Below are 284,911 nucleotides of genomic sequence, written 5' to 3' on the forward strand. Positions count from 1 at the left end.
CTACTTTTTTGCATTTTTTTTAATAAAGAGAACTTTTCAATCAACTAAAAAGGTAGCCAAAATGTGGCAGCAGGTGTGTTTTTTGGGGGGGGGGAGTTTCAGTTCAAGTACTATAAAAAGCTGTAGAATACGTTTTGCCTTTTCTCAGAGATCACCAGAAATACTTCTTTGAAAAGGGTCCTTGCTACTGCGATGTAAGTATACATAATTTGAAAACAAAAGTGTGCTAGTATTCCCAACACCCTTTAACAAACTCGATTCCCAGGATTCTTTACAGGAACTTGTCTGTCTCTTGTCCATGCATTCAGGCACTTGTCAAAATGCTGTTGCCAAACTCGGCACAAGGGTTTCTGAGGTGGAGGCGGCAGTCTTCATGAACGTTTGGATGCTGGCGCCATTTTGATTCAAGAATGAATCATGACTTGGCATGATTTCACCCGTTATTTAGGTCTGATGGGTCCAAACTCACAAATTACACTATCCATTTAAAGAACATGGTATTTTTTATTCCTAAAAAAACTCAGGCAGATGGACACTCCCTGCCCCTTATATCTACTGTATATCTATACAAAGAGAGAGGCAACTCCCAATTTATGTGGGGGTTATGTTCTGAGACACTGCACATGAAATCACATATAATTGAAATGCCTATTGGGAAAACCAGCAAACACCCTCTAAACCTCTGGAAACCCTTGAAAAACCAGCAGCACTTACTAGATGCCAAACTCTACCACACAAACTCTAACATAATCACTTGCTCCCAACCTCCTTCCTCAAACTCCAACTCTCCACAGGCCTACAAGGGCTCTTAGAATTGCACTTCCAAAGGCTTGTGGAATTGCTAGACACTGTTTTCATGCCTTTTTAAAAAACCTTTCTGTGCAATTTTAGGACCGTTTTTGGCCATTTCCCCCCACTTTTGTGTTGGGACTAAAACCCTGCAAGGGATGACTCATGAGGACTTTGCCATTACATGAAGAACCAAGTGACACAGGTCCTCTAGACCCTTTCAGGAGAGTAGGGTTACGGTAATTAGAGAGAAATGGGTCTACTTTTTTTTTTAAGCCAACTGGTAACTGAATGTTATACTTTGTAAACCGCTTAGAAGCCTGAGTTGGCATTAAGTAGTATATAACTAATAATAATGATGATAGTAATAGTAGCACCTTAGAGACCAACTAAGCTTGTTATTAGTACAGTGGTACTAAAACCACAGTGCCTAGGACTTGCCGATCGTATGGTCGGCGGTTCGAATCCCTGTGGCGGGGTGAGCTCCCGTCTTTCGGTCCCAGCTCCTGCCCACCTAGCAGTTCGAAAGCACCCTTAAAGTGCAAGTAGATAAATAGGTACCGCTTAATAGCGGGAAGGTAAACGGCGTTTCCGTGTGCTGCGCTGGTGCAGGCTCGCCAGAGCAGCGATGTCACACTGGCCACGTGACCTGGAAGTGTCTGCGGACGGCGCCGGCTCCCGGCCTCTAGAGTGAGATGAGCGCACAACCCTAGAGTCTGTCAAGACTGGCCCGTACGGGCAGGGGTACCTTTACCTTTACCTTTACCTTTACCTTTACCTCGGGTTACATACGCTTCAGGTTACAGACTCTGCTAACCCAGTAATAGTACCTCGGGTTAAGAACTTTGCTTCAGGATGAGAACAGAAATCGTGCTCCGGTGGCGCAGCAGCAGCAGGAGGCCCCATTAGCTAAAGTGGTGCTTTAGGTTAAGAACAGCTTCAGGTTAAGAATGGACCTCTGGAACGAATTAAGTACTTAACCCGAGGTACCACTGTATGAGCTTTCATGTGCATGCACACTTCTTCAGATACCACGTGTGCATGCGCACAAAATATCATACCAATAACAAATTTAATTGGTCACTAAGGTGCTACTGGAAGGAATTTTGTTATTTTGCTTCAACTACGGCAGATCAACACGGCTACCTACCTCTAACTAGTAATAATAATAGTAATAGCAACAATAATATTTAACTTCTCTTCCCTGTATAAGTGTGATGGGAAAACCTTGTTCGCTTCAAAGCGCCAGAATATCAAAAACATTTCTCTTTAGAGAGCTGACACTGTCCCCTCAAGGTTTGAAGGGCCAGGGAAGGGAAACATTTCCACAGGCAACAGCTGGAGGACCTGTTATCTCTTCTAGAGGGTCACCATCAAATAAATAAATAAATTTCAGATTCAAAAAGGTGTTTTTTCCCCCTTAGGAGAAGGAAACTCATTGGAACTCACTTCCAGCACCTTTCAGGGGGGCACCATTGCAATTTTAAGAAAATGAGGGAGGTGTTCCTGGTGAGTTCTGGCTCCTCTTTTTCTGGGGGAAAAATAGCACTGAGAGAAGACCTTGTAATACATATACATAAAAGCATTTGCAAGGCCAGTTAGCACTTCTAAATAGGTACAGACTAGAATGAATGAATATAATTCCCTCATGAGTCCATGAGGAGTCTGAAGGTTCCCCTAGGGCACTGTTTCCCAAAGTGTGGTACGCATACCCCCCCCAGGAGGTACACAAAAGTGTTTCAGAAGGAACACGGCAGACTTTTCTCTAGTCTAGATAAAATAATATTACTAAAACTACCCCCCCCCCCAATTATATTCGCCCGAGAAGAGGTATGCCTAGGGGATGGGCTTGAGATACCCTGGTCACGCAGCCTTTCTCAACCTGTGGGTTCCCAGATGTTGTTGAACTACAACTCCCATTACCCCTAGCTAGCAAGGCCAGCGCTCAGGGATGATGGGAGTTGTAGTCCAACAACATCTGGGGACCCACAGGTTGAGAACTGTGTGAAACTGAAAAATGGGCTTGTCTCTTCTTGAAGAAAATAGGGACGTACTAGATGAGAATGATGATGGTGATGGTGATAATTTTATTATTTATACTCTATCCGTCTGACTGGGTTTCCCCAGCCACTCTGGGCAACTACCAACGTAAATAAAGACATAATAAAGCATTAATCATTAAAATAACTTCCGTATACAGGGCTGCCTTCAGATATCTTCTAAAGGTTGTATAGTTACTTTTCTCCTTGACTCTGGAGTCAAATAACTCCATACCCTCCAACATTTCTTCAATGAAAATAAGGATGTTCTAAGGAAAAGCAGAACATTCCATGATCAAATCAGAAACTCTGATGGCTTCTGTAAATTTGGGACTGTCACTGGAAAATAGGGACACTTGAAGGGTCTGACCCAATCCCTCTTCACAGGGAATTCTGGGAATTGTGGCTCTGTGAGGGGGGAAAGGTGTCTCCTAACAACTCTCAGCACCCTCAACAAACTGCAGTTCCCAATATGCTTTGGGAGAAGCCATGACTGTTTAAAGTGGTATCACAGTGCTTTAAATGCATGGTGCGAATGTGGCCACAATCTCCCCTGAAAAAAAGTCGCAGGACTTGTGATTCATGGTGAAGTGGGTGAAGATTCCCGTGTGCAATTAAAGAACATTAAATGCACTTGTGATTTCGGCTTTCTTCTCATTTACAGTGCAGCTAGAGAGAATTTCTCCAGGCCTAGGGTGCCACATAGCAAAATCAGCCACTTGCAATTGGCAAATCAGGAAACAGAAACCTCACACTCACACCCACTCACACCTTACTCGCTTTCCACACAGCTGAGAGACCAGTTACACTGCATGAATTCACACCTAAGCCATTTTCAGTGTCAGAGAACAATGCAACCTCTACAGCAAAATATCACATTTCCAGAAGTTTAACTTAGAAACAAGAGGGGGAGGGGAGGGGACGGGGAGAGAAGAATCCATCTGCAAGTTAATTGTTAAAAATGTATTTTGCATGGTGAGAGATTTCCCCTTCTCAAACCTTTTCGGAGCCTCAGTTGCTTGAGTCTGGTTTTGCAAACAAAGCCATCACACTTCAACTTTTATTCCTGGTCTGACTGCATCTGTTTGCTCCTGGAAGAGTTCTCCATCTGGATGTGTCCTAAGTATCCTCATGAAGCTGCATTTTTAAAAAACACACACTGACTCACAGCCAAAATAAAATATCAACCACATTCACCAGACTCATTTCCTTGTACTAATTATTCCTTTGTGTGTGTGTTCCACAATCTCCTAGATCAGCTCCAGTTTGGGTAATTGCATCCAGTTTCCCCAAAGAGCTTCTAAACTGGACATATTATTTGCAAGTTACCCATTACCATTGCACAAACTCCCCATGTAACTAAATAGCTCTCCTTTAGGGTGACAACTTCCTGCGTTGACAATTTGTCCACTGAAGAAGCTGTCATCTACAGGGGAAGAGTTTTGTATGTAGAAGGACCCAGGTTTGATCCCTGGCATCTGCAGGAAGAGCTGGGAATGTCCCCTGCCTAAAATCCTGTAGAGCTGCTGCCAGTCAGTGTAGAGCAATGTGGAGAACCTTTGGCCCTGTAGATGTTGCTGAACTACAACTCCCACCAGCCCCAGCAAGTGTGCCCAACGGGATGATGGAAAGTTGTAGTTCAGCAGCCTCTGCAGGGCCAGAGTTCCCCCACACTTTATGTAGGCAATACTGAAGCAGATGGGCCAATAACGTGACTTAGTATAAGGCAATGGAGCTATGCAGGCAGCCTTCATCTGATTTGCCTATCTTGGCCCTACAGTTCCCAGAACGAGTCACAACCCCAGAAACTTCACTGGTGATTTTTTAAAATGCAAATATTATTCCCACAGTCTTTCTGTGGTTCATCTCTAAGTCTTCAGAAGAAACATTTTTAAGAAGCATTTTTATTCATTAATGCACTCAAGCAATTTTTTCCTTATCATCTCACTGACCTTTGTGGTGTTCAAAGACAACCGTACCATGTTAGGGGCAACAAGGTACAGAGAGGTTGTGGCACTCTATCGCCCTCTGGTGCCGAGCACAAGATTCCAGGAAAATGTTGAACCGTGCAGGTCTTCTGCAGAGAAGAACGCGAAGTCCCTTGTAGGAAATGCCTAATTTTAAAATGTCTTTTCCAAGTCATCTGTCGACTTGCACTCCAGTTTTTCTACCTCAGAGCCTCTTCTAGCACAAAAGCTCTGGTCAGCAACAACTTTCCCTGGAAAGGTGGTGTAGAAGATAAGACAGGGGCTATGCACCACACATGCCATCTCCTTCGGCAATCTGTGGCAGGGGTTTTTCCACTGCTCATGGCAAATTTTGATCTTGGGACTGTCAGTCACTGATTCCAGGTGGGTAAAACGGGTTGTCATCTGACAAGGAAAAAAGCCTGGCCTGCTGTTCTGTCTTTAATGACAGCTTGATGTGCATAAATTCTTCACGCCATGAAACTGATTGTTGCCTATTACTACTGCTGCTCATAATAAAAATGTGCTAATCAAGCCACAGTTAAGAGGGAATCAATGGGGATACAGGAGCCCAACTCTATAATGTTAGAATGCTGGCTCCTGCAATATGAGCATAAGAAGAGCCTGCTGGATCAGGCCAGTGGACTATCTAGTCCAGCATCCTGTTCTCACAGTGGCCAACTACATCTCGGTGAGAAACCCACAAGCTGGATCCAAGCACAAGAGCTCTCTCTCTCCACCCCTATATCCATGGCTTCCGGAAACTCATATTCAGACTCATTACTGCCTCCAAGTGTGGAGACAGAGCATAGCCATAATGGCTAGTAGCCACTGGATAGCCTTATCTTCCGTGAATTTGTCTAATCCTCTTCTAAAGCCATCCCTGTTTAGGGAAGTTTTTAGTATTTAATGCTGTATTGTTTTTAACACTCGATTGGGAGCCGCCCAGAGTGGCTGGGGAAACTCAGCCAGATGGGCGAGGTATAAATAAATTATTATTATTATTATTATTATTATTATTATTATTATTATTCCCTACCTCTTGTGGGAGGGAGTTCCATTGTTTAACTACGTACTGCATGAAGAAGTAATTTTTTTTTATTTGTCCTGAATTTTCCAACATTCAGCTTCACTGGATGTCCCCAAATTCGAATGTTATTATGAAAGAAGGAGAAAAACTTTTTTCTCTCCACTTTCTGTATGCCATGCATGATTTTATACATCCCTATAATGTCACCTTTTCTCTAAACCAGGGTTTCCCAAACTTGGGTCTTCACCTGTTTTGGGACTACAACACCCATCATCCCTAGCTAGCAGGACCATTGGTCAGAGATTATGGGAATTGTAGTCCCAAAACAGCTGGAGACTCAAGTATGGGAAACCCTGCTCTAAACTAAAAAGTACCTATGCTGCAGCCTGTCTTCAGAGGGGGATCACTCCATTCCATTGATCATTCTGGTTGCCCTTTTCCAAACCAATGAAATAGATGGACGACCTGGCCAATCAGAAGAAAGTCTTCCTCCACAGAACGGATACAGAATTCACCACTACAAGGTGTGTGGATGACCACCGTTTTAAGAAGGTCAGGTCTATCATTAGCTAATAGGCATAAGACCTAAATTTGATTTTTAAGAATTTATTTATGCCCATCACCATGCATTTATGCCCATCACCCAGAGCACTTTACACACAGCTCAATACAATTAAACCACTTAATATGTAAATGCCAAATTTGAGAGATATTCTGATCTCATCCTCCAGCCCCCAAAGGCCTGTGCAAAAAGGTGCATCTTGAGCTGACATCAAAATGCGTACAATAAATTTCTTCTTCATCATCATCATCATTCTGTCTATTAAAATTCTTGGCTGCCTACTACAATAAAGCATCTAGACAACTTGCATAATGCATACAAAAAATAAAACTGATCTATACAATAAAAACGCAGCACTAAAAAATACCTACAGAAGCTCATTAAAATACCCAAATCATCACATGCACAGTTATCAAATACCAAACAGAAACTAACCATGAATCTCTCAGAAATCAACAAGCAGTCCCTCAAATGTCTGGGAGCCAATGGAGCACCCATGTTCAGAAACAGTCTACCTCTGAACACCAATTGCTGGAGAGCAACAGCAAGGGAAATCTGCTGCTTCCCTCTCCTACCTGTCAGTTTCCTGATGGCCATAGTGGAAAACAGAACACTGGACTTGATAAAGATCCCAGCAGCAGGCCCCTTCCGTTCTTATCTATACAGTGGTACCTCAGGTTACATACGCTTCAGGTTACAGACTCCACTAACCCAGAAATAGTGCTTCAGGTTAAGAACTTTGCTTCAGGATGAGAACAGAAATCATGCTCCGGAGGCGCGGCAGCAGCAGGAGGCCCCATTAGCTAAAGTGGTGCTTCAGGTTAAGAACAGTTTCAGGTTAAGAACCGGCCTCCGGAACGAATTAAGTACTTAACCCGAGGTACCACTGTACTAAGCTTAAGCACATGGCTTTCTCTCTCTTCAATACATTATAATTTGGGGAAAATGAGACTGGCCTACCCTGCTGAGTTATTGTAAGAATTACAGAAATGAAGCATGTCACGCTTGAAATGTGCTGCATAAATGCAGAAGGGTGAGCATTAATCTAGTCCTCCTGCTGCTGCTTAGAAATATATCATCTGTCCTATTATTGTTCACACTGACCAGCAGTGTCTCTCCACAGTTTCAGGCAGCCCTGTATGGTATAATGTATTAATATTTTAAATGTGCTGCAAGACTTTTGGGTAGCATCTGGCCAACAAGCCCCATAACTAAATATCTGGAGGTGTTGGAGCTTGGACCTTCTCCATGCAAAGCAGGTGCTTGACCATTGAGCTTACACCCTTCCCTCAGGATAAAGGTTCTAACCCACATTGTTCTGTGCAAAGAACTGATTTACAAAGGATGAACTGATTTTACCAAGTTAGGCCCATCTAGCTCAGGACTGCACACACTGACTGGCAGGGGCTTTCCCGGGTTCCAGGCAGGGAACTGAACCTGGGACCTCCTGCGTACAAATCACCTGCTCTGTCACTGAGCCACGCAAAATAAAATAAGGTTCTCGCCAACATGGCTATGAATCAATACTTCTGCTGGGTTAGCCCACCCAGCTCAGTTCTGCCTACACTGGCTGGCAGCAGCTCATCCGGGTTTCAGCCAGGAAACTTTCCTAGATGCCACGGATGGAACCTGGGACCTTCTGCATGCCAAGCAGATGCTCTAGCACAGAGTCGAGGTCCTTCCTCCTCTGAGACATTCAGGAGAAGGGAACCGTTGCCAGAAAAAGTTTCACCTGCTGCCTAAGGCAGGTAAGGAAAGTTGGGGTTAGTGACAGAGTGGCTGCGCCTGGCAGGCGCAACCCGCCCGGCCAACCTCCCTGCCCCCGCTTGCACACGCGCAGCGCTCACGTGTCCCCTCCCTGCCCTCTCGTGCTGCCGCTGCCGCCACCGCGGGCATCGTGTCACGGAGTGACAGCAGGCGAGGGATTATTTCAGGCTGGTGGCGCGGAAGGACACGCTGTTTACTGCAGGGTCTGCGACTGTGAGGAGGCTGCAGAGGGAGCCCGAGCCCGGAGTGGGGGGCCCGAGGGGGCGTCTCTGCACTTTGGTGCCCCCCCACTCCCACCTCCTCGTCGTTTCTCTATTGCGCCCCTTCCCTCCACCAGAGAACCAGAAGGGCGGGGGAGCAAATCCTGGCCGGCCCTTTAATGCAAATGAGCTGACATCTCCCTCTCTCCAGCTGCCCCCTCCCTTCCCCGGCTCTAAATTCTCCCCTAGCGCCCATTGACGTCACAAGTGCGTCACCGTCTCCTGCACAACCAGACAGCACGTGGGAGAGAGCGATTTAAAGAGGCAGGCAGCTGTTTTGGCTCCCAGAGGCAGCTGCAGATGGCAAGGGGCGGGGGCGGGGGAGAGGGAGGGGGAGGGAGTTGGTTGCCTGCTTGCTTGCTTGCTTGCTTGCATGCATGCAGCGAGGCAAGCCAGCACGGCCTGATCCTGAGACCGTCTGCACACCATAAGCGACGCAGTTGACATACTCTCCTTCAGATGCTTTGGTTAAGGGCCCATCTAGTCCAGCATCCTGTTTTCACAGTGGGTGACCAGGTGCTTCTTCGGCGAAACCTGCAAGCAGGAGCTGAGCACAAGAGGCCTCTCCCCTCCCGCGATTCCCAGCAACTGATAGCCGGAAGCATTGCTGCCTCCGATTGTGGATTTGTCCAGTACTCTTTCAAAGCCATCCCTGTTGGTGGCCCTCACTGCCTCCTGTGGGGGGGAGTTCCACGGTTTAACTAAGCACTGCGTGAAAAGGGGCACTGTGACCAGACTGAGGGAGAAAAACCTTCCTCATCTCAGTTAAAACCAATGCTTTTTAAAAAAGAAAACGTGCCAGAACTCACTAGGAAGTGACACACTTTTAACCTTGGGATAGGGGTGGGGGAGGTGCCAGTACTGCGTACCCTTCAGTACCCACAGGAAAAAAGCACTGGACTCATCACATTCTGATCTCCTGGGAAATAATTACGCACCAATGTTCTGCACCACCACCATCTCCTTTTATGAATTAGATGGGGGGGGGGGCTGCCATTGTGAAGTGCTCCTGGTGTTGTGGGCTACTACTTATCTCAGTCTCCCCCCCTCCTTAAGCCATCACGGCCAGCAATATTCGGAGGGATAATGGGAGGAATAGTCCGAAAACATATGGGTGGCACCAGTTTGACTGCCTCTGTTAGATTCACCTGCTGCATTTTTACATGGATGCTGAAAGCTGAAAGATTCAGAGCAGATAAAATAAAGTCCTTTTTCACGCAGTACAGAGTTAAACTGTGGAACTCACGCCAACAGGAGGCAGTGATGGCCATCTGAGGAAAACGTACAGAAGGATTGGGGCACATGCCACAAAACTGGGAAGCCTCCAAGCTTTCTCAGCCTTGTACAGGAGTTCCATGGTGCCTTGGTCCAATGCCAGCATTTCCTTGCAGTGCTGCTGTCTTTTCCCACTCTCCCCAGCGCCCCCCCCCCGTCGCTTTCGTTCCCACACTTCACTTCCCTGATGTATATATTGGCCCAGGGAGCCAAGTGCCTTGTTCCACCCAGGAGGCCTGAGTCCCAGAAGAGATGCTGCTTATCAGCGCATGAGGCTACGAAAAGCCCCTATCTCACGGAATAAAAATGCACAGCATCTCAAATGAACCAGCTCTCCCTCCCTCCCTCCCTCCGCCAGGCCTCTACAAGTTTTCCTTTTTTGGTGAGTAATAACATCTCTCTCTCTCTCTCTCTCTCTTTCTGAGCTCCTCCAAAGTGAAGCAAGTTCGCTGTCCCACCTAGGCTCTTCAGATGTATGATGAAAACAAAAAGGGAAGATTTAAAGATTTACTGGGGAAGGGCTCAGTGGTCAAGCATGCAAAAGGTCCCAGGTTCAAGCCCCAATGGCATCTCCAGGTAGTTCAAAACCCTGGAGAGCCTCTGTGTAGAAGTGAGGATTTCAACAGGTGCTGGCTGCAGTTGACGGGAGTTACAGTCCAAAACATTTGCAAAGTATCATGTCAGGAAAGGCTAGTCGGGAGAATTTCAGCTTTTTTTAAAAAAGGGGACAAATTCCTAGTCCTTAAGATGGGTTTGATAGATGTTGTGTGCTAAGACCTCAAGGTTTCCTGAAGGTCCTTCCTTGACTGTTTCTTGTGTTCCCCTTAAGTACACCCCCACCCCATATATTTAGGAGGCTGTTGCTCTTTTGGCAATATGTGATTTTTCCTTCCGGCTACTCAAATTCTCCCCCAAGCATCTTTTGCAGAAATTTAATGCCAAATATGGGCTAGTGGCCAGTCTGGTCTTCATTAGGTTACGTAAAATTGCATTTAAGCTCTTTGACATTTGTGTCTTGGGGGGAGATAGTGGGGGTGGGGCAGGTTCAGGCTCCGATAAGGGAGGGAACCCTCTCCTCCGATCAGTACAGTGGTACCTCGGGTTAAGTATTTAATTTGTTCTGGAGTTCCGTTCTTAACCTGAAGCACCACTTTAGCTAATAGGGCCTCCTGCTGCCGCTGCGCCGCCGGAGCACGATTTCTGTTCTCATCCTGAAGCAAAGTTCTTAACCTGAGGTACTATTTCTGGGTTAGCAGAGTCTGTAACCTGAAGCGTATGTAACCTGAAGCATATGTAACCCGAGGTACCACTGTACTCTGTGGTGTGGCCTATACGTGAACCCACATCTGTCTGGTATTTGATGTGGCATTGTGGGCAAGGGATGTAGGATTAGCATGTCAACAGGAGGGTTTAAGATATGCAGGTTCAAATCCCACCTCACCTGTGAGGCCAGTTACCATCTCTCCACTTCGCCTACTTCACAGGGTTGCTGTGAGGCTGAAGAACCATTTATGCCCCCCTGAAAATAAAACTGCTGATATCATAATGCCGTTGTACAAATATATGGTGTGACCACATTTGGAATATTGTGTACAGTTCCAATGGCCTGACCTCAAAAACGATATTGCAGAGTTGGAAAAGGTTGGGAAAGGGCAAGCAAAATGGTCAAGAGGGTGGAGCAACTCCCACTTAGGAGGAAAGGTTGCAGCGTTTGGGACTTTTTAGTTTAGGGAAAAGGCAAGTAAGAGGCGACATGATAGAAGTTTATAAAATTATGTCTGGCATGGAGAAAGCAGATAGAGAAGTTTCCCTCCCTCTCTGATAATGCTAGAACCAGAGGACATCGAATGAAGCTGAATGTTGGAAGATTCAGGACAGATAAAAAGACTTCTTCATGCAGCACGTAGTTAAACGATGAAACTCGCTCCCACAGGATGCAGTAATGACCACCAACCTGGATAAATTCATGGAGGGTATAAGGCTACTAGCCATGATGGCTGTGCTCTGCCTCCAATGTTGGATGGAGGCAGCAATGCTTCTGAAAACCCGTTGCTGGGAGCCACAGGACAGAAGAGTGCTGCTGTGCTCAGGTCGCCCTTCCCTCAGGCACCTGGTTGGCCACTGTGAGAAGGAGAGATGCTAGACTATATGGGCCTGGCTTTGGCCTAATACAACAGGGCTTTTCCTATGTTCTACAGTCTGTGGAGGAATGGCTGGATTTTAATTCATTCTTATTTATTTGTTAAATTTATACTCCGCCTCAGGGTGGCTGATAACCACAATACAAACAAAATAAAGTACAATAAACAACAACCAGGTATGTAAAGCATCAGTCAAATTTGTTAAAATAACCACTGAAAACCAATTACCAAATATTTACAACTCTGTTTAATAGGGAAGGGTGTCTCTGGGTGATCTAAGCCTGAGCAAGCTAACAAGACTTAGGCGCAAAAAAAAAAAGTGGGCAAGTTGAAGTCAGGGAGGACCTAAACTTGCTTTGCAGCATAGGCAAAATAAATAAAAAATCAGAGAGGTATTTGCCTGTTCCAAAGAAGCTTTCAAGTACAATAAACCTCCAGAAGATCACATCTCCTTAGAGCCGGAATGTGTTGTAAGCTCCTTTGAACTGAGGGAGAGAGGTGAGGCGTGTGAATGTTTTAAATAAATGCAGCCTACATTTTGAGAGGGAGAGAGAAAATATCTGAATTGAGTGCTGTTATGTAGTGAAGTTTCACCCTGGGCCAGCAGGGGGATACTGTATATAGTTTTCACTCAGGTCTGTCGATAGTTTTCACTCAGGTCCACGTCAGTTATTTTAGGCGGGAACTCTGGGCTGTTGTTGCTACAATGTTGACAGCCGGCTGCCTATAAAAGCAGGCCGGCTGAGCTGTTTGCAGTCAGTTCTATTCCAGCTTACGAAATAAAGAGCTACTTGGAGAAATCGCTGTGTCGTCTGCTATGTCAACCCACAACTTAACTCTGGCGACGAAGGTGGGATCGCTGGACATCAGAGCACAGCCAGATGCGGCCAGCCTCTGAACTGAGCTGAATCACTGAGCTGAATCACAGAGCGAAATCACTGAGCGAAATCACTGGACAGAACCAATTCAGAGCTGACTGTTCTGGCTAAGAGCACTGTGTTCCATCCATCGCCCTTCACGCCGGCATCGGAATCATGGCTTCACTTGTGCCTCTACCGCCAATTGCGCCAGCCTCTGAATCATGGGACTCCTACCTCGCTCGGTTCGACTGCTACCTCCAAGCCAACGAGCTGACAGCAGTATCAAAGGATCGGAAGCGGGGCCTATTCCTCAGCCTCTGTGGGCCTGAGGTGTTTGAGACGGCCCGAGCATTGGTTGCGCCTGAAGCAGTCCAGGCAACACCATGGGACACGATCCAAGAGAAGCTCCGCAACCACTACGCACCAAAGCCGTCCAAGATTGCTGCCCGCCATGTGTTCTACCACCGGAACCAGGCAGAGGTGGAGTCAATCAACAACTACACCACCGCCCTGCGACAGGCTGCAATGCACTGTGAGTTCCAAGACTTAGACGATGCCCTGATGGATCGAATCGTCTGCGGGGTCCGGGACATCCATCTGCAACGGCGTCTCCTTACCAAGCCAGACCTCACGCTGCAGAAAGCCATTGAGGAGGCTATGGCCTCAGAAGCTGCTGAACGCTCCGCCCAGGAGATCCGCAAGTCCAGCAGCCCGCGTCTTGCTAGGGAGCCAGTTCCGGTGCATCATGAAGAGGCCAGCAGTGATGAGGCATCCTCCAGTGAAGACGATGACATGCACCAGACAAAGCGGGAGCGCCGGAAGTTCCAATAGAAGTCCAAGGGCCAACCGGAATGTGCCGGCTGCGGAGGCAACCATTCCCGTGCCAAGTGTCGATTCAGAGACGCCATCTGTAGGAAGTGTTCCAGAAGGGGCCACATCGCTAAGGTCTGCCGATCGGCTCCGTCTGACACCCCCCCTTCATCGACTCGCAAGTCCAAGTCTTCACTCCAGTCTGCCAAGGAAAGTTGTTTCGCTCTCACCAACTGCCGCTGCCCGTCTGGAACCACGATTGGCCAAACCGACTCGCCTACGCGACGCAAGCTGAATGTCACGGTGTTCATTGAAGGAGCTCCATGTGACATGGAGATCGACACCGGGTCTTCCCTGTCCATCGTGTCATGGAGCACCATCAAAAGACTGGTACCCAGAGTGTCCAAAAGGCAACTCGACTCTCACCGCGTACACCTGAGAGACTACCAGGGAAACGACATTCCCGTGGTAGGCGTTGGCCGGTTCCGGATCGCCTTCAAGGATTTTTCGGGCCTGCTCCGGTTGGTCGTGGTCGAAGGTCAGCGGCCAAGCCTCCTAGGGCTAGACTGGTTTGATGCCCTCGGCCTGGAAGTCACCGGCATCAACTGCATCTCTAACGCAGAGACTGAGGGTCTGGTCAAAGAATTTGCCGAGGTTTTTGACGGCACCTTGGGGCAATATACAGGTACGCCCATCTCCTTTAGCCTTGATCCACAAGTCGCCCCCATCAAGCTAAAGCCACGCCGGGTTCCCTTTGCTCTCAAGGCTAAGGTGGACGAACAACTGGACAAACTGATCGCCCAAGGAGTTTTGGAGCCGGTTGACCAAGCCAAGTGGGAAACCCCCATCGTCACGCCTGTCAAGCCAGATGGGTCGGTGAGAATCTGCGCTGACTACAAGTGCACGATCAACAAGGCACTTCAGCAGCACGCTTATCCGGTTCCTGTTGTCCAACACCTGCTGCATTCCCTGGGTGAGGGTAAGGTCTTCGCTAAGCTGGACCTTGCCCAAGCCTATCAACAACTGCCTGTTGATGATGCCACTGCTGAAGCCCAGACGATCGTCACCCACCGAGGGGCATTCCGTTGCCGCCGGTTGCAGTGCGGGGTGAGTGTGGCTCCTGGCATCTTCCAAAGCCTTATGGAGCGTCTCCTGCAAGGGCTTCCGGGCGTGGTACCATATTTTGATGACGTCTTGGTGTCTGCAGACTCACACCAGCAGCTGTTCGAGCGCCTCCGTGCCGTGCTGACCAGGTTCCAAGAGGCCGGGCTCAAGGTAAAGAGGTAGAAGTGCCAGATCGCCGTTCCACAGGTAGAGTTCCTGGGCTATCTTATCGATGCCTCCGGCCTTCACCCGACCACATCCAAGATCCACGCTATCCAGCAGGCCCCCACCCCAAAGAACAAGACAGAGTTGCAGGCGTTCCTGGGGCTGCTGAACTTTTATAACATGTTCCTGCCCCACAAAGCCACAGTGGCTGAGCCTCTTCACCGACTCCTTAGCACTAAGACGCCTTGGGCCTGGGGTCATCGGGAGACGGCGGCCTTCAACGCGGTCAAGGCTCTCCTTTCATCAGACAGTGTTCTGGTACAGTACAGTGAATCCAGGCCGCTGATCCTTGCCTGCGACGCCTCACCTTTTGGCATCGGTGCTGTCCTTAGTCACCGTTTTCCAGACGGAAGAGAAGCACCGCTCGCCTACTTTTCCAGGACGCTATCTCCGACGGAACGGAATTACAGCCAGCTCGACAAGGAGGCACTGGCACTTGTGGCTGGAGTGAAGAGGTTCCATGAATACCTCTATGGCAGGACTTTTGACCTCATCACTGACCACAAGCCACTCCTGGGCCTCCTTGCCGGTGATCGTCCAACTCCACCGGTCCTCTCGCCACGCATGCTGCGATGGACTGTTTTCCTGGCTGCCTACCACTACCGGCTCATCCATCGCCCGGGGAAATCGATGGGCCATGCCGACGCCCTCAGCCGTTGCCCTCTTCCAGCATTTGTGGAAGACCCGGCTCCAGCTTCATCGCTCCTTCTGATTGAGGATCTTCCGGCAGCGCCTGTATTGGCTGCCACTGTGGCCTCCGCGTCTGCCCAGGATCGCACCATCAGCCAGGTGCTCAACTGGGTGTGGAGGGGGTGGCCACAAGGGCCTTTTGCATCAGAGTTCCAGCCCTTCGCAACCAGACAACATGAACTCTCAGCTCATCGCGACTGTCTGCTGTGGGGAGACCGCGTCGTGATTCCCCAGGGACTCCGTCAGCGCGTCCTGAAGGCTCTGCACGTTGGCCACCCGGGAATTGTCAAAATGAAGGCGTTGGCTCGGTGTTACGTCTGGTGGCCTAATATGGACGATGCCATCACTGCCTGGGTGTCCGCCTGTCAAGCGTGCCAAGAGTCGAGGCCTGCACCACCGGCAGCTAAGTGACACACCTGGGAGACGCCAAAGACACCCTGGTCGAGGGTGCACATCGATCTGGCTGGCCCCTTTCACGGCCGGACCTTTATGGTAGTGGTGGACGCCTATTCCAAATGGCTGGAGGTCGCCCTGATGCCCTCCACCACTACCGAAGCTGTCATCCGGGTGCTGCGAGGCCTGTTTGCAACGCATGGGTGTCCTGATGTCCTTGTCTCTGACAACGGACCGCAGTTCACGTCAGGCACGTTTGAGCGGTATCTTTTGGGACTGGGCATCCGCCATGCCCTAACGGCACCCTTTCATCCATCCAGCAACGGGCAAGCGGAAAGAATGGTGCGCTCGGCAAAAGAGGCACTGGCGCGCCTGGACCGGGGAGACTGGCATGAGCGGGTCGCCGAATACTTGTTCGTGCAACACATCACCCTTCATGCGGCCACAGGGCGGAGTCCTGCTGAACTGCTTATGGGCCGCCGCCTCAGGTCACTGCTCGACCGGCTACACCCGGACTTTGCCGTGGCTGAACCCCCAGGCTGTGCCAACGCGCCACGGTCATTTGTCCCAGGAAACCAGGTCTTTGCCCGGAACTATGTGGGGGACATTCCTTGGGTGCCAGCCACAGTAGTGGGAGTCACTGGACCTCGCTTGTACCAGGTGGCACTCGAAGACGGACGCTTGTGGCGACGGCACATAGACCAGCTTAGGCGCAGGGTTGGGGACTTGGACACTACCGAGGTGCCCCCAACTGCGCTTGCGGCTCCAGAAGAGACACGTACAGATGGCGAGGCCCCACCTACACCTCCCTCGCAAACTGCCAGCGTGGAGCCGAACCGAGCTGCTTCAGAGGGTCTGCCAGACTTACCACAGACTCAGACCACTCCACTTGCGGAGGCTCCACCCACAGCAGCGGATCCAGGGGAGTTGGTTCCAACGCCACCTAGGGTCGCACCACAGCCTCAGCAAGAACTGTGTGGCCCTCCGGACTTGGCTACCAGTCCCCGGTGGTCTGGCAGAGTTCACAAGCGCCCAACTTATTTAAAGGACTATGTTGTTGGACAGGTATCACTGTTGGTCTAAGTATGGGAAATGTAACCGATATGCTTTTGTGCCTAATTGAACCATTACGCATAGTGCTGTATATAAGGAAACCATTACGATTGTAACTAACGCCTTATCTTGGTGGGGAGGGGTGTTATGTAGTGAAGTTTCACCCTGGGCCAGCAGGGGGATACTGTATATAGTTTTCACTCAGGTCTGTCGATAGTTTTCACTCAGGTCCGCGTCAGTTATTTTAGGCGGGAACTCTGGGCTGTTGTTGCTACAATGTTGACAGCCGGCTGAGCTGTTTGCAGTCAGTTCTATTCCAGCTTACGAAATAAAGTGCTACTTGGAGAAATTGCTGTGTCGTCTGCTATGTAAGCTCCTTTGAACTGAGGGAGAGAGGTGAGGCGTGTGAATGTTTTAAATAAATGCAGCCTACATTTTGAGAGGGAGAGAGAAAATATCTGAATTGAGTGCTATTGCAAAGATTTGTGAATGGTTGGAAGGGCAATGTGAGGCGGGACAGGGTGAGGCGTGGGGAGACCTTCCAGAGGGGAGGCTAGGCCCAGGATAAAGTATTAGAACAGGCAAAGGCCTGAGAGAACACCACAAATGTTTAAAGTAAATGCTGTTATGTGCTCCCCACTTCCGTCGTGAGTTCCTAGGGCAGCACCAAAGAGCCCAAGAACAGAAGGAGAGTCTGGCTGGATCAGGCCAAAGTCCTGTCTGGTCCAGCATCCAGATTTTCACAAGGACATCCCCCCCCCCTCTCACACACACTTCTCCAAGCACTTTAATGGGTATCTCACTCATGTTTTAATATCTCGGAAACGTTGAATTACGCACATTATGTTGCTGTATATTTCTGAGGCCAGAGATCTAAGAGTTCCCATGGCCTAGTCCTACAGCAGTCTGTTTTGAATTCCAGTATGGCGATACTGGATGTGGGTGGCACCGTGGTCTAAACCACAGAGCCTAGGGCTTGCTGATCAGAAGGTTGGCGGTTCGAATCCCCGCAACGGGGTGAGCTCCCGTTGCTCGGTCCCAGCTCCTGCTCACCTAGCAGTTCGAAAGCACGTCAAAGTGCAAGTAGATAAATAGGTACCGCTCCGGCGGGAAGGTAAACGGCTTTCCGTGTGCTGCTCTGGTTCGCCAGAGGTGGCTTTGTCATGCTGGCCACATGACCTGGAAGCTGGAAGGAAGATGGAATTATTAGAGTAAGGAAATAATGCTGGACAGGCACTAGAGAAACATACTCTGAATAGGGTTTAAATAATCCTAAACCAATGCCTGCAGTTAGTATATTCTGAATCTTACTTCTTCTTTTTTTTTAATGTGTAACATGCATTGTAACAAACAGTATTGATATTTTTGTTTGTTCTTTTTTCCTTCCTCCTTTTATTTTTTGGCGACAGGGGCTCAGTTGTTTGTGTGAAGGTTAAAAATTATGGAAAATCTTCACAGGCAAAAACATCTAAGTGGGATTTTCAAAACAACCTGTATAAGTAATGGTACATTTTGTACAACCCAAGCTGCCTGATAAAGGGTGAGGAACCCAGAATGGGTGGGGCCAAAAATGCCCCTGCGCAGGGCCATATTCTTTCACACCCATTCCCCACTCCAGCTGTGACCCCCCAAAAAACAAAATACCCCCCAACTAGAGTTAGGCTTTAAAAAAAAGCCTTTTATTGATGTCAATACACAGGACACTGCAGATGCAAAGTAATATTGAACACTCAGATGAGGGTAGTGCTGCAGTTGTTTAGATAGATAGACAGACCCCCCCCCCCAATATATACCATATTTTTCGCCCTATAGGATGCACTTTTTCCCCTCCAAAAATGAAGGGGAAGTGTGTGTGCGTCCTATGGGGCGAATGCAGGCTTTTGCTGAAGCCTGGAGAGCGAGAGGGGTCGGTGCGCACCGACCCCTCTCGCTCTCCAGCCTTCAGGAAGCTCTCCGCAAGCCTTGGGAGCTCCGCGGGAGTTCCCGTCGGGCTCCCAAGGCTTGCGGATAGCAGCTTGCATCCCGAAGCCTGGGGCGCGCTGCACAGCGTGCCCCAGGCTTCGTGCAGATATCGGGCAGCCCCACAAGCTCGGGGGACAGCGGGGAGGCGCAGCGCGCTTCTCCCCAGCGCCAGCCCCACAAGCTCGGGGGACAGCGGGGAGGCGGAGCGCCGCCATCCCGCTGTTCCCCGACTTGGTTTGGATTCCCCGACCTGGTTTTGGGGGGGAAATAAAGGGAAAAAAATTTCCTTTATTTCCCCCCAAAAAACTAGGTGCGCCCTATGGGCCGGTGTGCCCTATGGGGCGAAAAATACGGTACATGCCCACCTTCCTCAGCTCACCTGCAAAGATACATAAACACCACATTCACCAACCTGGTGTTCTCCAGATGTTTGGATTACAACGGAACCATAAATGGCCGTAACCCCGCCGAAGGATCCGGCTGGTGAAGGGTGGGCAATAAAATTATTTAATGAATACATAACAATAATCAGTAATGATATGGCTGTGCTGGCTGTGGCTGATGGGAGTTTTAGCCCAAAACACCTGGGCACCAGGTTGGGCAAGGCTATCTCTACCCTCTACCTCTACCCACTGGTTGGCCCCAGAGGGAAGCTTGAATGTGGAGCAAGTCCCCCTGCTTAGCGCTTTCCCTGTGTCCTCCCAACTCCCCCCCCCCACTGTGGCCAGAGGGCCAGCTTAAATGTAGGAGGGCACTGGAGAGTTACAGGCCTTGGGCCGGCTGCCGCTATCCCGTGGGTGGGAGCTGACTCCTTCTCTCCGCCGCCTCCCCTTTCGCCCCCCCCACTTCAAAAAAATATTCTCGCTTCTCCCCCGTGTTTGCTAACGTGACCCTTTATTAAACTCCGCCAGCTCTGCATCGCCGCGGTTGCCAAGGTGACATGTCGTCACCTTGGCAACCATGACAACCTTATGTTCATTAATTTTAAGAAGGTTCGCCATCTAACAAATGAAATTCTTCTAGGCACTGGTGTTGAGGGGCTGAAGGAGAAGCCAGACAGCCCCCGGTAATTATTGTGGGAGCGGAAGGGGTCTCACATGGCAGACGCAACTTCTTCTTGCAGTCAGAATGATGCTCACTAAGTTCTTTTTCTTTCAGGCAATACAGAACTTGCATTGGTATCTATACATGCCAGGGATGTGGAACCTGTGGCCTTCCAGATGTTGTTGGGACTACAACTCCCATCAGCCCCGGCCAACATGGCCAATGGTCAGGCCCCAGCCATTGGCCGTGGAGGAAGAGGCTGATGGGAGTTGCAGTTCAGCAACATCTGCAGGGCCACAGGCGCCCCATCCCTGACGCAGGCATTGCAGCGTAAGAAGCTACCTTATTAAACCAAGTCAGACCATTGGCCCATCTGGTTCAGTATTGTCCACAGTGATTGGCTGCAGCTTTCTGGGGTTTTCAGCCAGGTGTGTGTGTGTCTCTCCCAGCCTTACCTGGAGAGGCCATTGAAGATCAAAGCAACACTCAACTGCAGCCTTACCCTCAGAGGACCTTGCCCTCCTTTGGGTCTAAATATGGGGAATGTCAACCCCATTTCACATTCATTTTAATATGAGCACTAATACTTAAGCTTGTTTTGAACCAGATTTAAAAACAAGAGAGTAGAAGCTAAGAACAGAATTCTTGGGTCCTTCACAAAATAACGATCCCAACATTTGGGAAGTCGGTTCTTTGGGGAAAGCTGTGACAGGTAAACAGGTATCACTGAGGGATGGAGGAGATTTTCCTTTGGCTCACATTTTACATTCAACTCACCTGATCCACATCTCCTGGACTAACTGATGGGTCAGATCATAATAATCCTTCAGATTTTGCAATTCAGATTTTGCAGATCATAATAATCCTTCAGATTTTGCAATCCTTCAGATTTTGCAGTGCAGTTCCAGGTTCAAAAAAACATACCAAAGCACATTAAAAGATATATATTATCCTAAAAATGCATATTTAGAAATGCATGCCTTGAGATAAAATATGTATTTAAGTATATAATTTAAAGAGTATGTAAGGCCTGGTGGGAGCATAACGGCTCACTCAGCCCTTGGCTGATTTCTGGACAGCCAGGAAAGTATTTGAATGCAGAGTCCAGTTTTAGCAAGACACCAACATTGGGGGGGGGGCGGTTACATACCACCCAAAATAGGACAAAAGATGTGAGTCCTGAGGGCTAGATAGAGAGGGCTTGGACCTGCGTTTCGCCTCCCTTGTTTATATTTTATATATAAATATCAATTTTAATATAAATATCAATAATCTTCCCTGCCCCAAAGCAGCTGACAGGAGCCCCAAAGGGTGTGGAAAGACTCATTCTTTCTCAGTTGACTCAACAAGACGGTGCTGCGTTAGTCTGGATTTAAAGCAATGCAAATGTGCTTTGAATCAGCTCATGCCCCAATTGCAACAGCGAAGCCAGAGAAAAAGGAAGGAAAAACTAGGCCAAGCTTAACATCTAACTGCTGGAGAAGAGAAGTTGGGGCGGGTGTGTGTGTGTGTGCGGGTGGAAAGAGGGGATGGGAATCTGCAGCGCAGACTCAGAATGATCAGAGGACACATCTCCAAGGACTAGAGATCCGTGAAGGAGAAATGAAGGGCGAGGAGGCAGGAGGAGGGCATGAAGGGCAAAGAGGAAAGGCAGCCACCCTGGGCCCTGCCAGGCAGAGAAACAGCTCCCACGTTTGCCTCTGGCCAAGGAGTGCCTGAAACCATTTTAGACACCTCAAGGGAGGAAAATACCCCAGGAGGACTGTGGCCGAGGCCTGGCTTCTGCCCTCTGCACGTTGATGGACGCTAAGTGTTTGGGCAGGACGGAGATCCTCTGTGCCCTTCAGGGTTCTGGTGACCTAAGCTAGAATGGCTCCATGGAGTCACAGAGGTGGAAGGTCTCTCCAAGGCCGTTAGTGCAACCCTCTGCTGATGCAGGAAGGCGCCTCCTGCACCATCCCCAATAGGTGGCTATGAAGGCTTCAAGCTTAACAAAGGAGAGAGCAGACTGCTTCCCTGTCCTAACTGCTCATATCGTCAGGAGGTCCAGCCTAACGTTTAGTGCAGAAACAGGCAGCCATTTTGAGCTTGAGGAGCACATTTCCTTTCAGGTGGCCTTCTGGGTTACATGGCCAAAGAGGCCAGAGGCAAAAGCGGGAGCAGCAGCAAATTTTTGACCTTGGTGCGATAAGCTAGTTTCCACACACACACACACACACACACACACACACACCCCTCACTGTCCGCCATCCAGGTAATCATGGGGCATCATCCGAATTCAGGGCACATTCTGGCCAGGCCAGCACATTCAAGGAGGTTAGGAAGTAGAGTTGGCATGGGATACGGCCTGTGATGGAGGAGGAGGAGCTACCCATGGAGAATTCTGGGGGCCAGATTGAGAAGCCTGAAGGGCCACATTTACCACTCCCCGGGGATGAGGTTCCTCATCCCTGGTGTATTTCTTACAAAGGGAGGCCCCTTGCTATAAGGGGGTGAATCTATGTAATAAAGGCCTCCACATTGCCGTCCTATTTATTTCTCTATTTAGGTCCCCTTAGTGACACATAATATGTTTCCCCCCTCATGTCTTCCAAGGAGCACAGCGAGACAGCAGTGATGTCCTCCTTTTGTCTCACAACAAGCATGTAAGGGAGGCTAGGCTGAATGGCCCATCCCCTTCATGGATGGACGGGGGATTTGATGTTAGGTAGTCCTGGTCTGACACCCCACCCACCATCTCTCATGAGAAACTTTTTCTCACACATGCGCATATGGATTTAAAAGCAGGGGTGGCTAACCTGTGGCCCCTTCAGCTATTATTGTTGGACTCCAGCTACCTTCATCCCTGACCATTGAACATGCTGGCTGGGGCTGATGGGAGTTGGAGTCCAATGACATCTGGAGGGCACTGTGTTGTCTAGCCTTGGTTTAAAGCACAGTTACATATCCTTAATTCAAAACATCTATTTTAATCATCAGCTCCCTTTCCACCCATTACCTCCCCTCCCCCCTCCCCGCCTGCCCGCCCGCCTGATCTCCTGGCTTGTCTCCCTTAGAATTTCCATAGCAACAGGAGAAAACACACAAACGCAACAGCAACAACACAGTGCAGACAGTTGGCAAAACATTCGATTCCCTGCTTTCATGCGAACCCGCTTCCCAAAAGGAGGCTGCCGCCGCCACCACAATCACCACCATCATGAGGAAACAGCATCACAAACAAAACATCCCCATTGGATGTGATGATGGCCACCAACTTGGATGGCCTTAAAAGAGGGTTAGAGAAATTCACAGAGAAGGAGAAGGCTATCAATGGCTACTTGCCAGGTTGGCTATGCATTGCCTTGAGTGGATTTTCCCACCTGCATCCAGTTGGCCACTGTGGGAGGCTAGACAGGCCTACCTTGTTCAGATACAACCAAAAATGATGTGGGGAAAGTGGATAGGCAAAAGATTCCACCCCTTGGACATCCAAGGAAGCAGAGTGTTGGAAGACTCAGGACAGATAAAAGGAAGGACGTCTTCACCCAGTGCATAGATGAAACTCCTTTCCACAGGAGGCAGTGATAGTCGCCAACATGGATGGCTTTAAAAGAGTATTGGACAAATTCATGGGGGACAGGGCTATCAGTGTTTACGGAGCCATGATGGCTATGCTTTGCCTCCATGGTCGGAAGCAGAATTATCATTGTTGTTGTAATTAAATGTGTTTATGTACCGTTTTTCATTAGAAGTGACCCTCAAAGCAGATTACATTAAAAATATATACATTTTTTTACCAATGACAGAACATAATTACAATAGTAAACTTTTCATATTATCCATGAAATAATAAAAGCACAAAAACCAGCACTATAGGAACACAGGGAGTTGCCATATACCAAGTCAAACCATCTAGCTCTGTATTGTATGGCTCTCTAGGATTTAAGGTAGAAGTTTCTCTCAACCCTTCCTGGAGATGTCAGGGATTGAATGTGGAACGTTCACCACTGAGCTATGGCTCTTTCCCAAACAAAACCGTAAACCAAAACAGGTTCAAGGCTCCAAAACAGACTTTGAATGCCAGTCACTGAGAATCGCAAGTGAGGATAGTTGTTGTTGAGCTACAATTCCTATGAAGTTCCCCATGAAGAGGGATTGGACTGTTAAGCCACTCTGGGAATTGTAGTTCTGTGAGGGGAATAGGGGCCTCCTCTCAGTACCCTTAACAAATTACTGCTCCCCAAATTTTTTTTGGGGGGGGGAGCCATGACTGTTTAAAATAGCATCATGGCACTTTATTGGTGGCCTTAGCCACGAAGAAACACCCGCCCTCTGGCACACCTTGAACTTTTGACAGCATTTCAAGGGATCCCCAAATAACACAATATTGGTGGAACACAGTTTTCATTATTTATTTTAAATAAAACTGCACTATTTCACTTGAAAATATGGATGGATTGAAACAATAAGCTCACACAAACTCGTTTCAAAACACCTGTTCATTCACCTGGCCATGTGGGTTGTCTCTCTCCTCCCCAACCCCACACTCCCCCCCTCCCCCGCATATCCTATATTTCTGATTCCATTCCATCCCCAATCTGTCAGTTCACTTAACATACTTTATGCTCACACAGACAATTATGATAAATAATGAGACAAGATGGGGGGAGGGAGTCAGGCAGGGCAACCATGGAAGAGGAACACGGTTGCTAAGGGGTTGCGTGGCAACTGGGGAAGTGTATGTCTCTCTTGTTTGGTGAGATGTCTCTGGATGGGATGACTGGGAGGGTGGCGAAAGGGCCACCTCAGGAGGGCAGGAAGCTGAGTTAGCAATACGATCCAGTTGGTGGTTTCTAAACATGGGACCACACCACTAATTTCAGACGTTTCCAAAAGTGCAAACTGGGGAGTGGACAGTGGTCAGGAAGGTAAGAAGTGGATCGCAGCAGGAGCCATGGAAAACAACCACGGCATGTAGGAAGGAGCGTGACAGGGTACATGGTAGGGATAAAGCAGAGCTTAGCGCAGGAGGCACATCCAATCTGCCATCTTGCAAAATCCACAGGTGGGCAACACCTTTGTTTCAGGGATGGAGAACCTGGTGTCCTCCAGCCGTTGCTGGACTGCTGCTCCCATAACTCCTGACCGCTTGCCATGCTAGCAGGAAACTGGAGTCCAAGAACATCTGGAGAACACGAGTGTGGCAAAAAACAGCACAAAATGCCAGCAGCAGAAGATTCAGCACTGTCTCTCCTCAGACCAGGAAGGGCTGGACTACTGCTCCCATAATTCCTGGCTATTGGCCAGTCTAGCTGAGGCTTATGGGAGCTGAAGTCCAACGAGGGCATCAGGTTTCCCCAACCCTGTAGCTGGGGAAGAAACTGCTTCCTAAGGATAATAAGTATTATTATTATTTACATTTGTGTACCACCCTTCATCTGAAGATCACAAGGCAGTTCACAACATAAAAATACAAAATAAAATAACAAAATACATAATAAAACAAAAGCATAAGAAACCAATGACCTCCCTTTTTTAAAAGGCCACAGAACATTAATCAGCCACAGAACATTAATCAGCCCAACACCTGGCTGAAGAGGAATGTTTTCACCAGGTGCCTAAAGATATGTAATGAAGGCGCCAGGTGAGCCCCATCAGCACAGCTTCAATGCATCTTTTATCATGTGCAAACAAAAGCGTTATTCATACACACACACACCAAATGTTGTTTTGAAATAGTTTGGGAACAACATATACTAGTGTGGGAATCTGCAAGGCTTCAGGTTACACCAAACTCTTCCTTTTGCCCAGCACAGAGTTCTGGGTACTTGCACTATTGTATCCCAAGAGAGCTGATGGGAGCTGTGGTCCAAAACATTTGGAAGGTGCCAGGTTGGTGAAGGTTGCATTAAGCCATCTTACCCAATTTTGTTGGCTCTTGCTGCCTGCAGCTCTCTGGGGTCTCAGGGGAGAGTAGTTCCCAGCCCTGGCTGTTCATAACCTGGGAAATTCACTATGGACAACCGCTAAGTTACAGGCAAAACCAGCCTCCCCCCAGCGGGGTGCTGGCTGGGGCTGATGGGACCTGTCATCCAGAACATCTGGAAGGCACCCAGCTGGGGGAAGGCTGGACACAGGCTGTGTCTCGAAGCTGCCTTGGGATGCAAACTTTTTTCTAAAATAGGGGTTGAAAAATCCATCACTCACCATCCTCGCCTCTTTCCCGTTTGAAGCAGGGTGCCCTTTTGACCTCCAGCATCAGCTGCCGACTGGGAGAAAACGGATGCCAACCCTGCCAGCGATTACCGGTCCCCTTTGCCTCTGGTTCCCTGGATAATGATGCCACCTAGTGGAACAACCTTCTCTGCAACTCTTATTTGGAACGGGTGTTTTTCCATCTATCTCCTGTGCTTGTAAATAGAGGCCACTTTTCTAAATTAGAGGTGAAACAGAGCCAATTTTCTGTTTTGGCATCGATGAGTTGTGTTTCAACAAAACTGTGTTCTTGCTCATAGGAAACACAGGAGTCAGACTTATACAGAGTCAGACTACTGGGTTTATCTAGCTCAGCATTGTCTGCACTGACTGGCAGCCGCTCTCCAGGGTTCCAAGCAGGGGACATCACCAGTGGGGATTGAGCCTGGGACCTTCTGCACACAAAGCAGATGCTCTGACACGGAGCTATGGCCCTAATGGGTAGGGCTAGGCAGGTCGGGTGGCCCACAAATGGTTACAGATACTACTTGTTTCTCTCCCTTTAAAAGGATTCGATCATTTTCTACACCAAATGACACTTTATCCCAAAGCAAATGCATTTATTTATTTAAGGCATTCATGTACCAGAACGATTAGCATATATAAGTGGTGAATTTAGCATTAGGGGAGAAGTTAAGTGAGTTTTTAAAATGCAAATCTGCATTTCAATCAGTTTACGAAAGTGGCTTTTGTTTGGGTCCCGTCCCCCCATCTAACATCACAGGAATACAGTTACAGATAGGTAGCCGTGTTGGTCTGCCATAGTCAAAACAAAACAAATTCCTTCCAGTAGCACCTTAAAGACCAACTAAGTCAGTTCTTGGTATGAGCTTTCGTGTGCATGCACACTTCTTCAGATACACACTTCTTCAGATACTCTGTGTATCTGAAGAAGTGTGCATGCACACGAAAGCTCATACCAAGAACTGACTTAGTTGGTCTTTAAGGTGCTACTGGAAGGAATTTGTTTTGTTTTGACACAGGAATACAGAAGCAGTTGGAAAGCATGGGATAGAGGTGGGAGGAAAAAATGTTAATTGACTTTAGGTGGCTATGTGAAGCAGTTAAGTCTTTGGTCTAAATTTATCTAGCTCAGTGGTTTCTCTGGGCCACATTTTCAGAATAAAAACTTGCTCATGCCACACCTATTTTTTTATTGATAAGAACAACACTGGAAAACATAACTAGGATTGTCCTCAATATCACTTGATGCTCTTGCTCTCATTTTGAAGAGATATCTATCCATATTCTGCAAATTTTATATATAGATAGATAGATATAGATAGATAGATATATTATACTATACTATTATACTATACCATATTGCACTGAAATGTCTTCATGTTTCTTTGGTTGTCCCTGAATCTTCACACCGCACTTGCCATCCTCTCCTGCCACACTGTTGTATTATGGTATTTTAATATTTTGTTGGAAGCCGCCCAGAGTGGCTGGGGAAGCCTAGCCAGATGAGCGGGGTATAAATAAATTATTATTATTATTATTATTATTATTATTATTATTATTATTAACCACTGATCTAGCTCCATCACTGACTATAATTCCCATCAGCCCCAGCCAGCACAGCTGTAGCTGCTGATGGGCTTTGTAGTCTAAATCACCTGGAATGAAGACATTTGGTGAAGGCTGAACTAAGTAACACTCAAGAGGCAGACTGAACCCTTCATATTCAGAAGGAACCTTTTCACCCTCTGGGGTAAATGCTACCAATAAATAATTGTGGTCCAAAATGGCCATGCCAGCTGGGTTCAATGGGAGTTGTCGTCAGAAGCATCTGGAGGGAACCAGGTTGACAAAGGCTGTCCCAAGCACTCATCTTTGAAACTCTTATGACCCACAAATTAAATACAATTCTATTTATTTATTTTCAAATCCCTTGAATTTATAACTTTTAAAAAAGCCCACTAGACTTCCACTAGTTCAGCAATTACATAAACCAAACCTAAATGCTGCTGAATGGTGGAATATATCTTAAAGCAGCAATAATGATATAACCCAGCAGCTGACAGCATTAATGCAAACTAGATATCATAATTAAACATGCCAGTCAATTCTTGTATTTGCAGAGATCAGGCAGGGGCCCTTAGTTTTCATACAATAGCATTCCAAGCATTATTTTTAAAAATGCACTGATATAAATAACTTTTTTAAAAAAGCACACTGGAATTTTAAAAAAACAACAGTTGAGGGTCTTTGGCATCTCTAATGTTAAGTCTATTGGAACTTATTTTCTGTTGTAGTTGCATCAAAGAAGGAAGTAACACAGACACATATGGAATCAGTAGAAATCAGAGACACAGAAAAACAAAGCAGAATAGGAGTGAAATTTTCCTGGTGTGTAAAATTTCCATCCATCACTAATTGGGGAGTGTCTGGTTGACTCTTCATCAGAGACTGGCTGTTGAAGGATTGCAGAGCATGGTTTTCTCCAATCTGGTGCACTCCAGATGTTTGGGACTATTGATCCCAGCATGCACTGGCTAGGGCCGATGGGAACTGTAGACCAAAACATCTGGAGGGCATCAGGTTGAGGAAGGCTGGCACTGGGCCAGCATAAATATCCCCCTCTCCTCTCTGATAAATCCAGCTTTTGTGACTTTAAAAATACTTGCATCTAGTGACTCTACATGGGGGCCCACATTATTATGGAAGACCCCACTGTACAAGCAAATTCCCAGCACATTGTAAACGATCCCAGAGAGAACAGTTCTAGCTTAGGCGTCTCCCTGAGATGCAAGCATTCTACATGCCAGGATTAAAAGAAAACAAAAATTTGTGCAGAGAAGCATCCAGTCCTGTCTTTCTGAAGTGGCCCATCCCGGATGCAGGTTGACCACCACCCCAGTGAGAGTTAAGCCAGAATCAGGAATTTTGAGTTGATTATCGTGGGCTTGCTTGCGGTTCAACACAAAAGCATTGTGAGCACCACTGTCTCTTTGGTACCATCGAGCCACCCCTAGAAGACATTGGTGCCCATTTGACCCTCAGGCCTTCAGTTATTTCTTGAAAAACTTCTTGTTGAGGAGGAAGATCAGGAGGTTGACGTTGATTCTGGCTTTGTCAAACATTTTCATGATGGCGACACCCTCATACTGGAGCTGGAGGAGGTCCTGAGAAAGAGCAGGTAAGGAGAGAGGATAGTCAGCTGCATTTAAGTATGGTAGCGTCTGCACTATGGAACTCCCTGCCTATTGATTCAAGGCAGGCACCTTCACTGTACTCTTTGGCTCTTGCTAAAAAAAATTTTGTTTCAGCAAGCCTACCCAGATGTTGTTGTGTGTTTTAGTCTGTTTTTTGTTTATTTGCTGATTTCAATTTTTAAAAATGTTTAACATGCCTTGAGATTTAGAAGGTGATTAATAAATTAATTACAGTAGCAATAAAGCATACCACCTTGAGCTCCTTGGAAATAAACATAAGAATGGAACTGCCCTCGTGGACCTAGAATTGCACACTGGCAATGCTATAATTTGAGCACAAGGACAGCTCTGCCAGCTCCTTACCTGGTAGTGGAGCTGAAACTTCTCCATGTCAACTCCCATAAATTTTGCCTTCACCTGGAACTTGCCAGCTTCACCGCAAGGGATTATTTCAAATATCACATTCCTGAGTCTGGGAAAAGAGGGAGGAGGGGGGAAAATGATGGCAATTTTAAAACCATAGGGGAGAAAGAGGGCTACTGGAGGTCAGGATCCTGGGATACTTCTTGGTACCAGGTGACAGCATGGAATGGTGGCTAGTGGTTTGGCTTTTGGCAGTGAACAAACCAAACTCAGCCACCAAATGCACTTGGGACAGGTATTCCTGTCTCCACTGACAGGTAGTGGCTCTTGTGAGGGGGGATTTCCAGAGAGGGAAGCCAGGAATTGAACCTGTGAGACTCTGCATGCACAACACATGCTCTGCCACTGAGCTAAAGCCGGTTCGACTTTAGGTGGCTTATACTAGCAGACCACACAAACAAGCTGGCAACCAATTTCAAGAACCAACACTCTGGGGAGAGGCTAAAATTACCAAAGCCACAGAGCATGGAGAGAGGAGCTGTAGTTTCCATTGGATGGAACTGGAGAAGGCAGGAGGCACCTGGACTTACTGGCTGGCTGGCAGGTCTTCAATCTCCAGCAAAACACCTTTCTCAAAGAGGCGGGCTGCTGTGTAATGCAAGGTTGCCTGTTTCTTGCTGGGTCTGTAAAAGAAAGGGCTATGAATGGTGTTTGTAGACAGAGCCTTTTTAACAACCCTAATGGTCACTTCTGACTCTGCCCATCTACTTGCCCCCTTTACTGAACACAAGCCGAGCCAGAGGATGCCTCAGCTGTTGGTGTAGCCCAGGGCTGGCTAGTCCTTTTAGGCCAGACGGTCACCCGCACCCTTGGCCAACCCCTGGGGGGAGGTTCATGCAGGCCATCCCCCCACCCTCACACACACTCTTTTTCACATTTACAGGATTATAAAATTATAAAAAGCATACGATAAAAGCAGAAGTAAAAATATACGAAGAAAACTCTTTGGCAAGGATATACAGTCGGACCTTGGATCTCAACGCCTTGGCTTCCAAACAAATCGGCTTCTGAACGATTGAAACATGGAAGTGAGTGTTCTGGTTTTCGAATGATTTTCGAAGCCGAACGTCCGACGCAGCTTCTGATTGGCTGCAGGACGCTCCTGCAGCAAATCGGAAGCCACGCCTTGGTTTTCAAATGGTATCGGGGGTTGAACGGACTCCCGGAATGCATTCTGTTAGAGAACCAAGGTACGACTGTATACAGCAGAGGGAGGGGGAAAGTAACTTCAGGCCAAGTGCCACAATTGGCCCTCCAAACAGCTCTATCCAGCCCTAAGGATTCTCTCCAGCTACACCCCCACGCCAAACTCGCCCTGCTTTGAGCCCTCCCCTCAAGTGCTTTGGCCTGGCCAGAATGTATGAGTGTAGGTAGCATGAACAACTGAATTCAGATGGAAGTGAGATTTATTCATTTCATTTTATTGATTAAATTTATATTGTGCCCTTCATCAGAAGATCTCGGGGATTTTCACAGAATTAAAAAAAAAAAGATGATAGAAAATGAAGGTGCCACGGACAGAGTGGTAATTACCTAAAAGCAAAATCCTTAAGGAAGCCCCATTGCAGTAATCCAACATGGAGGTTACCAGGGCATAGATACCCTTGGCCACACCACATTTTGCCAGGGACCTGATGCAAGCGGAGAACAAGCCCTGAGCTATAGCCCACACACACACACAATTTCTGGCTCAGGTGCATCAGTAACAAGCCTGAGATTAATACCAGGCTTACTTGTTTCTAGCTGCCAGGTTGTCCAGACACGCCCGGATGTACTGGTTGTAGTAGTCGACCTGCTCCTCAAAAAACATCCTCTTGGCGCTGAGGCTGTGCAGAGTCTGGCGCAGCTTGGACAGCTCCGTCTTGCGCTGTTGTCGGTACTTCCTCTGGTTGCGGATGTCCTATGGGCGAGAAGGGCAGGGTATGTGCAAAGGAGATTTGGCCCAGCGTAAGCTGAGACCATTGGAAGCATACAGAGCAATTATCTCTCCCCTCCTTGTTATGCTGCATTCATTTTCCTCCCAGTTCTGTTCCTTAATCTTCTTTGCTGTCCTTACTGGGGTTATTGTTATTTTATAGCTGCCTTTGAAGTAGTCAGTCCATTGGCCCTTCTAGCTCAGTACTGTCTACACTGGCTGGCAGCAGCTCTCCAGGGTTTCAGGCAGGGAGTATTTCCAAGCAGTGTTAGAAACTGAGATATGAAATCTAGGAACTAAATGGCACCTAAAGCCTAGGTTATGGGCGCTGCAATGAACTGCAGCTGAAATCTTATGTTCACTTTTCACATGGTTTATCTGAAGACTGCAAAAAACAAAGCCATACTTCCCCTGCCTGCCCCCTAATAGTCTTACAAGGGGCCCTCCTCTAGTCTTCAGAGACTGGCTGGAAGTGGGGAGGCAGAAAAAGGTCCTCCTTTTCTTCCAGCAGTGCCAAGTTTTAATCTGAAATCTTAGGCTCAGTACTGTGCCCAGAGCTCAGAAATGGCTTGTGCTAATAAAATTCCCTGTCGCAAAACGCGCCTAGAACAATGGGAATTCCGAACGCTGTTTCCAAGTCTCACTTGGACATGCTGCCGGAAATTGAACCTGGGACTTTCAGCAATAAAAGTAGATGTTTGCCCACCAAGCCAAAGCCCAAAGTGGACAGTCCTGCTTTGTTGGCTAGAAAGAGATCTTATGAGCACCCTCCAGATGGTTTGGACTACAACTCCCATCAGCCACAGCATTATACGGCTGTGACGACAGGGGCTGATGGGACTTGCAGTCCCAAACAACTTGAGGGTACCAGGTAGGTGAAGGCAGATAGATAGCTATAGATCCATCCCAGCAATAAAAAATATTTTGCCCTTTGTAATGCATGGTACATCTTCTCCATTCACTGCTAATTGTCTCGTTCTTCCCTTGAGATTTCTCAGGCACAGAGCCCTGCATACCTTGGCCATCTCATTGATGATGTCCTGGTACTGGTTGACAGAGTCCACCATGCCCAGGCTCTCAAGACGCCGCAGATTCTTGAGGACGATCCGCTGCTTCTCTGCTATTGAGAGGTGGCTGTTACTGACCAGAGTGTGGTTGCATCTCAACTTGTCTGGGGCTTGGGTGTTGCATAAGGCCCTTCTCTTCATAAGGTGGTGGTGGAGAGCTTCCTGGAGCGAAAGAGAAGACTGGCTCATGCTTTTCTACTTACGCTAAAGGGAAAATATTTCACAGTAGGTGGGGAGGGAGAGTGGTGCCTTGCCGATGTCCTGCATGATGGGTTTTATTAGCTTTAAAGCTGCATCGATGGCCAATCATTACATGCTGAATTTCACTTACTAAGAGTGAGAAATGGTCTCATGATCATTCAGATAGCCTGGTACAAAAACAGTTTTTTCTCCCCAATTGCATACACTCAGGATTTACTTGCAAGTATTTATCCATCTAGAAATTGACTTTGTTTTTAACAACTTAAAAACCTTTCGGCTGTGCCTTCCATTTTCTGCAATACACACAGGCACCTATGTTGAAGAATGGACTTACCTGATCCTCTGATGCCTTCGTCTGCAGTATCTCCACAAGAGAATCGCCTGGTTGGAACTGGATGACATCGACCAGCATCTGCTTAGTGCTTTAAAAGATAGAAGAAGATAGTGATCCAGTTTGCTTGTAATTTTCTGCCAGTTACAAAAATGATAGTGATGCACTCTGCCCTGTCTCTGACATTATTTAATATTTGAAAGGTTTCAGGTCTTTAAATGTGGGCGTGTCCATTGTTTACTCGTGTCACTTTCTTCGTGGTTATTATTCATTGCAATTCTAACTATTCTTCCTGTATGAGCCCAGAATGGTTATGCACCATCATACTTTTCATACTTTTGCTATAATTGATACACCTAAAACTACATCTTTAAGATATAGAAACATCCTCATGTTGCTGAGTCCTCAGATAGCATTCGTATCCCAAAAGCCAGGGTAGGCCTGTTACGATGCAGTCATCCACCCACCTCAACAACAAGCTTTCTGTATCCTTTCCCCCCTCAATATTGGCCTCCGCCACATCAAATTTGTTGCCAAGGATGAGTGAAATTTCCGTCTTGGCGAGCTGAGTCAGTGTTTGCTCCGAAGTCCCATTGGCTCCATTTCCCACACTGTCGCCTGCAGATAATAAAACAAACATCAATAATATAAAATAAGAAAAATTAGAAGCACCACCGGCTATCTCAGCTTCAGATTAAACCTCGGCGTCTCCAAAACAATTCATAGCAATATAATCTAACTCTTTCCTTCTCGTCTTTTTTTGCTGCCAGTGCAAAAAAGAGCCACTTTTTGTATCACGAAGCCACTCGTGTCACTCAAAAGAAATTTGATTGTTTCTACCAAGGCATTCCTGCTTCAGTTTGTCAGCAAAGGTTTCAGAAATCTCTCTTGGATTCCCATATACAGTAAAGGACAGATCAACAGACAGTGAATAGCACATCCACCTGATATTGGCCACAAATACTGCAAAAAAGAAATATTTTTACAAATGAATAGACAGGGGCCTCAATGTTCAGCAAGGGTTGTGGGTAAGCCTGCAGAGGATTGAACTATACTTTATTCTGTTACTTCTCTACCCAGTCCTTATCAGTGATCTCTCCCCCTCCTATCACACGGACTGTGCAAGTAGCACTTCTGTTGCCAATACCCCCACATTCTTAGGAGTGTTAACTGGGTTATGATTCTGGCAACATGCATCTGATGAAGTGGTCTATGATTCATGGAAGTTTATGCCACAATAAATGTGTTAGTCTTCAAGGTCCCACAAGTCACTCTTGTCGCTTTTCCTGCAAGAGAGACTAGCACAACTATCCCTCTGGAAAATGAAATTTGTCAAGTTGAAATTTGTGCTGTGCTTTACCCATTAGAGACTGGATGGTGGGCAAGCCTCCAAGGTCTTCTAGAAGTTTGTGTAGAGGGTCTCGAGGATCAGGAGCCACGGAACGCTGGTGCTCTAGCAGCAACTATCAAAATATTAAAGGCAGAAAGATGGGCAGAGAAAAAAGGCCATAAATGCATTGTTTGTATATTTATGTGCATAAATATCTTAGGCTGCTTTTCTGCCAAAAAGGCATTCAAAGAAACATACAAGGACACCAGAATAAAATAAATGCATCAGAATGCTGAAAGCACCAATCAACCAATATAAATATAAAATGCTATTTTAAAAACAGATGTAAAAATCCAGTTTAAAAAGGGAACAGGAGTTTGAGCAAAAATGGAACAGGGGAAGTGAAAGAAAAATTAATCAAGAATAAGGTAGCCAACTGAACTCATTGCCACAAACTCATTGCCATTTGCTATGACAGCAAATACAAAAGCATCAATGGCACAGTTAATTACTAATATCCACAGAAAATGATAGCTTAGTGTGAACAAGTAAACCTGAAGTATCCCAGAGTGAAGACCACAGCCACATCATTCTTTCCCCAGTGCTGTTGCTACTGGGCTACCGGGCACTAAACCATGGTTTGGTTTAAGGTAACATCTGAACCCAGGATCATGGTTTATGAATGGCAAATCAAGAACAATAAAATTGTGGCTCAGTCGGGTAGCACAGTAGCATCAGAAGCAGGCAGGAGCACTGTTGCCGCGATCTTTACTCCAGAAACCCACAGGTTTGAATGTTCCTTCTAAAGTTCCAGCACTTCTCAACCTTGGGTCCCCAGATGTTTTTGGCCTACAACTCCCATCATCCCTGACCACTGGTCCTGTCAGCTAGGGATCATGGGAGTTGTAGGCCAAAAACATCTGGGGACCCAAGGTTGATAACCACTGTTTGGCTTAGTGTTTTCTGTGAAGCATTTGTTAATAACTTCATTGTGCATAGTTTGGATCAGTGGTTCCCAAAGTAGATAGACAGATAGATAGAGTGGTGAATGGCACTATTTAGCAGGAAGAAACTCCAATAAAAATCCTTATTATTACCTATTTTTACATGGCTGTTTATTTGTATATCTTTTAAAATTTTATATATATGGATGTTTTATGATGGCCTATATTTGTAATGCCTAATAAAGGTTTGGCTAAGTAAGTAAGTAAGTAAGTAAGTAAGTAAGTAAGTAAGTATAATTTCACCCCCTCACCTTATGTGTGTTAATTAGCTCCCCAACTGTTATGTAGACCACTGGCTTTGTGATGGCCACCATCTCTGAATACTTGTCAATATTAAACCTCTCTTCTGGTTCAGGGACAGAACAGGCAGCACTGATGAATCTTCTAGAAGGTGCAGAATGAAAAAGCAAATCAAACCATGAAGGGTGTCCCCCTCCCCACACACTCATGCTCAAGTCGGGTCGTTTACTTCAAGGCTAGGATATTTGGAGGCCTGACACTCTCCATGATGCCTTTAATTCAATGCAGTCATGCATAAAAGCCCATACATTTGATTCTTTACTAGTCTGACGTAACATATTAGTGGCTTAAGGTAAAGGTGGGAAGACTTCAGACTTGCAGGATCTAATCTTTTTCTCATCAATCAACCAACAAAACAAAAAAACCAAGCAGCAGGGCAGCACAGGGATCATGTGCAATGTAACTGGCTGATACTCCCATTTTACAGATAGAAACATAAAGGCCAAGAGAAAAAAAATTAGTACAAAGCTAGCCAGTGAAGCTTTTGTATGTTCAATTTTAACTTCCAAATATCTTTAGGAAATTGATTAATAAGAACGCAGGAAGCTGCCTTACATTGAGTCAGACCATTGGGTCCATCTAGCAGAGTATTGTCTGCACTGACTGGCAGCAGCTCTCCAAGGTTTCAGGCAGGACTCTCTCTCAGGCCGACCACTGGGGGCTGAATATGGGACCCCACTCCACACCCCTACAACTCTCTATCCTCCTTCCAGCCAAGCAAGAGATAGAATCACAGTTCAAGAGCACATTCTAGTCAGGCAAAAGCACCCAAGGAGGGTGTGGAACAAGGCCTGTGAGAGCCCCAAGGGCCAAGCAGAGAGGCGCCCATTGTTTCCAGGCCTCATTCCACTCAGCAGTTCTTCAAACCAACCTGAATTTAAGGTGGGTTTCCTCTAGGTACTGGTTCACTACCCGCAAGTGGCTGTTTTCCCCTTCAAAGAGTTGGTGGGCAGCAGCGTGCTGTAAGACCTTCGCAATGGAGCCCAGGTTGCGCCTGTGGTCGGGGTGGAGCGCTACCCCAGCCGAGACGTCAACAATATCAAAGCCATCAGGGGCCACCACAGCCGGGTTCATGAAACGATAGTAGAGCAGGTTCCCAACAACCTAGGAGAGGGGTTGGCCGACTGTGTTAAATATTTACAACTGAGCAGGGTTGCCTTCATTAGAGCCCAACATTTTAAAGCTTCCATCCCAAGCAGAATTTAAAAACTGATAACATTTGTTTAACGTATTATACTATGGCGTGGGGAGGCCATTTCTTTCTGCCAAAATGCCAGGATTACATCGGCACATCTTCTTTCTCTTAGCCTTTTTGTCAAGTCCCTGATTCCCGCTATTTCTCCTTGCCCTTCTCAATTTCCCTCTGGTTATTTTTAAAGGAATGATTAAAAACAGAACAGGCAGTACTCATAATGTCTAAGATTTATTAGACCCAAGTCCTGCCCTCGAGAAGCCGAGGGCCAGAAGAATATAAAATGGCTACTGTGGCAGCCATCTTAAAGTCACTTCATGGCACGGCTGCAGCAAGTGTTTGGCCCATGCTAAAGTGCCCCAGAAACCGCAACTTGAACTCTTGTCCCGCTGATTACGGTCATCCATCCCTCAAGGCCATAAATACGCCCACCTTGTAGATCTCGTCCTCTGTAGAATTCGGAAACTTCTCTCGTAAGGACGTCTTCAAGACTTTGGCAATGTAGCGCATCCCATAACTAGAGGGGAGGGCAGAGGGAGAGCAAAGTGCCCATTATAGTGAAAACTGTAGCTCATATTCATATTCGTCATTTTCATAGGGATACAAGACCCTGATTTATCTCCTCAGTACTTCTTCTGCACCTGGGGAGCTCAGATAAATTCTATGCTTTAAAGACAAATTCTAGCACTAGGTTTACAGAAAGCATAGGCATGGGATGTGGAGGGTTGTGAGGAGCGGAGAAGGGAGAATCTCTGCAAGGTGAGGGGTGTAAGGCTGGTGGCTTGTATGATGCAGAAACTCAAGGAAGGGAAGCAGCATAAGGCGGCTGGATTTCTAAGATGGAATGGAAAGCTGGGCGGTCATCTTGTTTTCCCCTGTGATGACCGAGCAAAGTAAAAACACACACGAAACAACAAGAAATTCATACGGAATTTGGTCCACAGAAGATGTAATGGCTGAGAGGAACTTGTCTGTCACTGCCAGGAGATTGCGGATGGAAATGTCCAACCTCCTCTGCACCTCAGGGTGACCCAGGGCTTGCTCAGGGCTGACATCGTATGGGAGATTACTGTGGAAACACACAAATGCATTCCAGGCCTCATCCAAAACCAACCAAACAACAAGAAAGACATGAGTTGAAATGCCCCCTTTTTCAGGGTAGCAGATTAGACCTGGGAGCTGAAATCCCGCACTAGGCCACAAAGCTCACCAGGGGACCTTGTAATTGTTGTAACCCACCCTCAATTCAACCACTTCCTTCCTCTGACCTCCCCCTCAGCCCAGGGAGGAGAAGGAGAGAACCCCTCAACCCCTCCTTCCCAAAACATCATTTGACTTTCACAGGAATATTTCCTTTATTTATTTATTTAGAAAAGTTCATACACCTTTTAATCCAGGAGCTCTCTAAAGTGACGTAAACCATAAAATTATGGATAAAAATGAAGTTAAATTCCACAAAACCTACTGAAAAGCAAATATACATAAAGGATAACACAGATAAGAATCAGTCAAACTTCAAAACAAATTATATGCCTAGGCCGGCATCTGAATAGAACAGTTTTCGGCCTGCGAAACGCCTATGTTTGAAGAAGTTTTAAGTTAGATCACGCCATATTACGCTTCTGTCAATATTTACCTGTTTGTGAAGAGTCACATAGCTCAATATTTTCTTTTTTAATGAAGCCGAATTAAAAGATACAAAAACACATACAGACGTTCCTCCTGACCTTTTCTGCCCACTCTGAGACTCCATCTGGTTGATCCACCCTCTGTAGATTTCCACAGGGCTGGTACGGATGCTCAGGGTCTTGTTCTGCAGGACCTCTTGCACGGGGCCCTCCAAGATCTGGCGCAAGGCATTCTGCCCACGGGCGTTGCGGTAGAAGCTCACCACTAGGCGGATAACCGTCGGATTCCCCGTGAGGATGTCACGGATTTGATCGACTTTCGACCTGCAAGAATGCAGCGTGACAGGAGCAGTTGAGCTGCAATGCAACATGAGCACAGTACTCAAAGCACAAGCTTTTTCTGTGGTGGCTCCCTGTTTGTGGAATGCTCTCCCCAGGGAGTTTGGGCTGGCACCTTCATTGTACACCTTTAGGCACCAGGAAAAAACATTCCTCTTTGGCCGATTGACGTCCAATGCCCTTTTTACACCTGGGAAAAAAGTCTACTTTTGGAGCTAGCAAGAGAAAAAAATAGTCCCCCTCTCTATATTCCTGCATACCAGTGATCTGGGTGGGTTCCCAGGTTCCACCAGAGCAGTGACTCACTCGGAGACACACCAGGGAGCCTCCACAAAGGACAGGTCATTCTACTGCATATTTAGAGCAACAATAAACCAAATCAGGCCACTACGAATGATGTGGCGATGTGGCAGAGTGACAAGCCACTCGGAAATAACCAGTTAGAAGACAAAACCAGCACCTCATACAGAGTCCTCTTCATCATTGCTAGTTAAAAAGGGATGAGGTGATAGGATAAGACCCTTCTCTGCCTGGGATGCCAGACAGCCGCTGCCAGTGAGGGCAGGGAATACTAGGACTAGATGGATCTGTGGTCTGACTCAGTTCCTAGGAAAGGGAGGCTGACATCTTTACTAAGGCGAGAATGCTGTCAACAACCAGGACAAAGAGGGCAGAAGCCTTAAGGGGAGAAGGGAGAAAACGTAGGATCAAGAAACAGGGTACTCACTCAATCTCCTCTTGCAAGGCGCTTCTGAAGAGCTGGAGCAGGAGGTAGGCTTCTCTGGCGTTGGAGGCGTAATTGTACAGGGTGAAGACCACAGACTCCATGAACTTTGTGGACTTGTTCTGTGGCATCTGCATGATCAGCCGGGCCAAATAAACCGGGTGGGTCTGGGAGGAGAGACATTTTCATATGCAGAAATCTGTTTTAGCCTTATTCCCTCTGACTGTGGAAGCTGATTGTGGCTAGTAGCCATAGAGAGCCTTCCCCTGCATAAATCTGCTCAGTCTTCTTTGAAAGACTTCTAGGCTGCTGGCTATTGGTGCCTCCTGTGGGAGGGAGTTCCATAGTTTAACCATGAAGAAGTGTTTGGTATAATGTAATGTAATGGAGAAGGGCTTTTCTCTACCCCTCATTTTGGCAGTAGGGACCAAAATGTTGTCCCATGCAGGGCAAACATGTACAGAATAAGAGAGCTAAAGCTTAAAATAATGTCCAAGGAAAACCAACCCTGCTGGGTAGTGCTGCCGCCACCCCCTGCAGTCATTCAAATCCTGAGTCAGGGGCACGATGGCTCTTGTGTTTGTGAATCCCAACGATGCCCAGAAACAAGCCTAACAGTTCACTTCTTGTTGTTGGAGCCCCAAGCCCACAAATGGCTCAGTAGCAGATAACCAAGCAATGAGGTACTTGATTCAGGGCCAAAGCTCCCTTTTAATAGGCTGCACAAGGAAATAAATGCAAATATTTTATTAAGGAGGCTGCAAAACAAAAACAAGAACCTTTTTAACATAAAAAGACAGTGAAGAAAGGCTAACAGTTTAAAGACAGCTTTGGGAATTTGAGTACAGTACGATCGCATCTTATGCGGGGGTTCAGTTCCAAGGGTTCTGTGTATATGCAAAAACATGAATATTCAGAGCCTTGGCACCACCCCCGTGTGAGCATCCCGGAGCTTCTGGAGCTGGTGTGCAAGCAAGGCAGAGAGTGTAAAAGCTCTCTTTGCCTCTGGTTGAACTTCCACAAGTTAAATGGGCATATGATGCGATCGCCCTGTGCAGACCTAAAGCTAGCTTGCCACACAGACCCCAATTGCTTTTGAGGTTGCTGGTTTTTTATTATCACATGGTACATAAATTTTATGAAATAAAAGGAATAAACAGTACTAAATTTTGCCTTGGGTATTGTATAGGAAGACGCCAGCTGACCTGCAGTTGGTAGAAGAGGTGCTGATATGCCTCCAGGATCTTCCGCTTCTCCCTGCTGAGGGTCTTCAGCCCTTGCTCTTTGCTCCGGCCCATCAGACCAGAGAGTTGCGCCTTGTTCTTCTTCGTCAGCTTCTTGCAGTGAGAGACCACCTCCTGCCAAGGGGAAGAGTTGACGACTGATAGACACACACAAAGCATTCCCCCCTTGTTTGCAGAGCACAGACAACAAACGAACTCGCCTCTTACTGAACTCAAAGCTACACATCCCCCTGGATGGCAGAGAAATCAGGCTGCAAACAGGTTGGTCAGCAAGATCATGGATTAAATGGCAACAGCTTCTTTGAGAGAGAAAAAGAATCAGAAGAGGCTGTACTATTAGCAGAACCTTAACTGGTCCACTGCACAAATTGTCTGCCTGGAAACTAAACTGGCCACAGCAGAAGTGATATGTGGTTTCTCTAACATGGACTTGGATATGTGGTTTCTCTAAAACTGACTAATGTGGGGGAGGAAGACAGTGCTCCTGAAGGTAGGAGTCTATCAATTGATGATCATCCAAATGTCATAGACCAAACTGAGCAAACAGCACGCAGACCTAGTGAGGGGAGGAAAAACTCCTTAAATAAGAGACACGGGGGAATGATTAATGGACTTCAATGTCTGTACGCTAATGCGCAAAGCATGGGTAATAAACAAGATGAGCTTGAGCTCTTGGTACAGCAAACTAAATATGACATAATAGGCATCACTGAAACCTGGTGGGATAAGTCCCACGACTGGAATGTAATAATGGAGGGATACAATCTATTTCAGAGAAACAGACCAGACAAGAAAGGAGGAGGCGTGGCATTATATGTCAGGGATGTGTATACCTGTGAAGAGATCCAAGATTTAGAACCTCAAAGCCAAAGTGAGAGCATTTGGGTCAAAATTAAGGGAGAGAAGAATAACAGGGACCTCATTGTGGGAACAAAACAAATTCCTTCCAGTAGCACCTTAAAGACCAACTAAGTCAGTTCTTGGTATTGTGGGAGTTTACTATAGATCCCCAAGCCAAACGGAGGACATAGATGATGCCTTCCTGGAACAGATGGCCAAGCATGCAAAAGGAAGGGAGATAGTAGTAATGGGGGACTTCAATTACCCAGATATTTGCTGGATGTCAAACTCAGCCAAGAGCATAAGGTCAAACAGATTCCTCACTGGCCTTGCAGACAACTTCATTGTCCAGAAAGTGGGAGAAGCAACAAGAGGAACAGCCATTTTAGATCTGGTCCTAACCAATGTTGATGACCTGGTTAGTGGGGTAGAAGTGGAAGGATCATTAGGCGCGAGTGATCATGCTCTTCTGAAGTTTACTATACAGCGGAAAGGAGCAGCCAAGCATACTAGGACTCAATTTCTTGACTTTAAGAAAGCCGACTTCATAAAACTTAGGAAAGTGCTGGGTGAGATCCCATGGACAGTAATACTAAAAGGAAAGGGAGTTCATGATGGCTGGGAGTTTGTTAAGAGGGAGATAGTAAAAGCACAACTTCAGGCAATACCAATGAGACGGAAACATGGAAGGTGCCTAAAGAAGCCAGGGTGGCTATCTAAAGAACTTTTAACTGAGTTAAGATTAAAAAAGGATGTGTACAAAAAATGGAAAAGGGGGGAAACCACCAAAGAGGAATTCAAACAAATAGCCAGCACGTGTAGACACAAAGTCAGAAAAGCTAAAGCACAGAATGAACTCAGGCTTGCTAGAGAGGTTAAAAGCAACAAAAAAGGCTTTTATGGGTATGTTCGTAGCAAAAGGAAGAACAAAGAAACAGTGGGGTCACTCAGAGGAGAAGATGGTGAAATGCAAACAGGGGACCTTGAGCTTGTTTGGAGGTTCTGTTTTGTTTTGAGGACTGTTAAGATGTTAAGGGGTGAGAAACAGAGAATTACAGCTGTAAATAATAATTTTATGGAAACTTAAAGAGAACCAATAGAAAAATTGATTAAAGGGTTGCTAAAAAATCTTTTGGAATAAGGATGCAGCGAAAAGGAGGTATGGGGAAGTCATGTTTTATGATTATTTGTTTTTTCTGTGTTGTGTTTGTTTTCTTTTTTCTTGTTTATTGTTGTGAAAACTAATAAAAATTATTAAAAAAAAAAAATGAAATGCAAACAGGGGATACAGAAAGGGCTGAACTCCTCAATGCCTTCTTTGCCTCAGTCTTCTCCGATAAAGAAAACAATGCCCGACCTGAAGAATTTGGAGCAAATGATTCAGCAGAGGAAACACAGCCCAGAATAACTAAGGAGATAGTACAAGAATACTTGGCTAGTTTAGATGTATTCAAGTCTCCAGGGCCAGATGAACTGCATCCAAGAGTATTAAAAGAACTGGCAGATGTGATCTCAGAACCACTGGCACTCATCTTTGAGAATTCCTGGAGAACAGGCGAAGTCCCGGCAGACTGGAGGAGGGCAAATGTTGTCCCTATTTTCAAAAAGGGGAAAAGAGAGGACCCAAATAATTACCGCCCAGTCAGTCTGACATCAATACCAGGGAAGATTCTGGAGCAGATCATTAAGCAAACAGTCTGTGAGCACCTAGAAAGGAATACCGTGATCACCAATAGTCAGCATGGATTTCTGAAAAATAAGTCATGTCAGACTAACCTGATCTCGTTTTTTGACAGAATTACAAGCCTGGTAGATGAAGGGAACGCAGTGGATGTAGTCTACCTTGATTTCAGCAAGGCATTTGACAAGGTGCCCCATGATATTCTCGTAAAGAAGCTGGTAAAATGCGTACTTGACTATGCTACCACTCAGTGGATTTGTAACTGGCTGACTGACCGAACCCAAAGGGTGCTCATCAATGGTTCCTCTTCATCCTGGAGAAGAGTGACTAGTGGGATGCCACAGGGTTCTGTCTTGGGCCCGGTCTTATTCAACATCTTTATCAACGACTTGGATGATGGACTCAAGGGCATCCTGATCAAATTTGCAGATGACACCTGTCAGAGCCACCCGTGGTCCCAGCTCACAAGAGACCAAAGTCCAGCCCGGCTTATGTACAAAAGCTTTTATTGAAGAACATTCTTAGCTTTACATCCGAGCTCCGTGGCTCTACGTCTGTTACGCTTAGACCGCCGAAGTCCCCTCTGAGTCAGTCCCGCCTCTACACCAGTTTAAGAGGCTTGTACTGGTCCACCTCTTCCTCTCCTTCCTTTTCCGCAGGGTCTTTCTGCCCCCCTGTGTTCTCTCCCTTCGGGACTCTCCAGAGGCTGAATCCTCTGGCGCCTCCTCCCCCCTCCTTCGCGCTTTGGGACCAGGCTCCTCCCCAGGACTCTCTTCACTTCCGCGCGCCTCCCATTTTGAACTTGGCGCGCGTACGTTGCTTCTGACCTTCCCTCCGACAGTTACACTGCTCTCGGTACTACTCTCCGCCCCTTCCGGCAGGACGTCTTGCCCCGATCTCCTTCCCCTCTCTGCTTCCTGTTCTGCTCCTTCTGACACACTGGTCACTCCACCCCCTTCACTCCGTTCCGGCGGAGAAGCCGGTCCCGATCTCCAACTCCCCCTGGGGGTTCCCCCTTCGTTCCCCTGCTCCTGACTGCTTCCCCCTCTAGCTCCCCTTGGCTTGACCAGGGGGGCTCCCTTTTGGGAGTCCTCCGATTCACTGGACGGACTCATGGACAATCTTGGGTCATTGTCGTCCTCTTCCTCGTCACCCTGGAATCCTTCCCCCTCGCTCTCTGTCTCCTCCCTCATCTGCGCCTCTCTCCCTGAACCCCTGACATCCATCCCCCCCTCGAAGCCCCTCCTTCCCCCCTCCCGCCCTTCGGGGGCAGGTTGTGGGAGCTGCAGCTCCTCGGAGGTAGATGCAGGATACAGTTCGTTTACTTCAATGTCCTCTGCTAGCAGCTCGGTGTATGCGTGTTCAAATTCGGGTTCTTCACCCAAGGTGTTCTCAGCTCCCTCTTCCATTGCTACTTCGTCTGGTGCTGCCTGCCAAGGCCCCGTCAGCCATTTCTTGTGCCAGTCTTCCTCTGGTTGCTCGTCCCACCAATAAGAGGGTTCTGTGTCTACCCCCGAACACGATCCCCTGGGCGGGCTTGAGTCTGGCGTTCTCTCCTCGGCGGAAGAAAAGCCCCTGAAAGTACTGTCTGAAAGTGTGGGCGTAAAGAGCCAGTCATCAAAGTACTCGGCTGGCATGGGCCTATGCGGGAAAAGTGCATGGAACTCGTCTTTCAGAAGAGGTTCGTCTAAAGCGTAGTCCGGCACCCAAACATTGGCACTGGCCGGGGTACCCTCTCTGGCTAGAAAGTATTCTACTCCCTCTACCCCCCATCTCGAGTCCAGGATCTCAGTGACCTCGTTGACTGGTTCGGCCCTGGGCGCCCCCCTCCCTCTCGGGTGACTTTGTGCGTGGGTGCTGTACTGTTTCAGACTCCTGAAACCTGTGCGGGGTCTTGTAGGGAGTGAGCACCGACCTATGAAAGACCGGGTGCACTCTGGAACCTTCGGGGAGGGCCAATCGAAAAGCTACAGGGTTGATCCTAGCCTCCACCTGGTATGGCCCTAGCTGCCTGTGTCCCAGCTTTTTCTTAGCCAACGACTTGGCTGGCATCGCTTGGGCCGCTAACCATACCCAGTCCCCCACCTGGATGTCCTCTCCCACTCTCCTATTTTTGTCCGCCTGCACCTTATATGCTTGTTTGGCTAGCTCCAAATGTCTCCGCAGCTCCTCGTGCACCTGTTGCAGTTATGCTGCGAACTGGTCGGCCTCTTGCGTCACCCCCTCTCCCGGCGTTACGAACCCCGGGAAGGTTCTGGGATGACGACCATTGTTCGCGAAGAACGGCGTCACCCCCGTCGACGCGTGCTTCGTGTTGTTGTAGGCAAACTCCGCCATCGGCAGGTAGTCCACCCACGCTGCAGGGCGCTGATTGGCGTAACACCTCAGGTACTGCTGCATGATCGCGTTGGCCCTCTCTGCTTGGCCGTTGGTCTGTGGATGCCTTGCCGACGTTAGGTTGATCTTGACGTGTAGGATACCTAGAAGCTTCCGCCAAAAAGTAGAAACAAATTGGCGCCCCCTGTCGGACAGGATGGATTGCGGCAGCCCATGCACCTTGAACACGTGGTCGACGAAGAGTTTGGCGGTCTGTTCCGCCGTCGCCACCTTCGCGCAAGGAATGAAGTGCGCCATCTTAGTGAACAGGTCCACCACCACCAGTACCGCCGTCTTGCCTCTGGAGCTGGGCAGGTCAGTGACGAAGTCCAGCGCCACCCTCTCCCACAGTTGCTGTGGCGTCTCCAGCGGTTCCAGTAACCCCGCTGGCTTCTGGTGCACTGGCTTGGACCTCTGACAAGTGTCACACCTGGCGACGTAATCCGCTATCTCTCCCCGCATCTGGGGCCACCAAAAGTCCCTGGCCACCAGTTCTGTTGTCTTCTCCTTGCCGAAGTGGCCCGCACTGGGGGCGTCGTGCAACTGCTGCAGAACCCTTGCGCGGAGCTCTTCGCCTGGTACGTAGAGGGCCCCTTTGTGAGTTAACAGCCCGTCGCGTAATTGTCTCTCTGCGAACCCCTGCGCAGCGCCTCCATCTTGGACTGTGCAAATTGATCCACTTGCAGCGCTCGTCGCACCGCGTCCAGGTCGACTGCGATGGCAGCGCACGCCCACGCCTGCGGTGTGAAAATGTGTTTGGCTGCCACTGGCGCCGCTTCCTCGAGATATTGCGGTTTCCTGGAGAGCGCATCGGCTATAACGTTGGAATCTCCCGGAATGTATTCTATCCTGAAGTCGAAATCCGCGAAGAATTCAGCCCAGCGCATATGTCTTTGGCTCTGGAGCTTCGCCGTGCGCCAATACTCTAAGTTCTTGTGATCCGTGCGGACCTGCACCGTGTGCTTGGCTCCTATGAGGAAGTGTCGCCACGCTTTGAAGGCAGCGTGAATGGCCAACAGCTCTCTGTCCCATATGGTGTAGTTTTGCTCCGCCTTGCTGAGCTTTCGGGAGTAAAAGGCACCGGGTCTCCAATTTCCTTGGGAATCTTCTTGCAGGAGCACGGCTCCCACCGCTCTGTCTGAGGCGTCGGTCTCTACTCGCATGGGTCTGCCCGGATTCACGTGCATCAGCTGCTCCTCGGAAGCGAAGAGGCTTTTAAGCTTCCAAAAAGAGCGCTCCGCCTGTTCCGTCCAAGCGAACTTCTTCTTCTTGGAACTGAGAGTGTCCGTGATTGCTGCCGTCTCCTTTGCAAAACCCCTGATGAATTTGCGGTAGAAATTGGCGAACCCGACAAATCTCTGGACCTCCTTCCGATTGCGTGGGCTTTTCCAGTCCAACACCGCGCGGACCTTGACGCTGTCCATGGCCAGCCCCTTGTCAGACAGCTTGTAGCCGAGAAAATCCACCTCCGTCACATCAAACTGGCATTTCTCTAACTTGGCGTAGAGCTTGTGTTCCCGTAGTCTCTGCAAGACCTCCTTCATGTCCCTTTCATGAGCTTCCTGCGATTCCGAAAAGATCAGGATGTCGTCGAGGAAACACACACATTTCTTGTAGAGGAGCCCCGCCAGCACGTGATGCATAAAGGCTTGGAAGACGTGAGATCCATTTTGGAGACCAAACGGCATAACTCTGTATTCATACGTGCCCAGAGGCGTGAACATGGCCGTCTTCCACTCATCGCCCTCCCGGATACGTATGAGGTTATACGCTCCACGCAGATCCAACTTGGTGAAGATCTTCCCCTTCCGCACGGTCGCTAGGAGGTCATCAATCTTGGGCATGGGGAAGGCCTTGGGCTTGGTCATAGAATTGACGGCCCGGTAATCCACAATGAGTCTTTTCTGGGGCGTGTCGTTCTTCTTTACAAAAAACACAGGACTGCCCCCCACTGCTTTGGATTCCCGGATGAATCCACGCTTCAAATTATGCTCTATGAACTCCCTGAGTTCTTGCATCTCGTCCTCAGACATGGAATACAGCTTCGCAGTCGGCAGCTGCGCCCCCGGCAACAGGTCGATCGCGCAATCGTAAGGTCTGTGGGGCGGCAACTGGTCAGCTTCCTTCTCGCAGAAAACCTCCAGGAAACTCTCGTACTTGCGAGGAACTGCCTGCACCATGCCAAGTTGCAGCTGCTGCTCCGCCCCCTCCTCCTGGCTGGACTGGATGCAATGTTGAGCACAGTACGATGAGCAAAAGGTGATCTGCCGTTGGTACCATGCTATCGCAGGACTGTGCCTCTCCAGCCAACTCATGCCTAGTACTATAGGCGTGTCCGACAGGCGGGTGACATTGAAGCTGATTACTTCTCTATGATGTCCAATCCGCATCACCATGGGAGGCGTCTGTTGCACAACTTGTCCTCCCAGCAATTTCCTGCCATCAACTGTGACCACGTTTAGAGGTGTTGTCGCGGGCAGAAGCGCTATGCGATGCTGCTTGACGAAATGCACCCCCACAAAGTCCACGTTGCTCCCAGAATCGATCGTGATGGGGACTTCCAGGGTGGTTCCGTTCGGCAACTGGAGTGTTGCGGTGAGCTGCACCGTTGGCTTGGGTGGTAAAGGGTCTGTACGTTGCAAAGGCACTGGGGACTGTTCTACAGACTCGCCTGGCTGAGCCCCAGCAGCTCTGCTTCCAGCCAGGCACTGTCGTTTCCCTGAGGTTGCTCTTCTTGCATCACTTCTGCTGCCACTGTTGCTAAGGCTGCAGTGTGCTTCTGGAGCCTCTGGAGGCACTCTTTCGCCATGTGCTGTGCACTGTCACAGATGTAACATTTCCTGTTCCCTCTAGGTGGCTTCGCCTTTACTGCACCGGATGCTGGGACTCTGGCTGTTGCTTGAGCCTTAGCACCACCAATTTCCATCGGTTCCTCTCCCTGCCGCGCCAGAGGCGAGGGATGTGCCTGGCTGAAGTCTCTGGGGAGAAAAGGAGGCGTCCTTGCCGGTGCACGCGCCTGGCGTCCCTCCTCATTGTGCCAAGGACGTTCTTCGTGCCGTACCCCTATCGCAAGAGCCCTCTGCACGACGTCCTCCAGGGTCTGAGGTCTGTCTCCCCTGGCAAGTTCATCTTTTATGGGGCCGCTGAGACCCTCCCAGAACAAATCTCTCACTGGTTTGCAGTCCTTCTCCCAGCCTAATACAGTCAGTAAGGCGAAAAATCGTGAATGATACTGACGCACAGTGGCTCTGCCTTGTCGCAGCCCGTGCATTTCCCTGCGCGCAAGATCAAGATCCACGGTTGACTGGAAACAAGCATCCATCGCTTTAATAAATTCATCAGAATCGCGGCGGGCAGGGCCGTCTTCGCGCCACAAATTGCGCAACCAAGCTCTTGCCTCCCCATGCAAATGAGACACAATAAACCCCACTTTCTCCTCTTCATCTTTAAAGTCATTACGAAGCAAATGCAGTGCATACAAGACGTCTGCTCTGAAACTTGGGTAGTGCTTCAGGTTCCCATCGAAGTGGGTGACTAGACTGCCCCCCCGCCTTCCAAGTCCAATTCCCTCCGATCTGGACCCTGGGAACCCTTCCTTGCTTGCACGCTCCCACCTTGTTTGCAGGTCCTGGCAGCGCTTCTCCGCTTCATCACTCTTCTTCCGAGATGCAATGACTGCAGCGGTGAGTTCTGTAACTGCGTTTCACAGTGTTGTCAGCTGCTCCTCCGCACTCATGGCCGCTACCGTTCGTGAGCTTTGCAAAAAAAATTTTTGCGTTCTTTGGGAGGGGACTTACTGTCAGAGCCACCCGTGGTCCCAGCTCACAAGAGACCAAAGTCCAGCCCGGCTTATGTACAAAAGCTTTTATTGAAGAACATTCTTAGCTTTACATCCGAGCTCCGTGGCTCTACGTCTGTTACGCTTAGACCGCCGAAGTCCCCTCTGAGTCAGTCCCGCCTCTACACCAGTTTAAGAGGCTTGTACTGGTCCACCTCTTCCTCTCCTTCCTTTTCCGCAGGGTCTTTCTGCCCCCCTGTGTTCTCTCCCTTCGGGACTCTCCAGAGGCTGAATCCTCTGGCGCCTCCTCCCCCCTCCTTCGCGCTTTGGGACCAGGCTCCTCCCCAGGACTCTCTTCACTTCCGCGCGCCTCCCATTTTGAACTTGGCGCGCGTACGTTGCTTCTGACCTTCCCTCCGACAGTTACACTGCTCTCGGTACTACTCTCCGCCCCTTCCGGCAGGACGTCTTGCCCCGATCTCCTTCCCCTCTCTGCTTCCTGTTCTGCTCCTTCTGACACACTGGTCACTCCACCCCCTTCACTCCGTTCCGGCGGAGAAGCCGGTCCCGATCTCCAACTCCCCCTGGGGGTTCCCCCTTCGTTCCCCTGCTCCTGACTGCTTCCCCCTCTAGCTCCCCTTGGCTTGACCAGGGGGGCTCCCTTTTGGGAGTCCTCCGATTCACTGGACGGACTCATGGACAATCTTGGGTCATTGTCGTCCTCTTCCTCGTCACCCTGGAATCCTTCCCCCTCGCTCTCTGTCTCCTCCCTCATCTGCGCCTCTCTCCCTGAACCCCTGACAACACCAAACTGGGAGGGGTGGCTAACACCCCAGAGGACAGGATCACACTTCAAAACGACCTTGACAGATTAGAGAACTGGGCCCAAACAAACAAGATGAATTTTAACAGGGAGAAATGTAAAGTATTGCACTTGGGCAAAAAAAATGAGAGGCACAAATACAAGATGGGTGACACCTGGCTTGAGAACAGTACATGCGAAAAGGATCTAGGAGTCTTGGTTGACCACAAACTTAACATGAGCCAACAGTGTGATGCGGCAGCTAAAAAAGCCAATGCAATTCTGGGCTGCATCAATAGGAGTATAGCATCTAGATCAAGGGAAGTAATAGTGCCACTATATTCTGCTCTGGTCAGACCTCACCTGGAGTACTGTGTCCAGTTCTGGGCACCACAGTTCAAGAAGGACACTGACAAACTGGAACGTGTCCAGAGGAGGGCAACCAAAATGGTCAAAGGCCTGGAAACGATGCCTTATGAGGAACGGCTAAGGGAGCTGGGCATGTTTAGCCTGGAGAAGAGGAGGTTAAGGGGTGATATGATAGCCATGTTCAAATATATAAAAGGATGTCACATAGAGGAGGGAGAAAGGTTGTTTTCTGCTGCTCCAGAGAAGCGGACACGGAGCAATGGTTCCAAACTACAAGAAAAAAGATTCCACCTAAACATTAGGAAGAACTTCCTGACAGTGAGAGCTGTTCGACAGTGGAATTTGCTGCCAAGGAGTGTGGTGGAGTCTCCTTCTTTGGAGGTCTTTAAGCAGAGGCTTGACGACCATATGTCAGGAGTACTCTGATGGTGTTTCCTGCTTGGCAGGGGGTTGGACTCGATGGCCCTTCTGGTCTCTTCCAACTCTATGATTCTATGATTCTATGATTCTATGACTTTGCCAACCTGGTGACCTCCAAAACACCTGGAGGGCACCAGACTGGCAAAGGCTACTCTAGAGCATGCCCTTGGAGCTCACAAAAGCCACCCCCCAACAGAAAAGCAAGGGGCAGAAGGACTGAGCAAAGGAGGAAGCCCGGCATTGGAGGAGCCCAGATGGCCCTTTAAGAGGTGGGTGGGTAGTGATGCTGCTTCTGGATGGGTGCCTAGCTTGGTTCCCATCCTTGATGGCCACTTGTTGGGAATCTGAATACTTGGCCGACAACCAAGGCAATGTGAAGGAGTAAGTCTGCCTGGTGATACAGAGGGATGGAGACAGCTCCATGATTGGTCAAGCTCTCTCACGGGAATGATGATTTATGGCCTACTAACTGTAATGTACGAGTTTGAGTTTAGAGTTGTGAGTCGTGTAAGAGAGAGCTAGTCAAAGATCTGTGTTCTGTTCTGTTCCTGTAAATAGTCCACTGTTTATAATAAACACCTATAACTACAAGTTACTGGTTCCTGCTTCATCCATCCTGTCTGCAGCCAGTTGCCAATTGCTTTTGTGAACTCTGCGTTTACTCTGCTAGGTCTGGCTAAGGTCCTGCAACTAGACAGAAAGTTGCGAAACACCAATAGGTTATGGCGATACCACTTGCCACTTTAAGTAAAGGTAAAGGTACCCCTGCCCGTATGGGCCAGTCTTGCCAGACTCTAGGGTTGTGCGCTCATCTCACTCTATAGGCCGGGAGCCAGCGCTGTCTGCAGACACCTCCGGGTCACGTGGCCAGCGTGACAAGCTGCATCTGGCGAGCCAGCGCAGCACACGGAACGCCGTTTACCTTCCCGCTATAAAGTGGTCCCTATTTATCTACTTGCACCCGGGGGTGCTTTCGAACTGCTAGGTTGGCAGGTGCTGGGACCAAATGACGGGAGTGCACCCCGCCGCGGGGATTCGAACCACCGACCATGCGATCGGCAAGTCCTAGGCGCTGAGGTTTTACCCACAGCACCACCCGTGTCCCTACTTGCCACTTTAGTTCACTGTAAATAAAATGTCCCACTGGATCTAAAATGCCACCTGGAGCCCCAGCGAGGAGGGGGATAAATGGTGTGGCTGCCACTGCTCTGGCAGTAGTGGCTGCATGAAAAAAGGAAGGGGCAGCCACATTGGGGTGGGGGCCCACTGGAGGCACCGTGCCAAGGGCCCCTGATCTGCTGCTCCCTTCTGACCTGGAGGGTGATCCTGTTCTTGACCAGCAATCCAATCTTGATATCCATGAGGTTGAGGTCGCTCTCCAGCTGCTGGTTGAAGCGGATTCCCCTCACCACAGTCTCCTGGAGATCCAGCAGCTCCAGTTCCTCCCAGTAGTCCCGCTGGCTGTGTTCTAGCAGGTGGGCAAAACGCCGGACGATGCTGAGGGGTGGCTTCCCACTGTGTACTAGCAGGAGAGAGAAAGAGGCTTGTCGGTTTCAGAGTAAGACCTCTTGTCCAAGTACATCACATGAAAGCAGGTTCCCCACATCCTTGGTAAGACTCTTAGCTTAACAACAAAAATATTGAAATGTGATCCTTAGATCCAGTACTGAAGCCGCTGAACTACACACATTGTTAATCTGCTGAGTCAAACCAACATCAACACACACCAAATCCTGGCCAATTGAATAATACGGTATTTATTGGATCTTAGTCAAGGCTCAGTATGGACTTCCAAGGTTGTTTAGAGCCAGGGAGAGGTTTGCTTGAAAACAACAACAACAACAACAACAACAACAGTAATAAATAACAAGATTGATATACTATTTATAAGAAATCTCAAGCAGTTTACACAAAGCTGTATGAAATAGACATTGAAATATAGCAATAAAAATAGTAAGTTATGAAGGTAAATATTTAAAAGTATCAATAGATTTTAAAAACATATGCCAAGAATAATATCACACGTCTGGGTAAGTAGAGAGTTTTGAAGCCATATATAAAGACTCCACCCTTTGGAGCAGAATCCTGCCAATTTCGAATTTTAAAGTTATTACCTAAATGCAGACACACTGGTCAAGCCTGTGCTAAGTTAGGATTTGTTAAATTATGGTTTATTTGATCACCCAAAACAGAAGTGGGGAACAGGATCCAGCCAGCAGGCTTGATCCTGCACTTCACCTCCTCCCCCATTTTGTCAAGCGGCTGAGTCTACCCATCTGCCAAAGGCTTGGTGTCACCATGAAGTCAGGGGACCCAACAAGCCCTGCTTTGTGCTGGGGTCAGATGTACTACGCAGTTCCCAGTGGGTTAACTCTGTAGTTCAAACAGTCTCAACGGAGCTTGCTGTAAGCTGACTGGTTCTGACTGGAAGCCCCTGCAGAATCTTTTGAATAGCATAGGAGCATTTTTCCTTTGAATTTCTTAAATTCAAGCTGAAGGTTAAAAGGAAGAATTCATTTGCATCAAAAAGTTGATGCTTTTTTAATTCAAAAAAGGAATTAGGAGCAAACTTCTTCTGCTTTCCCATGCCTGACATGTACCATCCAATATGGGACAGGTGGGCACAACTGGCCCCAAACAGATTGATGGAGCTAACTAGGGCTTTGAGTCCAAAGTTCACCCCACCCCCGTCCAAACCCTGCTCAGCGGTTTTGCTATGGTTTGTTTGCTGCCAACAAACCATTACCCAAAGCCATAGTTTCTTGTTCTCTTACAAACCTTGGTTTGCTTTAACTATGGCTTGGTGTTACATGTGTACTCAGCACAGCCATGGTTTTGTTTGGCTGCCCCACCTCAGATGTTCACCAAGCTACAAAGGCACAAGGCAAGAGCAGCTGCTGAATAAGCCAAACCTTGGGGAAGGGGGAAAACCAAGCCATGGTACATTCAATGGTCTGTTTGACAACTTGTGGTTAACTCATGGTTTGTTGAACAAACCTTGGCTTAGTGTTACATGGCAATCAGGCCAGTTTGCAAACTCAGGTTACATGAAACCCAGATACTTACCCAACATCCTGTAATCTTCTCGTGCCTTGTTAGCTCGTACAAATGCCTGGATTTTGATTACGGCCTTGACCTGTCAAGGGATGTCAAAAGAGGGAAAGTGGTTGGAATGCGGGAGCAGGGAAGGGGTAGGAAACCATCCTGGTGGCAAACAGCAGTTGCAAAATCGCAGTGGGTATATTTATTATTTATTTAATGCATTTAGAGCCCAACTTTTTCCCAAGTGGGGATTCAAGGCAGCTTTCAGCATTTAAAAACATCATTATAAAATACTCATCTGGCACTTTCGTTATGCACCTTTGGTGCCGGGTAAAAACATTCTTCTTCAACCAGGCCTTGGGCTGATTAATATTCCATGGCCTTTTAAATGTGTTTGTGGGAGGAGGGATTATGGGTTTCGTTTTTGTTTTTAGTTATGTACTTTGTGGTTTTATTCTGTATTTTTATGCTGTGAACCACCCTGAGGGCAGTATACACAATTTTAGTAATAATAAAAACAACAACAACAGCAACAACAACTATAATAACCACTATACCACCACTGACTATCTTGGAGCACCTGGCTGACTATGGCTAAAAATTGTTAGAATTCCTGCTCCATGATTGCAGTCATGGGATTTTTGTCTATCACATGATGGTGTGTGTTTTGACTCCACAGAGTAGAAAGTGAAGGAGACAGGATGTTTGTGTTGCTGTGTTCCGTGAAGTGGGGCTATTGTCCTTTGTTCTTTTTCTCTTTGATGTCTGATGCTAGAGAGAGAGGGAGCCATGTCGCAGTGCTCTGTGTTTGTTTATATGTAAATAAAATAGATTAGCCAAAATGCTGAGTTGCTGAGGTCTGTTACGCAAGCTGCGAAGACTCTGCGGTTCCCTAAGTGTGCCGATGTCTGTTGGCATCGGTTGCTGTGATGTTCGGGCAGAAGAAAGTTTTTGAAGCTCCTGAACGATCTACCAGGAGGGAGGGAACATGCCAGTCAGGCGTGTATCTCTGCCAGGGTCCTACTCGAGTGTAGGACGAGCTCCTGACAAAAATGGGTTTGGTATGACCCAGCAAGGCAATTTTACAGTGCTGTTATGCACAGGTGTGTGTGTGTGGGGTGGGAAACACAACCTACTCACATTCTTCCTGAAGTAGGCCAACCTCTGTCGATACTGTCTGCGTATTCGCCACATCCGTACCCAGGCTTGAATCTGAACACAGCAGTAGGAACAGCACAGGTGTGACAAGACCATTTTGGGCTGATGAGTCAAAGAAAATGAAAGGAAACACCCTCCCCCCAAAAGTATCTCTCCCCTTAACCTGATTTATTTTGTTAAGAAATAAACATGGACAGACATGCAACTGATCTGGTGGTTTATTGTTTGTTTCATGGCCCATAAAATACTGGTGCTGGTGACAGCGAAAGGTGGACTTTAAAGATAGGAATAAAATAAATACCTTGATGACAGCACCTGTGTTCTTCTGGAAATGCCGCAGCCGTTCCAGGTAACGCCTCCGTTGCTGGTACCCACGCCAGTAAGCCTGTGAGGAGACAGCATGGGAACTGGTTTGTGGCTGAAAAAGGCCCTGGATACAAACCTGGTCCCAGCCACTGCATGATGGCCTTAAGTCAACTTTGCTGCTCTAGCCCATTGCTACCTCCTTTAGGGGCAGCAGGCTCTGGGGGCTTCCTCCAGCCCAGGAATGCAAACCCAGGATCCAAACTGCCCCACCCCTGAGCTGCAGCTCTTCCCAGCTGTGATATCGGAGCATCTAACCTAAGGACCCCACTCCGCAAAGAGCAGATTCCTCCACATCTGGGCTGGCAGCCTCCCCCATAATACCCTGGATTTATGCACCTGTTACGAACGCTCAAAGGTGCTTCACATAAATGTCGCAACAAGACACTGTACAACAGGGGTGGCTAACTTTTTCTGGTCTGAATGCCACCTGCAACCTGGTGGCTGCAGGTCATCTGCAGGTGTGGCCACCCCACACTCTCCTCACAGCCACAGGACAGTCTCTCCCCCCCCCCCCCGTTGATCTGTCCAAGATGGTGACAGCTTAGCAAGCAGGCTTCGGAGCACTGCAGATTGCAGGACTGTAATTAGCATCAATTGTTACCCAGGGAAGTAAATTTTCCTTTTTTTCACTTTTCTACTTTAAAACTTACCAACCTACTGAGATTCTATCAGCACCTTCTTATCTATGCTACGAGAAACACCTTGGGCAAGTTCTGCGAAATATCCTGGGCAGGCCGCCAGCTGCTAGCTATTAACTGCCAGCTCCCTTTTATACTTTGCTCCTGGAACTCCTGGCAGTCACCACACAGAGAAACTCTTAAATTGAACAAACTGAGGAAAGGACATGATCACCCCCCTCCCCAAGCAACAGATGAATGCCCACTTCCCCCGTCGTCAGACCAATCTTGCATCACTTTGCCCTCGTCTAATTTTCCTTTTGGCCCACCCAAACTAGTGGGGTATTGAGGCAGCAAATTTTGCTCAGAGATCCAGAGCAGGCCCCCAGACTGAAGGTCAGCCACCCTTGCGCCTGTCAGTTAATTCCCATGTTCCTGAGTCAGACTTCTTGCCCATAGAGCCCAGTAATTGGCTGTGCTGACTGACAAAGACTCTCCAGTGCAGAGGAGGCCCTTCACAACCCCTCCAACCTGAACCTTTAAATAATAACAATATTGATAAGCACTAAAAGTCGAGCCCAGGGCATTCTGCATGCCAAGCAGGTGCTCTGCTCCTGAGCCGTATCATTGCCCCCACAGCACAGGTGTGAGCTCTAGGCAGAGATGAGACCCATAGGTGGGGTTTCTAATTATTTGCTGCACCCACATCAGCTGCCTCATAACAGGGGAAGAACAACTTTAAAGAACGATGTAGGCCTGCAGCAAGAATTTCTTTGGTCAGGGAATGGAAGACATGATGGGGCTTGAACCGCCCATTGGGGTGCAAGAATATGTGGGCTCTGGCTACTGCAGAGAAAATAATTTACAAATCATGCCTCTCTATGGGCAAGGAAAACCTGGAACATTTCTACGCCATTTGGTGGGATTTCATTTCTTCTGTGTCAAATTCAGATATACAAAAACTCTTTTCTCCCACCAAATTGTGAAATTTGGCTTTTGTTGTATTTTGCTTCTTTTATTTTTCTGCATTATTTTCTCTCTGGGTTTTTTTTCAGAAAATGCAAACATCTGTACTGCTATGCCTTGTGCGTAGCTTTGATTATATAAAATCAAAAGTACAAAAAGCATAAATTAAAACCTTTACTATTATCTGAAAAATATGCAACATAAAGCCATCAAAATTACAGATTTAAATATTTTTTTGGGGGAAACACAATGAAAAGGACAATTCTTAAAAGTCTAGGCTCAGGGCAGCTGCGTTCTCCTACCTGGATCTTGAGAGCGGCTGGCACCTGCTTGCACCACAAGCACCGCCGGGTTGCAAACTCCTGCCGGGCCAGGAAGCCCCTCATCCGGGCCTGCAGCTTCACAACCAGCGAGGTGCTCGATTCCCACAGACGCTCCCGATCGTGGGCAGCTGTGACCCGGGCAACAGTGGACTGTAGGCACAGAGAGATGCATGGGGTCAGAAGATCATCATAAGAGCTTGGTTGCTGGATCAGGCCAAAGGGGCCCCATCTGGTCGAGCCCTCTGCTCTGAATCAGATGCGCCCCAATGAGAAGCCTGCTCTCCCAGCACTTGGTATTCAGAGCTAGACTGCCCCTGGACATGGAGGTTCTGCTATCCCTGTAGAGGCCAACTGGATTGGACCAAAGGCTCCTGCAGTTTCTTTAGCATTACACACACACACACACACACACACACACACACACTCTTAACCAAACATACAGCTTGCTAGTAGGTCAAATCAGAATAGTCATTAAGCAACTCCCTTCAGAAGGTTGCTATGGGGCTGGAGGGTGGGGCAAGGCAGCTGAAACCAGCACCTCCTGATGGCAAACCCAGACACCCCCAAAACAGCTCTCATCCCTTACAGTTGTCCTTCTGGCAGCAGCTCCCTTTTGAGTTTGAGGGTGGGGTATGGCAGGTGGGAAAAGCTGCCCCACCAGAGTGGCCAATACAGAGCCTCTCACTCCTCCGTTCTGCTTCCTAGCTCACAGGTACAAAGAGAGAGACCTGGATTTCCTCCCGGCTGAGATGCTCCGCATTGAGGGCACAGGGGTGAGGCTGGTCCCAGGAGCCTTCAAAGGTCTGCAGGCTGAAGTAATACTCTGCCCCATCCTTCAGCTTGTGCCGGACCCAAGGTAGTTTGGAGTTCCCTGCAGGTTACATTTTTAAAAAACGAAAAGAAAGTTAGAATTAAAGACCCCCACAGAGACACTGTTGTAAGAAAGTGCAAGTTTTCAAATCCTTGAATTTGAGGGTTAATGACAAAAAAATGTGGGTGGGGAGTGACACACATATCCCACTTTACCTGTGGCATTTTTGGAAGCCATGAGAGCACTCAGCTGGGCCTGGTAGGAGGCAGCACACTCCATCGCCACACCACAGATAGAGACGTCCGGATTGCGCAGGACCCTGACTGTCTGTGCCGCGTTCCCTTCCTTGATGGCTTGATTGATGGCAGCGGTGCCAAGAGCCACTGTGGGACAGATGGCAAAGGCAAAAGATTTTAAAGCATTGGTCCAGATTCACTCCGCAGGGACTAGAAACCTGACTACTTCAATGTACTTATTTAAAACATTTCTCAAAAATCACCCTTCATAAAAAGATCCAGGGTAATGTACAAGCAGGACCCAACTCTCCCCACCAGTGATTGCAAGAAACTGGTATTCTGAGGCGTACAGCAGGGGTAGGGAACATTTTTTGCTCCGAGCGCTAGATCCTTTTCAGGATTGGCACCATAGGCCGTATATGAAAGATGGGTGGGAGGTGCTAACCTGCCAATCATATGTTATCATCATGAAATCACACAACTGACAGGTAAGCAAGGTTGCCCACCTGTCAAAATCATACCCACGGCTTTGCGAGGCTTCCCGTTTAAACCCAGTGTTTAAAAGAGGAGCCTGGGGAGACTTGCAAAAGCGCCCATTGAAGCAGCCTCCACCACCTCCTTCAACGGGTGCTTTTGCAAAATCCTTTAAGCTGCCTTTGCTTGCAAAACACACCTCTTTTTCTCTCTTCCCCTTCACACTTGATCAAGTGGATGTGGTATGGGGAAAAACTTGTGGCAGACAGATTTAACCCACTGGCAGGCCAAGATTAGCTTGCAGACTGAAGGTTCCTCACCCCTGGGCATATGGCCTCTGACAAAGGAGGCTGAGCCTCGCCATCATGGCTAGTGGCCACTTGAATGTGCCTAATCTTCTTTCAAGGCCATCCAACTTGGTGGTTGCCGTAACACCTTGTAGGAGCAAAATGTGAGTTTGCCCAGGCTTTCTTGTTCCTGACCCTTCTCCCACCCCCTTTGCTCAGGCCTCCTCATGGCACCCTAAATGGTAGCAGACAGGACCACCTTTTAGGTCCTGCAGATCCAATTGAGCCAGGAAGACCCAGACGGCGCACATACTTCTCTTTGCAGCTTCAGTGTCGTGGTTAGCTTTGGAGACGCCCTCCTGGATTTCTTCCCACCACAGCATAGCTCCGGTGTCCCCTGCCATCTAAGATAGGAAAGATAAAAATGATCACAGAATTGTCTCTCGGGGGAAACACGGGTCAAATATGCACTTGACTCTGATGTTCACTGGGTGTCTTTGAGTCACCCACTACTCTCGCTCAACCTAGTGTACCTCACAGGACTGTTGCAAGAATAAAATAGGAGAGGGAAGAACACAAGCACACACACACACTTCAGGAAGCCAAGCTCACGCCACCATGACTGCTGTGACAGGCCAACCCCATCAGGCCTCCTCTCCCTTGACTGTTACCTGGGAGCAGTCATTCCATCAGTGGCAGAGATAGAAAACAGAGTTCATTCCATCACCTTTACGGAAAGCCCAGCCCAGCTGCATCAAACACCTCCTGCCCCTGAGCTATGCCAGCTGGTCATTATAAGATCAACTCTTTAAGAACTGGTGCCTGAGTTTGATTTCCCACCCCCCTCCCTCTCTGTCATTTTCCATTGTGTGTTGCTTTTTTTTAGATTGTAAGCCTGCAGGGGCAGGGACTGTCTACTTTCAATTGATTGTTAAGTCAGCCATTCTGGAAGCCTTCTTGGTTGAAGAGAAGGGTTACAGCCGCTCTAAATAAATAATAATTCAGAGATGCAAGTAGCAAGGCAAGACTTAGAGATGGAATTGCAAAATGCACAGCACCAGTCAAAACATACTGGAATAGAACAAAAAACTTCCTAACCCCCACCTCATGCCAGTTTATTCAGTCTAGTTTATGTGAATTCATAAACACACATTCTGAAGCCGTAACAGTCTCCATCAGGCTTCCGGAAATGAACTTCTGCAATGAAGTCTCACAGTTCTGGAGAGCCAGAGAATTCTGTAAGAAGTTAGTGTGGTTGCCTACCCCACCACCCTGGAACCTGAACTTCATTCTCCTCTTCCTTCCTCTCCTACCTGGGCCTTCTGCTTCCGCATGCGGGTCAAAACATCATGGTAACGCATAGCAACGGGGAGCGTCACATCGCAGAGGCCGGAAGAAGGAAGCAGCAGGGCTCTGAGGGTTTTCTCTGGGCTGCTCTGCTCCAGAGCCTCGTTGATCAGTCGAACAGCAAGGATTTCTGGGGACGAAGAGGAGATTTCAGGAGAACCGGGAAAATGTCTTGACCAAGCTCAGTTCAAAGATGGAGTAGTCTATAGGCCTACATTTGACGTATTAAGCTCTGATCTTTGGGCTTTCAATGTGCTTTTCCAAGCCCTTTAAACTTGTCCCAGAGGACTTCCACCAGCACCACCTATGGGATCTCTGGCTCTCCAGATGTTGCTAGACTGCAATCTTTGGCTGTGTCTGAGTTGAGAGAAAGCAGCCAGTGTACATAATTTGGAGGTGGTGGCAGTGGGGAAACTGGGGTTAAGCTGGGTGCTGTATGGAAAGCCTCTGAGGGTCGGGTTTAGGAACACAGGAAGCTGCCTAATGCTGAGGCAGACCATCAGTTGTCCATACTGGACTCACCTGCATGCCACTCTAAACCACTGGAACTATGGTTTGAATGTGAACACACAACATGCTGGTGTACACCGCTGAAATCATGGGTGCTGTGCTCTAAGCCTGCTCCTGCTGAGAAACAAGCCATGGTTTGGCTTCGCATTACATCCGAAAGAGGGCTTGTGATTCAGAGAGAAACCATGGGGCCAGGTTCAGATGCTGTGCTAAGTCAGACCATGGCTTCGCTTTCGCTAGCAGCAGAGTGGCCGGGGTTTCAGCAGCATGTACTACTTTGCTGTGCATTCTCATTTAAACCATAGGTTAGCTTGCCTACATTTTAGTCTAACTACGGTTTAGAGTGTCATGCAAACCTGGTCACTGACTGTCAATGGCTTTCCATGGATTCAGGCAGGAGTCTTTTCCCAGCTAAACCTGAAGATACTGGGGATTGAACCTGGGACCGTCTGTACGCAAAGCAGATGCTCTACCACTGAGCTGCAGACCTTCCCTAAAGGGCCTCCAGTGCCTGTTTCACATTCACATCACTAAAATCAGAACTGAAAATGTTTTGAAAAGTGAAAGGTGACTTACTATTATTTTCTTCTTGGGCTGAGGCATTCACACTATTCACTGAAGCCTGGATGTCGTTCCAGCTCAGGAAGTCAAACTTTGTGTCCCGAGATCGTTGCTTCCATTGTGACAAGTCGTCAAAATAACTGAGAAATTAAAAACAAAAAAGCAAGACGTCATCTTTGCCTCACCCCTTTTAGAAAAAAAAAGCAGCTATTCCCCAGGTTTGTGCACATGGCAGGTAGTTTATAGGAAGTGATTCTTTGGAGGTGCTGAAAGGAATATTGGGCAGTTTTTAAGGACAAGTTTCTGGTTGTAAAATTACAACTTACCGTACATAATTATAATGATGATATTTATTAATACCCTAAGTCTCATGGTGACTTACAGATAAAATAACAGCTAAACAACATGTACATTAAAGCCAGCATAAAACAAAACAGAGAAAAATCTATAACATATTCATATTTTTCAAAAGGCAGGATTAAAACATCCCACCCGCTCAAGGAGACCACAGATAATTACAAGCCAAAGGCCTGAGGGAAAGTAAATGTTTCTGCCTGGTGCATAAAGGTAAGTAAGTAATGATGGCACCAGGTAAGCCTCCCTGGGGAGAACATCCCACAAAAGGGGAGCCACCACTGAAAAGATCTGTTCTTGTTTTTCCACTCTCCTGACCTCCCATGGAGAGGGCACATGGAGAAGGGCCCCAGTTGATAGTGCTTGAAAGCAGATGAATCAATTTAGATGAGACACTGATTTAAAATCACCAAGATGAAAAAGCCAATTGAAATCAGTGACTTAAATAAGAATTTCCACATTCTGAAATTCAGAAAATATATGACACAAGCATTCAGACTAATATAGCAACTAGACAAAGTAGCAACAAGATGCAGCAGCGGGCAGCCAAACAGAATGTTTATAGACAAAAGGTAGAAACTGAATGCAAACCCATATGCCTTCTGCTGCCTCTTACTGACCCGTTTCATATGCAGTACTAAGCCACACCATGGTTTAGCATGAACACACAAGTTTCCAGAGAGGAGACTGAAGCCGTTTTACTCCATTTCCTTCCTGCTGTGCTACCTGGGGCTAAGCCACGGTTTGGCTCAGTGTGTTGTCTGAACTGGGGCTCGTGGTTTGTTTCACTCCAATCAAACCATGAGCTCAGTAAAGATGTGTTCTGAATTGGATAGTGGTTGATAGATCTATGCTTTATTAACCAAGGCAGCTAAGAATAAAACCTCTATGCTCAAAGTACTTTTGAGTACCAGGGTCTTAGTGACAGATTGTGCTGGCTAAGATATTTAAAAGCCTGCAGATCTTCAGACCAGCCTGTGCCTCACGATCTCCAGAGCTACAATTTCCAGAGTGGTTTAACAGTCAATCCCTCTTCCCATGGAATTATGGGAATTGAAGCTCTGTGAGGGGAACTCTCAGCACCCTTAATAGACTAAAGCTCCCAGAATTCTTTGGGGGAAGCCAAGGCTGTTTATAGTGGTATCAGAGTACTAGGCATGACAGAGAAGAGATTTGGGGGGAAGTGGGTTTACCGCTGCGCATTGCTTTCTTCTATGTCTGACAGGCCCAAAGCAGGGCTGACCAAGCTCCTCCAGAAGCTGGAGGCGTCTCCGTCCTTGAGGGCCTGGTTGACCAGTGCCACTGCCGAAAGCATCTCCACAGCGACAAACAGCTCCTCTTGAACCAGCTCCCCCTGCAGAAAAAAAGGAGATTCACAAAGAATTAAATGCAATAGCTTTTTGTGGGTGTTTTTTCTTTTAATGCTGTGTGTTTCCTGAAATTGTTTGGCGGGGGGATCCTTCAGAAAAGGGAGCTGCCTGGGAAACTCCGGGGGCGATGTTCTCAGGGCTCCTGGGCTTTAGGAAGTTAAGAGGGGTCCACCAGGGAAATGAGCAAGCTGCTTTGATCTTGGGTGGCAGAAGGCTAATGGAAGCTAGCCCTGCTTTTCCCAGCAATTTGTGAGCAGGCTGGACTGCACAGTGCACTGGCTCAGCCTTTTTAAAAAAGTACCATATTTTTCCATACTCAAAAATCACATAAAAAAACTGGGGTCGTCCAATACACGGATAGTAGCATGGGGGGGGGGGAGAGAAGCACCGCACCAGTCATTCAGTTGGTGGGAGCGTGGCTTCTCCAGATGCCGCAGCGAGCGATCTGGGGGGTGTTTCCTGCCCGCAGCTGCATGGGTGGGGTGGGGAAGCTGCGCACCGCCAGCCAGCTCTTTGGTGGGAGCGCAAATTCACCCAATGTCGCTGCGTGCGGGAAATGATCTAGGGAGTGTTTCCTGCTTGCAGCTGCATGGGGTGAGAGGCTCAACAACTTTGGGCCATCTCCCCTCCTTTTCTTTAAATGTAGTCCCCGAATATGGGGTGCGTGTCTTATAGAAGGGGGTGTCTTATAGACGGAAAAGTACAGTAATCACTTTGGCACATGCCAGGGCTCTTTCCCATTTGGGCTGCAAGCATGAGTGGGAGGGTGGTAGCAGCCATTACTGGACAGCAAAACTCAACAGCAACAATAGCAGCAATAATAATAACAATGATAATAATAATAGCTTTATTGTCATTGTACAACCTGTGTGCAATGAAATTAAACAAGCCTCCCCCGCAAACACTCAATCTCTAATCGAACAACACACCACCTCGCAAGTCAATTTTGCTATGTAATTTTCCGTTCAACAGCCTAACAGCCCACGGACAGAAGCTATTTTTTAGCCTGTTGGTACAGCTGATTATACTTCTATATCTCCTGCCCAAGGGTAGAAGATTAAAGAGGTGATGGCCGGGGTGTGAGTCATCCCTGAGAAATTTTCTCGCTCTCCTAAGGCAACAATCCCTTGCAATGTCATCAAGGGACAGCCCATGATGTCATGTGCTGTATTCACCACCCTCAGTAGAGACTTTCTGTCAGTGGCTGTCAGGCCAGCATACCATGCTGTGATACAATATGAAAGGACACTTTCTATTGTAGACTAGCAGCACTGCAGGGCTGTTGTGCAAGGAAAGGCCCCTGGCATTGTACTCACCTGCGGGTGCTGCCGCTGAAGGGCAGACAGCTCTCGCTGATAGAGCCCCGCAGCAAAGAGGAAGACATCTGGCAGCTGAGCTTCGGGGTCTGCCAGGGAGCGCACCGTCTCCTCCGCTACCCCTTTCCGAATGGAGGCGTTGATACGGCTCACGGCCTGTGTCACTGTGTGTTAGTAGGGTGAGATAAGAACATAAGAATGCCAGGACTGTTAAAACGGAAAGGGGTCAAACCATTGCAAGCGGTGTTGAAATTTTGGGAGGTTGGATAGTTGCCATAATGAGTACAGTACTGGTCAGCTCCTGGGGGTATGTTGCAACTCTCTAGCACGCGTTCATGGTTACTTGTATTCTGGCAAATCTCTGCAGTACCCAATAAACTTTTAAGTAATTTTTTTAAAAAGACCACCAGGAGAACCTACTCAATCAGGCCAAGGGCCCATCCTGCTTAGTACGTGACTCACAAAGGTGAGTTCAGATCTCTGGTAATGCATCTCAACCTGGTGCTTGACGACAAAATCTGCTCCTAAGTGGGTAGCAAAAGCAGGGGGGCTGATAAGCGCACAGCATCCCACAGCTAGGCTGCCACACATGGTATACACAGGGTATATTGGGTTCTTGAGCCATCCACCAACCACAGCTCAGCGACAGAGTATCCCCCTTCCATGCATAACAACCCCACAGGCCTAAGGTTCATCACCACCCCATCCCTAAACAAATGAATACACTATTAATTATTCTGCATGTTACAAATAAAGTATAGGCCAGACAGCAAGTTCCCCCAGGAATGAATGGTTTCTGGCAATTTCCCAAGTGACACATATCAATCATTTGAGGCACAACACACCGAAGAATTCTGAATATGCCTAAACCCCCAGGGCCCACTCACTAGCCCTCAGTCCTAAGGGCAGATCTTCACTCACCAGCACGTTCTTGATCTCCTCTTTCGTTGGCCACGTAAAGCCCAGCTTGGATTTCCTCTTGCTCAAGCAAGTCTGCGTAGCCCAGCTCCTGAGAAAAAGGGCAAAAGGATGGCTTAAATGCAAGCTAATAGAGAGCATGATTGGCTGGAAAGAACAAGATTGGCTGGGGGGAATCTCACTGCAACTGGACAGCTTAAGGCATTGCACGGAAGCCCAACGGTAGCCTGGCCTCTGCAACGGAGCCAGAATTGTAATGAGAAAAGGCTCTTCCAACAGCCTTCGCCAACCTGGTGCCCTCCAGAGGTTTCACACTACAACTCCCATCAGCCCCAGGTAGCCCAAAACCTCTGGAGAGCACCAGCTTGGCAAAGGCTATCTTAGCACAACATTTGAGCTAAAGTCCCCAGTTGTTTGTACTCTAGAAAGGGCTTCTTCTTAAATGTGGAGAAGGAGCCTGCAAACATCTTTAGAGATGTGTCCAGAACAAGATTGCTTCTGTCCTTGGGAACTGTCAGTCAACTTCTTTGTACATAGTCAGAGGCCTTTACAATATATCAGATACAGAATTTCCAAAGCGTTACATGAATTAAAGGAGAAACTTGTTATGGAAGGTCACAGGACCACTGTTAATAATCAAGTATACCAGGGATAACAAAACACTGAATTAGAATCGATAATACTTTATAAATCCTGCCTTGGGAATTGTGGCCAATCAGCTGGGGGGGGGGCAAATAGTTCCGATTCACAAGTGCCCTTTTCCTCCTCCTTCCCACCAAGCCAAATGAGCCTTACCAGAGCCTTCTGCTCCCGGTCAGTGCTCAGCTGATCCAAGTACCAGTCCACATTCTCTCGCCGCAGGTTCCTCAAAGCCAGGGCAGGATCCTGCAAAGCGCAGTACAACCCCTGGGGATCCTGTTCCTCAAGGGCATCGTCCACCAGCTCCAGAGCACCTTTCACTATATGTTTTCAGAAAATAAAAAGTAATCGCGAAGAGTGCTTATGTATCGAAAAGCAAATTGCTTCTCCCTCTTCTCAGGGCCATAGCGCAGTGCTACAGCACCTACCCTGCACCGATGCTTAATCCCGGGGGGGGGGGTACTAGGGACCTCCTCTTTATAGGGTCTTTGCGGTGCTAAAAAAAAAAAGACCCCTACAAGTGGCTGCCTCTCAAAATACAGGCAGTGGGTTACGTTCCAGGTCATCGCGCACAGAAAGCAATTTCCCCCTCTTCCAGCTCATGTGCGCGGTCATGCGGGCATCAACCGCATGCAAATTGAAGGCTGCCTGTACAGGCCTTTGAGTACAATAAAGCTTCACCTGTCATTACAGAGATATGGGTCCCAATTTGGGACATGGCAGAAGCTGGCACTGAGAAAGTAGATAGAGAAAATGGTTTTCTCCCTCTGTCATAACACCAGGACTCATGCACATCCAACAAAGCTGAATGTTGGAAGATTCAGCGCAGACAAAGAAAGTTTTTCTTTTCTTCCCAGGGTGCAGTTAATCTATGGAACTCACTCCTGCAGGAGGCAATGGTCACCAGCTTGGATGGCTTTAAAAGTGGATTAGTCAAATTCACGGAGAAGAAGGGTATCAATGGCGACTAGCCACAATGGCTCGGCCTCCACTATTTGGGCTCTCAAGAATAGTTGGGGGAGGATGGGGAACCTGCGACCGTCCCAAGGTCAATGCTGGCGGGGAATTGTGGTCCAAAAACACCCCAAAGGCCACAGGTGAGCCAATGCTGCTTTAGGGCAAATCATTCATAAGGGCCATATCTAGACTGAATTGGTGAACTCCAAAGAGGTCACCCTGAGTAGGGCAGAGAGGCTGCCGTTCTGCTTACCATTTGCGTTGTTGATGCTGCTTTGTATCTCGGCCTGGGTCAGGCACCGATCATAAATATCTTCGCCGTCGGGGATTTCTTGTAGAGGCTGAGTGTGCAGAAGAAAAAGGTGACACTTTTGGTTTCAATCTGTTGCCCTCCAGACTGTGCTGGCTGGGGCTGATGAGAGTTGTAGTCCCAAACATCTGGAGAGCCCTAGGTTGGCAAAGTCTGTTTTAAGAGCATCTCTTCTAGCCAATCATTCTGTGGGGCTCTAAATTGTGGACATTGATTTTGTGTGTGTGTGTGTGTATTGTATATAGTGATATTTTTATGATATTCTAAACAGCTCAGAATTTCTTCGAAATATGGAGCGGTATACAAATGACCTAAATAAAACCACCACCACCACTTTCACCACTACATTTATCCAAAATGCATCAGTGTGACCACTTCCACCTCAGATAATCTTTGCTTACCTGGTTCTTCCCATTCTTGGCTTTCTCTGCCTTGGCCAGGTAGAGTACTTCCTGGTAGATGGCCCCGAAGCCCTCCTGAAGGCTGGAGAGCATGGCATTGGGGTTGTGCAAGGCCAGGACGGTCTCCTCCACAACCCCCTTTTCCACTGCTTTGTTGATGGCCAGGACTGCGGCGTGGACTAGGGGTGGGAATAAGAAAGGCAAAGTCCAGTGTTAGGCAGCAAAGACACAAACGCCAAACGCCCTCCGCCCCACAGTGACACAGCACAGTTTCCATCTTGGAACCTGCTTTTTAAAAAAAGTGTTTATGCAACACAAAAACAAGACAAACAATAAAGAAACAAAGAACAGCTGCTGTGTGGAGCTCATTATTGCAGCTGGAATAGAATAATCAGGAGGTTCAGTGCACTTTTGCAGACACCCCCACAGGATGGGGGAAGCTATGTACCTTAAATGTGTGATGTAGATGTGACCTAATATGGTGGCCACATGAGGGAGCCAGCAGTAAATCACACTGAGCAAGCTGGGGTTAACTCTTTATTGGCAAAACAGGATTTACACACGGGTGTCAGGCCTAATGAGCACAGCAACTCAGGTCTTGCTCCCATGAAGCAGTTGCCAAGGCTAAAGCTCCCCATCTCCCCACAGCTGGCTAATTTTCCTCCTCTCCAGGGTGTTTCCCAAGCAATCAGGAGACTGTCTGCATTCTTGCCTTTGCTCCTCCTACCTCATGCCTCTCCTGGTTCTGGAAGATCACAGGGAGGGGAGGTTGTTGCAGCAGGAGGGGGAGACACCCATGCCTCTTCACCAGGCTGACCCACCTCTGCCTCTTGGCCTCTCTCCTCTCCAGTCTCCACTTCTGCCTCCACTTCTGGACTCCTCTCTGCCACAGCCTCTTCCTGCTCACTAAACCCTGTCACCTCTTCAGCTTCCGACACCTCCTTCCAGTCTTCTCCCTCTGATCACTTATCGCCGTCCCATCACCAATCCCTGAACTCTGAGCCGCCTTCTTTTGGAGTTCCCCAGCTGGTTCCTCCCACTATTCCTCTGCATCCAACCAGTCCATTGTATCTGGCTATCCCTCTGGGCCACCTGTTCTTTTCTTGATTTCTCGCCTGCTGGTTCAGAGGAACAATTTGTTCCTTGCATTTTCTGGCACAGGGCAACGGGAACTCAGCTGGGTCAGACCAAAGGTTCACCTTGCCCAGTATCCTGTTTCCAACAGCGCTTGGCTGCTTGCCTCTGAGAGGCCTGCAAGCAGGGCATGAAGGCAGGGGCTCTCCCTGGCACTTGGTACAGAGAGATATACTGCCCCTGAACATGGCGATTCCATTGGATTCTCACAAATGGCCTCTCCTCCTCCACAAATGTTATCTACCTGCAGCCTCGTCCACTGAGAGCTCGTTAGCTAGGATCCCACCAATCTTGCTGAAGGATGGAAGTTGCAGACCATATTTCTCTAGCTCACGTTTCATGTGGTTTATTTCCTCCTCTAGGACAGGGAAAGAGAAAAGGTTCATTACATCGCACTCAATTAGTGGCAGCCACAAAGAGCACAATGCTTGGGCTGGGATTTCCAGGTGAACAGAAAACAAACACAGGGTCAGCGGCTGCCTTCCATCTGCTCCATAACACACAAACTAAATGTCAACAAGGGAAACACCCAACTCTCCTCCTTACCTGTGAATTTGACTTTCCCATACAAATCCTGGATCTGGGGAGCCAGCCCAAGTTTAAAGAGGTATAAACTAGGAGGGAAGACACACAAAAAAATTTGGATTTGCTTGTGCACACACAAAGGATCCAAGAGACTCCAAAACATGCTCACAGAGGTATTGATTTATTTCATGATAATTATGTACCAGTATGGAATAAGATAAAAAAGGACCTGGAGGTGTGGGGTAGAATGAAATTCTCATTTTGGGGAAGGATTGCAACGATAAAGATGAATGTGCTACCGAAAATGTTATTTTTATTTCAAACAATACCAATAATAAAAGGAGTGACAATATTTAAAGAATGGCAAAGAATATTATCAAGATATATTTGGCAGGGCAAGAAACCAAGAATTAAATTTAAGATATTAACTGATGCAAGAGAAAGAGGTTTCGCCCTGCCAGACTTGAGGTTATATTATGAAGCATCATGTCTTTGTTGGTTGAAAGAATGGATGAAGTTAGAAAATAATGAATTATTGGATTTAGAAGGTTATGATAATAGATTCGGTTGGCACGCGTATTTATGGTATGATAAAAAAAGAATACATAAAGGGTTTGAAAACCACATCTTTAGAGGATCTTTGATTGGAGTTTGGAATAGGTATAAAAATGTATTAGAACCAAAGATTCCACATTGGTTATCACCATTAGAGGTTATGATTATTAAAAAGATAAATATGGGCGGGAGATGGATAACATATGAGAAATTATTAAAAAAGGAAGGAAATAAGTGGAAATTGAAACCATATGAAGAAGTAAAAGAATATGTTAAGGATTGGCTGCATTATTTTCAGTTAAATGAAATGTTTAAAAAAGAGTTTTTAGAGAGGGGATATTCTGAAAAAGAATCTAGATTTCAACAAGAAATCTTAAACAATGAAGTGAAAATTTTATCTAAAATGTATAAAATATTGTTGGAATGGAATACTGTGGACGAAGAGGTTAAATCTGTAATGATTAGTTGGGCTAGAGATTTCGGATATAATATTGAATTTGAGAAATGGACTAAATTATGGAAGGATGGGTTAAAGTTTACAGCTTGTACAACGATTAAGGAAAATGTTATGAAGATGTTATATAGATGGTATATAGCACCAGTAAAACTGGGTAAAATGTATAAAGTGTGTAATAAATGTTGGAAGTGTAAGGAGACAGAAGGAACATTTTACCATATGTGGTGGGAATGTAAGAAGGTAAAAAGCTTCTGGGAGATGATTTATAATGAGTTAAAGAAAATGTTGAAATATACTTTTGTTAAAAAACCAGAAGCTCTCTTGCTGGGAATACTGGATAATGAAATTAGTAAAAAAGATGTGAAATTAGTTTTGTATGCAGTAACAGCAGCCAGAATTTTGCTGGCACAGAAATGGAAACAGGAAGAGATGCCCACGAAAGAAGAATGGAGGATGAAACTGATGGAATACACAGAAATGGACAGATTGACAGGGAGAATTAGGAACCAATGTGACCAGAGATTCTCCGAGGACTGGAAGAAATTTACAGTGTATATCAAAAATTCCTGTGATGAGCAAATAACATTCGTTGGCTTTCAAGAAGCTCTGTGAAATTACTGTTAGAAATATTGTTTAAAAAATATGATGTGATTAAGAGTATTAGAGTGCAATATAATATTGGGAAATGTGAGACGAGGATAAAAAAAATAAACAGAAAATTATCAGACAAGCTGAGGGAAGTTCTGGAAAAAAGGGTTTAAGTTAAAAATGGATGTATAATTTTGTAAAAATATTTGGGTTTTTTTTAATAGAAAATCTAATAAAAATATTTATAAAAAAACAAAACATGCTCACAGCAAAAAAGGAAGGGGGAAAAAAGAACCAACTTCCACTACTCTTGAGGAGCCACAAAAGACTTGCACTGCAATCAATGGTGTGGGAGGGAGAACAGTCAGAATTCCAGCCCCCGTATGAAGGTTGTCCCGCCTTACCTCAAAGCATGAATACAATACACCACACGAGGCATGTTCTTTTTGTCATAGATGTCTGTTGTTTCAGGGTGAAAGATCTGTTGAAAAACAGAAGTGGAGTTTCAAAAGATTTACTTCAGAACACCCATCAAGGAAATGCCTTTTTTATTAGGGCAACCAATTTGGACACCATAGAAGCTTGATGAAGAGCTCTGAAGGACTCAAGAGGCTGCACTTTATTTTTGCTAATATTTAGGTTGGCGTAAATTGAAAAAACACGGCGCTAGTATAGATTTTGGAATTATTTCATAGGGCCCAACCAGCTACCTTTACTATTCACAGGAGTAAGATGGGGGTGAGGAACTGGTTCCAACCAGAAAACCCAATCCTTATCTCTGCCAACCTCCCATGAGTCAAGTTTGATAGATGGGCTGGATGCATCTTGACCTGCCCAACACCTGATGTCATATATGTACAACAGGTGTAGTGCAGGTGGGTGTGACTTGGCCAAAATTGCCCACCTCTTGGGCCAAATGCAGAGACTCACCAGAACCTAAGAACTGGCTGAATCGGGCCAATGGCCTATCTGGTCCAGCATCCTATTCTTACAGTGGCCAACCAGATGCCCCAATGGGAAACCCATTTGGAAGCATTTACAGCATCCGACTGTGGATGTATGATTTCATAACATCATACATGCATAAAGTAGAATATTCCACGCTGACACCAAAAATAAACTGTGGAGGCAGAGCATAGCCATCCTGGCTAGTAGCCATTGGTAGCTTTTCCTCCATGTATTTGTCTAATCCTCTTTTAAATCCATCTAGGTTGTCCGTGTGTCGAAAGTGCAGCCCACAGGCCATCACTGCCGCGCAACGGTAAAGTCATCGACACAGAGTCTTCTTTATAAACAGAATGAAACTTTACTGAAGAAAATAAACTTGTTCAGAAACAGCATGGTTAAAGAGCATACACAGAGGCACAGTCTTAGTGATTTACTAGAGTCCTGGAGCAACTGTGTCTGCCTTAGCTTTTCATAGCAACAACAGCACTATTCCTCAGATGACTCTATACACAATCCATACAGCTCTCTGACTGAGGCCCATAGAGAGACTGGCTACTTTTATATGGAGAATGAGTTATCACCCGTGTTAAGTTGTGGGTGAACATATCAGACGACACAGCGATTCTTCAAACAGCTCTTCTTTATTCAGAGGCCAGAACTGAACTGAACTGAAGGGCTCAGTCAGCCTGCTTATATAGAGCTCCAGTACCACGTTACTGTAACAGCTTTCTAAAATTATCCAATCACTGAACGTCACTTTCGATCCTTCATTTGCATAACTATCTACAGTATCTGGCCCAGGGTGAGAACTTCAGTACATAACAACCCGAGTCACAGTGACTTGGCAGTTTGCTGTTAACAGTTAGCAGGCTTAGGCTTGAGAAGAAGTAGGCCTTACTGCTTCTTCTGCTCTCAAGAACCTTTGTCTCATGACAATCCCTGCCTCCTGTGGGAGCGAGTTTCATAGAAGGAGGACTGTCTTTTATCTACCTTGAATCTTCCAACATTCAGAGTCATTGGATGCCCATGAGTCCTAGTGTTACACGACAGAGGGACAAAACTTATTTCTATCCATGGCATGCGTAATTTTATAAACTTCTGTCATGTTGGGCTTGCAGGCTGGAGCTTCCCTGCTGCTGGATTAACGCAACCTTTTTAGGTACCAAGAGACTAGAAGGTGAATCCATTACCGTGGGCAATCCTATGTGGCTCATGGCATCCCGCCAGCGGTTGATGTTGTCCGTGTGTCGAAAGTGCAGCCCACAGGCCTAGAATGAAGGAAAGAAGAAGCACTTCATTTGGGGCAGCCTGAGAACCAAAACCCAGGGCCATCTCTCTGCACTTTACTGTGTGCAGTGTTAGGAACTCAAGATATATAATCTAATTGCCAAATGGCACCTTAAACCTAGGCTGTGGTCACCACAATGGAATACCTAAGGACCATTCCCCTCCCTCTGACTTATTATTAATAGTATTTATTATTTCAATTTCAATATACCGCTTTATATTTTAAAGAACAAATCTCAAAGCTGTTTACAACACATTAAAGCATCAAATAAAACAATCCAGAATAAAACTAATTCAAGCTTCAAGGAAAATGTTCCAGATATTTCTGTAAGTGGCATTTTGCTTTCCCCAGTTGCCAGCCTGGCATCCAGAGATCTCCACATGGTCGCAATTGGACCTGTGCAAGTCACAAAACATGCCTGGCACCTGGCTAATTTTGGTCGCTGACTCTGTGGTATCTGATAGGACTGAAGACAGGATATTTACTGTGAGTTTGCTATTACTTGCTGTGCGTTGCTCTGCCTCCTGAAATTCTGCCCGCTATAAGGAAAAGTGAACTGCAGCAGAACCACCAATCTCTATTAATGTATTTTACACAGAATGAGAGGTAAATAGCTACTTCCATGCCAACTTCTTCCCTTATTATTTTGATTACGGCAGCTTTTCAATGTTCGATTTTGATGCCTCTCCTTTGAAAGTATTTCAGATTTTATGCCTCTGAAATAGATCAGATTTGTATGTTTGCGGACCCACCTCGTATGCTGAATTTTTATTCTGTTTCATTAATAATGATTTTGTGTCTTTTGTAGCTGTAACTTTTAAAATAATGTTCTATTGCTGTAGCCTGCCCTGGGAGCTTATAAAGGGTTGGACAAAAACAAAAAGCTTATAAAATAGAAATAAATAAAAAGAGGGTCTACATTTTTGCTCTCTGGGACAAGGGGCACACTGCCCTCCAGTAAGTATGACTGAGCCCAGCTTCGGTCTCAGTTTTGGAGCTGCAGATGGGAGTGGAAGTCACAACCCCACCATTGCACACGGATCATTACCTTCTTTTGGGTGGGGGGCGTGCGCAGTGTTGCATAACCAAGGCAGCTGGAGAGCCTTGGACTGGGGGGGTGGGCAACAATAACCCAACAAGCCCCCTACCCTTTCCATCTCCAACCTCAGAGCTGAGTGGTGGAGGATAGAGAGGAGAAAGCAAGAGACTGGTGTGCAGCGGGAGGAACTGAAGATACTGGCAACTACATGACCCAACAGAGCCAGTGAAAAAACTGCAGACTCCTGATCAAAATCAAAGCTAAAGCTGCCTGCTGCAGAGTCCCACCATTACTCAATCTAGCCCAGTCTTCACCAATTTGGTGCCCTGCAGATGTTTTGGACTACAGTTCCCACCAGCCCCAGTGAGACAAAATGGTCGTGAGCTGAGCATCAGCAAGGGGAAGACACTCACCTTGAAACGGGCCTGGTCAAGGTCATAAATCTTCCTCAAGGGACACACGTCAGGTGCAAAGAAATGACCCAGCTTGGCCAGAGTGACCCCATTCCGCAAACTCTCCTCCAGTTCGGTTGGTGAGGCCAGATCCTCCTTCAAGCAGCCCTCCATCCAGCTGAAATATGCAGAGAGCAATGGAAAGGATGCCTTTTGTTTCCCCGGCACACATGCCCAGAGGTGGCCTGATTTATTCAATGGCTGTCCCCTTGTGCCTTCAAAAGCCATTCCGGGGTCCTTCCAGACCCCACCCCATGCCCCCCAAGCAATAGTGGCAGAAGAACATAAGGAAAGCTCTTCTGGATTAGACCAATGCAGGCCCATCCAGTCTAATGTGCCTTGTCCTACAGGGTATGGCAGTGTAGTAGTTAGAGACCTCAGACCTGGGTTCAAATCCCCACTTGACCACAAAGCTCCCTCATTGTCCTGATTTAGGCCCTCTTAGACCCTCACCCGACCACAAGGACCCTCACCGCTTGGCTTCTTCTAGATGACAGAGATACTGGTAGGCGATGTTCTGGTGCCTCTTCTCATCCATTTCATCCGCTGTAAGGCGCTCATCTGGGGAAAGCAAGCAAAACTGCTATTTGCACACTCAGTTCAAACTGAGGTTTTCAGAGATCTGACTGGCGTTGATTGGTGACATATGATCAATCTCATAGCAGCCTCTGGTTGCTACTTTGCTCCTGGAATCAATTCAAGGAGCTGGTCTTGGCCATTTGAAGCTCTAAAGGGCCTAGAATATCTCTCTCTATATATATGAATGAGATTCTTACAACATTTCATAACATCATACACGCATAAAGTAGAATATTCCATGCTGACACCAAAAGTAAATGTTTGTATAGGAGGCGATAAACAGTGTATTCTGCTAACCGCAAAGTTGTATACTGTGAAGGGAGTCCTCTGTTTTCATTTTTAGGCATGTGCATAACAGAGCTGCACCAATCAGTTGTAAAACAGTTTTTTATGCTTCAAATCTTATGCCAATTTTATTTTAATAGTTTCAACAAGTGCTATTTGCCAGATTTTATTGTACCTATTTTTTCAAAGAAGCACCCTTCAGGCTTTTTCAGCACCGTACCTCGTTATTACCAGCCAGTAAAAGATAACTCACCAGGGGTTAGTATTATCTCCCATGAAAAGATTTGAGCCTAACCAGCTCTGGACATTTAGAGTTGTTTAGAAAATGTCTCAAGAAACAGCTTCCTGCCCACCAACTTTGAGCCTAGCTGTGCTCTAACAGCAATGCTATATACAGCCTCTGTCCTGTTGGCATAGAAAGCAAATGCAGGTCTGGAGAAGGTAGGAAATCTTTCCTCCAGAATGGAAAGGAGCCCATTAAAAGAAAAAAGAAAGAAAAAGAAAACAGAAGCATAGGTCAAACAGCTCCAGTCAATGTTATGACTCACTCACTTCAAACTGTATCCTTGCTGCCAAACTGGCAAGGCATTTCACAGGCACTCACTTCATTCCTAACGGTTCTTTTGAAAGCGTGTAAACAGATATTTTGCACGGTAGGAGGGGTATGTGTGGTGTGTCTGTGTGCTTACGCTCTCTTTCCCACACACCCTGCTGCTTTAAGAGGAAAGTTAACAAAACATTGCTTCATAGGCAGTGAGAGGCATTGCTTCATAGGCATTGCTTCATAGGTGAGAGTGGATAAATATCAATGGAAGAATTGCCTGATAGGATCACATCCAACATCCATTTCGTCTGGCATCCTTTCCTACAGTGGCCAAACCATGCACTGTATCTCCCCCCACCCCTGCAAAAAGAAAAGAGACAGATCCCTGCCTGAACTGCTGCCAGTCAGGGTAGACAATACTAGCTAGATGGACCATTGGTCTGACTCAGTATAAGGTAGCTTCATATTATTTATTATGATAATTATGCTTGTCAATCCAATTAAGGTAAGCAACTAATTCCTCTGAGTACACAGCAAAGTTATTTGCTTTTCTGCCGGTCCACAGACAGAGATTTTGTGGTGAGGGGGACCAAGGAGTCCATGGGTAAAAATCAACAGCCCAAAATTTCAATATGGGGAGCTAAACAGGTTTTAACAACTGCTTAATTTTATTAAGGGCTGATTTTACAATAAAAATAAACTTCCAATCTCATTCACCTTTTCTAAGTTATGATACATACCAAGAGAAATGAAGAAAAATCTGCAAATGGTGGAATGCAAAATACTTATTTTGAGATGCAGATGGCTGCACACACTAAGCTGGCAGTAAGTCCCATTGAACAAAACGGAACTTGCTTCCAAAGAGATATGCCTGGATAGAATTACACGGTAAGCAAATATGTTGCACCTGGAACAGGGGCATATCCCTGTGGCTCCCCCAGAACTGCCTTAGGCACATTTACTCAGAAGTAAAGCCTTACTAACTTCAACTGCACCTCCTCCCTGTCACAGGGAGACTTTGGAGACCTTTTTTAATTAGGCTGAGTATTGCAGCCATGAGGTCAAACTTAGGGGCTCAGGTCCAAGATAGAGATATCAGGTTAAATAAGTCCCCCCGCCCCTGCTCTTCCCCTTTTATGTCATATTTCGTCCGATAAATAGCTCAGGGCAGATTGAAAGCTCGTCGCGTTTCGGTGGATCCCACCCACAAAGGTGTGGTCTAAGTATGGATCTCGTTTCCTTGTCTTGAATTCATAGAATCATAGTTATTACTGTATTTCATAATGACTTCAAAGAGTGTATAGGATTGTACCTAAATCACTCACCAGGGATGCAAAAGAAAAAAGCGACATAATTTGAAATGCAGTCAGACAAATAGATATCTGTGCCACATTCCCCTCCCCGGATCCCCCACCTTCGACTCTCTGGGCTTGTGCGCCCGACCCCCACTAGCCCAGCCCAACCCAACCCCGACGGGCAACTCACAGGTGGGTCGGGCCTGCCCGCCCCCCGCGCGCTGGTGGGTCTGCTCCATCTCCGGCGGCTCCGCTTCCTCTGGGGGAGCCAAGCAAGCTCCGCGCTGGAAGTTTGAATCTCCCGCCGCCTCCCTTCCTTCTCTTTCCAGCTGAGGCCGCCGCGGAGGATCCTGGGACCTGTAGTTTCCTTGGTGAGCCCAGCTAAGGCAGTTGCTTTGCGGGATGCTTTGTACGCCTTCCCGGGCGGAGTTTGCAGGGAGAGCTCGGGAAGCGAGGAGGAGCAAAGCGTGTTCGAGCTCCCCAGTTTCCAGAAACCAGGGAACCCGCTGCGGGGCTCCAACAGCTGCTGGACTACAACTCCCATCATCCCTACCCATTGGGCATGATGGCTGGGGCTGATGGGAGCTGCAGTCCTCAAACTATCTCCGGAGGGCCACCTAAGGCGCAGCAAGACTCTTGTTGCTTGTTTGTCCGAGACAAGCGGACATATGGGCGTCCTTTCGCTACAGTCACGAGTATTTCTCCCAGTATTTTCAGTTTCTTTGCGCGCATAATCGTGCTTGGTGTCATTTTCCTTTTCAAATGGGCTGATTAAAAGAGAGAGGTTCTCCAACTAGTCAGGCCTGCTTGAGAAGAAGTAAAAACGGGAAAGAAGATCAGGCTAGTAAATTTATTGTCGCATAAGCTTTCGTGGTCTGAAGTCCCCATTTTCAGTCCTCGCTATCTTTATATGCATATGTAAAGAAGAAAGCAAAGGAGGAACTGCTTCCTAAAATTCCAACACGAGAAAAAAAGGGAAAAGGTGTCAACTACCAATCTAATCCCTACATTCACCCCACAACTTTTTTAAAAAATAAGAACAACTGCATAACACTTGTGAAAACAAGAAACTCACTCACCTGTTTTTAAACCAAAATTAAGAAACGGCACTGTACCTGGAAACACTGCAATGCCCGGTTCAGTGCGTGGAGCAAGCCACAAATCCATCTCCCAGTTTCAAAAATTTCTTTGATATCTGGTATATTCTCTAGGTGTGAACAAAATGTGAAACTGTAAAAAAAACAAAACCCAGATACTTCACTTTGATCTCAGCCACGAGATCGAGAAGCGACACCCTCCTTAGAACAAATGGCCAGTGCATTCTAGCCTAGGTTTCTGAGGGCACGGCTGCAAGTTCAGGCGCTCGCCGCCACAGCCGGGACTGCCCGCTTTGCTATCCCTGCACAAACGCAGCTCTTCCGTCCCCTCCGCGTGAACAACCTTCTGCTGGGTCATTTTAATCATAAATTTAGGGACCCTCTGCGGCTCGTTCATTTCACAGAATCATAGAATTGTAGCGTTGGAAGGGACTTCGCAGATTGGTCTGTGGTTTGCACAAATCACATTTGCATAAACCTTACATGAATCACACAAAAACCCCTTTCCTAGAATGCCGTGTCAAATCTTTTGAGCATCGCTGGTATGGGCGCTGGTATTGCGGGGGTGGGGGGAGGACTTTTGTTAGCGGGAGGGCAGAGCTATCTGCCACTCAATTGGTCAGTTAGTTGAGTATTTTTATTTAGTTACTTGATTTAGAGGGGGCAACTGCTCCCCCTGGCGACACCCATGATTGCTGGTAGTTTTTGTTAGGAGGTGCTTTGCAAAAAGTTTACCTTCTAAGTCTAGATGGGAGCAAATGTGGGCACATTGCTATCCAGTTCCTCCTCCTGGGACTCCAAAATACAAACACCTGACCTCAGTCCCACGCCTGGGGGTACCAATGCTAAAGTAGCATTCCCTGCATTTGGGTCCTCAGACAGAAGAAGCCAAATCATACAGCAGGAGATGTGACCAAAGAGGTATAATAATAATAATAATAATAATAATAATAATAATAATAATAATAATAATAATAATAATTTATTTGTACCCCACCCATCTGACCAGGTTGCCCCAGCCGCTCTGGGTGAATTCCAACATATATAAAAACATAATAAAATGTTACACATTAAAAAGCTTCCCTATACAGGGCTGCCTTCAGATGTCTTCTTAAGGTCTAAGACACTGGTTTAAGAACCAAGGCTTAATCCAAATAAACACGCCAAAATGAATAGGTAGATTTCCACCCCCCACCCCCCCAGGGTCTGGCTAATTCTCTGTTTACACTTGCATGCTTCTGCCAGGCACACAAGTCTGTGCACCTCATAAGAATGTACCTGTGTCTTTAAAAAGCAACAGGAGACTGGCTGCATGCAAATACCATCACAGGTAACCTTGGGAAGAGAGAGAGAGATGTGGGTCCTCAGTTGTTAGAGCTGGTTGTCATGGAGAGAGTCAGCATGTCTCAGGCATACTGAAAAGAAACTTGAATCCTCGCAAGCCATCATGGGAAGGAGGGAGGGAGGCCAGAGTCTGCTCTGCAGGGACTGGGAGATTGGCATGGTGACAATTTCTTACATTTTCCTACAAAAGGCCTCCATCAAATTGCACATCTGAAAGATATATATGTACATGATCTTGAAAAATGTTTGTTGTACTCTACGAAGAAAGCCTGCACATAAAAAAGTCTTTTAAATAAGAAACCCTCGAAAATTTCACCAAATGAACTTTCCTGCGTGATGCTGACATTTGACAGCATTTGCAAAAGTGATCTGTAGCTCCACAAATCCTATCCCAGATCGTCAGCGTTCACTAGAAAAATATTACTGACTTTCATCTCGGTGAGTCATAGACCTTTATTATTATTGTAGGCATGTGTTTAAGTAAATTAGTTACCAACTTTTCTTCTTCTTCTTCTTCTTCTTCTTCTTCTTCTTCTTGCACAGGGGCTCCTGTTTCTTTCTTTCACGGCTGCAAAACAGGAATAAATTCAACAGCTGAAGCCAACTCTCACTCAATTTCCTGTTGTTATCTCTCCTCTCCCTTCTTCCCCATTGCTTTCTCACATCAAGTTTTCCCTACACTTTGTTTTTGCATCCGTCCAGGTCTCCGGAAGACGCTTTGCACCCTCTCTCTCTCTTTTTAAACCTTCTGAGCTGATTTTGAAACATGTGGCGTATTGCAAGTGCTGTTAACGACATGAAACGATGACAAGGTTTCCGCTTTATTGGATGTCCTCCCCGTGACGCTCTCTCTTGCTCCTGTTTCCCCTAGAAATGGACCCCCACCAGCTCAGCAGCAACCACTGATGGCTCTGGAGGAATCCTCTGTACTGGAGGCACAGCTCAGCCCAGAAGAAGGCGGACGGCAGGGCTCTAAGGTGCCCAACAAGAAAAAGAAGAAATGGAAAGGAAAGGCAGAGGCAGAGGCACCTAGGGAACCTGAGAAGGAAGGCGAGGTGCCCTTGAGGAAAGAAGCCAAGATTGAAGATTTCACCAAAGCTGGCCACCAGGCTCTGCAGCTTGGTGCCGTTGGAGAGGCCTTATCATGCTTCAAGAAGGCCTTTGCCCTCTCCTTGGAAACCTCAAGTGCTCAGGCCCGGAAGGTGTGCGCTTTCAACCTGGGTGCAGCCTACGTGGAGGCCGGGAAGCCGGAGAAGGGCCTGGAGTTCCTCCTCAAATCCCACTCTGAGGAAGGGGAAGCCGGGGAGCATCTCGGGGACCTTTTCTTCAATGTTGGGGCAGCCCACGAAGGCCTGCGGGATTTCCCCAAGGCCTTGGAGTCTTTCCGCAAGGCCCAGGATCACTACCACTCGGTCCAGGCCGGCAGCGAGGCCAGCACCTACATGAAGATGGGCTACTGCTACCTGGGCATGGAAGACCCTTCACGGGCTGCCCAGTGCTTCCAGGAAGCCGGCCGGGCTTACGTGGAAGTCGAGAGCCTAGAAGCCGCTGCAGTGGCCCTCAGCAAAGCCGGCAACTATATGCTTCAGAGCGGAGAGTATGGCGCCAGTGACATCGTCAAGGTGTTGAATGAGTGTCGCTTGCTGTGTGAGCATCTCTCAAACAAAGCTCTGCTGGGTATGTCTTAAGGGACCCTGAAAGGAAGAGTTTGGGTCAGCCACATGAAGCCTGTGTACCATAGGCAAAAACGTTCCTCTTTTAACCAAGCTTGTGGCTGATTGACATCCAATGCCCTTTTAAAATTTGTTGGGGAGCGGGGGATTATTGGGTTGTTGTTGTTGTTGTTTTTATTATGTATTTTATGTTTTTATATTGTGATTTTTGCTTGTATTGTAACTGCACTGGGACCTGCTGCTAAAGGCTGGTATACAAATTTAATAATAATAATAATAATAATAATAATAATAATAATAATAATAGGGTTGTGTTTGCCTGGCCTCTTCCAGGTGGTGAGTCAAGGTTTTGAATCTGCAAGTGGTCAAGAGTGCCGTACACTCTTGTGTGTGTGTAATGACTATGCATGCAGATTGCAAGCTCCAGAACGGCAGGAGCTGGCAGCAAATTATAGTATAGACCTTCTGAGTGGTCTGCCTTCCTCCACTCCCTCTCTACCAATTAACCTGCATCTCCAAGGTTAGCCTCCGTGACCTCACCAGGAACCTCCCCTAGGTCTCAGGTTTGGGCCCTGAAATATCAGGGGCTGAGATGCTCCTGACATGGCAACCTTAATGTATTACCTAGGAATCAGGTGAGGTGGGAAGAGGTCCACCCATTTGTCTCTATGACAACATGTCTTTGGACATGTAAATCACGACACTTAACAGACCAGCGAGGGCCATTACCTTAACAAAGGAATTAGTTGGACCTGTTCACCAAGTCTGCCCTCACAGATACAGGATCACTTTTTGAAAGGGACCCATTGGCATCATTCAGACGGAACCCCCCAAACCTATAAAACTATTTTAATATTGAATTGATTCATATATTTATCAATGTATATTGTTTTTCCTCTCTCTCTCTCCCTTCCTCTCTCCCGCTCTCCCCACCCCAGGAAAACTCTATAATGACATTGGGCTCTGCTTCTCCCAGCTCAAGATCTTCTCCTTGGCAGCGGAAAGCTTTGAGAGAGCTCTTCCACTCTGCCAAACTGATGCTGACGGCCGGTGTGAAGAAGCAGTCGTCCTTCAGAACCTTGGGGCTGCCCATAACACCCTTGGGAACTTCCGGAAGGCTCTGGGGTTTCACCGGAGGGCCGCCTCACTACACAGTAAGTTGCTGTAGAGGACACCAAACTGGCCCAGGTCACTTGTCCAAACGCCCAGATGGGGTCTGACAAGAAGCACACAAAGTGATGTAGAAAACAAGAGACAAAAAGGGGTATAGTGGTGAAATCTGAGATAAAGTAACACTTAATGTTTTTTAAAGAGCCTTGTAATCAGTAATGATTTATTGCACCATGAACTTTGGACATCAAATGCATGGAATGCTATCCTCAGTGGGGAGATCTGTTTACTGAAAGCAACAAAACAGCACTACAAAAACAAGGAGGCTCTGAATTCTAGAAGGACGTGAGTCAACTTTTAATCTCTTGGGCAAGTAGGGAGTGAATAAAAGATAGCATAAGTAAAAAGAAGAAAAATATATCTGTTCACCAGCCTTTGCCAACCTGGTGCCCACCAGATGTTTCTGTCTACAACTCCTATCAGCCCTAGCCAGCATGGGCATTTTGGACTACAACTCCCATTAGCCCAGTCAGCATGACTTTGCTGACTGCAGCTTATGGGAGTTGTAGTCCAAAACATATGGAGAGCACCAGGTTGGTGAGCGCTGTCCCCTCATATTTGCAGCATTATTATTTTTCAAGTAGATCTCCTCCTCACTACTGCTGCTGTTTTCCCAGTTGTCTGTTTTAGATCGTAAGCTCCTTTGAAGCAGGGATTCATTGATTTTTGCCAACAAATCTCTTTAAGGCCCTATGTACACTGGTGGAACTTAATATGATGGTGATGTCAGAAAACTGGGCAGTTCTTTTGAAAACAAAAATGGCTTTACCTCAGAATTCAGTCCCTGTTCAGCAATCCTTTTATTAGCTGCCTAACTACACATCTTGCATTGAAGATTACCACCTCCTGTGCATTTTACAACAGATTGACAGGCAAAAACCTACCAGGTAAAGCTTTTTCCTGGCCCAGATGTCAAGTGAAAGGGAACACTTGCTCCCCGTCCCCAATCTCCCTGTGTGAGGCTCAAGAGTGGGGCCTGCCTGTGAAAACAAAAAAATTGTTCAGCGACAGGTGGAACGCTTCATGGAAACCACAGTTTGTGGATATTTTTGTGCAGGTGCCCTGGGAAACAGGAGAGCTCAGGGACAGTGTTTTGGCAACTTGGCCTATGCGCTGAGCCAACTGGATGACCACGAAGCTGCTGGGGAACATTACCTTCATGCGCTCCAAGCCTTCAAGGACTCAGGTGAGAAATGAGGTGTGGAGACAGGAAGAGAGATCCAGGGAAAGTGTTTTCCCACCCTGCATCACCAAGGCCAAAGGGGGTTGTAAATGCTTTGTAAAAAGCAGTGAAGGCAGGTCCAAACTCATGTATTATTATTAGATTTATCACCACCCTTCAGCAGCAAATCCCAGGGCAGGTTACAACAATTTAAAATTCAGAATTAAAAACAATTGAAACATAATATATTCAGAAAAATAGGGAGCATCCTGAAGACACACATCTCAGGTGTCAAAGGCCAGCCTAAAGAGGCCAGATAGTGAAGAGGCCAGACGCAACTGTGGAGAGTTCCACAATTTACAGGGCGCCGCAGAGAAGGCCTCTTCCAGGGGCCACCCCCTAAACTTATCAGGGTGATGGAGATTTCACCCCTCCCATACCCAAGAATCTCCTGAGAATCTCCTGAGGTCTCTGCTGATTCTACAGAGAGGAGGAGCAATGTACTGCTCTCTACTTAATTAGTCAAGTGAGTGAATATGTGTGTGAGAGAGTCAGTCAGTGTGTCGGAGAGAGAGTGAGTGCTAGAGATTGTGTTTAGTGATAAGATTGCTGCTAAGAGCAGCTGCAGGCACTCAGAGTATAGCATTGATTTATGCTTAGAATTTGTAGCTCTGTATATAGTTTTGTATTATAGCTGTAGCAATAGAATAAAAGGAAGATATTCTACAGAGCTGCTCTCCGAGTGGTTTATACTCTGCAAGACTCTGCAAAACGCTGCTGCGCAACGACTGTATTATTGAGACAGTGAATCTGGTGCTCTCAGCTCCAAGCTGTGAGTCCACGGCACTGTGACCTGTTCCTGTGGGAAAGGAGGTCTCTGGCAGTGCTACCCAGCTCGCCTAGCCCAGTCGGGGCTGTAGTGCATGAGTCCAGTTGGTACACTGGCTCAAGGGCGATGCTGACAGGAACTACTAAGAGGACCCTCTCTGTTGCTCTTAATACCTGGGAGGGTCTGTAGGGAAGGAGGCGGTCCTTCAGATATTTGGTGCCTAAGTCATTTAGGACTTTGATTAGTAATGCGAGGACCCTGAATTGGGCCCAGCAATGAACTGGCAGCCAATAACAAGTGCCTCTGTCCATGGGGCACTTCCTTTCACTTTTGTGTTTCTGTTTACCTTACCTAAGGCCAACCTAAAGGGCCAAAGCCCCTAGGCTGCATTCTTCTTGGAAGTAGCTGGGGGAGCTGTTGACAGGGAATCTGGCTTCTGATAGTTTCTTAAACTTAAGATACATGTCGTGACTGGCAGCAGAACTCTGGTTAGGAACACAATACATAAGAGGAGTAACAATATATATTACACTTTTGCCCTCCCACTGTGGCATTTGATAACCATGTGTTCACTTACTCTCATTCAAGTTTGAAAATCAGGCTACAAGGGATAGAAGGATCCACCAATTTCATTTCTTTGTTTCTCATTTGTCAAGTCTTAAATTCAGTCCTTCACATTGTTCAGCAATTTGCAATGGGTATATATATATATATATATATATATATATATATATATATATATCCTCATGAAAATTCACCAGCATTTTGGTGCAAATTTCTCTTAATAAACACCTATGTGCAGTTTTGACATGTACTCATTTTTGTGCGCAATCTTGCATTTGTGCGTAGTATTTTCACAAATATCCCAATTTTTATGCTTTCCCTTAAAACGTGGATTTTTTGGGAACCAATTGTTTAGCAGGAGAGCTGCATCACAAAATTCAGATAAGGAAGAATTTCAAAGGCTAGCTGTGTTTCGGTTTGCATATTGTTTTGGGAAATGATAATTTGCTTTAAATGTGAACTGACTCACATTTCTCCCCCAACCCTACAGACAAAGAGCAGTATCAAAATATTACAAAGAGCAGTATCAAAATATTTTTTATAAGTAAAACAAAATAAATAATAGGGGGCTCATTTGTCTGTTCTTCAGACTGAACCCTGCTCTGTTTCCCTCCAACCCCATCTCCTCCTTTTCTGCACAGGTGACCTTCCAGGCCAATGGCAAGCTTACGAAGGGCTTGGGGCATCACACGCTCACCTGAGAGACCCTGGCAAAGCCATTTTGTATTACAAAGAGGCACTTACCTTGCTCTCTAAATGCCAGGTAAGGCTTGTTGCAGTAGCTGGTTCTGTGTTTAAAATTCAGCCTGTATTTTGATTATACAAAATGAACCTGTTGCTGACATGCTGTTTAATGGACTTGATCAATGTGGATTCAGAATTTAGGAATTTGGACTAACTGATGGCATTTCCAGACTGTTGCTCTTTTTTTGGGTGGGATTCAGTCACATACTGGTAAATTCAGGTTGTGCAATTATGGTTGGCTCTAAAAAAAAATTAATTACACAATTGATTTATATACCCTGGTTGCTCCTGAAGGAGTGCAGGGCGGTGGACAGAGCAACTCACAAACGACTCTGGGGTTGCGGCGCTCATCTCGCTTTACAGGCTGAGGGAGCCAACGTTTGTCCGCTCCGCAGACAGTTTTTTCAGGTCATGTGGCCAGCATGACTAAGCCGCTTCTGGCACAAAGGAACATCGAAACCAGAGCAGCACATGGAATCACTGTTTACCTTTCCGCCGAAGTGGTACCTATTTATCTACTTGCACTTTTTGGGGTGCTTTCTGCTTGGTTGGCAGGAGCTGGGACCGAGCAATGGGAGCTCACCCCATCGTGGGGATTTGAACCACCAACCTTCTGATTGGCAAGCCCGAGAAGCTCAGTGGTTTAGACCACAGCGCCACCCACAGCATCACAAAATAAAATCTAAAAACAGTTTTAAAACATTCTAAAAACAGTTAAAAACATTGTCTCAGTCCGTGGCCTCAGGGGGCCAGGAACAGTGTCTTTCAGCTGCCCAATGCCTAGGTGAATAGGAATATTTCTAAATTTCTCCTGAAATTTAACAGTGAGGAAGACAAGATGCACCTCACCACAAATGAGGAACCACCATGGAAAGGGCTCTGTCACAGGTCAGTGCCAGCCAAGCAGTCCTCAGTGGCAGTGTCTCCAACAAGACCATGTGGGACACGGGATGTCATGCACAATAAACTATCTTCCCCAGAAGACCAGACTTTTTGTTGTTGTTTAGTTGTTTGGTCGTGTCCGACTCTTCGTGACCCCATGGACCAGAGCACGCTAGGCACTTCTGTCTTCCACTGCCTCTTGCAGTTTGGTCAGACTCGTGTTTGTAGCTTCGAGAACACTGTCCAACCATCTCGTCCTCTATCACCCCCTTCTCCTTGTGCCCTCAATCTTTCCCAACACCAGGGTCTTTTCCAGGGAGTCTTCTCTTCTCATAAGGTGGCCAAAGTATTGGAGCCTCAGCTTCAGGATCTGTCCTTCCAGTGAGCATGCAGGGCTGATTTCCTTAAGAATGGATAGGTTTGATCTTCTTGCAGGCCATGGGACTCTCAAGAGTCTCCTCCAACACCATAATTCAAAAGCATAAATTATTTGGCGATTAGCCTTCTTTATGGTCCAGCTCTCACTTCCATACATCACTACTGGGAAAACCATAGCTTTAACTATACGGACCTTTGTTGGCAAGGTGATGTCTCTGCTTTTTAAGATGCTGTCTAGGTTTGCCTACGCCTTTCTCCCAAGGAGCAGGCGTCTTTTAATTTTGTGACTGCTGTCACGATCTGCATTGATCATGCAGCCCAAGAAAGTAAAATCTCTCACTGCCTCCATTTCTTCCCCTTCTATTTGCCAGGAGGTGATGGGCCCAGTGGCCATGATCTTGGTTTTTTTGATGTTGAGCTTCAGACCATATTTTCACTCTCCTCTTTCACCCTCATTAAAAGGTTCTTTAATTCCTCCTCACTTTCTGCCCTCAAGGTTGTGTCATCTGCATATCTGAGGTTGTTGATATTTCTTCTGGCAATCTTAATTCCGGCTTGGGATCATCCAGTGATGAGGAAAATGTTGGGGAAATTGGCTGGAAAGTGCATAATATCACTTGCGTTGATGCAATTTCTCGTAACCTCTACACAAAGAAAATCAGGATAAATGATACACAGATCATCTGGAAGTGTCCTATGTCTGTTGCAAATTTGCCTGAGGTGAACAATGGTTGTTGCCTGTTATTGACCTCGTTTCAAAGATCAGTAGGCATGAGACCCAGATGGAAACCCTTGAGGTGGTATTTGCTTCTAATAACAAGCAGTTATAAACTTGTAAGCTTTCACCCCTTTTAGAGAAAACCGTGCCTTTTCATCTTAAAAACCTGGAAAGAACCACCAGTGAACCTACACCAAGGCTCCAAAACTCTAATACACTGGCTAGTTAGTTGATGAACTAAAGAAAATTGTGAATCCGCAGTAACTTCACTGAACCTATTCCATATATCTTTTCTTTAATGCCAGGATGTCTCAGGAACAGCCCAGGAGCGAATTGTGAACAAACTTACAGATGCCCTCCAGAACAAACTGTCTATGAACAGCAATTTCTTCCATGGTGGGGGGATTCTTCCATCTGCTTCCATGGTGAGTTCCCTGCCTGCCACCTTGTGCCATTTTGTTGGTATTAAACATGTGAGCCCCTGCCCTACCCACCATTGGGACAAGCATTTGCAAAGTCACGGAATGTTCACAAACATTATTAATTACTGGTGAGGAAAGGTTGTTGTTGTTGTTGTTGTTGTTGTTGTTGTTGTTGTTGTTGTTGTTGTTTTATACCCCATCCCTCTGGCTGGGTTTCCCCAGCCACTCTGGGCGGCTTACAGCATGTCCAGAAACATAATATAAACATCAAGCATGATGAGCAAACCATGTTGGTTCTCTGAGGCAAGTTAATTATTTTTTGGGGGGGGGGATCACATGGGACCCAGATACAGGCCAAAGTCTCCCACATGTTTATAGCAGTCCACATCTGTTTTAACAGCTGTGCTAGAATCTTCTAACATGTTACACAGAGGGAGAACAGCCAGGTAAGAAGAAAATAACAGCGCAAAACTATACTTCGGCTGTTTCACTTCCTCCTAGTGAGAAAAATAATTGAAACTTGTAGAAGTATTTTTTTAAGCCAGGGGGTTGGGCTAAATCAGCTTCCTCCCAACCTGGTGCCCTCCAAAGATGTTGGACTCTGACTACCATCTGGGTTAACCAGCATGGGATGATGTCTAAAACATCTGGAGGGTATAAAGTTAGGGAAGCCTGGGCTAGACTATCCATTAGGACTCCAGCTATGACCGTTTCTCTCTCTGCTCAGAAACAGCTTCCTACATCACAGACCTCAAGCCAGGTTCGATTTGCTATGTTGCCGCATCGTAAGAATGAGAGCCTCCCTCCCACGCTGTGCCACGCCAGCGAATCGTAAGTAAGGGAAATGTGCATGTTATGGTGCCTCTGTCCAAGTTCTCATCTCCTTACTGTTTCTCTCTCCCTAGACTGATTTCCAGAGATGAGAGAGAATATAAATCACTGAAATAATAAGTGGACTGAATAACTTGGCAAAATTTACAAGATAATAGGACCAGATTTATGATTTATAAATGTATGGAGAACAGCCCACGAGGTAGCAGTACTGAAGAGGGGAAAGAAACAGACACTTTCTATGCCACTAGGTGGCCATTTTTTACACATATTAACATGTCCAGAATGGAGAACGCCATGGGTTTATTCACACATCCATTTGCCCCACCAGTACTGCCCTGGGAACGCCATGGTTTAGCACTGAATTGAGTTTTCCGCAGACTGCCATTGGTTCCAATTTAGCGCCAAAGAGCAGGTTGTCCGAGGGGAAGTGATGGGGCAAAGTCTGTCTGAGTTGAGGGGGGAGTGGCACTGCTTTGCAGTGGTTCCAGTACTCCTTGGAGAGAGATTTCCAGAGGATGCTGCTTGGGGACTGTTCTTTGGCCCCATGGAGCCTTTGGTGTGGTGTTCCCCAAGGTTCGCTTTTATTCCCTATGCTCTTGTTTCCATTATGTATTTTGTGTTTTCCTCTGGTATTTTTATGTTGTAAACCACCCTGAGATCTGCGGGTGAAGGGCTGTATACAAATTTAATAAATTAAAATTAACTAATTAAAAAGTGCTTGACCCATGCCTAGAAAGCACAGGACAGGTGGGAGTGTAGTCGAGTCTCATGCCATTTGCTTCAGTACTTCCTGATAGCTTTCCCTTTGTTAAAACTACGTTCCTTTAGGTGACATAGACTAGGGTGATATGATGTTCAAGCTCCCTGTTGAAGGGAAAACAATAATAGGCAAGTAAATGAGCATGACTGAAGATCTTCAAATAGAGTATGGACAAGAATACTTGCCTGGTTTCCGGCGAGAGAAGGGAGGATGTTTAACATTTTCTCATTATGTGGTGTTTATCTTTTTCATTTAATGTATATTATCTCAAAGTCAATCAAAAATACATTCCAAATATTATTATTAGAAATAACACATGAACACTGTTTGGTCACAGCTGATCTTTAGGAAATCCTGAGCTTACAACCCCCAGATTAAAAGAACATGGCCACACACAGGCACCATCAAAGGCTCAAAATAAACATTTGTATTGTCTGAATATCACACCTCTGTTTCATGACTCTTTGCAGCTCTGTCACACAACAATGCCACCAGGCGCAGCCCATAGAAGAGCAGTCTGCACTGGCCCCATGGAACCAGAGATCTTCTCAGTGGGGGGAAATGGTAGTCCCTCATAGCAGCCATCTGAAACCACAGCAGGCTGCCCATGGAGCATCAGGTAACCCCCTCTCTACTTCTGGTCCTGCAGTCTTCTCTGCATGGTGCCATTTTCCCCCTAGTACAGAGATGGAGGCTCAAGTCAGACATCAGGCCAAACCATGGTTATGAATAAGAAACCATGACTTGCTATGTGAGTCTTGCCAACCAAGGTTTGTGCCAACCGTGGTTTGGTGTGATGCAGATCCACACCACACAATCTAAAGCACATCAGATGCACATTTAAAGCACACAACCTCCCTCAAATAATCATGGGAAATGTACTTTGTTGAGGGTGCTGGGAACCGTAGCTCTGTGAAGGGCAAACTACAGTTCCCAGGGTTCTTTGGGGGACATTACGTGCTTTAAATGTGCATTGGATGTGCTTTAAATGTATAGTGTAGATCTGTCTGGGACTGACAAACTTATAGTTTTGGGTCTTCCTCAACCTGCAGAGGTAACTGCAGCTCGAGATGGTTATGCTGAGGAGCTCTTAACCATGGTTGGCCTGTGGTGAAGATGGAAGCTCAAACTGTGGTTAGTGCAAACCTTGACTTAGTGTGATGTGTGAAGACAAGAGCCAAATTTGGTGGTGAAATGGTGAACTTGCAGTTGAGGTGAAATAGGTAGATTGCAGGTGGTCAACCTTTTGAGGACAGTGGAATTTTGAGCAAGTGCTGTCACAAAATGTCTGCAGTGGTGGTGTGGCAAAACGCAAAATTACTGTCACATCTAAAAGAGCAGAAAGAGAGACAGCATCACAAAATAGTGTGGGTATGTCCCCCACCATCAGCCTCCCCATCAATGGGAAAAGGCACCCGCATTAGCCATGCTACATGTGCTCACAGAGAGCAGCTCTTTGCACATACCCTCTGTTCAGATCAAATGGAGGTCCTGGCTTCCAATGAAATGAGGGTATGTTTAAAGGGAGCTTGTTCAACATGGGATAGTCTGAGTCAATGCAAACAGGAACTGAGCAGGAAGAGAAAACAGTCCTTCATGCATTGTGTTTTGAGGGGGTATTTACTGAGACCTTTCATGGGCACCATAACATTGGTGATGCATCGGCAGCTTTGCCTCTCAACCACTTTGCCTCTCAACGCTTTATCTTCCTGTAGTGTTGGTTGCTGCAACACATGGAGACAGGATCTCCACTCCTGGAATTCCGAACGGACGTGCCATGTTTGTCAGCAGTAGCACTGAAGACACCAAGCAGCCCATGGGGACTTCTGCCTGTCGCAATCAGACACAGGTTAACAGGTCAGCTCATAAGCAATAGCTGCTCCCCAAAAGGTGCTGACACTGGGTATATCTGCATGTGCCCTTAATTTCGAAAAAGGAAGGTGTTCAAAACATCTTTTCCTTTAATAGTTTAGAACATTTATTTACCTTTTTTGCAATAAATAAATAGCAACCAATTCCCTTACTCTTCATCTGATCTGCCATCACCCTGACTCTGCACCAAACCATGGCTGAGTGTTAAGTCATACTCGGAGTAGACCCATTGAGCTCAATGGACAAGTTAGTTGGACCCATCAATTTTCATTGAGTCTGCTCTGAGTAAGTGGAGTCAACCCAAGGTAAGAATGATTTGGGGAAGGAGAAGGCCTGTTTTTCCATGAGCATTTCCACCCACAGTCTCCCTTCCAAATGTTGTGCGTTTGCAAAATTAAAAAAAAACAGAGGAGGAAACAGAAAAAAGACATAATTTAGACTTTAAGTTGTGAATCTGGAAATCAGATCTCAGTGACATCCTTTATTCTTTTCTAGCAATCTCAATGCTTTTCTGCACCTGGATCCCTCCTGCCACAGCTGCTTACAGAACAGGAAGTCCCACAATTCACAACTAAGTAAGTACAGTGGTGTCTACAGGGCTCTTGATCAGAAGGGGCAAAACCAGGGCTTTTTTCAGCCGGAACTCGCCGGAACTCAGGTAGGTGCCATTGTCATTATAAGAGAACAAAGGGAGGCGTTCATGGTGAAAAATAGCCCTGAGCCAAACCTTAACCAAGAGGGGTAAATTTTGAAGGAAAGCCTTTCTTTCATCTGTCCTGAAGCTCAATCCAGACAAGACTGAGCTACTGTTAGTGGGTGGTTCTGTAGACCGGATGGCTGGGAGATGGCTTGCTTGGGTCAGAAACTGAGGAAGCCTGTTGCAGAAAAATCTTGCCTTTCCAAAATGAATATTTCTAAGTAGGACAAACAGCATGGCCTCTCATGGCTTTCCCCCAATTCAAAGGTTCTGAGACCTTCTGTCCCCAGGGCTCACTTGAGAGAGGGCTGGGAATTACTGTAGACCACGAGTCACAAAATGGTGGTGGAGGTAGAGTTTGGCATAACGAGCTTGCAATTTACTAATATAGGCCATATCACACCATACCTTTAAAGCACTAGGATGCCACTTTAAACAGCCATGGCTTCCCCTCAAATAATCCTGGGAGCTGTAGTTTGCTAAGGGTGGAGTTACCATCCATACCTGATATTCTCAGGGAACTCTGGGAATTGTAGCTCTGTGAGGGGGAATGTTGGCCTCTTAATAACTCTCAGCACCCTTAACAAAGTACAGCTCCCAGAATTCTTTGCAGGAAGCCACAGCTGTTGAAATTGGCATCATAGCGCTTTAAACATATGGTTTGGAAATTGCTGGAATATTTGCCACAGTACTTTGGTTGTGGCAAGGCCATTCCACAGTCCATTTGAGAAACACTGCCCTAAACTCTGGTTTATTCTGCTGTTTTTATGTCACACCCAGCAGGCCCCCACGAGTGCGAGTCTGGTCAACTGAGAGCAAGGGTCTTAGAGAGGTAGGTCAGTTCACAGAATGTATAATAAGGATAATAATTTAATTATTTATATGCTGCCCATCTGGCCGGGTTGCCCCAGCAACGCTGGGCGGCTTCCAACAAATTATAAAACCACAGTAAAAAACTTCCCTGTACAGGGCTGCCTTCAGATGTCTTTTAAAAGTCAGTTACAGATAGGTAGCCGTGTTGGTCTGCCATAGTCAAAACAAAATAAAAAAATTCCTTCCAGTAGCACCTTAAAGACCAACTAAGTTAGTTCTTGGTATGAGCTTTCGTGTGCATGCAGGTATCTGAAGAAGTGTGCATGCACACGAAAGCTCATACCAAGAACTAACTTAGTTGGTCTTTAAGGTGCTACTGGAAGGAATTTTTTTATTTTGTTTTAAAAGTCAGATAGTTGTTTATTTCCTTGACATCTGATAGGAGGGCATTCCACAGGGTGGGCGCCACTACCAATAAGTCCCTCTGCTTGTTTCCTGTAATCTCACTTCTCACAATGAGGGAACCACCAGAAGGCCCTCGGAGCTGGGCCTGAGTGTCTGGGCTGAACGATTGGGATGGAGACGCTTCTTCTCATGTACAGGGCTGAAGCCCAAGGCACTGTCCACCCAGTGACCCACCTTACCAGCCAAACACATTTTGGCACCTAAGGCGAACCACAAAATGGTGCCTCCCCCCTCCCTCCCTCCGCCAGCCATGGAAGAAGGGGTGAGTGAAGCTCTACATCAGGAACAAAGGGGGAATAAAGATCTCCACTGGAAGCAAGGGTGGGAGGAGACCAGCAGTGGCTCCTATTTGCCATGATGCCACTGTGGCATAGCATGGGGGGGGGTGCCAAGGAGAAGGCAGATCCAGCCTCCAAGGAGTGCATTGTAGCAGTTGCTGCCACTGTGGCAGCAGCAGCGGGTGATGCATTCCTTGGAGGTCAGATCTGCTGCCTCTGTGGATCCTGTCCACAGAGGCGGCCACTTCACCTCAGTGGTGGACCTACATTTTCTGGGCCTCTTCGCAATCAGCAACGATGTCTGCATAATCGCTCTTGTCTGTTTCAGTGGGGTTGTTTACAACCACCTTTACAATATTTGGGTTACTGACTCTCAAACTTTGGGATTGGTGAAATACATACCAATTTATTTATTTATGAATCAATTTGAGTCATGTGGCAAAAATTGGCTCTACCAAACCCATTTTTTAAAAAAAGCAGCATGGATTGAGGTTGCACTGACTGGCAGCAGTGGCTGTCCAGGGTTTCAGGCAAGAGCCTCTCCTATCCTAGTTTTCCTGGAGATGACAAGGATTGAACCTGGGACCTTCTGTATGCAAGGCAGAGACTCTACCACTGAGCTGTGGCCCTTCCCTTCCCTCGAGGACCCCTGCTGTGGTGGTCCACAGAGAAGTTTTGGAACTCGCTTCTTCTCTTTTCTTTCCAGGGCTGCACCAACTCCTGCCAGACCCTTTGCCAGCCAAAGTTTGGAGCCTCGCCGCCAGCAAGGATGGGGAAACAGGTTCAAGTCCATAATATGTGCTCTGATGTGACAGGTGTGTATTGCTGCTGAATTGACTGTCCGATGGGAGCTTTAGAAGGGTCTTGATGCTCTTCAGGTCCAAACCACCATTCGTAAACTGTGGCACACCGCTTTTCTGAGGAACACAAGTGCTCTTCCGGGCCCGGCCAAAGTGGGACCACCTAGTCCAGCATCCTGTTCTCAGCACTGGCTGGCCGAGTGCTTCTGGGAAGTTCACGCACAAGGCATGAAGGCCACCCCAGGACTAATTGGGTCCCTCAACATCATTGGTGCTCTGATAACACCAGTTTAGTCGCATTGGAAACTGCCTTGTTAGACCACAGATCCAACTGGCTCATGGCTCACTACTAGATATGTGCACAAAATTTCTTATAAAGTATTGTGTGTTTAATGAGATGATCAAAATTACATATCAACACATCACAAACCCTCCAGAACTTGCATTACTGAATCTGTAATGCAACTGTGCTTCACGGATAAACCACTAATTGGATTTCTTTAAGGGGCCGCATCTATGGCTCTAGATAGACACATGATGGAAGGACTTGAAAGGGACAAGTGTGAAGGCTTGCTACAAGAGAGGATGGCATATTGCCCTTACAGAAAAAAACTGACTCACCAGTTTAGACCAGCAAGGGGAACAAAGCACAAAGTGTGATTGCTATTGTGTGGCTTCATAGAAGCAAGTGCACATTGGGTGAGATTCTGCGGGCGTTTGTGGAATTATGATGCCCTGGACCATATCATTTTCAAATCTTCTTTTTTTTGTAATAATACATCCTGCTACACTAGTGTCACTTCACACAAGTAATCTCCTTTCCATATACATGTATCTCATGTGCCCATAAGAAAATTGCATAAGCCCAAATTTGTTACCAAACACCTGGCTGGAATGCATGTTACAAAACACACATCAAAGATGTCTGAAACAATTGGGTTGCTGCTAATATTACCCAAGTATGGGCTATGGAGTAAATTAAATATCTTGCAGATGCCTCCATCTCTGTCTAAATGTGTGGCTTTGCAAAAGAGCAAAGAGCTCTGGTTGCTCTGTTTTGAAGAGTTGGGAAAACTGAAGTAAAGGAATAATGTTCAAACCAACCCGGGGGGCTAGCTCAATTTAAGGGCTTCAAATCCTCCACTAAGCTATGAAGCTCATTGGTCGTGATCTTTCAGGCCAGTCACTGCCTCTCAGCCTGGCCTGGTTGTGCAAATAGAGGTGGAGGGGAAAGAACCACGTACACCACCTTGAGCTCCCCCTGTAGAAAAGATGGGATATCATTGTGATAACATACACACAATAGCACTCAATCAGAGCTTTCCAAACCGCGTGTCATGACATGTTAGTGTGTCGGCTGCCGTGTGTAGGTGTGTCATGTGAATGCCCCCCTTGCTTCTCCCAGGGCCGGAAAGGGATGAGTTTAACCTCTGGTTTGCTAGTAAAACTGAATTACAGTATTGTGGCATGAAATGATGCATCCCTAAAAAGTGTGTCGCCAACATGAAAAGTTTGGAAAGCTCTGCACTAAACACACAAGGCACAACAAAGCAGGAAATTCTCCTGCAGAAGCCGCTTTCAATCCAGTGGGAACTCAAGCAACACCACTGCCCTGTGGGGCAAAGCTGACACACTCAACAAGACAGCCCCAGCCTGCCTTTCCCGAAATTAGAGTTCACACTGGGTTGAAGAGGGCAAAACAAGATTAAGAACAGAAGCAGAAATATTTTGCTATTGGAGGGTGGGAAAGAAAGCATGAAGCGCACAGCACAGGACACACCTGCAGACATTCTCCTTGCCCCATAAAGCTGGGTGACTGTCAAGGAGAAGGGGGATTGGCACCCGTGGGGGTGGGCGGGGAGGTAGCAAAGAAGAGGAAGGAGGGATGTTAGGGTGGAAGGAGAGAAAAACACAGAAGACACTTTGCAATTTCAGGTTGTTGTTTTTACATCCCTCCTTACAGAATTAGGAGACTCTCAAAAAAGAGGGAGGTTATTGGTGCTGATGGGGATTTTTGGGGGGGAGGGGTGTTACAAAAAAAAAAAGCAAAAACAGCAACACAGGAGAGGGCACACACTTCCAGGCACACACACCCTCCAGCTATTTTGCTATTTTCTTGCATTTCTCAATCCCTCTCTGTAAAACAAAGGAGCTGTTAGACAGGGAGTATTATTGAAGGTGGGGAGTATTTTATATCCCCACCCTTGATATATCCTGTCTAATGTTGGAGTAATTAACTGAGTTCTTATTACCCGGTTTATCTTATTGCACAGGAGATCCTGCCCTATTGCTAAATAATTAATATTAATAATACATTGTGGAGCGGCAGATGGAAGGAGCTAACTTGATGACCCAGTTGGATGGCTTTAGAAGAGGATTAGGCAAATTCCTGGAGGAGGCTGTTCTCTCGCAACTATTGCAAGCTGTAAGCCTCTGAACACCGGTTGCTAGCAATAACAAGTGGGAAGAGTTTTCTTGCATCCAGGTACTGCTTACAGGCATTTCAAGAGGCCTCTCCTTGGTCACTGTGAGAATAGGATGCTGGATGAGGTGGGCCAATGGCCTGTTCCAGCAGGGCTTTGCTTATGTACTAACAAATGTTTTTAGTAAATTATATTAGATCAGATTTTGGATCCATGTTTTTATTTTTACTGTATGGCTGAAGAGCAGGGACCAAAGGGGAAGACTGTTGTTGGAAGACAAAGATTGTCATTCATTTCTATAAATCTTATAAGAACTGTGTTACATGCTGCAAACATTTATTTGTGCTCGGAAATTCAATTGCCCACCAACCAGCCATGGCCATTATTCCATGGACTCCATCTTGAACATGATACCATGTCACTCCATTGACCTCTAGCCACTTCTTGAACAACAGCCCATCGTCCTGGAGAACATAATACTTGCAGCTTAAAATGAAAGTATCAGGGAGATAGATGTCCATCTGTCATTGATACGTTCCGGGGGGGGGGGGGGATGCACTGGGACAACCAATCTCAGTGATCACTGTTAGGAGGAATTACGCTAAGACCAGATCATGTCATTACCGAGGAGGCAGGTTTAGTCGTTATTTGAGGACTATCCCTGCCTCCAGGTCTGGTCTTGTCCGGACAAATACTGGAATCAGCAAGGGATACCCACATGACCTGAAGGTGCTGCTGTGCAATGCCAGGTCAATGATTCATGACATGTGTAACAGAGACTTGGTTGGAGGATAATAATAATAATAATAATAATAATAATAATAATAATAATTTATTATTTGTACCCCGCCCAACTGGCTGCGTTTCCCCAGTCACTCTGGGCGGCTTCCATAGAAACCAAAAATACACTAAAATATCACACATTAAAAACTTCCCTGAACAGGGCTGCCTTAAGATGTCTTCTGAATGTCAGGTAGTTGTTTATCGCTTTGACATCTGATGGGAGGGCGTTCCACAGGGCGGGCGCCACTACCGAGAAGGCCCTCTGCCTGGTTCCCTGTAGCTTTGCTTCTCACAATGAGGGAACCGCCAGAAGGCCCTCGGCACTGGACCTCAGCATCCGGGCAGAACGATGGGGGTGGAGACGCTCCTTCAGGTATACTGGGCCGAGGCCGTTTAGGGCTTTAAAGGTCAACACCAGCACTTTGAATTGTGCTCGGAAACGTACTGGGAGCCAATGTAGGTCTTTCAAGACCGGTGTTATGTGGCCTTGGCAGCCGCTCCCAGTCACCGGTCTAGCTGCCGCATTCTGGATTAGTTGAAGTTTCCAAGTCACTTTCAAAGGTAGCCCCACGTAGAGCGCATTGCAGTAGTCCAAGCGGGAGATAACTAGAGCATGCACCACTCTGGCGAGACAGTCTGCAGGCAGGTAGTCTCAGCCTGCGTACCAGGTGGAGTTGGTAGACAGCTGCCCTGGATACAGAATTGACCTGTGCCTCCATGGACAGCTGTGAGTCCAAAATGACTCCCAGGCTGCGCACCTAGTCCTTCAGGGGCACAGTTACCCTATTCAGGACCAGGGAGTCCTCCACACCAGCCCGCCCTCTGTCCCCCGAAAACAGTACTTCTGTCTTGTCAGGATTCAACTTCAATGCATTAGCCACCATCCATCCTCCAACCGCCTCCAGGCACTCACACAGGACCTTCACCGCCTTCACTGGTTCTGATTTGAAAGAGAGGTAGAGCTGGGTATCATCTGCATATTGATGGATACCCAGTCCAAACCCCCTGATGATCACTCCTAGCGGCTTCATATAGATGTTAAAAAGCATGGGGGAGAGGACGGAACCCTGAGGCACCCCACAAGTGAGAGCCCAGGGGTCTGAACACTCATCCGCCGCCACCACTTTCTGAACACGGCCCAGGAGGAAGGAGCAGAACAACTGTATGACAGTGCCCCCAGCTCCCAGCCCCTCTAGACAGTCCAGAAGGATGTTATGGTCGATTGTATCAAAGGCCGCTGAGAGATCCAGCAGAACTAGGAAACAGCTCTCACCTTTGTCCCTAGCTTGCCGGAGATCATCAACCAGCGCGACCAAGGCAGTTTCAGTCCCATGATGAGGCCTGAATCCCGATTGGAAGGGATCCAAATGGTCCGCATCCTCCAGGCATGCCTGGAGTTGTTCAGCAACCACGCGCTCAATCACCTTGGCCATGAATGGAAGATTTGAGACTGGGCGATAGTTGGCCATACTGGCTGGGTCTAAAGATGGTTTTTTAAGAAGCGGTTTAATGACCTCCTCTTTCAGCAGATCTGGGAAGGCTCCCTCACAGAGAGAAGCATTCTCTCTCTCTCTCTCTCTCTCTCTCTCTCTCTCACACACACACACACACACACACCCGCAAAGCCTATCACCCAGCCCTTCCCCGCTAGCTTTTATAAGCCAGGATGGGCAAGGATCAAGGAGACAGGTGGTTGGTTTCTTCTCTTGTCCAAGCAGCCTGTTCACATCTTCAGAGGTAACAGATTGGAATTGATCCCATGCAACTTGACTAGACAGGACACTAGCACTCTCCCGCCCCAGCCCTGCTCCCATGGTGGAGTCTACCTCTTCCTGAATCTGAGCAACTTTATCTGCAAAAAACTTTGCAAAATCATTGCAGGAGATCATGTGGCCTGTAATGGGCCCTGATGGAGCAGGTGGTTCTGCTAAATTGCGAACCACCTGAAAGAGTCTCCTCCTGCTGCTGTTTTCTTTCTCCATGCAATAGAGGTGGTGAAGAAAGTTTTCTTTGCCGTCACTGTCGCCACTTGGTAGGCTCAACAATGAGCTCTAACCCTTGTCCGGTCAGCTTCAGAATGAATTATCCGCCACTGGCACGCTAGCCGTCTCAGCGATTGTTTCATTGCCCTCAGATCCATGGAAAACCACAGGGCTGTCCGGGCTCCATGCTTCAGAGCCAAACAGTCAATCGCCCTGCTTAACTCCACATTCCAGCGGGCCACCAGGGAATCAGCTGAAAGGCCATCAACATGGGACAAAGCACCCCTACCAGTCTTTGGAAACCATTTGGATCCATTAAGTGGCAGGGGAGGACCATCTGAATCGGTCCCACCTCCTTGCTGAGGGGAAGGGTCACGGAGAAGTCCAGTTGCACGAGGAAGTGATCTGACCATGGCACTTCTTTTGTTTCACTTTTACTTAGTGTCAGATCACCCACATCACTAGAGGTGAACACCAGGTCTAAGGCATGTCTGCAGCTATGAGTTGGGCCAGACTTATTCAGGGACAGCCCCATGGAAGCCATGCTTTCCACGAAGTCCCAAGCGGCCCCTTGTAAGGTCGTGTCGGCGTGGATGTTAAAATCCCCTAAGACAACCAAACTAGGTGTCTCCAGAAGAACATCCGCCACGACCTGAAGCAGCTCGGACAGGGAATCCTTGGTGCAGCGGGGAGGTCGGTACACCAAAAGGAATCCTGTACTGCCCCTATTGCCCAACTTCCAGAACATGCACTCAGAGAACTGGGTCTTCCCAATAGGACGGCTGGTGCAAACTAATGACTTCCTAAAAATCACTGCAACCCTCCCCCCCCCCCGCCCACAAGGCCTGGGTTGCTATGTGTAAGAGAAACCTGGTGGACCCTTCCCCCTCTGCAGGGAGGTGGGACTAATTTGGATGGTCCGCCCCTCCACTTAATGGATCCAAATGGTTTCCAGAGAGTGGTAGGGGATGCTTTATCCCATGTTGATGGCCTTTCAGCTGATTCCCTGGTGGCCTGCTGGAATGCGGAGTTAACCAGGGCTATCAACTGTCTGGCTCTGAAGCGCCCTCTCCGATTGCATGGAGCCCGGACAGCCCCGTGGTTTTCTCCAGAGCTGAGGGTGATGAGACGGCTAGAGCGTTGGTGGCAGAAAACTCACTCCGAATCTGACCGGACACATGTTAGAGCTCAACGTCGAGCCTACCAAGTGGCGATAGCGACGGTGAAGAACACTTTCTTCACCGCCTCTATTGCATCTGCAGAAAATAGTAGCAGGAGACTCTTTCAGGTGGTCCGCAATTTAACGGAACCACCTTTACCACCAGGGCCTTGTAAAGACCCCAAGATCTCCTGCAACGATTTTGCAAAGTTTTTTGCAGATAAAATCACTCATATTTGGAAGGAGCTAGACACCACCGTGGGAGCAGGGCTGGGGCGGGAGAGTGTAGAGCCCTGTCTGGTCAAGTTGCATGGAATCAATTTCAATCCGTTACCCCCGAGGATGTAGACAGGCTGCTTGGACGCGTGAAACCAACCACCTGTCTCCTTGATCCTTGCCCATCCTGGCTTATAAAAGCAAGCCGGGAAGGGCTGGGCGATGGGCTCTGCGGGGTGGTGAATGCTTCCCTCTGTGAGGGAGCCTTCCCAGACCCGCTGAAAGAGGCGGTCATTAAACCACTTCTTAAAAAACCATCTTTCTGGACAGTCTAGAGGGGCTGGGAGCTGGGGGCACTGTCATACAGTGGTTCTGCTTCTTCCTCCTGGGCCATGTTCAGAAAGTGGTGGCGGCGGATGAGTGTTCAGACCCCTGGGCTCTCACATGTGGGGTGCCTTAGGGTTCTGTCCTCTCCCCCATGCTTTTCCACATCTACATGCAGCCGCTGGGAGAGATCATCAGGGGGTTTGGGTTGGGTGTTCATCAATATGCGGATGATATCCAGCTCTACCTCTCTTTCAAATCAGAACCAGTGAAGGTAGTGAAGGTCCTGTGTGAGTGCCTGGAGGTGGTTGGAGGATGGATGGCAGCTAACAGATTGAGGCTGAATCCTGACAAGACAGAAGCACTGTTTTTGGGGGACAGGAGGCGGGCAGGTGTGGAGGATTCCCTGGTCCTGAATGTGGTAATTGTTCCCCTGAAGGACCAGGTGCGCAGCCTGGGAGTCATTTTGGACTCACAGCTGCCCATGGAGGTGAAGGTCAATTCTGTGTCCAGGGCAGCTGTTTACCAGCTCCATCTGGTACACAGGCTGAGACCCTATCTGCACCAGAGTGGTGCATGCTCTAGTTATATCTCGCTTGGATTACTGCAGTGCTCTCTATGTGGGGCTACATTTGAAGGTGACCCGGAAACTACAACTAATCCAGAATGCGGCAGCTAGACTGGTGACTGGGAGCGGCCGCCAAGACCACAAAGCACAGGTCTTGAAAGATCTACATTGGCTCCCAGTACATTTCCGAGCACAATTCAAAGCTGACCTTTAAAGCCCTAAATGGCCTCAGTCCAGAATACCTGAAGGAGCATCTCCACCCCCATTGTTCTGCCCAGACACTGAGGTCCAGCACCAAGGGCCTTCTGGCAGTTCCATCACTGCGAAAAGCTAAGTCACAGGGAACCAGGCAGAAGGCCTTCTCAGTAGTGGTACCCACCCTGTGGAACACTCTCCCATCAGATGTCAAAGAGAAGAACAACTACCAGACTTACAAGACATCTGAAGGCAGCCCTGTTTAGGGAAGCTTTTAACGTTTAACAGACCACTGTATTTTAATACTTTGTTGGAAGCCACCCAGAGTAGCTGGGGAAACCCAGCCAGATGGCCGGGGTATAAATAATATATTATTATTATTATTATTATTATTATTATTATTATTATTATTTATTACCTCTTTTGTCACCACAATGTCCTGGCAAGTGCAGTGATACTGCTGTTGGCAGGAAATCAACACTGGCATGAATGTGCCATCCATGAGAACCTGGGCTCTCTGAATCATGAGGGATGAAAGAGGCCAAAGTATGAGAACGCTTTGTGAAGATGCGTTGAAGAATGTTTTAATGAGAACAATTTGTGAAGAACAATTTGTGAAGGTGGGTTGCAGGGAAAATATTTTAGATAAAAGAAGGATGCATGCCCTAATCTGATTGGCCTTCAGAGTATAGAAATCCCATGCACCTCTTCTTGGCTGAGGGTGTTCTCTTGCATATGCTGGAGACTTGTACAAAAGCCACTTGGCGTCGGTCAAAGGGGAGGTCCCTACCTCTGTGCTTCTGAGCTGAAGGGAAATGGTGTTTGGTGGAACTCTGTGGATGCTGCTATTCTATATGATCATTTTCATTCACTCCTTGCTCATTTTACAAGGACCCACATTCCTCCAGGAATCACCCACGGCAGAAAATTATATTTTTTATCTTTTGCATTGGGATATCTCCTTGAACTGGTAAGTTTGTTTTACATATATCACAATCAAGGGGTTGGGGTGATACTCCCCCCCCCCAATTAAAAAAGGCTGCAGTGTTTGGGATTTTTTAATTTAGAGAAAAGGCAAGCTGCAGGTGACATGATAGCAGTCTATAAAATTTGTGCATGTCATGGAGAAAGTGGATAGAGAAAAATGTTTCTCCCTGTCTCATGACACTAGAACTAAATGTTGGAAGATTCAGGAAAGCTATAAGAGGGGACTTGTTCGCACTGGACATTTTCAAACTACGGAAGTCTCTTTCACAGGGGGCAGTGATGGCCAGTGCTTTTTTCTACAAAAAAAATGTTTAGAAAACTCTCATTTTGACTCAAGAAAATCACCATGTAATAGTTCAAATCAGGAAAAATAAATACAGTAAATGGACAAAAGTACAAAGATTCACAAAATGTTTAGGGGTATGCGTACCCCTGTGTTCCCCGCCAGAAAAAAGCACTGTTAATCCAAAGGTAAATTAATGAAAGAGAGGGCTATGGATGGCTGCTAGCCAGCATGGCTATGCTCTGCTCTCTACAGCTCAAGGTAGCAATGCTTCTGTACACCAGATAGGGGAAGGGGAGAGGGCTCCTGTGCTCAGATCCTGCTGGAAGGTTTCCCACAGGCACTGTGAGGAATAATCTGCTGGACTAGATGGGCCATTGGCCGGGACCGACAGGCTCTTCTTATATTCTTATGGAGAGAGGGAGAGAAAGAGAGGGAGAGAGAGAGAGAGAGAGAGAGAGTTTCATGCCAGCCCAAACTCCAAGAGGTGAGTGGTGAATGAAAGGATATACAGTGGTACCTTGGTTTGCATACATATTGGTTTGCATATATTTTGGATTACAAACATGTCAAACCTGGAAGTGTGTGTCCCGGTTTGCAACCTTTTTTTGGATTACAACCCATTTTTTTGGATTATGAAAAAAAATTTCGGGGAGGCCCCTGTGGCGAAAGCGTGCCTTGAATTACAACCTGTTTTGGTTTACAAACAGACCTTCAGAATGGATCTGGTTGTAAAGCAAGGTACCACTGTACAATGTAGTTGCCCCACATATGAGAGGTTCGTTCCACAGGCAGTGCATATATGCAAAATATGTTTTTTTAATGCAAAACTATCTAAGGCTGATCATAAATGCTGAATGTTTTGGTTTAAACAAGGAGCGTTTCTGGAAAAACTGGGCATTTGCCATAGATATGTCATCTGCAGGGCTGTGTACGATGCCATACCAACAAGGAAGGACTTAAACTTGATCAGAAAGGACCTGGTTTTTGATGGGGTGCCAGTGAGGGTGTACTGGCCCAAGACACCAGCTGCTGGGAACAGGAGAGGAATCATCTATCTTCATGGAGGCACTGGACTCCTTGGAAGCATCCGTAAGTTCTTTGAAAGAGTCTCAAAATGGTTCACTATATTGTTTGAGGAGAATTTGGGCTGGCACATTAGTATAAAAGTCCAGAAATGTTTGCTATGGAGGGCTTCAGGTGGTTTCTACTGCCTCCGTAGGTAGTTTAAGTTTAATGCAAGATGGGACCATGAGGCAAGAAAACGGGTCTGAGGCCCCCTGTTACAAAGGCGTCCAGTTCTGTAGTAATTCTGTGAACGGCCCTGAAATTCTGTGAACGGCCCTGAGACCTCCGGGTATAGGGCGGTAGATAAATTCAATAAAAAAGTAGAAATATATAAATTAAAATTAAAATTACTAGTGTCACAGTCAATGAAAATAATAATAATAATAATAATAATAATAATAATAATAATAATTATTTATTTATTTATTTATTTATTTATTTATTATTTGTACCCCGTCCATCTGGCTGCATTTCCCCAGCCACTCTGGGTGGCTTCCATAAAAACCAAAAATACACTAAAATATCACACATTAAAAACTTCCCTGAACAGGGCTGCCTTAAGATGTCTTCTGAATGTCAGGTAGTTGTTTATCGCTTTGACATCTGATGGGAGGGCGTTCCACAGGGCGGGCGCCACTACTGAGAAGGCCCTCTGCCTGGTTCCCTGTAGCTTTGCTTCTTGAAATGAGGGAACTGCCAGAAGGCCCTCGGTACTGGACCTCAGCGTCCGGGCAGAACGATGGGGGTGGAGACGCTCCTTCAGGTATACTGGGCTGAAAAATCCTAAAAATGTCAAAGAAGGTGTTTCTGCTTCATGTACCAAGGGACTTCTATGAAAGGGCTTTAAGAGGTGATAAGAAATAACTGGAAAGAAGCCAAGAAATGTGGGTGGAAGTTTGTTTTTGTTTTTTACCCACTGACACTGCTTGATCTCTGCTACAGATCAGGAGAGGGTAAAACCACAGAATGCCCCATTTACAAAGAGTTCAATGCAACTGAGTTTTTCCCAGAGGAACTTCATTAAAAGTTGTTGTTTTCTACAATCAAATGGCATACAGTATACAATTTATGACATAAAAATAAATAAATAAGCTCATCTAAATTAGCTATATCTCTTGATTTCAACAGATTTACTTTTAGGAGGACTAACCCGGTGTCAACTCACAATGATTTCAGTGTGAATGAGCAGGGGAAATTGTAATGGAGGGGTTGTGGGGCTTGTGTTTTCTTCCAGGAGCCTGTGAAAACGTCTGCTGTTCCATAGTCCACGAAAGTGATTCAGTGGCTGTGAATGTCGGGTAAGTGGTTTCACTCTCTTGGTATCCGAAACAATGCGTAATGCCTCTCAGCTTCCAACCTTTCCTGTGCCCAGAGGAATGATGCTGCTGCTGCTGCTTCTGGATAATAATAATAATAGCAGTAGTAATAATAATAATAATAATAATTCTTTTTATGATGCCGATCTGACTGAGTTGCCCCAGCCACTCTGCGTGGCACCCAATGAAAAAAATAGTAAAACACAATACACCAAACACTAAAAGCTTCCCTGGACAGGGCTGTCTTCAGATGTCTTTTAAAAATCACATAGATGTTTAACTCCTTGAAATCTGCTTGGGGGGGGGGGACATTCCACAGGGCGGGTGCAGCTACCAAAAAGGCCCTCTGCCTGGTTCCCTGTTGCCTCACCTTTCACAATGAGGGAACCACAAGAAGACCCTCAGAGCTGGGTTGGATGATGGGGATGGAAATGCTCCTTCAGGTATACAGGGTCATAGCTGTTTAGGGCTTTAAAGATTAGCACCAACATTTTGAATTGTGCTCGGAAACCTACTGGGATCTGTGGTAAGAATTCACTTCAACACCACCTTGTTCGTTACCCAGGTGAGAAACCACCTTTTAAATCACAGAAAACTATTTTCAGGTCCAGCATATTGATTAGGGACCTGGTGTTTTTATTTATCTATTGCAATAGGACAGAGCTCAATTCAATGTGCCCGTTAAGAAGGTCTGTCCGAGGCACATCAGCTCGAAAGCTTATATAGTAACACAGCACACAAAGAGTCATAAAACTTCCCCTTTACATGCATCAAGAAAGGTCATAGGTCATTGGATAGAAAACAAGTATGGCGTGTGTTGTGTATTGAGTCAAAGGATTTTATATCTGTATTATTATTGTCTGTATTTGCATTAGGGTAAAGTAACTGCCTTTTGGTTCCAGAGGGTACAGCTACTATTGGTTCATTTAAGCTGCTGTATTTGGATCCTCTGTCTTATTGGTTTCCTCCAAAAGGCAGGACTGTGATTGCCTGATATTGTTCCCTCCAAAATGTATCCTTTCTAGCTAGTTCCCTGTCCCTATAAATGTAGCTCTCCCCTCCTCAGGTCCCAGTCTTGTTGCTTTAATAAAGAAGTGTTACTAGAGAACTGTCTCCAGCATATTATGTCAAGAGAGCTGAAATCACAAACCCCACGTCACAACAGCGTCTTCCTGCTATGAACTCCCCCCCCCCCATAACTTGGGACCTGTGCTCTTTAGGGGCACAGTTTCCCCATTCAGTTTCCCGCACTCCTCCCCCCGCCTCCGTTCACCAGAAACAGTTGTTGTTGTTTAGTCGTTTAGTCGTGTCCGACTCTTCGTGACCCCATGGACCAGAGCACGCCAGGCACTTCTGTCTTCCACTGCCTCCCGCAGTTTGGTCAAACTCATGCTGGTAGCTTCGAAGACACTATCCAACCATCTCGTCCTCTGTCCTCCCCTTCTCCTTGTGCCCTCAATCTTTCCCAGCATCAGGGTCTTTTCCAGGGAGTCTTCTCTTCTCATGAGGTGGCCAAAGTATTGGAGCCTCAGCTTCACGATCTGTCCTTCCAGTGAGCACTCAGGGCTGATTTCCTTAAGAATGGATCCGTTTGATCTTCTTGCAGTCCATGGGACTCTCAAGAGTCTCCTCCAGCATCATAATTCAAAAGCATCAATTCTTCGGTGATCAGCCTTCTTTATGGTCCAGCTCTCACTTCCATACATCACTACTGGGAAAACCATAGCTTTTACTATACGGACCTTTGTTGGCAAGGTGATGTCTCTACTTTTTAAGATGCTGTCTAGGTTTGTCATCGCCTTTCTCCCAAGAAGCAGGCGTCTCTTAATTTCGTGGCTGCTGTCGCCATCTGCAGTGATCATGGAGCCCAAGAAAGTAAAATCTCTCATTGCCTCCATTTCTTCTCCTTCTATTTGCCAGGAGGTGATGGGACCAGTGGCCATGATCTTTGTTTTTTTGATGTTGAGCTTTAGACCATATTTTGCGCTCTCCTCTTTCACCCTCAATAAAAGGTTCTTTAATTCCTCCTCACTTCCTGCCATGAAGGTTGTGTCATCTGCATATCTGAGGTTGTTGATATTTCTTCCAGCAATCTTAATTCCGGCTAGGGATTCATCCAGCCCAGCCTTTCGCATGATGAATTCTGCATATAAGTTAAATAAGCAGGGAGACCATATACAGCCTTGTCGTACTCCTTTCCCAATTTTGAACCAATCAGTTGTTCCATATCCAGTTCTAACTGTAGCTTATTGTCCCACATAGAGATTTCTCAGGAGACAGATGAGGTGATCAGGCACTCCCATTTCTTTAAGAACTTGCCATAGTTTGCTGTGGTTGACACAGTCAAAGCCTTTGCATAGTCAATGAAGCAGAAGTAGATGTCTTTCTGGAACTCTCTAGCTTTCTCCATAATCCAGCGCATGTTTGCAATTTGGTCTCTGGTTCCTCTGCCTCTTCTAAATCCAGCTTGCGCTTCTGGGAGTTCTTGGTCCACATACTGCTTGAGCCTTCCTTGTAGAATTTTAAGCATAACCTTACTAGCGTGTGAAATGAGTGCAATTGTGCGGTAGTTGGAGCATTCTTTGGCACTGCCCTTCTTTGGGATTGGGATGTAGACTGATCTTCTCTAATCTTCTGGTCACTGCTGAGTTTTCCAAACTTGCTGGCATATTGAGTGTAGCACCTTAACAGCATCATCTTTTAAAATTTTAAATACCATCACTTCCACTGGCCTTGTTATTTCTTTCTAAGGCCCATTTGACTTCACTCTCCAGGATGTCTGGCTCAAGGTCAGCAACCACACTACCTGGGGTGTACGAGCCATCCATATCTTTCTGGTATAATTCCTCTGTGTATTCTTGCCACCTCAAAAATAAATGTGCCCATTTCTGAAGCAGGTGGCTTTCAGAAAAATCAAGAATGTCCTGCTAATTTCTACTTCTGGTGGCTGCTGGGAGGGAGATTTCTTTGGAAATGTCTTACAGTGTGAGAACACCTAATCCTTCCCATTCAACGATTTCCTGCTCCTCATCAAGAGAAAGAGTGAGGAGAGTTACAGAGTCCTCAGCTGTGCCGTGCTTGACCAGCTGTCCACAGAGAAAACTGAAAAGCTGGATGCTGCCTCTTTTAATAAATAAACGAAATAAATAAATGAAAGTGGAGTTGCATGTGCAGCAATCAAATCTGTGCAAGAGCAGGATTGGCTCCCATTGTGTGCATGCACAGTGCCAACCTCTTTGCTCACCACACTGTCCTGACAGGGGCAGTGATACCGCTGTTGGCAGGATGTTAACGCTGACATTGATGTGCCGTCCCTGATAATGTGCGCTCTCTGAATGACGAGGGATGAAAGACGCCACAGTATTTTGTGTGGGAGGGCAAGCACCACAAAAATGAAGACGTGTTGCGAGAGCAGTCAGTGTCTCTTGTAAGGAAGGATGCTTGTTGTGACCTGCTTGGCCTTCAGAGGCTATGGAAATCACATGCACCTCTTCCCTCTGGAGGAGGGGTTGGGGAAATTGACACACCTCCCCATACACTCCACCCTGTTTGAAAAACAACCACAGCAACCAGGAATGCAAGAACGCCTGCAATCTCTGAACAGATTACAAAATTACTTTTTTTTCTTCTCAATTGAAAGCAATGTGGGTTGGCCGAGGATGTTCTCTTGCACATGCTGTAGACTGTTCTTCTACAAAAGCCACTTGGCATCGGTCAAAGCGGAGGTGCCTACCTCTGTGCTTCTGAGCTGAAGGGAAATGGCGTTTGGTGGAACTCTGTGGATGCTGATATTATATATGACCATTTTCATTCACTCCTTGCTGTTTGCACGGGGAGTTTATTATCATTTTACAAGGACCCACATTCCTCCAGGAATCACCCACGGCAGAAAATTATATATTTTTTCTTTTGCATTGGGATATTTCCTTGAACTGGTAAGTTTGTTTTACATATATCACAATCAAGGGGTTGAGGTGATACTCCCCCCCCCCCCCGCCATTAAAAAAGGCTGCAGTGTTTGGGATTTTTTAGTTTAGAGAAAATGGGCCATTGGCCGGGACCAACAGGCTCTTTTTACATTCTTATTGGGGGGGGGGCGCTTCATGCCAGCCCAAACTCCAAGAGGTGAGTGGTGAATGAAAGGATATACAGTGGTACCTTGCTTTGCATACATATTGGTTTGCATACATTTTGGATTACAAACAAGTCAAACCTGGAAGTGCGTGTCCCGGTTTGCAACCTTTTTTTGGATTACAACCCATTTTTTTAGATTATGAAAAAAAAAATTGGGGAGGCCCCTGTGGCGAAAGCGCGCCTTGGGTTACAACCCAAGGGACCGATTCGGATGGTCTGATTCAGATGGACCGATTCGGATGGTCCACCCCCGCCACTTAATGGATCCAATTGGCTTCCAGAGAGTGGTAGGGGATGTTTTATCCCAAGTTGATGGCCTTTCAGCTGATTCCCTGGTGGCCCACTGGAATGCGGAGTTAACCAGGGCAATTGACTGTCTGACTCCAAAGTGCCCTCTCCGATTGCATGGAGCCCGGACAGCCCCGTGGTTTTCCCCGGAGCTGAGGGTGATGAAACAATCGTTGAGACAGCTAGAGCGCCAGTGGTGGAAAACTCATTCTGAATCAGACCAGACATGGGCTAGAGCTCAACGTCGAGCCTACCAAGTGGCAATGGCGACGGCGAAGAGGGCCTTCTTCGCTGCCTCCATTGCATCTGCAGAAAACAGCAGCAGGAGACTTTTTCAGGTGGTTCGCAATCTATCAGAACCACCTGTACCACCAGGACCTGGTAGGGACCCCAAGATCTCCTGCAATGCTTTTGCAAAGTTTTTTGCAGTTAAAGTTGCTCAGATTCAGAGGGAGGTAGACTCCACCGTGGGAGCAGGGCCAGGGCGGGAGAGTGCTAGAGTTCTGTCTAGTCCTGTTACATGGGATCAATTCCAATCTGTTACCTCCAAGGATGTGGACAGGCTGCTTGGACAAGTGAAACCGACCACCTGTCTCCTTGATCCTTGCCCATCCTGGCTGATAAAAGCGAGCTGGGAAGGGCTGGGCGATGGGCTCTGCAGGGTAGTGAATGCTTCCCTCTGTGAGGGAGCCTTCCCAGATCCGCTGAAAGAGGCGGTCATTAAACCGCTTCTTAAAAAAACATCTTTAGACCCAGCCAATTTGGCCAATTATCGCTCAGTCTCAAATTTACCATTCTTGGGCAAGGTGATTGAGCGGGTGGTTGCCAAACAACTCCAAGCATGCCTGCAGGATGCGGACCATTTAGATCCCTTCCAATCGGGATTCAGGCCTCACCATGGGACTGAAACTGCCTTGGTCACGCTGGCTGATGATCTCCGGCGGGCTAGGGCAAAGGTGAGAGCTGTTTCCTAGTTCTGCTGGATCTCTCAGCGGCCTTTGACACCATCAACCATAACATCCTTCTGGACCGTCTAGAGGGGCTGGTAGCTGGGGGCACTGTTATATGGTGGTTCCGCTCCTTTCCCCTGGGCCGTGTCCAGAAAGTGGTGGTGGGGGATGAGTGTTCAGACCCCTGGGCTCTCACTTGTGGGGTGCCTCAGGGTTCCGTCCTCTCCCCCATGCTTTTTAATATCTATATGAAGCCGCTGGGAGAGATCATCAGGGGGTTTGGGCTGGGTGTTCATCAGTATGCAGATGACACCCAGCTCTACCTCTCCTTTAAATCAGAACCAGTGAAGGCGGTGAAGGTCCTGTGTGAGTGCCTGGAGGCGGTTGGAGGATGGATGGCGGCTAACAGATTGAGGTTGAATCCTGACAAGACAGAAGTGCTGTTTTGGGGGGACAGGGGGCGGGCTGGTGTGGGGGATTCCCTGGTCCTTAATGGGGTAACTGTGCCCCTGAAGGACCAGGTGCGCAGCCTGGGAGTCATTTTGGACTCACAGCTGTCCATGGAGGCACAGGTCAATTCTGTGTCCAGGGCAGCTGTCTACCAGCTGCACCTGGTACGCAGGCTGAGACTACCTGCCCGCAGACTGTCTCGCCAGAGTGGTGCATGCTCTGGTTATCTCCTGCTTGGACTACTGCAACGCGCTCTATGTGGGGCTACCTTTGAAGGTGACCCGGAAACTGCAGTTAATCCAGAATGCGGCAGCTAGACTGGTGACTGGGAGTGGCCGCCGGGACCACATAACACCGGTCCTGAGAGATCTGCATTGGCTCCCAGTACGTTTCCGAGCACAATTCAAAGTGTTGGTGCTGACCTTTAAAGCCCTAAACGGCCTCGGTCCTGTATACCTGAAGGAGCATCTCTACCCCCATCGTTCTGCCCGGATGCTGAGGTCCAGTGCCGAGGGCCTTCTGGCAGTTCCCTCATTACGATAAGTAAGGTTACAGGGAACCAGGCAGAGGGCCTTCTCGGTAGTGGCGCCTGCCCTGTAGAATGCCCTCCCAGCAGATGTCAAAGCAATAAACAGCTATTTTACTTTTAAAAGACAAGTGAAGGCAGCCCTCTTTAGGGAAGTTTTTAATGTCTGATGCTGTACTGTTTTTAATATTCAGCTGGAAGCCGCCCAGAGTGGCTGGGGAAACCCAGCCAGATCGGCGGGGTATAAATAAATTATTATTATTATTATTATTATTATTATTATTATTATTATTATTATTATTGTTATTATTATTATTAACCTGTTTTGGTTTACAAACGGATCTCCGGATTGGATTATGGTTGTAAAGCAAGGTACCAATGTACAATGTAGTTGCCCCACATATGAGAGGTTCATTCTACAGGCAGTGCATATATGCAAAATATGATTTTTATATGCAAAGCTATCTGAGGCTGATCATAAATGCTGAATGTTTTGGTTTAAACAGGGAGTGTTTCTGGAAAAACTGGGCATTTGCCATAGATATGTCATCTGCAGGGCTGTGTACGATGCCATACCTACAAAGAAGGACTTAAACTTGATCAGAAAGGACCTGGTTTTTGATGGGGTGCCAGTGAGGGTGTACTGGCCCAAGACACCAGCTGCTGGGAACAGGAGAGGAATCATCTATCTTCATGGAGGCGCTGGACTCCTTGGAAGCATCCGTAAGTTCTTTGAAAGAGTCTCAGAATGGTTCACTGTATTGTTTGAGGAGAATTTGGGCTGGCACATTAGTATAAAAGTCCAGAAATGTTTGCTATGGAGGGCTTCGGGTGGTTTGTACTGCCCCTGTAGGCAGTTTAAGTTTAATGCAAGATGGGACCATGAGGCAAGAAAACGGGTCTGAGGCCCCCTGTTACAAAGGCGTCCAGTTCTGTAGTAATTCTGTGAACGGCCCTGAAATTCTGTGAACGGCCCTGAGACCTCTGGGTATAGGGCGGTAGATAAATTCAATAAAAAAGTAGAAATATATAAATTAAAATTAAAATTACTAGTGTCACAGTCAATGAAAATAATAATAATAATAATAATAATAATAATAATAATAATAATAATAATATATTTATTATTTGTACCCCGCCCATCTGGCTGCATTTCCCCAGCCACTGTGGGCGGCTTCCATAGAAACCAAAAATACACTAACATATCACACATTAAAAACTTCCCTGAACAGGGCTGCCTTAATATGTCTTCTGAATGTCAGGTAGTTGTTTATCGCTTTGACATCTGGGTAGTTGTTTATCGCTTTGACATCTGATGGGAGGGCGTTCCACAGGGCGGGCGCCACTACCGAGAAGGCCCTCTGCCTGGTTCCCTGTAGCTTTGCTTCTCGAAATGAGGGAACTGCCAGAAGGCCCTCAGTGCTGGACCTCAGCGTCCGGGCAGAACGATGGGGGTGGAGACGCTCCTTCAGGTATACTGGGCTGAAAAATCCTAAAAATGTCAAAGAAGCTGTTTCTGCTTCATGTACTTCTATGACTTCATGGACTTCATGGACTTCTATGAAAGGGCTTTAAGAGGTGATCAGAAATAACTGGAAAGAAGCCAAGAAATGTGGGTGGAAGTTTGTTTTTGTTTTTTACCCACTGACACTGCTTGATCTCTGCTACAGATCAGGAGAGGGTAAAACCACAGAATGCCCCATTTACAAAGAGTTCAATGCAACTGAGTTTTTCCCAGAGGAACTTCATTAAAAGTTGTTATTTTCTACAATCAAATGGCATAGAGTATGCAATTTATGACATAAAAATAAATAAATAAGGCAATCTAAATCAGCTATATCTCTTGATTTCAACAGATTTACTTTTAGGAGGACTAAGCCTGGTGTCAACTCACAATGATTTCAGTGTGAATGAGCAGGGGAAATTGTAATGGAGGGGTTGTGGGGCTTGTGTTTTCTTCCAGGAGCCTGTGAAAACGTCTGCTGTTCTATTGTCCACGAAAGTGATTCAGTGGTTGTGAATGTCGGGTAAGTGGTTTCACTCTCTTGGTATCCGAAACAATGCGTAATGCCTCTCAGCTTCCAACCTTTCCTGTGCCCAGAGGAATGATGATGATGATAATAATAATTCTTTTTATGATGCCCATCTGACTGGGTTGCCATGCACACAATGAAAAAAATAGTAAAAAGACAATACATCAAACACTAAAAACTTCCCTGGACAGGGCTGCCTTCAGATGTCTTTTAAAAATCACATAGATGTTTAACTCCTTGAAATCTGCTGGGGGGGGGGCATTCCACAGAGCGGGTGCAGCTACCAAAAAGGCCCTCTACCTGGTTCCCTGTTACCTCACCTTTCACAATGAGGGAACCACAAGAAGACCCTCAGAGCTGGGTTGGATGATGGGGATGGAAATGCTCCTTCAGGTATACAGGGTCATAGCTGTTTAGGGCTTTAAAGATTAGCACCAACATTTTGAATTGTGCTCGGAAACCTAATGGGATCTGTGGTAAGAATTCACTTCAACACCACCTTGTTCGTTACCCAGGTGAGAAACCACCTTTTAAATCACTGAAAACTATTTTCAGGTCCAGCATCTTGGTTAGGCACCTGGTGTTTTTATTTATCTATTGCAATAGGACAGAGCTCAATTCAATGTGCCCGTTAAGAAGGTCTGTCCGAGGCACATCAGCTCGAAAGCTTATATCAGTGATCGGCAACGTGCAGCCCATGGGCCAGATGCGGCCCATGAAGACCGTTTTACAGGCCCATGAGCCACCCCGGAACCGGGCAGCCCGCTGGTCAAGTCCCTCGTGTGCTGCACTAAACCGATGCAGCGCAGTGCGGGGACTCACGAGCGGTGCTGGAAATTTCTGGCACCGTGGACGTGCGCAGACGTGATTTCCAGTGTCGCGCTGTGCCGGTCTGTCCCACGGACGATCTCCGTGGGAGTAGTTCAGCCCACGCCCAGTAAGCGTTGCCGACCCCTGGTTTATATAGTAACACAGCACACAAAGAGTCATAAAACTTCCCCTTCACATGTGTCAAGAAAGGTCACAGTCTTCCTGCTATCAATCTCCCCCCCCCCACTACTACCTTGGGATGCCCACAAGTGACTAGGTCGTTGGACCATTCTAGGTATCGGATGTCCCATGTTGCCCTGGCAAGCTAGCCCATTATCACTCTTTATTGACATTCTTCCATCTAGGATTTCTGATAAACACCACTTTCAGAGTTAGATAAGGAAAGATGGAATGCAATGTAGGATGCAGAGACTCATAACCGCAGAACACACCAAGTCTTGCTCATTTTTAAAGGTTAAATGGAATAAAAAGTGAAACATTGAACATTATTAAAATAAAAATACAAGGCCTGACCAGAAAGTTTGGTGAATTGTCAAAGAAGTCGGACAGCGAGAAATATTTGAACATACATACCTTGTTGTTGTTTAGTCGTGTCCGACTCTTCGTGACCCCATGGATCAGAGCACGCCAGGCACTTCTGTCTTCCACTGCCTCCCGCAGTTTGGTCAAACTCATGCTGGTAGCTTCAAGAACACTATCCAACCATCTCATCTGTTGTCCCCTTCTCCTTGTGCCCTCCATCTTTCCCAGCATCAGGGTCTTTTCCAGGGAGTCTTCTCTTCTCATGATGTGGCCAAAGTATTGGAGCCTCAGCTTCACGATCTGTCCTTCCAGTGAGCACTCAGGGCTGATTTCCTTAAGAATGGATAGGTTTGAACCTCACCAAAATGCTGGAGAGGGTGCACCTCCACAGGCACATACCTCCACATGTGGTGGGAGTGTCCCAAAATCCAACTATTCTGGACAACAGCCATACAAGAAATATGTAAAATAACAAAGCAAGTATTAGACTTCACCCCAGAATTGGCCCTACTAAACATCTTCCAAGACAACAATGCCCATTTACTCCACAAAGAACTCATAACCCACCTACTTTCAGCAGCCAGAAACACCATAACCAGACACTGGAGAGACCTGTCAGGAGTAAGCATGGACCAATGGTACCAAATAGTATGGGAAACAGCCCTACTAGAAAAATTAACTAACAAACTGAAACTGACACGGGGACAAACAGAAGAAGACACCTTCACCCCGGTATGGCTCCCCTTTATCACATACACAGCCCAACAGGACAATGACAATAATCCACCAACAGCATACAAATAAATATGGCTAACTTGATCCAAAACACCCACCCACCTCACTCACACACGAAAACAAAGATCACCACAGCCAATCACAAACAAACAATCACATCCTAGGCCAACCCCAACCTCTCTCACCACCAAAGGAACACAAGTGAACAACACAAGCACGCTGACACCAAACTACATACATTAAGCATAATAGAAACACCGCTACCCCACCCCACCCCCATCCATCTCCCCTCCTTCCACCCTCCTTTCTTCTTCTTCTTTTTTTTTTTTTCTTCTCCCCCTAATGCCTCAACAAATGAAATGGATTTGTAAAAATGTTATACGGGGGAAAAAAAATACACGAGGCATTACACTTACACTGTAAAACAAGAAAACCCTTAATAAAATATATTTAAAAAAAAGAAAAAAAGAATGGATAGGTTTGATCTTCTTGCAGTCCACGGGACTCTCACTACGCTCAGATTAAAGAAGTCTTTAAAAATGATAAAAAGTTAGGGTTCCAGGTGGAGAAATCGAAATTGGAAACAGAACTGTTAGAACCAAAGATTAAGGTACTTTCAAGAATGTATAACTTGCTGTTAAAATGGAATACACAAGACGAAATGGTTAAATCAGCTATGATAAAGTGGGCACAGGACATTGGGTATAATATTATGTTTGAGGACTGGGAAAGGTTGTGGACCACTGGGATGAACTTCACTGCATGTAATGCTTTGAAGGAAAATGTAATGAAAATGATATATAGATGGTACATGACCCCAGTTAAACTTGCTAAGATATACCATTTGTCTGATAATAAATGTTGGAAATGTAAAGAAAATGAGGGAACATTCTTTCACCTCTGGTGGACTTGCCCTAGGGTGAAGGCCTTCTGGGAAATGATATATAATGAGCTGAAAAAGGTATTTAAGTATACCTTCACCAAGAAACCAGAGGCCTTCTGTCAGGGGTTCAGGAGCAGAGACACAGGAGAAGGAGCAAATGGAGAGTGAGGAGGAGGAATACGAGGGGGGTGTAGGCAGTGACAGTGGTCAGAGAGATTCCACGAGTCTCTCCAGCGAATCGGAAGATTCACAGAGAGGAGCGCCGATGGCCAGGGCAAGGGGGGTGCCAAGGGGGAAACCCCAGAACGAAGGGGCCAGCGGGGACTCCCTGAGCAGCAGTTGGAAATCAGGACCAGCGTCCCCACCAGAGCGTAGTGGGGGGGAGGAGTCCCAGGCATCGGGACCAGTCTTCCCACCACCAGAGGGAGGAGATGAGTCAGGATTGGCCACGCCTCCATCGGAGAGCGGGGAAACGGTCAAGAGGAAAGTCACCGGCTGGGCGCGCGCGCCAAGTTCAAATGTACAGGCGAGCGGCACAGCAGGTAGCCCGGAGAGGGAGCCAGGTCCTAAAGCCCGCCGGAAGGAAGGGCAAGACTCAGGGGGGTCAGCGTCAGAAGAGTCCAGGAGGGAGGAAACCCCAGGGGGCAGAAGGACCCAGAGGAGGAAGGAACAGCGCAGGAGGTGGAGCTGGGCTAGGATCTTAAACTGGTGCGGAAGGGGCAGTGACTCAGAGGGGACTTCGCCGATCTAGAGTCTAGACGTAGGGTTGCACGCTCTGGCTTTAAAATGGAAATTATACTTCAATAAAGACTTTTGTACATAATATCAGCCTGGCGTTGGTCCTCTGTGAGCTGGGACCTAGAGGCAGCCCTGACACCTTCCTTCTGGGCATTGTCGGCCAGAAGGTGTTAAAGAAGGACCGGACATTTTTCATGTATGCAACAACGGCAGCAAGGATACTCATCGCTAAAAATTGGAAGACTCAAGAACTACCCACACTGGAAGAGTGGCAGATGCAACTGATGGACTATATGGAACTAGCCGAGATGACTGGCAGAATCCGAGACCTGGGAGAGGAGAGAGTCGAAGAAGACTGGAAGAAATTCAAAATTTATTTAAAAAAATACTGTAATTTGGTTGAATGCTAAGAAAGGATGCTAGATCATAAATAATTGTGCACCACTAAATTAGTGAGAATTAAGATGATAAGTAAATTTGAGGAAAAATTATAAACCTTTTGGAGAATTTATAGATTATACTTAAATGAATTTGACATAAGAGTGTAAACAAGATGATAAATTGCTGGCAAGAATTGGCAATGATGCAAATGGGAGCGGGAGGCGGGAGGAAGTCCAAAGATGTTATGAAAAGATGTTATGATATATGTTATACTGTTTTTTATTTTTGCATTTAAGTTTGAAAAACCCAAATAAAATATTATATCTTTAAAAAAAAAAAAAAAAAAAAAGAGTCTCCTCTAGCACCATAATTCAAAAGCATCAATTCTTCGGCGATCAGCCTTCTTTGTGGTCCATCTTTCACTTCCATACATCACTACTGGGGAAATCATAGCTTTTACTATACGGACCTTTGCTGGCAAGGTGATGTCTCTACTTTTTAAGATGCTGTCTAGGTTTTTCATTGCTTTTCTCCCAAGAAGCAGGCGTCTCTTAATTTCGTGGCTGCTGTCGCCATCTGCAGTGATCATGGAGCCCAAGAAAGTAAAATCTCTCACTGCCTCCATTTCTTCCCCTTCTATTTGCCAGGAGGTGATGGGACCAGTGGCCATGATCTTGGTTTTTTTGATGTTGAGCTTCAGACCATATTTTGCGGTCTCCTCTTTCACCCTCAATAAAAGGTTCTTTAATTCCTCCTCACTTTCGGCCATCAAGGTTGTGTCATCTGCATATCTGAGGTTGTTGATGTTTCTTCCGGCAATCTTAATTCCGGCTAGTGATTCATCCATACCTTACAGGCCTTCAAAGTAGGCCCCATCTGATACAATGCACCATTGACAACAGCTTCCCTCGTCACAGCAGCTTGGACGTGTGAAATGTTGGAAAATCCATGCCCTTTCAGAGCAGATTTCAGTTTTGGAAAAAGAAAAAAATCAACTGAGGCTAGATCGGGAGAATATGGAGGGTGGGACAACCCAGTAATGATTTCATGCGGAATACGCAATTCTTCCGCCATCATTCGGATGGGCAAACGCCGATCCCGCATCAGTAATTCACAAACTCTGTTGACATTTGCCGCCATTCTGCTCATCGATGGTCTTCCAGACCGAGGGTCATCTTCAGTGGTTTGCCGCCCTTCACGGAAACGCTTAAACCACACATACAGTGTCTTTCGAGTTACAGCTTCATCTCCGTACACAATTATGAGTATTTCATGGGTTTCCAATGCCAATTGTATGCTTGAATATTTCTCACTGTCCCATTTTTGTGACCATTCACCAAACTTTCCAGTCACACCTTGTATATACAACTTGATCTCTAATTCTTATATCAGATCCAATATAGTTATTTTAAGACTGGTGTCATAAAGGAAGACCTGAGCAGAAGAGCTTTCTTCCCCAGCTGCAATTTCCAGCAGCTGGTATTCAGAAGCATTACTGCTTCTGATAGTGGTGGCAGCACACCATCCTTGTGACTAGTACCCATTGGTATGAGTGATTGCTAGGAATCTTGCTAACTTGATCAGGAGAGCTGCAGTGGAGCCTGCTAATGGACAAGGGAAAGCAAGAAGGAAGCCGCTGGAGGGTGGAGAAAGGTGTGTTGTAATGAAACAGCCTATTTGTCCACAGGGAAGATTTGCATTCGCTTTCCATTTTTGTCTCAGGTCCCACCCACAGCTGCCATGTGGCCCCCACAAGGTTGCACAGAAACGAATGTGGCCCTAGGGGTGAAAAAGATTCCCAGCACTTGCAATACGTAATGCAGGAAAACGGTCCTTTTCTGTGAAGTGTATGATATTGAGTGTGGGTGATATCTTGTTTTCTCTTTAGATTTCGTTTAGCTCCTGAGCATCCCTATCCAGTCCCTGTGCTGGACTGTTTAACTGCTACAATACACTTTCTGAAGAATGCAAAGGAATACGGAGTGGACCCCAACTGCATTGCCATTGCTGGGGAGAGTAGCGGAGGCACATTTGCAACAGCTATTTGTCAAGAACTGGTGACCAGAGAGGGCCTCCCAAGACTGCGAGCTCAGGTCCTTATCAACCCATTCCTACAACCAGGGGACTTTAATTCGCCATCCTATCAGCAAAACCAATCAGTTCCTCCCTTGTTCAGGAAACGAGTTATCAAATTTGGTTTAAGATATCTCACTGGGAAGGACATGAACGTGGACCCATTTATAAAAGGTGCCCATGTCCCTCCTGATTTGCAGGAGAAATTCCGAAAATGGATAAGTGCTGATAACATTCCAGAAGAATTTAAAGCTAGGGGCTATGTTCCTGTAGAACCTGCTCCATTTTCAAAAGAACTTTATGAACAAGTTAAAAGAGCTGGTGAGACAATGTTTGCCCCCATTTTAGCGGAGGATGACATAATCCGCCAGCTCCTGGAGACTTTCCTTCTAACTTGCGAGTATGATGTTCTCCGGGATGATGGGCTGTTGTACAAGAAGCGGTTAGAGGACAACGGTGTGCCAGTGACACATCATCATCTTACAGATGCAGGCCATTCAACAATTTGCTATTTGGGTTGGGGGCCACTTGAATTTCCGAGCTCAAAGAAATGTTTGCAGCATGTGGTACAGTTCTTGAAAGGTTTATATAGATGAATGACCTTCTTTGTCTTCCAATGGCAGCCTTCCATTTCTGTGGGGGGACAATCCCCCTTTCCTAGTGTCCCAATCCTAAAGAAAGAAGAAAAGGTCAGATCCAAAATTCTATCCAGTCAGATTTATTAAAATCACCATGACATCTGTAAGTACCTAAGCAAAGCCCTGCTGGATTGGCCCACTTCATCCAGCATCCTGTTCTCACAGTGACCAAAAAGAGGCCTCTTGAGATGCCTGCAAGCAGTACCTGGGTGCAAGAAAATTATTCCTACTTGTGATTCCTAGCAAGCAGCATGCAGTGGCTTACAGCCTACAATTGTGCAAACGTACCTATAGCCTCCTCCATGAATTGGCCTGATCCTCTTTTAAAGCTATCCAACTGGGTCACCAAGTTAGCTCATTCCATTGACTAACTGTTGCTTCAAAATATTTGAAAGATTTAGCAATAACAGAGGAGCTCCTGTACAATAAACTAGACCAATCTAAGCCCTTGTGAATGATATGAACTCATTTAATTACACCAACATTAGACAGGATTATAGCGAAACTGAAGGGTGGGAATATATTTACCCTTCAAAATTAGGGCCATGATACCTGAAGTATCTTTCTATATGTACCTCTTCCAACCAGATATGTACACCTGAAAGCAGACTGGGATCTACGAAAGAGGGTGAGGGACTGATGAGATATGGTTCTGCTGCACAGCCCCAAGCTATGTCCCCACAGCTATTGTCAGCACTAACCAAAGTTTCCAGAACATTTTGAAGGTCACCTTCATGTGGAACCCATTGCAGTAATCCAAATGGGAGGTCACTAGTGCTGATCTTGACAGGAAGATAATGCCACAGGCCAGCATGGGGAGATGATAGGTAAGGAGGAATAGGACGCAGACTTCCGGTCCACTGCAAAGGGAAATGGTGGCGAGCTCCGTGTTGTCCTATTAAGGAAGGACACGGTCCAGGCTGTCAGGGCTTTGAGGGTGAGCACCAGGGCTAGGCGCCCCCTGAAAAATCCCCACGGAAGCGTGGGGACTTCAGGGGTCTAGCGGAGCATTGGTAACTCGCCGTAATCCGACCCCCCCGGCTGCTGGCGCTGCGTCAGGGAAGAAAGAGGCTTGAGTCCGCTCCTGCAGCCAAAGCCACACACCGCCACCTCAAGCAGTGGATTTTCCGTATTTTTCGCTCTATAAGACACACCAGACCACAAGACGCACCTAGTTTTTGGAGGAGGAAAACAAGAAAAAAAATATTCTGAATATCAGAAGCCAGAACAGCAAGAGGGATTGCTGGGCAGTGAAAGCAGCAATCCCTCTTGCTTTTCTGGCTTCTGGGATAGCTGTGCAGCCTGCATTCGCTCCATAAGATGCACACACATTTCCCCTTACTTTTTCAGGAGGGAAAAAGTGAGTCTTATAGAGCAAAAAATACGGTACAAACCAAATAAAGCTTTTTGAGAAGAAATTAGGTTTAAATTGACTGATTTGGTAAAAAGGAAGTCAGCTTCCGATTTCTGCAGGCAAGCTCTGCAAGGGGACTTTTTGTGAATGGGAGCAGAGAGTAATTGCAGCTAATGGAGACTTTGTAGTATTCTGACTTTTGAGGGGCTCTCTTTCTATTAGACACATATTAGTTCCAGTTGTGTCAAGTTGTCCTTTGGATACTCGTGGGATACAATTTGACAGCTGGACAGAGTTTGACAGATTGGTACTTTGGCAGAGTAGAAAGCAAAAAGACTTGTATAAAAGAGTTGTGGAAATACAAGCTTTAATTTTAAGCCCTGGAACTTGGTGGTACAAAACCGAGGCTAAGCAGCAGAACTCTATTATATTGGGGAAGAAATTCCCCAAGAAGGAAAGAGAACCTGGAATAGCTGGAGTTATATTCAGTACCTACTGTAGACCAGGGGAATTTATGCAATACTACCTGCCAACAATTTTGGATATTCTTGGACGCATATCTCTCAAACCTTAAAATTGGAAGACTTGGATTACAATATATTGGAGAACAATACATTTGGATTTATATTTTGGATTACAATTATAAATTTGGATCACCTCTTATTTGCCGCCACCTCTTTGAAAAGGAAAAGAACTACTGAAGAGTACACAACTCTATATTAATAGTTTCTGTTGGTTTTTGTTTAATTCTAGGCTTTGATCTGGGTAAGAAATGTCCTATTTGATATAGGGTATATAATTTTGAACATAGAAAATTTGGCTGGAGTGCAAGGGGTCTGAGAGCAACAACAGTCATTTTCTGTTTTTTATGGGTTTATTGGACTTTTTTTTAATTTCTTTTTATTAATTTTCATTAACCAAACAAAAACAAACAAAAACAAAAAACAGAACAAAAAAACACAGACAAACAAAAACAACACTAAATACTAACATAATGATAATTGACTTCCCTCCATCTCGATTTTGGACTATATAACATAATAATTCCTTTCTACAGTTTTCATTTTACAACATCTACACATCGCAAGAATTATGTTAAGCCTACTGTGGTTTTTAGGTCTCTTGAATCTGCTTCAATGTATGTTATAAATTTGGTCCAATCATTAATAAACTTTGTACCTTTTTGTTGTCTGATGTTCTGCGTCATTTTTGCCAATTCTATATATTCAAATAGTTTAATTTGCCAATCTTTAATGGTTGGGATATTTGGGGTCTTCCAGTTTTGTGCTATCAGGATCCTGGCAGCTACAGTTGCATATTGGAACATTGTCTGATCTTCTTTCTTGATCTCTTCTCCAATCATTCCCAAAAGGAAGACTTCAGGTTTTTTAGCAAAAGTGTATTTAAGTGTTTTTTTTCAGTTCATTATATATAAGTTCCCAAAAAATTTTTAATCTGGAAATGTAAGATCAAGGAGGGAAATTTCTACCATATGTGGTGGACGTGCGAAGAAATTTAAAAAAAAATTTTTTTTGTTTATTGGACTTTTTACTCTCTCCCATCTTTTTGTTGTTTTTTTCATTGTATGGCAGGGACTGGTAGGGAGGGGGAAAACGTTTAAAGGGTAAAGGAAAACTTTATGGTTTAGCCTGGGAGTGGTAAAATACTTTTACTTTTGGGCAGAACCAAGAAACGCAGGTGTGACCTTGAACAGATCATAATATCCCAGGCTCAAATCTTCCATTCTTGGGCAAGGTGATTGAGTAAGTGGTTGCTGAACAACTCCAGGCACACCTGGAAGAAGCGGACCATTTGGATCCCTTCCAGTCGGGATTCAGTCCTCATCATGGGACTGAAACTGCCTTGGTCGCACTGGTCGGTGATCTCCGGCGGGCTAGGGACAAAGTTGAGAGCTGTTTCCTGGTTCTGCTGGATCTCTCAGCAGCTTTTGACACCATCAACCGCCAAGACCATATAGCACCAGTCTTGAAAGACCTACACTGGCTCCCAGTACATTTCTGAGCACAATTCAAAGTGTTGGTGCTGACCTTTAAAGCCCTAAATGGCCTCGGTCCAGTATACCTGAAGGAGCGTCTCCACCTCCATCGTTCTGCCCGGACACTGAGGTCCAGCGCAGAGGGCCTTCTGGAGGTTCCCTCACTGCGAGAAGCCAAGTTACAGGGGACCAGACAGAGGGCCTTCTCGGTAGTGGCACCCGCCCTGTGGAACGCCCTACCACCAGATGTCAAAGATTCAAACCGTTAAAATTCCAACTTAATATTTTAAGATTGGCCATCGTCAGAGTCACTTACAATATCTGTTTTTCCACCTGATGCTCCTTCCAGTGAAAGCCACTCCAAAGCAGCTGCTTGTTTTCCTAGTGGGTTGTCCTGTCCAGCGTTTAGGTCTCTTCTGTGTTTTTTAAAAAATTCTTTGGCCTGGTATTCTGTTGTCAGCCTATATATCTTTTTCATAAATGTAAACAAGATCCCCTCTGGGTATTCCCATTTATATTTAATGTCTACTCTTCTCAACGCTGTCTCTTCCTGTACACTTGCACGTCTCCTATCAATAGCAGATTTCCTTCTGACGGCTCCTGTGTCTTGTTTACCAGCCATTTCTAGGCCAGAAAGTTTTCCCATAACTGAATGCTTTTATTTTAAACTGTATATTGTGATCGAAATCTTCCAACCTTTAAGCTTAAAATATATATGTCCAGAATGTCCAAAGCCCAAAATTTATAAAACCCAAAATGTAAATCCAAGTGAACTATATATTGTAATCCAAATCTTCCAACTGTTAGGCTTTAAATACGTACATCCAGAATGTCCAAAGATATTAAAGTTATTTCTTGGCAGGTAGTATTGCGTAAATCCCCTGGTCTTCAATAAGCACTAAATATTACCGTATTTTTTGCTCTATAAGACTCACTTTTTCCCTCCTAAAAAGTAAGGGAAAATGTGTGTGCGTCTTATGGAGTGAATGCAGGCTGCGCAGCTATCCCAGAAGCCAGAACAGCAAGAGGGATCGCTGCTTTCTCTGCGCAGCGATCCCTCTTGTTCTAGCTTCTGAGATTCAGAATATTTTTTTTCTTGTTTTCCTCCTCCAAAAACTAGGTGCATCTTATGGTCTGGTGCGTCTTATAGAGCGAAAAATACGGTAATTCCAAAGCTATTCCAGGTTCTCCTTCCTTCCTGGGGAATTTCTCCCCTAGTGTAATGGAGAGTTCTCCTGCTTAGCTTTGGTTTTGTGCCACTAAGTTCCAGGGTTTAAAATTGGGGCTTGTATTTCCACAACACTTTTATCAAATTCGGTACAAATCCGCGCAGAAATGTCAGCCGGGGGGGGGGGCGTGGCTCAGGAGGGCAAGTTCACATGCTCCGCTGGACCGCTAGCATCCACACTCCTCTGTGGGGAGTTTTTTTTGGGGGGGCGCCTAGCTGTGCCAAGCTTGACCAGCTGTCGACAGAGAAAACTGAAAACCTGGAAGCTGCCTCTTTTTATAAATAAATGTAATAAATAAATAAATGAAAAGTGGAGTTGCTAGGGGGCTATCCAGTCCCTGTGCTGGACTGTTTAACTGCTGCAATACACTTTCTGAAGAATGCAAAGGAATACGGAGGGGCCCCCGACTGCATTGCCATTGTTGGGGACAGCAGTGGAGGCACATATGCTGCAGCTATTTGTCAAGAACTGGTGACCAGAGAGGACCTCCCAAGACTGCGAGCTCAGGTCCTTATCAACCCATTCCTACAACCAGGGGACTTTAATTCGCCATCCTATCAGCAAAACCAATCAGTTCCTCCCTTGTTCAGGAAACGAGTTGTTAAATTTGGTTTGACATATATCACTGGGAAGGAGATAAATGTGGAGGGAGTGATAAAAGGCGCTCATCTCCCTCCTAATTTGCGGGAGAAATACCGAAAATGGATCAGTGCTGATAACATTCCAGAAGAATTTAAGGCCAGGGGCTATGTCCCTAATGCTCCTGCCCCATTTTCAGAAGAACTTTATGAACAACATAAAAGAGGTCTTGAGGCAATGTTTTCACTCTTTGTTTACTGGTGTAAACAAAGCCTCACCTGGACTTCCCAACCTATCTTTCCTTGATATCCTAACCCAGTCACTTTAGTTTGCTGCAACTCCTAAAGCTTTCCAATCCTTCCCTCCTCTCTCTTTCACTCTTTGTTTACTGGTGTTTACTGTTTTCATGTGTTTACTGGTGTTCGTGTTTATCTCTACTTGTAAATTTATATTTATACTAAAGGTAAAGGTAAAGGTACCCCTGCCCGTACGGGCCAGTCTTGACAGACTCTAGGGTTGTGCGCTCATCTCACTTTAGCGGCCGGGAGCCGGCGCCATCCGCAGACACTTCCGGGTCACGTGGCCAGCGTGACGAAGCTGCCCTGCCGAGCCTGCACCAGCGCAGCACACGGAACGCCGTTTACCTTCCCGCTATAAAGCGGTACCTATTTATCTACTTGCACTTTAAGGGTGCTTTCGAACTGCTAGGTGGGCAGGAGCTGGGACTGAACAACGGGAGCTCACCCCGCCGCGGAGATTCAAACCGCCGACCATATGATCGGCAGGTCCTAGGCACTGTGGTTTTACCCACAGCGCCACCCGCGTCCCCTATTTATACTGCTTCTATTTCAATACTCTTGTAGTTCCCACTCACTTAATACTGTTTATCTCTTTGTATTTCTTATTTTGGCTGTCATCGTGACTAATTCTACATATTCTATTAGTTTAAGCAACCACTGGTCTTTGGTTGGGATTTTCCTCTCCTTCCATATTTTAGCAGATAGTACCCTTGCTCCTGCTGTTGCATAAAGGAAGAAGTTTTTTAACTTTATCTGGAATCTCCTGTCCTATTATGGCTAATAGGAATGCTTCTGGCTTCTTGGGGAAGGAACATTTAAGCATATTCTTCAGTTTTTCATAAATCATTCCCCAGTATTATTATTTTTGCAAGTTCACATTACCACCACATGTGGATTAACGAGCCCTCCTTGTCTAAACATTTCCAACATAAATTCGATCCTCTTTTCTACATTTTAACCAGTTTGCTAGGTGTTAAATGCCATCTGAAGAACAATTTTTTGGTTGTTTTTTCTGATTGCATAACAAGATGAGAATTTTATCATGTTATTCCACAATTTTTTCCATGCTGATAATTCTATACTGTATCCAAAATAAGACACCCAAATGAATCATTGCCTTCTTCACCAACTTGTCTTTGGTCTCCCATTCCAAGAAGATCCCAAATTCTGATTCTTCTCCTGAAAATCCTTTCTCTTCGTCTTTCCTAAATAGCTCATTTATTCAAAAGTACTGAAACCAATCTGTCACAAATTCTTTAAAACAAAACAAATTCCTTCCAGTAGCACCTTAAAGACCAACTAAGTCAGTTCTTGGTATGAGCTTTCGTGTGCATGCACACTTCTTCAGATACACTCAGGTTGATGGACTTCCATTTCATGCGGCTCAATGTGGTGCCTTCCATAGTTCCAGTTACAGATAGGTAGCCGTGTTGGTCTGCCATAGTCAAAACAAAACAAATTCCTTCCAGTAGCACCTTAAAGACCAACTAAGTCAGTTCTTGGTATGAGCTTTCGTGTGCATGCACACTTCTTCAGATACACACTTCTTCAGTGTATCTGAAGAAGTGTGCATGCACACGAAAGCTCATACCAAGAACTGACTTAGTTGGTCTTTAAGGTGCTACTGGAAGGAATTTGTTTTGTTTTGACTATGGCAGACCAACACGGCTACCTATCTGTAACAAATTCTTTAGTTTCTTCTCCCTTTTTCAGTCTTATCAAATCACCCTGGAATTCCAGAAGAGGCATTTGCATGGGGTTAAGGCAGAGTGAGGGCCCCCCAGACTATCCCTGTGCCTTTAACCTCTCAGCTGACTTCTCCATCTCTTCCTGGATTAGTCTGCTTCATCTGAGGTTACAGCCTGTTTTCCTTTTCCTCCTCCTATTTCTCTCTTGGAGCCTAAGATGAGGGAGCACCTTCAAACTATCCCGAGACAACAAAAGAGCCGGCAGAGCTGCCTTTTGCTTCTCAAGTCTAGTTCGTAAGACTAGAACTTGATACCTTTTCCTTCCAAGTATTTTCTACAATAACCAGCTTTACTGTTTTCTTACGTACAAGCATCTGTCGGTGTGTGATTGCGACAGGTAAAGTCTGCTCTCTAAAGTCTATTCACAAGATCTATGCTGTTTACTGACTCAAGAGCTTCAGAAGGTAAAGGGGGTCATTAAAAGCAAGCCCTATTTCAACAAATTATTGGCCCATTTATCCCAATAGTGTGGGAGAAAGGAGATCTACCTTGTAGCTAACTAGAGTGAATGATTTCAGCATGAAAGTAAATATGAAATGTTTGTTTATTCGGCTTTACGCCCATCATAAACCACAATACAACACAACAAAACAAATCAAATAAAACAGCGAACTCGTACAAACCACAAATAGTATAACACAGTTCACAACTCATAAGGACAGATATTAGCCATTCATAAGAAAAGTTTAAAATTAGGCACTACACTAAAATCGATATCTGATGTCATTATAGAAAATTCTTATAGCTATCAGTAATCAGCTAACATTCCATTCCGTCTCTTGTACGAGAGGACGGCTGTTAGGAATTTAGCAACCTGTAGGGTGATATAGGGATCCACATCTTGAAGAACCCAGGCAAGCTGTAGGTCTACTGGTTTGTCAGCCGTAGACTGGATTATGAAGTTTAGTATACTAGCACGGACTGAACTGTACAAAGGGCAGATAAACATAACATGATGTAGAGATTCCGATGTTTTCATTTCACAAGCACACATTGAAGAGACTTGGCCCTTAGTGAATCTATGTCTCAGCACGTTTGTTGGAAAGACATTGAACCTAGCTCTAATGAAGGCATATCGGTGTGACGCGGCCATAAGCGATGTAAAGTAGGATGGAGCGCGGTAGATAGGGGTTATGCCGAAATTTAACGGCGAGCAGGCTCCACCACCAGCTACGAAATTTTGGTATAGCTCCGCATCATCCAGCCTTTGATTTATACACCTTTTTGCCACATTTAGATCCAGTTTGAGCAATTCAGTGGGCGAGATCTCATAGGACAGCAATTTGGCATGGATTTTTCCTGACCACAAATTTGTGAAGTCATCTTGCCACATGCATTGAATGAGATAGTGGTTCGGGAGTTTATGCCATAGAGATATCCAATAAATCAAAACTCTCCTCCGTATAACTAACTCCACTGAGGGGATCTTCATTTCTAAGCGAATAGCCGCATTACTTACGCATGTTGGTAATTTTAAAAGTCGGCGTAAGAATTGGCTTTGAAGTGTCTCTAAAGGTGAGAGATTTGCAAAGGCAGCCCATAAAGGTGTGGCATAGGCCATTGTGGCCATCACTTTAATGCTATACACTTTCAAGGCCGCAGGGATGAATAAGGCCCCCTCAGAGTAGAAAAAACGGAGGAGGGAGTGTGATAGGGCTTTTGTCTTGTTTTGAAGATATTCAACGTGCGCTTTCCACCCTAAATTATATTGAAAATAAATTCCTAAGTATTTTAATTTGTGTACTTGTTCGATTTTCGTGCCCTCCAGTTTCCATGAATAAAGTTTTTGACTCCTTGAAAATATCAGAACTTTGGACTTGGTGTGGTTGATAGACAGATGATTAGAATGGCAATATGTCGCAAAAATCTTTAGTGCCCTCCTTAAACCCACTCTGGAGTAAGAGAGTAGTACCGCATCATCTGCGTAGAGAAGTAAAGGACAGTGGTAATCTGCTATATGAGGGGAGTGGATAAATTTTTGTGAGACGGCTAAAGGGTTCCTCATATCACTGATAAATAAGTTAAAAAGAAACGGCGCTTTCATTCCCTTCTGTGTAGAAACATCCACTCTGAGGAAAATAATCTAAGGCTAGAGAAAGGAGCCTCTGAGCTTAGTGCAAAGGACTGTGTGGAGCAGGGGTAGGCAACCTAAGGCCCGGGGGCCGGATGCGGCCCAATCGCCTTGTCAGTCTGGCCCGCAGATGGTCCAGGAATCAGTGTGTTTTTACATGAGTAGAATGTGTCCTTTTATTTAAAATGCATCTCTGGGTTATTTGTGGGACATAGGAATTACTTTCCCCCCCCCAAAAAAAATATAGTCCGGCCCACCACATGGTCTGAGGGACAGTGGACTGGCCCACGGCTTTAAAAGGTTGCTGACCCCTGGTGTGGAGTGTCCTGTGAGAGTATTAAGGCAGGAGTTAGTTGGAGGGCTGAGTTTGAGCCAGGAGAAGTAGAAGGTTTGAGCCAGAAAAAGTAGAAGGAGAAGGAGAAGGAGAAGGTAACAGTCTACTGAAGTCTCATTCCAGTCAGCAGGGGAGAGATCTTCTAGAAAGAGAAGACTCCCAAACCATTTAAGAGGGGTGTTCTGATCCCCTGTGTCTGTTGTCCATTTGGAGTACCTCAGGAATGGGATGGTCAAAAGGTTGGGGAACTGACAGAAACAACCACCTTGTTTGAAAACCAATGTATTAAGCTGTGACAACAACTGTGTTAAGAAACTGAAGTAACTGAAAATAAGCTGAGCATTTACCATCTAGTCTATAAACCTGTAACATCAAACTGACAATAAGCAACTGAAGTTTAACAGAAGCTGGTGGGAGGTTTTGTTTACCTGATGCTTAAAGTCTTTATCCAAGCAGTCTGGTAAGTCAGTGGTTTGAAAGCTTGTTATTCTGGAGTGAGACGAGAGACACTGTTCATTCACAGTGCCACCCCCAAAGGGGAAGTCCAGGGGTTCCATTATTGGGCATCATGACTACCAGTAATTGTCAGTGACTGGCTGGACACTGAGGAGGGGTGGCTAGATTTTGATGAGTGAGCACCAGGAGAAGGGGGGTGGCAGGTTGGAGACTGACTTGGAAGAGAATCAGTAAACTGCAGGAACCTGTAACAGCCAGGAAATGAGGAAAGAATGTATATAATAATAATAATTTAATTAATTTAATTTAATTATATTATATTATTATATACTTATATTATTTATACCCCGCCCATCTGGCTGAGTCTCCCCAGCCACTCTGGGCGGCTCCCAATCAAATGTTAAAAACAATACAGCATTAGATATTAAAAACTTCCCTAAACAGGAGGGAAGGGAGAGATAAGTCAGGCTGGTGTAGTCAAGGGCTTCCACACCTCTTCCTCCTGCCCCCGCCTGGTTATGTTCTCTCTTCACTATTGCAGGCTGTATGCTTCTGAATGCCAATTGCTAGGAATCACAAGTGGGAACACACCATGTCATTAGCACACCACCATCCTCTGGCCGCTTCTTGAACAACAGCCCGTCATCATCATACTCACAGGTTAAAATGAAAATCTCAGGGAGCTGGCGGATAGGATAATGGTATCCTCCACTAACAGGGGGGCAAGCATTGCTTCACCAGCTGATTTACAAATTTCATAAAGTATTTATGAAAATGGAGCAGGTGCTGTAGAGTCAAAGCCCCTAGCTTTAAATTATTTTGGAATGTTATTGGCTGATCCATTTTCTGGTATTTCCCTTTTCTGGGAAAAGGGTGCTTTTCATAATTCCATCCAGATTGACCATCTGTTCAGTGAGACATCTTACGCCAAGTTTGACAGTGTCAGATGGCAAGGGTGGTTGCTCACGAGTAACCAGGCAGGACGCCAACCTGTCTTTTTCCGGTTTTATTTTGGTGCAAAACTGTTTACAGTGCAGAACCCCAAAGTTCATGTCTGCCTCAAACACTAGCAGAATCCGGGAGTGCTTGTTTCCTGGACGTCCCCCAACATAAAAGTCTTGTTACTCCCAGCCTTTTCCTTCCCTCTTTGCGCTTTAGACTTCTGCGCAGGGTGGGCAACGGAAGGGGTGTGCTTCCCTCCTATCCAGCTTGGCCAGGAGCGGGGCTGAGGCTCCCACCAGCATCCTCTGGTCCTTTTCCCGCTTTCCCACTGGAGGTGGGGCCTTCCTCATCACCGGAAGAGGAACTGCTTCACAAGATTTTTGGAGGCTCCCTGTAACACAACTGCCCCTCTGTTTCCCACCCCTGTTCCAATGGCAGTTTCCTGACAGACAGCTTGTTTCTTCAACAAGGGAGGAACTGAATGGTTTTGCTGACAGGTTGGCAAACTGAAGTCCAGTACTTGTAGGAATGGGTAGATGAGGATCAGTCTTGGGAGGTCCTGCCTGGCCAGTAGTTCTTGACAACTAGTCATCTCTAGTCACTTAAATGGGCCTACTTTGAGTAGAACAAACATTGGAGGCAGTTCTAGAGGGGTTTGTTCTTTCATCTTGAAGAATACTCAGATCAATGTGAAATCAGATCTGTCCCTTGCACACCCTTTCACCTGGCCACAAGGGCCATACTTCAAATCCTTGTTGAATACTTTTTCCTGGCAGAGGCACCAGCTTGAATAATATATTGTGGGGCAAGTAAGCTCCAACCCACATAATCGGGCACATGATGAAGTGGATGCACACAATCAGACCCTCCAAGCACACCTATTTTACAGGGACAGTCCTGCATTTATAAAAGCTGTCCTGGTTTCTGATTTGATTCTGGAATGTCCCACTTTTCCTTAGGAAGTTCCTATTTTCACCAGGGAAATGTTGGAGGGTATAGAGTTATGCAAACCCCAAGCCCAAGGAGTAACTACCGGTATATAGCCTTTAAAAGACATCTGAAGCAAGCAATGTATTGGGAAGTTTTGTAATGTTTTATGTTTTGTTATGTTTTTATTTATGTTGGAAGCCACCTAGATTGGCTGAGGCACCCCAGTCAGATGGCTGGCGTATAAATAAAATAATAATAATAATAATAATAATAATAATAATAATAATAATAATAATAATAGAAGAATTGGACACCCCAATTTTCATCAGAGAAATGTTTGAAGATATACACCATTTGAATGGCAATGCTTGTTGATTTTGGGGGAGGGAGGCCCCCTCAAATATTTTTCCAGTGGGGGAACACCCCTTGACCCCTAGGAGTTGGCTCCTTTGTTTCTGGCTAGAATGTTTCCTTGAACTTCATAACACCTCTTGTCTGCCAGGAAAGAGAAGGACTTGTATCAAAAACCCCAAACTATTTAGAAGACAGTATAAAGGTGCCCATTTCTGATGCAGGTGGATTTCAGAAAAATAAAAAAAAGTCCTCTATGCTCCAAGGACTGTCCTGGCAAGGGCAGTGACACCGCTGTTGGCAGGATGCCAACGCTGGCATTGATGTCGCAACCTTGATAACTTGGGCTCTCTGAATCACGAGGGATTAAAGACGCCAAAGTATTTTGTGTGGGAGGGCAAGCACCACAAAAATGAAGACTTGTCTGTTATAAAATTGTTGTTGTTGATGATGATGAACAGGACATCCCAATTTTCATCAGAGAAATGTTTGAAGATATACACCATTTGAATGGCAATGCCTGTCAACTTTGAGGGAGGGAGGCCACCTCAAATATTTTCCTGGTGGGGGAACACCCCTTGGCCCCTAGGCATTGGCTCCTTTGTTTTCTGGCTAGAATGTGTCCTTGAACTTCAATAAATTCCTCTTGTTCGCTAGGAAAGAGAAGGGCTTGTATCAAAACTGTCAGTGTTTGTAAAAAGCAAAAAAATAAAAATAAAAAAAAGAAGAAGAAGAAGAAGAAGGAAAGGGTTCTGATCTCCCTTTGTCTCTTCAGCCTGGTCCTCGGACCCTTGTCTCCATAAAAGAGTCCACGAGAATATCCTTGCAGAGTTTTATTCTTAAAAGTCTTTGTGCAAAAGCGACTGACACACAACAACACTACCAGCATTCACTAACTAACCAACCAACCAACCAACCTTAGCCTCAGCAAAAACTAACATTTCTCACTTTATATATACAACCTGCTGCAGGCCGCTGACTCATGCTGACCCAGCTTTATTCGCATTAAAGAAACAGCGGCCATTTTAGCCCATTCTGTACACAATCTCTCACATTCGCATGATGGATAGCAATATGTTTTGATGCGGATTTCATTATTTCCGAGCCCGCTAATGCAATACACGATTGGCTATCTTCATACACTTGGATAGGCAAAACTACTTTACAATCTAGATCTTTTAGTATCTGTATAAACCACATGATTTCACTGCATGCTAGCAACAGGCTCCCATATTCTGCCTCACAGGATGAGGTCGCAACAAATCCTTGTTTCTTTGACCTCCATCTAATTATGGAATTGGCAAACATCATAACCATTCCACTTGTAGATTTTCTAGTAGCTACACAGCTTCCCCAGTCCGCATCAACAAATACTTCTAGTTTTTCGTCTTGTGTACTAGATATCTTTAAACATACATTTAATGTCCCCTTTAGATATCTGATAAGCCTTTTCAAAGCACACCAATTGGCAGTACTGGGTTTAGATACACGTTGGCTCAGAACATTTGTAGCACATTCAATGTCTGGCCTTGACCACTGGCTTAAATACAACAGTGATCCTATTTTTGAGTGATACAACTCAGGCTGATCAAATTCATCATCACATACTGTCTTTGGGAAATCTGGTGTCATGGAAGTCTGAACTGGCTTGCAGTTTTCCATGCCAAACTGCTCTATCAAATGAAGAATTTTCTCTTTCTGGCTCAATAGGAAGCTTCCATCTGCTTCCTGCCTTACTTCTACTCCCAAGTAATTGCTTACAGGCCCTAAGGCTTTAAGCTTAAACCTCTTTTCTAGTTGACTTGTGAGCTTCTGGATCTCATCTGTGGAACTCCCTGCTACAAGCAAATCATCAACGAAGACTAAGAGCATTAGATATTTGTTGCCTGTCTCCTTGGTGTACAGGCATGGATCAGCCACACTCCTTTTAAAACCAAGTTTTACAAGGGCTTCATTTAAACACTGGTTCCAACACCTTCCACTTTGTTTGAGACCACAAACAGCCTTTTTCAAACGCCAGACTGCACCATTCTCCTCTTCAAACCCTAGGGGTTGTCTCATTAACACTTCATGGTCTAAATTTGCATACAGATATGCAGCATCAACATCAAAATGGTGCACTGCTAGTTGTCTTACAGCAGCAATCGAAAGCATTAAACGAAAAGTTTCACTCTTTACAGTGGGAGAAAACATCATAACTCTCCCCTTTAATCTGAGTGAACCCTCTGGCTACTAATCTGGCTCGAAAACGTGGTTCCCCAGATGCAAGGGTTTTCCTTTTGTAAACCCACTTGCATGACACCACTCTGCCACCAGGTGGCGGCATTATGACCTCAAACACTTTGTTACGTTTAAAAGAGTCCATTTCTTCTTTCATGGCTTGTTCCCACAAAGCACGTTCCCCAGGGGGTAAGTCTAAGACTTCATTATAACTTTGTGGTTCCACACAACTCACATTGCATACTCTCACTCCTCCTAGGGTCAAACGCTGAGGAGGTACACCCTTGTTTGAACGCTGAATGCGTCTAGGCCCAACTACTTCTTCCCCCTTTATCTCTGGCTCTTCTTCCTTTTTCTCTAGAGAAGTAGTATCTATTGCCATGTCTTTTGGGGAAATATGTGCCTCCTCCTCCTCCTGTGTTGCCAATGGCTGAGAAGAAGCCTCTTCTCTTACTTGCAGGGGCAGTAGGCAATCTGGGTTGGCATGGATCGCAGTCCATCTGTCCTGGTCAGCAAAGTCTGCGCTTCGTGACAGAACCATGTGTCCTGGGTGTAAATTGAAACGCCACCCTTTGCCATAGGATTGATATCCCACAAACCACAGTTTCTGCACTCTAGTGCCCCCTTTCTGGCGCTGAGCTTTGGGGATATTTACATGTGCCCAAGAACCCCAATTATGGAGCATTGTCCACTCTGGTTCTTTCCCAAACAATACACGATAAGGAATATCTTTTATAGAGCTAGACCAGGTTCTATTAATCAAAAAGCTCACTGTAAGGAGAGCCTCGCCCCACAGCCTATGGTTGTGGCCCAATCCTGCATCCACAAGCAGGCAGTCCTTTACTGACTGGATTACAGCCCCACGTCTTTCACACAGACCATTTTCAGCAGGGCTATAAGGGTTAGTCAAGCGATGAGTGACCCCCTTACGTCGCAACCATGCCCCAAATTGTTTGTTCAGAAATTCTCCGCCCCATCTGTTTGCAACTGCACAACAGGGCGAGCGAAGAGCTTTTCAGCTTGGGCAACCCATTCTCTGAATGTGGGGAAACACTCAGATTTCTGCTTTAACAAAAACAACCAACTAAAACATGATTTATCATCTATTACCAGAAAAGCATATCTGGCGCCCCCTTCAGTCCTCTGTGGAAAAGGGCCTATCACATCACAATGGACAAGTTCTAAAACCTCTGTAGATACTCTGTCACTCTTAGAAGCCACAGGCTTCCTCTTAGATATGGCCATTTTACATACATTGCAATCTAGGAAACAGTTACAGCTATTTACTTTCAGGTTCTTGCACACCTTTTGCATTTCTGAAAGCACGTGGAAACTGCCGTGACCCAGTTTTCTGTGCAGTTCATGTACACACCCCTTATGAACTGGCAAATTATCCTGAACCACCTGGGCTGCTTTAACAGGCTTGTCCTGCATTACATATAACCCATTTTCCAACTTTGCATGGCCACATACCTGAGTTCCATTCTTTATCAGACAACCATCCTGCGTGAACTTAACACTATTCCCTGCATTAATCAAACAGCTTACAGACAGTAAACAATAGTCCAAACTGCTGACAAACAGTCTCTGGTAGAGTAGTGTTCAAGCACTGCAGGAAACATGTTCCCTGGCCATCAATCTTGCTTCTACGACCATCAGCAAGATAGATTGAGTCTTTTCCATCAGCTGGCTTCCCCAGGGTCTTAAAGTCCTCCCGACTGTTGCAGATAATCCTGCTGCTCCCAGAGTCCAGCAACCATGTTCCTCGAGGTATCTTCCTCTTCTCCCGAGAAAATGCAGACACAAACTGAGCAGAACGCGTGTTCTTCTTCCTTGAAGAGAACCCCTTCTGCTTATGTTTCTGTGTCAATTGCTGTCTCTGCTCCATGTCGTCTCCTGGAAGTCTAGCCCTGCATTGACGTTGGAGATGCCCGGGTTGGTTGCATCTATAGCACCTCCTCACCACCATGGCCAAGTCCAAACCTTGGCGTTGCTCCATTGGCAGATTCTGCTGTTGGCCCCCTCGGCTGTAACTCCTCCGTTCTTGGAGTTCAGCCTGTCTATCTGACCTTCTTTCTGCTTCTTCGGTCAGTCTGCCAACCACATACTCAAGGGTCAGATCTCGGGGATGCATACTCTCCATGCTGTTAATCACAGGCAACCAGCTTTCAGGCAAACTTGAAAGGATAATGTAGGTTTGGTCAGTCTCATCATAACGCTTACCCCTCTGCTGTAGTTGAAGAAACAGAGATTTCAGCATTTGAGGATGAGTTGCCAAACTCTCACCGTCTTTCATAACAGTCCTGAACAGCCTTCTGGTCAGAGAAATTATAGTTCCAGCAGTTTCTCTGACATGCATTGCCCTTAATAAATTCCAGCACTCAAACGCTGTGCTAGCATTTGCTACATGCAATAACTGAGAGTTGCTCAAACACAGCATAATTTGGGCACGAGCCCTTTCCCTTTCATCCAGCAGTTTTTTCTCAGCAGAGTCCCATCTCAAAACCTCAGTTTCAACACAGTCCCATAGTCCATCTCTCCTTAGCAACTGCTGCATTTTATTGACCAACTCAGCCAGTTGCTTTCTGAGAGAAGTTCAAAAGGGATGCCTCCCCCAATATTTACAACTTGGGAAGACTGGAAATCTACCATCTGTGCTGGTGCTTGCTGAGCCCCTTCTGTGAGGCCTCCAGCAATCTCTCCTGACTCTCTCTTTAGAGTCCAACTGGACAGTCCTGGCTGGCACTCACCGGCTTCTAGCTGCTGCCTCTGTTGACCCTCAGGTCCCACCTGCCTCTGCAACTGGTGTAGCCACTCTGTGAGTCGCCTACTGTGGTCCTCTAGCAGTTCAAACTGTTCCAGTAGCTGACGCGTAGTGCTTTCCTGATCCTCAGATCCTAGCTGCTCCAGCGTCACTGCAGACAGTTACAGCTTGTCACCAACTGCTCCAACGCACAGCCACTGGCTCCACACACCACCAGGACTCACCAGCTCCCTGCTGAGATGCTGTCAGTCGTTTTGCACTCTGCACATGCTCAGAAACACTGGGCCCATGTCAGTGTTTGTAAAAGGCAAAAAAAGAAGGAAAGGGTTCTGATCTCCCTTTGTCTCTTCAGCCTGGTTCTCAGACCCTTGTCTGCATAAAAGAGTCCACGAGAATATCCTTGCAGAGTTTTATTCTTAAAAGTCTTTGTGCAAAAGCGACTGACACACAACACTACCAGCAAGCAAGCAAGCATGCATGCATGCATTCACTCACACACCCACCCCCCTCAACCTCAGCACAAACTAACATTTCTCACTTTATATATACAACCTGCTGCAGGCTGCTGACTCATGCTGACCCAGCTTTATTCACATTAAAGAAACAGCAGCCATTTTAGCCATGACAATTTAGAAGACAAAATAAATGTGCCCATTTCTGAAGCAGGTGGCTTTCAGAAAAATCAAGAATGTCCTGCTAATTTCTACTTCTGGTGGCTGCTGGGAGGGAGATTTCTTTGGAAATGTCTTACAGTGTGAGAACACCTAATCCTTCCCATTCAACGATTTCCTGCTCCTCATCAAGAGTGAGGAGAGTTACAGAGTCCTCAGCTGTGCCGTGCTTGACCAGCTGTCCACAGAGAAAACTGAAAAGCTGGATGCTGCCTCTTTTAATAAATAAACGAAATAAATAAATGAAAGTGGAGTTGCATGTGCAGCAATCAAATCTGTGCAAGAGCAGGATTGGCTCCCATTGTGTGCATGCACAGTGCCAACCTCTTTGCTCACCACACTGTCCTGACAGGGGCAGTGATACTGCTGTTGGCAGGATGTTAACGCTGACATTGATGTGCCGTCCCTGATAATGTGCGCTCTCTGAATGACGAAGGATGAAAGACGCCACAGTATTTTGTGTGGGAGGGCAAGCACCACAAAAATGAAGATGTGTTGCATAGGCAACACCTGACTTAAGAGAAGGGTGCTTGCCCATCTGATTATCCTTCAGAGGCTATGAAAATTCAGAGGCTATGGATAGCCTGTGAATTCTGAACTGATTAGTAAACTGTTTGTTTTCTTCTCAACTGTGTGGGTTGGCCACAAGATGTTCTCTTGCATGCTGTAGACTGTTCTTGTACAAAAGCCACTTAGCAATTGCTAAGACGAAGTCTCTACCTCTGTGCTTCTGAGTTGAAGGGAAATGGCATTTGGTGGAACCCTGTGGATGCTGATATTATATATGACCATTTTCATTCACTTCATGCTGCTTGCATGGGGAGTTTATTATCGTCTTACCAGGCCCTACCTGCCTCAAGGAATAAGCGGTCGTGCAAATTTAATATTTGTTGATTTCGTAGTGGAATATGGATTTGTACTGGTAAGTTTATTTTATATATGTCACAGGAATGAGGTGGCCCCTCTACTAGAAGGGCTGTAACCTTTCAAATATTTTAGTTTAGAGAAAAGGCGAGTAATAGGCGACATGATAGAAGTTTATAAAATTTAGCATAAGATGGAAAGTGGATAGAGAAAGTTTTTCTCCCTCTCTCATGAATTTGTGGACAATCGAATGAAGCTCAGTGTTGGAAGATTCAGGACAGATGGAAGAACGTACTTCTTCACACCGAACATGTTCAAATTATGGAAGTCACTGCCACAAGGGGCAGTGATGGCTGCCAAATTGAATACCTATCCAAAGGTACGGTAAATTCACAAAGGAGAAGGCTTTGGGTTGCTACTAGCCTCCATGCCTATGCTCTTCCTCTAGAGCTGGAGGCAGCAATGCTTCTGAACACCAGATATGGAAAGGGGAAAGGGCTCCTGTGTTCAGATCTTGCTTGAAGGTTTCCCACAGGCACTGGGAACAGGCTTCTGGACTAGATGTGCCATTGGCCAGGTCCAACAGACTCTTTTTACGTTCTTATGTGTATATATGTTTATATATGTGTACATATATCTATATCTCTAGATAGATACCTTCACAACATCCCAATCTCTAAGTGGAGAGTGGTGAGTGAAAGGATATACAGTGTAGGTACCTGACAAGTAAGGGGTTTGTTCCATAGGCAGTGCATGTATGCACTTTTTTAAAATGCAAAATTATCTAAGACTGATCATAGATGCTGAATGTTTTTGTTTCAACAGGGAGCGTTTCTGGAAAAACTGGGCATTTGCCGTAAGCATATCTTCCTCAGGGTTATGTACGATGCCATACCAACAAGGAAGGACTCAAAGTTGATCAGAAAGGACCTTGTTTTTGATGGGGTGCCTGTGAGGGTGTACTGGCCCAAGACACCAGCTGCTGGGAACAGGAGAGGAATCATCTATCTTCATGGAGGCGCTGGACTCATCGGAAGCATCCGTAAGCTCTTTGCAATGTTTTTGAAAATGATAATTTGAGGAGGTACTTTACTGTAAAGGTCTTGAAATGCTTGCTATGTGAGGTGTGGAAGTGGTTACTACTCCTCCTGTAGGCAGCTTAAGTTTTGTGTAGGATTGGATTGAGAGGTCAGAAAACAGGCGGAGACCTCTTGTTACAAAGGTGACCAGTTCTGTATTAATTCCTAGTATCACAGTCAATGAAAAATCCTTAAAATGTCAAAGAAGGTGTTTCTGCTTCAAGCCCGAAAGGACTTTTTTGTAAGTGCTTCCAGAAGTGATGAGAAAATAACTGGAAAGAAGCCAAGAAATGTGGGAGGAAGTTTGTTTTTGTTTTTTATCCATTGAAACTGCTTGATCTCTGTTACAGATCAGGAGAGGGTAAAACTCACAGAATGGTTTTTAGCTAGCGATGCCCCATTTACAAAGAGTTCAATGCAACTGAGTTTTTCCCAGAGGAAATTCATTAAAAGTTGTTGTTTTATACAGTCAAGAAGTGCATCCAATTTATGACATATAAATAAGCAGATATATCCATCTATCTCTATATTTCACAGTTTTACCATCAATAGAACTAACATTGGATTCAACTCACAATGATATCAGTGTTCTTGACCAGGAAAAATTGTAATGGAGGGGTTTTGGGGCTTGTGCTTTCTTCCAGAAGTCTATGAAAAGGTCTGCCGTTTCATTGCACACCAAAGTGATTCAGTGGTTATGAGTGTTGGGTAAGTGGCTTCACTCTCATTGTATCAAAAAGGACATGGAATGCCTCTCAGTTTCTAACCTTTCCTAGGGAATATTAATATGTATATAATAATTTATATGGTACGCATCTGGCAAGCCCCAGCAACTCAGGGCGGCTCCTGACAAAAAAATAGTAAAAACACAATAAATCATCAAAGACTATAAACTTCCCTGATCAGGGGTGTCTTCATATGTATTTTTAAATTTACATGGGTGATTATCTCCTTGACATCTGCTGGGAGGACATTCTACAGAGTGGGTGCAACTACGGAAAAGGTCCTCTGCCTGGTTCCTTGTAACCTCACCTCTGGCAGTGAGGGAGCCACTAGAAGTCCATTGGAGATGGATCTCAGAGTCTGGGTTGGACAATGGGGGTGGTGACACTCCTTCAGGTATACTGGGCCCAAGTCATTTAGGGATTCAAAGGTCAGCACTAACATTTTGAAACTGTGCACAGAAACATATTGAGAGCCAATCAGTGGCATAGCTAGGCAGAAATGTACAGGGTGACTTGCCATGGGAAGCACTTACCTTTGGGGGTGGTACACCAGCGTCCCAAGAGCCCAGCACACCTCTAGGAAAGTCAGTGCGGCCAGGGGCTTGGCCCACAGCACACCAGAGCTGCTGAACCCCCCCAGTCACCCTCTGGTGGCTGAGAAAGAAACAATGGGGATGTGTTGGCCACACAAGGGGGGCCCCTGGAAGGGACACGTCTTCGGTGCCCAGCAGGCCCAGTGCTGCCCAAAAAAGCAGCATGGGGGCAGCACACTCCCACCATGTCCCCCTCAGCCGGAAGGTGCCCAGGAGGGATGCGCCACATTGGGCACCCTGCAGGCCCGGCACTTCCCGAAAAAGTGCAACCTGCATGCCCCATGAAGCTCACTATGGCGTTGGAGCCAATGTAGTTCTCTTAGGACTAGTGTTATGTGGTCCTGGCTGCTTCTCCCATTCACCAGTCTAGCTGCTACCTTTTTGGGTTAGTTGTACTTTGCAAGTCACCTTCAAAAGTAGCTCCACATCGAACGCATTGCAATAGTCAAAGCCAGAGATGACCAGAGCATCTACCACCCTGGTGAGACAATGTGCAGGCAGGTAGGTTCTCAGCCAGGATACTAGATGGAGTTGGTAGGCAGCTTCCCTGGACACAGACCTGACCTGTGCTCCCATGGACAACTGTTAGTCCAGAATGACTCCCAGGCTGAGCACCTGGTCCTTTAGGGGCACAGTTGCCCCACTCAGGACCAGGGAGTCCCCACATCCACCCAGCCCCTGTCCCCCAGAAACAGTACTTCTGTCTTGTTGGGACTCAAGTTCAATCGGTGAAATGCCATCCAGCCTTATAAAGTTGTAAACATAGTGATTTTGCCAACATTTAGAATGGGTGTTCATTTTTGTATTTAGATTTCTAGCTCAAATCCCTTTGACTTTGAACATAGTAAGAAATCTGCTGGATCAGGCCAAAGGGGACTCATCTAGTCCAGCATCCTGTTCTCACAGTGGAAAACCAGATGCCCGAATGGGAAATGCACAAGCAGGACCTGAGCAGAAGAGCTGTCTCCCCAGGTCCAGTTTCCAGCAACTGGTATTCAGAAGCATTACTGCCTCTCATAGTGGCGGTAGCACATCATCTTTGTGACTAGTATCCATTGCTATTAGCAATTGCTAGTAGTCTTGCCAACCTGATCAGGTGAGCTGTGGATGGAGGACAGGTAGATACCAAGTAGTGGGATTATAACTTCACTGATGCACAGGATGTTGGACAGTGCTACAGGAACCTGCTAATGGACTCATTTACAGTTGTGGTTTTTAACACTCAAAATGAGTTTTAAACGGGTTAGGCTATCCAGTTGAAGAACTTAAACAATGTGCCATTGAAACATGACACCAGAGGGCAGTGCAGAGTCATCCCTGTCAAATAATTGGGTATATGTTGTAGAAAAGGATGCGGAGAAACCAATTGCCTTTACATTTTAGAATGATATTAAAATATCTTTCTAAGAACACTTTAAAAGTGAGTGTAGATCCAGATATGGAGAGGGGAAAACAAGAAGGAAGCAGCAGCTGGAGGGGAGAGAATGGTGTGTGGCTATGTGTAGGAACAAGTGTAGATTTCCAAAGGGAAAGTTTGCATTTGCTTTCTATTTTTGTCTCAGGCCCCCATAGGGTTGCAGAGAAAGGAATGTGGCCCTAGGGGTGAAAAAGATTCCCAACACTTGCAATATGTAATGCAGGCAAACGGTCCTTTTCTGTGAAGTGTATGATGTTGAGTGTGTGCGATATCTTGTTTTCTTTTTAGATTTCGTTTAGCTCCTGAGCATCCCTATCCAGTCCCTGTGCTGGACTGTTTAACTGCTGCAATACACTTTCTGAAGAATGCAGAGGAATACGGAGTGGACCCCAACTGCATTGCCATTGCTGGGGACAGTAGTGGAGGCACATATGCTGCAGCTATTTGTCAAGAACTGGTGACCAGAGAGGACCTCCCAAGACTGCGAGCTCAGGTCCTGATCTATCCATTTCTACAAGCAGTGGACTTTGATTTGCCATCCTATCAGCAAAACCAATCAGTTCCTCCCTTGTTCAGGAAACGGGTTGTTAAATTTGGTTCGACATATATGACTGGGAAGGAGATCATTGTGGACCCAGTTATAAAAGGTGCCCACATCCCTCCTGATTTGAGGGAGAAATACCGAAAATGGATCAGTGCTGATAACATTCCAGAAGAATTTAAGGCCAGGGGCTATGTCCCTAATGCTCCTGCCCCATTTTCAGAAGAAATTTATGAACAACATAAAAGAGGTCTTGAGGCAATGTTTGCCCCCCTTCTAGCAGAGGATGACATAATCCGCCAGCTCCCAGAGACTTTCCTTCTAACTTGCGAGTATGATGTTCTCCGGGATGATGGGCTGTTGTACAAGAAGCGGTTAGAGGACAACGGTGTGCCCGTGACACATCACCATCTTCCAGATGCAGGCCATGCAGGACTTAGCATTTTTGGTTGGGGGCCATTTGAATTTCCGAGCTCAAAGAAATGTTTGCAGCATATGGTACAGTTCTTAAAAGTTTTATAGAAATAAATGACTGTCTTTGTCATTTCCGGGATCAGATCATTGGCCCACTTCATCCAGCATCCTGTTCTCACAGTGACCAAGCAGAGGCCTCTTGAGATGCCAGCAAACAGTACCTAGGTGCAAGAAAAGTCTTCCTATGAGTCCTAGCAAGCAGTATTCAGCGGCATACAACCCACAATAGTGCAAACATACCTATAGCCTCCTCCGTGAATTGGCCTAATCTATGATTAGATGGGCTCAAGATCTTGACAGAGATGTCCCAGTGGGAAAACTTTTGGAGGGTTGAGGTGTTCGCAAAGTAAAGGAAGGATTGAACTCTGATTAATAAGAATACACACAGAGGCTTGAACCAGCAAGACTCTGGGAAGGGTGCGTATAATAATCTCTGTCTCTCTGTGTCTCCAGCCCCCTCGGCCCCAGAGCTTTTTACAGAGTGTTCGTAAGAACCAATCAGATTTATTCTGAGCATTTCAACAAACCCACGTGGGGACAAGTTAAACTACCAAAACTAATTAACAGAACTACAAAGGAGGACATTTGGCAACCCCCCCCCCCAGAGGTGATAAACAATCAATACAGGAGGACAACAATCATTATCACCTTCATGTGAGATCTGTTTCCTGGCCCTAAGATTAACATCCTACATCAAAGAAACTTGCCCTCTGTCTTTGATGACCCAGAAGCCTGCCTGTCTAAGCAACTGGGCTGTGTACGTGACTTGTGAAGAAAGAGAAATGGGCAGCAGAGGAAATGGCCAGAGATGCAGAGGGTTGTGGGATTTGATCAGAAATTATTGTCAATGAATCAAACCCAGTCAACACAATGCATTCATCGTGGACACAATGGCTTGATGCATATTTTATAATTCCTCATAGTAATCCCACCTGACCCCACACTCTGGATATTTGCACTCCTACAGAGGAATAATTGGAAGTTTACTATAAGGGTTGCACTATAAGGTAAAACCTCCAAAAAGTTTTCTATCGCTGGCACTTGACACCCTGTAAACTTGCTAAGATGTATAGAAACCTCTCTAAGAATTGTTGGAGATGCGGAGAACCTGGTGGGACTACATTACATATGTGGTGGGCATGCAAAGGGATTAAACCATTTTGGAATGACATCTCTCTCTCGAACTTACATTTTTTAAAAAAGTAAATATTCTGAAAAAAACGGAATCATTCTTATTGGGCATTACCAGTCTGGAGATCCCTAAAAAAACAAGGAAAATCTTTTTGTATGCCACCACAGCTGTGAGGGTTATAATAGCTACACATTAGAAAAGTGAATATATACCTACTAGATCAGGCTGGATACTAAAACTGACAGACTATGTGGAGCTAGACTATTTATCAGAAAGAATTAAAGATAAATCCAAACAGGAGTTTATCTCAAATTGGAATTGTTTTAAGGAATATTTAAAAAGTAATTGTTGCAATCTGAAAACGGTAACAGCCTTTGAGTAATTTCTGTAGACACTGAATATAAAAGGAAAATTGATAGAAAAGACAATACTGTTAATAAAAAGACAATAGACAATATAGATGTCAGGGAACTGCCATCGGAGCCAGAGGAGGAGGGATGCCGGAGAGCGTCCCAGGAGGGAGAGAGGCAGCCCATCTGCTGGGGAAGGAAATTAGCGTAGCACCAGTGGAGAAGGGGGGCAGATGGGGGAATCGGCGAGGGGGCTCCATGACTCCTCGCCGGAGACCAGCGGGGAGAGCACGGGTCCTCCGCTGCCCACACCCTCCCTGCGCAGAAGACTTCCGCGCAGGGTGTGCTGGTCCCGGGGGAAGGGTTACCGTTGGCATAGTCAAAGTCCGGTCCTGAGTCACTAGCCTGGAAACAGTCCACAAGGAGCGGGGCGAGGTCCGAAGCAGGAAGCCAGGCGGGAACAGGAAAACTGGAGAGTCAGGTCTGGGTCCGGGCAGGTACAGGCACTCAACAACCTGGGACCGGGCCGACTGGCCTTTATCTGCTCTGAGGCCAGGGGCAGTCCCGGCCCCCAGGAGACCCGCCTCTCTTGGCCTTAAGGCGAGCACTCCTCCTGGGAGAAACCAGCTCCCTACACCTCTCTGCCCTGAGCCTCTGCAGTTCAGGAGAGGCTGAAGGGTTACTGGGCCCAGGGGGAGACTCACCTGCAGGCACTGAGTCCTCAACCACCTCTGGAGCCAGAGTGAAATCACCTGGTGCCTGCTCCTGAGGATCCGGCACAGGTGCAGGCGCTTCAGAATCAAGGCCCTGCCCCAGATCAGCCGGCCCTGGAGGCGGGGACTCCTCTGCAGGCTGGGATTCCTCTGGTTCAGCCTCAATCGGAATCCCAGGCCATCACACAGGGAGAGTAGGCGGAGACTAGGCGTCAAAGAGCTTCTTTGCTGGAAGAAGTTCAAGAAACGCCCACTGACAGATTCTGCCAGCGATTGAGGCAGCCACGGATGGGTGGCTGTCCGGACAGAAAGGGTTCACCCAGGTAACCCAGCCAAGCATGATGCCGATTTACGCACGAGCAACCCCTAGAACCATTACAATCGGCAACAAGTTTATTAGTACAAAATGGAAGAGATGGGAAGCCATTGATTTATGAAAAATATTATGATTTTAAAATTACATCTTCTTTTCTTTTTCTATTTGTGTTTAGTAATATAGGTTGACTTAAGAATGATGACAATAATAGTCACCAAATACATTTTGAAAACAAAAACATGTTTAATGGTAAGATGTAAAGTTATGATTTAAAGATTTTCTGGTTTACTTAACATTGTGAGCATAAGCACTTAAAACCTTTCCCCCCTAAATTTGTTCTCTGCAAATTTTGAATCACATCATCAAAGTCAATTCCTTTTGCTTTCGGTGGAAAGAAACACCCACTCCCCTTCCTTATTCATACGCTCTCCACTACGTCGAGTTCAGCCGCGTTTCGTTGCGTTTGTTGACTGATCTAAAAGGTTTCAATGACTTGTTGAGGTTAATTAAATGTCAGACAAAGTTATTAAATTCATTTTAAATAATATTACTTTTTAAAAAACGTTGTGAGCCCAAATTTTTAAATTTTATTTTTAAAACACATATTTTTGGCATTTTGTCACACACCCCCAGTGATGACACCTGAGGAGACCCGCACCCCTGCGCCGCCGGCGAGAGTATGACTTCATTACTAAAAGGTCATTTTTCTAGGTGCTTTTGGAAGAAACTGATTTTCTGGATCCATTTCTATTGGGGTTTAGGGCTGGTTTTGGCGCAGAAACTGCTTTGGTCGCCCTGTATGATGACCTCTGTCAAGAAAGAGACAAGGGAAGTGTTATGTAGTGAAGTTTCACCCTCGGCCAGCAGGGGGATACTGTATATAGTTTTCACTCAGGTCTGTAGATAGTTTTCACTCAGGTCCGCGTCAGTTATTTTAGGCGGGAACTCTGGGCTGTTGTTGCTACAATGTTGACAGCCGGCTGCCTATAAAAGCAGGCCGGCTGAGCTGTTTGCAGTCAGTTCTATTCCAGCTTACGAAATAAAGAGCTAGGGCCAACCGGAATGTGCCGGCTGCGGAGGCAACCATTCCCGTGCCAAGTGTCGATTCAGAGACGCCATCTGTAGGAAGTGTTCCAGAAGGGGCCACATTGCTAAGGTCTGCCGATCGGCTCCGTCTGACACCCCCCCTTCATCGACTCGCAAGTCCAAGTCTTCACTCCAGTCTGCCAAGGAAAGTTGTTTCGCTCTCACCAACTGCCGCTGCCCGTCTGGAACCACGATTGGCCAAACCGACTCGCCTACGCGACGCAAGCTGAATGTCACAGTGCTCATTGAAGGAGCTCCATGTGACATGGAGATCGACACCGGGTCTTCCCTGTCCATCGTGTCATGGAGCACCATCAAAAGACTGGTACCCAGAGTGTCCAAAAGGCAACTCGACTCTCACCGCGTACACCTGAGAGACTACCAGGGAAACGACATTCCAGTGGTAGGCATTGGCTGGTTCCGGATCGCCTTCAAGGATTTTTCGGGCCTGCTCCGGTTGGTGGTGGTCGAAGGTCAGCGGCCAAGCCTCCTAGGGCTAGACTGGTTTGATGCCCTCGGCCTGGAAGTCACCGGCATCAACTGCATCTCTAACGCAGAGACTGAGGGTCTGGTCAAAGACTTTGCCGAGGTTTTTGACGGCACCTTGGGGCAATATACAGGTACGCCCATCTCCTTTAGCCTTGATCCACAAGTCGCCCCCATCAAGCTAAAGCCACGCCGGGTTCCCTTTGCTCTCAAGGCTAAGGTGGACGAACAACTGGACAAACTGATCGCCGAAGGAGTTTTGGAGCCAGTTGACCACGCCAAGTGGGAAACCCCCATCGTCACGCCTGTCAAGCCAGATGGGTCGTTGAGAATCTGCGCTGACTACAAGTGCACGATCAACAAGGCACTTCAGCAGCACGCTTATCCGGTTCCTGTTGTCCAACACCTGCTGCATTCCCTGGGTGAGGGTAAGGTCTTCGCTAAGCTGGACCTTGCCCAAGCCTATCAACAACTGCCAGTCGATGATGCCACTGCTGAAGCCCAGACGATCGTCACCCACCGGGGGGCATTCCATTGCCACCGGTTGCAGTTCGGGGTGAGTGTGGCTCCTGGCATCTTCCAAAGCCTTATGGAGCGTCTCTTGCAAGGGCTTCCGGGCGTGGTACCATATTTTGATGACGTCTTGGTGTCTGCAGACTCACACCAGCAGCTGTTCGAGCGCCTCCGTGCTGTGCTGACCAGGTTCCAAGAGGCCGGGCTCAAGGTAAAGAGGAAGAAGTGCCAGATCGCCGTTCCACAGGTAGAGTTCCTGGGCTATCTTATCGATGCCTCTGGCCTTCACCCGACCACATCCAAGATCCACGCTATCCAGCAGGCCCCCATCCCAAAGAACAAGACGGAGTTGCAGGCGTTCCTGGGGCTGCTGAACTTTTACAACATGTTCCTGCCCCACAAAGCCACAGTGGCTGAGCCTCTTCACCGACTCCTTAGCACTAAGACGCCTTGGGCCTGGGGTCATCGGGAGACGGCGGCCTTCAACGCGGTCAAGGCTCTCCTTTCATCGGACTGTGTGCTGGTACAGTACAGTGAATCCAGGCCGCTGGTCCTTGCCTGCGACGCCTCACCTTTTGGCATCGGTGCTGTCCTTAGTCACCGTTTTCCAGACGGAAGAGAAGCACCGCTCGCCTACTTTTCCAGGACGCTATCTCCGACGGAACGGAATTACAGCCAGCTCGACAAGGAGGCACTGGCACTTGTGGCTGGAGTGAAGAGGTTCCATGAATACCTCTATGGCAGGACTTTTGACCTCATCACTGACCACAAGCCACTCCTGGGCCTCCTCGCCGGTGATCGTCCAACTCCACCGGTCCTCTCGCCACGCATGCTGCGATGGACTGTTTTCCTGGCTGCCTACCACTACCGGCTCATCCATCGCCCGGGGAAATCGATGGGCCATGCCGACGCCCTCAGCCGTTGCCCTCTTCCAGCATTTGTGGAAGACCCGGCTCCAGCTTCATCGCTCCTCCTGATTGAGGATCTTCCGGCAGCGCCTGTATCGGCTGCCACTGTGGCCTCCACGTCTGCCCAGGATCACACCATCAGCCGGGTGCTCAACTGGGTGTGGAGGGGGTGGCCACAAGGGCCTTTTGCATCAGAGTTCCAGCCCTTCGCAACCAGACAACATGAACTCTCAGCTCATCGCGGCTGTCTGCTGTGGGGAGACCGCGTCGTGATTCCCCAGGGACTCCGTCAGCGCGTCCTGAAGGCTCTGCACGTTGGCCACCCGGGAATTGTCAAAATGAAGGCGTTGGCTCGGTGTTACGTCTGGTGGCCTAATATGGACGATGCCATCACTGCCTGGGTGTCTGCCTGTCAAGCATGCCAAGAGTCGAGGCCTGCACCACCGGCAGCTAAGGGACACACCTGGGAGACGCCAAAGACACCCTGGTCGAGGGTGCACATCGATCTGGCTGGCCCCTTTCACGGCCGGACCTTTATGGTAGTGGTGGACGCCTATTCCAAATGGCTGGAGGTCGCCCTGATGCCCTCCACCACTACCGAAGCTGTCATCCGGGTGCTGCGAGGCCTGTTTGCAACGCATGGGTGTCCTGATGTCCTTGTCTCTGACAACGGACCGCAGTTCACGTCAGGCACGTTTGAGCGGTATCTTTTGGGACTGGGCATCCGCCATGCCCTAACGGCACCCTTTCATCCATCCAGCAACGGGCAAGTGGAAAGAATGGTGCGCTCGGCAAAAGAGGCACTGGCGCGCCTGGACCGGGGAGACTGGCATGAGCGGGTCGCCGAATACTTGTTCGTGCAACACATCACCCCTCATGCGGCCACAGGGCGGAGTCCTGCTGAACTGCTTATGGGCCGCCGCCTCAGGTCACCACTCGACCGGCTACACCCGGACTTTGACGTGGCTGAACCCCCAGGCTGTGCCAACGCGCCACGGTCATTTGTCCCAGGAAACCAAGTCTTTGCCCAGAACTATGTGGGGGACATTCCTTGGGTGCCAGCCACAGTAGTGGGAGTCACTGGACCTCGCTCGTACCAGGTGGCACTCGAAGACGGACGCTTGTGGCGACGGCACATAGACCAGCTTAGGCGCAGGGTTGGGGACTTGGACACTACCGAGGTGCCCCCAACTGCGCTTGCGGCTCCAGAAGAGACACGTACAGATGGCGAGGCCCCACCTACACCTCCCTTGCAAACTGCCAGCGTGGAGCCGAACCGAGCCGCTTCAGAGGGTCTGCCAGACTTACCACAGACTCAGACCACTCCACTTGCGGAGGCTCCACCCACAGCATTGGATCCAGGGGAGTTGGTTCCAACGCCATCTAGGGTCGCACCACAGCCTCAGCAAGAACTGTGTGGCCCTCCGGACTTGGCTACCAGTCCCCGGCGGTCTGGCAGAGTTCCCAAGCGCCCCCAACTTATTTAAAGGACTATGTTGTTGGACAGGTATCACTGTTGGTCTAAGTATGGGAAATGTAACCGATATGCTTTTGTGCCTAATTGAACCATTACGCGTAGTGCTGTATATAAGGAAACCATTACGATTGTAACTAACGCCTTATCTTGGTGGGGAGGGGTGTTATGTAGTGAAGTTTCACCCTCGGCCAGCAGGGGGATACTGTATATAGTTTTCACTCAGGTCCGCGTCAGTTATTTTAGGCGGGAACTCTGGGCTGTTGTTGCTACAATGTTGACAGCCGGCTGCCTATAAAAGCAGGCCGGCTGAGCTGTTTGCAGTCAGTTCTATTCCAGCTTACGAAATAAAGAGCTACTTGGAGAAATCGCTGTGTCGTCTGCTATGTCAACCCACAACTTAACAGGAAGCATGTCTGGGAGGGGTGGATGAGGCGACCTGAAACAGATTGACTTCCTTAAAATTAGTTTTTCAGCTAGTTCATTGCTTTTTTCCTGTATTCTCTACAAAACTCATCAGAATAAATCCAATCAGGCTTTATTTATAACAGCTAGTGTCTGTCTTTAGATCTGTCTGCATGTGGACGATTCCATAAACAGGGAATCTGGTAGTGCATTGGCACCCCTGAACCCCAGATCATAAACAAACAAGTCTTTTCCAACTTAACACAGGTAATGCTCTACTCTTACGCACAGTTACTAATGCGTGTAAATTCATTAAAATATAGGGACTCCTAAATAAATATGAATAGGCCCAGGCTGCCCCCAAACTGGTATTTAGCACTTCTTCAGCCCACATCTCAGAATAAGGAAGGCACCATACTGAGATTTCTGTAACTGCTCCATACAGTGCCTGTTATATGGTAAAGAGGAGAAGATATCGCTGAGGTATGTTAGAGCTCTCCTCAATTATATATTGGGGACTCCTACTCCTTTTTCACTTTTTAAACTTTTTAAACTTTGAAACCCTGTTCTTATCGAGAGTAGGGTATGTTTTATGTGTTTGACAACCTGGGATCTTACATCAGAGAACTTGTGACACTGGCGCAGTAAATCAGATCTAACGAAGTCAAACAGCTTAACAGTCGCCGCCCAGCCTATTTCATGGACTCGTAACTCTAAACAATTTTAATTAATCTTCTGAACTTTTCCCCGAACTGACTCTGACTCAGGCTTTGATTCTGTGTTTTATATGAACTAAGGGAGGTAGAGAACGGTTATTGCTACCAAAGACGCTATGTTACAAGAGTGTTCCACTTGGGCTTGCCTCTACCCTCTTAGCTTGTGAATCCAACTGTGCTGTATGCCTTGCCTCTATCTTCCCAGTTGTGAATCCAACTGCCTGCATGCCAGCAGTACTCCTAAACTGAAACAAACTGATTAAATGCTCAGCATGGAGCCTGGGTCAAGATATATTACTCTGCAGAGGACTCAACTGAAAGGCACCTAGGGAAGTTGGAGAGGGGGGTTCCACTCTCAAGACACCAGAGATTCTTAAGCCACAGGGCTGGCAGCTGGCCACAGCAGAGGTGGTAACCAAGAGAACTTACGTGAGTCCAAGGCTCTCAGGAGCCTTTGTGGTGAGGGCCTTCCACCTGGGGGTGAGTCGACATCCGTTCTTCAGATGTCAGCTGGAGTTTAGGATGAGGCCAATTCTGAACCTCTCAGGTCTCGAGACACCCACGATTGAACCTACCCAGGTGGCAGCTGGGGGACGGTCGGTCCTGGAGGCAGCAACACTGGCGGTTCCCGCCCTGGCATGGAGAAGGATGATGTAACGAAGGCTCCCCCCCCCGAGGTATCACCACGTGGCCCTGAGAACACCAGCTGTGGGGGGAAACCTGAGGACTCCTGATGCTAAGAGGAACACTTTCTCTGCCACTACAAGTGCTAGTGCAACAGCAAGGGAGGGTCCCCTGAGACCATCAGGCACGGCATCGACATTGAACAGGGCATTTACCGAGCCTGCCCCTCCTTCCTTTGCCCATCCTCCAATGCCACCTGGTTGTCCAGGTTGGCAGATTTGGAGATCATTCGAGTAGACTCAAGATGGCGTGGGATGCTACAAGAACCTTGTCTGCTACAAGAACCATTTTTTTCTTTTCTTTTCCCCTCCCCCTTCCTTTGCCATCTGTTTCAGTTCTTTATAGTCCATTGTTTTATTATTATATTTAAGTTCTGCTTGTCTACTATTAGATGCTTGATTGTTGTTTTCCTGCTATTTAGGTGGTTTTTCTTCCCTGAATGTATGTTATATGGTAGTTCTGTTTATAGAATCATAGAATCATAGAGTTGGAAGAGACCACAAGGGCCATCGAGTCCAACCCCCTGCCAAGCAGGAAACACCATCAGAGCACTCCTGACATATGGTTGTCAAGCCTCTGCTTAAAGACCTCCAAAGAAGGAGACTCCACCACACTCCTTGGCAGCAAATTCCACTGTCGAACAGCTCTTACTGTCAGGAAGTTCTTCCTAATGTTTAGGTGGAATCTTTTTTCTTGTAGTTTGGAACCATTGCTCCGTGTCCGCTTCTCTGGAGCAGCAGAAAACAACTTTTCTCCCTCCTCTATGTGACATCTTTTTATATATTTGAACATGGCTATCATATCACCCCTTAACCTCCTCTTCTCCAGGCTAAACATGCCCAGCTCCCTTAGCCGTTCTTCATAAGGCATCGTTTCCAGGCCTTTGACCATTTTGGTTGCCCTCCTCTGGACACATTCCAGTTTGTCAGTGTCCTTCTTGAACTGTGGTGCCCAGAACTGGACACAGTACTCCAGGTGAGGTCTGACCAGAGCAGAATACAGTGGCACTATTACTTCCCTTGATCTAGATGCTATACTCCTATTGATGCAGCCCAGAATTGCATTGGCTTTTTTAGCTGCCGCGTCACACTGTTGGCTCATGTCAAGTTTGTGGTCAACCAAGACTCCTAGATCCTTTTCACATGTACTGCTCTCAAGCCAGGTGTCACCCATCTTGTATTTGTGCCTCTCATTTTTTTTGCCCAAGTGCAATACTTTACATTTCTCCCTATTAAAATTCATCTTGTTTGTTTTGGCCCAGTTCTCTAATCTGTCACGGTCGTTTTGAAGTGTGATCCTGTCCTCTGGGGTGTTAGCCACCCCTCCCAGTTTGGTGTCATCTGCAAATTTGATCAGGATGCCCTTGCGTTTAGCTGTGGAGTGTTTTGTGGTTTATTCTCCAGTTTAATTAACTGGTTAGTCTAAGATTATAATAATAGGTTGACAAATAATATAATAGTTTTCATATAATCAGAGAGGTAGCTGATGGTTAGCTGGTTTGTCCTACTCGACTACTTAGAGTTTATCGAGTTGTTGGTATTATAAGCAGAATAACTAGGCTGGGAAAGAATAACATGCATGCCATCAATGGAGGCTAGTATGATGCTTGGGATTGCTACCGTGGAGGGGTGAGGGAGGTATGGTGAGGCATTCCCAAAGTAAAGGAAGGATTGAACTCTGATTAATAAGAATACACACAAAGGCTTGAACCAGCAAGACTCTGGGAAGAGTGCATATAATAATCTCTCTCTCTCAGCCTCTCCACCACCGGCCCAGGCCGTTTTATTCACAAAAGAACTTTTACAGGGTGTTCGTAAGAACCAATCAGATTTCTTCTGAGCATTTCAACAAATCCCATGTGGGAACAAAGTTAAACTACCAAAACTAATTAAGCACGGGATAAATAAGGTGATAAACAAGCAATATACATGATAAGAAGGATGGCCAGGAGGACAGCGATCATTATCACCTTCATGTGAGATCTATTTCCCGGCCCTAAGATTAACATCCTAAGATTAACATATCAGAAAAGCTACATCAAAGAAACTTGCCCACTATCTTTATGGCCCAGGATGCCTGCCTGGCGACAACTGGCAGAACTGGCAGTGTACGGGACTTGTGAAGAAAGAGAAATGAAACAGGGATGCAGAGGTGTGGATTGATCAAGAATCATATCAAAATAGTTTAAACCCAGTCAACGCAATGCTTTCATTGCTGACACAGATGGCTTACTCTATATTTGTTATAATTCCTCATAGCAATCCCACCTGATCACTGCAGTATAGCGGTGGGGGCAGATTTTATAGGCGATGGGGACTGAGATACGGATACACTCGTACCCCTTCCAATCTGCACCCCATCCCGAAGGACAAGGGTAGGGTGAGCAAGGATTACTCACCTCCGTCACTGGTGCTGTGCAATGCCAGGTCTATAGGCAACAAAACCGCCACCTTGTGAGATTTCTTTACCTCGCAGGGGGCCGACCTGGCTTGTGTGATGGCGCCCCTGGGTTTCTCTGTCCTCCACCAGTCGCGGACTGTGGGCTGGAGGGGAGGGGTTGCATTATTAATCATGGAAGATTGTTCTTTCAGGGCTCTGCCATCACCATCGATCCCCAGCACTGAATGTGTTGGCCTAGTGTGGGGTTCCGAGGAGAGCTTGGCTGTCTGGCTGGTGTACCAGACACCTAGCGCACCAGCAGCCACCCTGTCAGGCCTACTGGAGGCAGTGGCTGGCTGGGCCTTGGGGTTCCCTAACGTATTGGCATTGGGGGGCTTCAACATCCATGCTGATGCCACTCCTGAGATTCCTTCTCCTTTCGCTCTCCAATTTTACAAAGACAAACTCCTATTATGCAAAGGTGGGCTGCGGAACTTCTAATAAAATGTTGCTTAAAAAAAAATGGTGGTGGTTCCCTCACTGCGAATAAGTGAGGTTCATAGACCATAGAATCACAGAGTTGGAAGGGACCAAGAGGGTCATCTAGTTGAACACCCTGCAATGCAGGAATCTTTTTGACAAGGTGGGGCTCGAACCCACAAGCCCGAGAGTCTCATGCACTACCAACTGAGCTATCGCAGAACTCAGATCAAATTCTGCCGGTAGGATTGCAAAGGATGAATTGGGAGCAAAGGTTTTGTATGAATATATTACCTCAAGTTATTCTGATGCTTCCAAACGAAATGGTACAAATAAATTTTCCGACAGAACAAGTGGTATAATAGTAATAATAATAACAACAATAATAACAATAAAAAATTATTCCCCAGCCACTTTGTGCGGCTTTCAGCAAAATATAAAAACGTAGTAAGACATCAAACATTAAAAACTTTCTGATCCTGCTTCTTTGAGAAGCTGACAGTTTAGGATAGATGCTCTATATCAACTCACTGACAGGGAACCAGGCAGAGGGCCTTCTCAGTAGTGGCGCCCTCCCTGTAGAATGCCCTCCCGTCAGATGTCAAGGAAATAAACATCTACAGTGGTACCTCTGGATGCGAACGGGATCTGTTCTGGAGCCCCGTTCGCATCCTGAGCAGAACGCAACCCGCGTCTGCACAGGTCGCGATTCGCCGCTTCTGCGCATGACGTCATTTTGAGCGTCTGCGCATGTGCGAGCGGCGAAACCCAGAAGTAACCCATTCCGTTACTTCCAAGTCACCGCGTAATGCAACCTGAAAACGCTCAACCTGAAGCGTCTTTAACCCAAGGTACTGTACCACTGTATCTGACTTTTATAAGACATCTGAAGGCAGCCCTGTATGGAGAAGCTTTGTTTTATGTTTGATTGGTTTTTTAAAAATATTCTGTGGGGAGCTGCCCAAGTTGTTGTTCAATTATTATTACACTTCATTGAATAGCAGTTGCCAGGAGCTGCTGGAGAGAGAGATGCCTTTGGGCTCCAATCCTCCTTGCAGGCTTGGCCACCGCGAGGAGACGATACTGAGATTCCTGCATTGCAGGGGGTTGGACTAGATGACTCTCAGGGTCCCCTTCCATCTCTAAGATTCTATGATTCTAACAGGGTGCGGGACTAGATGGGCCGTTGGCCTGATCAAACTACAGGGCTCTTCACGTGATCTGTGTGTTCACGCAGACGCACACACGCGTGTGAGTGTGTGTGTGTGTGTGAGAGAGCGTACATTCAGAGAGAAGCCCGTCTCACCTTTGCAATGAGGATGAATAATAATAATAATAATAATAATAATAATAATAATTTATTATTTGTACCCAGCCCATCTGGCTGGGCTTCCCCAGCCACTCGGGCGGCTTCCAAAAATAAATAAATAATTAAAATACACTAATACATCAAACATTAAAAGCTTCCCTAAACAGGGCTGCCCTCAGATGTCTTCGAAAAGTCTGATAGTTGTTCTCTTTGACATCAGCTGCAACCCCCCTCCCCACCTGACCCACAGCTTCCCTGCCTGCTCTCTCTCCACCCCTAACCCAACACCTGGATGGCTCAGTTGGTGAGGGCATGGTGCTGATAACGCCAAGGCTGCGTTATCATATGGGACAGCTGCATATTTGGGTTGGACTAGATGATCCTCAGGGTCCCTTCCAACTCCACGATTCTATGAAACTAATTCCACGGGCATGGCATGGCATGGCATGGCATTGCATTGCACAAAGACCCAAACACACCCACACACCCAAAGCTTGCTGCAACCCAAGGTGTTTTGCACTCACCCGACTCGTTGCAGTACCCGACGGCAGACGGGACGGGTCAGCTGTTCTTCTGAGGCCGCGCCCCCTTTCCCAAGTCAGTATCCAGCATCTCTCTCTCTCTCTCTCTCTCTCTAGCAGCTCGCACTCTCTAGCTTTAACCCTTAAGGCAACGAGGCCGGCAACTTCGCCCCCGAGGGAGGGTGTGTGGATGTATGGAAAGTCCCCCGAGGTTGGCAGAAAGCTCCTCTCTCCGTTTGCAAGGCTAGTCTGCGGCCCGCCACCTGCCTGTCTATAAAAGGAAACAAGATGGAAGGTCTGCGCTGCTTTCCCTTTCATGCGCGCGGATGCACCGTGAAAGCAAAAGCAGGGGAGTCGGGTAGGAGCTGCGTGCTGGGCGGGCGCAGGAGGGAGAGGAAGGACTAGGCAAGGCGGGAGCGGTGGGCGGGCGAGTGGGAAGGCGGGGGAAAGAGCCAAGGCGGAATACTTTTTGTGCCGTTTTGTCACCCCCCTCAGTCTTGACACCCGGGCGGTCTGCCCCCACCGCAGCCCCTTCCTCCGCATCTGCGCCCATGGCCACACCTGCATAGATGTGCCATCCCTGATCACCTGAGCTGCCCAATTCATGGGGGATGAAAGATGCTGAAGTATTTTGTGTGGGTGGGAGAGGAAGCATCATAAAAATGAAGATGGGTTGCAAGGGTGGTGCCTGTCATAAGAGAAGGGTGCTTGGCCTGATCTGCTTGGCCTTCAGAGTCTATGGAAATCTTCTCTCTGGAGGAGGAATGGGAAGGTACAGCCACACCCTGTGTGAGGAACAATGTGTGAGGAACAATTGCAGCAATCAGTAATCCAGGCTAGACTGCAATCTGAACTGATAAATAAAATATTTTTTCAATTGAAAACTATGTGGGTTGGCAGAGGATGTTCTCTTGCACATGGAGGACTAGTCTCATACAATTAGCATTGTCCCAGACAAAGTCCTTACAAAAGCATCGGCTCAGGCAAAGTCCCTACCTCTGCACTTCTGAGTTTAAGGGAAATGGCATTTGGTGGAACTCTGTGGATGCTGATATTATATACGTTTTCATTCATTCATTCCTTGCTGTTTGCATGGGGAGTCTATTATCATTTTAAAAGGACCCACATTCCTCCAGGAATCAGCCAGGGCATAAAATTACGAGTTTTCAGTTTTGCAATGGAATATACACTTGGACTGGTAAGTTTGTTTTGAATATATCACAATCGAAGGGATGGAGTGACCCACCCTCCTTATCAATAAGGCTACAGTGTTCAGGATTTTTTAGTTCAGAGAAAAGGCAAGCAACTGGTGACATGATGGAAGTCTGTAAAATTATTAAAATTATGTGGAGAAAGTGGATAGAGAAAAGCTTTCCTCCTTCTCTCATGACACTAGAACTTGTGGAGATCCAATGAAGCTGAATACTCAAACTATGGAAGTCTCTTTCACAGGGGGCAGTGATGGCTACTAAGTTAATAATAATAATAATAATAGTAATAATAATAATAATAATAATTTATTTATACCCTGCCCATCTGGCTGGGCTTCCCCAGCCACTCTGGGCGGCTTCCAAAAAAATATTAAAATACTGTAATACATCAAACAAAGTTGAATAGCTTCCAAAGAGGATTAGATAAATTCCGTGAGGAGGAGGTTTTGGGTGGCTGCTAGTCTCCTTGCCTATACCCTGCTTCTAAAGCTACAGGCACCAATGCTTCTGAATACCTTTTGCTGGGAGAGGGTTCTTGTGCACAGATCCTGCTTGAAGGTTTCCCACAGGTACTGTGAGAACAGGCTACTGGACTAGATGGGCCATTGGCCAGGTCCAACAGGCTCTTTTTACATTCTTATGTACATATATGTATGCTGAATGTTTTGATTTAAACAGGGATTGTTTCTGGAAAAACTGGGCATTTGCCATAGATACATCATCTGGAGGATTGCGTTCAATGCCATACTAACAGGAAAGGACTCAAAGTTGATCAGTAAGGACCTGGTTTTTGATGGGGTGCCAGTGAGGGTGTACTGGCCCAAGACACCAGCTGCTGGGAACAGGAGAGGAATCATCTATCTTCATGGAGGCGCTGGACTCACTGGAAGCTTCCGTAAGTTCTTTGAAAGAGTCTCACAAAGGTTTACCAAATGGTTTGTGGAGAATTTGGGGTGGTACTTTAATGTAAAGTTCCCGAAATGTTTGCTACATAGAGGTGGGGTGCTTCGTACTGCTGCTGTTGACAGTTTAAGATGAATGTAGGATGTCATCGTGTGGTAAGAAATTGGGGCTGAGAAGCCCCTGTTACAAAGGTGACCAGTTCTGTATCACACTCAATGAAATATCCTTACAGCGTCAAATAAGATGTTTCTTCTTCATGCCCCAAAGGACTTCTATGAAATGGCTTCCAGAGATGATAAGAAATAACTGGAAAGAAGCCCAGAAATGAGGGTGGAAATTTTGTTTTGTTTTCTACCCATTGACACTGCTTGTTCTGTTACTGATCAGGACAGAGTAAAACCCACAGAATGGTTTTTAGCTAGTGATTTACAAAGAGTTCAACTGAGTTTTCCCCAACTGAGCTCTATTAAAAGTTGTTGTTGTTTTCTCTAATCAAGTGGCATCTACATTTTATGACATAAAAATAAATAAATAAGCAGCTCTCTTGATTTCAACAGATTTACTTTTAGTAGGACTGACACAGACTTCAGCTCACAATGATATCAGTGTTCTTGACCAGGAAAAATTGTAATGGAGGCTTTGGGGGGCTTTTGCTTTCTTTCAGGAGCCTCTGAAAAGATCTGCCGTTTCATGGCCAACCAAAGTGATTCAGTGGTTGTGAGTGTTGGGTAAGTGGTTTCACTCTCTTGGTAGCCGTGTAATGCCCCTCAGCTTCTAACCTTTCCTAAGACCTGATCCCAGAGGAATTATTATTTTATTTTATTTTATTTTATTTTTATGTTATTTTATTTATTTGTACCCCACCCAGCCACTCTGGGTGGCTTCCAACATATAAAAAAACGTAATAAAACATTGCACATTAAAAAGCTTTCCTTAACAGGTCTGCCTTCAAATATCTTCTAAAGGTTACATAGTTACTCATCTCCTTGACATCTGACATACCCAGCAACAATTCTCCGATGAAAATAGGGACCTCTTACCATAGCATCCAATGTTTCTCCGATGAAAATACTGATGTCTTACCATACTCTTCAACATTTATCGGATTAAAATAGGGACATCATAAGGAAAAGTGGGCCATTCCAGGATCAAATCAGAAACTGGGACAGCTTCTGTAAATCCGGGACTGTCCCTAGAAAATAGACTCACTTGGAGGGTCTGAGGAGGGTGTTCCATGGGGCGGACACCACTAACCAAGCCATCTGCTTGGTTCCCTGTAGCTTTACTTCTAGCAGTAAGGGAACATCCAGAAGGCCCTCAAAGCTGGATCTCTTATGTCCTGGCGGGATGATGGGGGTGGAGATGCTCCTTCAGGTATACAGAGCTGAAGCCATTTAGGGCTTTAAAGGTCAGCACCAACACTTTGATTTGTACTCTGAAATGTACTGGGAGCCAATGTAGTTCTTTTAGGAACATAGTTATATGCTCCCGACGGCTGCTCCAAGTCACCAGTCTAGCTGCTACATTCTGGATTAGTTGTACTTTCCAAGTCACCTTCAAAAGTAGCCCCACATCCAGCGCATTGCAATTGTCAAAGCCAGAGATGACCAGAGCATGTACCACCCTGGTGAGACAATGTGCAGGCAGGTAGGGTCTCAGGCAGCCTACTAGATGGAGTTGGTAGACAGCTTCCCTGGACACAGACCTGACCTGTGCTCCCATGGACACCTGTTAGTCCAGAATGACTCCCAGGCTGCGCACCTGGTCCTTTAGGGGCACAGTTGCCCCACTCAGGACCAGGGAGTCCCCCACACCCACCCAGCCCTTACCCCCCAGAAACAGTACTTCTGTCTTGTTGGGACTCAAGTTCAATCAGTGAAATGCTTTCCAGCTTTATAAAGTTGTAAACATAGTGATTTTGCCAACATTTAGAATGGGTGTTCATTTTTGTATTTAGATTTCTAGCTCAAATCCCTTTGACTTTGAACATAGTAAGAAATCTGCTGGATCAGGCCAAAGGGGACTCATCTAGTCCAGCATCCTGTTCTCACAGTGGAAAACCAGATGCCCGAATGGGAAATGCACAAGCAGGACCTGAGCAGAAGAGCTGTCTCCCCAGGTCCAGTTTCCAGCAACTGGTATTCAGAAGCATTACTGCCTCTCATAGTGGCGGTAGCACATCATCTTTGTGACTAGTATCCATTGCTATTAGCAATTGCTAGTAGTCTTGCCAACCTGATCAGGTGAGCTGTGGATGGAGGACAGGACCTAGTAGTGGGATTATAACTTCACTGATGCACAGGATGCTACAGGAACCTGCTAACGGACAGAGGAAAACAAGAATAGACCCTCCAGGTGCCCCTATTTGCAATGACTGTCCCAGATTTTCAGAAGCCATCCCGGTTTCTGATTGATCCCAGAATGTCCCACTTTTCCTTAGGACATCCCTATTTTCATTTAGAAATGTTGGGAGTTTTTGAAATTATGCAGCCCCTGAGCCAAAGAGATAAGTAACTATATGACATCTGAAGGCAGCCCTATATAGGGAAGTGTTTTAATGTTTAATGCTTTATTACGTTGTTATATATGTTAGGAGCTGCCCAGAGTGGCAGGGGCAACCCAGTCAGATGGGTGGGGTATAACTAATTTATTATCATTATGGAATAGAATGCCCTTATTTTCATCGGAGAAATGATGGGGGGTATGCAAGAAGGAGTGGACGCGGGTGGCACTGTGGGTTAAACCACAGAGCCTAGGACTTGTCGGTCAGAAGGTCAGCGGTTCGAATCCCCGCGACGGGGTGAGCTTCCGTTGCTTGGTCCCAGCTCCTGCCAACCTAGCAGTTCGAAAGCACGTCAGAGTGCAAGTAGATAAATAGGTACCGCTGCGGCGGGAAGGTAAACGACGTTTCCGTGTGCTGCTCTGGTTTGCCAGAAGTGGCTTAGTCATGCAGGCCACATGACCCAGAAGCTGTACGCCGGCTCCCTCGGCCAATAAAGCAAGATGAGCGCTGCAACCCCAGAGTCGGTCACGACTGGACCTAATGGTCAGGGGTCCCTTTACCTTTACCTTTATGTAAGAAGGAAGGAGCTGGAGGGTAGAGAAAGGTGTGTTGTAATGAAACAGCCTATTCGTCCAAAGGGAAAGTTTGCATTTGCTTTCCATTTTTGCCTCAGGTCCACTTGTAGCTGGCATGTGGCCCCCACAAGGTTGCACGGAAAGGAATGTGGCCCTAGGGGTGGAAAAGATTCTCAGCACTTGCAGTATGCCATTACAGAAAATGGTCATTTTCCATGAAGTGTATGGTGTTGAATGTGGGCGATATCTTGTTTTCTCTTTAGGTTTCGTTTAGCTCCTGAGCATCCCTATCCAGTCCCTGTGCTGGACTGTTTAACTGCTACAATACACTTTCTGAAGAATGCAGAGGAATACGGAGTGGACCCCAATTGCATTGCCATTGTTGGGGACAGTAGTGGAGGCACATTTGCAACAGCTATTTGTCAAGAACTGGTGACCAGAGAGGATCTCCCAAGACTGCGAGCTCAGGTCCTGATCTACCCATTTCTACAATCAGGGGACTTTGATTTGCCATCCTATCAGCAAAACCAATCAATTCCTCTCTTGTACAGAAAACGAGCTATCAAACTTGGTTTGACACATCTCACTGGGAAGGAGATCAATGTGGACCCTGTTATAAAAGGTGCCCATATCCCTCCTGGTTATAGGGAGAAGTACAAAAAATGGATCAATGTTGATAACATTCCAGAAGAATTTAAGGCCAGGGGCTATGTCCCTCATGCTCCTGTCCCATTTTCAAAAGAACTTTATGAACAAGTTAAAAGAGCTAGTGAGACAAAGTTTGCCCCCCTTCTAGCGGAGGATGACATAATCCGCCAGCTCCCAGAGACTTTCCTTCTAACTTGCGAGTATGATATTCTCCGGGATGATGGGCTGTTGTACAAGAAGCGGTTAGAGGACAACGGTGTGCTAGTGACACATCATCATCTTCCAGATGGATTCCATGCAACACTTAGCTTTTTTGATTTATGGCCAATTGAATTTCCGAGCTCAAGGAAATGTATGCAGCATGTGGTACAATTCTTAAAAAGTTTATATAAATGAATGACCTTCTTTGTCTTCCATTGGCAGCCTTCCCCTGTTGTGGCTGAACATTCCCCTCTTCCTGTTGTCCCAAATCTAAAGTAAGACGAGAAACTCATATCCAAAATTCTACCCAGTCTGATTGATTAAATTCACCATGATATTTGTAAGTTTGTAAGCAAAGCGCTGCTGGATCAGGCCATTGGTCCACCTCATCCAGTATCCTGTTCTCAGAGTGACCAAGCAGAGGCCTCTTGAGATGCCAGCAAGCAGTACCTGGGTGCAAGAAATCTTTTGCAACATTCAGCAGCATACAGCTTGCAATAGTGGAGGAAGACATAGCTATCGCCTCCTCCATGAATTGGGCCTAATCCTCTTAAAGCCATCCTACCGAGTCACCAGGTTAGCTTATTCCATTAACAGTTGCTCCATAATATTTGAATATATTTAGCAATAAAGAAGGTGCTTCTGTGTATTAAGCCAAAGTGAGCTAAGCCCTTGGAAGTGATATAAACACATTTAATTACACCATTAGACAGGATTATAGCAAAACACTCCTTTCGTAACACTCATTCTGCCTTTGTAAGAAATTGACCTTTTAGTGTGACAGGACACACTTTGGAACTCCCTGCCTATTGATAGCAAACAGGGTCCCTCACCACACTATTTTTGGTGCCTGCTAAAATTGTTGTTAATGCCAGCCTATCCAGATATGAATAATGTTGCTATATATGTTTTAAGCTCATTGTTGATTTCATTATTTTCTGAATCTTTTACTGATAATTTTGCTTTTTGTTCCTCTTGCAATCAAGGTGTATATAGATTTCCTGAAACAATAAAAAATAAAGGTGTTAAAAAGCAACGCTTGTGTTTGCAACTGTCACCCGACAGGTGTATATTTGCAGAGGTTGGGCTGATGTCTAACAGCGATAAAGCTTTTAATAATGGCAGTCAGAGAAAAGCCAGTAGCAAAAATCATTTATTTAAAAAACCCTTTAAACGCGCAGCAATCCAGCACTAAATACAACCCGGCCCCTAAACAAGCAGCTCTAACCCTCCTCCCTGGTCCCTTCGGTCCCCACCCTTCAATTCACCCACAATCCCTTGCAGCCAAGGCGTGGGTGGGGAAGGATCTTACTTCCTGTCAAGATGGCCGCGCCCGTGTTGATCACGTGTCTGCATCAAAAGTGAAGCGCCGCAATTCCGAGTGATCCGCAACTGGAGCTTTTTCGTTCTCTGGAGGACTGGTGAGCTGGGTGCTTTTTATTGTGGGCGGGGGTTTGCTGGAGAGATGCGGGAGTGCAGTCCGAGGCTATTCCGCCTTTGGGCAGAGTGGAGGGTCGCTGGTGAGAGAGTTTGAATTTCCTTCTCCAGGGTTAAGGTCGTTGGGAGCTAAGTAATCCTCCTTCTTGTGTAGGGCTATGGTAGAGCAACTGGTTTGCGTGCAGAAGGTCCCAAGTTGGCTGCTCCAGGCAGGACTGGGGGCGGGGGGAATTCCCTGCCCGAAATCCTGGAGAGCAGCTGCCAGTCAGTGTAGGTAATACTGGGGTAGGGGGGCCAAGAGTCTGAATCAGTATAAGGCAGCTTCCTCGGCTTCTATTTAAATCAGTCCTTTATTCAGAACCGTGAGGGCTGTAATTTTTCTTTTTCTTCTGGGGAAAGGCTGTAGCTCAGTAGCACAGTATCTGCCTTGCATGCAGAAGGCTCAATCCCTGGCATGCCCAGTAGGGCTGGGGTGGGACTCCCTGCCTAAAATCCTGGAGAGGGACAGCCAGTCAGGGCTCATTCAGACTTCCTTTTGTGCCATGTTTCTCGGCACAGGTCTGCCGCTCTTTTATTTCGCAGCCTCTTTATGTTCCATGTGTGTCTATCCAGCTTCTATCATGAATGACACTGTTCAGGAGAATAAAAGCAAAGGGCTGAAATTTGCAGAGAAGCAACTGAAGAAGCATGGGTGGAAGAAAGGTAAGTGGGTGGGGCTTGTTCATGGGGATCTTTTGGATACATTCACACACACACACCCATTAATGTATATGTATAGAACTGGAGCAACATTAGATTCATCACAGCATGGGGCAAAAGGATGGGGTGGGATGTGGAGAAATACTTCATGGTTGCAAAACAAAAACCAGTCAAAATCTGTGTTTTAACTTCACACACAGCAGCAGGGTGGGAAGCAGGAAAGTGTTTATCTAAAGGCCTTAAATCTTTTGTTGGTCCAGTATCATATTCTTTTTCTGTGTGTGTAGTGTTATGGCCTGCACTCAGCTCTCGTTATGGTCAGACCCCATGTGCCAGTTAAATACTAACCACTGTTCTAACTGCTTGCTTTTTTGGAATGATATTTGGAACTCATTGGCTGCAAAGAACTCTGCCTCCTGTTTGTTCTTTCTCCTAACCGTGACTCCACTTTTTGCAAACTTTATTTTAGGCAAAGGACTTGGGAAGCGAGAAAATGGGATCTCTGAAGCCATAAAGGTCAAAGTCAAGTGTGACTCAGCTGGGGTAAGGAAGGTTATGATCTTGAGCCTGTGGGTTTAGAAAAGATAAGGGAGGCTGAATCTTTGATCAGCAAGTTCAGTAGAGAAGGAAGGAGCTGGAAAAAGGGTCTTTAAAAGTGCTCCCTGTTGATTAACATATTATGGGTGTGAAGTACTCTTCATCAGAGGCAACAGACACTTTAATGATTTAAATAAGGAGCTTGATCATAGAATAGATTTCGTCCTAGCTAAAATCGGTTGAGAATCGTCTATAGTTGTAGAATTCCTGGCCAAAACAAGAATAAAATTTTAAAAATACAGATAGCTTCAAAATGCAGGAGAGGGAGTCATAAGAGGGAGGCAGTGGGCTACTGTGTAATCGTCTCTTTGGTTTGGGATATGGTATTGGCAGCCTTTGGAGCCCTTCAAACTTGTGGGCAAAAGTGACTATCACTACTTTGGGAGAGTCTACAGCCCATAATTTCTGTTTCATTCCAACACAGGTGGGCCACAACCCAGCTGAGCAATTCACTTTCCATTGGTGGGACCACCTCTTCAATTCATCTGCTGCTAACATTGCTGTGGAGACTGGGCAGGTAAAGAGGGCATACAACTTTGGGCTTTGGCATTGGTGGAAGGCCCAGGGTTTTGTCATGGTGTGGAAACTTATACAGTAGGCCAGAGGTTTTCATCTTTTTTGAATACACTGCTCCCTTGTCCAACTACATTCTTTCTGCATCACCCCTGTGGGGCTCAGGAGCCCAGTTATGTCACCCCTTTCCTGCAGAGCTGGCAGCCTCTCACCCTTTTTCGATCAGCCTCCTCTCCCCTCTCCCCTGTCCTCTGGCCAGCCACTGCTGCCGCCCCTGGTTTCTGAGTTGCCCCCCTGCCCCAAAGAGAGGTGCCTCCTTACACTGCCTATTCCCAACAGCAAGGGTTTGCCATGCGGTGATTGTTCTTTTTCAGGCTTTGAGTTCTGAATGCAGCTGCCCCTCTCTTCTTCCTCCCCTCTAGGATGGTGTCAAAGTGAAAAAGGTATCTGAGCAAGATGGAGTGATAACGAATAAAAAGCCCCGTAAAGCGCATGGGGAGAAGAACTTGGTCTATGGGCGCTTTGTGAAGGTAGTGAGATGTTAAAGATTCAAACTTGTAGTGTTGATGGTGGGGCTTGGCGTGTTTGGAATGGTTTGTAGCTCACTGGAAGAGCCCCTGCGCTGCATGCAGGAAGTTTTGGGCTCAGACACCCCCAGTTTAAAGGGATCTCCTATGGAAGGGCCATTTCCAGTCAGAATGTGGCTTAACAGTGAGTAAAGATACATTTTTGGCCACCTTATACCCATCTCCCGATATGCCCCACAGAGAGCCTCAAGGTCCATAAATAGCAACACCCTAGTGGTCCCGGGCCCTAAGGAAGTTAGATTAGCTTCAGCCAGAGCCAGGGCCTTTTCAACACTGGCTCTGGCCTGGTGGAACGCTCTGCCTCATGAGACCAGGGCCCTGCCGGATCTGATTTCTTTCCGCAGGGCCTGTAAGACAGAGTTTTTCCACCTGGCCTTTGGCTTGGAGCCAATTTGATTCCCCACCCCTCTTTCTTTTTCCTTTTTCCTCCTGTGATGAGGCTGCATTTTAATATTTTAATGTTTCAATATTTTAATGTTGTATTTTAATCTTGTTTTTAAGTTGTATTCATTCAACTTGTTTTTATTATTGCTTGTTAGCTGCCCTGAGCCCGGCCTTGGCTGGGGAGGGCGGGGTATAAATAAAATTATTATTATTATTATTATTATTATTATTATTATTATTATTATTATCTATGCCCCACTTCCAGGCAGCTACATTGACATCTGGTGGAGAAGAGCCTGTATATGTCGTCTCCTCTTCAGATAGCGACAAAGAGGATGAAGATGAGCAACTGGACCTATCTACAGCCAGGAGGTAACCAGGGGTGGGGTTGGCCTAGATCCACTTGGTTGGCAAAGAGGTCTAACCACACTTCCCCCTTTTTTTTGCCTCGAGGGGCTGAATTGGGAGCAAGAAAATGATGTGTGTGTGTGTGTGTGTGTGTGTGTGTGTGTTCTCCTTAGCTGCAGGCTGGTCACTCCTTAACACAAGCTTTTCTCTTTCCCAGGCTGACTGATGAAGAGCTGGTCCAGGCCTGTGGAGGAAGAACAGCCCATAAGTGAGTATGGTATGAGCGTTGGCTGATGCACCCCCAATTTTATGGGGAGGGTTGAGTTTTAACAACTTGGGCCAGTTTACCTGTGAGATCGCCATACCTCATATATGCCCACTTGACCGCCACTTTGATCTGCGGAACTGGCAGAGTTACAGGTTTCACGTTAATGCCCATTCTGCATTTGTAAGAAATAAATTTTTTTTAGTGTGGCAGCACCTACACTTTGGAACTCTCTTCCTATTGACACTAGGTGGGCGCTTTCACTATACTCTTTTCTGGCGCCTGCTAAAACCACATTTGTTTAGACTAGCCTACCTAGATACATAGAATGTTTACATGTGTTTTAATCTGTTCTCAGCTAACCGCTGGTTTTAATTATTTGCATGTTTTAAATGGCTGGCTCTACTCATAATTTTATTGTTTTATTCTGTTTGTAAATCACTTTGAGGTTTTGTTTTTACTGTCAAGTGGTATACAAATATTATGAAATAAATAACGTGTTTAGAACGGCCTTCGCCAACCCTGGGGCCTTCAGATATTTTTTACTACACCCTCTTCTTTCCCCCTCCCTTTGCTGATGGGAGTTGTAGTTCAGATTATCTGTGTGGCACCAGGTTGATGAAGGCCTCTCTGCAGCTAGATGTGCAGTGGGTGGTATTAAGTGCATGGGAGTAGGTGAAGCTCTTCTGTTTTCTTACACTGGCCACTGCTGGATTAAGTGACACTTTTCCGCAAGCCAGATTTGGCCCATGTCTACCAGTTGGAGAACCTAGAGAAGTCATGAGCAAAGTTCAGAAGCTTAAGAAAGTTTTGGTGGCTGGAGTTGCTACTGCCATTCCCAATGTCTGTTCTGTGCTCTCTCCAGAGGGGCTCGGCATGGCTTAACCATGACAGCAAAGCTGGCACGGCTGGAGGAACAGGAAAAAGCTTTCTTGGCTCGCTATGTCCAGCAAAAGGGAGGAAAGCAGGAGGCAACTGAGGCTGCCTTGAATGTCAGCAGCCCACAGCAAAAGAAAGCCAAGAAACGCAAAGAACGAGAAGGCGAGGCTGCGATTCATGAGAGCTTGGAAGTGACAGTAGACGAGGATCCCCGGGAAGAGCAAGAGGAGGAGAAACCCAACAAGAAGAAGAAAAAGAAGAAGAAAAGGAAGCACCGGGAGGATGGAGAAAGCAAGAAAGGACCGTTGGTAGAAATTGCAGAGAAATGGACAGAAATGGCCAGTCACAGAGGGAAGCTAAAGAGGAAATCAAAATGAAAGTGGGATGATAGCAAAGGGAATTGTGGTGGTGGTCTTCTGCTCGCTGAAATTCTTAGAGCCCAGTTCCTGCTGGATCCCATCACTGCTGCCCCACATTAGAAACTTGCTGTGTCAACAGCACCCTCTGGCCCAGGGGTAGGCAACCTAAGGCCCATGGGCCGGATGTGGCCCATTCGCCTTCTCAATCCGGCCCTCGGGTGGTCCGGGAATCAGCATGTTTTTACATGCATAGAATGTGTGCTTTTATTTAAAATGCATCTCTGGGTTATTTCTGGGACAAAGGAATTCATTCATCCCCCCCCCCCAATATAGTCTGGCCCACCACATGGTCTGAGGGACGGTGGACCGGCCCATGGCTGAAAAAGGTTGCTGACCCCTGCTCTAGCCTAAGCTCATTTGCGCACTTTGTGTCGTGGAGGCTGGCTGCGTAATTTTTTTCTTGTAAAGAATTGGCAGCTGGAAGAGTAAGGTGGCAAAAACACAGAGAGAAGCAGGGGGTTGTATCCAGTGAATCCCTTTTGCAAAGGGAGCAGACCTCCCCTGGGTCTGGTCAAAACCTGCTCTAGGAGGTTAGGTAAATGGATATTAAAAATCTAACAGTGCATGGCTCAATTTTGCTTGAAGGTGAAGAAACAGCACTGCTACATCACACCAAAAGTCCCAACATGGGTCCCATTCACATCATACAGTTAAAGCCCCACAATACCACTATAAACAGTCTTGCTGGCTCCCCACAAATAATCATGGATGTTGTAGGTTTTTTTTTATGGGTGCTGGGTGTTAGGAGACACCAATTCCCTTCCCAGAGCTACAGTTCCCGGAGTGGTTTAACCAATCGATCCCTCTTCCATGGGAACTCTGGTAGGGGAATGGTGGTCTCTTAACAACACGCAGTACCTTTGACAACCTACTACTCCCAGAATTCTTTGAGGGAAGCCATGACTGTTTAAAGTGCTTTAAACGTGTGAATACGGGTTCCATCCAGTGTTAATCCTAGAAAGATCAACAGACACAACAGTCTACTAATTTAAATGAATCTGCTCCGAATGGGACAAATGTTGGCTACAACCCCCATTTTTCATAATGGCCATCTATTGGCTGCTAAGAAGCCCAGAAGTAGGTTATCAGGGCATTAGCCCAACAGGGACATTTGGTGTAGCCAATATCCAGCAGAGGCACTTTCCTCCATGCACAAGTCCAGTGTTTCTGCTCTCCCATTTCTTGCGTGCAGCAAGTGTAGAGTTCTGCCATGGAGCTGCCCCAACCTAAGGAGCTGGGCTGGATTGGTCCATGCACGGTTGGCTGCCCAGCTCTGCCCTAAAGGATGTCCACAAGTACAACAACAACAGTTGGGTGGTGTGTTTTTTTAAGCAAAGTTATTTTTTAATCACACCATTTTTATTGAAGGAAAATGAAAGTTCTCTCAGTTCGTTACAGTCTATAAAACAGTCTCTTCCTTGCACAAAGGAAAAGGATGAGATTCTCCTAAGGGGCCTTCCAGATGTTGCTGAACTACAACTCCCATCAGCCACAGCCAGCATGGCCGACGGCCAGGGAAGGTGGTAGTGGTAGTTCTAGTTCAGCAACATCTGGAAGGCCAAAGGCTCCCCACATCTGCACTGTTGTTCATTTTCCCAGACACTAATCATACTTTACAATGTGACGGAAGGCAGCCTTTTTTGGTTTGTTTGGTCTAAAGCTGTCGCAAAAGTCTTCTGATCTCTTCCCATATTGCTCTCAATTGCTGTGTGTCCACTTACAATCCAAGGCTACTTCTTAAGGCCTAACTTGTAACTCCAAATAATGAACCACCAAACCTTAACCCAACCTAATTTCAATTCCTCCTCTGATCCAGATGTCTCCCCAGCTTGGGGTGCAGTGGCTAGGAGAGCCGTAGGACACAGTCTGTCTCTGGGTACTCCGGGAGGTTAAGGGAGTACTTCTTCTGCAGCGCTGCAGGCACGAATCTGCCGCCTAGGAAGTGGTAGCGTCCAGTGAACTGCTTTGCGGCCTTCTTGGGCGCAGTGAGAGATATCAGCATGTCTGGCTGCAGCCCATCGGGGTTCCCTTTCTCCACGTCCCAGCCTGAAATCAAAGAAGGACAAGTGCTTGAGAAGTAAGTTCACAGCCACTTTCCCTAACCTGGCCTGCCCTCCAGCTGCTTTGGACTACAACTCCCATCAGCCCCCACTCCAGGGGTGTGCTGGCTGGAACCGATGGAAGTTACAGTCCAAAACGTCTAGGAAGAATCAGGTCAAGGAAGGTTGGTTTACATAGAGACATGTGGTTTATCAGTGAGCTACAACGCAGCAGCCAATATCAAACTTCTTTGTAACTCCCTTGGTGTGCAAGTAGTCCTTTATTCCGTAGAAGAGGCATGGCCAAACTTGGCCCTTCAGATGTTTTGGGGCTGCAACTCCCATCATCCCTAGCTAACAGGACCAGTGGTCAGGGATGATGGGAATTGTAGTCCCAAAACACATGGAGGGCCAAGTTTGGCCATGCCTGCCGTAGAAGGAAGATGCTTACCACCTGTCAGGTTGCCAGAATAGCCTTGCCGACCAGGCTGTGAATCAGGAAGAGGCACGCGGCTTGAAGGCAAAGAACTTTATTGCTTCGCAACCAGAGATACCCGACACCAAGGCTCTCAAGGTATGAAAGTTGCAGAAGCTGGAAACCCCTCCCGTCCTTTAAGTATTTCTCTCTGTACATTCTTCTGGCATCATTCAGCTTTTCTTATCTGCCCTTTCTGTTTTTTAGCTCTCCTTTCTTGAGCTGGGGGTGGGTGGGAGAGAAGGGGCCAGAAGAGGACTGTCCTGCAACACGGAAGATGTATCTTCTGCTCTCTCCCTATCGGGGTCTGTGCCCACACTGTGCCTCTCCCCTTCGCCCTTACTCTCTGGCTCCAAGACTTTCCTGATGGTTCCCTCTGTGGACCAGTCTGAGTCAAACTCAAAATCTCCCTCCTCCCCAGTGGTACTTCCTGGACAACTGGCAGCCACCTCTCCTCTTGTCTAGCCAGTCTCTGACACCACCTCAGCATTCATAGAGTGGCTTTTTGAATGTTTTAAGGTGCTCCCATGTACATTCTCTTACAACAACCTTGCAAGGTAAGTCAGAATTATCTCCGTATTGTAGGGAGGGAAAGGCTGTGCTTGGCTGAGTGAGTGGGATCTCAACAGAAGGGTAAAAATGAGGTTCTTTAACAAGAACTGAAACTGAAACAACAAATAATGGGGTTGAAGTCGTCAAATGTTTAAAATAAGGATCTAATGCAGGCATAGGCAAACTCCGGCCCTCTGGATGTTTGGGACTACAATTCCCATCATCCCTAACAACTAGTCCTGTTAGCTAGAGATGATGGGAATTGTAGTCCCAAACATCTGGAGGGCCGGAGTTTGCCTATGCCTGATCTAATGCGTAGGGGAGTTTCGATACAAAGTCACAATGTCTAAATGAAAACCCTGGTTAATTCAGTATGTTCCAAATTACAAATCCAACATCTGACTGTTAAGTGGCTGCCAAATTGATCCACGGCTGGCTGGACCCATTTCTGCAAAACCGGTATCATGAGGCAGAATTCAAAATTCTGGTCTCTAAAAGATTCCTGCATTGCAGGGGGTTGGACTAGATGATCCTCGTGGTCCTTTCCAACTCTATATGAATCTATGATTAATGACTGCACAGCAACATACAAACATTTTAATGAAGCCCCAAAGCCTGATTTTACTCTGAAGTTGCAGCTGGTGCTTCCATGAGCCAGCCTAATGGTAGTAGCATGTTCTCCAAATTTTGCAGAAACATTTATTCCTTACTACCTCTTAGCACCCTGAAATCAGCAGTACAAGAACTATCTCTCTGAGGTTCTCCACCCCAGTTTTGGAATGTGAAATGGAAGGGCAGATAACCAGGTCCCACCCAGGAAGCTGGGGAACAGCATTCCGATGGGGGGCGCGCGGGGCTCAAACCAAGGTTCCATGTGGGTGTGTCATGAAATTGCACACCGTTCTGCAATTGCTGTATTGAATTAAAATATTCATACTCTTAAAATGCCCTAGGGCATCTAAACAAAACAAATCTGGAATAAAACCAAAAAGTCCCCAAGCTGTACTATTCAGATTCGATATACAATCAAACAATACAGCTACCTAAAATAAAAGTACTAACTTAGATCCATTAATTGTCAACAACCCTCAAGCAGCAAACGACCATCCTCCAAATTGGAGACCCCAAACAAAATTGGTTTCATTTGCCATCAAACCCAGAGCAGACTGGAAGCTTTAATCCCCCCCCCCAATTTATTTTGTAAATAAATGTTTCAAAATGGTGGCGGGGGGATGAAAGTGCTGCAGCCTGAGGGCTAAGGAAACCTTCGCTGACGACTGAGAATTCCAAACATGGTTGCATAATCTTTATAAAAGCCAGGTAACTCATCCACAAAGAGTGGTGCAAAGTGCCATAAGCAGCCCTGTATATATGCACAAGGCACAGAATATGGGACTGGGAGAGTTCGTTAAGAACTGTTTTTAAAAAAAGTAAAACAAAACTTGCTGGTGGCTTCTAGTCCCCAAGGCTGCGAATTACTCCTTGCTTCTATTTGCGTAACTAGATATACATTATGCAAAGTATCATTATTATTTCTATTTACAAAATGAGTTACTGCAAAACACAAAGCTCAAATCTTCCTAAACTTCTGCAGGTTAAGAGTTCAGCTTCCTTTGGGCTCAGTCTTGGCTACAGAGTTTGAAGGGGGGGGCTGGAGATGGAGCATGCAAAAAAGAAATCCACGTGCTACATTACACGGAAGCTAAAAGAATATTTGGGTACCCAGCTGAGAGAGCATCCTTGGCCCAACATACCAGAAGGGATATCGATGCTCACAATGGGGACAGTGACCTTCTCCAGAGTGCTCAGGATGGTGCCAAAGGGCTCTCGCACAGCCCCTTGGAAGCTGAACCCAAAAATGGCATCCACCACCAGGCCATAGAGCTCGTCAATGAATGCAGCCTGCCAATGAAACGAGAGGCAACAGGTTAGTGTAACACATGGGCTGTGACCGATGGCCTCAAAGGCCAAATTCTCATTCAGATAACAGGGTGTGTGTGTGAGTGTGTGAGTGGGTGTGTGTGTGTGTGACAAGACAAAACACAAAAGTGGGCCAAAAAGTCAATGCAAATTTAGCTTTTGGAGAGTAGTCTAGTTTCTGTGCAACTCCCCCAAACCTCTCTGTCCTCCAGAATACCAGGTGGCACTAACAAGAGTTCAAGGAAACATTCCAGACAGAGAAAAAAATCACAGGAACATGGGAAGTAGAGCTGCAAAGGAGCCGATAGGTGTGTGAAATGTGGCTAGAATCAAGGAGGTTATACAGGTGCCTTAATGCAGATTTTGCCAAATTGTAAATATTTCAACTTGACCTTCACATTCTGTGACACCCACCCCAGGCGCAGATCAGGCCCAGCCCCTCCTGCCAAACCATGTAGGAATGAAAATCACGGGAGACGAGCAGTGGGTGTCATGAGGCGTCTGCCGGGGAAGTCCCGGGAACTCTCTTTTATTGAATATTACAAACATTGCCACAGGTGTGCTTGTGGCTGATTGGTTGATACAAACACAAAGAAACTTAATGCTGATTGGTTAACATACATACAAGGCGGGAATTACATGTGAGGGGTGGGAATTACATGTGAACATTAATCACCGGTAGATTAAAGGCTGGGAAACGAGGTTGGGACTAGACAAGCATGAAACCTCCTAATTAATTATAACTAAAGATTGATATGGCATGAAACAATTACTAATGATTGATCATAATATGAAAGAATACAATAATCAAGTTCTATAAATGTGGTCAGCTATGCATGGAGTACAAGTCACCATGAACTTAAAGTAAACTGAGCGATGAGGGAATGTCTTGGTGTTTGGAACAGGTTCGTACAGTGTGTGCAGAAACAGAGAAAAGATTATAAGCGAGAGTTCCCAGAATGCAAGAGAAAAGAAGCAATGCTTCCCATAGCAAGACTTCCCATAAGGCCACAGTTATGTGTAGAAAGAGAACGATGCAATGCTTCCCTATAATGCAACAATTATGTGCAGAGGGAAAACATATGTGCAGAAGGAAAACTTCCCTTTATCCAATTTATTCCCTTTAACCAATTTTGACAGTAGCAGGAAAAAAGGAATGAAAAGATAAGACACACATTGGTGTAGGCTGACCTTCTTCCCCACCTGTGAGGTTGAAAACCTAGTCACTCCTCAGCTGACCTGCACAGAGTCACAAATTACCAACAGCACACAGAAATCATTTCTTGCATATATCTGGCACTATTAGTTGAGCCAGCAGTATATCATACCAAACAAGTTGGAGTTTCATTCCCCGTAATTTCCATATGGGCCCACAAAGGTAGTCTCGGGGTTCCGCACCTCAAGTTTACATTGCAATCCAGTTTATTTCCCCTGTTTGCTGACCTTAATATTTTTGCTACTGCCCATAAAGATGTGGGTTCATAGTGTTTCTTAACCTGATCCAACACCCATTCTTCTGGGTTTTAGAGGTGGTGGTCTACCTACTTCTGATGGGAACTCCGAAAGGAACGGGATGTCCATTTTCTTGCACTGCGTGGTTAAACCTTCAAAAAGTGGCTTGTTGGGGCGTTTAGGGTAAAACAGCGTTGGCTCATAGCCCTGCAAGAGAGACATGCTATTCATTTATTTATCTGGAACACTTATACAGTGGTACCTCGGGTTACAGATGCTTCATGTTACAGACTCCGCTAACCCAGAAATAGTACCTCAGGTTAAGAACTTTGCTTCAGGATGAGAACAGAAATTGTGCGGCGGTGGCAGCGGGAGGCACCATTAGCTAAAGTGTTACCTCAGGTTAAGAACAGTTTCAGGTTAAGAACGGACCTCCAGAACAAAGTAAGTTCTTAACCTGAGGTACCATTGTATCCTGGGTTATAACCTGAAGAGGTCCTCAATGCAAATTACGAAGATTTGCACAACTGTATTGATTTACAAAGCCCTAAACAACTTAGGTCCAAGCTACCTCAGGAGCCATCTGACACCTGGTATTGCAGCTTGATCACTGAGAGCATCTGCAGGAACATCGCTGGTCACTTCCCCATGGTGGTGATGCTTAATGCACAACAAACCGTTGGATTTGAACAGGCCATACTTTGGCCACATCCACACAATGCATATTAAGCACTATGATACTTTACATAGTCATGGCTTCCCCAAAAGAATTCTGGGATGTGTAGTTCATTAAGGGAAGTGAGTTGTTAGGAGACCCCTTTCCACCCTCAGGGAGCAACAGTTCTTAAGAGTTCCTGTGAAGATGGATTGAGAAGTGTAGCTCTTTGTGGGGAAGAGCAATCTCCTAATTCTCATTCTCTTAACAAACTACAGCTCCCAAAATTCTCTGGGGGAAGGATTAGTGTTACAGTCAACTGGCTTGATTTTTGACCTCCACTTCATGGCTGCCTGTAGAACACTGGTACCATGGCAAGAAAATGTGATTTGTAGGGCTGTAGAAGGTCGACTGACTTATCACTAGATCATCTAAGAGAGCTATGTTTCTAAAGCACTGACATGTCCTTTAAGGTTATCAATGGCTACTAGCCACGAAGGCTACGCTCTGCCTCCATGGTCAGAAGCATGAATACCAGTTGCTGGAAACCACAGAAAGGGAGAGTGCTCTTGTGCTTGGGTCCTGCTTGTGGGTTTCCTACAGGCCACTGTGAGAACAGGATACTGCAGCAGGTGGCCATTTTCCTGATCTAGCAAGCTTTTATTATCTCCATTGAAAACAGTCAGTTCCTACATTACATGCCACATTAACCACACCCACAAGCTCAACCCCCAACCCAATTCTACACAAGAATGAAGCACCGTTTGCAAACGTGCTCCTAGATTTCTACTGAAGGATAAAGGAGAAGGACACTCACAAACATTTTCAGGTGCCGGGCACAAACCAGGCCATCTCCTCCGTTGTTTCCAGGGCCACACACAATCAGGACGGTTGGCTGGTTAATGGTAGAGCCAACTGGATAGGCCTTGTGGGAAAAGGAGAAGACAAACATAAGTGTTTTCTGTGAAGAGATGAATTCTGTGATGATGCAAATAACCCGTGGATTGAAGTATCAATTGAAGTATTATTCTCATTTGTTTGACTTTTTCATTGTTGCTTTGTTTAATAACAACAGCAGGCCACCCATTTGGCTAGGTTTCCCCCGTCACTCTGGGCGGCTTCCAACATAATATAAAAACACAGCTTTAACATCAAGCATCAAAAACTTCCCAATACAGGGCTGCCTTCAGATGTCTTTGGAAAGTCATGTAATTGGTTATCTCTTTGACATCTGATGGGAGTGCATTCTACAGGGTGGGTGCCACTACCCCCTCTGGCTGGTTCCCTGTAACCTCACTTCTTGCAGTGAAGGAACTGCCAGAAGGCCCTCAGACCAGGACCTCAGTATCCAGGCTGAATGATGAAGGTGGAGACGCTCCTTCAGGTATACAGGGCAAAGGCCGTTTAGGACTTTAAAGGTTAGCACAAATTTAATTTGTATTTTTGTTGGAAGCTACCCAGAGTGACTGGGGCGCCCCAGTCAGATGGGTGTGATGTAAGAAATGTATTATTATTATTATTATTATCATCATCTGATGGAGAATTCAGTATCTCAAGCACCTCACTTTTATTTTTTAAGTGCATTCTTTTCTAGTCCTTATGAGTTCACAAAGATGCATCAGGAATCTCTGTGGAGAAAGCGTGGGATAAACTGGGAAGGGCAATGGGGCTGGTGGGGTGGAAGCCAAGGAACCCAACAGCAGTCAGAACCAGAGCCAAAGGCGCATGGAGCCAGCTGATTCCACTTCCGTCTCCATCCACCTCGCAGTTGAATTCTACAAAAGCAGCACTGGGACAGAGGAGAAAGGTGACATCCACGGCTTCCCCTGGGACCACTGTAACTAAGAAGGCAGGCAAATGGGGGCTGGCTGAGCACAGGCTGAGGTTGGTGGTGCTGTGCCCCTTTCACCCTAATGTGGCCCTCCACAGGTTTTTTGAGTCCAACTCCCATCAGCTCCATCCTGAAAGCCCAATGGCCAGGGACTGTGGGAGTTGTAGCCTGAGAACACGCAGAGGATCATAGGTTTCCCCATCCCTGCTCTGCAGCATCCTGCAGCAAGTAGTTCCACAGGTCATTCTCAGGCACGGCCATCACTTCAGCCCCAGCTTTCGGCACCATTTGACTTGTTCTTTATGCATGCAACCCCTACCTTTGCAATGGCTGTGGCGCAGCTCAACCCAGCCAGCTCCATCAGCTGATCGACGCTGAATTTGTACTCATCAAACAGTTCTTGGTCTATGGCTTGAGCTTCCTTCTGGCTGGCCAGGAGAAGACAGAATCTCTTAGCACAACATTATCCTCGTATTTTTTTTTTGCCTGAGATACGTTTAAGTCTTGTAGCCCCACTTTCATCCTTTATCCACACACCTTTCCTGTACACAACAGCTTTATGAGGAAGGTCAGGCAGAGGCAGAGGGGAGGGGCAGGTCCCATCTGCACTATACATTTAAAGCAGAATCGTACCACTTTAAACAGTCATGGCCTCCCGCTAAGAAACCTGGGAAGTGTAGTTTGTTATGGGTGCTGAGAGTTGCTGGCAGACCCCCTGTTCCCCTCACAGAACAGGTCTGTTTAACCTCCCATTTCTCTTCCCAGGGAAGTCTGGGAACAGCAGAGCTCAGAAGGGAATAACTGTATCCTAACAACTCCCAAGATTCTTTGGGGGAAGCCATGACGGTTTAAAGTGGGATCCTAAACCCCCTTGGCAACACATCACAACTTTTAGGCAGGTGCTGGCGACATGGCACCTATGGGCACAATGGTGCCTCTAGTTTTTGCCCACTCTCTGCCCCCTGGGCCATGAGGGAGGGAGGGTGGTTATTTCCCCACCTGCTTGAAAAGCAAATAGAGCCAAAGGAGGAAGTTGGAAGAGTGACCGCCTTTCCCGTGTCCTTTTTCAGCTCTCTCTGTTTTCAAAGGCTCAGATCTCATGGACTGGAGTTTTACCCGATTGCTTGGGAAAGTGAAGTTTGTGTGACTGTGCTTTCTTGATCTGGGGAGCAGAATTGACTAGAGTGCGTGGCACCCACAGCAGGGAACAGGGACTCTCTGGCCCTCCAGATGTTGTTTGACTACAAATCCCATCAAAACCAGGCCACTGGCCAGGAGTCAAGAGTCCAACAGCAACTTCTGCAGTACCAAAGGTCCCCCCACCCCGATGGATCGATATCTATCTATACAAACATATAAAGCCCTACCCTATTGTTTGCTTGCTTATTTATTTTTTGTGGCATTTGTACCCCACTCTTCTTTTTAAATATTGATTTTTTATTAGATTTTCAAAGGTTTTAACAAATTAAATTCACATACAATATATCATTCACCCCTCCCTCCTTACTTACTTATCCTGACTTGCTGCATTATATTGGTTGCTAACCTCCCCCCAACTCCGCCTTATCTCCCCCACCCCAAAATCTCGAATCCTGCTCGCGATTTCATATCGCTACAATACTTTGCAAGATCTTACCCCACTCTTCAGCCAACCCCCCCCAAAAAAACGTTTTAACCGATTTTAATCTTGTGTTTTCATGTCGTTGTAACCCACCCACCCTGGGAAAGCAGAATAAGAAATCAATTATTTAGTCTAAATATACAACAACAACAACGCAGGGCGCCTTGATGTCACAGTCTCGCCAATCGGATGAGCGAGGCTGCAGCCAGGAAGTGCAATCTGTGCATGCTCGAGGGCACTGCCAGTCCTTTACAAGTTGCACACCGGAATCCTGAAGCTGAGCACAGGTGGCGGCGGCGGCGGCGGCGGGTGGGGCTCAACCTGGGCCTCCTTCCGTGTCCACCGACCAGGTCTCTGCAAATCACCCCCAGGCCTTCATCCCCCTTGAAGCGAAACCGCTGGAGGTTGCAAGAGCAGCGCGTGCTGCTGCTTCTCCTGCTAGCTCTCCCTTCCCTCCCCGGGCTTTTTTCCAGGACGGTCCTCCGAACCAGTCCGAGAGGTACGCGGGGCCGCGGCTCGGAGCCGGCCCTCCAGGAAAAAGCGGCTGGGCCCCGGCTCTCCTCTCCTCCCTCCAGTCTCACCCGAGGTACTTGAGTCCCTGCGCGGCTCCAGACGCCGCCGCGCTCTGCATGGCTCCGGGCGAAGGCGGCCAACGCGGGGCCGGGCAGCGCCCCGCTCGAGCCGCTCTGCAGAGGAGCAGGCCGAATCCCAGCAGGGCCGCCCGCCGCAGCCCGGAGGACATTCGCCCCGACAGAGAGGGAAGCCTAGCCGCGCTCGCTGGGCCGCTCCGGCTTGCCGCCGCCAAGCGCCCCCTCTCTCCGGCCCTGCTGCTGCTGCTGCTGCTGCTGCTGCTGCTCCTCCTGCTGGATTGAATAAGTCTCGGCCCCCCAGCAGAGTCCGAGCTGGAATGGGCCAATTCAATCTAGCTTCTTTTTTATTTATTTATCTCTCCACCTTTTTCTCCAAAAAGCTCATGGTGGTGTATATACAAGGCCAGAGTGAGAACTTTGTTTGATAAAATTTAAACACCGCTTCATTGGTGTTTTCTTAAACCCTCAAAGTGGTTTACAAATAAAGATGGGACAATGAAATTATCAATAATAAAAATACTGCTACTAATAATTTTAAGACTTTGGAGAAGCTGAAATAGCCACAGATTGAATCTCACACCAAATTTCTAAACACCTAGGCAGTCTTGCCTAAACAAAACTCTTTTCTAGCAGGCGCCAAAAAGAGTACAGGGAAGTGAAGGTGATGTCAATAGGCAGGGAGCTTACAAAGAAAGGCGGAATGGGTATCAGGTGGTATCTGCAAGAGTGCCATTTTTGCCAATCCAAGTGGTTAAGTGGGTGCATATGGAGTAAGACCCTAATCACAGAAAAGATTAGGGTGACCCCCAGTATACTAGGGTTGCAACCCTACCATGTACTAAATGGTAAAAAAATAATAATCCCCAAAATATTTTTTCTACCTATATCAGTAGCATGCCCCTTTCTTTAGGTGGGTATAAGTAACTAAAAGAACAGGAAATGGGGAAAGAGTGTGCAGCAGAGGATAAGGAAATCTAACAAAGTTCTGGTTTTCCACATAATGGCTGATTTGATACTTTTAAAAAAATACTCATTTTTGGAGGGTGGCCTTAACTTTTCTGGTGCCCTAAGCACTTCATTGGTCTGCCTATTGAGTCATTCAGCACTGAGTATACATGGTCGTCCCCCCCTCAATTTTTTAATTTTTTTTGTAAATAATTTTTATTACATTTTCCTTCCCCCAAATTACATTATAACATATATCATAAATTCACCAATCCCAAATTGTCCCTTCCCTCCCCTCCTCCCCCAGACTTCCCTCAACCTCCTTTTCTTGTTTATTTTAACACAATATCAAATCCTGCTTATTTCCTTTCGATTCATTTTTTTATATTTAATCTTATAATTTATATAAATTTTCTTATTTGTAAATGTTTACTCAAAACCTGCTAATGAGTCCAATTCATTGGTCTCCCCCCCCCACCTGCCCTCAGTTAATCCCCTCAACAACCCTGTAAGGTAGGTTATACTGAGAGGCAATGACTGGCCCACGGTCACCCAGGGAGCTCTATGGCCAAGTGAAGATTTGAACACTTGTTTCCCAGGTCCTAGTCGACATTCTAACTGAGGGGTCAGCAAACTTTTTCAGCAGGGGGCCGGTCCACTGTCCCTTAGACCATGTGGGGAGATGGACTATATTTTGGAGGGGGAAATTGAACAAATTCCTATGCCCCACAAATACAGTGGTACCTCGGGTTAAAAACTTAATTCGTTCTGGAGGTCCGTTCTTAACCTGAAACTGTTCTTAACCTGAAGACCACTTTAGCTAATGGGGCCTCCTGCTGCCGCCGTTACACAATTTCTGTTCTCATCCTGAAGCAAAGTTCTTAACCTGAGGTACTATTTCTGGGCTAGTGGAGTCTGTAACCTGAAGCGTCTGTAACCCGAGGTACCACTGTAACCCAGAGATGCATTTTAAATAAAAGCACACATTCTACTCATGTAAAAACACCAAGCAAGCCCCACAAATAACCCAGAGAGGCATTTTAAATACAAGGGCACATTCTACTTATGTAAAAACACACTGATTCCCAGACCATCCACGGGCCAGATTTAGAAGGCGATTGGGCCAGATCCAGCCCCCGGGACTTAGTTTGCCTACCTATGGTCTATCACCTTCTTGCCTTGCCACTGCTTGAAATGGGATGCTGGATAAAACAGGCCTTTGCTCTAGACCCATGACCCCGCCCCCCTCAGCGGGGTAGTTCTCCCATGCTGCTCTATTTGCGCATGTCCCCACCCCACCCCTCCTCCTCCCTGCATTTCCTCTCCCTTGGCTGACCATATTTTTACTTCCCTAATCAATCAGTTCTTTTGCCCATGTAGACACACCACAGAGGGAGATGCAGAACCATCTCAAGGAGAAAAAGGAACTGCGGAGAGCAGCCCAGCCAGTGCCTTCTTTCCCTCCAGTGAGGCAGCCGTCTGGATACAGCAGCGCCTCCTTCTATGACTACACAAGTCTCTCACCCTCCACGGAATCAGCCAGTTCTCCTGGCTTTCAGTACAACAGTTCTTCAGAATCAGAATCCACCACCACCTCAGACAGCACCAGTCCATCGCGCTCTGGACATGGGAGCGCCTCCTCAGCTTCTCTGGTGGCGAAAGGTTCATTGGAGCACCCTGAGCCCTCAGCCTTTGGGCACATCAGCTCCTTAAGCGAATGCTCCTTAGGTTTCGAAAGTGGTCCCTCAAGATTGGAGAGGGATGCCGCCAGTTCCCCTGACTACAGCTCAGCACTTGAAGGATGGGTTGGTGGCTCTGGTTCTCCAAGTCTTGCTGGGAATGGGGACTCTCCTGAGATCAGGCCTTCTGGTCCTCCTGCAAGCCCAGAAGAGTGGTCCGGCCCCACAACGAGCTCTCCTGAATGTGGGCCTTCAAAGCCTCCAACCAGAGAGGGCCACCAAGGGAATACATGCGGTCAAGCCTCGGAGAGTGAAAGTGACCCCGAAGGCCCCATCAGGCTCGCAGCATTTTCTCCTCATAAAATGCTCAAGCACCTGAGAGGGAATTGCAGCTGCTGGCAAAAGAGACAAACCTGCAATAAAGACTATTGAGGCAGCAACAACGCACTCACTGATGGCAAAAAAGACCCTTCAGCTCACTAAGGTCCACTCCTGCTGGGGCTAGTGGCTTGGGGAGGGCACTCGCCCAGGCCTAACTAGGTCCTCCAGGCCTCCGATTTGCCTATGACCCCAGGCTGTTTTGGCCGAGCCATGACCAACTGCCCTACATCTGATGACATAGAAGCCATCGGGTGTGAAGTAGGTAAAGGTGGGGCTTGGATGAAAAGGGGCTTTGCAGGCACTGATGACCTGCTGATAAATAGATTCAGGTATGTAGCCATGTTGGTCTGACATGGTCGAAATAAAAAATAATAAAAAAAATAAATTGTCCAGTAGCACCTTATAGACCAACTAAGTTTGTTCTCCCCTTCATGGATCACTGCCTTGCCGTGGTAAAGGGGCTTGAATAACTCAGAGAAGCTATGAGCTATGCCATGCAGGGCCACCCAAGATGGACAGGTCATAGCTGAGAGTTTAGACTAAATGTGATCCACCTGGAGAAGGAACTTGCAAACCACTTCAGTATTCTGCCAAGAAAACTCCATGGACATAAAAAAGGAAAAGCTTTGAGAGGAAAGTGAGTTTCTCCAAGGCATGCTCTGGTTCATGGGGTCACGGAGAGTCGAACACGACTAAGACGACTAAACAACAACAAAGTTTGTTCTGGTATAAGCTTTTGTGTGCATGCACACTTCTTCAGATAAGCAGTATCTGTATTTATGTGCTGACAAACAGTGCCTGCAAAGCCCCTTTTTGGAAGTGTTGCAGGCGAGGCTTCCCAGGCACTGAAAATCAGCCAACCCAAATCATGTTTTGTAAACCTTAGTTTGCCAATCTCAGTGTGCCACACTATAGTCAGCATGGACCATGGTTTAGAAATGTGCTTCACACCATGGTTTCTGAATTGCCAACTGATTATAGAGCATGGCACCAAGTCCTGCTTTTGCTGCCCAGACTTTGTGCCAAACCACAGTTAAGTTTCCTCGTTTGAATATTAAAAACCCAGTTGACTTTCATGTCCTCATAAGTATATTTGTGGACAGGGATTAATATCACTATATGCTGTTTTCACGCATAGAACCTATGAGAGTTTTATTACAAGCGAAGACTGCTAATAAATCTCTGTGCCCACACGCTTCCTCAGCACGAGCCTAGCAGAGTGCGCAAATCATGGAAGCTGTTTGAAGACTGGACATTGTCTTCCGGACAATGAAGGAAAACAACATGAATACTACAACATGTGTTTATTATAATAAGCAGTAATAAACACATAGAACTGTACACTCTCTTTACAAAGCCATTAATCAAATCTCTCTCACTATTCCTACAGAGCCTGCCAGCACGTAACAGAGACACAGACAAGTAAATACTATAGTATGTAGCAGAGCTCGGCCAATCCACATACAACTTGCTGAAATGTGTGTATTTTCCTAGGTTACCCCATTGCTGGAGACTTAGATACTAAGTCTGTTGCTGTTATAAACAGCAGGTGTACTGAGGTGAGTTCCACTGATACAGTGGAGGAGATACGCCAGATGCACAGATCAGGAGGAGCTACAAAGGGTGAGAAGCCCACCAGGTATGCTCAGGAGTTTGCTAACACAGCTGTTGCAGATTTAGCTGTGGTTAGTGGCACGACACATGTCTTGAAACCCGGAGTCTTGAAAGGGGTACAGAGTTTGTCCTCGAGGGACGGAAAACCACGCCCCAAGGCTGTAAGGTTAGACACTGTTTCCTTGGAGAAGGAAGCTGGACCATGTCCAGAGGCCGTGTGTGCCAACACTGATTTCTCAAGAGAGGAATGAGGCTAGGGTTTGAATCCCAACAAAGCCAGGCTTCCTGATAGTCAGAAGGGCAATGACACCAAGACTAATCAACAGTGCAAGATGGTAAGGCCCAAAGCCAATCCAGTTGCAGGTAGTTCCAAGGGTGGAACGGGTGATACAGGGGTATACTGTGTGTATGACATCTGTATGGTTGTAGCAGTTACATTGATGACTGCAACACAGTGCATGAAATGGGGGAGGATGTTAGAATACCTGCTCCATGATTGCAGTCATGGGATTTTTGTCTATCACATGACGGTGTATGTTTTGACTCCACAGAGTGGGAAGTGACGGAGACAGGATGTTTGTGTTACTGTGTTCCATGAAGTGGAACTATTGTCCTTTGTTCTTTCTCTTTGCTGTCTGATGCTAGGGAGAGAGGGAGCCATGTTGCAGTGCTCCGCGTGTGTTTATATGTAAATAAATGTAGATTAGCCAAAATGCTGAGTTCTGTTCATAGAATCATAGAATCATAGAGTTGGAAGAGACCACAAGGGCCATCGAGTCCAACCCCCTGCCAAGCAGGAAACACCATTAGAGCACTCCTGACATATGGTTGTCAAGCCTCTGCTTAAAGACCTCCAAAGAAGGAGACTCCACCACACTCCTTGGCAGCAAATTCCACTGTCGAACAGCTCTTACTGTCAGGAAGTTCTTCCTAATGTTTAGGTGGAATCTTTTTTCTTGTAGTTTGGAACCATTGCTCCGTGTCCGCTTCTCTGGAGCAGCAGAAAACAACCTTTCTCCCTCCTCTATGTGACATCCTTTTATATATTTGAACATGGCTATCATATCACCCCTTAACCTCCTCTTCTCCAGGCTAAACATGCCCAGCTCCCTTAGCCGTTCCTCATAAGGCATCGTTTCCAGGCCTTTGACCATTTTGGTTGCCCTCCTCTGGACACGTTCCAGTTTGTCTGTGTCCTTCTTGAACTGTGGTGCCCAGAACTGGACACAGTACTCCAGGTGAGGTCTGACCAGAGCAGAATACAGTGGCACTATTACTTCCCTTGATCTAGATGCAATACTCCTATTGATGCAGCCCAGAATTGCATTGGCTTTTTTAGCTGCCGCGTCACACTGTTGGCTCATGTCAAGTTTGTGGTCAACCAAGACTCCTAGATCCTTTTCACATGTACTGCTCTCAAGCCAGGTGTCACCCATCTTGTATTTGTGCCTCTCGTTTTTTTTGCCCAAGTGCAATACTTTACATTTCTCCCTGTTAAAATTCATCTTGTTTGTTTTGGCCCAGTTCTCTAATCTGTCAAGGTCGTTTTGAAGTGTGATCCTGTCCTCTGGGGTGTTAGCCCCCCCTCCCAGTTTGGTGTCATCTGCAAATTTGATCAGGATGCCCTTGAGTCCATCATCCAAGTCGTTGATAAAGATGTTGAATAAGACCGGACCCAAGACAGAACCCTGTGGCACCCCACTAGTCACTCTTCTCCAGGATGAAGAGGAACCATTGATAAGCACCCTTTGGGTTCGGTCAGTCAGCCAGTTACAAATGCACTGAGTGGTAGCATAGTCAAGACCGCATTTTACCAGCTTCTTTACAAGAATATCATGGGGCACCTTGTCAAATGCCTTGCTGAAATCAAGGTAGGCTACATCCACTGCATTCCCTTCATCTACCAGGCTTGTAATTCTGTCAAAAAACGAGATCAGGTTAGTCTGACATGACTTATTTTTCAGAAATCCATGCTGACTATTGGTGATCACAGCATTCCTTTCTAGGTGCTCACAGACTGTTTGCTTAATGATCTGCTCCAGAATCTTCCCTGGTATTGATGTCAGACTGACTGGGCGGTAATTATTTGGATCCTCTCTTTTCCCCTTTTTGAAAATAGGGACAACATTTGCCCTCCTCCAGTCTGCCGGGACTTCGCCTGTTCTCCAGGAATTCTCGAAGATGACTGCCAGTGGTTCTGAGATCACATCTGCCAGTTCTTTTAATACTCTTGGATGCAGTTCATCTGGCCCTGGAGACTTGAATACATCTAAACTAGCCAAGTATTATTGTACTATCTCCTTAGTTATTCTGGGCTGTGTTTCCTCTGCTGAATCATTTGCTCCAAATTCTTCAGGTCGGGCATTGTTTTCTTTATTGGAGAAGACTGAGGCAAAGAAGGCATTGAGGAGTTCAGCCCTTTCTGTGTCCCCTGTTTGCATTACACCATCTTCTCCTCTGAGTGACCCCACTGTTTCTTTGTTCTTCCTTTTGCTACGAACATACCCATAAAAGCCTTTTTTGTTGCTTTTAACCTCTCTAGCAAGCCTGAGTTCATTCTGTGCTTTAGCTTTTCTGACTTTGTGTCTACACGTGCTGGCTATTTGTTTGAATTCCTCTTTGGTGGTTTCCCCCCTTTTCCATTTTTTGTACACATCCTTTTTTAATCTTAACTCAGTTAAAAGTTCTTTAGATAGCCACCCCGGCTTCTTTAGGCACCTTCCATGTTTCCGTCTCATTGGTATTGCCTGAAGTTGTGCTTTTACTATCTCCCTCTTAACAAACTCCCAGCCATCATGAACTCCCTTTCCTTTTAATATTACTGTCCATGGGATCTCACCCAGCACTTCCCTAAGTTTTATAAAGTCGGCTTTCCTAAAGTCAAGAAATTGAGTCCTAGTATGCTTGGCTGCTCCTTTCCGCTGTATAGTAAACTTCAGAAGAGCATGATCACTCGCGCCTAATGATCCTTCCACTTCTACCCCACTAACCAGGTCATCAACATTGGTTAGGACCAGATCTAAAATGGCTGTTCCTCTTGTTGCTTCTCCCACTTTCTGGACAATGAAGTTGTCTGCAAGGCCAGTGAGGAATCTGTTTGACCTTATGCTCTTGGCTGAGTTTGACATCCAGCAAATATCCGGGTAATTGAAGTCCCCCATTACTACTATCTCCCTTCCTTTTGCATGCTTGGCCATCTGTTCCAGGAAGGCATCATCTATGTCCTCCGTTTGGCTTGGGGATCTATAGTAAACTCCCACAATGAGGTCCCTGTTATTCTTCTCTCCCTTAATTTTGACCCAAATGCTCTCACTTTGGCTTTGAGGTTCTAAATCTTGGATCTCTTCACAGGTATACACATCCCTGACATATAACGCCACTCCTCCTCCTTTCTTGTCTGGTCTGTTTCTCTGAAATAGATTGTAACCCTCCATTATTACATTCCAGTCGTGGGACTTATCCCACCAGGTTTCAGTGATGCCTATTATGTCATATTTAGTTTGCTGTACCAAGAGCTCAAGCTCATCTTGTTTATTTCCCATGCTTTGCGCATTAGTGTACAGACATTGAAGTCCATTAATCATTCCCCCGTGTCTCTTATTTAAGGATTTTTTCCTCCCACCACTAGGTCTGCGTGCTGTTTGCTCCATTTGGTCTATGACATTTGGATGATTATCTTCATCAATTGATAGACTCCTACCTTCAGGAGCACTGTCTTCCTCCCCCACATTAGTCAGTTTAAAGCCCTCCTGATGAGGTTTCTGAGATTTTTGGCAAAAACATTCCTCCCAACCGTTGTGAGGTGCAGCCCATCTCTTGCCAGAAGTCCATCTTCAAGAAACTGCAGTCCGTGATCTAAGAATCCAAACCGTTCCTGTTTACACCATTTGCGAAGCCAGCTGTTCACTTCCACTATTTTTCTCTCTCTCCCTGGGCCACGTCGTTCAACTGGGAGGACAGATGAGATGACAATTTGTGCATTTAATTGCTTCAATTTCCTGCCCAGAGCCTCATAGTCTCTTTTGATCTTCTGGAGGCTATTGCTTGCAGTGTCATTGGTTCCCACATGAACCAAGAGGAAGGGGTATTTGTCAGTGGGTTTTATGATTCCTTGCAGTCGTTCAGTTACATCTTGGATCTTAGCCCCGGGGAGACAGCACACTTCCCGAGACATCTTGTCAGGCCCAAGCTGCGAAGACTCTGCAGATCCCTAAGTGTGCCAATGTCTGTTGGCATCGGTCGCTGTGATGTTCGGGCAGAAGAAAGCTTTTGAAGCTCCCGAACAAATGACCAGGAGGGAGAGCATGTGTCTCTGCCAGGGTCCTAATCAAGTGTAGGACCAGCTCCTGACAATCAGTACATGATTTTGGGCTGGGGTATTTTAACTGCTCTTATATCCCTTTTTTTTTTTTTTTACTTTTACATACAGAGAATATCCCCCAAATGAATAATACACATGAAGTGGAAGAGAGAGATCGCTAAGAATGACTTAGAGTTGAAATGTGAACTGATAAATCCATTTCCCCACATCCAGTGCTTTTTTTTAAATGGAGGCACTCAAGAGTATGCAGTACTGGCACCTCCCCCAGTATTAAAAGTTTGGCATTTACTGTAACAACTTCATGGTGAGTGCCAGCACCATTTTTTCCTTTAAAAAAAGCACTCCCCACATCCACTTTCGGTTATGCATAACACCCATATGATGAAGTGCACTCTTGAGGAGTTAAGCTATTGCTTTGTGGAGAAAGATGACTGAGTAAAACTTTGGATCAGGGTTTTACCTTTAACCAGGATTGGCACAATTGGGGGGGGGGGATTCCCTCACATAAGGGGAAGACTGCCATAAGAAGACAAAGAAAGTCATTCATTTCTATAAACACTTTAAGAACTATATTACAATCTGCAAACATTTCTGTGTGTTCATAAATTCAAGTGGCCAACAACAAACAATGCCCATTATTCCATGGAATCCATCTTGAACATGAAACCATGTCACTGACACACCGTTGTCCTCTAGCTGCTTCTTGTACAACAGCCCATCGTCTCAGAGACCATCATATTCACAGGTTAGAATGAAAGTCTCCGGGAGCTGGCGGCATATGTCATCCTCTGCTAGAAGGGGGGCAAACATTGCCTCAGTACCTCTTTTAACTTGTTCATAAAGGTCTTTTGAAAATGGAGCAGGAGCTATAGGAACCCAATCGGTCATGTCTGAGTTGGACTAACATTGGATACAGCTCAATGGATGTGGAACACATTCTCTGATTCTCTCTCTCAATGTGAATTACAATAATAGTTGCAGCATAACTCCAGGCAGACGTTGTTGCATGATATCTGCTTGAGTTTGAATATTTAGCAATGAGGAGCATGTGTGCAATAAGCTAAACCAAGCCCTTTGGATTTCCATAAACAATTACATTTGACAGAATGGGATCTACTGAAGAGGTTGGGACATGGATTAGATATTGTTATGTTGTCAAGTGCCAATCTATGTCCCAACAGTCATTGCTGGCACTAATTGACCTTTCCAGACCATTTCCAAATTCAACTCCATGCATAATATGTTGCAGTAATTCAAATGAAAGGTTGCAAGTGTTGATTTGTCCTCAAGATAATGCTGCAGGCCACCACCTAATGCCATGACGCCATAGGGTGGAGGTGATGAGGGCAAGGAAGGAAAGCCAACATTGCTGTTGGGGGAAAGGGCGCAGAAGAGCAGCTCCCTTGTGACAGGCCTTGCTTGAATCAGAGAGGATTGTTTTACTAGCGCTCTTCAATTTCAGTGTTTGGGGGAAGGAGAACTTTTGGCCTCTCGGTGTTCTTTGGGTCTCAACCTTGGGTCCCTAGATGTTCTTGAACTACAACTCCCATCATCCTTGAGCACTGGCCATGCTGGGTAGTCATGATCTCCTTCTCGTACGTCTCCTGGATGGTGCCAACTCTTTCCCATATGAAGAGGGCATCCCCCTTTTGTCTTTACTATGAGGGAGTGAGTCCTTTACCTCTTTGTAAATGCTGGCTTTACCCATGAGAAGAAGAAAAAACTCAGTTGACACAGAAAGAAGCATTCCTTATTCACGTGTAGCATAAGTGGGTGAATGAGAAGTCCTTGGCTCAAAACACTGGGCCCTGTCAGAGAAGAAGCCATTGGGGTCTGACCTGTCCCCTCCTGGGCGGCCATCTTGTCCTGAGGTGGCAGAAGCAGCACCTTAGGCCCAATAAACATGCCAGTTCACTGCCATCATAGGCAGGGGATCTCCTTGTGATGCCTTGGCACAGGGGTCAGCAAACTTTTTCAGCAGGGGGCAGGTCCCCTGTCCCTCAGACCTTGTGAGGGGCCGGACTATATTATGAAGGGGGGGGAAATGAATGAATTCCTATGCCTCACAAATCATCCTGCATTTTAAATAAAAGCACACATTCTACTCATGTAAAAACATGCTGATTCCCGGACCGTCTGTGGGCTGGATTTAGAAAGCGATTGGGCCAGATCTGGCCCCCAGGCCTTAGTTTGCCTACCCATGCCTTGGCAGCTCTGACTAGGTCCTTCAGCACCTGTGAATAGTCTGCTAAAGTTACACAGGTTTCAATAACAAGCAGATGCTGCAACAAAAACAAATCCCAGTTTGAGTAGGCAGGAACTGATATTGTACAATTATAGGTTTCCTTGTTGTGACCTGCCCGATAATCTTATGAAGGGCAGCTAAGAAATCTAATAAATGTTTTGCTGAGAGCTGCTCCTTCTGAGTTTATTTTATTGTTGAGCTTTTTTTCAAAAACAAAAACTTGCCTAGGATACAAGACAAAGCAGCACATTTCAGAAAGCCCCGCCCCCCGGACATCATTTCTGCCTTTGAAATCCCAGTAATGTCTGGGGAAATTCAGACGTATGGCAGCCCTCATAAATTGCCACACATGGAGCATGACACGTCCCCACCAGAGGTACTAACCCTCCCCTAACACCACATACACCCAATCTTTAGTACTTTATACATATTTCAAATGAATAAATAAATGACAAATGTTATTGTCCTACCAAGGGCCAAAGGGAGGGGGAAATCCTCTGGGAACCCCACCCCCACTCCGTGTTTGAGGTTTCTGCTTTTTCAATTGGTTTTATTTATTTTTTTGCAAGAAAAATAAGATAGGTAGCTCTGTTGTTGATTAGATTATACTATGACTTGGAATTCCATCAAATTTGCAGAATTATTTCATCTTGACTGCAGAGCTACTGTGGGTGTTTCTGGCACCCAGTTGCCATGGAAAGAATATGGCATGTTTGCCTGTAGAGATGGAATGCAAAATGGGAAGAGGTCCCAGATTCATCCTCCAAAATGCTGTAGACAGTTTCTCGCGCCTCCAGTTACAGGTCTCCTCACTATGCCCTACGTCACATAATGAAACTCCTTGGGTGAAGCATTTCCAGTGTTTTTGCAACTATACCTCTTTTTGGCAACATATGCTGTAAATTAATTGTTTGACAAATTTGCCCCTTCGGATCTTTTCCCAGATGGATTCTGTGAAAAGATGGAGCCAAACACCACTTGCCAGACAAAACGAAGCTTCTTTATTTCACAAACAGCGCTGTATGGGCACCTCTCCTCAGCATATGCTGCAAAGTAGGAGAGAGCCCCGATTGACATGACGGCCACATCTTTATACATTTTGCTAAGCACGCCTCAGCTCTTAGCTTACCCACCCCTTTACTTCTATTGGTTAATTGTTTTTGCACCTATAGCCTATTAGATGCAATAGTTAAGCATATTAGCAATTAGCCCGCCTTTGTTGATATCCCCCCTCACCATCATTTTGCATTTTCCTGGGTTGGCATGACACCAAATTGGCCTTGCACCTGCCTGGGAAGTGGCCATATCTGGGGCAGTGGAAGTTTATGGCCTCACTGGGCTTTCATACCAATACTGGGTCTGCATGTCTGGGTGTGTGTGTGTGCATGCCATTTGGGTATTTGACTCAGGGGAAATAAAGCTTTGTTTTGACATTGCTGGACATGGATGTTCTATATTTTAAGCCGTTAAATAAAAATCACTGCTGTGTCTTGTAAGATTACACACCAAGTGGTTCACTGCTGTATCTGACAGTACCCTGAGTGTATACCACCGAGGTGCCCTCCAGGCTAACCGCCTCCTTTGATGTAACTAAGGGCGGATCTACACACACAGTTTTTAATGTAAAGGAAGGATTAAGAAATGGTTTTGATAATTATAGATGGACACACAACTTTTTACATTCATAATGTGTTACTACTTTATTTTTTAATCACATAATTTTTAATTGTTTTATGCTGATATGTTTGTGAAATACTGCTCACATGTCCCTATGTAATGTTTTACTTTTCTTTTTTTTCTGCTTCCAAACTCTGTTCCCCACCCACAATGATGTTCAAGGGGGAGTAACAAAGGACACAGAGGGAGGGAGGGAGGAGAGAGAATTAAAATGTGACACCAGGGGGTGGAACACAGCAACCAGCAACCATCATCAGAGAAAGAAACAGCATTTTGGAAAATGGTGTGGCCAAGTACAGTGGTACCTCTGGCTACAAACTTACGGTAATTTGTTCTGGAGGTCCGTTCTTAACCTGAAACTGTTCTTAACCTGAAGCACCAGTATAGCTAATGGGGCCTCCCGCTGCCGCCGCACGATTTCTGTTCTCATCCTGACGTAAAGTTCTTAACCCGAGGTATTGCTTCCGGGTTAGCAGAGTCTGTAACCCAAAGTGTTTGTAACCCGAGGTGTTTGTAACTTGAGGGACCACTGTATTACTAACATTTGATGAAAAAAACCAAGGTAAAAAACCAAGGTATGACCCACAATATTTTATAATGACATATCAAATATCATTTGATATTTATTCAAGTGAATGAGGGAGAAATGAGGATATGATTCTTCCTCTTTTGTGGGAGGATATTTTTTCCTCATTGTAACAATCCTGAAGTAAAAAGAAAAACTCTGATCCAAAGTTTTACTCAGTCTAATTTATTAAAATCATTCATTTCTATAAACCTTTTAAGAACTGTATTACACTCTGCAAACATTTCTGTGTGCTCGGATATTCAAGGATCCGCCCCCAACCAGCCAAGGCCATTATTCCGTGGAATCCATCCTGAACATGATACCATGTCACTGGCACACCATTGTCCTCTAACCGCTTCTTGTACAACAGCCCATCGTCCCGGAGAACATCATATTCACAGGTTAGAATGAAAGTCTCTGGGAGCTGGCAGATTATGTCATCCTCTGCTAAAAGGGGGGCAAACATTGTCTCACCAGCTCTTTTAACTTGTTCATAAAGTTCTTCTGAAAATGGAGCAGGTTCTACAGGAACATAGCCCCTAGCTTTAAATTCTTCTGGAATGTTATCAGCATTGATCCATTTTCGGTATTTCTCTCTCAAATCAGGAGGGACATGGGCGCCTTTCAGAACTCCATCTACATTCATTGTCTTCCCAGTGACATATTTCAAACCAAGTACGACACCTCTTTTCCGGAACAAGGGAGGAATTGAATGGTTTTGCTGATAGGATGGCAAATTGAAGTCCATTCCTTGGAGGAATGGGTAAATGAGGACCTGAGCTCGCACTCTTGGGAGGTCCTCTCTGGTCACCAGTTCTTGACAAATGGCTGTAGCATATGTGCCTCCACTACTCTCCCCAGCAAAGGCAATGCGGCTGGGGTCCACTCCGTATTCCTCTGCATTCTTCAGAAAGTGTATTGCAGCAGTACAGCAGTCCTGTACTGCGGTTGGAAATGGATACTCAGGACCTAAACGAAATCTAAAGAGAAAGCAAGATATCTTCAATAGTCAGCAACACAAACAAGGAATATTTTCCTGCATGACATATTGCAAGGGTTGGGAATCTTTCTCACCCTGAGGGCCACTTTCCATTCTATGTAACCTTCCAGGGGGCAACATGCCAACTGTGGATGGGACAAGAGGCAAAAATGGAAAGCAAATGTGAACTTTCCCATTTAAGAAGTGGGCTGGTTCCCTATCCTCCACCCATTCCCGATCCTCCACCCAAGCAAGCAAGGCAGGCAGATGCCACTCAAGAATGGTGCAAAAGAGGGGCAATGGTGTGTGGCGGGGGGTTGGGGTGAGTTCACTGGGAGAAATGGAGAGGCCTGGAGTGCAGCATCCAGCCAATGTGCTTGAGGTTCTGAACCCAGATAAAATGCTAGTTGAGCATCCCGTTCTCAGTGGCCACTGGTCAATCATTGGAGAAACTCACAATCAGGACATGAGTACAGTGGTACTTTCCCCTCCCGCAGTTTCCAGCAACTGTTCTTCAGAAGGACACTGCCTCCAACTGCAGAGGCAGACTATCGCCATCATGGCTAGTAGCCACTCGTAGCCTTATACTGTGTGCATTTGTTTAACCCTCTTTTAAAGCCATACTTTCTTTTATCTGAATTTTCCAGCATTCAGCTTCATTGAATGTCCACATGTTCTAGAGTTAAGAGAGAGGGATAAAAACTTTCCCCTGGCCGCTTTCTCCGTGCCATTAAAATGCTTTTCTATTTCGGATGCTTCCTTGATTTCATTTTCCATCTCAGGATCTCCCTGAGCGTTTTGATCAGGAGTGTGGCGTTTGCCTCCTAGGTGGATCATAAGGAAAGGGTTAAATGTGTGTGAAGTGATTGGCCAGTGGGAACCCGAGGGGAGGAGTAAAAGTTAGAGTCGGAGGTGTGTGGAAGTCAGTTGGTTGTTGAGAGTTGCGAGTTGGTGGAGACCAAATGGCCGAAATATTGGGAGATATTAGAACAAGAAGGAGATAAATTGAAACTGCAGAGCTTTGAGAAATTAAAAGATAAAGTGCGAGATTGGCTTCATTACTATCAAATAAGAGAGGCCTATAATTTGGACAAGAAATTGGGCTTCCAGGTGGAAAAATCGAAATTGGAAACAGAATTGTTAGAACCTAAAACTAAGATTCTTTCAAGAATGTATAACTTGCTGTTAAAGTGGAATACACAGGATGAAACAGTTAAATCAGCTATGATTAAATGGGCACAGGACATCGGTCATAACATTATGTTTGCTGACTGGGAAAAGTTGTGGACCACCGGTATGAAGTTTACGGCATGCAATGCCTTAAGAGAGAATATTATGAAAATGATTTATAGGTGGTACATGACCCCAGTCAAGCTTGCTAAAATTTATCACCTGCCTGATAATAAATGTTGGAAATGTAAAGAAACTGAGGGTACATTCTTTCACCTCTGGTGGACGTGCCCAAGGATTAAGGCTTTCTGGGAGATGATATATAATGAAATGAAAAAGGTATTTAAATATACCTTCCTTAAGAAACCAGAGGCCTTTCTCCTGGGCATAGTCGGCCAATTGGTGTTAAAGAAAGATAGAACGTTTTTTATGTACGCAACAACAGCAGCAAGAATACTTATCGCAAAGTATTGGAAGACACAAGATTTGCCCACCTTGGAAGAATGGCAGATGCAAGTAATAGACTACATGGAGATGGCAGAAATGACAGGCAGAATCCGAGATCTGGGAGAAGAAGCGGTGGAAGAGGACTGGAAGAAGTTTAAAGACTATCTGCAGAAACACTGCAAAATTTATGAATGCTAAAATGTTGCTGGAGATTAAAACAATATGGCATTAGTGCTATAGGTTCAAAACTATGTAAAATTGTAACAGAAAAAGGGCGAAAGATTGAAATAATATTATGTCAAAAGTAAATAATATGTTAAAGGCGTTTAAACATAAGGAGGAAAGATTGGAGACATAATAGAATGACTTTAATAATTAGAAATGAGTTATGAAAGAGGGTAAGGATTTGCTGTATTTGATTGGGTAAAGAGGAACACAAAAAAGGGAGGCGTGAGGAAGTCAAGAAAGAAAGTTCTGAAAGTATGAATTTAAAGGTTGGAGTTTTTATTTTTATTTTTATTTTTCTTTTTGATGGATGGAATTTACCTTTTTCTACCTTTTGGTTTTTTTTATCTGTTTTACATGTATTTTTGATTGTCTTTGTTTTTCTTTATTTCTGTGGTTGTTATGTGCTTCTTTTTTCTGTAAAACCTAATAAATATATTATATTAAAAAAAAGAGAGTTGGGAGTTGGAGAAGGAAGAGGGAGGATAAGTCTGTGGGTTGGTCGAGTTGTGTTGTGAGAGAGTGAGAGGAACTGTTAGGTGGAGTCAGATAGTGGGATAATCAGTTTGAAGTTGTTAGTTGTTCATGCCTATAAAATAAACTCGACTATTTGTTAATGTTAACAACCGTCTAGACTCCGTGTGTACCCGAGAGAAACGGGTTGGTGGCAGCAAAGAGGCAATCACAGTGGTGGCAGAGGGATCAATAGACCGTCAAACATCCGGGGACCCTGTGTGATCGCCACAAGGAGGATGGGAACACAACCCCAGTACAAAATCCCTCTTGGGACCCAGTATGACCACCCACAATGATTATGTGGAGAAGTCTGCCTCTTCTGGGATTTCTTGCTTCCTGGACTCAATGCCCTTTTTTCACATGCAGGGTGACACCATCTCCAGAAAGTCCCACCTTGCCTTCCTGAGATAACTGTGTGTCACTGGTTCTCTCCGTTCCACAAGGCTTCTCTTTCTGCCCACTGTATCCCTTGTGGCCTCTAAAACCAACAAGTCGAGTTCGCCCATCTTGACCAGGAGGCTTCAGATCATGCACCAACGGTGAATTAAGGCAGCAAGGGCAGAGATATGGTGGCCATTACTGTGGGGAAGGCTTGTGTTGTTAAGGGCTCTGAAGTTCTGGCAAATGACACTTCTCCCAATTTACCACTGCTGTCTTGGGAAGGTAAGTGTGTCTGATGTGCTGGTTTCTGCAAATGAAGTTTAATGTTTGTTGTGTGCTGCCTTGGAAGGAGTTGTGTCCTGAAAGGCAGGCTATAGAGAATTGTGATAGATAAAATTGTGATGGATTTAGAAGCAATACCATCCTCTCATGGAGGATAAGGTTTTCCAAGGGTACTGCAACACTACAGAGCTGCCGGAACACACCAAAAAGGTGCCAGAACACAACAAAGAAGTGAGTTCTGGTGAGTTCCGGCTGAAAACACCCCCCCCCGCTAGTCACAAGGGGGGGGGGTGCCCCCTCCACTATCACAGGCAGTAATGCTTCTGAATACCAGTTGATGTAAATTGCAACTGGGGGTGGTGGTCTAGTGCTCGGGTCCTGTTTGTGGGCTTCTCATTGACCACCTGGCTAGCCATCATGACAATCGCATGTTGAGCCCTTTGGGCCTGCTCCAGAAAAGATGCTAAAAGCCAGAGGGATTGGGGCCCAAGGTATGAAAATCTAAATGCAAAGGTATTATAACTGTTGGTTTCTATTTCCCTCACTGAGCAGCAACTGCAGTCACAAGACATTGTTTTGCATTCCACAGTTCAAGTTACTGTTAGATTCCCACGGGAAATGGGAGACTGGATGTGACGTACACTGGTTTCCTGTTTTTCAGTGTTCTCTCGGTTTCTTTGTTAGAGAGACAGTTGCTTCTCTGCTCTCACAGAGGCAAGATGCATGTTTGTATTCTCTCAGCATAGAGTGGAAATAAAGTTAAGAATGTGGCACATACTGCTTATCCTTCTGCTGTGTGGACTACTCTGCTTGGGCTCAAGATAAGACGAGCCTGTATCAGCTTCAGATGGGCCGAAGCTGGTCAAAATCTCACAATAACGGTTGGCAAAATCACTATGTTAAAACTTTATCAGGCTTTCTCTGAGCTCAGGTGTTAGGAAGAGTTAGAAGCTGAGGAGAATTACTCTTTTTTTCTGCTACAACAAGAGTGAAGATACTTATTCAGGACACATAACCACTGAGTCAGTTTGGTGGGCGATGGCACGGCAGATACTTTCAGTGGTTCCTGGAAAAAAGAACAGAACACACACAGAGACACTATCAGAGATTATTTGATAGGCTCCATTACAAAACCTCTTAGCCATGGGTAGGCAAACTAAGGCCCAGGGGCTGGATCTGGCCCAATCACTTTCTAAATCCGGCCCGCAGATGGTTTGAGAATCAGCATGTTTTTACATGAGTAGAATGTGTGCTTTTATTTAAAATGCATCTCTGGGTTATTTGTGGGGCACAGGAATTCATTCATATTTCCCCCCCAAAATATAGTCTGGCCCCCCACAAGGTCTGAGGGACAGTGGACCGGTCCCCTGCTGAAAAGGTTTGCTGACCCATGCTCTTAGCAATTGACATTGAATTCACTATGAGTTGGATCCAGTGTTAGTCCTACTAAAAGTAAACTTGGTGAAATTAACAGCTATGATTAATTCTGGTCTGCTATTTTTTTATTAGAAAACAACAAGCACCTTTAATGGGTTTCCTCTGAGAAAAACTAAGTTGGACTGAACCATTGATAAATGGGGCATTGCCAGCTGAAAACCATTATGTGGATTTTGATCAGTAGCTCAGATCAAGCAGTGTCAATGGGTAAAAATTAGAACAGAACCAAACAGACCTCAACCCACATTCCTGAGCTTCTTTCTGCATTATTTCTGACCTTCTCTGGAAGACTTTTCATAGAAGTCCCTTGGCGCATGAAGCAAAAACGCCTTCTATGAAAATTTAAAGGTTTTTCATTGGCCACGGTGCTAGGATTACCACAGAACTGGTCACCCATACAACGGGAAGCCTCAGCCTCATTTTTAATTTTTATTTTTTACAATCCCATCCTGCCAAGTTCATTGAACTTACACTACCTACTGTTCAGAAACTGCAGCTGATGCAGAATTCAGCAGCCAGCTTGCTCACGGCGGCAAGACAGTTTGAGCATATAATGAAAATGCCTGCCCAACACCTAAGGGCTGTGGTCCCTTCGGCCCCCCAATAAAAATATTTTAGGGGAGCCAGTCCCCCCAAAATTGATGGGTATTGCCATTCCAATAGTGTGTGTGTATTGATCATGTGATCAATATGCAGGGCAGGGCTTATTTGACCCCCCCCCCCGCAATATTTTATTCAAATGATACGAGGGCAGCACAAACCACCTCCACCCCTCCATAGCAAACATTTCAGGAACTTTACATTATAGTAGCACCCCAAATTCTCCTCAAAGAACATAGTGAACCATTTCAAAAACAATTCACAGAACTTACGGATGCTTCCAAATAGTCCACAACCTCCATGAAAAAAGATGATTCCTCTTCTTTTCCCAGCAGGTGATGTTTTAGGCCAGTACACCCTCCCTGGCACTCCATCAAAATCCAGATCCTTTATGATCAGCTTTGGGTCCCTCATTACTGGAATGAACATGCACGCAGCCCTGAGTAAGGCAAATCTATGGCAGATGCCCAGTTTTTCCAGAATTCCTGCCTGATTGAACCAAAAAAATTACCATTGATAATTAGCATCAAATCTTTCTCATATATATAGAGGGGGGAGGGGAGGGGAGTATTTGATCCCCCTGCTAAATTTGCTCATTTGCCCTCTGATGAAGAAATGACCAGTCCATAATCTCTGACTTTTGTCGCCTAGGTTTCTGGGGGCTTTCCTGTTGTTATTCTGTCTCTCACAGCTACAATAAACCTACCATTAAAATTATGGACTGGTCATTTCTTCGTCAGAGGGCAAACGGGAAAATTTAGCAGGGGATCAAATACTTTCCCCCCTCACTGTGTGTGTGTGTGCGCGCGTGCGTGTGTATGAAACATATGTCTATTACCTGTGGAATGGAATGCCCACATGTGGGGTGACTACCCTGCATAGACTGCATACTGTTTTTTGTTGCATCAATTAAGTGTTTTAAATTTGTTGTTAGCCGCCCTGAGCCCGGTTTTCTGAACAGGGAAGGGCGGGGTTTAAATAAAAATTATTATTATTATTATTATTATTATTATTATTATTATTATTATTATTATCTTTTCCTTCCTCTTTGGATGGAGAGTGATTCTTCCTGAGCAGCACAGAAGTGAAGCCCCTGACCATTCCACTTCCTTGTATGCTTCTTCTTGATGGACACCATGAGAAACCACACTAAGTGGGTGGTGTTCGGTGCTAGTCCTCCTCAGAATAAATCCACCTAAGTGGATATGAATAGCGCTTGCTGGATTAGGGCAATGTCCTATCTAGTCCAGCATCTCACAGTGGCCAACCAGGTGCCCCAATGGGAAACCCGCAAGCAGAAGCTGAACACAAGAGCCCTCTCCCTTTCTATGTTTTCCAGGTTCAGAGCCTAGCCATGGAGGCTAATAGCCACCCAAAACCTTCTCTTCCATGAATTTATCTAATCCTTTTTGGAAGCTATTCAGTTTGGCAGCCATCACTGCCTCCTGTGTGAGAGAGCTCCATAGTTTGAATATGTCAGGTGTGAAGAAGTACTTCCTTCTATCTGTCCTGAATCTTCCAACATTCAACTCCAGTGGATTCTCCACAACTTCTAATGCCAAGAGAGAAGGAGGGGGGGGGGGACTTTTCTCTATCCAATTTCTCCCTGTCTTGCATAATATTATCATGTCACCTCTTAATTGCCTATCTGAAGAATATTCGAGAAATATTACAAACATTGCAGCCCTTTTTATAGGGGTGTAACTTCATCAGTGGTTGGCGCTGTGGTTTAAACCACTGTGCCGCTTGGACTTGTTAATCGGAAGGTCGGCGGTTCGAGGCCCTGCGACGGGGTGAGCTCCTGTTGTTTGGTCCCAGCTCCTGCCTACCTAGCAGTTCTCAAAAGCATGTCAAAGTGCAAGTAGATAAATAGGTACCGCTCTGGCAGGGAGGTAAATGGCATTTCTGTGCACTGCCCTGGCTTTGCCAGAAGCGGCTTAGTCATGCTGGCCACATGACCCAGAAAAACTGTCTGTGGACAAATGCTGGCTCCCTCGGCCTGTAAAGTGAGATGACCGCCACAGCCCCAGAGTCGTTTGCAACTTAACTGTCCTGACAGTTAACTGACTTAACTGTTAGGGATCCCTTTACCTTTACCTAACTTCATCCCTGTGATATATGTAAAAAAACCTTACCAGTATAAGTCCATATCCTAGAGAGAAATCGAAAAGTAGTAACTTTCCACGACAGCTGATTTCTCGAGGCAGCTGCATCCTGATAAGGCGATAATAAGCTCCCCATGCAAACAGCAAGAAATGAATGAAAATGGTCATGTATAATATCAGTGTCCACAGACTTCCACCAAATGCCATTTCTCTCAGAGGCACAGAGTTCAGGACGTCGCCTTAGCTAATGCCGCTGGCTTTTACAGGACAACATTTGATGTTACGTGCAAGAGAACATTGTCAGCCAACCCACTTAAATCCTAACTGAGAATAGTTAAGAACTGAATATCACTGGGTGTGGGTGTATGTTAATTGGTGTGAATTTGCCCAACCCCTCCTCCTGAGGGAGCTGCTTTGCTTCAAGGCAATACCTACCTGCTGTCATCCTGCATTCACAGCAGTCCAGCATCTTGTTTAAAAGATCAGAGTACAGTATTGTGCCGCAGTGACTTATATAAACGAAATAAAAAAATTTCCTTCCAGTAGCACCTTAAAGACCAACTAAGTTAGTTCTTGGTATGAGCTTTCGTGTGCATGCACACTTCTTCAGATACACTGAAACAGAAGTCACCAGACCCTTCTATATAGTGAGAAGGTGGGGAGGGGTATTACTCAGAAGGGTGGTGGGAATGGGTGATTGGCAGATAGCTGTACACCCTTCTGCTCTTGCAGGATTCCCACGAGAAAGAACATTTTTTCTATCTCCGCCAGTAATTTTCCCTCTGCAGCCATTGTAATGTCACTAATTCCCCCTAGGGGGCTTTCAGTTATTTAGTAGTCCTTTTCCAATAATCTGTTACTTTGTTATTATCACTACTTTGTTTCCAATCACCTCAGCTCAAATGTATCACCTTTAATTCAGAGAGTTGTTAAATAACAAAATTCTTTACTTTGTCCGCCCGTTTGACAGCTCCTTTGACAGCTGTCAAACTCCTTTCACTTTTTCCTCCGGCACACAAACAGGGCACTCCCGGGTTTTTTGGGGGGGGGATTACACACAGAGTTCCAAAGTTCCTCCCTTTCTCTCCAGCACGAAAACTTCTATCAAATTTGTGAAACTTTTAAATAATCAAAACAGTATTCATTCCGCCTTAATTCTCCGTTCCTTGCTTTAAATCGTCTATAAGTAGAGGGGGTGCGGACTTCCCTTTATCACATCCCCCGATCGTGCCGAATTCAAAAGGTAAAAATTTTTTAAAGTCCAAATTCCACTACTCACGGGTCCTTTGTTATCTAATCCGAATTTTGGGAAGAAAGTCAGCGCTCTCCGGCCATGGCTCGCGGCTTCGCTCCACTGAAGTAGCGGTCTACTCTCAGCACCACGCCACTCTCCGTACCCTCTCCGTAGCCTTTAAAAAGGCTCTTCGTGGGTCGGGGAGGGCGCTTAAGGTGCCCACCGAGTCACCAAGTCCGCAGGCTTCCGCGCCTGCGGTTTCTGAGGGTCCCCGTGTCGCCGGCACGGCAAGACCCGTCTTCAGCGGAGCCGATTCCCTCCGGAGCTCGGAGGGAATCCGCCATTAGCCGTTCGCGCTAACCCGGAAGTCCCCCCCCTCTTCCTTTCTTTTCTCCTCCTTTCCTTTTCCGTTTCCTATTTTTCTCTCTTTTTATTTTATTTAGGTTAATGTTGGATAAAAAAGATATTTGGTCTTAAGTTTTGTATCTCTTTTTATAAACTCTAATAAAATTTATTCTTAAAAAAGGGAGCTCTCTGCTGTCTGTGATAGAACCACTGACCAAGGGCTCAGACTGCTTGTTTCCCCTTCATCTCTCAACCACCTCCTGGTTAACATCTTGAGCATCTATGCTCCCACTATGTGCTCTGACATATGGACCAAGGACCAGTTCTGTGAGGTGCTAGACCACGCTATCAGGATGTTCCCAGCCTGCAAACACCTATTCCTGCTGGGAAATTTCAGTGCTGGAGTTTGGGGTGATCATCACACATGGGGCACTTGCATAGGTGACTTTGGTATAGGTAGCATGAATGAGAATGGACAAAAGCTGCTTGAGGTGTGCTTGCATCACAGCCCCTGCATCACAAACACCCCCCTGGACAGGACAAAATCCCAACAAAAATGTTGAAAATATGCCTCAACTCCTCTCTCATGACGCACCTCCATGGCCTTCTCTTGCAGTGTTGGGAAACAGGATCTGTGCCACAAGACAAGCACAATTCCAGCACTGTGACCCTCTACAACAGTGATGGCCAAACTTGGCCCTCCAGCTGTTTTGGGACTACAGTTCCCATCATCCCTGACCACTGGTCCTGTTACCTAGGGATTATGAGAGTTGTAGTCCCAAAACAGCTGGAGGGTCAAGTTTGGCCATCACTGCTCTACAAGATCAAAGGACCGTGTTGAGGAGGGCTGCACGGAGGAAGAATGGTGGGAGCCACCCCCTCCCCCTGATCCTGAATCTTTCCAGGAGCAGGAGGACAGTATAGATTTGGAACAGTGGTTTGCAGAGGGACATAGTTCAGTAAGCAGAAGCTGGGAATGGGGAACAGCTAAGAGAAGAAACACTGGAAGATTAATAGAGATGGAGGCAGTTAACAGATTCACAGACGTTGGACAGTATTCTTCCGCCCAGCCCAAGGTCAATAAAAGCTCAGAAAGTCTCAGAACAGAAAGCACAACAGATACAAGAGCAGATTATAAGATGTAGGAGTGACACAGAATATTACTTCCGGCTTGGTTCTATGGAAGATGGCTAGAAATTTCATCACAGCCGTACGCACAAGATATCAGAGGCTGAGATGGGAGTAATCAGCCTCCCTACTCCCCCAGGGTCGGGGGTGGCAGTCTCATCCGCCGTTTGTCCAACACCCATAGCTGTCAACTTACAGATTTGAAAATAAGGGACCAGCAGCCTTGAAAATAAGGGACCAGCAGCCAAAATAAGGGACCTGCAGCCTCACCTGTTCCAGGCACTCCAGTCTTCCTGTCCTCCTGCAGTCTGGTCAAACTCATGCTGGTAGCTTTGAGAACACTGCCCAACCAACTTTGTAACCAGAGGTTCAACTGAATAGAATCTGAATTACATGCACCACAAGGCCTATGCAGCCTCAACTTAAGATGGCTCCCCGGCCTGGCTTTGCACTGCAAAGTTTGCAGCAGCACGTGCAACAAAATGGTGTCCAGCATTCAAAAACCTCCTCAGCTTGCATTAACTAGCCACACACAAGGCATGCAAGCTCCACCCCCCAGTCATTCTTAGACTTCTTATTGGGTGAGCAACACAGCCAAGCAACACAGTTGGAGCCTCCCTCCTCCCTGTCCGGCAAGGAGGGAGGGAGAGCAGCTGCTTCCTTTGAAATGTAAGGGACATCATTTAAGGGACATTTAAGGGACATCCTTCAATAAGGGACAGAAGCGGGACATGACGCTGGAATAAGGGACTGTCCCTTCAAATAAGGGACACTTGACAGCTATGAACACCTGGCCCCAAGTTTGGAACGAATGAGGGGGCATGGGGCACTGGATGGAAAGCACTGTGCATTTCTTGACAACTCTCTTGACCCTCATACCTACGGGACCGCCTCTCCTGGTATGCCCGACAGAGGACCTTAAGGTCCATAAATAGCAGCACCCTAGAGGTCCCAGGCCCTAAGGAAGTCAGATTAGCCTCAACCAGAGCCAGGGCCTTTTCAACACTGGCTCCAGGCTGGTGGAATGCTCTGTCTCATGAGACCAGGGCCCTGCAGGATCTCATTTCTTTCCGCAGGGCCTGTGAGACAGAGTTGTTCTGCCTGGCCTTTGCCTTGGAATCAATTTGATTCCCTCCCCCTCTTTCTTTTTTCCTTTCTCCTCCTGTGATGAGGCTGCCTTTTAATCTTTTAATCTTTTAATGTTGTACTTTAATCTTGTTTTTGAAGTTGTATTTCAATCAACTTGTTTTTATTATAGGTTGTTAGCCACCCTGAGCCCGGTTGGCTGAGGAGGGCGGGGTATAAATTATTATTATTATTATTATTATTATTATTATTATTACTCTGCTAATTAATTCAGCCATTCGAGTGGAAGAAGGATTATCATCTGTGTGGAGCTGGTTTGTCAGAATGGAAAGGGGGGCGAGGCTTTTTTGTTTCACTTTCAAATTTTGCTTTCTATATTACTTGGTAAAATCCCCTCTGGAAAGACCAACTACCTGATTATTATGTGTTATGAAAATTACGGGGGGGCACATCTTTAAAGTTAAATATTACAAATATTATGCCTGAATATATCCTTCCAACTTGACAGCTCAGGGAAGTCACCTAGCTTTAAAAAATAATATAAAATCATCTCCTTTCCCAGTTCCCCCCATTCCAAATCTATTTTCCCCTTGCAAAAGGACTCCAGGAAATTCTCAGAGGTGACAATTGCAGGGATCATTGTTAGCCAAAGGAAGCCAAATCTCATTACCTGACTCTCCTCAGGCTCCAGACATGCAAAGGAACTTCTATGGTACTTTTGGGTGGTGGGTACTTAAGACATATTTGTCTATGCTAATCTTATACCTGAGTCTTGCCCTGCCATGTCTACTTATGCTAATCTTGTACCAAGGACTTGTCTGACATGTTTGACAAGGTTAACCCCTCCCCTTTGAACTGTATTCTGGGATGTGGTGGGAAAGTTTTAAAAGTCTTTGTCACCCCATCCTCGGGGTTCAAAATTTGCTCTTTGAACCTATTGCGCAATAAACTTTGGTCTACAGCTATTTGCTCTGGTTGGCTGGACTCCTTCCTTTATTCTGCAGGGACCCACGGGCTCTGCCCAACGAGCTGGGTGACTGAGCAGCCTCACACCCAGATTTTTCCTTAACATTATGTAAGCAAATGAGACTGGGAAAGTTTGGCATTTGTCGATATAATATGGTTCTAATAATTATTAACTGTGTGGAAATGGTTTTACAATGAAAATTAAGACTTCTGGCTTGCTTGGAAGAGGATGAAATATTCCTCGGTTTGATTTACTTATCACCACAGAAGCAACATCTCATTAACAACTAGAGAGTCGCCAAAGAATGCTGGATGTTTGCCCAGGACTTATGCCTGAGAGATGCGACGCAGTTCTAAATCAGCAAGTGGCCACGAAAAGAAGTTGGGTCTGACCAGCTTGTTGAATCAAATTATATAGCCATAGGGGAAGGTAAGACTTTAATATTCTATTTCTTGATATTTGTACTTCCAGGTTTACCTGGCGATACCTTCCCTGGAAAGGCTAAATGTTTGAATGACAGCTGGTCTGGGAAAAGTGCTGGGCAGAAGCCTTGATTTGATTTTATCTGGACTGAATGGATTTGGCAGCTGCCTGTAGTGGGAAGATTTTAGGACTGACTTGGCAGAAACACCAGTTTGTGAAGAGATGCTCCTTGTGAAGAGACTTCCAGTACTGATATGAATAATAGTGGTGATAATGGACACCCCTGTCTTGTACCTTTCGTAATCTCAATATTTTCTGTTATTATATTATTTACTATAAGTTTTGCTCTTCAAAGTATATTGCTTTTATTCCTTAAAAAAAAAATTGTCCAATGCCCATTAACTCCAAATTCTTTAACATAAATTCCCAAGATATATTATCAAAGGCCTTTTCTGTGTCCACAAAAATTAACATCGCCTGTTTTTCATTTCTGGCAGTCAGATACTAAATTATATTTACGAGAATCCATATATTGTCTTTCATCTGTCTGCCATGTAGAAAACCTGCTTGATCCTTATGAATTATTTCATTCAATATTTTATTCAATCTATTTGCCAATATACTTGCAAACAATTTGTAATCATTGTTTAATAGTGAAATCGGCCTATAATTCTTTACTTGTGTTAAGCCCAAATCCTGTTTTGGTATTAATGTAATATATGCTTCTTTCAATGTTTCTGGTAGTTCTCCTTTTCTTAATATATTATTCATCACTTTTTTTCAGCGGTACAAGTAAGGTGTACTTCATTTCTTTATAATATTGTGATGGCCTGGGAATCGGATTCAGAGGCTGAACATGAGGAATCCCAGCCTGCACAGGAGTCCCCGCCTCCAGGACCAGCTGATCCGGGGCTGGGGCTTGAACATGAAGGGCCCTCACCTGTGCCGGATCCTCAGGAGCAGACACCAGCTGAATCTGCTCTGGCTCCAGAGGTGATCGAGGACCCATTGCCTGCAGGTGCTCCACTCTCAGCCCTGTCAGGGGATGGTGAGGTTGCCTCTGGGTCCAGTAACCCTTCAGCCTCTCCTGAGCTGCAGAGGCTCAGGGCAGAGAGGCGGAGGGAACTAAGTTCTTTCAGGAGGAGTGCTCGCCTCCAGGCCAGGAGAGGCGAGTCACATGTGGACCGGGACTACCCTATGCCTCGGGGCAGATAAAAGCTGGCCAGCCCCAGTCCCGGGTTGTGGGAGCAAAGTTGTTGCTAGCCTGTTCCTGCCTGCACCCTGTCCTGCTTTTCTGTCAGAGTTCCTGACCACACCCGACTCCTTGCCTTGGACCCCGCTTCAGCCTTGATGGACAGCCTCCATACCACACCCTCGACCTCGGACTGGACCACACCGCATGGTAACCCCCTGGGACCAGCACAAATATTTTGCTGTAAATCCATCTGGTCCTGGTGCCTTTCAACTTTTCAATTATTTTATTGCAGCTTTAATTTCTTCTGTTTCATTTAGGTCATTCAGTCGGTCTTTCTTTTCTGTCGGTATTTGTTGCACCCCTTTTCGTCTCAAGAAATCTTCTATCTTCTTTACATCATCTTTTCCAGCTTTCTTATATAATTGTCTATAAAAATTCACAAATCCTTTCTGTCAGGGAACTGCCATCGGAGCCCAGGGCGGTGGTGAGGTTCCCAGACGCTGGGGAGGGAACCAGCAGGGGGAGAACTTCCACTGAGGAAGTAGAGGAGGGGGAAGCGTCGGAGGGAAGGCTCAGAGACGCTTCCAGCGAGGGCAGCGGAGAGAGCTCAGGACCTCCCATTGGGATGCCCACTCTGCGCAGAAAGCTGTCGCGCAGGGAAGCTAGGCGGAGACTCTCGGTTAAGGAGCTTTTATGTTGGAAGAAATTCAGGAAACGCCCACTGACGGATTCTGCCAACGATTAAGACAGCCACTAAGTAAGGGCTGTCCGGGCAGGGAAAGTTTTAGCCAACTACTCAGCTTGGAGCGGTGTGGCGCTTACGCACAAGCAACCCCTTATCCCATTACAGCAATCCGTCAGTCCTCGACGTTGTTTGTGCGGAGGAGGCATCATGAGCAAAACAGAAGGAGCCGGCGGTGGAGAGGGAGCCAGGGGAGGACCAACTCTGGAGGAGAGAAACAGAGATTTGGAACAACAGCTGGCTCTACTAGCGGCGCGGCTCGATGAGAGGAGGGCTCAGGATGCACAGGGGAAACCCACCCCCATTGCAAGGAAGGTACCGGGACTGGTGCATAAGTTCGGGGGCGATCCGAGGGACTACCAGGCATTTAAGACAGAGGTGCAGTATGCACTGGACCTGCAGTATGATGACTTTGTAGACGAGGGGGCGAGAGTAGCCTTCGTTATCGGACACCTGGAGGCTGGAGCCAGAGAGTGGGTTAGACCACTGATGGCCTCCGATAATGATGCCTTAAAAGACTTGAGGAAGTTTTTTGCAGCCATGTATCTGATGTTTTCCAGCCAAATTGAGCAGAGCGTTGTGCGCAGGCAGTTGATGGCATGCAAACAAGGGAACCAATCGGTCAGAGAGTACTGGTCGCGATTTGCCATGCTCATACACCGACTGGGGTGGGATCTGACTTCGGAACCGATTCAGATGTTATTTGAGGAAGGTCTGGCCCCCGCAGTGAAGGACGAACTTTCCCGCGTGCCCCGCCCGCAGTCGATGGATCAGCTGACCAAGGCTGTGCTTGCTATTGGAGCACGGCAGGAAGCAAGGGCTCTAGAGAAGCAGGAAGGCAGAGGAGAGCGTTGGAATGACTTCCGCATTCCTGAAATACCAGAGCAACCTTCCCCGCCAGTGGAGCCAATGGAGATTGGAGGCGCGCGCGTGGGGTTTCAAACTCTGGCAAAGTTCGAAAGAAGGAGGGGAAAACAACCAAGAAGTGTTTCCTCTGCCAGCAGCCAGGGCATTTTGCCAGGGTCTGCCCTCAAAGAAAGGCATGGCAAGGAATGGTGGGGGCGGCTGGGAGTGAGGAGGAGGGGCTTAAGGAGCAGGGAAAAGCCAACGCTTGGCTGCCAACGACTGGGCACAGCAGCCTGGCAAACAACCAGTAAATGTGCCCAAGCCAGAGCCCCCCCGAGCAGCCATCGCCATAGAAGTGGTACTAGAGCTCCCCAACAGCCACCCACTCAAGATAAAGGCGCTGTTGGACTCAGGGAGTTCTTGTAATTTTCTTAGCAAGGAATTTGCATCAGAGCATCAGCTGCAGACTCTGCCTCTAGGGAGCCCTTTGCAAGTCACGACCATAGATGGGAGGGAACTCCTGGGAGGAGAGGTAACACACCAGACGCCCCCCATGAGAATGAGGATCGCCAGGCACACTGAGATTATTGCCTTTCACGTAGCCACCCTAGCGGGACCGCCAATCATACTGGGGATGAGCTGGCTGGCGCTACATGATCCGTTAGTGGGATGGCACCAGCGGACGGTCTCATTCGGGTCAGCTCACTGCTTAGAACACTGCCACGGGGGGGAAACCCCGAGGATGGCAATAGCCAGAGTGGCAGGGATGGCAGTGGGGAAGGAGGGGCAGGTACCACCGCAGTACGCTGACTTGCAAGATGTCTTCAGTGAGAAAGAAGTGGATAGACTGCCCCCTCATAGGCCCTTTGACTGTCAAATCAACCTACTCCCAGGAGCCCAGCTGCCAGTGGGCAAACTGTACGCCATGTCGGACAGGGAGATGCAGGAGTTGAGGGCATTTATAGACAAGAACCTAAAGAGAGGTTTCATAAGGGAATCAAGGGCGGTGGGAGGCAGTCCAGTGTTCTTTGTGGACAAGAAGGACACTAAGCCCAGGCTTGTAGTGAACTTTCGGGCCGTGAATTCTGTGTCGGAACCCGTGACCTTCCCCATGCCCAGGATAGACGACATTTTGACCAGGGTGAGGAAGGGAAAGATTTTCACCAAGCTGGACCTAAGGGGAGCGTACAATCTGATCAGGATGAGGGAGGGAGATGAATGGAAAACCACCATGTTCACCCCTCTGGGGGCCTTCGAGTACCTCGTTATGCCCTTTGGATTACAAGCGGGTTCGGCGTGTTTTCAATCTTTCATGCATCACGTTTTGGGACCCTTGCTGTACAAGAACTGCGTAGCCTTTTTAGATGACGTGTTGATTTATTCGGAGGATGAGGAACAACACATCAGAGATGTCCGGGAAGTGCTAAAGAGGTTACAGGCGCACCAGCTGTGGGTCAAACTGGAGAAGTGCCAGTTCCACACCCGAGAGGTCGAGTTCCTGGGGTACCGGTTGTCAGACAAGGGACTAGCTATGGATCCGGGCAAGGTACAAGCGGTACTGGAATGGAAAACACCCAAGACCCGGAAGGACGTGCAGAGGTTCCTGGGGTTTGGAAACTTCTATCGGAAGTTCATCAAAAACTTTGCCCACTTAACCGCGCCCATCACAGATTGCCTCAGTAGCAAGAAGAAGTTTGTCTGGACGGAAGAGGCGCAGCAATCTTTTGAAAGGCTAAAGAAGGCGTTCGCTTCAGAAGAGCAGCTCTTGCATGTGGATCTGCAGAAGCCAATGAGGCTGGAGACCGACGCATCGGACAGAGCGGTGGGGGCTGTACTGCTTCAACTGGGAGGGAACCAGTCCGACTGGAGACCGTGTGCCTTTTTCTCCAGGAAGTTGAACAAATCGGAGCAGAACTACACGGTGTATGACCGGGAGCTGCTGGCTATTTATGAAGCGTTTCGACGCTGGAGACATTTGCTAATAGGGGCGCAGCACAAGATCCAGGTGTGTACGGATCATAAGAACCTGGAATACTGGAGGACGGCAAGGGTACTCAACCAGAGACAGGTGCGGTGGGCTCAGGAGTTTTCCAAGTTCCATTTTGAGATTCGTTACGTACGGGGGGAGGAAAACGTCAGAGCAGACGCCCTCTCCCGGAAGCCGGAGTATCTGGAAGGAGAGGGAGCGCCGGAAGAACGACATGTGATACCCGAGGACCGATGGGTGTGTGGGGGAGTGTTGGTAGGGCGACGGGAGCTTGCAGAAGGGATGGCAGACGATGAGTACGCCCAAAACAAGATCAGGGAGCTCAGGGGGACAGGAGGAAACCCGGGGGGGGGGGTTGAGGAAAGGGATGGGGCACTGTATTACCGGGGGGCATTGTATATACCAGAGGGGGACTTGAGGAGTAGAGTACTCAAACAATTACATGACAGCCCCACGGCGGGACATTTTGGTCAACACAAAACCATGTTGCTAGTCACCAGGCAGTTCTGGTGGCCAAAGGTGAGGGAAGATGTACGAGAATACATAAGGGGGTGCGACCGCTGCCAGAGAGCCAAAGGGGAGAGGGCGGCACCCGCGGGGTTACTGGAACCATTACCCACACCAGAAAGACCATGGGAGGCAGTGTCCATAGATTTTATGACTGATTTGCCCAAGTCAAGGGGAAAAACGGCCGTCATGGTAGTAGTCAACTTGTTAACTAAGATGTGCCATTTCATCGCCTGCTCACATGCGGTGACGGCGGAGGAAACCGCCAAGCTGTTTGTGGAACACATTTTCAGGCTGCATGGCGCCCCCTTGAGGGTTTTATCAGACTGAGGAAAACAATTTACTTCCAGGTTCTGGAGGAAGCTCATGAGCCTACTACACGTCAAGGTCAATTTCTCGACGGCCAGGCACCCGGAGACCAACGGGCAGGCGGAAAGAGCGAACAGTATACTCCAACAATACTTACGATGCTATGTCAGCGAGAGGGAGAATGACTGGGTAGAGAAATTAGCTTTGGCCGAATTTGCCTACAATAACGCGGAGCATGTGTCCACGGGAATGAGCCCGTTCATGGCCAATTATGGGTGTCACCCCAGGGCCTTCCCAGGGGGAGGGGAGGAGAGATAGAGTGTACCAGCGGCGGAACAGTTTGTGGAGGAAATGGAAGCCCTGCACCAACAGCTTAAGATGAACTTGGAGAGGGCCAAGGAAGTGTACAAAAGGCAGGCAGACAAGCACCGTCGGGAAGGGGAGACCATAAGGGTTGGGGACCGGGTGTGGTTGTCAACCCAAGGGTTACCGTTCAAGGGAGGTTGCAAGAAATTAAGGCCAAGGCAACTGGGACCCTTCGAAGTAACACAGCAGGTGAACCCAGTGGCCTTTAGGCTCAAATTGCCTGACCCACCCGGTGTTCCATAGGTCGTTACTCTCACCATACAGGGAAGGGCGGGAATTTCAGGGACAAGAGGGAGAGATTCCCGAACACGCACAGGTAGAAGAGAGGGAGAGCAGTAGTCACGCAGCGGAGATACTAGATTCAAGGTGGAGGGGAAGACAGGTGGAGTATCTGGTGGCTTGGGAGGGGGAGCCTGAGTCAGAAAATGCATGGGTGCCAGCGGAAACCATCAAGGATGAGTTTCTCCTGAAAGAGTTTCCCAAGGAAGCCTAGACCTTTAGCGAGGTTCTGGGAGGAGCAATTTGGCACCACAGATGACGAAGAGGATTTTGAGGGATTTTCGGCCTCTGAGGGGGAGGGAGGAGAAGTAGCGGAGGATATGGAATCGGATTGGGGAGATTCTCCAGTGGGAAGAGATAGTAGTAGGTGGAGAGCGGTGTTCGAGTCATCAGAAGATGGGGAAGGTTCCTTCTGGGGGTTCCCGGCATCACCGGCCAAGGAAAGGGGATGGACCGGGGGTGAGGGGGGCCCTGGAGGGGAGGTGGATGTCAGGGAACTGCCATCGGAGCCCAGGGCGGTGGCGAGGCTCCCAGACGCTGGGGAGGCTCCCAGACGCTGGGGAGGGAACCAGCAGGGGGAGAACTTCCACTGAGGAAGTAGAGGAGGGGGAAGCATCGGAGGGAAGGCTCAGAGACGCTTCCAGCGAGGGCAGCGGAGAGAGCTCAGGACCTCCCATTGGGATGCCCACTCTGCGCAGAAAGCTGTCGCGCAGGGAAGCTAGGCGGAGACTCTCGATTAAGGAGCTTTTATGTTGGAAGAAATTCAGGAAATGCCCACTGACGGATTCTGCCAGCGATTAAGACAGCCACTAAGTAAGGGCTGTCCGGGCAGGGAAAGTTTTAGCCAACTACTCAGCTTGGAGCGGTGTGGCGCTTACGCACAAGCAACCCCTTATCCCATTACACTTTCCTAATTTATTCGGATTATCTATTTCTTTTCCGTCTACGATAATTTTGTTAATAGTGTTCTGTTCTAACAAATTAGGCAGTAAAACTTTGGAACTAAGTTTTTCTTTTCACTTTAGGATTGGCACAATGAGGAACAAAATATCCCTCCACAGAAGTGGAAGACTGCCATTGGAAGACAAAGAAGGTCATTCATTTCTATAAACATTTTAAGAACTCTACTACATGCTGCATACATTTCTGTGTGCTCGGGAATTCAAGTGGCCCCCAACCAACAAGGCCCAATATTCCATGTAATCCATCTGGAAGATGGTGATATGTCACTGGCACACCGTTGTCCTCTAGGCGCTTCTTATACAACAGCCCATCATCCCGGAGACCATCATATTCACAGGTTAGAGTGAAAGTCTCTGGGAGCTGGCGGATTATGTCATCCTCTGCTACAAGGGGGCAAAACATTGTCTCAGTACCTCTTTTAACTTGTTCATAAAGTTCTTCTGAAAATGGAGCAGGTTCTACAGGAACATAGGCCCTAGCTTTAAATTCTTCTGGAATGTAATCAGCACTTATCCATTTTTGGTATTTCTCTCTCAAAAAGGAGGGATATGGGCGCCTTTCAGAACTCCATCTACATTCATTGTCTTCCCAGTGAGATATGTCAAACCAAGTATGACAGCTCTTTTCCGGAACAAGGGAGGAACTGAATGGTTTTGTTGTTAGGATGGCAAATTGAAGTCCATTCCTTGGAGGAATGGGTAAATGAGGACCTGAGCTTGCACTCTTGGGAGGTCCTCTCTGGTCACCAGTTCTTGACAAATGGCTGCAGCATATGTGCCTCCACTACTCTCCCCAACAATGGCAATGCGGCTGGCGTCCATTCCATATTCCTTTGCATTCTTCAGAAAGTATATTACAGCAGTTAAACAGTCCAGTACAGGGACTGGATATGGATGCTCAGGAGCTAAACGAAACCTAAAGAGAAAATAAGATATCATCAACATTCAACATTTTCCTGGATCGCATTTGGCATTTCCCCTTGAATTGGAAATCATTTTCACCTCTAGGGCCACATTCCTTTCTGTGAAACATTCTGGGGCCCAGAGACCAAAATGGAAAGCAAATGCAAACTTTCCCATTGGACAAGTAGGCTGGCTCCTGCACACAGCCACACATTCCGGCCAGGCAGATGCCACTCAAGGAGGGTGCAAAAGAGGGTCAATGGTGGGGGGTCTGGGGTGAGTTCAGAGAAGGAAATGGAGAGGCCTGGAGTGCAGCATTCAGCCTCTGTGCCTGAAGTTTTCCACCTGAATATGCTAGTTCAGCATCCCATTATCAGTGGCCAGGGGTCAATCATTGGAGAAACTCCCCAAGCAGGACATGAGTACAAGAGCCCTCTTCCCTCCTGCAATTTCCAGCAAGTCTTATTCTGACCATACAGACAGACTATAGCCATCATGGCTAGAAGCCACTGGTAGCCTTAAACTCTTAAATTTGCTTAAACCTTTCTGAAAGTCATTCAAGTGGGAGGTTATCCCTGCCTCCTGTAAGAGTGAGTTCTATAGCTTAACTTTGAACTCTCTGAAGGAGTACTTTCTTTTATCTGAAACTTCCAGCTTTCCACATGTTCCAGTGTTATGAGAGAGGAATAAAAAAACTTTCCCCTAGCCCAGCCATAGGCAAACTCGGCCCTCCAGATGTTTTGGGACTACAATTCCCATCATCCCTGACCACTGGTCCTGCTAGCTAGGGATCATGGGAGTTGTAGTCCCAAAACATCTGGAGGGCCGAGTTTCCCTATGCCTGCCCTAGCCACTTCTTCCATGCCATTATAAACTTCTATCTTCTGAATGCTTCCTTGATTTCATTTTTCATCTCAGGATCTCCCTGAGTGTCTTGGTCAGGGGGATGAGAAATCGGGTCCATTTCCTGGTGGGGACAGGTTGTGGTCTAGCTGCCTAGCCACTCACCTCAGCGTTGGGGCGGGACAACATCCCGCATCCCGCTGGGGGAGACCCCGGCCAATCAGGTCACTTGGGGGCGTGGCCGGGGACGATTTAAGCCATGGCGTGATTCGGTGGCTTCCTCTTTCAGCCTTGCGCCTTTCTTCTAGGCTTAACATCAGGGCATCTGGTTGGCCACTGTGAGAACAGGATGCTGGGCCAGCAGCAGAGCGCTGATGCTCAGAGGGAGTGGGCCCCAAGGCATAAAAATCTAAATATGAAAATGAACACCCATTCCACAGGTTGTCAAAAATCACTATGTTTAAAGCTTTGTCAGGTTTTCTCTGGGCTCATGTGTGAGGAAGGGTTGCAAACTATGGGGAATTGCTCTTTTTTCCTGATAGAACAAGCATGAAGATACTTACTCAACACTTACAACCGCTGAAGCAGATTGTTTGGCAAAGGAACAGCAGCCCCTTTCAGAGACTTCTGGAAAAAAGCACACATCACTCACGGCCTGCTGTGAGCAATTATTTGTTACACTGCATTACAAAATTCCTTGGTCATTCACATTGAAATCACTGTGAGTTGAATCCAATATTATTTACTTATTAAAGTAAACCTGCTGAAATTAACAGATATGATTAATTCTGGCACGGTAATTAATTTTTTACGTCACAAAATGTATATAACACTTTGTTATGTACTGAAGTTCTCACCCTGGGCCAGCAGGGGGATACTGGAGATAGTTATGCAAATGAAGGATCGAAAGTGACGTTCAGTGATTGGATAGTTTGTATGCAAATGAAGGATTGAAAGTGACGTTCAGTGATTGGATAGTTTTAGAATGTTGCTACAGTTACGTTGTTCTGGAGCTCTATATAAACAGGCTGACTGAGCTCTTCAGTTCAGTTCTGTTCTGGCCTCTGAATAAACAAGAGCTGTTTGAAGAATTGCTGTGTCGTCTGATATGTTCGCCCACAACTTAACACACTTGATTGTGGATCTCCGCTGGAAAATCTACATTAGATTGAACCCTTTATAAATGGGGCATCACTAGCTGAAAACAAGTATGTGGATTTTGTTCTCCCCTGTTATTTCTAATAATCTCTGGAAGTCCTTTCATAGAAGTCCCTTGGGGCATAGAGAAACCCCTTTGACATTTTAAGGATTTATCACTGACCGAGATGCGAAGAATTACAACAGAACTCAGTGTCATTTCCTGCAATCCTATCTTGCCATGTTCATTGAACTTAAATTGCCTACAGTTTGGAAACTGCAGCTGCTGGAGAATTCAGCAGCCCATTTGCTCAAGGCCACAAGACGGGTTGAGAATATAACGCCAATCCTGGCCCGACTGCATTGGCTGCCAATTGGTTTCCAGGCCCAATCCAAAGTGCTGCTTTTGACCTATAAAGATTTAAAGGGCTCAATACCTCAAGGACCACCTCACCCCATATGAACCAGTCTTGACCCTGCAATCATCATCTGAGGCACTTCTTCATGTGCCTCCTCTGTGAGAGGCCCAGAGGGCAGCAACATGAGAAGGGGCTTTTTCTGTGGTGGCTCCCCATTTGTGGAATGTTGTCCCCAGGGAGACTCACTTGGCACTTTTATTACATATGTTTAGGTGCCAGGCAAAAGCATTCCTCTTCTCTCAAACCTTGGGCTAATTAAACAATCTACATCCTTTTAAACTGTCTGTTGGGAATGGTTTGTTATTGTTTCTTATTATGGCATGCAAGGCAGTATAGAAAAAGAAATATAATCAGTGCTTTTTTCTGGGGGTACACAGGGGTACCCATATCCCTAAACATTTTTGTGAATCTTTGTACTTTTATCCATTTGCTGTCTTTATTTTCCCCGCTTTGAACTATAAAATGGTGATTTTCTTGAGTCAAAATGAGAGTACTACTAATCATTTTTTTCAGAAAAAAGCACTAATAATGATGATGATGATGATGATGATGATGATATAATAATAATAATAATAATAATAATAATAATAATAATAATAATAATAATAATGATGTAGCAGAAACCAACCTCCACCCCTCCATAGCAAACATTTCAGGAACTTTACATTGCAGCAGCACCCCAGATTCTCCTCAAAGAACATCACTAACCATTTCAAAAACAATTCACAGAACTTACAGACGCTTCCAAATAGTCCAACACCTGGATGAATGAAGACGATTCCTTTCCTGTTCCCAGCAAGTGTCCTGGGCCAGAACACCCTCACTGGCACCCCATCGAAAACCAGGTCAACAACAACAACAATATTTATTACGGCCATAGGCCCATACAGGTAAAAACAACACATAAATAACAGCTTGTGCACATGGGAAAAAAAACAGCCGCTAAAACACCACTATAACAATAAAATACTATAAAATAGAATGGCATACTACGCCTTAGTTAGCTTGTAGTGCTCCTTGGCGTCGCTTTTGGGTAAGGACAGCGACCAGGAACCTAGCCACATTCAGGGTCGTATGAGTATCCTTATCCTGCAAGATTTGAGCAAGGTGGAATTTTGGTGGGGTACCCTCTAGTTTCTGTATGATTGATCCCAACAAATTTGCCCGTGGCACATTGAACAGGGGGCAAGTGAACATGATGTGCTGGAGCGACTCTGGCGTCTCCTTATCACATTCGCACGTGGCGGGGGCTTGGCCCTTTGAGAATCTATGTCTCAAGATGTTGGAGGGAAAAACGTTGAACCTCGCTTTGGTGAAGGCCAGTCTATGGGCAACAGTCGAAAGGGAGGAGAGGTATGATGGAACGCAGTAAGTTAAAGTGATACCAATGTTCTGGGGCGAACAAACACCTCCCCCCAGCATATAATTTCGCTGTAGATCGATGTCATCCAGTCTTTGGCGGATCAGTCTTTGAGCAGTAATTTGGTCTAGTTTTAGGGAATCTGAAGGAGAGATTCCATAACTCAGGAGTTTGGCATGAATTCTACTAGTCCAAAGGCTAGAGAATTCATCTCGCCATAAGCATTGGACAAGGTAGTGGTTTGGTAATCTATGCCACAATGATAACCAATAATTGAAGACTTGCTTCCACAGGCAAGTTTCTAAGAATGAGATCTTCAGTTCTAGTCGCATGGCTGCGTTGCTTACGCACAGGGGGAGCATTAGGAGCCGACGCAGGAATTGATTTTGCAGTGTCTCAAGAGGAGCAAGATCTGTCATCACGGCCCAAAGCGGGGCAGCATAAGCAAGCACGGCAACCACTTTTGCCTTGAACACCTTTAGGGCCGAGGGAACATGCAAAGCTCCATCCGAAAAAAAGAATCGGAGGAGCGCATATGACAGAGTTTTGGCCTTGTTAAGTAGGTGTTGAATTTGAGCTTTCCACCCCAAATTGTGTTGAAAAATAACTCCTAGGTATTGAAATTTTAGGACTTGCTCTATTTTTGCTCCACCAAGCTTCCATTCGTATAATCTCCGGCTTCTGGAGAAAATCAGAATCTTGGATTTAGCATGGTTGATGGTTAATTGGTTGAGTTGACAATACGTGGCAAAGATCTTCAAAGCTCTGGTTAGTCCAACATGTGTATAAGATAGAATTACCGCGTCGTCCGCATATAAAAGGAGTGGGCAGCGGTAATCCGCAAGTCTAGGCGCGTGTGTACTTGGAGATGAGTTAACTAGGGGTGCTCGCATGTCGCTGATGAATAGGTTGAATAGACAGGGAGCCAATATACATCCTTGGCGCACTCCCTTGTTTATTGGTATCGAATTTGTGAGGTCGCCCGCAGGAGTAAGTCTCACTCTAGCAAGGGTACCTTCGTGGAGCTGACTTATAAGCCATAGGAGTCTTCTATCAATGCCCTGTTTCGCAAGTTTCTCCCATAGAATATTTCTAGGAACGCTGTCAAAGGCTGCCTTTAGGTCTAAGAAGGCAGCACAGAGGTAGCCCCGGGGAGGAGAGGAGTACTTTCGTGCCAGATGGTAAAGAACTATCGCATGATCGGTTGTAGAGCGTTTAATTCTGAACCCTGCTTGTTCGTGGCCAATCTGATTAGTCTCATCTACCCATCGCAATAGTTTAGTCAGCAAAAAGCTGGCATAAATTTTCCCTATGATCGAAAGGAGGCTGATGTTACGGTAGTTTTCCGGCTCCATTGGAGAACCTTTTTTATGAATTGGTACTATAATGGCCTCCTTCCATATTTTGGGGATGAGGCCAGAAGCGTTGATGCATCGAAGGTTTTGGCCAAGATGCCAGCCCACCATTTTGGGTGTAGTTTAATGGCTTCAGCAGGGATCAGATCGGGCCCTGGGGCTTTACCCGGTTTCAGCTGAGCTATTAGCTTGGCTATTTTGTCAGGATCGGTGGGAGGCCAAATAGGTAGGTGGGCAAACAGATGCGTCAGGTGGTCGGAGGGAGCATCTGCCTGTGAGAAGCATTTCTTCAGGAACAATTCCCATGTCAGTGCAGGGATGACTGCCCTTGGGTATTTCCTCACCCTTCTGTTGATCAAAGACCAGAATTCCCTGGATCTGTGTGATTTTGAAGCAGTAATCAAAGCCTGCCAGCGATTGTGTTGCCACTCACGTTTGGCAATTTTCTGCGTGCGTTTGTAAACTAGCTTGGCTTGTGCATAACTAGCTGGCAGAATAGCTGCATCGGAGGTCTTATATACATTATATATAGCACGAAGGCGCTGTCTTGCTTGTTTACACTGAGAATTATACCAGGGGGCACCGTAAGTATATTCATTTCGATTTAATATTTTGGGTGGTAACCTGAAGAAGGACGTAAGATCAGTCGTATGATGGTGGAAACATTTCAGCACTATGCAATGCTCGTCTGAGGCAGAGCCTATGTTGGGATGGGGCCCGAGGATTACTTTTTGAAAGAATTCCTGATACCTTTGAGCCTGGGTCTCCGACCATTTGATTCCTCTTACTTGGAGAGATTCGTTTACAGATAGGTAGCCGTGTTGGTCTGCCATAGTCAAAACAAAACAAATTCCTTCCAGTAGCACCTTAAAGACCAACTAAGTCAGTTCTTGGTATGAGCTTTCGTGTGCATGCACACTTCTTCAGATACACTGAAACAGAAGTTTCCAGACCCTTCTATATAGTGAGAAGGTGGGGAGGGGTATTACTCAGAAGGGTGGTGGGAATGGGTGATTGGCAGATAGCTGTGATGAGCCTGTTGACGACTCTTAACGACTGCAATAGGTCTTACAGGAAAAAGCAACCATACCACATACTTACAGGAAAAAGCAACCATACCACATACTTTGCTGCCACATACACCCGGACAACACCATTACTGGCCCCAACAACATCACACATACCATCTCGGGACTATTTAATTGCTCATCGTCTAACATTGTGTATGCCATAAAATGCCAACAGTGTCCTGTCCTTCAGCTCTCTATATTGGACAAACAGGCCAGACCTTACGCCAAAGAATAAACGGACATAAATCGGACATCAGGAATCACAAGACAGAGAAACCAGTAGGAGAACATTTCAATCTCCCAGGACATTCTATACAAGATCTCAAAGTAGCTGTTTTACTACAAAGGAATTTCAGAAATAGACTGGAAAGAGAAGCTGCTGAGTTACAACTTATCACCAAACTCAAAACCATGGAGAAACCTGGTCTGAACAAAGACCTTGGATTCTTATCTCATTATACATGACAAAGCCATTTTTCACCTTTTCACCCCTTGCTTTTTCCTGTAAGACCTATTGCAGTCGTTAAGAGTCGTCAACAGGCTCATCACAGCTATCTGCCAATCACCCATTCCCACCACCCTTCTGAGTAATACCCCTCCCCACCTTCTCACTATATAGAAGGGTCTGGAAACTTCTGTTTCAGTGTATCTGAAGAAGTGTGCATGCACACTGTTATGTACTGAGTTGAATAGGATCCAAACTGCAGCAGTCTGATTGGTCCTAGAACAATAGGCTCCAAAAGGCAGCAGTCTGATTGGTCCTAGAACTATGCAGCAGTATGATTGGTTAGCAGGAACCACCCAATCATGCTCCAGATAGAAGTGAATCCACAACCTGATTGGCCTACAGTAGAATCCTGGAATTAGCCAATCATGTGCAGCCCATTGTGTAAATAATGTATATAAAGCAGATACTTTGAGGGGACATTCATTCATTCCTCCTCACCACTATGAGCTGAATAAAGAGCATGAAATCACTTTGCGACTCTGAGTATATTTCACTGGCGACGAGGATGGGATCCCGCTGAGCTGACTGCCACACACAGCACCGCAGCACCGCCACCTGCCGCACCGCTGCCTCGCACCGTGTATCCAGGCTTCAGCTCCGGGACACAAGGAACTCAGAATGGCAACTGACAGCAGCTTCTCGCCATTCGACCCAGCATCTGGAGACTGGGAAGCGTACGCCTCCCGTTTCACCTTCCTCCTAGAAGCCAAAGGGGTCACCGATGAAGAAGACGCCAAGAAGAGGGCAATATTCTTCAGCGTCTGCGGAGAGGAGACATTTGAAATCGCCCGGGCTCTCCTTGCGCCTGAAGACGTCGCTACTGTTCCATACAAAACAATAATGGAACAGCTGAAGGGGCACTTTTCGCCACAGCCCTCAGTGGTGGCTCGTCGAAATGCCTTCTACGCAAAGCGGCAAGCCCCTGGGGAAACCATAACTGGGTTTGTGACCTCTCTCCGCCAAGCTGCCCGGTTCTGCAACTTCTCAGAGCTGGAGAACATGCTTCGTGACCGCCTCGTCGGTGGCCTGAAGGATGAGAAGCTGCAACGACGCCTCTACGCTAAGAAGAACCTAACGTTCCAGGTCGCTCTGGAGGAGGCCCTGGCAACGGAAGCTGCTGAGAGGTCGACGCAAGAGGCACGGCTGAGCCAGCCGTCCCAACCGAGGGTCCACCACGAAGACCTCACCAACGACTCGGGATCCGACAGGGAGGAGGTGCACCGAGTACAGCAGCGCACTCAAGCAGCCCACATACCACAGCTGCCTCGACGAGAAGGAGGGAACTGCGCAAGCTGTGGAGAAAGTCACGAGAGGAGGACCTGCCGTTTCCGCAACGCAGAGTGCAGGCAGTGCAGAAAATTGGGACACATCGCCCGGGTGTGTCGGGCTCGGCCCACCCGAAGCCAGGCATCAGATGACCAATCCAAGAGCCCCAGGTCCCGGGGCCCAACGCACCAAGGCAACTCGATGGAGCTCACAGACTTCCAGGTATACCAGTTGCCCCACCCCAACGTAGAGAAAATTTATGTAGAGGTACAGATAGAGGGGGCCCCATGCCGCATGGAGCTTGACACGGGTTCAACTCTATCCATAATCTCGGCAAGGACCTTAAGGAAACTGTGTCCTACTGGGGGTCCCAAACTCAGGCCGGCCCCATTCACCCTCCGGGACTTCCAGAAACGTAAGGTCCCCACAATGGGGGTGGGGACCTTCAGGGTGCAATACCGAGGGCGGACGTGGCAACTGGACTTGCTTGTGGTCAAGGGCCCCTACATTAGCTTACTGGGGTTGGCATGGTTTGGACCACTGGGACTAGCCATCACCGGGGTGAACCACATGAGCTTACAAGTGGACGTGGACGCCATATGCAAGGAGTTTCCGGGGGTTTTCGATGGGAAATTGGGACAGTATACGGGCCCCCCCATTGCTCTACAGCTTGACCCCGCAGTACGACCAGTCAGGCTCAAGGCCCGCCGGGTCCCATTCGCCCTGAAACCCCGTATAGACGAGGAATTGGACCGACTCGTGGAGCAAGGAGTGCTGGAGCCGGTGCCTAATGCCCCCTGGGAAACCCCAATCGTCACACCCGTCAAGCCTAATGGTTCGGTCCGCATCTGCGCAGACTACAAATGTACCATAAACAAGGCCCTCATGGCCCATGCATACCCAGTGCCAGTGGTCAGCCATGTCCTTGCCACCCTGGCGGGGTCGAAAATTTTTGGCAAGCTGGACTTGGCCCAAGCATATCAACAGCTGCCAGTAGATGAGGCCACAGCAGAGGCACAGACGATTGTGACGCACAGAGGAGCGTTCAGGGTAAAGCGGCTGCAATTCGGGGTCAGCGTGGCACCAGGCATATTCCAGAATCTAATGGACTCTCTCCTTAAAGGGATTCCTGGTGTCACCCCCTTCTTTGATGATGTGTTGATTGCCGGGCCCACACCAGAGGAGTTTGAGGACCGCCTCCGCACTGTTCTGCACCGTTTCCAGATGGCGGGTCTCAAAGTGAAGCGGGAAAAATGTCTACTAGGAGTGCCTCAAGTGGACTTTCTGGGATTTATGGTGGATGCAGAAGGGGTTCACCCGACTGGGGACAAGGTACGGGCCATTTGTGATGCCCCAGCGCCCAAGAACAAGACTGAACTTCAGGCCTTCTTGGGATTATTGAACTTTTACCATTCCTTCCTTCCCCACAAGGCGGCGGTAGCGGAGCCCCTACACAGACTCCTGGACAAGCGGGCCCCTTGGGTGTGGGGCCAGCGCCAGGAGGCCGCATTCCAGGCAGTCAAGGACTTGCTTGTCTCAAACTCGGTCTTGGCACACTTCGACGAGAGGCTGCCGGTGGTGCTAGCATGCGACGCCTCGCCCTATGGCATCGGCGCTGTCCTGGGACACCAACTCCCGGATGGAAGAGAGGTACCGGTAGCATACTTTTCCCAGACACTCAACGAAACCGAGCGGAACTACTCGCAAATCGACAAGGAGGGTCTGGCAATCGTGAAGGGAGTAAAAAAATTCCATGATTTCTTGTACGGGCGGCCCTTCACCGTGGTGACTGACCACAAGCCGTTGCTTGGCTTGTTTGCCCCCGAAAAGCAGACCCCCCAAGTGCTGTCTCCTCGCGTCCTCAGGTGGTCAATTTTCCTTGCCAGCTACCAGTATGCACTGATTCACCGCCCTGGAAAGGCGATGGGCCATGCAGACGCCCTCAGCAGGCTACCACTACCGGAAACAGGCCCCGACCCAGCACCTGCACAAGAGGTTATGAGCCTGGAGCTGCTTCCTGACCGCCCCATTCAGGCACAAGAAGTGGCACACCATTCCAAGAAAGATAGGGTCATCTCCCGGGTCCTGGACTGGGTGTGGAGGGGATGGCCCAGCCGCAGCCCCGGGCCAGAATTCGCCGGCTACACAACCCGCAAACATGAACTGTCAGCCCACAAGGGGTGCCTGTTATGGGGAAGCAGGGTCGTTGTTCCCCAGCCCCTCCGCAAAAGGGTCCTCACAGCCCTACACGAGACACACCCAGGGGTAGTAAGAATGAAGGCCCTTGCCAGGAGTTATGTGTGGTGGCCGGGGATCGACGGAGAGATAGAGGCCTGGGTCAAACACTGCCAGGCCTGCCAGGAATCCCGCCCAGATCCCCCAAGGGCCCCAGTCCAGTCCTGGGAGTCCGCCCGAGCACCATGGTCACGCCTGCATGTGGACTTCGCTGGCCCCTTTCAGGGGAAAACATTCTTCATAGTGGTGGACTCCTACACCAAATGGCTGGAAGTCGCACTGGTACCGTCCACTTCTACGTCCGCAGCCATCCGGGTACTACGCAGGCTGTTTGCAACCCACGGGCTCCCTGACACTCTCGTCTCAGACAACGGGACTGCATTTACATCAGGAGAATTTCAAACCTTCACAGTGCAGAACGCCATCCGCCACATCCGTTCGGCGCCATTCCACCCTGCCACCAATGGCCAAGCAGAACGCATGGTGCGGACCACCAAGGACACCCTTCGCCGCATGACGCAAGGGGATTGGGAGTACCGCCTTGCCACATTCCTTCTAGCACAGCACAGCACCCCCAGCTCAACGACTGGCCGGAGCCCCGCTGAACTACTAATGGGTCGGCGCCTTGCAATCAGATTGGACCGCCTTCACCCCGATAGAGCTCAGGATGAGGTAGTGGTGGGGGAAGGCAGGAACCCCCGGACCTTCGAGGCCCAGGACCCAGTGTACGCAAAGAATTTTGGGGCAGGCCCTGCATGGGTACCTGCCACAGTCACCAGGGTCACGGGCCCCGTGTCGTACGAGGTGCTAACAGATGGGGGGCAATGCTGGCGCCGCCACTGCGACCAGATACGGCGACGATTCCCGGGAGAAAACCAGGAGGAGGAGGACAGGTCAGAGGAGTCCCAAGGGAACAGTGGGGCAGTGAGGCCCATAGAGCAGCAGGGGCAAGCAGGAGAGGCAGAATCAGTAAATACAGAGAGGACCCGCGAGGCCGAAAGGACACCGGAACCAGAACCACGACTGAGCGAGCCGGTTGCGCCAGACCAAACAGCCCCATCCTTGGAACACGAGCCAGAACCTGAACCCCGGACCAGGGAACACCCCAGGCCGCAACGCACACGTAGGCCACCGGCGTACCTAGAGGACTATGAATGCGACCTTCCGGGCAGGACTGGAACTTAGAGGGGAGGGGTGTTATGTACTGAGTTGAATAGGATCCAAACTGCAGCAGTCTGATTGGTCCTAGAACTATGCAGCAGTATGATTGGTTAGCAGGAACCACCCAATCATGCTCCAGATAGAAGTGAATCCACAACCTGATTGGCCTACAGTAGAATCCTGGAATTAGCCAATCATGTGCAGCCCATTGTGTAAATAATGTATATAAAGCAGATACTTTGAGGGGACATTCATTCATTCCTCCTCACCACTATGAGCTGAATAAAGAGCATGAAATCACTTTGCGACTCTGAGTATATTTCACACACGAAAGCTCATACCAAGAACTGACATAGTTGGTCTTTAAGGTGCTACTGGAAGGAATTTGTTTTGTTTTGGAGAGATTCGTTGGTTACCATCTGGGTCGCATGTCTATGAGCCTCCGACTGCCAGTTCAGGGAGAGCTTGGCTACAAGGGGAAGATGATCACTAGATTGTACATTCTCGATCTTAAAGGTGGAAATACACTTAAGTAGATCCCTGGAGACCAACAGGTAATCGAGGACGCTGTTTGATTTAACGCTCAGGTGGGTAAAATCCCCAGGAATGTCAGGGAGACATGTGCCATTTAAGGGGACCAGATTTAAACGGATGGCCATTTGATAGAGGAGTACTCCAGCCTCATTTGCTCTGTGGTCTTTAGAAGTTCTCCTCATGATATGTTCCAGATCATAATTATCAAGGTTTGGAGTAACCCACCATTTGGCTTTGGTCAGCGAGTCCCAGTTTGCTGCTGTGCGGGCGTTAAAATCGCCACCTATTATGGCCGGGGTATTAGGAAACTTAACATAGCATGAGAGCAGATGCTCTTCTAGCGAGCCCCATTTAGGGCCAAGTTCGGTGGAAGAACCCCCAGGTGGCAAGTAGACATTTGTAACTAGAAGTGAGATCTTTTCCCCCGCAATCAGCCCGGTAAGGGCGTAAGGAGGCAAGGCCTGTACTAGGGTAAGTTTAGAATGTAGGTTGAGGGAGATGCCTATTATTAGGCCCCCTTTAGGGCGGCCTCCTTTCAGGGAGGGGCAGGCAGGGAGTTCTAGAAGCTCAAAGCCATTTAGGACAATTTTCTCTACTTCCCACGATTCTTGGAACAAGATGATATGAAACAGGTTAATATACTCCAAGAATTCTGGATCAAGTTTTTTTCCCCTCCAGCCCGCAATGTTCCAGCTGAGGACTGATAGGGGGGAGTTCCTGTTGTGTCCAATTCGCTGTCATTTCAGGGAGAGATGTGTGTCCTTAGGGGGCAGGGCAGACCCCACAAAAAAGTCAGTTATTTTACTTTGCATGGCTGGCACCTGCTGAGGGTACCTAGTCTTGAAGTTGGTAGTGAGGTGTTCTGACTGGTGTAACAGGACGGGTCTCCTGCTGGCTGACCCAAGGGCGGACACTTCAGTGGGAAACTCCACAGGATTTGCTGAGACTGCCCCACCGCAAGGTCTAAGGATCGCCGGTGAAACCATTTGATTTATATGTCCGGCCGGGTCTTCAATCAAATCCGGGCCATTTTTTGATGTAGGTGGAACACTCCCCTGACCTGATGCTAGCGAAGATACTGGGGATGCTTGGCGTACTGGCACCGTTTGTATGTCGGGTCTATGCCGCTCAGGGGAATATGAGGACTCCAGTTCCGGCATTGATGGATTAGTTGGTAAGGAATTGTTTTGGTGGAAGGAACTCTGGGCTACACTCTTCAGCGGGGATCTCTTGGAGGGCGAGTCAAAATTTATCAAGAGTAGAGATGAGGGGCCTACTTGTGAGACAAAACCTGGGTCTGCCAAGCATCGGTGGGTTTTGCCCTCAAGTGGGAGAGGCGTGGGTTTAGGAACTGGACTAAGGTAAGGAAGACTTCCTGCTTCCTTAAAACACGGCTCCGAAGAGCTGGCAGGATTATCCTGAGAAGTGAGCAGGACTTTTCCGTTCTTCTGGACATGTATGAGCTGATGATTAAGTACTTCTAGTCTATCGATTATTTCTTGTTGTTCCCTCGGTGGGAGGTCGCCAAAGGTGGCTAAAAGCTCTCTTTCCTCCGGCGGGGTCAGAAGATTACTTGCGCCAGTGGGTTTCTTTAGAGCTCGTGGGGGCGTAGAGTAAGTCCAGTTTCGGTGTGGATGAATATCCTCCGGGAGAGGAGGCTCGATGTCACGAGGTGCTCCCGACCTCTCCGACAGAGTCCGCTCCTTGCCGTGACCGGCGAGTAGAAGGGGGTGGATCTTACTATCCATAAAAACTCTTGTTGGGGTGATATCGTACCTAGCCAAGAGTGATTTCTGCCTGATGATAACTGAAGGGATCCTTGGAGAGTAAAACGCAAGCATCACTTTCTGTGGCCTGAAGTGCTGGTTCAAAGGTAATACTGCAATGAGATCACGTTGTGTGGTTTCTATGTTTAGGAGATTGCTTAGATGCTTTTTGACCCCATCCAGAGTGAGCCACCTTGCTGACCCTGCCCCAATGCTTAGGCAGATTTTCTTAGGTTGCAGAGACAATGCTTGATGTTTCAGTGCAGGATTTGGTCTATATTTAGGAATCACACTTCCTTTTTTGGTTGAGGGTAAGGTTCTCCGGAACTTCAATTCCCCCATATCTACAGATGGCTTAGACTTTAACCAGAGGTTATCAATTTTCTGTTCGAGGTTACATAGCTGGGAGGATAGCACATCAATCTTCTTGAATATGCAATTAAGGGTTCTGACCACAAGATGGAGATGTTCATGTTGTTCTTGTCTTGCGCAGTCCTCAGTTCCGGTGTCCTGTACCGCCTTCAGTGGGACACTCCTTCCTCCTCCAAGCTTGCCGTTTGCAGTTTTAATCTGAGGTGAAAATAATTCCTCTGGTGTTGACGTTGTTTCTGGGGACATTAGAGGGTAGAAACGGTTCTGGGTTTTCACCCTATAGCAGTGTTCTGTGGGGACACTCCATTTGCCAGACACGGGGGGGGGGGTCGGTTTTTGATTGTTTGGCTCTTGGGGAGGGCAAAGCCTCGTCACAGTCCCTTAGGCGTTTGCCTTGACCCATCGTTATGAGTCGTTTAAAATAGCAGTGGTTAAAAGGTAATAAAAAGTAATAGAAATAGCAGTACAACTGAATGTGAGCTGGCGGGAAACCAGTGAGTCGAAGGCTGCTTCCAAGGCTGCCGGAGAATACAATTATCTGCTCATTAAAGCTGATTTACGATGCAGGCTTCACAGTTATCGGCAATGTGAACTCCTAGCATGGACTCCAACACCCTGGTACAATCTTCAGCAAGAACTTGAAAGGCTGGGAGCCACAACACAAATTTAAGGAGGATTCAAGATGAGCTCCGGCAAATGCGTCTTACCTCATCGCCATCTTGGAAACCAAAACCAGGTCTTTTATTATCAAGTTTGAGTCCTTCATTAATGGTGTTAACCGGCCCATGGAGCTCATAATGGAATATCTATGGCAGATGCCCAGTTTTTCCACAAGTCTGACCTGTTTAATCCAAAACATTTAGCATTTATAATCAGCATTACATAATTTCCATCTCTCTCTCTTTCTCTCTGGCATATGTCTGTTGCCTGTGGGATGGGACCCAGGAATATGAGGCAACTAAACTGTATATCCTTTTCTTCCTCTTTGGATGGAAAATGGTTCACCCTGAGCAGCACAGAAGTGAAGTCCCTGCCCACTCCCCTTTCCTTGTATGCTTCTTGTTGCTGTAGTCCTTAAGAATCACATGGAATGGGTGGTATTCAGTGCGAGTACTACTCAGAATAAGTACATTGGAGTGGATAAGAACCTAAGCAGAGCCCGGTGGATTAGGACAATGGCCAATCTAGTCCAGCATCTCACAGTGGCCAACCAGGTGCCCCAATGGGAAATTCACAAACATGACCCAAGCACAGGAGCCTTCTCCCTTTCTATGTTTTCCAGTTACAGATAGGTAGCCGTGTTGGTCTGCCATAGTCAAAACAAAACAAATTCCTTCCAGTAGCACCTTAAAGACCAACTAAGTCAGTTCTTGGTATGAGCTTTCGTGTGCATGCACACTTCTTCAGAGAAGTGTGCATGCACACGAAAGCTCATACCAAGAACTGACTTAGTTGGTCTTTAAGGTGCTACTGGAAGGAATTTGTTTTGTTTTGACTATGTTTTCCAGGAACTTGTGTTCAGAAGCATTGCTATCTCCATCTCTAGAGCCAGAACATAGTGATGACCAGCCATGGCCTAATCCTCTTTGGAAGCTATTCAACTTGGCAGCCATCATTGCCTCTTGCATAGCTTCAATATGTTCATGAGAGTGTCATGAGAGAGGGAGGAAAACTTTTCTCTATCCACGTCCTCCATGTTAGGTATAATTTTATAAACTTCTATCATGTCGCCTCTTACTCGCCTTTCCTCTAAACTAAAATATTTCAAACGTTGCAGCCCTTTTTAGAGAGGTGTCCCTTCATCCCCATGATATATGTAAAATAAACTTACCAGTATCATGACATATGCCAGTGAGAAATCACAGAGTAGTACTAATGCACGGCAGTTCATTCCTCGAGGCAGGTGGATCCTAGTAAGACGATAATAAGCTCCCCATGCAAACAGCAAGGAGTGAATGAAAATGGTCATATATAATATCAGCATCCACAGAGTTTCACCGAATGACATTTCCCTTAAACTCAGAGGCACAGAGACAAGGACTTCGCCTTAGCCAATGCTGGTGGGTTCTATAAGAGAACCACCTATGCCATGTGGGGGAAAAAACATCCTAGGCCAACCCACATAGTTCTCAGTTGAGAAGGAAACAAATAGTTTAGTAATTTAGTAAAACATTGCAGCTCTCCTGGATTCCTGGAAGACACTGTTTTTCCTCACACAGGGTGTGGGTACACATTGGTGGGTGTGTATTTGCCTATCTTCTCCTCCCAAGGGAAGCTGTGAATAGGAGTTCGCCTGCCCTCCCACACAAAATCATTGTGCCTCTTCCCTCCCTGAGGAGTTTATCAGGCATAATTAAAAGGGCGGCACAACGATGCAGGAGGGGCGGGCTGGCACAACACTGCAATGGCATCCTCACAACAGGCGGGTCACTGCAACTTTCCAGAACAGTGTGGTGAGGAAAGAGGTTTGGTGCTGTGCAGGCTGACCAATGGGAGCCAATCCCACCCAGTCTATAGCTCTTGCAGAAATCAGTTTGCTGCTCATACAGCTCCACTTTCCATTTACCGTATTTTTCGTCCTATAGGGCGCACCGGCCCATAGGACGCACCTCGTTTTTTTGGGGGGGGGGAATGAATAAAAAAAAAATATTTCCTCCACCAGCCGCGGCTGCCCCCCCAAGCCTTGCGCACACCTGCCCGAAGCACGGGGCACCCTCCGGAGGGCTTCACGTGCTTCGGGCTGCAGGCTCCCACCCCAAGCCTCGCGTGCCCGGCGGGACCTCCCACCGGGCGCGCAATGCTTGCGGACACTCGCCCGAAGCACGGGGAGCCCTCTGGAGGGCTCCCCGTGCTTCGGGCAACAGGCTGCCGCCCCAAGCCTCGTGCGCTCGGTGGGACCTCCCGCCGGGCTCGCAAGGCTTGCGGACACTCGCTGGGGATGCAAGCTGCTGCCCGCAAGCCTTGTGAGCCCGCGGGAACTCCCGCCAGGCTTGCAAGGCTTGCGGATAGCTTCCTGAAGCCTGGAGAGCGAGAGGGGTCGGTGCGCACCGATGCCTCTCACTCTCCAGGCTTCAGTGAAAGCCTACATTCGCCCCATAGGACACACACACATTTCCCCTTCATTTTTGGAGGGGGAAAAGTGCGTCCTATGGGGCGAAAAATACGGTATATAGTTTGTTTATTTATTTATTTATTTATTTAAGCTTCCTCTGCTTATACAGTTTATGGACCTGAGTTAGCCATGCCCTTTCTCGTCTGAACTGGATACAGCTCAATGGATGTGGAACACATTCTCAGGTTCTCTCTCTCTCTCTCTCTCTCTCTCTCTCTCTCTCTCTGTCCCAACAGTTGTTATTGGTACTAACTGAAGATTCCAGACCATTTCCAAATTCAACTCCATGCATAACATGTTGCAGTAATCCAAATGGAAGGTTGCAAGTGTTGATTTGTCCTCAAGATAATGCTGCAGGCCACCACCTAATGCCATGACGCCATAGGGTGGAGGTGATGAGGGCAAGGAAGGAAAGCCAACATTGCTGTGGGGGAAAGGGCGCAGAAGAGCAGCTCCCTTGTGACAGGCCTTGCTTGAATCAGAGAGGATTGTTTTACTAGCGCTCTTCAATTTCAGTGTTTGGGGGGAGGAGAACTTTTGGCCCCTCGGTGTTCTTTGGGTCTCAACCTTGGGTCCCTAGATGTTTTTGAACTTACAACTCCCATCATCCTTGAGCACTGGCCAAGGGTAGCCATGATCTCCTTCTCATACGTCTCCTGGATGGTGCCAACTCTTTCTCTTATGGGCTTTCTGTGAAGAGGAAATCCCCCTTCTGTCTTTACTATGAGGGAAGGAGTCTCTTGCCTCTTTGTAAACCCATGAGAAGAAGGGAAAACTCAGTTGACACAGAAAGGAGCATTACTCATCCACGTGTAGCATGTGGGTGAATGAGAAGTCCCTGCCTCAGAACACTGGGCCCTGTCAGAGAAGAAGTCTGACCTGTCTCCTCCTGGGCGGCCATCTTGTTCTGGGGTGGCGGAAGCAACAGGCAAAGCCATCACAGCTATGACACACCTCAGAAGGCAGGGATACCTAAGCATGGTTGAGGAGCCCCACTCGTGACACTTGGGGAAGGCAATATGGATTGTTTGCTGGGTCTGGACACTTCCAATAGCAAGCCCTCAGAATCCTGCCCCTCATGGTTTGCTGTATCTTGAAGAGCTAAAAATAGGACAGCTCGAGCTGCTGCCAGCCCGAGCCAGGGAAAGAGGTGTGCGGGCGCACGGGGCTGCCGCCACTGCCCCTGTGCGCCTCATTGCCCAGCTCAGGCTGGCATCAGCCACGGTGTACACAGCAGCCGGAGCCAGAACCGCCCGAGTCCAAAAACCCCAGACATCTCCTTTAAACTATAAAAATATGCTTGGATGGGTATGTTGGCCCTGAAAAAGAGATGTCTGGGTTTTCTTGGACATATGGCAACCCTTACCACAGTAGTGGTGGTAGGGAGCATCACTTAAAGACTGCTCAGTGGCCATGACACCAATGTGCCTTCTCTTGCCTTAAAATCACTCACTAGTAGTAAAAGAAGAAACGAGCGGGAAGAGAAATATATATCTTCATTTGAACAAATGAAACGAAACAGAAGCAGCAGACAGCCTATGTGTGTGTGGGGGAGGGGGGCGGTTCGGGGAAACCAGACTGAAGGTCCCTATCTTCCCACCATTCTCTAAGGCTCCTGTCCTGGGTCCTTATCTCATTCCCTCTACAGCATGTGCCTTTACAGCCTTCTTGACTGTTGAACCCACTATTGGTCTCGTCCACTCACTCTGCCAGAGGGGTTGAGACCCATTGGCTAACCTCACCTGGTTTAGCCTTTTCCCAGGGAGTGGTTGCTGTCACATGCTGACAACTTCTAGAAAACATTGCTGTGCAGGGTAGAGACCTAAAGTGGATAAACTACCCCAGAAGGAACATGACATGTCCCCACCAGAGGTGTTAACCTTCCCCTAACACCCCATACACCAAATCTTTAGTACTTTATGCATATTTCAAATGAATAAATAAATGACACCCACCAAAGGCCAAAGGAAAAAGCCAAAGTCTTCCAGGAATCCCAATCCCCACCCCATATTTGAAGTTTCTGTTCCTCAATGTATTTATTTTGCGAGAATAAAATTTAAAAAAATGGTGGCTCTGTTGTTGATTAGACTATGTTATGCCTTGGAATTTCATCAAATTCACAGATTTATTTCATTTTGACTTCAGAGCCACCATGGGCATTTCTGGCAACTTCTCCCTTTTCTTGCAAGGGATCCTATTCGGAATAAGGGAATTTCCCTTAAAAAGGGGGGAAAGTTGACAGCTATGCTCCCAGTTGCCATGGAAAGAATATGGCATGTCTTCCTGCGGAGATGAAATGCAAAATGTGAAGAGGCCCCAAATTCATCCTGCAAAATGCTGTAGACAATCTCTGACATCTCCAGTTACAGATCTCCTCACTACGCCCTATGTCACATAATGCAACTCCTTACGTTGAAGCAACTTCAGTGATTTGTCAACTCACCCTCCCCTCAAACAAAACAGACCTTAAGACACGTGAAGAGACTACAGCCCACTTGTTCAGCACCTGTAATCTCCTCCTCCATGTGCTTAGTCAATCCTCCTTTTGGCAACAAAATACTTCCTATTCATGCCCTGAGTACTTGGCCTGCGGTACAAGTTGCAAGGGAATCCTTCCCACAAATCCCATCACAGCAACATGGTGGGCCCTCCATGCTGTGCCACTGAGCTACTTCCCAGCTCATCTTGACATTCCATAAGCACAAAAGGCAAAAGCAGAAAGGCAAAACTATTCAGGTTTGAGAGGCTGGAGTCGCTGTGCAAAGGGACCGCTCCTTTTTTCTATCTACTGGCATTTTCAGTGTAAGCTGACAAGGAACAAGTGTCCTGCCCAAACCCCTCAACTGCAACCCCTGTCGTTGTGCACCCATGGCTTCCAGGAGCACTAAAGTGACTTCCCGGGAGCGCAAGCCTAGGCAGTGTGTGTGGAGGTCCTGGGCTGCCCAGAAAACAAGATCCACCTCTCAGCCTTGCTCATATGGTCCAAAGAAAAGCAGAGCAATATGTTTGGCACCAGCATAGCAGCAGGAGTGGCTGGAAGGAGGCATACACATAGCTGTCAAGTGTCCCTTATTTGGCGGGACAGTCCCTCATCCCAGCGCCATGTCCCGCTGCTGTCCCGGATTGATAATGTCCTTTAATTTTCCCGGGTTTCAAAAGAAGCAGGGAGGGAGGGAGGCTCCAACTGTGTTGGGGCGTGCGCCCATGCGCACTCCGGGAGCTTGGTGGCAGTGTGACACGTCAGAGAGAGACCTTCTGCCGCCCCCTCTCTTTTGCAAGAGGTGAGCGTGGCTCCCCGCCATGTGACCTCGCCTCTGCCCAGACAGGGTCTCTCTCTTCTCTGCTTCTCTTTCTTTAAAATGAAATGAGAGCAGGCTTCCCCGCAAAGGATTAAACCCGCCGCTTTCCCTCCACGCACAAAGCGCAACTTTGGCAACAAGGAGTAGCAGAACTGTTGCTATTAGCTGAGCTCCTTACTTTGGGTCCTGTGATCCCTTATTTTGGCTGCTGATCCCTTATTTTCGAGGCTGCTGGTCCCTTATATTCAAATCTGTAAGTTGACAGCTATGGGCATGCAAGATGTACAAAACACTGCAACCTGCTTTGCATTATTGCTGTAACCTCTCTCTAGCACCAGCAAGGCTGGAAGGGAATGTTCCTGACTCTGCTGCCAACCTAGGATTAGCTTTGTAATATCGTATATGACAGATCCTGCCAACCTAGCAGTTCGAAAGCATGTCAAAGTGCAAGTAGATAAATAGGTACCACTCCAGCGGGAAGGTAAATGGCGTTTCTGTGCGCTGCTCTGGTTTCGCCAGAAGCGGCTTAGTCATGCTGGCCACATGACCCGGAAGCTGTACGCCGGCTCCCTCGGCCAATAAAGCGAGATGAGCGCTGCAACCCCAGTGTTGGCCACGATTAGACCTAATGGTCAGGGGTCCCTTTACCTTTACTGTATATGACAGATCACATTCGAACGTAATTTGCTTCAGCACATGCTGCAGAGGGAAGTGAGGGGCCCATGGGGCTCATCAACCTTGGAAGGTAGCCCATCTCGGAGATGGAAAACTCTGATCTCTCTCCCTTGGCAGGTGCAGAGTCCAGATACCAGCAGCAGCTCGAGCAGCTCAATGCTTCATCAACTGTGAGGTGAACCTTCAGATGCTCATTGCCACTGAGGAAGACATTTTTGGTGAATTTTTTACCTCATGTCATCTGATTTTCTTGAAATTTTGTACACTTGTTGAACCATCAGAACTACGTTTAAACCTTTAAAAGTTACCTTTTTTTAATCCCATCGCATTTTTTTTAGTTTATGAGGGTTTGAAATTTATAATTTGCACTTTGCCAGACTACACAAAACGTTAAAAACTCAGCAAGCTACCAGTCTGCTTTGGAACACATTTGTAAAAGAAAAGCCTAACTAGTTTTTCAGATACCCTTTAAATGAATAACTTTTTAAAGAAATGCCTGAAGTGGCTTGAAGTCTTGTTTATTCTGTTATATTTTACTCCAGGAAGACACATTTATCCTAAACAGAACCCAATAAGGCCGACATGTATGTACAATATATAGATAGAGATAGAGATAGAGATAGAGATAGAGATAGAGATAGAGATGATAGAGATAGAGATAGAGATAGAGATAGAGATATATAGATATAGATATAGATATAGATATAGATATAGATATAGATATAGATATAGATATAGATATAGATATAGATATAGATATATTTAATGTGATCCCGTTGAGATGGGATGAAATTTTGCAAGAAGAAATATGAAATAATGAATAAATAAAAAATGGAATTTTAAAAATTATCTTAATTTCTTTAAATCACTTCTAAAAATGTTAAATTATGTAACTTAACTTTCAAATTTGGACCAAGTCCATCATGTGCCATGTCATATTAACGCCCATGAGGTCCTGAAGAGATTGGTATTTTTAGTTTTGAAATATCTCAATTCTGGGCTGAGCTTTTAAGATTTTTGTGTAGTCTGGCAAGGACAAAACTGTCAGTTTTTTTAAACCCTCGTAACTCAAAAAACGAGCTGAGATTTAAAATAAAAACCAATATCTGGGACCTTCTCTTATTCTACTTTTAGGAAACTGAAACTGAAAGCAATGTAAAAGTGTAAGGTAAAAGTCTCTGGATTACTGGCCATGGAATGGCCCAACTGCATTGCAGGGGGTTGGGCTAAATGACCCTCAGGATCCCTTCCAATTCAACAATCCATGATCTTATGCTCAAGATCTCCCAGGGTGCAGTGGTGGAGCAAGCCAATCAGGTGCCTGAAGTGGCACACATGCCTTGCGCCCAGGAGCAGCTGACCGTGGGGCTGGGTGGGGCGAGCCGGGGCAGGACGCTCTGTGGGGCCTCCGAGGAGTCTGCCTGCCTCCTCCCACTCAGCCGCCCTACAGCTGAGGGGGAGGTGGCGGGTGGACCATTTGGGGCAGCGCAGAGCCTGCGGGCGCCCAAGCCACCGCATCACTCCTAGGAGAGACGTGTGGCTCAGGCGCACTACCACCCAGCCACCCTCAGTGGTGACACCCGGGGCGGCCCGCCCCCACCTCACCCCCTTTCCTCCCAAAAGGCAGAGCAGACCCCAGGCCGCCTGGGTTGTGAGGAGAGCCAGCGACACCAAGGCATCATTCTAGGTGAGAATTGAGTGCCAGCAGTGGGCAGGGTGGGGAGAGGGGATGGGAAGGGAGGCTGCAGACTGGGGAGGTGCCCGTCCACCCCTTGCCTTTGACACGTGACAGGGTTGGTTTTAGGGGGATTCTGGGGGCGGCGGCACTGCGGCTCCTCAATGTGGGGTGTGGGAAGCGGGTAGACCAAGTGAAAGAGGTCTGTGATGAGGAAGGATGCCAGCCTCTCTTGACATGCAAAAGGAAGGGTGGGGGAGGGAGGGAGGTTCTGTCCCTTTTGGGAATATTCATCCAAGCGTGGTGGACGTGTGAAAAGATGGAAAAGTTTTGGGATCTAATATATAATGAACTGAATAAACTTTTAAAGTATACATTCCCTAAAAAACCAGAGGCTTTTTTATTAGGGATAATAGGGGAGGAGGTGAAAAAGGAGGATCGTAAACTATTTCAATATGCCACGGCTGCAGCCAGGATTCTTGTGGCTCAAAAATGGAAATCACAGGAGATCCCAATGGCAATGGAGTGGCAGACCAAAGTTTTTGAGTATACAGAATTGGCTAAAATGACTTATAAAATTCGAGACCAAAAAGGGACAAAGTTTGAAGAAGAGTGGAGTAAATTTGTTGCATACATAAGAATTAACTGTAGAAGTTTAAAAACTTTAGCAGGGTTAACATAAATCCTGTGATGTGTATAGAGGGTAAATAAGAATCTGCAAGAGAAGATATAAATTAAGAAAACCGAAGCAGGGAAGGAAGGAAGTCTGGGCGTGAACTTACAAAGTGTAAATAAGACGACACAAAATGTTGATTGTAAAAAATTAAGTTTTATTTGTTTGTGAAAAAATCAATAAAAAGCATTTGAAAAATGGGAATATTCATCCAAGCTACCCTTTAACAGAACTTTGGGGGGGGGGTTAACCTCTGAAATTGTTCGTCTGACCCATCTTTAAGCTCATAGGAGCAACTCTCGGGTATCAGGTTTGTTAGTAGTTTGGATGAGATCTTCTTGCAGTAAAGTAAGTTGCTGGACCCACCACTTAAAACACTCTTGGGAGATACATGAGCGGCCTGGTTAAAAATAATAATAATAATGCGGTGCCCTGCTAGGTTGGAGAATGGATAGTTCCATGGAGTGTCATCAATGCTTTTCTTCAAGAAAAAAATGTGCAGGTAATGTGTACACCCTTAAGTACTCCCAGGAAAAAAGCACTGATTGTCATGAAGTAACTTTGCACAGATAGATATGGTGTTCTGTTTTGACATCAGTCTGTTATTTTGTGTGTTTTTAAAATACAGTGGTACCTCAGGTTATATACGCTTCAGGTTACATATGCTTCAGGTTACACACTTCGCTAACCCAAAATAGTGCTTCAGGTTAAGAACTTTGCTTCAGGATAAGAACAGAAATCAGGCTCCGGCGGCGCAGCAGCAGCAGCAGCAGGAGGAGGCCCCATTAGCTAAAGTGGTGCTTCAGGTTAAGAACAGTTTCAGGTTAAGAACGGACCTCCGGAACGAATTAAGTATTTAACCTGAGGTACCACTGTATAAGATAAATTAGATGTCACAAGCATGATGTCTCCTCAGTCTCTAAAATGTTCCAATTATTTTGGCACTACAGTTATTCATTGGAATTAGCAAACACAACAGGCAATGTTGGTGACCCATTTGGACGGTTTTAACGGAGGATTGGGCCAATTCATAGAGGAGACCATGGGTATGTTTCCCCTCCACTACTGCATGCAGTATTAATGCTATTTGCTAGGAATTACAAGCAGGGAAACTTCTCTTGCACCCAGGTCCTGTTTGTGGGCATCTCAGGAGGCACCTGCTTGGTCTCTGTGAGAGTAGGATTATGGACAAAGTGGGGCAATGGCCTGGTCCAACAGAGCTTTGCTTATGTGCTTACAAACACAATGGTGATTTTAATAAATTAGCCTGACAAAACTGTTAAGTTGTGGGCGAACATAGCAGATGACACAGCGATTTCTCCAGAGCAGCTCTTTATTTGTAAGCTGGACAGAACTGAACAGCAAACAGCTCAGCCGGCCTGCTTTTATAGGCAGCCGGCTGTCAACATTGTAGCAACAATAACCCAGGGTTTCCCGCCTAAAATAACTGACGTGGACCTGAGTGAAAACTATCTACAGTATCCCCCTGCTGGCCCAGGGTGAGAACTTCAGTACATAACACCCCTCCCCAGTGGCATAGCGTGGGGGGTGCAGGGGCGGCCGGCCACACCGGGCACAACATCTGGGGTTAGGGCAAATCCACGGGTTAGGGGGCGCAAATCCACGGGTTAGGGGGCGCAAATTACTACGCCACTGCCCCTCCCCACTGAGATAAGGCATTAGTTACAATCGTAATGGTTTCCTTATATACAGCACTACACGTAATGGTTCAATTAGGCACAAAAGCATATCGGTTACATTTCCCATACTTAGACCAACAGTGATACATGTCCAACAACATAGTCCTTTAAATAAGTTGGGCGCTTGGAAACTCTGCCAGACCGCCGGGGACCGGTAGCCAAGTCCGGGGGGCCACACAATTCTTGCTGAGGCTGTGGTGCGACCCTAGGTGGCGTTGAAACCAAATCCCCTGGATCCGCTGCTGTGGGTGGAGCCTCCGCAAGTGGAGTGGTCTGAGTCTGTGGTAAGTCTGGCAGACCCTCTGAAGCTGCTTGGTTCGGCTCCACGCTGGCAGTTTGCGAGGGAGGTATAGGTGGAGCCTCGCCATCTGTAAGTGTCTCTTCTGGAGCCACAAGCGCAGTTGGGGGCACCACAGTAGTGTCCAAGTCCCCAACCCTGCGCCTAAGCTAGTCTATGTGCCGCGCCACAAGTGTCCGTCTTCGAGTGCCACCTGGTATGAGCGAGGTCCAGTGACTCCCACTACTGTGGCTGGCACCCAAGGAATGTCCCCCACATAGTTCTGGGCAAAGACCTGGTTTCCTGGAACAAATGACCGTGGCGCGTTGGCACAGCCTGGGGGTTCGGCCACGGCAAAGTCCAGGTGCAGCCGGTCGAGCGGTGACCTGAGGCGGCGGCCCATAAGCAGTTCAGCAGGACTCCGCCCTGTAGCCGCATGAGGGGTGATGTGTTGCACGAACAAGTATTCGGTGACCCGCTCGTGCCAGTCTCTCCGGTCCAGGCGCGCCAGTGCCTCTTTTGCCGAGCGCACCATTCTCTCCGCTTGCCCGTTGCTGGATGGATGAAAGGGTGCTGTTAGGGCAGGGCGGATGCCCATTACCAAAAGATACCGCTCAAAAGTGCCTGACGTGAACTGCGGTCCGTTGTCGGAGACAAGGACATCAGGACACCCATGCGTCGCAAACAGGCCTCGCAGCACCCGGGTGACGGCCTCGGTAGTGGTGGAGGGCATCAGGGCCACCTCCAGCCATTTGGAATAGGTGTCCACCACCCGTGAAAAGGGCCAGCCAGATCGATGTGGCACCCTCGACCAGGGTGTCTTTGGCGTCTCCCAGGTGTGTCCCTTAGCTGCCGGTGGTGCAGGCCTCGACTCTTGGCACGCTTGACAGGAGGACACCCAGGCAGTGATGGCATCGTCCATGTTAGGCCACCAGACGTAACACCGAGCCAACGCCTTCATTTTGACAATTCCCGGGGGGCCAACGTGCAGAGCCTCCAGGATGCGCTGACGGAGTCCCTGGGGAATCACGACGCGGTTTCCCCACAGCAGACAGCCGCGATGAGCCGAGAGTTCATGTTGTCTGGTTGCGAAGGGCTGGAACTCCGATGCAAAAGGCCCTTGTGGCCAACCCCTCCACACCCAGTTGAGCACCCGGCTGATGGTGCGATCCTGGGCAGATGCGGAGGCCACAGTGGCAGCCGATACAGGCGCTGCCGGAAGATCCTCAATCAGGAGGAGCGATGAAGCTGGAGCCAGGTCTTCCACAAACACTGGAAGAGGGCAACGGCTGAGGGCGTCGGCATGAGGTCAAAAGTCCTGCCATAGAGATATTCATGGAACCTCTTCACTCCAGCCACAAGTGCCAGTGCCTCCTTGTCGAGCTGGCTGTAATTCCGTTCCGTCGGAGATAGCGTCCTGGAAAAGTAGGCGAGCGGTGCTTCTCTTCCGTCTGGAAAACGGTGACTAAGGACAGCATCGATGCCAAAAGGTGAGGCATCGCAGGCAAGGACCAGCGGCCTGGATTCACTGTACTGTACCAGCACACAGTCCGATGAAAGGAGAGCCTTGACCGCGTTGAAGGCCGCCATCTCCCGATGACCCCAGGACCAAGGCGTCTTTGTGCTGAGGAGTCGGTGAAGAGGCTCAGCCACCGTGGCTTTGTGGGGCAGGAACATGTTATAAAAGTTCAGTAGCCCCAGGAACGCCTGCAACTCCGTCTTGTTCTTTGGGATGGAGGCCTGCGGGATAGCGCAGATCTTGGATGTGGTCGGGTGAAGGCTGGAGGCGTCGATAAGATAGCCCAGGAACTCTACCTGTGGAACGGCGATCTGGCACTTCTCCCTCTTTACCTTGAGCCCGGCCTCTTGGAACCTGGTCAGCACGGCACGGAGGCGCTCGAACAGCTGCTGGTGTGAGTCTGCGGACACCAAGACGTCATCAAAATATGGTACCACGCCCGGAAGCCCTTGCAGGAGACGCTCCATAAGGCTTTGGAAGATGCCAGGAGCCACACTCACCCTGCACTGCAACCGGCGGCAACGGAATGCCCCTCGGTGGGTGACGATCGTCTGGGCTTCAGCAGTGGCATCATCAACGGGCAGTTGTTGATAGGCTTGTGCAAGGTCCAGCTTAGCGAAGACCTTACCCTCACCCAGAGAATGCAGCAGGTGTTGGACAACAAGAACCGGATAAGCGTGCTGCTGAAGTGCCTTGTTGATCGTGCACTTGTAGTCAGCGCAGATTCTCACCGACCCATCTGGCTTGACAGGTGTGACGATGGGGGTTTCCCACTTGGCGTGGTCAGCTGGCTCCAAAACTCCTTGGGTGATCAGCTTGTCCAGTTGTTCGTCCACCTTAGCCTTGAGAGCAAAGGGAACCCGGCATGGCTTTAGCTTGATGGGGGCAACTTGTGGATCAAGGCTAAAGGAGATGGGCGTACCTGTATATTGCCCCAAAGTGCCGTCAAAAACCTCGGCAAAGTCTTTGACCAGACCCTCAGTCTCTGCGTTAGAGATGCAGTTGATGCCGGTGACTTCCAGGCCTAGGGCATCAAACCAGTCTAGCCCTAGGAGGCTTGGCCGCTGACCTTCGACCACCACCAACCGGAGCAGGCCCGAAAAATCCTTGAAGGCGATCTGGAACCGGCCAATGCCTACCACGGGAATGTCGTTTCCCTGGTAGTCTCTCAGGTGTACGCGGTGAGAGTCGAGTTGCCTTTTGGACACTCTGGGTACCAGTCTTTTGATGGTGCTCCAAGACACGATGGACATGGCAGACCCGGTGTCGATCTCCATGTCACATGGAGCTCCTTCAATGAGCACTGTGACGTTCAGCTTGCGTCGCGTAGGTGAGTCGGTTTGGCCAATCGTGGTTCCAGACGGGCAGCGGCAGTTGGTGAGAGCGAAACAGCTTTCCTTGGCAGACTGGAGTGAAGACTTGGACTTGCGAGTCGGTGAAGGGGGGGTGTCAGACGGAGCCGATCGGCAGACCTTAGCGATGTGGCCCCTTCTGGAACACTTCCTACAGATGGCGTCTCTGAATCGACACTTGGCACGGGAATGGTTCCCTCCGCAGCTGGCACATTCCGGTTGGCCCTTGGACTTCTGTTGGAACTTCCTGCACTCCTGCTTTGTCTGGTGCACGTCATTGTCTTCACTGGAGGATGCCTCATCACTGCTGGCCTCTTCATGATGCACTGGAACTGGCTTCCTAGCAAGACACGGGCTGCTGGACTTGCGGATCTCCTGGGCGGAGCGTTCAGCAGCTTCTGAGGCCACAGCCTCCTCAATGGCTTTCTGTAGCGTGAGGTCTGGCTTGGCGAGGAGACGCCATTGCAGATGGATGTCCCGGACCCCACAGACGATTCGATCCATCAGGGCATCGTCTAAGTCTCAGAACTCGCAGTGCATTGCAGCCTGTCGCAGGGCGGTGGTGTAGTTGTTGATTGACTCCCCCTCTGCCTGGTTCCGGTGATAGAACGCATGGCGGGCAGCAATCTTGGACGGCTTTGGTGCGTAGTGGTTGCGGAGCTTCTCTTGGATCGTGTCCCACGGTGTTGCCTGGACTGCTTCAGGCGCAACCAATGCTCGGGCCGTCTCAAACACCTCAGGCCCACAGAGGCTGAGGAACAGGCCCCGCTTACGCTCCTGTGATACTTGCGTCAGCTCGTTGGCTTGGAGGTAGCAGTCAAACCGAGCGAGGTAGTAGTCAGATGATTCAGAGGCTGGCGCAAACGGCGGTAGAGGCACAAGTGAAGCCATGATTCCGATGCCAGCGTGAAGGGCGATGGATGGAACACCGTGCTCTAGCCAGAACAGTCAGCTCTGAATTGGTTCTGTTCAGTGATTTCGCTCAGTGATTCAGCTCTGCTCAGAGGTGGCTGCATTTGGCTGTGCTCTGATGTCCATCGATCCCATCCTCGTCGCCAGTGTTAAGTTGTGGGCGAACATAGCAGACAACACAGCGATTTCTCCAGAGCAGCTCTTTATTTGTAAGCTGGACAGAACTGAACAGCAAACAGCTCAGCCGGCCTGCTTTTATAGGCAGCCGGCTGTCAACATTGTAGCAACAATAACCCAGGGTTTCCCGCCTAAAATAACTGACGTGGACCTGAGTGAAAACTATCTACAGTATCCCCCTGCTGGCCCAGGGTAAGAACTTCAGTACATAACAAAAACCTTGGACCTGAGTTTTTCTTTTAACTTAAGGATTGGCACAAATAAATAATATTTATTTAAATATTTATTAAAGTTTTAAATGTTACAAAAAGAGAAAGAGATAACTCCAAGTTAAACAAAAACTTGACAACACATCACAATAATGAAAGAAGAGAATATAATTTTTTTTTATAAAAAACAGAAAAACAGAAAAATAGAAACAATTAAAAAACACAACAAACCTTCCCATAACTTATCTTTCATTTGCTTGTTTCTTTGACCTCCTTGCACCTCCCTTTTTTGTATTCTATTTCGGTTAGCTATTTCAGCAAATCCTTTCCATCTTTCCCAATTTTTATCCTATAATTTATTAATATAATATAACGTTACCTTTCCTCCTTTCATCCATTAACAATCTATTTGTACTTAATCCTTTATAATATTTCTGCTAAAGCCACATAACTTCATTCCAGCCTCCTTCTAACATTCCTTAATTTTACAATGTTTCTGTAGATAAACTTTAAATTTCTTCCAATCTTCTTCCACCGTCTCTTCTCCCTGGTCTCGGATTCTGCCAGTCATTTTTGCCAGTTCCATGAAGTCCATCACCTTCATCTGCCATTCTTCCCGGGTGGGTAGATCTTGTGTCTTCCAGTACTTTGCAATAAGTATTCTTGCTGCTGTTGTAGCATACATAAAGAAAGTTCTATCCTTCTTTGGCACCAATTGGCCGACCATGCCCAGGAGAAAGGCCTCTGGTTTCTTCAGAAAAGTATATTTAAATGCCTTTTTCATTTCATTGTAGATCATTTCCCAGAAAGTCTTAATCCTTGGGCATGTCCACCAAAGGTGAAAGAATGTGCCTTCAGTCTCTTTACATTTCCAACATTTATTATCGGGCAAATGATAAATTTTTGCAAGCTTGACTGGTGTCATGTACCACCTGTATATCATTTTCATTATATTCTCTCTTAAGGCGTTACATGCCGTAAATTTCATACCTGTGGCCCATAACTGTTCCCAGTCAGCCATCATAATATTATGTCCAACATCTTGTGCCCATTTAATCATAGCTGATTTCACAGTTTCATTCTGAGTGTTCCATCTCAGCAACAAGTTATACATTCTTGACAAGTTCTTACTTTTGGGATCTAACAGTTCTATTTCCAATTTTGATTTTTCCACCTGGAAGCCAATTTTTTTGTCCAGATTATATGCCTCCATTATTTGATAATAATGAAGCCAATCTCGCACTCTATTTTTTAGTTTTTCAAAACTCTGTAGTTTTAATCTATCTCCCTCTTGTTCCAGAATTTCCCAATATTTCGGCCATTTGGCCTCCATATTGAGCTTTTTCTGAGCCTTCGCTTCCATTGGTGACAACCACCTTGGGGTTTTATTTTCGAGCAAGTCCTTATATCTTATCCAGACGTTAAACAGTGCTTTTCTGACAATATGATTTTTAAACGCTTTATGTGCTTTGACCTTATCATACCACAAATATGCATGCCACCCAAATACGTTGTTAAAACCTTCTAGATCCAGCACGTCAGTATTTTCAAGAAGCAACCATTCTCTCAGCCAGCAAAAAGCGGCTGATTCATAATAAAATTTAAGGTCTGGCAGGGCAAATCCACCTCTTTCTTTAGCATCAGTTAGTATCTTAAATTTTATTCGAGGTTTCTTGCCCTGCCAGACAAATCTAGAAATATCTCTCTGCCACTTCTTGAAACAATCCATTTTATCCAGAATTTGCAATGTTTGAAACAAAAACAGCATCCTAGGCAGTACATTCATTTTTATCGCAGCAATTCGGCCTAGCAATGATAGCTTCAGATTTGACCATATTTACAAGTCCTTTTTCACTTCCATCCAACATTTTTCATAGTTATCCTTAAATAACTTCACATTCTTGGCAGTCATATTGACCCCTAGGTATTTCACTTTCTTAACCAGTGTTAATCCTGTCTCCTTCTGAAACCTCTCTCTCTCAATCACTGTTAGGTTTTTCTCTAAAACCTTAGTTTTCATTTTGTTCAACTTAAAACCCGCTACCTGACCAAATTCTTGAATTAGTTCCAGTACTCTTTTAGTACTAGACTCTGGCTCCTGTAATGTCAATACCAAATCATCAGCAAATGCTTTCAGTTTGTACTGTTTATTTTTATATATATATATAAATATTTATTAAGGTTTTTAAATATAAATGCACACATAATAAACGATCTTACTTCTATTACAACAATTTCATCACTTCTTTGGACTCCCTCACGTCTCCCGCTCCCATTTACATCGTTAAAAAAGTTTTTCCAAACAAATTATCAACTTGTTTACAATCTCATGTCCACTCATTCAAGTATAATCTAGCACTTCTTCCAAAAAAATTTTATATTTTCTTTAGTCTCACTTATCATCAAATTTAAATCTAGTTTAGTGGTGGCCAATTTTTTATAATCTAGCATCCTTCTTAACATTCAACCAAATTACAATGTTTTTGTAGATACATCTTGAATTTCTCCCAGTCTTCCTCCATCTTCTCTTCTCCCAGATCACGGATTCTGCCGGTCATCTCGGCCAGTTGCATATAGTCCATCAGCTGCATCTGCCACTCTTCCAGTGTGGGTAGATCTTGAGTTTTCCAGTTTTTTGCGATGAGAATCCTTGCTGCCGTTGTTGCATACATAAAAAATGTTCGATCCTTCTTTAACACCTTCTGGCCGACAATACCCAGAAGGAAGGCCTCTGGTTTCTTTGTGAAGGTATACTTAAATACCTTTTTCAGCTCATTATATATCATTTCCCAGAAGGCCTTCACCTTAGGGCATGTCCACCAGAGGTGAAAGAATGTTCCTTCATTTTCTCTGCATTTCCAACATTTATTATCAGACGAATGGTATATTTTGGCAAGTTTAACTGGGGTCATGTACCATCTATATATCATTTTCATTACATTTTCCTTCAGAGCATTACATGCGGTGAAGTTCATCCCAGTGCAGTTTGTACTGTTTAGCTCCAACTTGTATACCTTTAACCAATTGGTCCCTTCTAATCATGTTTAAAAGGATCTCCAGGACCGATATAAAAAGCAATGGAGAGATTGGGCAACCTTGTCGTGTTCCTTTCTCTATCTTAAATTCTTCCGTCACTACATTATTCACAATTAATTTAGCCTTTTGTTCTGAGTAAATTGCACCTATACCATTTCCAAACCCTTGACCAACCCCCATCCCTTGTATGTTTTTCTTCATGAAACTCCAAGAAATGTTGTCAAAGGCTTTCTCCGCGTCCACAAATATCAGAACTGCTTTAGTATTAATATTCACTTGTAATTTCTCTAAGATATTTCTCTAAGAACAAAATTTCCCTCCACAGAAGCAGAAGACAGCCATTGGAAAACAAAGAAGGTCATTCATTTATATAAATCTTTTAAGAACTGTATTACACTCTGCAAACATTTCTGTGTGCTCGGGAATTCAAGTGGCCCCCAACCAGCAAAGGCCATTATTCCGTGGAATCCATCCTGAACATGATACCATGTCACTGGCACACCATTGTCCTCTAACCGCTTCTTGTACAACAGCCCATCGTCCCGGAATCCATCATATTCACAGGTTAGAATGAAAGTCTCTGGGAGCTGGCGGATTATGTCATCCTCTGCTAGAAGGGGGGCAAACATTGTCTCAGTACCTCTTTTAACTTGTTCATAAAGTTCTTCTGAAAATGGAGCAGGTTCTACAGGAACATAGCCCCTAGCTTTAAATTCTTCTGGAATGTTATCAGCACTTATCCATTTTTGGTATTTCTCTCTCAAATCAGGAGGGACATGGGCGCCTTTCAGAACTCTATCTACATTCATTGTCTTCCCAGTGAGATATGTCAAACCAACTTTGACAGTTCTTTTCCGGAACATAGGAGGAACTGAATGGTTTTGCTGATAGGATGGCAGATTGAAGTCCATTCCTTGGAGGAATGGGTAAATGAGGACCTGAGCTCGCACTCTTGGGAGGTCCTCTCTGGTCACCAGTTCTTGGCAAATGGCTGCAGTAAAAGTGCCTCCAATACTCTCCCCAGCAATGGCAATGCGGCTGGCGTCCACTCCATATTCCTTTGCATTTTTCATAAAGTATATTACAGCAGTTAAACTGTCCAGTACAGGGACTGGATACGGATGCTCAGGAGCTAAACGAAACCTAAAGAGAAGGCAAGATGTCATCAGCATTCATCATACTCTTTGCAGCATTTTCCTGCAATGGCATATATATCAAGGGTGGCACCCCTAGGGCCACATTCCTTTCTATGCAACCATCCTCTGTGGCTGATGCTCTGCACCCAAATATAATGCTAGTTTGGCATCCCATTCTCAGTGGCCGCTGGTCAAATCTGATTCCGACCATAGAGGCAGACTATAGCCAGCATAGCTAGGAGCCACTGGTAGCCTTATACTCTGCCCAATTATTTAATCCCTTTTCAAAGCCATCCACAGGAAGCCATCCAGAGGAAGCTACCTCTGCTTTCTGTGGGAATTAGTTCCATAGTTAACTTTGCACTGTATGGATAAGTACTTTCTTTTATCTGAATCTTCTAGCATTCAGCTTCATTGAATGTCCACATGTTCTAGAGTTCAGAGAGAGCGACAAACACATTTCCCCAGGCCACTTTCCACACGACATGCCTAATATAACCAACTTCTATATTTTGAATATTTTGAACTTCTATATTTTGAATGTTTTCTTGATTTCCTTTTCCATCTCAGGAAAACAACCCCAGTTCTGAATCACCTCCAGTATGTCTCACCATGCCTTCCTGAGATCAGTGCTTCCCACTCTTTCTGCCCACTTTAAACCATATGGCCTTAAAGCCAAGAACTCCAGATAACCCACCTTGGCCAGGAGGCTTCAGATCATGCACCAAAGGTGCATTAAGGCAGTGAGGGCAGCCATTGGGAGAGATGATGTCCATTACTGTCGGGAAGGCTTGCCTTGTAAAGGGCTCTGAAGCCCTGGCAAATGACACTTCTCCCATTGCCCAATGTACCACTGCTCTCATTGGATGGTAAGTGTGGCTGACGGGACAGTTGGGAACAGCTGGAGCTTATTTGCCGGAGAGAAGTTCACCTTAACTCCAGCTGCACTTTCCCTCTCAACCACAGGGCCATTTTGCCTTAGGAGAAGAATCCTAATGGCTTTTTATGGGTTGATGTGGTGGTTTTCTGTAAAAGTAGTTTAATGGCCTGATCCAGCAGAGCTCTTCTTATCATTAAAGCCAGAGGGATTGGGTCCAAAGGCATAAAAATCAAAATACAAAGGTGAACACCCATTCTAAAGGTTGGCAAATCCACTATGTTGGCAAAATCAGCTTTTTTCTGGGCTCATGTGGAAGAGTTAGAAACTGAGGGGAAATACTCTTTTTTCTGCTACAACATGCATGAAGATACTTACTCAGCACACATAACCACAGAGTCAGTTTGGTGGGCAATGGAACGGCAGATCATTTCAGAGGTTCCTAGGGGGGAGGAAACACATCACACACTGCCTGCTGTGAGCAATTATTTGTTACTCTCCATTACAAATTTCCTTGGTCGTTCACACTGAAATCACTGTGAGTTGAATCCACTGTGAGTTAGTCCTACTGAAAGTAAACCTGTTGAAATTAACAGATATGACCAATGCTTTCCCCCCCAGGGGGTACACAAGGGTATGCAGTACCAGCACCTCTTTGTTGTTGTTGTTGTTGTTGTTGTTGTTGTTGTTGTTGTTGTATAAAAGTGTGGCACTTACCTTAACAATTTCATGGTGAGTACTGCCACCTCTCTTTCTAGAAAAAAGGACTGGATATGACTAATATTGCTGTGTCATAAATGTCTGTTTTTAATGTCCATGGAGGCACAGGTCAATTCTGCGTCCAGGGCAACTGTTTACCAGCTCCATCTGGAATGCAGGCTGAGACCCTACCTGCCCGCAGACTGTCTCGCCAGAGTGGTGCATGCTCTAGTTATCTCCTGCTTGGACTACGGCAATGCGCTCTACGTGGGGCTACCTTTCAAGGTGACCCGGAAACTACAACTAACTAATCCAGAATGCGGCAGCTAGACTGGTGACTGGGAGTGGCCGCCAAGACCACATAACACCGGTCTTGAAAGACTTACATTGGCTCCCAGTATGTTTCCGAGCACAATTCAAAGTGTTGGTGTTGACCTTTAAAGCCCTTAATGGCCTCCAGTATACCTGAAGGAGCGTCTCCACCTCCATCGTTCTGCCTGGACACTGAGGTCCAGTGCCGAGGGCCTTCTTGCAGTTCCCTCACTGCAAGACGTGAAGTTACAGGGAACCAGGCAGAGGGCCTTCTCTGTAGTAGTGCCCACCCTTTGGAATGCCCTCCCACCAGATGTCAAAGGAAAAAAAAACCTACCAGATTTTTAGAAGACATCTGAAGGCAGGCCTGTTTAGGGAACCTTTTAATATCTGAAGGACTATTGTATTTTAATAATTTATTGGAAGCCGCCCAGAGTAGCTAAGGAAACCCAGCCAGATGGGCGGGGTTACTTCCAGGTTTGTCGTGGTCACAACTTAGAACATCCGCGAGTGGTGGCGGTTGTAAATAGAGGTTCTACCATTTCAAACACATTTCACAGAACTTACGGATGCTTCCAAACACCCCAGCACCTCCATGAAGAAAGATGATTCCTTTCCTGTTCCCAGCAGGTGACGTCTTGGGCCAGTACACTCTCACAGGCACCCCATCAAAAACCAGGTCCTTTATGATCAGTTTGGAGTCCTTCATTATCGGAATGAATAGGCACATGGCCCTGATTATGGAATATCTATGGCAGATGCCCATTTTTTCCAGAATTCCTACCTGTTTAAAACAAAACATTTAGCATGCATAATTAGCATTAGATATTTTCCACTTACAATTTTTTAATACTTAAAAAAGTATTTTGGGACCGTCTAATCCAGCCTTTAGAAATGATCATGACCAGTACTTTGACACAGGGTGAGATACCTGATACTTGGAAGACCATTCCCTGCTGAAAGGCCCATTTCCCCTTGGCCTAGGGGGCAGGGCCCACTGGGGACTCACCTTGAACAGCTAAAAGGGGATGCTGGGAGGCCAGAGGGGCATTGCTGGAACAACTCTTGGGATGTGGCCACTGGCTAAAAAGTTTTAAAATCTTTAATTTTAGTTCCCCTGTTTTGTTTTTCTTGGGTTGGGGTTGGTTAAATGTTTTGTTGGGATTGGCAGCTATTTTAATTTGGGTATTATTATTATTATTATTATTTTATATTGATTTATATAGGTTTATTTTAGTCTGTATAAGATATTCTGTTTGTTAATGTTTGATGTTTTATTATGCTTATATATGCTGTAAGCCACCCAGAGTGGCTGGGTAAACCCAACCAGATGGGCGGGATACAAATAATAAAATTAGTATTATTATTAGTATGCCAATATCACGTTGGTAGCAAAACAAGATCATGACCCAGCCCAAGTCAATAATTATAGACCTATTACTTTGGTTAATTGTAATTATAAATGGTTTATGGCAATATTAGCAAGAAGACTCAAACAAGTGTTAGGAAACTTAATACATGAAGACCAGACAATATTTCTGCCGATGAGGCAGTTAAAAGATAATGTTGCAATTGTATTAAATGCTACTGAATATTTTGAAAAAAGAAAAGATTAGCAATTACCCATGATTTTTCTAGATGCAGAGAAAGTGTTTGATAATTCACTGGGCAACAATTTTTTACTTTTTGAATTATGTCTAGATTTCTACAACTGATTTAGGGTATTTTTGCACTGCTGAATCAGGAAATGGCATCTGTTTCTCTCCATCAGGTCAGGTTTACTATAAACTGAATGGTGGGCATTGATAAAGGTAAGTACATGTAAATTGCATGTTGCTTCACCATTTTTCAAACTTCAGTGCTTGAACTTCCGTTTCTTGGAACTCCTGGAATGCTCAGCGGCAGGGAGGTCTCTCTTCAGAGTCCAACAGTAGTCAGCCATCATGACTGTGTCCCAGAGACCCTGATACCTGGTCTCCATCTCTTTCATGTCCTGATGGAATCTCTCCCCCTGCTCGTCACTCATTGAACCCAGTTTCTCAGGAAACCGGTCCATATGTGAAAATAGGTAGTGCATCTTGACGCTCATGTTGCAGCCCAGGTTTCTGAAAGCAGTCAGCATGTTGTTGACAAGTTCTGTGTAGTTTCTGGCCTTATTGTTGCCAAGAAAGTTCTTCACTACCAGAACAAATGCCTTCCACGCTTCCAGTTCCACTTTGTTCATTGACTTTCCGAACTCTGGATCTCTGATGAGCTGACAGATCTGAGGACCGTCAAAGATGCCAGCTTTCAACTTCTCCATGGTCAATCCTGGAAAAGCCTGGCACAAGTAAGTGAAGCAGTCACCATCCTTGTCCAGAGCCTTGGTGAACTGCTTGATTAAGCTAAGCTTGATGTGCAGCAGTGGGAAGAGTATTCTGTCTCTGTCCACCAGTGGGTCGTTGATGACGTTCCTTTTTTTGCAAGGCACCAATTCCTCCCGCACAGGCCAGTCCTTCTTCATGTAATGCTGAGCACGGTCCCTACTATCCCACATGCACAGAAAACATGGGTACTTGGTGAAGCCAGACTGTTGTCCCAACAAAAAGTTCACCATCTTCAGGTCAACACAAATAAACCACTTATGCTGATCATAACCAATTTTCTCCAGCACATACTTCACCGCTTCATAGTTCTCCTTCAGTGTACTCGAGTGAGCCAGGGGTATAGAGGCAAACTGGTTGCCGTTGTGTAGCAGAACACGTTTCAGTGATCGCTTGCTGCTGTCAGTGAACAGTCTCCAGTCTTTGGGTTCATACTGTGGCACTCCAAGCTTGAGCAGAAGCTGCGCAATATCTGCACAGTACACCACGTCCTTCTCTTCCGAGAAAATACGGAGGTAATCTTGATGCCTGTTGCAGAAGAAGCTGATGCAAGCACTGTCAGAGAGGAGGTTTTTTTCCTTCAATCTGGATGCCAACAGTTCGGCAGAGTCCTTTACAAGCTGAGGTCGCGAACTAGATCATTCAACTCCTTTTGGGAAAATGGATGTGGAGCATCATCTTCAAGAACCACTTCTTCTTCTTCATGTCCTTCAACACTGGAGGCATCTTCGTCACTAATGTCAGGAAGTTCTCTGAAGATAGGCACTGGAATTTCATCACAATGAGCTACAGGACGACGTGCTGATTGAAGATCAGGATACTTGAGGCTGCTCTCGTTCTTTCTGTTGATCCCAGTCACATCAACAGCGCACCAATTTATGGAAGATTTCGAGGTTTTATGACTTCAAACTGATCCCTTTTCGACATAATCACCCAGAACTATCGGACCTGAATACTTCTTGTCATTAAAAGAATCATTTCCAATCAAAACAACTATTCGACATGGCATTTCACCCCCACCAACTTCTTCTAAAATGCTCCACACAAGCGTACATGTGAACAAAAAGGTAAAAAACCGACATGTGGCCATAGCTCAAAAACATGACCTGATTGAGCAAAACCAATGTGATTTTTGGATTCAGCGCATCAGATTCGTCCTAAATCAACTAAAAAAACGCAGACAACAAATTTGTTGTTGACCAGTGTAATGCTTCTTGGAGTTGGGGGTGGGAATTACTAGATAAAATGGGGTTCAGGGAGAAATTTGTGAGAGGAATAAATACATTATATACAGAGCGATTTGCAAACAGTAAACATAATTTTATAAGAAAAATGGATTATTGGCAAGGAAGCAAGAGAAGGTTGTCTACTTTCACCATTATTGTTTATTTTCGTTTTAGAAGTGTTGTGTGGGGATATTAGAGAAAATGATATACGAAGCCTCCAAGTGAGTCTTCAAACTTACAAACGGAGGGCATTTGCGGATGATGTGGTATTGTTCATGGAAAACCTGATGAAAATGTGGTTAAGGTACTGGAAGCAATAAAGCAGCTTGGTGATTTTCTTTTATAAGAGAAAGAAAGTAGTGGGCAGCAGAGGGCGGGAGATAAAAATTTTTTGACCAGATATCAAAATTTACTTGAACGGAAATCACTTTTATGATTATCTCCTATTGAAGCCAGTGCACTAAGGAAATTAAACATTCAAGAGAATTGGGGTACTTACCGTGTTTTTCTGGTAATGCATGTAAAATGAAAAATTTAGAAGAAATTCAAGAATGGGTATCAGATTGGTTTCAATATTTTCAAATTAATTAGCATTTTTAAAAAGAATTATTCTAAATTATTTTATTGACTCTAAAAGGTTGCAGCCCCTTTCATAGAGGTGTCTTCATCCCCATGATATATGTAAAATAAACTTACTAGTGCCAATCCATATCCCACTGAGAAATCGTAAAGCAGTATTATTGGGCGATAGGACAGTCCTCGAGGAAGGTGGGTCCTGGTAAGACGATAAGAAACTCCCCACACTAACAGCAAGAAATGAATGAAAATGGTTGTATATAATATCAGCATCCACAGAGTTTCACCAAACGCCATTTCCCTTAAACTCAGAGGCACAGAGACAAGGACTTCACCTTGGCCAATGCTGGTGGCTTTTATAGGAGAAGAATCTATGCCATGAGGAAAAGAACACCCTAGGCCAACCCATATAATTCTCAGTTGAGAAGAAAAGAAATAGTTTAATAATCCAGTAAGACATTGCAGCTATCCTGGATTCCTGATAGACACTGTTGTTCCTCACACAGGGTGTGGATACGCATTGGTGGGTGTGAATTTGCCTATCTTCTCCTCCCAAGGAAAGTCGTGCATAGGAGTGTGCCTGCCCTCCCACACAAAATCATTGTGCCTCTTCCCTCCCTGAGGAGTTTATCAGGGATAATTAAAAGGGGCGGCACAACGATGCAGGAGGGGCTGGCTGGCACGACACTGAAATGGCATCCTCACAACAGGAGGGTCACTGCAACTTTCCAGAACAGTGTGGTGAGGAAAGAGGTTTGGGGCTGTGCAGGCTGACCAATGGGAGCCAATCCCAACCAGTCTATTGCTCATATAACTCCACTTTTCATTTATAAAGTCCATTTATTTATTTATAAAAGCTTCCTCTGCTTCCTCTACTGTTGGACCCATTGATGGCCTCTTGCTGAACTGATACAAAGAGTCAGAGGGGAGTTGAAATACAATGGGATTTAGTTCACTCATTTATTTATAAAAGCTTCCTCTGCTGTTGGACCCATTGGTCATTTGCTGCAATGATACAAAATGGAAGCATCCTGTCTTTCTTGGTTGAAGGAATGGAGAACATTAGAGAATTCACATATTCTACACTTAGAAGGTCATGATAATATTTTTGGTTGGCACACTTCATTATGGTATGAAAAGATGAAAGTACATAAAGGATTTATAAATCATATAATTGGGGGGGGAATTGTATAGAATATGGGATAAATAGAAGCATTTATTAGAGGGGAACCACTTTGGCTCTCAATGCTGGAAGTTATAGAGGTAAAGAATAAAAATATTATTATTATTATTATTATTATTATTATTATTATTATTATTATTACTTATTGAATTTATATACCACCCTATACCCAGAGGTCTCAGGGCGGTTCACATAAAAGGATTACAATATGATAGAATGGTGGACAACTTACAAAAAATTATTAAAACAAGTGGGAGGAAAGTATAAATTTATAAAAAATAAGGAATTATCAGGAAAACTAACAACATGGATACAATATCATCATTTGAATGGAGTATTTAAGAAAGATAGGCTACAAGGGTCTGGGGAACAAATATCACAACTGGAGAGAGACCTGTTGGAATGGAATGTAAAAGTGCTGTCTATAATGTATAAAATATTATTGGAATGGGAGACAAAGGATGAGGAAATAAAATCCCCAATGATACATTGTGCAATAGAAATTGGTCATAATAAAGACATGGAAGCATGGGGATGGTTGTGGAATATGGATATAAAATTTATAGCATGTTATGGTTTAAGAGAAAATGATCTATCAAAATTTACTTGAACGGAAATCACTTTTATGATTATCTCCTATTGAAGCTTAGGCGCAGGGTTGGGGACTTGGACACTATTGTGGTGCCCCCAGCTGCGCTCATGGCTCCGGAAAGCCACTCCCGAACTAAGGGGGGGGTTGCGGGCTGACGCCCCCATCCACATTTTCGCGGGGCTGGCGCCAGTCCCGTGGGATTCAGGGTTGCTCATTAGTATTCATCTTCCACAGCGCCAGCCAATCGGCTGGCGGAAGGGGCGGGCCTATCTAAGGGCACTTAAGGTCAGGGCAGCCCTGGCTCGCCCCTTTTACTTCTTTGCAGCAGCCGCGGTTGGATCTTCGTCTTACGGCTGCTTGTTTCTTTGTTGCTTTTTCGGTCCGCGTGGTTCCTCCTTTGTTGTTTCAGGTTTCCTCGAGCGGCCACTTGGAGGGCATTTTTGAGCCGCAGAAGCCTCCCTCTTAGGGTTATACCGGCTCCTGTGTCTCAGGCGCTACGCCAGTCGCTTTTGCTTTTTCGGATTATTAAACAAGGACCCAGCTTGTTGGGAGCTAGGAGAGAAGCGGCGGAAACCCTTTGTCAGGCAGCCCCGAGCTTTCTGTACGTTTTGTTCCTGTTAACCGCAGCGGGGCTGCATGCTTCTCCTGGGTCTCGTGCCGCTGCACCCTAGCAAGTCGGGGATTCCTAGGTCAGCTTCCGGGGTTACCCAAGACTCACACCGCTGCACGAAAGCTGCGCTGGAAAGATCTACGGTCGTGAGCTGCTACAGCGCTCACGGAAGGTTTGCTGCTTCGGGAGTTGGGAGAACCAGGGGGGATCTCGGGGGCTGAGTGACCGGGCACATTAATAATCGGCGCTGGCATGCATTGTGAGTGGCGGGTGTCCCCCCTTTTTCCCCTCTCACAGATAATTGTTTTAAGTGCCTGGTTTGATCACTGCAGATCGTGGGGAATCTAGTGCAGTTCGCAGCGGTATTTAATTGAGGCGTCCGCGGTTGCCCTGACTACGACCGGAGCAGTCTCCATTTTGTGTGGATCACGTGGTTCCGGCAGTAGCCATTTTGAGTGAGGCAGCCCTCCGCCGGCAGGCTGCCTGCAGCCTTTTCCCAGCCCAAGGAAAGCGTTGCAAGGTTACTTTTCAGCTCTGCTTTACTGTATTCTCGCTGGCAGGTTTGTGATACTGCTGACTAGTTGCTTTTCGGTCTAGTTGCTTTTCGAAAAGTTTCCTTATAGCTATCCTTAACAGCAAAGGGCCTCATTTGGGGCAGTGAGGCTTGCTTACGATCTGAACGTTCATCTTTAATTCATTGATTTACATCCCTTTGTCTACAGGCAGCAAGCAGCTGCTTCTCAGCCTTAAGGGACAGATTTACATAGCTGTCTTTTGGAGTGGGTATACTATATTGAGTTAATTTTGGGAACTTTGTTACTGTATTTCGCTAGCTAGCTACTACTCTCAGTGACTGCTTGCTTTTCCATTTAGCCTCAATAGCAGTTTATCAGTTATTCTGTGGCTACCCGAGTCATTTGAAACATCTTACTCTGCCTGATACTTGAATGACACGCTGTGCCCTGGGTGCAATTAATTCAGCTCTTTGCTGAGTGTTAATACTTCATACTTGAGAAGTGGCTGTCTTTACGTTTTAAATAATTTAGGGGTTTTAATAAAAGTGTATAATTCATTGGAAGCTTGAATAATTCATTGCTGGCAGTGTGCAAGTAATTATTTCTGCCCTCCGGATTTAATAATTCATTAACTCTTTATAAGGCGTTGCATTATAAGGTGTTGCATTGTGGGGCCAAAATGGCGTCCGGCACTCTTCTTAGCTGTGTCACTGGCTGTCCGTGCCGGTAAAAACCTCTTCCAGCTTCCTTAGCTCTCTTAGCAGAGTTTACACAGTGGGGAAAGCTGTTGCTTTGTGTGGGTAATGATTCAAACTGCAAAGCAGGCTTTTCTCTTATCTCCAATAGTCTTTATTGCATAGAAAAACATCGTTAATCAGCCCGGCGAGCTGGCTGCCATCCCTCTGCTTTCTCCATAAAAGCGAAAGAAGAAGGACACACAGAGAAACACTCCCCTATGTGAACATAGCCACGCCTCAGAATGTGAGACGTCACTCAGAACTGTTTAAGCCTCTAAGTTCTGATTCTCCTCACACCCCCTCTCGTCTCGCATCCTGAGGGAAACTGTGAGGACACATCTACAGACCTCTTTGAGTTCAACTCCTTTCCCATTGCCTCTTGCCCCTTCCTGGCTTTTGTCTCAGGCAACTGTTGAACCTTCTCAAAACTCTCAGGTTCGCACTGTGCGAAACCAACCCACGCGCTGGTGACCTGAAACCTCTCAGGTGGTACTCCCTTCGTGGAGCGTGCGGAACGTCTGAGCACTGTCTCAGGTGCTCCCTCTGACCCACTGGGCCCAGCAAGTGTTTCACTGGTACCAGAAGACTCCCCCTCTGACTTAGTGCATCTTCGGGCCTTCTGAACTTTGCTAACGGGAGACGAAGGCTCACTCTTGGGCTCTCTTTTAACAACCTGTGGAGATGCCCAATCCTGTTCTTGACCCTGGTCAGCGACCTGGTCCTTATCAACAGGTTCAGCTTCTGCCTCTCCCTCCTCATCAGAATCAAGCAGACATTCTGAGAGAACGTCAGGATTCGCATGGATCCTTGACCAACCATTCTGCTCACAGAACTCAGCATTTCTGCTAACTAGAATCCTGGACTGATCACCATCTGGATATGCAAACCTCCACCCCTTTGTTCCAGGCTCGTACCCACAAAAGATCATTTTCCGGGACCTCGGGTCACCTTTCTTTCGTTGAACCTTTGGCACAAGCACCACGCTTCACAACCAAAGACACGGAAGAAATGCGCCTGCGGCTTCTTTCCGTGGAGCAAGACATACGGGGTGTCACCTACCACTGAATTGTAGGACCTGTTCATCGTGAAATTGGCCGTCTTCACCGCCTCCCCCCAAAAACTCTGAGGCAAACCAGAGTCAAACAGTAAAGCACCAGCTGCTCCAGCTAGTGCCTTGCTCCTGTGCTCCGCCACACCAATCTCCTGAGGAGAGGTAGCAACCGTCAACCAGTGACGTATTCCCTTCTGGCGGAAGAAACTGCAGAGCAGACCCAGTGACCTCTGCGCCTTGGTCACTCTGGAACCCCTGCACCTTGGTGGAAAACTGTAGTTCCACTGCCGCAACCCAATCTTTGATCAGTTGCGCTGCCTCGCTTTTCCATTTCAGCGAGAAGACCCACCCGTTCTGGGTAAAATCATCTGTCAGCGTCAGTGCAAATCTGGCCCCGCCCAGACTCTCTGGCATGGGCCCAAAAAGGTCTGTGTGCACAAGCTCAAAAGGCTTTGTGGTTACCCTCTCCAATCTGGGATAACTGCACCCTTTTACCTTTGCCCTTCTGCATGCCCTACAATCTAGGGATCGGTCACATGCTTTTATCCTGCAACCTACATCCTGAAGATGAGATCCTCCCAGCGAGCTTCTCTCTGCCTCAAACGTTAGGCAAAGCTCCAACTGGCTCCAGCTTCTCCTCAGCTGGCTTCCCCCACACACAGACACAACTTGGCAACAGCTTCCAAAGCTTGGCTGACTTCCATAACCTGTGGGGCCAAAATGGCGTCCGGCACTCTCCTTAGCTGCGTCACTGGCTGTCCGTGCCGGTAAAAACCTCTTCCAGCTTCCTTAGCTCTCTTAGCAGAGTTTACACAGCGGGGAAAGCTGTTGCTTTGTGTGGGTAATGATTCAAACTGCAAAGCAGGCTTTTCTCTTATCTCCAATAGTTTTTATTGCATAGAAAAACATCGTTAATCAGCCCGGCGAGCTGGCTGCCATCCCTCCGCTTTCTCCGTAAAAGCGAAAGAAGGAGGACACACAGAGAAACACTCCCCTATGTGAATATAGCCACGCCTCAGAATGTGAGACGTCACTCAGAACTGTTTAACCCTGTAAGTTCTGATTCTCCTCACATGCATTCGTGTTACTGCCTGCCAACCTAGCAGTTCGAAAGCACCTCCGGGTGCAAGTAGATAAATAGGGACCGCTTACCAGCGGGAAGGTAAATGGCGTTTCCATGTGCTGCGCTGGTGCTGGCTAGTAGTCCATAAGTCTAAATTAAATAAATATTAAATAAATAATAATAATAATAATAATAAAATAGAATACAATAACATAAAGATAGAAAGAATAGTAATAATAATAATCAGAGATAATTAATAGATAGATACTTAAATCCGTTACATTCACTACTGTGGTGGCTCCAGCTGCGCTCATGGCTCCAGAACAGACACTTACAGATGGCGAGGCTCCACCTACACCTCTCTCGCAGACTGAGGGCATGGAGCCGAACCAAGCCACTTCAGAGGGTTTGCCGGACTTCCCACAGACTCAGACCACTGCCGTGCCTGACATTCCGTCAACTCCACTTGCGGAGGTTGCACCCACAGCAGCGGATCCAGGGGACTTGGTTTCAACGCCACTGAGGGTTGCGCCACAGCCTCAGCAAGAATCGGGCAGCCCACTGGACCTGGGTACCATTCCCCGGCAGTCTGGCAGAGTTTCCAAGCGCCCAACTTATTTAAAGGACTATGTTTTTGGACATGTAACACTGTTGATCTAAGTATGTGGAAGTATGTGAAATGTAACTGATATGCTTTTGTGCCTAACTGAACCATTACGTGTAGTGCTGTATAGAAGGAAACCATTACGATTGTAACTAACGCCTTATCTCAGTGGGGAAGGGTTCTCACCCTGGGCCAGCAGGGGGATACTGTAGATAGTTATGCAAATGAAGGATCAAAAGTGACGTTCAGTGATTGGATGGATACTGTAGATAGTTATGCTAATGAAGGATCGAAAGTGACGTTCAGTGATTGGATAGTTTTAGAAAGTTGTTACAGTAACAAGGTACTGGAGCTCTATATAAGCAGGCTGACTGAGGCCTTCAGTGCCTTCAGTTCTGTTCTGGTATCTGAATAAAGAAGAGTTGTTTGAAGAATCGCTATGTCGTCTGATATGTTCACCCACAATTTAACAGTATATGACAGATCACATTTGAACGTAATTTGCTTCAGCACATGCTGCAGAGGAAAGTGAGGAGCCCATGGGGCTCATCGACCTTGGAAGGTAGCCCATCTCGGAGAAGGAAAACTCTGATCTCTCTCCCTTGGCAGGTGCAGAGTCCAGATACCACCAGCAGCTCGAGCAGCTCAATGCTTCATCAACTGTGAGGTGAACCTTCAGATGCTCATTGCCACTGAGGAAGACATTTTTGGTGAATTTTTTACCTCATGTCATCTGATTTTCTTGAAATTTTGTACACTTGTTGAACCATCAGAACTACATTTAAACCTTAAAAAGTTACCTTTTTTTAATCCCATCGCATTTTTTTTTTAGTTTATGAGGGTTTGAAATTGATAATTTGCACTTAGCCAGATTACACAAAATGTCAAAAACTCAGCAAGCTACCAGTCTGCTTTGGAACACATTTGTAAAAGAAAAGCCTAACTAGTTTTTCAGATACTCTTTAAATGAATAACTTTTTAAAGAAATGCCTGAAGTGGCTTGAAGTCTTGTTTATTCTGTTATATTTTACTCCAGGAAGACCCATTTATCCTAAACAGAACCCAATAAGGCTGACATGTATGTACAATATATAGATATAGATGATATAGATGATAGATAGATGATAGATATATTTAATGTGATCCCATTGAGATGGGATGAAATTTTGCAAGAAGCTCTTAGAAATATGAAATAGTCAATAAAAAAAAATTGGAAATTTTTATATTATCTTAATTTATTTAAATCACTTTTTTAAATGTTAAATTATGTAACTTTTAAATTTGGACCAAGTCCATCATGTGCCATGTCATATTAATGCCCATGAGCTTCTGAAGAGATTGGTGATTTTAGTTTTGAAATATCTCAATTCTGGGCTGAGCTTTTGAGGTTTTTGTGTAGTCTGGCAAGGACAAAACTGTCAGTCTTTTTAAACCCTCGTAACTCAAAAAACAAGATTTAAAATAAAAACTGATATCTGGGACCTTCTCTTATTCTACTTTTAGGAAACTGAAACTGAAAGCAATGTAAAAGGGTAAGGTAAAAGTCTCTGGATAACTGGCCATGGAATGGCCCAACTGCATTGCAGGGGGTTGGGCTAAATGACCCTCAGGATCCCTTCCAATTCAACAATCCATGATCTTATGCTCAAGATCTCCCAGGGTGCAGTGGTGGAGCAAGCCAATCAGGTGCCTGAAGTGGCACACATGCCTTGCACCCAGGATCAGCTGACCGTGGGGCTGGGTGGGGCGAGCCGGGGCAGGACGCTCTGTGGGGCCTCCGAGGAGTCTGCCTGCCTCCTCCCACTCAGCCGCCCTACAGCTGAGGGGGAGGTGGCGGGTGGACCATTTGGGGCAGCGCAGAGCCTGCGGGCGCCCAAGCCACCGCATCACTCCTAGGAGAGATGTGTGGCTCAGGCGCACTACCACCCAGCCACCCTCAGTGGTGACACCCGGGGCGGCCCACCCCCACCTCACCCCCTTTCCTACGCCCCTGGCAGGGTGTCTGTCAGAACCCTGAAACGGACCTTGCCTTTGACACGTGACAGGGTTGGTTTTGGGGGGATTCTGGGGGGTGGGGGTGGCGCTGCGGCTCCTCAATGTGGGGTGTGGGAAGCGGGTAGACCAAGTGAAGGGGGTCTGTAATGAGGAAGGATGCCAGCCTCTCTTGACATGCAAAAGGAAGGGTGGGGGAGGGAGGGAGGTTCTGTCCCTTTTGGGAATATTCATCCAAGTGTGGTGGACGTGTGAAAAGATGGAAAAGTTTTGGGATCTAATATATAATGAACTGAATAAACTTTTAAAGTATACATTCCCTAAAAAACCAGAGGCTTTTTTATTAGGGATAATAGGGGAGGAGGTGAAAAAGGAGGATCGTAAACTATTTCAATATGCCACGGCTGCAGCCAGGATTCTTGTGGCTCAAAAATGGAAATCACAGGAGATCCCAACGGCAATGGAGTGGCAGACCAAAGTTTTTGAGTATACAGAATTGGCTAAAATGACTTATAAAATTCGAGACCAAAAAGTTACAAAGTTTGAAGAAGAGTGGAGTAAATTTGTTGCATACATAAGAATTAACTGTAGAAGTTTAAAAACTTTAGCAGGGTTAACATAAATCCTGTGATGTGTATAGAGGGTAAATAAGAATCTGCAAGAGAAGATATAAATTAAGAAAACCGAAGCAGGGAAGGAAGGAAGTCTGGACGTGAACCTACGCAGTGTAAATAAGACGACACAAAATGTTGATTGTAAAAAATTAAGTTTTATTTATGTTTGTGAAAAAATCAATAAAAAGCATTTGACAAGACAGCCATTGGAAGGCAAAGAAGGGTATTCATTTCTATAAACCTTTTAAGAACTGTATTACACTCTGCAAACATTTCTGTGTGCTTGGGAATTCAAGTGGCCCCCAACCAGCAAAGGCCATTATTCCGTGGAATCCATCTTGAACATGATACCATGTCACTGGCACACCATTGTCCTCTAACCGCTTCTTGTACAACAGCCCATCGTCCCGGAGACCATCATATTCACAGGTTAGAATGAAAGTCTCTGGGAGCTGGCGGATTATGTCATCCTCCGCTAAAAGGGGGGCAAACATTGTCTCACCAGCTCTTTTAACTTGTTCATAAAGTTCTTCTGAAAATGGAGCAGGTTCTACAGGAACATAGCCCCTAGCTTTAAATTCTTCTGGAATGTTATCAGCACTTATCCATTTTTGGTATTTCTCTCTCAAATCAGGAGGGACATGGGCGCCTTTCAGAACTCCATCTACATTCATTGTCTTCCCAGTGAGATATGTCAAACCAACTTTGACAGTTCTTTTCCGGAACATAGGAGGAACTGAATGGTTTTGCTGATAGGATGGCAGATTGAAGTCCATTCCTTGGAGGAATGGGTAAATGAGGACCTGAGCTCGCACTCTTAGGAGGTCCTCTCTGGTCACCAGTTCTTGGCAAATGGCTGCAGTAAAAGTGCCTCCAATACTCTCCCCAGCAATGGCAATGCGGCTGGCGTCCACTCCGTATTCCTTTGCATTTTTCATAAAGTATATTACAGCAGTTAAACAGTCCTGTACAGGGACTGGATACGGATGCTCAGGAGCTAAACGAAACCTAAAGAGAAGGCAAGATGTCATCAGCATTCATTGTACACTTTGCAGCATTTTCCTGCAATGGCATATATATCAAGGGTGGCACCCCTAGGGCCACATTCCTTTCTATGCAACCTTCCTGGGGGCCACATGTCAGCTGTGGGTGGGACCAGAGAGCAAAATGGAAAGCAAATGTGAACTTTCCCACTGGACAAGTAGGTTGGTTCCTACACACAGCCACACACCTTTCTCTACCCTCCAACCAAGCAAGCAAGACACATTCACACCAGTCAGATGCCACTCAAGGATGGTGCAAAAGAGGGGCAATGGTGCAGGGGTGGGGTCTGGGGTCAGAGGGGAAATGAAGAGGCCCAGAGTGCAACATTCAGCCCCTGTGGCTGATGCTCTGCACCCAAATATAATGCTAGTTCGGCATCCCATTCTCAGTGGTTGCTGGTCAAATCTGATTCTGACCATAGAGGCAGACTATAGCCAGCATAGCTAGGAGCCACTGGTAGCCTTATACTCTGCCCAATTATTTAATCCCTTTTCAAAGCCATCCACATTGGAAGCTATCTCTGCTTTCTGTGGGAATTAGTTCCATAGTTAACTTTGCACTGTATGGATAAGTACTTTCTTTTATCTGAATCTTCTAGCATTCAGCTTCATTGAATGTCCACATGTTCTAGAGTTCAGAGAGAGAGACAAACACTTTCCCCAGGCCACTTTCCACACGACATGCCTAATATAACCAACTTCTATATTTTGAATATTTTGAACTTCTATATTTTGAATGTTTTCTTGATTTCCTTTTCCATCTCAGGAAAACAACCCCAGTTCTGAATCACCTCCAGTATGTCTCACCATGCCTTCCTGAGATCAGTGCTTCCCACTCTTTCTGCCCACTTTAAACCATATGGCCTTAAAGCCAAGAACTCCAGATAACCCACCTTGGCCAGGAGGCTTCAGATCATGCACCAAAGGTGCATTAAGGCAGTGAGGGCAGCCATTGGGAGAGATGATGTCCATTACTGTCGGGAAGGCTTGCCTTGTAAAGGGCTCTGAAGCCCTGGCAAATGACACTTCTCCCATTGCCCAATGTGCCACTGCTCTCATTGGATGGTAAGTGTGGCTGACGGGACAGTTGGGAACAGCTGGAGCTTATTTGCCGGAGAGAAGTTCACCTTAACTCCAGCTGCACTTTCCCTCTCAACCACAGGGCCATTTTGCCTTAGGAGAAGAATCTTAATGGCTTTTTATGGGTTGATGTGATGGTTTTCTGTAAAAGTAGTTTAATGGCCTGATCCAGCAGAGCTCTTCTTATCATTAAAGCCAGAGGGATTGGGTCCAAAGGCATAAAAATCAAAATACAAAGATGAACCCCTTTCTAAAGGTTGGCAAATTCACTATGTTGGCAAAATCAGCTTTTTTCTTGGCTCATGTGGAAGGATTAGAAACTGAGGGGGAAATATCGTATTTTTCGCCCTATAGGACGCACTTTTCCCCCTCCAAAAATGAAGGGGAAATCTGTGTGTGTCCTATGGGACGAATGCGCACCGACCCCTCTCTCTCTCCAGGCTTCAGGAAGCTATCAGCAAGCCTGGGGAGCCCGCGGGAGTTCCCGCAGGGCTCCCTAGGCTGCGGATAGCAGCCTGCTGCCCGGAACGCAGGGTGCGCTGAAGCCACGGCTGGGGGGGGGGGGGATAATTTTTTTTCTTTATTCCCCCCCTCCCCAAAACTTTTCTGCTACAACAAGCATGAAGATACTTACTCAGCACACATAACCACAGAGTCAGTTTGGTGGGCAATGGAACGGCAGATCATTTCAGAGGTTCCTAGGGAGGAGGAAACACATCACACACTGCCTGCTGTGAGCAATTATTTGTTACTCTCCATTACAAATTTCCTTGGTCGTTCACACTGAAATCACTGTGAGTTGAATCCACTGTGAGTTAGTCCTACTGAAAGTAAACCTGTTGAAATTAACAGATATGACCAATGCTTTCCCCCCCAGGGGGTACACAAGGGTATGCAGTACCAGCACCTCTTTGTTGTTGTTGTTGTTGTTGTTGTAGTATAAAAGTGTGGCACTTACCTTAACAATTTCATGGTGAGTACTGCCACCTCTCTTTCTAGAAAAAAGGACTGGATATGACTAATATTGCTGTGTCATAAATGTCTGTTTTTAATGTCCATGGAGGCACAGGTCAATTCTGCGTCCAGGGCAACTGTTTACCAGCTCCATCTGGAATGCAGGCTGAGACCCTACCTGCCCGCAGACTGTCTCGCCAGAGTGGTGCATGCTCTAGTTATCTCCTGCTTGGACTACGGCAATGCGCTCTACGTGGGGCTACCTTTCAAGGTGACCCGGAAACTACAACTAACTAATCCAGAATGCGGCAGCTAGACTGGTGACTGGGAGTGGCCGCCAAGACCACATAACACCGGTCTTGAAAGACCTACATTGGCTCCCAGTACGTTTCTGAGCACAATTCAAAGTGTTGGTGTTGACCTTTAAAGCCCTTAACGGCCGCCGTCCAGTATACCTGAAGGAGCGTCTCCACCTCCATCGTTCTGCCTGGACACTGAGGTCCAGCGCCAAGGGCCTTCTTGCAGTTCCCTCACTGCAAGAAGCGAAGTTACAGGGAACCAGGCAGAGGGCCTTCTCTGTAGTAGTGCCCACCCTTTGGAATGCCCTCCCACCAGATGTCAAAGGAAAAAAACACCTACCAGATTTTTTGGAGGCATCTGAAGGCAGGCCTGTTTAGGGAACCTTTTAATATCTGAAAGACTATTGTATTTTAATATTTTATTGGAAGCCGCCCAGAGTAGCTAAGGAAACCCAGCCAGATGGGCGGGGTATAAATATATTGTTGTTGTTGTTGTTGTTGTTGTTGTTGTTGTTGTTGTTGTTGTTGTTGTTGTTGTTTCATAAAATATATATGCTACTTGATTGTAGAAAACAACAACAACAACCACCATGTATAGGCTGCACAAATCACCCCCACCCCACCCTCGTCCACGGCAAACATTTCAGGATCTTTACATTAAATTACAATGACAAATTCTCTTCTAACAATACAGTGGAACCTCTACTAGCGACCACAATCCGTTCTGGAGGCCCGTCCTTATGGCGAAACGGGTGGCTGGGAGAGGCGCCATTGTGCGCAGGCACGGGCGACAATTGCCCGCTTCTGTGCAGGCGCAAACGGCAGCAAACCCGCCCGTTACTTCCAGGTTTGCCGTGGTCGCAACTTAGAACGTCGGCGAGTGGCGGCGGTTGTAAATAGAGGTTCTACCATTTCAAACACATTTCACAGAACTTACGGATGCTTCCAGCCACCCCAGCACCTCCATGAAGAAAGATGATTCCTTTCCTGTTCCCAGCAGGTGACGTCTTGGGCCAGTACACTCTCACAGGCACCCCATCAAAAGCCAGGTCCTTTATGATCAGTTTGGAGTCCTTCATTATCGGAATGAATAGGCACATGGCCCTGATTATGGAATATCTATGGCAGATGCCCATTTTTTCCAGAATTCCTACCTGTTTAAAACAAAACATTTAGCATGCATAATTAGCATTAGATATTTTCCACTTACAATTTTTTAATACTTAAAAAAGTATTTTGGGACCGTCTAATCCAGCCTTTAGAAATGATCATGACCAGTACTTTGACACAGGGTGAGATACCTGATACTTGGAAGACCATTCCCTGCTGAAAGGCCCATTTCCCCTTGGCCTAGGGGGCAGGGCCCACTGGGGACTCACCTTGAACAGCTAAAAGGGGATGCTGGGAGGCCAGAGGGGCATTGCTGGAACAACTCTTGGGATGTGGCCACTGGCTAAAAAGTTTTAAAATCTTTAATTTTAGTTCCCCTGTTTTGTTTTTGTTGGGTTGGGGTTGGTTAAATGTTTTGTTGGGATTGGCAGCTATTTTAATTTGGGTTGTTATTATTATTATTATTATTATTATTATTATTATTATTATTATTATATATTGATTTATAGGTTTATTTTAGTCTGTATAAGATATTCTGTTTGTTAATGTTTGATGTTTTATTATGCTTATATATGCTGTAAGCCACCCAGAGTGGCTGGGTAAACCCAACCAGATGGGCGGGATACAAATAATAAAATTAGTATTATCATTAGTATGCCAATATCACATTGATAGCAAAACAAGATCATGACCCAGCCCAAGTCAATAATTATAGACCTATTATTTGTTTAATTGTAATTATAAATGGATTGCGGCAATATTAGCAAGAAGACTCAAACAAGTGTTAGGAAACTTAATACATGAAGACCAGACAGCATTTCTGCCGATGAGGCAGTTAAAAGATAATGTTGCAATTGTATTAAATGCTACTGAATATTTTGAAAAAAGAAATGATTAGCAATTACCCATGGTTTTTCTAGATTCAGAGAAAGTGTTTGATAATTCACTGGTCAACAACAAATCTGTTGTCTGCGTTTTTTTAGTTGATTTAGGACGAATCTGATGCGCTGAGTCCAAAAATCACATTGGTTTTGCTCAATCAGGTCATGTTTTTGAGCTATGGCCACATGTCGGTTTTTTACCTTTTTGTTCACATGTATGCTTGTGTGGAGCATTTTAGAAGAAGTTGGTGGGGGTGAAATGCCATGTCGAATAATTGTTTTGATTGGAAATGATTCTTTTAATGACAAGAAGCATTCAGGTCTGATAGTTCTGTGTGATTATGTCGAAAAGGGATCAGTTTGAAGTCATAAAACCTCGAAATCTTCCATAAATTGGTGCACTGTTGATGTGACTGGGATCAACAGAAAGAACCGGAGCAGCCTCAAGTATCCTGATCTTCAATCAGCACGTCGTCCTGTAGCTCATTGTGATGAAATTCCAGTGCCTATCTTCAGAGAACTTCCTGACATTAGTGACGAAGATGCCTCCAGTGTTGAAGGACATGAAGAAGAAGAAGTGGTTCTTGAAGATGATGCTCCACATCCATTTTCCCAAAAGGAGTTGAATGATCTAGTTCGCGACCTCAGCTTGTAAAGGACTCTGCCGAACTGTTGGCATCCAGATTGAAGGAAAAAAACCTCCTCTGACAGTGCTTGCATCAGCTTCTTCCGCAACAGGCATCAAGATTACCTCCGTATTTTCTCGGAAGAGAAGGACGTGGTGTACTGTGCAGATATTGCACAACTTCTGCTCAAGCTTGGAGTGCCACAGTACGAACCCAAAGATTGGAGACTGTTCATTGACAGCAGCAAGCGATCACTGAAATGTGTTCTGCTACACAACAGCAACCAGTTTGCCTCTATACCCCTGGCTCACTCGATTATACTGAAGGAGAACTATGAAGCGGTGAAGTATGTGCTGGAGAAAATTGGTTGTGATCAGCATAAGTGGTTTATCTGTGTTGACCTGAAGATGGTGAACTTTTTGTTGGGACAACAGTCTGGCTTCACCAAGTACCCATGTTTTCTGTGCATGTGGGAAAGTAGGGAGCGTGCTCAGCATGACACAAAGAAGGACTGGCCTGTGCGGGAGGAATTGGTGCCTTGCAAAAAAAGGAACGTCATCAACGACCCTCTGGTGGACAGAGACAGAATACTCTTCCCACTGCTGCACATCAAGCTTGGCTTAATCAAGCAGTTCACCAAGGCTCTGGACAAGGATGGTGACTGCTTCACTTACTTGTGCCAGGCTTTTCCAGGATTGACCATGGAGAAGTTGAAAGCTGGCATCTTTGACGGTCCTCAGATCTGTCAGCTCATCAGAGATTCAGAGTTCAGAAACTCAATGAACGAAGTGGAACTGGAAGCGTGGAAGGCATTTGTTCTGGTAGTGAAGAACTTTCTTGGCAACAATAAGGCCAGAAACTACGCAGAACATGTCAACAACATGCTGACTGCTTTCAGAAATCTGGGCTGCAACATGAGTATCAAGATGCACTACCTATTTTCACATATGGACCGGTTTCCTGAGAAACTGGGTTCAATGAGTGACGAGCAGGGGGAGAGATTCCATCAGGATATGAAAGAGATGGAGACCAGGTATCAGGGTCTCTGGGACACAGTCATGATGGCTGACTACTGTTGGACTCTGAAGAGAGACCTCCCTGCCGCTGAGCATTCTAGGAGTTCCAAGAAACGGAAGTTCAAGCCCTGAAGTTTGAAAAATGGTGAAGCAACATGCAATTTCCTGAAAGACACTGTTCCTCACACAGGGTGTGGATACGCATTGGTGGGTGTGAATTTGCCTATCTTCTCCTCCCAAGGAAAGTCGTGCATAGGAGTGTGCCTGCCCTCCCACACAAAATCATTGTGCCTCTTCCCTCCCTGAGGAGTTTATCAGGGATAATTAAAAGGGGCGGCACAAAGATGCAGGAGGGGCTGGCTGGCACGACACTGCAATGGCATCCTCACAACAGGAGGGTCACTGCAACTTTCCAGAACAGTGTGGTGAGGAAAGAGGTTTGGGGCTGTGCAGGCTGACCAATGGGAGCCAATCCCACCCAGTCTATTGCTCCACTTTTCATTTATAAAGTCCATTTATTTATTTATAAAAGCTTCCTCTGCTTCCTCTACTGTTGGACCCATTGATGGCCTCTTGCTGAACTGATACAAAGAGGGGAGTTGAAATACAATGGGATTTAGTTCATCCATTTATTTATAAAAGCTTCCTCTGCTGTTGGACCCATTGGTCATTTGCTGCAATGATACAAAATGGAAGCATCCTGACTTTCTTGGTTGAAGGAATGGAGAACATTAGAGAATTCACATATTCTACACTTAGAAGGCCATGATAATATTTTTGGTTGGCACACTTCATTATGGTATGAAAAGGTGAAATTACATAAAGGATTTATAAATCATATAATTGGGGGGGGGGAATTGTATAGAATATGGGATAAATAGAAGCATTTATTAGAGGGGAACCACTTTGGCTCTCAATGCTGGAAGTTATAGAGGTAAAGAAAAAGATTATTATTATTATTATTATTATTATTATTATTATTATTATTATTTATTGAATTTATATGCCACCCTATACCCAGAGGTCTCAGGGAAGTGGGAGGAAAGTATAAATTTATAAAAAATAAGGAATTATCAGGAAAACCATCAACATGGATACTATATCATCATTTGAATGGAGTATTTAAGAAATATAGGCTACAAGGGTCTGGGGAACAAATATCACAACTGGAGAGAGACCTGTTGGAAGGGAATGTAAAAGTGCTGTCTATAATGTATAAAATATTATTGGAATGGGAGACAAAGGATGAGGAAGTAAAATCCCCAGTGATACATTGTGCAATAGAAATTGGTCATAATATAGACATGGAATCATGGGAACGATTGTGGAATATGGATATAAAATTTACAGCATGTTATGGTTTGAGAGAAAACTCTATGAAAATAAACTATCAATGGTATCTAACCATTGGCAAAAATGGCAAAAATGTATAAATCTAAATCAAATAAATGTTGGAAATGTAAAGAGGAAGAAGGTTCTTTTTATCATGTGGTGGTCTTGTAGTAAGGTTAAAGTTTACTGGGAAATGATATATCATGAATAGAAAAGGATGTTTAAAATAATGTTTATAAAAGCCCAGAAGCTTTCCTTTTGGGAATTATAGGGACAGAACTACCTAAACTGTATAGAAACTTGTTTGTGTTTGCTACCACAGCAGCAATAATGCTACTTGCCCCAAAATGGAAAGAAGCAGAAGTCCCAGCAAAGGAAGAATGGATACAGAAAATTTAAGGAATATGCAGAAATGGCAAAACTTACCAGAAAAATAAAAAACCCAGATAACAAACTTTTTATAAAAGAATGAAAATGGTTTATTGAATATTTACAGATACATTGTAATCAGAAAAGAACAGGATTATTGTTACAACCTGCAGTTTCAAAAGAGTATATATTTAATGTAGAAGAATAAATTAAGTTAATTTGAATATGCAGAAGATATTAAAAATAAATATCCCTTCCTCCCTCTCTCTCTCTTTCTTTCTCAATGTGAAGTCCCAAAATTGTCACATCATAACTCCAGGCAGATGTTGCTACATAATATCTGCTTGAGTTTGAAGATTTAGCAACGAGAAACATCTGTGCAAAAAGCTAAGCCAAGTCCTTTGGAGTGCAATGGGTCCATTTCATTATACCCACATTAGACAGAATTAGTCAAACCCAGATACCCGGACACACAAAAGGCAAGACATTATGCTGCTCTCTCCATATCAGGCCAACAAGCAAGAAGATGTCGTTGGATCTCACCATTCTCTGATCACTTGAATTCAAACTTTGAGCTGCCAAGGAGAACCTTGAAATGTCATCCAGGCCAATAAGTCAGTGAACAAACAGTTGCAAGCAGTATATCAAGAGCAGGTGTTAAGAAGCGGGTGGTCAGGGTAGCCCTCTGCTGCACCCTATCTGCAGGGGGCTCTCAGAGAAGGACTGACCATCCTAAGGTCCAGCTGGGAAGGGCAAGGGTATCTATAAAAAAGGTAAAGGGACCCCTGACCATTAGGTCCAGTTGTGGCCAACTCTGGGGTTGCGGCGCTCATCTCGCTTTACTGGTCGAGGGAGCCGGCGTACAGCTTCCGGGTCATGTGGCCAGCATGACTAAGCCGCTTCTGGCGAACCAGAGCAGCGCACGGAAATGCCGTTTACCTTCCCGCCAGAGTGGTACCTAAAGCATAACTCGGGCATAGGTCAACTGGGCCCTCCAGATGTTAGCTCCACTAGTCCTGTTAGCTAGGGATGATGGGAGTTGTATTCACAAAACAGCTGGAGGGCGGAGGTTGCCTATGCCAGGCATAACTATTTGCATGTGAGCTGCGACCCTTTTACCCTTACTTGTGAATAAACTCTAAAACCAATGGGATACATTTCTGAGTAAGTGTACCGGGTAGGACAACTCGCTATTAGGATTCAACCTGCCCGGGGAGGGAAAGAGGCCTCTTGAAGAAAAGATAACAAATCAAACAGCAGCATTTCAGAGCATTTTTACACCGACCTGGAAACTCAGGATTGAAAGCCGAAAATCAACTAACTCTACCACCAATTGTAGAATCCAATTGGTCCCAATATTTTACATCTGCATTTAACAATCTACACAGTGAACTTAAAGGAAATGAAACCACTAAAAATAAAATAAATAAACTCCAGGAGTGGCCAAGGGTAGAGGAAGAGGAAATTAGAGAGATAGTTAAAAATTTCAAATCGGGGAAATCTCCAGGGCCAGACGGTCTACCAATAGAATTATTTAAGACCTATATAGATTGGTGGGCAGAACCCTTAGCTCAACTGTTTACTCTTATAGATAAATACGGGATCATACCTGAGATATGGTTAAGATCAATAATTATTCCAATCTTTAAAAATGGCGACCCAAAAGAACCAAGGAATTATAGACCGATAAGCCTACTATCAGTGATAGGGAAAATCTACGCTAAGCACCTCTTATCTAAACTCCTTACCTGGATGAAAAATCTAAACCTACCAGGGAAAGAACAAATAGGTTTTTCCAAAGGTTGCTCTACACTAGACCACTGTCTTATACTCATGCATCTGGTTGAAAAATACAGATCCCAAAGGCAATCTAAGATATACGTTGCTTTTGTAGATTTTCGTGGTGCATTCGACTCAATTGACCGCCCAAAGTTGTGGAGGAAACTCGCAGAATTAAAAATTGATCAGCGCTTATTGATTCTAATGCAAAATCTACACTCTTCTAATACCTGTCAAGTCAAACTTAACACCAAAGGTCACCTTTCATCAGATATCCCAAACTCGAAAGGGGTAAAACAAGGGTGTATTCTTGCCCCCTTTCTATTTAATTTATTCCTATCAGACTTGCCAGATTACCTTCAAAAAATAGAATCACATGCCCCTAAACTTAATCAGAAACCAGTTCCTCTCTTATTATACGCAGACGATGCTGTCCTACTATCATTAACGAGCCTGGGTCTGAAGCGTCTTATATCTTCACTGATCCTTTACTGCGAATGTAACAAACTCTCTATAAACTATGAGAAGACAAAAATTTTGGTCTTCTCGAATGGTTGGAAATTAGAGAAATGGAAAATAAGAGGGCAAGAAATCCAACAAGTGAAAATCCATAGGTATCTGGGAATCTTATTCCAGAGCAATTTAGGGTGGGTAACCCATCGCACAAATGCCATAAAACAGGCAAAGTGCACCTCATCAGCAGTTGCCCGTTTTTATTATCAGATAGGTAATCAATTTATTCCTGCGGCCATTCAGATATTTCAAACAAAAGTGCAATCCCAGTTACTTTATGGAATCCCGCTATGGGTCCAAGCATATAACAATGATTTAAAAAAAATTCATTCCAGCTTTTTGAGACGTATTCTTGGACTCCCAGCTGTGATCAAATATGAAACAATGTGTGCAGAAATAGGCATACACACACTGGAATATTGGGCATGGTCCACCTCAATAAAGTACTGGTTACGCTGCCACTTTCGCTGCCCCCCATCAAGTCTGCTCGCTGATTTGCTCAAAGACTCCTATAAATCAAGATGGTATCAGCACCTCGAAAAAAAGATTGAATCTTTAGGCATCGAGCTGGAGCCCCTGTACAACTCTAATGAGCAGTACATTTTTCATAATATCCTAACTAGACTAAAGGATGTCGAGAGACAAAATATTATGGCAGCTGTAAACAAAATTTGCTCCCCCACATTCTATGATTTAAATATCTTAGACAGTAGAGCCAATTACGTCACTAAATTAATAATCCCAGCCCAACGTAGGGCTTTTATGCTGGCCCGTTTAAATGTTTTTCCCTCAGCATTTGTCAGGGGAAGATATCAAAACGTTCCTAGAAACAAGAGATTCTGCAGATGCTCTATGAATGTCCCGGACACTGTAGAGCATATTCTCTTTCATTGCCCATTGCACAGTACGCTCCGTCAACGCGTGCTGTCCCCTCTTTCGGGTGGTCTGGAACCCCAGCAAGGTAAATGTGTGGGACTTTACCTATCCGACGCTGACCAAAGGGTAACGGCGGGGGTAGCTGAGTTTTTGGCAGCAGTCCTCCAAGGAGCAGGTTAACAAGGAAAACCACTGATTTTATATGTATATATATATATATGTATGTAGCCATCTGCTGCCTTTTTTATATACATTTCAAGGCTTTTATATGTTATTTTCTCTTTTATGGTTTTATTTGCATAATGCCTAATAAAGGTTTGATAATAAAAGCTGGGGGGCATGCACAGTGATCTGCTGTGGGCAGTGGTGGCAACTCGAGCCGCTGCACATGGGGCGAGCCCCCTGCAGTGTGCCTTTTTGTCACCCCACCTCAGGGATGACACCCAGGGCGGGCTGCCACCACCGCACCCCCCTTCCTACGCCCCGGATGTCTCCTAATAATAAAAATTAAGCCTCGTGTCTGTGTTTGGGTGCTTCCACTCCCACCCCTTTCCTTGCCTGCTGGGCGCAGGCGGACTCTTCTTCAAACTGGCTTTGCCCAAGGAAAGTTCCCCGTTTCCCCTCCCCGCCTCCTCTCAGCCTTCCCCAGGACCAATAACAAGCTGCTCTAAGGGACAGCAGCATCGCGTTTTCAGATTTGGGCCAGCCTCCCACCCCCTATAAGGGACGCGGGTGGTGCTGTGGGTTAAACCACAGAGCCTAGGACTTGCCAATCAGAAGGTCAGTGGTTCGAATCCCTGCGACAGGGTGAGCTCCCGTTGCTCGGTCCCTGCTCCTGCCAAGCTAGCAGTTCGAAAGCACGCCAAAGTGCAAGTAGATAAATAGGTACCACTCCAGCGGGAAGGTAAACAGCATTTCCGTGCGCTGCTCTGGTTTGCCAGAAGCGGCTTAGTCATGCTGACCACATGACCCGGAAGCTGTACTCTGGCTCCCTTGGCCAATAAAGTGGGATTACTATGAGGAATTATAAAATATGCATCAAGCCATTGTGTCAGCTGTGAAAGCATGGTGTTGATTGGGTTTAATTCATTGACAGTAATTTCTGATCCAATCCCACAACCCTCTGAATCTATGGCCATTTCCTCTACTGTCCATTTCTCTCTGCTTGCGTACACAGCCCAGCTGCCAGTTGCTTTGCCAGGCATCACAGCTGTCAACCGTCCCTTATTTGGCGGGAAACTCCCTTATCCCAGCGCTGTTTCCCGCTGCTGTCCTGGATTGATGATGTCCCTTAAATTTCCCAGGTTTCAAAGGAAGCAGCTCCTCTCCCTCCCTCCCTGCCAGCCAGGGAGGAGGGAGGCTCCAACTGTGTTGCTTGGCTGCGTTGCTCACCCAATAAGGAGTCTAAGAACGACTGGGGGATGGAGCTTGCATGCCTTGTGCCGATCAAATCGGCCGCGTTGCCTGGGGACTCGCCTCGGCGCTTCCCAGTGAAGAGGTGACGGTGTGGTAATATTGAGGCTTGGAAGTGAGCAATAGCCCTGACGGAGCTGGTCTGGGGAAGGGAGAAAGGTCTGCTTATGGAAAGTAACTGCAGCACTTACCAAGCAATGGTCAGCGGGACAGAATGAGAAGCAAAGGTTATGTTGGGATCCACCCCTGAATTACCTGATGCGATTTGCCAGGAAGGCCACGGGGTGGCAGCACATTACAAGACACCGAAGCAAAATGACTGAAACATGAAAAGAGGGTGCCACGATTGTTTGCAAGGGCAAAAGCCCACCTACAGATTAGCTGAGCTCTTTACTTTGGGACCTGTGATCCCTTATTCTGGCTGCTGATCCCTTATTTTCGAGGCTGCTTATCCCTTATTTTCAAATCTGAAAGTTGACAGCTATGCCAGGCATGCATCTTGGGCTGTGAAAGATAGTGGGCAGCTTTTTTTGATGTAGCTTTTCTGATATGTTAATCTTAGGATGTTAATCTTAGGGCCGGGAAATAGATCTCACATGAAGGTGATAGTGATCCCTGTCCTCCTGGCCTCCTTCTTATCATGTATATTGCTTGTTTGTGACTTCCAGGGTTGCTGGATGCACTCCTTTGTAGTTCTGTTTTGTTTACCCCAGAAGTGCATGCTTAATTAGTTTTTGTAGGTTAACTTTGTCCCCACGTGGGTTTGTTGAAATGCTCAGAGGAAATCTGATTGGTTCTTACGAACACGGTGACAAAAGTTCTTTTGTGAATAAAACGACCTGGGCTGGAGGGTGGACAGGAATTATTATTATAAGCAACCAGTCTTGCTGGTTCAAGCCTCTGTGTGTATTTTCATAATCAGAGTTCAATCCTTCCTTTACTTTGGGAACGCCTCAAAGCAGAGTCTGCTGGATTAGGACAATGGCCCATCTAGTCCAGCATCTCGCAGTTGTCAACCAGGTGCCCCAATGGGAAACCCACAAACCCGGACCCAAGCACAGGAGCCCTCTCCCCTCCTGTGTTTTCCAGCAACTGGTGTTCAGAAGCATTGCTGCCTCCATCTCTAGAGCCAGAGCTGGTTAATAAGCATCCATAGCTATTGCCTCCATGAATTTCTCTATTTCTCGTTGGAAGCTATTCAACTTGGCAGCCATCACTGCCTCTTGTGAGAGTGACTTCCATGGATTGAATATATTATGTGTGAAGAAGTCCTTTCTTCCATCTGTCCTGAATCTTCCAACATTCAGCTTCATTGGGTTGTCTACAAGTTCTAGTGTTGTGAGAGATGGAGGAAAACCTTTCTCTCTCTATTTTCTCCATAATCTTAAGCATTTCTATCACGTCGCCTCTTACTTGCCTTTTCTCTAAACTAAAATATTTCAAATGTTGCAGCCCTTTTTGTAGAGGTGTCGCTTCATCCCTGTAATATATGTAAAATAAACTTACCAGTACAAATCCATATCCCACTAAGAGATTTAAAAGTACCAATGGTGCAGGACGGCTGATTCCTCGAGGCACGTGGGTCCTGGCAAGAGTATAAGAAACTCCCCAAACTAACAGCAAGAAATGAATGAAAATAGTTGTATATAATATCAGCATCCACAGAGTTCCACCAAATGCCATTTCCCTTCAACTCAGAGGCACAGAGACAAGGACTTCTCCTTAGACAATGCTGGTAATGCTGGTGGCTTTTATACAAGAACAGTCTGTCACCTGTAAGAGAACATCCTCGACCAACCCACTTAATCTCTCAGCTGAGAAGAAAACAAATGGTTTAGGAATGTGGTAATATGGTGCAGGTGGCGCTGTGGGTTAAACCACAGAGCCTAGGGCTTGCCAATCAGAAGGTTGGTGGTTCGAAACCCTGTGACGGGGTGAGCTCCCATTGTTCGGTCCCTGCTCCTGCCAACCTAGCAGTTCGAAAGCACGTCAAAGTGCAAGTAGATAAATAGGTACCACTCCTGTGGGAAGGTAAACGCCGTTTCTGTGCGCTGCTCTGGTTCGCCAGAAGCGGCTTAGTCATGCTGGCCACATGACCTGGAAGCTGTCTGCGGACAAACGCCGGCTCCCTCGGCCTATAGAGCGAAATGAGCGCGCAACCCCAGAGTCGGTCACGACTGGACCTAATGGTCAGGGGTCCCTTTCACAAAAAAGCTTTTTACAGAGTGTTCCTAAGAACCAATCAGATTTCTTCTGAGCATTTTCACAAACCTATGTGGGGACAAAGTTAGATCAAAAGATATTCTTTTAACTACAAAGACTACTACTCTGAGCATGCATACCTAATCTGAGAGTAAATAAAAGAGAACTAGAGAAACTCCAGAGATCACAAACAGGAGTAAACAAGAGAGGATGGAAGTATGGCAAGGAGACAGGCATCTTTATCACCTTTGTGAAACTGTGAAACTATTTCCAGGCCCTAAGATTAACATCCCAAAATTAATATATAAGAAACTACTTCAAAGGAACTTGCCCACTGTCTTTATGGCCCAGGATGCCTGCCTGGCGAAGCAACTGCTGTGTACGTGACATGTGAGGAAGAGAGGAATGGAACAGGGATGCAGGGGTGTAGATTGATCAAGAATCATATCAAAATAGTTTAAACCCAGTCAACGCAATGCTTTCATTGCTGACACAGATGGCTTACTCTATATCTGTTATAATTCCTCATAGCAATCCCACCTGATCACTACATCTCTGGATATTTGCACTCCTACACTGTGGGGGAAAGGGCACAGAAGAGCAGCTCACTTGTGGTGGGCCTTGCTTGAATCAGAGAGGATTGTTTTACTAGTACTCTTCAATTTCAGTGTTTGCAGGGAGGAGAACTTTTGGCCCCTCAGTGTTCTTTGGGTCTCAACCATGGGTCCCTAGATGTTTCTGAACTACAACTCCCATCATCCTTGAGCACTGGCCATGCTGGGTAGCCATGATCTCCTTCTCGTACGTCTCCTGGATGGTGCCAACTCTTTCCCTTATGGGCTTTCTGTGAATAGGAAATACCCCTTCTGTCTTTACTATGAGGGAAGGAGTCCCTTACCTCTTTGTAAATGCTCGATTTACCCATGAGAAGAAGGATAAACTCAGTTGACACAGAAAGGAGCATTCCTTATCCACGTGTAGCATAAGTGGGTGAATGAGAAGTCCCTGCCTCAAAACACTGGGCCCTGTCAGAGAAGAAGCCATTGGGGTCTGACCTGTCCCCTCCAGGGCGGCCATCTTGTTCTGGAGTGGCGGAAGCAACAGGCAAAGCCATCACAGCTATGACACACCTCAGAAGGCAAAAGGGATACCTAAGCATGGTTGAGGAGCCCCACTCATGACACTTGGGGAAGGCAATATGGATTGTTTGCTGGGTCTGGGGACTTCCAAAAGAGAAACCTCACAATCCTGCCCCTCACCCATAAGTAGTGGTGGTGGGGGAGATCACTTAAAGGCTACTCGGCGGCCATGATCCCCAAGTGCCTTCCCTTGCCTTAAAACCACTCACTAAAAAGAAGAGATGGAAAAGAAAAATATATCTCCATTCACAGAGCAAAGGCAAGGAACATGTCTTTTTACCACAAGGGTTTGTTATTTGGTGAGTAGAAAATACAGTACAGTTGGTGAGGAGTGATAATGCAGAGTATCACTTATGGGGGCCAAGGCCGACCAGTTAATCCACTGCCCACCCACCCCCTCTCATGCAGGCACGGCAGCTCCCCCCAAAAGCGGGGGTTGGGGGAAACCACCCAAAGAATACAGCCTTGAAGACTGCCTGCTAATGTCCATGCTCCGCTGTAGGAGTGCAAATATCCAGAGATGTAGTGATCAGGTGGGATTGCTATGAGGAATTATAACAAATATAGAGTAAGCCATCTGTGTCAGCAATGAAAGCATTGCGTTGACTGGGTTTAAACTATTTTGATATGATTTTTGATCAATCCACACCTCTGCATCCCTGTTCCATTTCTCTTTCTTGACAAGTCACGTACGCAGCCCAGTTGCCAGTTGCTTCGCCAGGCAGGCGTCCTGGCACATAAAAGATAGGGCAGCTTCTTTGATGTAGCCTTTCTCATATGTCAATCTTAGGGCCAGGGAACAGATTTTCACATGAAGGTGATAAAGATCCCTATCCTCCTTGCCAGCCTTATTATCATGTATATTGCTTGTTTGTGACCTCAGAGGTTGCTGGATGTGCTCCTTTGTAATTCTGTTTTATTTGCATGCTTAATTAGCTTTTGTAATGTAACTTTGTCCCCACATGGTGTTTGTTGAAATGCTCAGAGGAAATCTGATTGGTTCTTATGAACACGGTGTAAAAAGTTCTTTTGTGAATAAAACACCTGGGCCAGAGGGTGGACAGGAATTATTATAATATGCACCCTTCCCAGAGTCTTGCTGGTTCAAGCCTCTGTGTGTATTCTTATTAATCAGAGTTCAATCCTTCCTTTACTTTGGGAACGCCTCACTCTGCAGGAAGATAATAAATGAAATGAAACAGAAGCAGCAGACAGCCTAAGCATGTGGAGGGCTCAGATAAAGGTTTTGTGGGACCTGTCGGAAGAACCATGTCAGAACAGCCTTGATGTTCTGCTTTCTCTTTCCTCACTGCACACAAACAAACAATAAGCCAGGGGCAGGCAGGGGTGAGACCAGGTTGCATTCCCTTAGAGGAAGTGAGTGCTGTGGGCCCCATCAATCATCCAGCCCCAGGATGCAAAGTGCCCACACTGGCAACAAAATATAGTTATATCCCTCCCCATGTGCAAAAAAAGGATCTGGTGGGGGGGAGGAGAAAGCTTAAAGGCAAAAAAAACCCAAGCCTCAGTCAGATTCTATTGCACTTTCAACAACATGGAGGAGGCAAAATTGGGGCTTTTTCCAGCCAGCACTCACAGGAGCTCAGCTCTGGCACCTCTCAGGTAGGCGACATTACTATTATAAGAGAACAAGGGAGGTGAGTTCTGGCACCTCTTTTTCTAGAAAAATAACCAAAGGGAAAAGAGAAACCACACAAGTAGGCTTCTGGTTCCACTCTGCCTTAATGGAGACAGCCCCCAAGACAGTGGGAGATCGTTGGTGAAGGCAAAACAAGGATGATACGAGGGTAAATCATTCTTACAAATTCCTCCAAGGGATGGGGAAGGGGGACGGGCTTCACTTGCAGTTCATCTCGGTACCTGGCTCTCGCTCCAGCATGGAATGCAGGAGGCAGGGATGCGCTGAGTGCAAAAGCATTTCGCCTGCCGATAACCCTCCTATGCCATCATTAAGAAGCAGAGGTTCTCCTGTTAATTAGAGTTTAATTTGGACTAATGTACAGATGCATGCTAGAAGAGATGAGATCACAAACTGCGGAACAGAACAACAGAACCAGCTGCAAGGTCGTTAAGGTTTGAGCTTGAGAGAAGACTTCTTTGGGTGTAAAAGTCAGTGGTGGGGAGGGGAACCTAGGGTTTCTTTATTTAAAGTTTTCTTCTCTACATTTATGATTCTGCAACTCTCCTCTGAATGTTAGTTCAAAGGACTTGGAATTTTTAATTTAATTGGAA

General features: G+C 46.4%; 9 protein-coding genes, 3 long non-coding RNA genes and 1 pseudogene across 28 annotated transcripts in view; 6 read left to right on the top strand and 7 right to left on the bottom strand.

The window, feature by feature from the left end:
* Nucleotides 1-28,067: 28,067 nt before the first annotated feature.
* Nucleotides 28,068-79,572, bottom strand: IQGAP3 (IQ motif containing GTPase activating protein 3). 4 transcript variants are annotated; one of them, XM_081841699.1, is made up of 38 exons: nt 79,098-79,572; nt 75,753-75,840; nt 75,241-75,397; nt 73,691-73,768; nt 71,957-72,033; nt 69,974-70,041; nt 69,672-69,785; nt 68,294-68,472; nt 67,836-67,923; nt 66,782-66,945; nt 65,990-66,077; nt 65,069-65,232; nt 63,576-63,736; nt 62,044-62,168; nt 60,924-61,087; nt 59,924-60,014; nt 58,829-58,996; nt 58,531-58,673; nt 57,782-57,952; nt 55,832-55,915; nt 55,513-55,584; nt 54,397-54,466; nt 52,644-52,852; nt 41,026-41,178; nt 39,824-39,987; nt 38,857-39,081; nt 38,058-38,198; nt 37,562-37,646; nt 36,809-37,041; nt 35,889-36,021; nt 34,664-34,766; nt 33,771-33,921; nt 33,307-33,394; nt 32,721-32,933; nt 31,523-31,689; nt 30,320-30,412; nt 29,730-29,838; nt 28,068-29,336 (listed from the first exon to the last, which is right to left on the bottom strand). In XM_081841699.1, the coding sequence occupies exons 1-38, from the start codon at nt 79,147-79,149 to the stop codon at nt 29,223-29,225; spliced, it is 4,947 nt and encodes a 1,648-aa protein (XP_081697825.1). In that variant the 5' UTR covers nt 79,150-79,572; the 3' UTR covers nt 28,068-29,222. The 4 variants fall into 4 exon arrangements, with proteins under 4 accessions (XP_081697825.1, XP_081697824.1, XP_081697827.1 ...); XM_081841698.1 differs by lacking the exon at nt 79,098-79,572 and adding an exon at nt 78,173-78,924; XM_081841701.1 differs by lacking the exons at nt 73,691-73,768; nt 75,241-75,397; nt 75,753-75,840; nt 79,098-79,572 and adding an exon at nt 72,935-72,986.
* TTC24 (tetratricopeptide repeat domain 24) lies at nt 77,065-98,304 on the top strand. 3 transcript variants are annotated; one of them, XM_081841862.1, is made up of 13 exons: nt 80,154-80,861; nt 80,967-82,100; nt 83,035-83,250; nt 84,324-84,452; nt 86,463-86,584; nt 88,849-88,968; nt 89,693-89,796; nt 91,030-91,178; nt 92,275-92,416; nt 92,927-93,006; nt 93,909-93,960; nt 95,391-95,499; nt 97,758-98,304. In XM_081841862.1, the coding sequence occupies exons 2-12, from the start codon at nt 81,329-81,331 to the stop codon at nt 95,494-95,496; spliced, it is 1,992 nt and encodes a 663-aa protein (XP_081697988.1). In that variant the 5' UTR covers nt 80,154-80,861; nt 80,967-81,328; the 3' UTR covers nt 95,497-95,499; nt 97,758-98,304. The 3 variants fall into 3 exon arrangements, with proteins under 3 accessions (XP_081697987.1, XP_081697988.1, XP_081697986.1); XM_081841861.1 differs by lacking the exons at nt 80,154-80,861; nt 97,758-98,304 and adding an exon at nt 77,065-77,142 and having other exon boundaries at nt 81,295-82,100; nt 95,391-96,473; XM_081841860.1 differs by lacking the exon at nt 97,758-98,304 and having other exon boundaries at nt 81,295-82,100; nt 95,391-96,473.
* Nucleotides 98,305-104,013: 5,709 nt separating this feature from the next.
* LOC309330486 lies at nt 104,014-106,844 on the top strand. Its single transcript, XR_014151423.1, has 3 exons — nt 104,014-104,108; nt 105,284-105,496; nt 106,707-106,844. It is a non-coding gene; the product is annotated as an uncharacterized lncRNA (long non-coding RNA).
* Nucleotides 106,770-159,437, bottom strand: LOC309330498. Its single transcript, XR_014151447.1, has 3 exons — nt 159,083-159,437; nt 132,009-132,281; nt 106,770-106,866 (listed from the first exon to the last, which is right to left on the bottom strand). It is a non-coding gene; the product is annotated as an uncharacterized lncRNA (long non-coding RNA).
* On the top strand, nt 109,519-122,414 carry LOC309330389 (arylacetamide deacetylase-like 4). The gene is made up of 4 exons (XM_081841989.1): nt 109,519-110,723; nt 113,643-113,859; nt 115,100-115,163; nt 121,148-122,414. The coding sequence occupies exons 1-4, from the start codon at nt 110,547-110,549 to the stop codon at nt 121,926-121,928; spliced, it is 1,239 nt and encodes a 412-aa protein (XP_081698115.1). The 5' UTR covers nt 109,519-110,546; the 3' UTR covers nt 121,929-122,414.
* LOC309330392 (arylacetamide deacetylase-like 4) lies at nt 140,464-145,677 on the top strand. The gene is made up of 4 exons (XM_081841996.1): nt 140,464-140,836; nt 141,604-141,820; nt 142,502-142,565; nt 144,881-145,677. Exons 1-4 carry the CDS (start codon nt 140,660-140,662, stop codon nt 145,653-145,655), a joined length of 1,233 nt encoding a protein of 410 aa, XP_081698122.1. The 5' UTR covers nt 140,464-140,659; the 3' UTR covers nt 145,656-145,677.
* LOC309330503 lies at nt 145,633-154,850 on the bottom strand. The gene is made up of 2 exons (XR_014151452.1): nt 154,136-154,850; nt 145,633-145,768 (listed from the first exon to the last, which is right to left on the bottom strand). It is a non-coding gene; the product is annotated as an uncharacterized lncRNA (long non-coding RNA).
* Nucleotides 159,438-159,483: 46 nt separating the features above from the next.
* Nucleotides 159,484-166,064, top strand: LOC309330388 (arylacetamide deacetylase-like 4). 2 transcript variants are annotated; one of them, XR_014151412.1, is made up of 5 exons: nt 159,484-160,277; nt 160,969-161,185; nt 161,858-161,921; nt 164,535-165,513; nt 165,544-166,064. XR_014151412.1 is itself a non-coding variant. In XM_081841988.1 (4 exons), exons 1-4 carry the CDS (start codon nt 160,101-160,103, stop codon nt 165,313-165,315), a joined length of 1,239 nt encoding a protein of 412 aa, XP_081698114.1. In that variant the 5' UTR covers nt 159,484-160,100; the 3' UTR covers nt 165,316-166,064. The 2 variants fall into 2 exon arrangements, 1 of the variants encoding a protein (XP_081698114.1); XM_081841988.1 differs by having other exon boundaries at nt 164,535-166,064.
* A 253-nt stretch (nt 166,065-166,317) lies between these two features.
* On the top strand, nt 166,318-171,821 carry GPATCH4 (G-patch domain containing 4). Of its 2 annotated transcripts, none has more exons than XM_081842358.1 (8): nt 166,318-166,541; nt 167,140-167,259; nt 167,726-167,799; nt 168,278-168,370; nt 168,789-168,896; nt 169,603-169,709; nt 169,903-169,953; nt 170,816-171,821. In XM_081842358.1, the coding sequence occupies exons 2-8, from the start codon at nt 167,154-167,156 to the stop codon at nt 171,204-171,206; spliced, it is 930 nt and encodes a 309-aa protein (XP_081698484.1). In that variant the 5' UTR covers nt 166,318-166,541; nt 167,140-167,153; the 3' UTR covers nt 171,207-171,821. The 2 variants fall into 2 exon arrangements, with proteins under 2 accessions (XP_081698484.1, XP_081698485.1); XM_081842359.1 differs by having other exon boundaries at nt 166,331-166,541; nt 167,170-167,259.
* A 732-nt stretch (nt 171,822-172,553) lies between these two features.
* NAXE (NAD(P)HX epimerase) lies at nt 172,554-182,577 on the bottom strand. 2 transcript variants are annotated; one of them, XM_081842360.1, is made up of 6 exons: nt 182,375-182,577; nt 180,492-180,600; nt 179,159-179,266; nt 177,780-177,893; nt 176,069-176,216; nt 172,554-173,294 (listed from the first exon to the last, which is right to left on the bottom strand). In XM_081842360.1, exons 1-6 carry the CDS (start codon nt 182,533-182,535, stop codon nt 173,092-173,094), a joined length of 843 nt encoding a protein of 280 aa, XP_081698486.1. In that variant the 5' UTR covers nt 182,536-182,577; the 3' UTR covers nt 172,554-173,091. The 2 variants fall into 2 exon arrangements, with proteins under 2 accessions (XP_081698486.1, XP_081698487.1); XM_081842361.1 differs by lacking the exon at nt 182,375-182,577 and adding an exon at nt 181,172-181,288 and having other exon boundaries at nt 180,492-180,596.
* Nucleotides 182,578-195,980: 13,403 nt separating this feature from the next.
* LOC309330390 (arylacetamide deacetylase-like 4) lies at nt 195,981-281,044 on the bottom strand. 5 transcript variants are annotated; one of them, XM_081841992.1, is made up of 4 exons: nt 280,824-281,044; nt 202,123-202,339; nt 200,814-200,879; nt 195,981-196,791 (listed from the first exon to the last, which is right to left on the bottom strand). In XM_081841992.1, the coding sequence occupies exons 1-4, from the start codon at nt 280,998-281,000 to the stop codon at nt 196,016-196,018; spliced, it is 1,236 nt and encodes a 411-aa protein (XP_081698118.1). In that variant the 5' UTR covers nt 281,001-281,044; the 3' UTR covers nt 195,981-196,015. The 5 variants fall into 5 exon arrangements, with proteins under 5 accessions (XP_081698118.1, XP_081698116.1, XP_081698117.1 ...); XM_081841990.1 differs by lacking the exons at nt 200,814-200,879; nt 202,123-202,339; nt 280,824-281,044 and adding exons at nt 252,268-252,331; nt 253,468-253,684; nt 257,186-257,411 and having other exon boundaries at nt 195,981-196,793; XM_081841991.1 differs by lacking the exon at nt 280,824-281,044 and adding an exon at nt 203,986-204,414.
* On the bottom strand, nt 216,365-220,481 carry LOC309330422 (arylacetamide deacetylase-like 3; annotated as a pseudogene). The gene is made up of 4 exons (XR_014161613.1): nt 220,370-220,481; nt 218,641-218,704; nt 218,243-218,486; nt 216,365-217,247 (listed from the first exon to the last, which is right to left on the bottom strand). The product of XR_014161613.1 is annotated as an arylacetamide deacetylase-like 3 (transcript).
* The window catches only part of LOC309330410 (arylacetamide deacetylase-like 4), a 35,563-nt gene continuing 16,904 nt past the window's right edge, over nt 266,253-284,911 (bottom strand). For 2 of the 4 annotated variants that reach the window (XM_081842070.1, XM_081842069.1), the window contains exons 2-3: nt 268,784-268,847; nt 266,253-267,034 (exon numbers count right to left, since the gene is read on the bottom strand). In XM_081842070.1, the coding sequence (XP_081698196.1) occupies nt 266,260-267,034; nt 268,784-268,836 (828 nt within the window). In that variant the 5' untranslated portion in view covers nt 268,837-268,847 and the 3' untranslated portion in view covers nt 266,253-266,259. Of the gene's footprint in view, nt 267,035-268,783; nt 268,848-270,339; nt 271,525-284,911 lie in introns of those variants that run through there. The other 2 variants (XM_081842068.1, XM_081842071.1) reach the window with 2 other exon arrangements.

Source organism: Podarcis erhardii, assembly GCF_964252035.2.
Source record: "Podarcis erhardii genome assembly, chromosome: 15".
In the NCBI taxonomy this organism is placed as follows: Eukaryota; Metazoa; Chordata; class Lepidosauria; order Squamata; family Lacertidae; genus Podarcis; species Podarcis erhardii.

What these genes read in the sequence shown, in the direction of transcription:
- IQGAP3 (XM_081841698.1), bottom strand. Translation starts at nt 78,539, where the DNA reads ATGGGTAGGGATGATGGGAGTTGTAGTCCAGCAGCTGTTGGAGCCCCG. An exon ending in CAGCATCAACAACGCAAATG is followed by an intron (nt 66,946 to 67,835) that starts GTAAGCAGAACG and finishes GAAAACATATAG; the next exon opens with TGAAAGGTGCTCTGGAGCTG. An exon ending in TGCGGAAGCAGAAGGCCCAG is followed by an intron (nt 60,015 to 60,923) that starts GTAGGAGAGGAA and finishes TTCCTATCTTAG; the next exon opens with ATGGCAGGGGACACCGGAGC.
- TTC24 (XM_081841861.1), top strand. Translation starts at nt 81,329, where the DNA reads ATGGCTCTGGAGGAATCCTCTGTACTGGAGGCACAGCTCAGCCCAGAA. An exon ending in CCAAGCCTTCAAGGACTCAG is followed by an intron (nt 84,453 to 86,462) that starts GTGAGAAATGAG and finishes TTTTCTGCACAG; the next exon opens with GTGACCTTCCAGGCCAATGG. An exon ending in CCTTGCTCTCTAAATGCCAG is followed by an intron (nt 86,585 to 88,848) that starts GTAAGGCTTGTT and finishes CTTTAATGCCAG; the next exon opens with GATGTCTCAGGAACAGCCCA.
- LOC309330389 (XM_081841989.1), top strand. Translation starts at nt 110,547, where the DNA reads ATGGCGTTTGGTGGAACTCTGTGGATGCTGATATTATATATGACCATT. An exon ending in TGGACTCCTTGGAAGCATCC is followed by an intron (nt 113,860 to 115,099) that starts GTAAGTTCTTTG and finishes GTTTTCTTCCAG; the next exon opens with GAGCCTGTGAAAACGTCTGC. An exon ending in TCAGTGGTTGTGAATGTCGG is followed by an intron (nt 115,164 to 121,147) that starts GTAAGTGGTTTC and finishes TTTTCTCTTTAG; the next exon opens with ATTTCGTTTAGCTCCTGAGC.
- LOC309330392 (XM_081841996.1), top strand. Translation starts at nt 140,660, where the DNA reads ATGGCATTTGGTGGAACCCTGTGGATGCTGATATTATATATGACCATT. An exon ending in TGGACTCATCGGAAGCATCC is followed by an intron (nt 141,821 to 142,501) that starts GTAAGCTCTTTG and finishes GCTTTCTTCCAG; the next exon opens with AAGTCTATGAAAAGGTCTGC. An exon ending in TCAGTGGTTATGAGTGTTGG is followed by an intron (nt 142,566 to 144,880) that starts GTAAGTGGCTTC and finishes TTTTCTTTTTAG; the next exon opens with ATTTCGTTTAGCTCCTGAGC.
- LOC309330388 (XM_081841988.1), top strand. Translation starts at nt 160,101, where the DNA reads ATGGCATTTGGTGGAACTCTGTGGATGCTGATATTATATACGTTTTCA. An exon ending in TGGACTCACTGGAAGCTTCC is followed by an intron (nt 161,186 to 161,857) that starts GTAAGTTCTTTG and finishes GCTTTCTTTCAG; the next exon opens with GAGCCTCTGAAAAGATCTGC. An exon ending in TCAGTGGTTGTGAGTGTTGG is followed by an intron (nt 161,922 to 164,534) that starts GTAAGTGGTTTC and finishes TTTTCTCTTTAG; the next exon opens with GTTTCGTTTAGCTCCTGAGC.
- GPATCH4 (XM_081842358.1), top strand. Translation starts at nt 167,154, where the DNA reads ATGTGTGTCTATCCAGCTTCTATCATGAATGACACTGTTCAGGAGAAT. An exon ending in TCAAGTGTGACTCAGCTGGG is followed by an intron (nt 167,800 to 168,277) that starts GTAAGGAAGGTT and finishes ATTCCAACACAG; the next exon opens with GTGGGCCACAACCCAGCTGA. An exon ending in TCTATGGGCGCTTTGTGAAG is followed by an intron (nt 168,897 to 169,602) that starts GTAGTGAGATGT and finishes CCCCACTTCCAG; the next exon opens with GCAGCTACATTGACATCTGG.
- NAXE (XM_081842360.1), bottom strand. Translation starts at nt 182,535, where the DNA reads ATGTCCTCCGGGCTGCGGCGGGCGGCCCTGCTGGGATTCGGCCTGCTC. An exon ending in TTTCGGAGTTCCCATCAGAA is followed by an intron (nt 176,217 to 177,779) that starts GTAGGTAGACCA and finishes TTTCATTGGCAG; the next exon opens with GCTGCATTCATTGACGAGCT. An exon ending in GAGCATCGATATCCCTTCTG is followed by an intron (nt 173,295 to 176,068) that starts GTATGTTGGGCC and finishes CTTTGATTTCAG; the next exon opens with GCTGGGACGTGGAGAAAGGG.
- LOC309330390 (XM_081841994.1), bottom strand. Translation starts at nt 281,000, where the DNA reads ATGGCATTTGGTGGAACTCTGTGGATGCTGATATTATATACAACTATT. An exon ending in TGGGATATGGATTTGTACTG is followed by an intron (nt 253,685 to 280,823) that starts GTAAGTTTATTT and finishes TGTTTTAAACAG; the next exon opens with GTAGGAATTCTGGAAAAAAT. An exon ending in TCTGTGGTTATGTGTGCTGA is followed by an intron (nt 251,020 to 252,267) that starts GTAAGTATCTTC and finishes CCTTCTCTTTAG; the next exon opens with GTTTCGTTTAGCTCCTGAGC.